Genomic DNA, 288358 nt, shown 5'->3' with positions numbered 1-288358 from the left:
GAAAAAAAAGAGAAATTTCTCAGAGAAATTTTCCATCCTCACACGGGTTTTAGTTGGCATACGAGAACACACAGCAGCTACCTTCTTTACCCTTAGCAGTGCACCATTACACTAGGAAATGAGATACTCTATCCCACACAAAGATTGCTGTGAAGATAATTTCATCCAAACAAGTGTTTTTTTTGGCAAACGCAAGGACGTCGGGAGGAATCAAAGCCGAAGCTGTGAACAGAGAGACAAGCTGTTTATTGCAGATTTAACCTTAGACTCTGGCAAGAGGGAGGACTCAGCAAGTCTAATTTTGGTGTTTATATAGATGACGATCACTGCTTGTTGTGGTTTAATTAGCCTTCCCATAAAAGTAACAGTGGTAACGGTGAAGATTCTGGTAGCTTTTGTGGGATCTTGAACTCTGCTATTGTGCTCTGTGATACACTTCACACTTGTTTCTTATGTTTGCCCTTGATAGCACGTTTATGAACATAGCAGTGAAATTTGTCCGCATGGGTTAGCCTGTAGGAACACAGCTATACTGGGGTTCAAGTAGCAGGCTTGTTACCGATCTGATATAGTTGTGGTTTTTTTTTAATGAAAAAAACATTTATATTAAAGTGCTTCATTTGTATTTGTTCTCAAAGAGCAAACAAAAATCACAGCAACAGGAAGCTGGGTGAAATGGGTTATTTCTTTGTATCTCTGTCTTCTCTTCCCCATTTCTTCACATAGAAGAAATTAAAGTTGTCCTAATGCTGCAGGAAGTTCCTGCTTCCTGCTGCTTGTGGAATCTCCAGATTATGACTTCGGTGTAGCTTCAGTATTTTAACACTAATGTAGCTAAATAAGTCTCTGTATTGCACAGGGACAGAGAGGCAAAGTTGAATTGAAACTAAAAGGATTTTGTCCTCAAATTGCTTTGCTTCCCCCGGTGAAGATTTTTTAGAACACTTGTTAGCACTAAGTAGGAAAACAACAAGGCCTTAAGATCCAACTTTCACAACGCTGTTTGTTTCCTATGGCAGGGGGCTGGAACTGGATGAGCTTTAAGGTCCCTTCCAACCCAAACCAGTCTGTGCCTCTATGTTTCTATGATTCCATCACTTTAATACAGATTAAAACTCCTGGCCAATGAACCTGAATACCTCTTCTAGCTGAAAACATAGTACTGAGCTTATTATGTGCTTTATGTTAACATATCCTGCTTGCAGGACACCAGCTAGTCTTTGATAGTTCTGGTGAATGAGGAAAGTAGAAAAATCAAGCAGGTGCTGTCCTAAACTCTGTTTTTTTTCCCAGTGCCATTTATTTTCCTGTGCCCTCAATGCAGAAGATGGATTATTTTTGTGCAGCAGTTCTGTGCTTCAGTAGTCTTGCACTTCTTTGGCAGCAAAAGCTAACAAATTGAGTCCTTACCTGTACATAAAGGGAAGGATCTGAGCAGAAAATGAGGGCAGAAAACCCAGCTCCTGGAATGGGCAGAAGGATCTGAGCAGAAAATGCTACCTAGGTAAAGAAAATGGCAATAGTAATCTCAGCTTCATACTGAAGGTGGATTTTATAAGTGAACTTCGTGTTTGCTCCCCAAGTAGGTCTAGTTACTGGGTTTTCTTACTTCACTCTAGCCACAAAATGGATTTATCAGCCTATGTCAGAGATAGTTTTCTTTGTACCTTGTATTCTGCCTAGTGGAAAAAAAGTGGAGACTAGGGATTAGAGTGGGGATTGCAGACAACAGCCCTGCAGCTACATCTAGCACAGTAATATTGCGGTGAGCAGGGCTTGATTCTATCAGTTCCAGGATCTGTGTTTTTTCCTACTGTGGCTTTGTATAACCTCTTGGTTTTCGTGCCCCACAAATGGAGTTCTAATGATGACTCCAGTCATTAAAACAGCCTTCAGTTCTCCGGGTCCTGCCAGGCTGGGTCACAATCCCCTAAGTGAAAGTGGATTTTAACTAGAAGATCTCTTTCCTTAGCAGCTGAATATTGTGCCAACAGCCTACAGTAAAAAAAGCACTAAGATTTTCCTGTCTGCACGTCCAGATCCAGGCCTAATGAGGCACTGGTGTCTCACCACAGCCATTCCGGTGGTAGAAATTTTGTGTGCTAAATAAATAATGTAGGGTCTGTTTTGTTTTGTTTTTCGTTTTGTTCTTTTTTGTTTTTATATAATTGAGTGAAATAATAATTCCTTTGAGCTTATTTCAGAGGAAATTCTCACTAGTCACATTGTGATTGTACTGATAGAGTGGAACTCCGATCCGCACGTGGATCTTCTCATCCCACAATAAGTGGAGGGTTCTTTTTTAATTATGGAATACCCCTTTGGCTAGTTTGGGTCAGGTGTCCTGTCTCTGCATCTTCCTGGCTTCCCCTCCTCCCTGGCAGAGCATGAGGCTCACAAAGTCCTTGGTCAGAGTAAACATTACTGAGCAGCAACTAAAAACATCGGTGTTATCAGCACAGTTCCCAGGCTGAAAGTCAAAACCACAGCGCTGCACCAGCTACTGAGAAGGAGAAAAATGACTGCTACTGCTGAACCCGGGACAACCTATCCATATGCATTCAGTCACTAAGCACACTGTCAATATAGTCAGAAGACTAAGCTACGTCAAGAGCAACTGAAAAGTGCTAAAATGTCTTGGGGTTTCTGCTTACCACCCGTTTCACTTATTTCAAGTCCGAAAACAAATGTTTATGCATTTTCGCATTTAAAAATAGTGGTGGTGGGGAACAGAGTGAGCAATCCTGTAGGAACTACGTAGACGTTGAACAAGAACTCATGAGGGAATAAAGACAAACACAGGTCTGGAACGCCTGGTAGTTCTCAGTTTCTTGTTTGCCTGATAATTTGATGCCAACGTGCTGCACTTCCCCAAAGGGCATCACAGAGCCAGGTTCAGCTCTCCAGCAAGCCCTGCTACAACACTGGCAAAGCGTGGATCAAATTAAAGTGAGCACTTGTGGACAATTTTTGTAAGCTCAAGTTGATGCAGTAAAGAGAATGAAGGAACTTGCTGAGGGCAGCATCAGTCTTTGATGAAAATACATGTTTTAGAAACACTAGTCAATTATTAGCTAAGCTGCCAGAACATTAGAGCTCTTTACAAAGCAACCTTTGACTCCTGGACCCATCCCCTTTGACACTGGAGCCCGAAGACACCTCTTGTACCAACCAATCCCCTGAGCTGTGGGGATGGAGCCACATGCAGTTTGCTCACAGACAAAGCCCTCTGCAAGCTTGAGTATCTCCATCAAAACTCTCAGGGCTGGTGGACCATGGAGCTCCTCGTAAATGTAAGAAAATGGATAGAAGATAACAAATCTGCCTTTTTGCCACCTGTGTGCAATAAGCTTATGTAAGTAAATGAAGCTATTCTTTTTTAAACCAGTTCTTAGATATAGTCTTAGCTATAAGAGGAAGCTGCTAAAATGCATACATTGTAAACGCATACATGGTAAAATCAGTGAGAAACTGTAGTTCCTCTCAGACTAAAGTCAGTGCTGTTTCAAAGAACAGGAAATGAAGTGAAATGATTTGCAGTAACTCAGCATCAGCTGTAAAGATCAACTCAAACATAATGTATTTGCCTCAATTTAAAGTCTCTTGTAGGCAGTTAGACTGAGTTAAGGGGATTTGTGTCAGGCCATGTGGCAATAAACTCATAGAAATCCGAGGAGGTGGCATCCACATCCACAGAGGACAAGGTTGAGTAGCACAGAATAGCACCAAATTACAACTTGAAGCAGTTGTTAGAGCTGCTGAGAGTCCTTACATCATTGCAAAGGAGATAAAGCTGCACAAGCAATCAAAACTGGTAGGACTTACCCCTGGAAGATAAGAAGAAAGGAAGGGCAGGGGCACCAGAAGAGTAGGTTTCCAGGGCGTTTCCAGAGCTGTCAAGGAAGGGTAGGGAGGCTGAAGAAGCAGCTTGAAGCTATGAATTGTATTCTGAGGGAGACAACTGATGCAAGGAAAAAGTGTGGGCATTATGCAGTTGTAGAGCATTCATATTCTCAGTGTCAAAGCTCATAAACCCCATTGTAAGGAGTCCAACATGTGGCACCTTCTTGTCACAACATCAGCAAGAATTTCTTTTGTCAGTGAAGCTGAGGATGATGTATTCTGTCTAAAATTATATATACAGAAAGCTTTCATAAGAAAGGATTCTAAGGAGCAATATAAAACCAGGTTTTATAAAGAAAAAGCTGTTGTTTGTTCTGTTTTTTTTTTTTTCTTTCAATGAAAAATAATAATCTTGCTTTACTATTTGAATCCTGAAATGTTCCTGTCTGTAGGTCCAAGTCCAGCCTAATGACTTGGCTGTGCACTGGTGTCTCACCACAGCCATTCCGGTGGTAGAAATTTTGTGTGCTAAATAAATAATGTAGGGTCTGGTTTGGTTTGTTGTTTTTGTTTTTGTTTTTATATAATTGAGTGAAATAATAATTCCTTTGAGCTCATTTCAGAGGAAATTCTTGCTAGTCACATTGTGATTGTACTGATAGAGTGGCTCTTCTCATCCCACAATAAATGGAGGATTCTTCTTTAATTATGTAATTTGTTTAAACTAGACTGCAAAGAATTGCGAGAGGTGAGGGTAAACCAGCCACCCTTACACGTATAGGAACCAGAGCATGGTCCCAGTCCAAACTCACACTCTATTGCTTTTTTTCCACTGGAAAATCATAAGAACCCCCAGATTTGTGCTGTTCCAGCATGCTGACTGTTAACAGCAGCTGCACTGCTCATATGCACAAGCTATGGAGGCCGTAGTACTCATTTTTAAACAAATCCTGCTTGTTTGTCACAACTGGAACTTTTTGATGGTGTAATTAGATAAACTATTAGTGATAAGAATGATTAACCCATAGCTGCCTGCTTATTGTGTAAAAACCCAGCTAGACCCATAGGGTAACAGAATTACTGGTGGACTTGCCATGCAACAAGTTAAGCAACAATGATTTATAGAGCAATATTTTCACTTTTAGTTATTGAACTAATTAAAAAACATATGGGTTTTTATAAAAAAAAAAAAAGAACCCCTCTTAACAGCAGGTTAAGAGCCTTTTTTTTATTGCTTTTCTCTTCTTCTATTCTCCAGAGTTGACTTGAATTTATTTCATTAATTATTAGCTGTGTTGTTACTGATTTGGTCTTCCTGACCTTTTTTAGTAGGAGTGTTTATTAATGCAGAGGTATTACAGTGCGTGCTCAAAACTGAACATTAAATCTGCATGGTACAGACAGATCTGACTTCAGTTCCTTATTTTAGGATGCAGGCATGAAGCCAAGTGCTGTAACGTATACAACTTCCTAACACAGAAATGATCAATTTAAGACCTGTAATCTAATTTAATTCTTCAGATTTTGATTTGACCAATTAATTTGGCATTCAAAGCTTATTATTTCTGCTTTACTAGTCCCTAATGTGTTGCTTGTTATCATTTAAATACTCTAAAAAGTAAACAAGATAATGGTAACACATCTCTGGTCACTCGGCAGGACAGTCGCAGAGCAGAGATTCATCCAGAGCTCTTGAGTTCTCATTCTAGATGTTGCTTAGCATTCAGCCCTGTTTCACTGACTCACTGTCCTCAAAGTATTCAGAAGCAGTCTTCAATGAAATAAAGACCATCAGGAGTGGAGGTAGCTTTAAAATGTCACTTTCTTTTCTAGGCATCGCCATCAATTAAGTGTGATGTTTGTTGGAGGGCCAAACGAAAGGAAGGATTATCATATTGAAGAAGGAGAAGAGGTAACCCATAGCCTGCTTATATTTTTCTGTTTTAATTGATCTATAATGATTAAAGTGCAGCTACTTTTGAAGCTACAGATTAGCAAAGCCAGGCTGAGTGATGTTGTATTTATTAGATCTATTGAAAGACTTAAACAGAATCACTCACCAGAACCATAGACCATCTGTGTGTTTCCTTTGAAACAAGCACATGACATCCGATCTGTTTTGCTGTAATTCATTTACAACAGGAAACTAGAGAAAGTTGTCCTGACACATCAAAATGTCTCATTTCAACATTTTGGAGCAAAACTGTGGAAAGGTAATGATATTTCTGAAGTGCTATTTTGTTGCAGAAGAGATTGATCTGTGTTTCAAAAGTAATTCTGAAATTAAAAACACCAGAGTTCAATATTTTGATTGTCCCGAAATTATGATTTTTTTTCTGGACTTTGTGGAAAAGATCAGCATTCTCAGCTTCCATTCAGGGCTGGAAGGCTAAAGAATAGAACCTCTAAATACTTTTCACATCAATCCCCAAATGCAAGATATAGGAAGAAAGAGCGGAATAACTGGATTTCATGCAATCCCAATAAAATTTGGCCACCTAATCTAAAGTCCCTTTGCAAGCCCCAGCTTCAGCATCTACACAGGTCAAGGCAGAAGTGAGTCAAGTTCAGTAAATCCTTTTAAAAATAAATCCTTCTAAAAAGTGTTTCCTTCTCACTGAATCTTTTCCTCAGCTGCTTGGAAAGCACTGGAGAAGAGCTAATCAGTACACTGCTTTTATGGAATATTATAAAGTATTATATATTCCATTGAAAAAAGAGTGAGTGAATCTTGTTATAAAGGTCAATGACACTAAGATTCAGATGGAAGCTGATGATTCCTACTATTTTTTCTGTAACTCAACCTGTTTTAACACAATTCATTTATTTCTTGCTCTGAAGAATCGGTTAGAGATACACACTAAGAGATGAACACACAAAACTGAGCTGAAGTTTAACTCGTAGAACAGTTTGCACTATAATGTTAAATATATAGATATTTTTTTTTCCCTTGTCCTTACAATCTTGTCTCCCTGCGTCTCTCAGTTCATACTGGATTATCATTCATCCCTGACCCATTGCTGTGGGAATCAATTACACAAAGCAGTGTAACATATGAGCCAATTTTGGTCACTTTTATGGAGGTACAGGATAGTCATACATTACATTTTATGATAGCTTTTTATCAGGCACATTTACACCTTCCGGTGGTCAAATATAGATCCATGTTTTTCATTAGAGAAGAATTGTGAGACGGAGTATCCTAACAAACAGGCATATTCCTGAATTAGATTTGGGATTAAAACCCCTAAACCTCATTCAAAACCATGATCAGCTCATTATTTTGTCAGGCAAAAGGTCATTTATAGTTCTGAGTGGTAATTCGGAAGAAAAACTTTACAGCCATCCTATTAAAAGGCCAAATCACAAAGTGAGAACCCACAAATGCTTTATGCAAATGTAGCGTTCATAGACATAACTGCAGTTTTAATGATCACATGGAGCAATGGTATGAAAAAACTCTTAAGGTTAACAATTACTTCTAGGTGGCTCATAACTTTCAGAGGCAAGGTGAGAATTAATAAGAGGAGGGTTTGTTAATCATAAGAAGAAGATGCCACATAGTAAGTGGGAAAGCAAAATGAAAAGGCAGAGGTCTGGGAAATGAAAGGAAGAAAGTTAGAAGGTATAAAAAGAATAATAATTAACAAATAAGCATATTTAGTGACAAAAGAGATGAAAAGACTGGTGAAGAACCTTTGTTTCTTCCTTGAGTCACATTTTTCACCCAGAAAGAAAAATCCATGCCTCATTTTGACCCATTATGCAGTAGCAGTGTACAAATCAAGGCTTTTCTATCTAACGCACTCGGTGACAAGGGCTACTGGAGCATTTCATATGGTCATTCAGTAACACCAGAGAAAATGACACGGAAAGAACCTGGGGAAATGGAGTACAAGGAGGATAAGTAGCTTGGCACAGGACTTACTTATCCATGGGGATATTCCTGGCACAAGGTGAACTTTTGTGTAAGAGCTCTCAGCATGAACTCTTTTCCAGTACGTCTTCAGTTCCTTCTACTGTTTCATTCCCTCAGCAGCATATTTATTCTTCCTTATGTTGATAAAGGTGATTTTTCAGGGGCATGTATTAAAATTTCAAAACTCTTTTGGCAACAATACTGATTCAGAAAATGGATTAAGCTTTTCTAATGTTGGAAGAGGTTTATTTGGGGGTTTTCATATGCTTCAGAGGTTTTTCCTTCCCCTATTTATTTTCCATTTTGCTATGGAAATGGTAGTGAATTACTATAAATAAAATTATTTTCATTATAGTTCTAACGTTTAATCATGTTTCAGACAACTTTAGCTGCAATAGCAGCTACGTGAAATAATCTATTTGGTTTCTAAATATGGCAAAGAGAACATGGAGAGCAAAGAGAAGTTTGGCAAAGTGGCAGAAAAGTAAAGTTGGCTTTTTGAAATATTATTCCTCTGTATTATATAAAACAAGCAAAAATGTGCCCATTATTCCAGGTCAAAGAGAGACCTGCTTACAGACCATAGCGCAGTTCCTGCCATGAAACGTGAGGCTAGATGTGAGCACCTCCTAAGCCACAGCAAAGCTACTCTGAAAACAGAGCTACGGAAAACTTACTGAAGACAGAATTATGGGTTCACTGGATCTGTCCTTATAGGATCACAGAATCGACCAGGTTGGAAAAGACCTTTAGGCTCATCCAGTCCAACCATTGCCCAGCACTGCCAAGGCCACCACTAACCTATGGCACTGAGGCCTCGTCTCCATGGTGTGCGAACACCTGCAGTGACTCCAGCACTGCCCTGGGCAGCCTGTTCTAATGCCTGAGCATCCTTTGGTGCCAGATAGAGAAGGAAGACATGCTTCAAATATGATCCTTTTCCATACTAAGTCGGAAGAGAAGTAGCTGTTGCTGGGATTCAAGAGTATCTGTGGAAACAAAGCAGAACAGCTTCCAGATAAGCTATTATTCCCAAATGAGAAAGCTCCTTTAAAAAAGTGAAAGCACACACCCAAAAATCACATGCATTTGGAGTTTACTTGGGAAAATGACATTTAATTTCACTGAATGCAGTAGTGAAGACTCTGCTATATCCAAAATGAATCTGTATACACAGTGCAATTACCAGAGATCTGAACCATAACATCCCATTCCCTCAAAGACTAATCCCAGAAGTAAAGACTGCACAATGGAATTCCACTGGGTTCCCAGAATGGCTCTATAAGCAGCTGCAGACCTGTTATGTAGATTGTCAAATGTACATAAGATAATGGAAATAATCCATGTTTAGTAACATTTTCAAAAGCAACAAAGATTGGAGTCCTGTTATTGTTAGAAAACAATCTGCCAATATTTGCAATTAAGGTTGAATGTATTTATACATATATCCTTTATATACAGAATATGAAGTGCAGAATGTTTTGAGGTGGTTGCCTTAATGTGATTTTCCTATTCTTTCAGCTTTTTTACCAGGTTAAAGGAGATATGTGTTTGAAGGTAATTGAAAATGGGAAACAAAAAGACATCGTCATCCGAGAAGGGGAGGTAAGATGGGGTTGCTTTTCTGTTACTGTTGTACATAGGTATGTTAAATGAATAGTTTATAGAAAGGATTTAAACATCAGTTTATCCCTGCTGTGCAAGAGATGGGTCAGGATTATAAAAACCCCATCTTGGATGCAGTAAAACAAAACCCATGTCATTAACACAATTAATGTGTTCAACGTTTCCTGATTTCAATAACACATCAAAATGTTTCTGAGCATTTGGGATACCCATGCAGATAGTCAGCAATACACTGAGAGTTGTTATTCCCCTGCATGGCATGGAATCTGCCAAGTGAATTCTACCTGATCAGTCTTATTTACGCAGTCAGGTACATACTGCCCACCCACCCAAACATGCCATTAAGCAAACTGCCTAGAACTTAGAAATGAAGAGGCTGGGCTATTTTCAACCTTCTTTAGTCCTCACAACCAGCCTCTGCAACCACCACAATACAAAAGTGGTTGGAAAAGAACTGTTTATGGATAACATATAGCCAGCTGCACTCAGCTGTTTCTTTTTGTACTAGTGGACTTGCTAAAGCATAGATTGCAGTGCTCTTAATGAGTGCGACAAGATATTTTACTTGGCAATACTACAGGTTATTAGATGTGCTACAACTGCCACTCATTGTCACAAGCTTGAACTGCACTCAGCCTTTGAAAGGATTATTAGATCTAGCAGGGCCAGCCTTTAAAACGGAAGACATGTTAGACTCAGTCAACTTGAGGTCATTAAAATTATTATGACATTTTCAGTGAAGGAAATCTACATTTTCAAACCTATAAACAGTCAAACTTCGCACCGGAGAAGTGCATCAAGCTGACATCTTGGCAGCTACAGAAGCATTAATAAAAAGGAGCATACAGTATCCTTTAGTGGGAAGACTGACACTAGCCCTGGTAAAGCGCAATCATTAGTTCAGTTTTGCAGCCAGCAATTGTAATGACTTGCCAAACTTGGCTAAGGGAGGGGACAGGGCTTATTCCTTCCTTTCACTTCCCGTATATGTATATTTCCTTTTATTCTTACTACATTTTACTTTTATTTCTGTTATTAAACTTCTCTTATCTCAACCCACGCTGCCACCTTCCTGTACAGTCAGCTGCTGGGAAAAGTGTTACTCTCAAACTTCAGCAACAGACTTCTCCCAGACAGATGTTGCCTGTTTACTTTGTGGCTTTGCCTAAGTAGCCCCTCTTGTTTGTTGATTATTTCTGGAGAGAATAACACTCCTCACCATGCAATCACAGGTGTCCACTGTGTTTTCTTGAGCTGACAAACTTGCCTTTCGTTTCCAGTTCTGCCACACAAATTGAGCAAATTTGTAAATTCCAGATGAGCAACTAGTTAGATTTTCCTTTCAGTTGCGTCTGAGAATGGTGATCAAACCTGGAGGTGAGGACCTGGCTGCCAGAAAGGCAATGCCGATTGCAGAGTCAATGCTCATCCTGAACTGAGAAAGCAAGAAACGGTATCTGGGGGGCTGCTGGTACCAAGGTGGGTGCAGCTGCAAAGGGGTAACACAGGCTCAACAGAGCAGAGGAAAAGCAGGGCAGAAAAAGGAGCAGAGGATTTCGCAGGTTGTGGGGCAGGGGAAGGATAACACAAAGATCAGGCTTCCTGACACTGATGCTTTCCCATCTCTTTGAACAGATGTTCCTCCTACCTGCCAGGATACCTCATTCTCCTCAGAGATACGCAAACACCATGGGTCTTGTAATTGAGAGGGAAAGACTGAAGACAGAAATTGATGGGCTCAGGTGAAGTGTAAACTGTCGGTAATCTGTTAGGATTGTCATATAAATTATTTTCTCATGTCAATACAATACTGTATTTTATTTCCCTGATAATTTATCACATTCACACTGGCAATTTTGTACTAATTGTATCCACACATCTACTTATCTATACACACATAAACAGAGAGCTCATTTAGCATTTCATGTAGTTAAACAACGGACATGTTGAAACGTCTTAAATGTATGTTATATCTACTTACATAGAGCCTGCTTGTAGCGCCTTAAGTTTTAAATTCTCAGACCTCTGTAACACAAATCAAAAGTTATTAGTTTATCAATTCTGGCAAGGAAAACATTAATTCCTTTGTAAGCACTGAAAGCAAAATGATGAAGCTTTCTTGGCAAGCATGTGGAAAGCTGGAAAACAAAAGTAAATTTTCTTAACACTAACTCCCTCTACATTGTACAATAAAAGCCTCTGCCTGGCTTTTATTGCCTTATGAGAACAGTATCTTCAGAGAAATGAGAGGTTTACTTTGTATTCTAGTGGGAGCAGGGCTAAGCCTTCTCCTGTACAAGAATTCATGAGTCTAAGAAGGCAAGTCACAGTAGTAACGTTAACTAAGTTAGAAAAGCTGTGTTGATACTAACTGGATAACAGCTGACAAAAGAGACTTTACAGCTATTACCTATATAGAGTTTATAGCTATAACCTATAGAGATTTAAACCAGCAGTAATAGCTAATGTCTGCCCTTTTGTCTATTGTTCTGGCTGCTGCATGGGTGGTGTCATGTATGCAGAGCTAGAAAGATAGACTTCTTCATTCAAACCGGAGAGGCTACAGAAAGAAAGAAGAAACTAAGAAAGGGACCATTCAAACAAAAAAAAAAACACCAATAAAATACACAACAAAACCCAAAACCCATTTGACTGGATTCCAAGCTAAAGAGAAATCCAGGTAGTTTAAAACCCTGTTAATCTGTGCACTTGTCCCTTTTCTTCCTTTCATTGCAGGTCTGTGGATTGTGAACACTTACGTGATTAAAAGGAATTTCAAGCTGGAAACAATTGCCCAGTGATTCAGATAGCAGTGTTTATCTGTAATAAAGGAACACAAGTAGCTTTAGGTAACTTTAGGTAAAATAACCTAAACACAAAGTCCGTGAATGGTAGGAGTTAGATGACAAATGGATTTTTAGGGATCCCAGGTACATCTAGAGATTTGCACTCCAATTAGCCATGCTCTTGTGGAGAAATTAAACTAAAAGCTATGGTTTGCAGGTGGAAGAAAACTGTATTAACAAAGCACACTCTTCATTGAAAATATATAATCAGGTGCCTGAAAAGAAATCAATCACTGGTTTTAGTGCCCTTGTTTTCGTACTGACATGATGAACAAAGACACCTGAAGTTTTAAAGGAGAACAGTTTTTGGACCTGCACTGTCCCTCTGTGTGCTCCTGGGAGAGACTGTTTGGGATTTATGACCAGAACCTCTAATCTTTTTAAAACACTCCCAGCCATCTGCAGCACTGTACAAGAAGTCATAAGAAACTTTGAAGTATGCTGACTCAAGGTCTAATATTATGTTACTGTTCCATTATTTATCATGCATAGAGGTCGCAGTCATAAATCAGAGCTCCCAGCATGCTGATTACTGTACGAGTGAAGAATAAGTAGCTTGCACCAGTGTTTCAGCCTAAGTAATGATTACATGCTCTGTGCCATAAGAAGAAACCAAAACCCACTAGCTAATCTTAATCCTGTGGTGAACAAATGGAGGAACAATCAAGCCTGATGTTGGTTGTGTGATCCTAGTAAGGTGCAAAGTCCTTCCCAGGTGCAAAGCTTTCTCCCAGCCAAGGCATCTATAACCTCTGTCTTCTATGTAGGTTCTCTGTGTTCAAAGTTTGTGCTTGTAGCGCAGCTTTTTCCATACTGGAGGCACTAATAACGTTGTTCTCGTCCATGTACCCTAGTTTTGCAAAACTTGAGGAGCCAGAGAGCTCTTAGAAAGTTTCTGGACAGCATGTATATAGATACACATGGCAGTCACGAATACACAAACGTGCACAGTATCATTATATAAAGCCTCTTTTCCCTCTTCAAACACCAATCCAGTGACTAACTCAAAGGACACACAGAACCTAATTACATTCAGTCAAAATATGACTGTACTGGAGCATCACTCCCTTGCCAATCCATGCCATCTTTTTAAATCGGTAGATAAATTATGTATTTGCCATTCCATAGATTAGAGCAACCTTGGCTCGTTGGCCTGGCTTGTCAGCACAATGTTTACTTTTTAAGACATAAAATAATGCAAGTGAAGCACTAAGTTCCTCTTCAGATGGGTGAGCTAAACAACACTTCCCAAATTTACACAAGGGACAAACACCTATGGTTTTAATAACAAATCCAGAAGCCACCTCGTTTTCTTGTCAGCCCATGAATGGTCAATAAGCAAGCTGACTCTTGAATACGAGTATTTATGTCATGGGTGCATGGACTAGCTTACTGGAAAAGGCATTTGGGGACAGTTAGTTTTGCAGTAACTACATCCAAAGTGAGTTACAGGTCCCAAGGGATGATGGCAGCGGTCCTTTCCAGGATTAAATCTGGAAAGCTTGCTAAGGCGAGCATCCCACCCACCAGGTCAGCTAACCAGGGAAACAGACTCCTTAAATAACCATTCTTCAGAGCAAAGTACACCAGGCTTGTGAATATCACACTCTTACACAACGTAAAGCAGCTGTTTTCTTGAAAAGCCTGAAAGGGCCCGATCAGTTAGTTAATAATAAGATTGACTAATGGTTTTTTACTTTGTCAGATACTACGTTGGAGATTCAACTAATGTCCTCTTTGAAAAATGGTTTCACTGTGAAGACCTTGGCACCCAACTTGCACCAATAATTCAAGAGTAAGCTTTTTTCCTGTGGGAATTTTAGAAGAATGGTTAAAGTGATCTACAAGGTCTTCCTCAGTCTGTGACTTACACAGTTCATGTTCAATTTACGCTGCATTTTACATAGACTTATTAAAACTTAATTTTTTAATCATCTCTTGTATAGCCCAAGCTCAATGAAATCAGCTTTAAAATAAAATGAAATCAAGTGTTCCTCACTTCTGTCTGGAACACAGTTTTTGAGCAAGGGAAAGCACACTTCTGCTCAGTGCAACTAGAAGGAATGAAACATTAACACTGATTGATGCTAGGTTAACTAGGTAAAAACACTAAATTGCCTTGGGGCTTCTTTCACTCTTGCTTTAATGCCAGGACTTTTAATCATGATTAATCAGGACTGTGGCAAAAGAGAGAGGCTTTCTAGGAAATGTGTGAGTATCAGCAATTGATTTGTTAAACGCTTCCTAAAGGTGAGCAAGGAAACTGTTTATTGTCTTGAATTTTGGAGGACTTTAAGACAAACCCTCTGTCAATAAAAAAGCTAGAGCCCTGTTGAATAACGTGTGATAGTAGCTGAGGATCTGGTACATCCATTCTCAGCACAAAGCTTAATGGCCAGTATTACTGCCTAGTCTTTGTTAATCTATAGAACATGAGCATGACTTTTTACTGGTGTTTAAATGTTTACTATTCCAGGTTTTTCAGTTCAAGACAATATCAAACTGGAAAACCAAATCCAGGTAATGCAAACTCATTTCAGAATTAGAAAACTGTTCATTGAACAGCAGTGATTCTCTCCACAGAAAATGACCACATTTCTGGAGTTCTTGTTCTGTAAATTAAAGTCACTTTGGGAAGTAATTCCTTTCATTACCCCAACCACGAGTAAAATCCATGGACATGGTTGGTTGCCCATGTGATGCCATCATACTGACCTATCAGGTAACTGTGCAGTATAAAATCGAAACCTCTCTATCCTTGAGTGCCATTCAAGTCTTATGCTAAAAAACCTGCATTTCTGACTGTGCAGAATGAGATTTTTGTGAGTTGAATCTACTCATTCTATACCTACTTTTACTCCTTGTAACTATACACTGTGATCTACCCTTGGGAAATAAGGACACCTAGAGAAAGACAGATACTTTTAATTCATGTAGGGTCTGATCCATTGAACATTTTATCTCCATCCTGTCTTGCTCTACTTTTTATTTTGCTTCTGTTTGTGGACAGTGATTGTAACTTCCACACTGGAGCAGATACTCCAGGCATAACTCCTCTCAAGTGTGTGGGAAGGAGACATAGGACACAGAAAGAGTGACTGTTAAAGAAACAAATCTCTTAGTTATCTTTAGGAATCAGATCTCTCCAACACTGTTGCTTTCTATGGCAACCAAAGTCTCTATTGCAAGGACAGTTGCAACTGCACCTTCAGTGGGAAACTAGTTTTGCTGAAATCTTACAATCCTTTTGGCCCATAGGTCTATATGAACATCCAGCATGTGCATGATCCATTGCTATTAACATAAACTATTACAAAATACCACCCACCTATCTTAACTGTGTACGAAAGACTACACTATGTGGCCGCTCCTGCACCTTCAGGAAGAGTTTCTATGGACTATTGGCAAGTGTTTTACTTCAGTGCAGCCTGGTCAGTTCTGCACATGTCATGGCCATGTTCTTCATCAAAACATGCAAAAGCTTAAGCAGAGCAGGTGCTGCCGTTGGGATCTCCAGGACAACCCTTGATTCTCACCTGGAGAGTTCCTGCTCCAGTCAACCAAATGCTCTTGTGAAGGCCACCAGTTGAGTCAATCCCAGTACTCAACCGAGTTTGCCATTTCAAATCAGTCTGTTGTTTCATGCATGGAAATGACTGACTGGAGCACATTCTGCACCAACCAGGAAATTCATGGCTCAGGTGCACTGTATGTGCACACATACATAGCTCCAATACCCAGCTATGCTACTCTTACAACCACCTAACAAACTGCCATGTCGTCCTTCAGTCACACTCATAACTTAAATTCCATAGCTCTTGCCCAGGTTAAATCGCTCTTCCCCTCTCTAAAAAGGTTTTGGAACAGTTGTCCTTAGTTTCCATATTCATTCCCAATATCTTAAGTAAGGGGATTTTCATGAAATACTCTCCTAGAGAAATACTCTCTCTAGTGAAACGTAATTCCCACATCTACCCCATTTCTCAGCTTGATAGTCACCATAAAAACGTCACTGCCTGCTATCTCAGTCACTAATGAAACAAGGTTCTCACTCAAATCCTAAAACTGGGGAAAGGATATTTTGGTGTATGAACATAAACCTTCTTAAAAAGAGGTAACTAAGTCACTGTCACCCAAATGAAGAGGTCACAGAAGAGTCCTGTGGACTGAACAACAACATTACAAGTCCTTGCAATTAGCAAATGCTAAACCACTCAGAAACCCTGCCTGAAAGACTTTGCAGCTGAGGCAGCTTTTGGCATTGGCTTTTACTGACTAGGAAATGTACTTCTGCGTTTCTTACAGACAAAGTCTTGTCGCCACCAAGATCTGAATTTTCTTTAGATGAACCACCAAAATGTGTGTATTTTAATTTGATCTTATTTTAAGTAGAGCATGTCACCCATGTGGCATGGTTGGGTGTTGATGGTAGGGGGGTAGGGGCATAGGTAGGGCAGGTACTGTCTCTCACTGTGTGCTCACACAGTCTAGCAGAGGAAATACAGTTTTAGATGAAGCCTCTAGATGCTGCTGTAATAAAAAAAATACCATCTCACACATACCATCCTTGTTCGATACAGTGATTTCCAATCAGCATCCCTCAGCAGTCCCAGTGGACAGCTTATGTATCAGTAACAAATTAATTACATCAGTACAGGAAAAAAAAAGCATGAATGATTTATATCGTTAATATTTTTTCAGATTAGAGCTAAATAACAGGACAATCAGAAGATACAGTGTATCTTGACACTTGGCTTTTAAACACAGAACTCTGAGAAACTGCTATTGATAAATCCAGTACAGAAGCTCTTTCATTGCAATTTGGGCAAGAGCTGTAAAAATCCCAAAAGGCATGAGAGACTTCTATTAAAAATGAAAAAAAAAAGAGGGTTTTTTTCAACAAAATGAAAGAAAAGAAAAACAAACAAACACAGTTATTGTGCTCAGAGATCAATACATCTTCCACCCCGAATGGATGCTCCTCTTGGATTAACTACTAAGTCAAGACAAGAAATACTCGAAACACTCCTGGCTTCACTCTTGCTGTAAGCAAAGCAAAGCTACACGGCAGGCTTTTAGCCTGGGGAACAGCTCCAGTTTTCCAGTTTTCAGTTCTCGTGGACAATAAGAAGCTCAAAGTCTCGATGACGTTTTATACATGAGGAAAATACCCCACATTTTTGGGGTTACAGAACTTTCAGCCAGCAGCGGCTCTCAGTGAGACTTGTGTTTAAAAAACCCCAAACCAACAAACCGAGATGGGAGTAAGCTGGTGGTATGTTCCTTCTGGAGGTGTGTTCAAGAGATAGAGAAGTCATGCTCTGGATTTATTCCCTCAGCAGCTCTTGCTGTCTTTAAGAACTAGAATTCAACAACAACCAGCATGATCTTTCAACACACAACAAGCCACCAGCAGCTTCTCATGATGTTTCACTTCAGATGTATTTTACCAAGATGTGAGCTGGCCTGTGCGGGGGGGGGGGGCTGGCTTTCAGCCTTTTCTTTCAGGTTCTCCTCTGAAACCTCAGAACCCCATCAGTTTAAGAGTGCCAGCTGAAGCGCTTTCAGGTTCGTCTCTATACAAGCCTGAACAAGGGCCTCACCTTTCTAAGAGAAATGGAACAAAATTGAAGGAAAACATTTTGAAAGGAACCCTTGATTGCAGCTCACTCCTAGAGCAAAGTTATAAATGGAATCAATCAAGCTCCAACTGCTTTTAGAAAACCACCAAACACCCAAGTCCTGAGCTTCTCTTGATTTATTTATGGTTTCTGCCTCAGCCAACAATAGAGCAAAAAAGCAGGGTACTCAGAAGATATGAAGAGAAAGCAATAGCCATTAAAAACATATATTTTTTAGAAGAGTGACTTAAATACCACGAGATGAAATATAATCAGAAGCATGTATTGCATGCAATCCTTACTTAAGGCATCTTCCCTGGCACTGTTTTGTACTGAATTACTCACCTCTTTTGTTACCGCATGTCAAAGCAAAGCCTAAGAAAGCTCACCCTCCCTTTATAAGTGAGGGTGAATATACTTAGGATATAGGTTGGTTTGGTTTACAGAGTTTTTGACATGAAGGGGGGGGTTGGAACTTGATGATCTTAAGGTCCTTTCCAACCCTAACTATTCTATGATTCTATGAAGAGTCAGAGCTATCAAAGCAACTCTTGTTACTTTCAGCTGAATCAGACTGGAAGCAAGGATCCCTCAGGATTTCTATTTCATCCCAGTTTTACATTCAAGAGGACAAAGTTCAGACAGACAAACCCCTGTTCTAATAACAGTGATGGCTCAATATTGTTCACAGAAGTATCCAGAAGTTCAAAAGTGTATCCTGCCATGCTCGCTGAACTAATCCAGGCTTCTTTCATGTGAAATTTGATGGGGAAAAGTGCAAGAAAAGACTTTTCCTGAGTTAATTATCCTCAAGAACAGTAGCGATGTAGGCAGAATGGCAGGAGTTTGTTTCTCCAAATCAACCTAATGATAAATGAAATCTGAATTCCCATAAAAGCTTTATTGCCAGTGAACATACAGATCTACGATACAAAAAAAAACCCAAACCCCAGTCCTGTAGTGGCTTCACTAGCAAAGCTTTCATCATTTTTAGGTGTATCTAGGGTAATTTACAGTCTGGACTTAAAATCTGGTTGGTATTGCTAGAATACAGCACAGTCTGATGCTTGTGATTCAGAGCAGACAAAACCTAAGGGCCTGAATGAGTATGAAAAACTGGGTAATTTCTTCAGTCAGTTGGAGTAGAAATACCATATAGCCTAGGGCATGGTCTGTAAACAAATGTTTTCTGGTTTCAGAAGCACTATTAAACAAGTGATAAGGGTGAGCTCAGCACTATAATAATCAGCTTCTGTGCTGTTAATCCTCTGTAGCTAAATCAGTGCAACCTCTGTAGTCTCGTTTCGTTGGTGTATAAAAACAAGCAGATCAAAAGAGAAGAGTGTTAATAGCTGAAAATAAGAGAAACCTGAAGTTTTATTTGCTATGGAGATGTTTAGAAAACTGTTTGATTCTCTTTGATTCACTTCTCACCTTTTAAGGACTTCAAACATATCTAGATAGATTGCTCTTTCTATATTACTTGTTTTTGCTTTGAATACTTGTATTAAAAGAAACAGCATATAAGCATTTAGCTATTAATGAGCGTTCCTCTAGGGAAAAACAACCAGTGGAGGCCTCCAGGACATGACAGTATTCAAACTGACAGAGAGCAACAATTGTTTTAAACTGTCTAGACCCACCAGACTTGTACAGTTCTCTGAAGCACTGTTCCGATACCTGATCAACAACTTGAATATACTCCTTTTTCTTATCATCCTCATGGTCTCTATTCTGGCAAAGATGCTGACATAAATACACTGTTCATCTTCATCCCGTCCTACCTACAACCTTTAAGTAACTCCCAAGTCATTTTCATAGCTCTCCTGAAGCCCACCTGAACTGCAAAAAGTAGAAGGGAACAGAATCATCTAATGTGCATCTCCAATACAGTGTCTCGCTGGCTTCATCTATTTCCCCTCCCTCCATATTGAACAACTTTCCACACCACACTGGTCCCCAGTGAGTATATAGCCAGTACTGGAGATGAAGATCTTGGACAAACCAACCTATCACCAACATTTAATGCACAAATAAAGTAGAATTACAATGTCTGGAGTACGGCTGCTACAATTTGCCATATGAAGACTCCTGCTAAACTTTTTAATGCCAAACTACAACACATCATCCCAAAACCAGGAGTGCAGGTTGCATGTTCTCTGGAGCCATGGATGTTTCAGGAAGTTCATTAGGCTCCCAGAGCAAATCACACCAGTCAAACAAAAACAAACCCCAAAGTCTCCAGAAAGAAGTCTGCTTCTCCCACAGTATTCTCAGCTGAGCCTCCTCAAAGAAAGGCAGAACATAAACTGTAATCTTCAGGAGCTCTCATTATGCTTCACCATGGGAACCAAGTCACTACTGACCTTTAGCAGACAATGTATATAATAATCCTATCAGGGGAATTGGAATACATGCCCTATAAAGTTGTTTTCCTTTCTGCTCAGACTTTAGTGGGAAAAAAACCCTAATATTTTTAAGAGCTGTGAAGCTCGGAGCAGTTTCAAAACAGGTTTGTCTCCTCTAATAAGGTAGCTTTTTTCTTCCTTATGCTCTTAAATGCTCCCCAGACAGCAACTTCTGAAACAGAAAACTCACTAATGGAGTCAGTCTGGCATTCTCACTAGTGTTTTTAAGGCTGTATAGTAGGAATAGCTCACACACGCTGTACAAATCCTTGTCTCACAAACGCAGTGAGGTCTGAACATCTGTTATACTGAAATACCCTATTCCTCTCCTATGGAAGCAGAAGTTATGCAGAGGCAATTAATGAAGTGCCTACAGTTATACCAAAGGCAGATTCAGAAACAAAAATGAAGACTCCTGATTTTAGGATTGGAATATGGCCAGTATTTATCATTCTTGATTACAGTGACCTAGCTGGATATGAAAAGCCTTGAAACAGATTTATGGCCTATGCCTTGCAATGTTGTTGTTCTAATTTATTCCCTTCCCTCTGGCTGGTGAGATCTCCTCCTCAAGAGGCTGTATTGAAAAATTGCAAAAGCATTTTTCAAAGCCTCCCTCAAACTTTTTTGTTTCAATTAGAAAAAGAAATACTGCTCTTTTGTTTCCAGCATAGATTTAATGACACAGAGAAACGTGCCTAGCAATAATTACCAGGGACAAGTCATAAATTACCAGTCACGCCAATTCTCAGGGCATGCTACAAAACCAAATACAATTACACAGGGAAATGTACGATTACAGCAAGTGAGTGCTGCGTTTTTAGCTAAATGTTTCTGCATCTATACTCACCATCAGTGAAATGAACCAACTATCCCCTAAGTAATCAGTCACCATCAGCGCTTTCACACTAGACTGTTATATGGAATGAGCTAACTACTTGCTTTTTCAAACCTGAAATTACGTCCCTCAGTCCACAGGTTTTATTTGCAGAGGTATTAAAGTCCTACCGGTCTCACTGACATTTCCATTAATGTGCAGAATAAAGCAGACTTTTCATAGGAATCAGGTAGGCACATATGAGAGAAACACCTCAGGGTCTATATTACTGCTGGCACTGGCAATTAAATGTGAACAGCTGCAAAACTCTCACATCAGAGCTACTCATTATGATACAGTATGCTTTAAGAGATAGAAGGGACGATTAAAAAGCAGAAATAAGTAAATGAATACATAATGCTAAATACGTAATGCTAAAATAACTTGTGAACTCTTTTATCCCCAGTCTGGACCATTTTACACTCAGTTAAAAGGATAAAAAAGCAAAGAGGATCTAACTGCTCACTTTGGATAAGGATGTCTTCTGCTTTGGCAGAGGAAGGCACCATTCGGAAGGGACTTTCTCACATCCTTGCATGGAGATGAGGTCACAGCATGCAAGGACAGACCTTTTCTGAGGCAGCACAGTGACTTAGAATGGAAGGGCTTCCATAATTAGTAAGAACAAATAAGGTGATTTAAAGATTCTTCCACCTAGAATGTGCTGCCTGTAAGTGAAAGATGGCATGTCACTGTAAAACACAGCATGTCATAAAGGCAACACGTGATCAGTTTGAGAGTTGACATTATTGCAATATACTGCATTTCACATGCTTTATTGCTCTCTTCCTTTGCATCTTGAAGGTGATGAAGAAATCTTGAAGAAACAAGACTTCTAAAAGAGCTATGGGAAGAGCTTGGGGATAGCAGGTCTCAAGAAATAACACTCTGGGAGAATGACATGGTCTCATTTCTTGACAAGAGAGCTTAGGCACATCACAGGGGTAGGGAAGAGGGAGCTTCCACGTAACGTGCAAGTTTGGGGTAAGCAAATACACCCTCATATACCTTGTGGGCCAGTGGCTGTCCTCTTTATTACCATCAGAAGTATCCCAGCCAGTTCAAACTCTTCCTTAGGTTCCCTCCGGTGAGGCAGTAACTACCTGTATGTTCACTGGCTGTTTCCCTGTGAGGTGTTCACTCCAGTTTTGCACTGCTTTGTGTTCTTAGTCCCAGTACAGTCTCTATTCACCGAAATCAAATTCCCCTAAGACCTGGCATTTCCTTTTGTAAAATATTTACAAATTCATTCAGCAAACACGTCTTCTTGAGCTCAACATGGTATCATCACATTCTAATTGGAAGCTGAAAAGAGCTGTAAACCCCATTAAAGAATGGATTGCTGTGATATGAATATTTAATAGTAATGATCTACAAAAAATGGACTTTGCTGTTGAGCTATTGAATTGGATCTCCTGAACATGTAAGAAAACACTAGATTTGATGTTCCACTCACTGATCTATTACTTGGAGACGCGCAAGACTTTCGGCTAGCTAGCTTAGAACTGCTGTCTTCCTGCATTGTGCTGGCATATTTTTACCTTTACCATCATTAAACATATTGTCTCACAGTATTACTAAAACATAAGAACTCTGGAAACACATGAGCTGTACATAACCTGAGATATTGTTCAAAGCTGGTGTACAGGCTAAGCAGAAATATATGCAACAATATCTAAATAGCACGATGCTGGAATTCTTGACCTGTGGAGATGTATCCCCTGGAGCTGAGCAGGATGATCATGGCATTTTGGTATTTCTCCCTTGCCCTACAGGGTAACTATCTCACCTAGGGCATGCATTTTAGTAGGAAGCCCTACCAAGGGTAATTTTCTGTGGCTTTTCTCAATTCAGGTGTAACCTGTTTTATTCTGATACCAAAAAACCCCAAAACTCTATCGTCTTTATATTACTTCAGGAGGTAAAGATTGCTACTATTAATGAAAAACGTAATCTATTGGGATACTAATTCACTGAGCACCTCCTGATAAAATGTCTTTACTTTTTCTTCTTCTCTGCTGTGTGTGAATAGATGCCATAATATTTTAGGCCTTTAATTTGTATCTGACCCTAGCCAAAGAACTATGTTGCAATAAGGCTGTAGTTGAGCATATCCATAACTTAAGGACTAAGTGTGTAAGATTCCTAATTACCTCCAAAGCAAATGCGATAAACCTGTAAAAATTAAGAAAAAACCAAAACCTGACAGACGTATTGCAAATGTGAACATAAATCATCAGTGCCCTTAAAACTGCTTTGTAGTATTATCAAATTATGAAGTACAGAATGTTCAGACTAGATCCTGTTAATATTTCAGAACCCAGATTAGAATAAACCTAACGTAAAGATTTTCGTTTTCCTTCTGGCCCTTCCTCATTTCTCTGGAGGAGTTTGCTTCTAAGAAAAGTGTGTTAAGTATTGGTGTGAAATAATGGAAAAGTAGGAAGCTTTCTTTAAAACAAAAGAATTTGAAGAAAAGCTTTCAAACAAAAAAGTTATTCTTTTGCTGCAGATTTCTTCAGGTTGCTTTCAGTTTGTCCTGAAGGAGGCATTGCCAAGACAAATCATTTGCAGGAACATGTTGACTTCTGCCATCTAATAGAAGAGAGAAGACATCTGAATAACAAGAACCTGTGTCTACAATACAAGGGTTCATCCCATCCAGATTGTCTGGACATGGATGTAGCCAGCCAGTGCTTATTCTGACCTATTAAACAGCAGTAGCTTATTCAGTACGCTGCTATCCCTTGGAGGCACTGAGCGCCTCACATGTTGTTCAAAAAGTGAATATATATTGCACAGAGAATGGCCTTCCACAGAAAACCAAAACGATACATTTGGAGCCATCAAGAGAGTTTTCCCAGCATCTAGTCGGCCTTATTGCTCAAAATAACACCAAGGGTGTTCCCCTATGGCATCTCAGAGCGAACTACTGGGGATCGCTAAGGCACTTGTGCTGCCTCTGCACTTCACTGTGAGCTGGTAAATAACTACAGCTAATTTCATCTACCTGTTTGCTTCACTGTGGTCAGTGTATTTAAAAACACAGAAAGGAGAAACAACACAAAAGCCAGTACTAACCGTGTAAAAGATATATAGAACCAGCTTACTCTACATGGGGATATACACAAGGGGTCACTTAGCAAAGTGCCCAGATTTTATCTGCACAAAAGCTGCTCTGAAAGAAAATTAAGACGGTGCCAGGAAGAACTATGTAGTCTATTGCATTCTGTCTGAATGCATTTTTAACAAGTGTGGGTGCACAGTCCTTCTGACAACACCTTGGAAGAAGCAACTCCATGAAGATACACACACAATACACGCATCTTACAACCTTAGGTCCTGACCATAGCACTCTTTACTGCTACAACTGACTTTTGATTAGATAGTATCTGTAAATTGAACCCTTCAAGCCGTAAGTAACAGTAAAACGTTTGCAAAGACCAAGGGAAGCAAGCGTCAGTGACCACCCTCCACCTTCCTTACAGATGAAATCCTGAAAGAAACACCTTTCCCTCTAAATTTGACCTCTGTTATGGAGCCGTTTTCCTTCCAAGGCTGGTTAAATGACCATCGTGGTGAAATCCAGCAGAAGAAATCCTCGAGTCTGTTTGGAGATAACTTCGAAACAGAGGTAGGAGGGTCTAATTTCTCTGAAAGAGAGGGGTATTTTTAAAGATAAATAGTAGGTGCCTGCTGTCCAGACTGAGGGAATCCAAGCCTAGGAACAGCACGCAGTCGGTAGAGAAAGTCACGCACCCCTACAGAACCACTTGCTCTTAACCTGCCCTGCCCTTTGGAAGCGCCCGTCTTCATCCACTGCTTTGAGTAGCTTAGGGCAGAGGCTTCCTAGCTCAGATAGTTCCATCCACAGAATTAACCTGAACCTTAATTCCATTCATGTCCCTTGGGATCGAAACAGCTTGCTCATTCCACCCCCAGCCCCTCCATAGCTACCAAATCAGCAATACCGGCATGATGCAAACACTACTGGAGTGTGCTCTGCTTCCCTGTGTGTTCGAAGAGCATAACTTAACCAAGTCGAAGCTGGGGGTGTCATTACACTTTTCTTTTCCTCCCCCTCAATCCACATGAAGTGGAAATAGGGAAAACCGGGCAGCACCAGAGAGCCTGGGCTGCGATGAGCATTGTGCTTCTCAATGTCACTTTGCTTTAGCCAAACACAGCCTAGCCTGGTAGTAAACTAAGCTGTCATCATTCGATATCTGTGCTGTACGCACAGTAGTTTGCAAAACATATTCCTTCCCTGGGTTATTTGGACTCGCACTCTGAGGAATGCAATACATTTGACAGCCTAGGGACAGCGTGGGACTGTCAGGAAGAACACAGAAAGGGCAGATAATGAGAAAAATAAGGTCCGGTCTGCAGCTTTGTTAATGCTTAGAGAAGACTCTTTTCTACTTCGACAGGCTCCTGACAGGGTCTAGAGTTCATGAGGAGGAAGTGCCTGTTCCAAGAACAGAAGCAGGAAGGATAGAGATGCAAAGCTGAGAGTGGGAGGAGGCAGAAGGAATAGATAAGTGAGGATGCAGAGGAGCATAAGGAGTGGCAGGTGTGATCAGTTCCCTTTTTATCAGTAGGAATCAATATGAGAGTACCAAACGTAATGTGAATTTTAATGTCTGTAAAAATAATGTCATCTTCTATGAATATTTTTCTGTAAAAATAGAATGTTTAAAATCCTGTTGGAAGATGAATATGTACACTTCGGTCACTGGGAGGAATCCATTCCTTTTATTCCCTATTTCCTTTCAAGGTTATAGCTTATGGACCGGGAACAACTGAGAAAAGCAAGAAGAATTCTGATATCTGGATATGGCAGCTGGTATGTGGCAACTCACATTTGTTACTGAACAAGTTCACATTTCAGTTCAGACTGAACAGTAGTAAAGACTTCTAGCACCAGCAACAGAAATTAAGACGATTACCTTCTCTTAGGAAAGATCATCAGCAGGCACCACCCTTCAGCTTTAAACTATCATGAAAAATAACTGTGAACTATTGCCACCATGAAAACAGTCCATTTCCTCATCTTCTACATTGCAGACAGAGATACTGGCATCCTCCATCAGGTCTTGGTGGGGGTTTTAATACACCCTGCACTGGGTATACCCTGTAAATATATCAGAATGCCTCCAAGCGATAATAAAGCATCACCTATTACTTCTACGCTATAGCATTTGTGCTCATAGAATCATAGAAGTCGAAGTGAAAGCAGGTAGAACACGCCAATTAAAAAGTCTGAGAACTTGTTTATACTGAAGCACAGTGGGAGGTGAACCAGATGCCTTTCGTTCAGCTGGCTCCTAAGAAAGATTTGCAGCCCAAGGGGAAAACAGAGAAGAGCTCGTTCTCATCCAGAGCCAGCCTAGACTGGGAGGAGGATATTTCTATTAGTTCCTGCTCTGTTGAAGTTCACAGGGACCATCAAATGCTGATTAAAGACATAAAGATATTGAAAGCCATTTGTTTACAGCACAGCAGACAGCATCTGTGCCATCAAGACCTTGTTGCTGGCAAGAGCCTTGACAAGACAATGATGAATCCATTGCAGTGTGGATGGGCTCCTATGAGTGATTTCTGTCAGCTCCCTGCCGATTTGTGAGCTGCTTCTCAAGACATTAGGAATCAGAAAAGTAGAAGAGACAGGAGGATATCAGAAAAGTAGAAGAGATAGGAGCCTGAGATAGGAGGAGGTTGTTATTTCCAGAGCTGTACCAGCTTGCAGGCTGCTAGGTTAGATTGGTAGCATTGTACCCCCAAGAGCCAGGCAGTGGGTTGCTGCTTTATGACGGGGAACAATGAACCATGTTTTTAGTGATGCTAATAGTGTCGGACAGGGAGGAGCAGCTGAATATTTAGCTAGGCCTCACGAAACAGAGCAGATTTAAATTGCTCTTTCAGTGGAAAAGATTTACTTTCCTGCAGCATCTTCTTTCTGCTAGGAAAATTAAGAGCTGACTATGTGTTCTTTCCCTTCAGGAGGGCACATCGACTGTTGCCATGGATGGTAAAACCCTAACTCTCTCTGCTGGTGACAGCCTGCTTGTCCGTGCCCAGACTATGTGAGTAGAGATGAAGTGGTTCAATGCATGATTTCTCATCTCCCAATAAAACATGTATTCGGTCCACACCAGGCTGCACATGAGCTGGTGCAGAAGCACAGTACCTGTGAAGGCTGTGGGTTTGCAATAGCCTCCATTATTCCTCAGGGCAGAGGTGTCTTCAGGAGGAAACAAAGCTGGATGTTCATTCTAGTTCACCTCTTAGGATTAAAACTGGGGAAAATAAAAAAGAGATGCACTGCCAAGAAAAAGCAGCATGCAAAAGGCCATTCATAAAAGGTAGACTGCACAAGTTCACCCCACTGGCAATCACAGCAGGTCCTCGAAGCTTCAGGCCAGGCTTAATCAACCTCAGTGCAGCAAGATTTGGGGTTCAGACTAAGAACCCAGCTCTCTTCCTGGAGCAGGATGCATATGGCTGTTTCATAATCATGACACAGAGGGTATATGAAAAGGAACAAAACCATTAGTTTCCAGGGGAAATGGAAAGGGATAGTACTTGCCAACTCTCACGATGAGTGGCAAGAGCTGATAAAGTGCCCACCATGAGGATGATGTATACTCACTGGTAATGCAATGCAGGAGATTATAGGCAGATGACAAAAATGGCCTTCTTCCCTACAGGAAAAAAATCTCATAGGTAGTAGTCTGCACCTTTTGTACAGCACTGCAAACATTTGCTGAAAGAGCTGAAACTGACCTCCGATTCCAACATGCGGTCACCTCCTCCCTTCACCATTACTTCCATCACTTCTGTGAAATCACTTAAATTAATGCCCAGCCCTCCAGTCCAACAGATGAACATGTCTTTTCCAAGTCATGGCACGCTGCCCATGCAGAGATCTGCCACCATTAAGGCGTTCATCAGGTCTTTGCAGCAGGCACCTTTTGCACGCATCACTTGCACTGTGACTGATCTCTGGCCATTGGAAATAGCTAATATAAGAGAGATGACCACAAGGCAAATACTACTGAATCTGTAGATACTGATTTTGTTAAAATAATAGCTGGCACTGAGGTGATTCTGTTCAGATCCTCCCGTCACCAAGATCAGAATGGATACCTTCCTGCTTGGTTCATCTATAACTAGATATACGTTCTTCCTCACCACATCATGACGTTTGGCTTAGGTTGGTGATGGTGCAGAATAATTCCCTTAACTACCACAAGATAGGCCAGGACGCAAAGAGAGCAAGTATATTCAGAACAGAACTTGTCCATTTTCCCTTACTTTTCAGCAGCATCAATGTTCTAGTTATTGGTTTGAGTGTGTGGTTCCCCCCACACACACTGGATCATCTCTCTATTTTCCTAGGTACTACTGGAAAAGAACAGAAGAATGTGTTGCTCTCTGCATTGCTCAGGATCCAAAGCGCAAGCAGCCTTATTCCTAGCTCCTGCGTCAGCTGACTTGGATGATAACTAGGTTTTAACCTACTTGTCTTACCTTAATGATCTGTTAGGCAGAATACCTGGAAATGTGATTAGTCGAAGCCAATGATTACACTGCATTATTGGAGTCAAGTGCTGTGTCCAGCTAAAACTTCCCCCCACCCCCCCAAGTAGTTAAAGTTTCAGCAAAATCTGCAATCAATAATTTTGTTTAAAAGACCAAACAGAACAATAATTCTGATCTGACAGGAAATGAAAACAGATCCAAGTATCACGATTACTTATATCGTAATGTGTATGATACTATCTAGAATAAGTGAAAGGCTTTTCAAATCCAAGTCTCTGCCATAAGATGTAGGCAAGGGGACAGGACACATACTTTTATGCTTGCTTAAGTAACAGTCTTCACTTCTTTGTCTCAGTCTTGTCATTTCTAATAAATTGGGTATAACATTAGTTACCCAGCCTACAGTGGGGGAGCTTTAGTGGGCTGTAGCTTGCAGATCTGCTGAGAAATTTGGCTGAAAGGCCCTATAAAAACCAAAATACTGCTAGAAGATCTCAGCACTTTGTGAATGAGAGAAAGGTGCATTAGTAAAGGGGGAAGCAGTACCTCCAGCAACATCAAGCATTGCTTGGATCACTGCTACACTGACTTCAGGTAACATCAGTTTACCAACTCCAGCAATGCAATATCAATCACAGTGACATGCCACACACCCCACGCTGGCTGCTGCCTCTGCATTATGAAGAGCACAGCACTGCAATACAGCTAACACAGGAGCACCTGGGTCACGAGCATTCCTGTGCAGCAGAAATCTCAAGTCAAAAGTAGCCCAAGAAGTGTGTTTGGGAACAAGGGAGCAGAAAAAAACATCGTAATCGGTTTCTAATTGCTGCTTCTTTTTGAACAATGATTTCTCTTGCAGAAAGAACAAGGGTCGGATTTTCTTTTCCTGCTTTTATTCCAGGAGCCCTCCAGAGGGGGGCTGGTTTGGTTTAGGGTTTGGGGGTTCTGGTTGGTTGGTTTTGGGTTGTGTGTTTGTTTTAATTTGTCCTTCGCATTAACACCAGCAAACAGGTTGCTCCAATGTCTGCAGGTATTACCAGTGACTTGTCAGAAAAAGCAAAAAGATCCCATTTCTTGATTTATTCTTTTTTTTGTAATGCTAATGAAGTTCAGAAAATACATCTATCACCTGCAAAGCTTCTTAAATTGGGATGTTATGTTCAAGTTTTCATTCTTCTGAGGGGAAAGACTCGGGTGGCTTGGCTTTAATCTATAACTTATAGGTAAGCTCAGTGCCTTTCCTAGTGAAGCATACAGCAGAACTTTGCTACATCCTCCTAACAACAGGGAACCTGATTTGAGAAAGTGAGCCTAGTCCTTAAGGCTACCGGGGGTGTCACACATGAAAGGGATCTACAACCTTCCTTTTGAAAAAGGGACTCGTTTATCTGGTTATCCTCGGGTTTGGCATGTGTGCAGAACTGCTTTCTCCTTGAGCAAACAGCTATCGTTGAGGAATTCAGGGTACCAGGATGTTACATTTTCAGTCCACCCGTTAGAGGGCAGCCACAGAAATGTTTCTGTATTTCACACCAAATCCTAAGTGCATAAACCACAGGAACATGTAGAACAAGGTCAAGAATAATCAACAGCTTGCACCCATCCAGAAGCAGAAAGAATAATGAAGGTACCTCCGGATTAGATACCTCCCAGGAATGATGAGGTCCTTTTATGACAACCTGTGCTTGAACACATGAATTCTACCCACTTCCTATGCTAGGTGCCTCAAATCGGAGCAAGGACCAGACCAGAGCACAAATGGGAGCAGAGAGAACATGCTTTTTATACTTCTTCCAAGGTGCTTAACCACTGTGATTCGGAAGCCTACAACCTCTCTTTATCCAAGCCTTCAAATAGTTCCAGGGGGCTCCTGATCAGTCAGTGAATCTTGCTCATAAAGACCAGTTTCAGACTTAGGTTAGTGGCAAAAGCTTAGTTAGGTATGCTGTGCTGTCTGCAACATCCCCTAATGCAGTCCTGTTAACAACGTGCTTGTTATTGACAACACACCATCACAAAACCATATCCTATGCATATACGAGGCATCTTCTTTACAGCTCCTCCTATACAAAGTGCACCTATACCCTGATTTGGGCACTCATTTTCTATCAGAATTATAGAGATATTGTGTCACTTTGTACTTGATAAACGTACTACATTTTGGCAGATTATGCTAACCTCATTAGTACAGTATTGCACAGACAGTCCATCTGTCGCGCGCTCATTTGCCAAGACTCAAAAGTAAAGCCTTTATACAAATATAATATATTCTAAGCAGCATTGCCATAAAACCTACACATACCAGAAGCCATACGTACACCATATTTCAGAAATCACTTATTACCTTCAAACACATGCAGGATTATCCAGAAGCTGGATACAAACTGGAGCTGACTTGGAAAGCTCAGAAAGACACAAAAAGAAGAGTTTGAGTCTACCTACAGAGGTATTCCAAGCCTAAATCTCACCTAACCTGGAAGTCAGCAGGAGCTTCCCCCTTCACTTCAAATGGGAAAAGGTGATGGGGCCCAATCCTGCTGGTTGAGTAAAGTATCAGGGCAGACTGTGGCTGTTCAGTGCCTTTAATGTGTTTAATCCCAAAGAGAGAAATGGTAAATTTTGTAAAGAGAGTTATAAGTCACTCCTCTTTATCTATTGATACATTTTGTTTCCCATTATTATAGCATTTAAACCGTATAATGAGCGATATAAGCATTATTATGGTACTGCAAATTGAGCAAGTACCTTACATCTTACAGTCATTCTTTCAGTTCATGTAAGTTAGCAATATAGATCAAAACTGTTTAAAGTAATTAGTGCCTCCTATTGCCACTGGGCTGCCAGGTCTGACCTGACAGGGCACTTAGGCTCTTATTTTGAGCTATGCTGACTTGCATGTATTACGGAAATGAATTGGTAGCATCTCACTATGTTTCTCCTTATTAAGTGCCAAAATACGAGACCATAACAAAACTATGTTGATTGTCATCGTTACATTATACATCAGCACTGCTTCAAAACAACTAGTGCTGCTTGAAGGAATCATAAGACTGAAGAAAGGAATAATCCTGCTACAGTAAATAGAGCCTAAGCCTTCACCAGCTGCTTCTGTAATACTGAAACAAGGCCCAGAGAAACCAACTTCATGCAAAACATGTCTGTTTGTGGGTCTGAGAACACTACAAGGAAAAAACAATGACTCTCACAGATCATGCAGTGAACATACCAGAGATCAACAGCAGAGGTCAAGATTGTCCAACAACCAAAGGAAAAAGAACCCCCCACAGAACAGTTAAGAGAAGACAATGATCTAATGCCAACTACATTTCATCTTGCAGTGCATAAATTGACAGCTTGCAAAAGTCAAGAGAGGAACTCCTCTTCCTCCATGTTTACTTTATTTTTAGATCTTGCTTGCTCCTTTGAAGTAACAAAATCTAGACTAGGTGGATCAGTAAACCGGTAGAATAAGGTGTGTTGTAGTCAGTGCTTTCCTCAGCCCCACACAGCCTTGACACCTGTAAACCAGTTGTATCTCGTGGCATGAAGATAATAAATGCTTTAGTTCTGTTGTTCAAAATATCCATTGTACTCCGTTTTCAACCCTCCAGCCACGCTTATTTTGTAGAACAGATGCCCAGAAAGCAACCCTCCCACCATCACTGCATATGAGTAAAAAGAAGAAAAACTGATGGAGTTATTTAACAAATTGCCACAAAACCAGCTCGTGCTCGTAATGCAGAGAGTTCAGGGCTTTGGGCTGTCTTTTGAGTTAATAATCCAGAGTGCACTTGAATGGACACTTCACGCTAACGAAGGTCATCACCTCCTGGACCATTCCTGGCTGAATACACACGTACCTGTAGAGCTACTCCTCAACATCAAAGTAAGCAGAATAATAGCTGGTTAGACCCAAAGAAAAACTGTTGATTTTGAAGTAACACCGAAGAGATCGAAGTTAAAATCTGCCCTGCCACTCAGAGTAAGTGCCTGACCTTCAGGTCCTAGCACCTAGTCTGGTACAGAAAGCTTTTATGCTGTTGCTCTAGGTTAAGTACCTCTCCAAGATCTTTGTCCTGGTAATTCATTGTCTGTTGCATCAGAACCACATGCCAGAAGATTTTAACACTGCTTTGTATTCTTAAGGGTTGATGAAGAGGCGCGTGCACATGGCCACTGAACAGCGAAATGAGAAACTATGCCCCTGGTTTGGGAGATAAAATACACTGAAGCTGGAGAAAAACTATTACACTATGCCATGTAACCTTAGAAGCCACTGAGAAAGATACCTTGGCTATGACAAAGTACCCTAAGCACAAGCACATTTGCAGCTCAGCGAGGAATTTGGGTACCTCTTTACTGCATCAGAGAAAAACTAGAGCAAACACATTTAAAGATGTCTTAATGCTTTTCCCCTTGAAGGGAACTAGCTTGCTTAGAAGGCAATGCTAAGGCTTGTAGGTGATGAAGCCTGTACTTCACTCACAGCAGACTTGAACTCTTCTCTATTGTGCTTCCCATAATCTCAAAACTGTATGCTCTGTGCTTGGAAAATGAATTTGATGATGCAATTGAGAAAAGCAGCTAAACACATGACAATGTAGAACCGAGTCTGGAAGGCTTCACCGTATGATTTCCAAATACCGCCGGGGTTTGATCCTGAAATACAGCCATCGCACCTTACCTAGCTTGCTCTTCCTCTGAGAAGAGGTCATTTATACAACACTCTGCACACTTTGCCCTCGGGAAGCCACTTACCTTGAGCCACAGGGCCCATACTTTATTTTTCCAAGAAGGAAGCAAAGCTCATTCTCTTCCTGCAGATCACAGCCAGAGCCTCAGAAGTGCTGACAGAAAGCACATTATCCCCCAAAGCCATTGTTCCAGTGGCAGTCATTTGCCTGAACACATCTGTGATTTGAGCTGTCTAATAGCACCTTGACCATGTGACAAAAGGAAGGTGAAGGACGCATTTGTGCCCTGGGGAGATAGCATCAGCAGATTGCCAAAGCTTTGTTTATGACAACCTGAGAGAAACGTTAACAGTTACTGATTGCCTCCTGATAGTGATAACTAACAACCCCCATGGTTCAAACCCTGCATGCTTTCTTACTGAGAGGCAACTAAACAATCAATGGGCAAGCCCCCTTATCAGGCAGTATCTTGCTGGGAATGGTAAGCACTGAATGGAACTGAGTAAAAGCTTTGCAGAATGACCAAAACCTGCTAGATTACTTTTAAACCAAGACAAGAAACTTTTAGCCAGCACTGGAATCAGGTTGCCTTATCCCATCAGATTTAATGTTTAAAATTAAAATCAACCGACTCTGGCTTCTGTTTCCAATTCGGACAACAAAGTTCAGCTATCTAAAGCTATTTCTTCCATCTTTTGGATATAAGCTAGAAAATTCACACCCGATTTGTCACTTAAAGCAATTTGCCACTACTTACATCTTTGCCATTTTAGATGCAGCTGCCTTGATTCATGCCGCCATGCTAACAAAACCAGGCTGCTACGCTACAATAAAGCTTATGTTGCTTTGCTGTGTTCTGCATCCCCCAAAACACTCCTATGCACAGCTGCTTAGCGTTTATTTATATTGTGTATATACACACGAACATGTAGCTACACACAAACACACCTATATATATATAACTTGTGGGTATTTTTATGCAGTAATTAGCTGTATCTTGCCCATACTGGTGAAGTTTGTGCCAAGCATACCGTGTGTGCTTGGCGTTTTGTTAACATGACTAGCCTGTTATTGGCAGGAAGAGAGACGGAAACAAAAGGTCATTTGTATTTATGTCAGACACAGGATGTTTCAGAAGCAGCTACATCTGTGCCCTCCGCGGGTTGGATTCACTCCAGGCACACTGCTGGAGGGCAGCAAAAGCAGATCAGATAAGAGGGAAGCGCTATCCTGGGCTTCGCTGGAAGCCCACTGCACTAAATGCTCCACCGAACCCAGCCCTTCCGCAGCATCCCAGGCAGCGCGGCCATGCAGCTCACAGACGCTCCCCGTGGATGGCCAAGGGTGGTTATCTTATTATCAGCTATAATCGAACAGAAAGGTTTCGTGGCATTAATTTCCTCTATGGCAAAATTAACTCTACTTGCAAAGCTTCCTCCCCCTCAGCGGGAAATCAGATGTAGGCTCGGAAGCGCAAATCCACAACGGTATTTAAGTGCCTGAGGAACCGTGCCAGAGTGTCTGGCAGGGGAAGCTACACAGACTTAGTTTTAAAAGGGAACATAGTGAATGGAGAGAAACATACTGAAAGCTCAGGAGAATGAAGTACTCCTCTTATCTACCATGGGGGGAGCTGCTAGGTGGCAGAGCAAACTTCTTTCCTGTCCTGTCCTTGCTCATCTGAGTGCTTTAAGCCACCACCAGTGCCTTCTCCACCTGTATTTGAGACTGGCCTTTGCTGCAATTGGCACCAAGTTAGGCACAGCTGCTATTTCCAGGGCATCCAAATCAGTGCAGTGGGAGCTGTACAGAGATAAATAGTTCGTGTGATCGTATGAACAGTCATCTGCAAGTTCCTTACCCTGCAGCACTAATAAAATCCTCTTTGTGAAAGGAACCAGTATTCATCTCGGTTAAAAACAAGATGCATAGAAACAGCAGAAAATATTATGAAACCCCATGTTATGGCTTATTTTATACAGGCGGTGTGTTTTGTCATTAAACTGCTATTTTCCATATTTATTTTGTAACATTCTGCACTGAACCCATTTTATCAATTTCCTCATTCGCCTGTATTTGTGTAAGTGCGTAGCTAATGGAATTACCCTGGGCTCACAGCACTGCAACAGAGGGCAGCCTGGCTCTCTGTCTACAGAGGCATTATAGCTAAAGCCTGACACAATGGTAAAACTGCATCAGCACATGAAGGTTGCTTACCAAATGGCACACTCTAATATGACACATCTCATCTGCAGTTTGTAACTTCAGTCTAATAGTGTGTCATATTCAAGATGTACGGATAAAGTGTTTTGTGCTCTAGCACCCTTATTACAGCTGAGTTAGTCTTTAGAGGAACAGAAAGAACTGAGAAATGATGAGCTCCATTCTATTGAAAAGGAACAGCTTCCAGATATCAACGTTCACATCCAGATACATGGAGGAGACAACACTGGAGAGCAATGAGAACATCTCAAAAGTCAGTTAACCACCTTCTTTCTCTTTATTTTGGAATTCAACTCAAAATCAAGTGTAATCTAAAGCATTATCTAAAATAAGCCTGTTGATCATCTAAGCAAAGAAGAGTTACCAACTGAAAGACTATTCCTATTTTCCACTTTTCACATTTGATCCTGCCCTTGCCAAGAGTACATCTGCTCTGCAGAACACATTCAATTGCCTCTAATTCTCCCATATTTGTATGCCTGAAAGCTCAGCATAAAGAAGCCTTTAAAAACCGAACAGGTTCATCTGAAAATACTTTAGGGGATTGGAAACTAAAAAGGTATTTCTGTAATTCATCGTATTGCTTTCTCAAATACATTCATTTACCTGATTTGAAGAATCAAGGTTAGGAAACACATGCTAGAACCAGTAGCAGCTCTTGTGCATGTGTTGTAAAGGCTCACAAAACCCCTTTCACTGTAGTGCCTGATGTGTTTAGAGAAATAATAGACATAAGTTATCTGCCATAAGGCCTTCACTGATGAGGTTCATGCTGAGGATTTCCATGGCAACTACTTAAAGGAACATAAACGTTCATTTCAGAAATTGAGAGCCCAGGGACATGGCTGGTTACAGTGATAATACCACGTAAACCACCTGTACAGGAGTTGGATCTTTTGTTCAGGGCCAAGTAAACTAACTTCCCTTTTCTTCCATGGGAACCAACTCCAGAATTATTCACTAAACTTACAAAATAAAACAACCAAACCCAAAAACCAAAAAACACAAAACCAAAAAATAAAAAAAAAACCACCAAGAAACCCCAAAACACTGATGGCTTTTATCAAATATCTTGGAAGAAACAACAAAGCATCTACATACACACATATAGCTGAAACAATGAGTTCCTTCAATTGCCTAGTATACAGTAGTACATCAGGTAGCCTATAGAAAGTTTACACGGAGAAGATTATACCAGAATCAACCCAAAGAGGCACAAAGCCGGGTTTCACAGAACATTCCAGAGTCTACTGAAATTCACATGCACAGAGTGCTTAATGGTCATCAAAACACCTTAAAGAATTAAGGTACTCACCAGTATACTGAAGATAATACAACAAACTGAAGTTCTGGCACAATGCAGCAGCGAAGAGGGGAACCAAATTAATGAGCATTGCTACCGAGCGAAGAAGAAAAAACAATCTAACACTTGTTTTAGCAAAGATAAAACTGGAGCAGCCAGATGCTTCGTACCTGCTTCGCTTCCCTTCCCTCCAGACGTGGTCTATGATTTACAAGGCATGTGTTAGGGGTAGGGCTTAAGTACACTCTGCCAATTCCAACCTGCAGACTATTAAGAGATCACAACCAAGAGCATAAACTCAATCCAAAGTTAATTTATAATGGGATAGGGTTGATAGGAAACAATTCCTAAAACCACTTGGCCCCAGCTGATCTGGTCTTCGTAGTGATCGCTCTATCCAGCTGAAAGTATTCACCTCACAGAGCTGATGGACAATACCTTTACTCATCAGCCGAAGTCATACTTCAAAAGCTCTCCGTCTGCAATATAGTGCAGTTGATATAGATCGTTGAAGCCAGCTAGAAAAATAGAGTTTACTTTTATGCAATCATCCCAAAGAATTTAATTTCAACTCAAGTAAAGTTCCAAGGAATACCTAGGTTTTATGTTCTGTTTAATTCTCACCTCTGTTTTAGACCTCCATTAAAACTGCGTAACATTAGTTTCTTCAGGAAAGCAGAATAGTCTCCTGTTGGGAGTTTTCTCCATTAAGCTGATATTACTGTCACTTCATGGAAGGCCTGAACAGATGTCATTTTTTTTTTTTCTATAAGGGTTATTATTCAGAGCTATGCTCATGGAGGCGGTTTCTTACGGCAAAAGTGACTGGAAATAAACGTTTTTTGTGATACCTCATTTTCCCATCCTGTGACTAGTCAAACAATGACAAAACCATACCGTTCTTTTTAAAGGATATTTAAGGACTCATTCACGAAAGAGATAATTGTGGTAGAGCAATGAAGGAGGATCAATGAGTCAGACTGTCGGCAGCCACATCACCTGGAGGAAGCCACATACCACATGGCAGTGATAGGCAGCAGAACCTTTGCTGCGGGTGCCCTTCAACTGGGACAAAGGAAAGGATGAGCCATGCTAGAGAAGAACAAAGGCAGAGTTAATGCTCATATTCCTCCACCTACTCATCAGCTAGTGTCCTGAAGGCAGGTGCTGGGCACAGAAACAACGCCGTTGCCTGAGCTGAGTGTGGAGGGGATGGTTTATCCTTGCTGCCTCCCAGAGCTGTCACTTCCTTTGAAGCTGGGCACAACATGCCATATGAGAATGGCACAGTGTCCTTATCTTCCCACTGGGTTCATTAAGTGATTTTCTTCACCAGGGATGAAAATACTGAGTTCCCGAACATGCTATCCGTAGGTTTTTCACTACAAAGCATGCAAATAAGACAAAGAGTGGTCCCACGGGACTGCTATTGGTGCCTGCTCAGAGGATTTTTCCCTTTAGGATTCCCTGCCCTCTGGGAGAAGGCTCTCTCTGCTTAAGCTTGTGCTACTGCTAGAGACAAGGAAGGAAAAGCAAAGCTGCACAGAAAGCAAATCCAGCTATATTTGAGTGATCAGGAAAGCAAACACTCTCATTTAAGGCTCCTGTGCTCAGCAAGGCACTGTGAAAATTCAGATTGAGACAATCTGTTTTCTGAGGCTTGTAGGCTAAATAATAGAAAGCTAGCAAAAAGGAGCTGCACAATGAGCAGAGAAAGTCATCTGACAAAAGCCTCATTAGCACTCCCATTGCCTTCACCCACAGCGTATGTTTGCTGCTTCTCAGAGCTGGCGTCTCAGAAGGGCTGCATCCTCTCAGTATCCAGCAGCAAGAAGCAAAGACTGAGTGAGAAACGCAGTGATCTGAGTTAAACAGTTATTGTGTTAAAACTAACCGCTATGTTGTGAAAATTGAGGTGCTGACTGAGAAAAAGGCATCTGGAGCAGAGCACAGATGACTAAGGAGAAGATTCCTGCCACTTTAACTGCTTTTGTACCAAGCGTATTACCTCCTGCTGTGTAAACAGCAAATTAGCAACGTTCTCAGGGTGAGCAGTAATACAGCAATCAAATCATTCCCTCCAGCTATGTAGCACCAACTATGTGCTCTCCTGGCCTATCTGCTCCGCAGTACATAGCACACTTGGCTCTGAGTATACTTAAAAATGCCCCTACACTGCAGGCACTATTAAATTCCAATTATTCTGTCCCTTTGTACTAATTGTGAAGCTTATCAGCACTCGTGTTTCCATTTTACAGAGAACTGTATGCCATGCCTGGCGGCAGTAGCAGGGCAGTCAGTGAGCCAAAATGGGACTTCAAGACCTGTGCCTACACACTGATGCTCTCTCACATCTTCCACAGCTGCTCCAGGGCATTTGAAATCCAGCATTATCCAATTCTCTTCAAAATAATTCTTAGCATTAAAACATAACTTTTACCTAATTGCCATTCTTTACCCATATTCCTACTTCAATCAGATCAGTTTCTGCAATATTACTGTTCTGTCACTACCTCGCACCTTAAGACCCTTCATAATCTGAGTACATGCTTTATCAGCATGTTGAGACATTGTCTGTGGGATCTTAATTCCCATTGCAAAAGGAAGCTGTGCACATTCTGGAACTGTGAGCGTAGCACAGGTTCATTCAGTAAATTGCCTTGGATTAATTAGCCTGTGATCCAGGATGCATCTCTGTTGCTGAACAGGGAAATGCTGGAAGCAAGATCTAGAGCTGTTCCCATTCTCAACCTGCAGCTCTGTTGTGGGGTGTTCCAACCACTGCCCTTCAAACTTAATGTCCTCTGACATTCCCCCACCATGGTTTGCATTCTCCATCGCTCCTGGCACACCCTCATACCACATCCCAGACCATAAAACATGTGGCACAAGCTCCTTAAGTGCACCATGTCCTCTCAGTAAACACACTGTCTTTTAGGCCAACAGAGTCGGTCGGGATTTTCATCTGCATAAACAGGAGCAGGATCTGACCACCACACAAATTATACATGTTCCATTACAGCCATCTGTAATTCAATCTCCAAAATATTAATCAAGTTTACCTGACATGATTTTTCCTCCATCATCAGCTCATGCTGCCTATTGCTTCTTGGTCTGTTTCCCTTAAATGCTAGGTTTTTTTACTCGCCTTAATATTTATGCCTTTAAACAGTTTGAGTTCGATTCAGTGGACAACCTTTTTAATGATAATACCATATTACTGTCTCTTTAATAATGCTATATAGATCATCTGTTTGCTATCTGGCTCTCTGTGGTCTGGCCTTTCTTTGCACTGCAAACATAACATGGTATGTTTAGGTTTAGCAGTACATTTTGGTATTATAACTCCCATCACACTGTATCACAACACTACCACAGTCCAGTCTTGGCTACTGATTCCACAAAAGTAAATATGGGGTTGTTTCACCAGAACGTAAATTTGCAGCTTCCAGATATTACAGGATTTTGAAAAACATCCATTGGGCTTCCTGGAAACATCTTCTTTCTAATTCTTGTTAGATCTCATTAACTATTCTAAGGAATATTTCAATGGAAGTGAAGAAAATTATCCAGGTGTTTTATTGATCTAGTAGATATCTTTGACTTCCCTCTAGTTTGACCAGAAATGGTCCACCTTGCTTGATCTTCAGGTCTTACTGATGCAATGTATGGTATGTGGAGATCTCCATTTCACCTAAGAATCCTCTTATATCTTGTTAGTCTTCTCATTACTCAGCACAGAAGAGTGGACCAAACCAGTGATTTTTCTACAAAAATACATACAGTGCGTAAGTCTACAATTGCTTGAATAGCTTAGCAACAACTACCATTGGGTTGAGCCAATCTCATTTCCCTCTAGAAACAAGACAAATGAAGGAGAAATAGTAGATGTCTTACTTTGACCGCACCAAGGCCCTAGAAACTGGTTCACATAGGAGAGTCAAGAAAGTAACGTCAAGGGGAAAATAGTCCCAGTGGAACTTCAAGCAATACTTAAAACTACTTGAATGAGATACTGAATAAAACTGTTAGCCATTGACTGGCAAAATTGGCATGCATTCAGTGCTGTACAAATCCCAGCCAATTGTCCACATGAATACTGATTTTAGTGCTGATAAAATCTGAAAGGTTAGGATTAGTGAAGCAGTGTCTCTGTATCAGGTGTTTATTCTTTCTGCCATTCTTCAAATGGAGCCTTCAAATTAGAAAGACTTGACCTATTCATCCCCCCATACAGATACCATAACGTGTAAGAAGAAAGCTTCTTTTACCCAACAATACCAAGCAAAAATCAAGAATCTTAAATGAAAATGACCTCAAAGCGGCCAAAGGGCAGCCAGTGTTAATGCTGAAGTACAACAAAATCTCCACTGAAGTTTTCTAGTTCTGCCACTGCAGCTCAAGAGGACATAAATCACTGCTCCATTCCCCAGAGGGCAATTTAGCCTTCTCCTTAAAGGAATTCCAAATCCTGGTAAACTCCAGGCAGGACTCTACACGTTTAGCCACTGCTCCGCACATATTAAGCATGCCTAGATTTTTAAATCTTTATAGGTACACTGACTTCACATACAGCAAGATGGAAATTACCTAAACTTGGCCTCACTATGTGGTCCAGCTTATTCTTAGAGTAAACCCAAAGTAAGACCAGGTAAAGTTAGGGGAATTAGTTCTGATTTCAACAGCAGGAAGTCATAACAGAATACAGGTCCTAACCAAATGACACATTTACAAAGGTTTTGTTGTATCTGGTGTAATGCCTATTATCTTGGATGGAACAGGTTGCCTTCTGCAAGAATTTCAGAGGTTAGCCCTTAACGGTCAATACCGGTACTTTCAGATACTAAAAATCCTAATTCCTAAACTGATTTAAAACCCATATTTTGTAAAAACAAAAAAAAAGTATTTAATATTTCCAATTTTACCCTTCTAATTCAAGGCTTAACCCATCTCATTTCCAAACTTTATAGCATTTTCTCAAGAGCTAGAGACATCTAGGAAGCAGGAAATATGCTGGAATTTATTCCTCCCAGCCTTCCCGTCTCACTGCCAAGTATTATATGACTGAAGCAGAGCTGGCAATCCTGGCTATCAGAATTAAAATGACAAACTGGGTGTCTAGGGTTCAAGACCATAATCCAGCCGAGCTGTTTTTCCTTCCCTTTCCTCATATTTATAAGAGCATCTGTTCCTTCAATCTTCATAGTGAGCAGCGAAGTTGAAGAAATGAGGCAATTTTCTTTGTCTTTACTCACTTGCCTAACTGTCTACCTACCACTCGGTACATGAGCACGTGAAGCCCATTTTTGACAAGCCATGAGCCATGACCTTGTTATTTTTAATGGAAAGAAAATACAGACTTTTCAGATTGCAGCGAGGGGGATGATTACAGAAGGCACTATTTCTAACTGCTGCCAGCTTTGCTGAACTTGGCTTAGTAAAGGAAATATAAATGCATGAAACATTTCATCATTAAGCTCTCCTGCCTTCTCCTTATCAATAATTAGTGTGAGCAGCAGAATGTGTGCACTTCCTCAGTGGAAGTAATTAGAGTGCAGAGGGCCAGCAGTTTTCAAACCAAACCTTAAAATACATCAAAATGACACGGGCCTTCTTCAGGATTTCCAGAGAGAGAATTTTTTTCCTCTCTCATTCAAATAAAACTCATTAGCGTGTAACATTTTTGTTACCAGAGTCTCCACTGATGAAAAAACCACACAATGGGGGGTTAGTGGTGGACTTGGCAGTGCTGGGGTAGAGGCTGGACTTGGTGATGTTAAAGGTCTCCTCCAACTTAGCTGATTCTATGATTCTATGATAGTGACCAGGCATCCTTCAAGGCTGGACCAGAATTCCTATAATCATGATGAACTACCTCTCTCAATAGCCCTTCTTCTTCAAGTCACACGAGTGCTCTTCAGTGTCAGACAGAGGAATAGGAGAGACCACAGAGGTCCGCAGGAGACAAGTCTTGCCTTTCTTGGGACCACTGAAGTACACCCAACAGTCAGTCCTGTGTTCATGCTCGTCACTCATTTCTGAAAGCAACTAGAAACAGTTTCAGTGGGAATAGTTCATGATCCTCGAGGTTGAACAAAGGAACACGCACAGACTGAAGATAATGTGTGAAGAAGGGAATAAAACCAGGCAACAGAGATGAGGGAGGGACAAAAAAATCCCCCAAACCCACTGAAAATAATTGCATCCTCACAACAGTGGCTCTCAGAAGAGTCTTTTCCACTGGTTCCCACAGGGCTGAAAGGTTTAACACTGACGAAAGCCATTATTACTGCTAACCATGGAAGAATATCATACTGCCATAAATATCAATAGATGTTTCCTTTCCAGTGACAGCAGCTAAATGGTTAAGAGAGATGTAAGTTTCCAAGCCCTAGACACTAGTATGGGATGCCCTAGTGGCATCCCAGGAGTTAAGTGACAGTGCTATTTTAGAAACCACATTCAGCATGTACCCAAATTAACAGCATCATAGAGAACACATTTCCTCTACAGTGTTTTATGGAAGTTCTGGAAACTGAGATGAGAACATGATTTTAAAATGCAGCCAAATATATCCGTATTTTAAAATCATCTGAGACTAAGGAGTCTCCTATAAACCATAGAAAGAGTTGTTCAATACCATGTGCCAGAGAAACACGATAATAAATCCAGCATTTCACCTGTTGGTCGGGATTACAGATTTGAGTGAGGAAGGATTTTGGTTTTGATAAAGAGTTTTGTGCTCAAGGAGCAATGGTGAAGCAAGAGAACTTGTGGTTCAGCCCGGAGGAGGCTGGGATGGGTGTGCTTTGCCCCCAGAGTATGTGTGCTACACACTGAAAGAGGATACGAGCTCTGCCAGTATTGTCCCTGGAGAAGAATCACTGATTTCATCCTGGTGCCAGCCTCTGTCATAGTAATAAAACAAAACAGGTATTTAAAAGGGGAAAAAAAAAAGTGAGGTACTTCATTTCCATGGGGATCTCTGGGGAAACTGCCTCAGTGTCATTGAACAAGGACCAGATTAAAAGAGCTCAGGGATGTTGTAATCGGGAACATCTTTCAGACTTAAGCTGCTGTTGAACGGTTGTGGCAGAAAATCAGGTTTCTGGGCAGGGCTCCGGCTTCAGAGTATAATTCATTTACAAATATTATCTGAGACATGGACTATTTGCAAAACTACTTGTCCGCCTCCTCACTGATGTCCAGGCAAGTTATATTTATTTATATATACAATAACTGTGTAGTTATGTGGGTTAACTGGAAACAGAATGATTTATACTTCATACAGAACATTTTATCGGGTAGTTCACCAATACTTTTCTTTCCCTACCATTCCTCTACAAAGAGGCTGGACTTGGTGGATTCTTTTGCTTTTAATTCTGTTCATGAAAATGATGCATAGATCAGATCACTTGTTCAATCACCCAGCACTTTCTTATTGAGATTTCCCAGGTAATATCAAGAGCTACATCAGTTCTTAGCTTTTCTGCACCTCTGTGTCACGCTAAACTGGGCACATTCCACAAGCTCTGGACAGGTCTCCTTAACTCCATTTGTTCTTTGGAAGGGGCTCATTCTATTAATCATGCAGTGAGATAGGCTCACTGTTTGTACTGTTGTCCTACCCACCATCACTTTCTCTGGCTTTCATAGCAAGACATTCATTATTGCTAATGTCCAGTGAATAGCAGGCATGAGAGGACTTCTGCAGTGTCCAAATGTCCTCTTAAAAACTACCATGCTCCTGAGAGATTCCCTGTCTGCTCTATGAGCTCCTCTCCTGAGCTCCTTTTTCTTCCTGAAAGCACTGTATGTCTGCAGCACTCATTAGAGCGTGCCCGTGTAAACGTGTGTGTGTATATTGTCCCTACCACCCTACATCCCAGCCAACCTATCAGCCTCCAATTTTGCCATCTCAGAAGGTGACAGTTAGCCCCTGTTAACTCTAAGTCTGCAACGATGCAGTTACAATTTAGGACAGGTCAGAGGCTTTATCAACTATGAACACCGGGACAGCATCTCTCCCTCTCCTGCCCAGTTCTCTGCCAAGTGTTTGCAGAGACCCAACCTCTGCACTGCTTCAGGAAGATGAAAGAGGGGAGGAAAACCAGTCCTTTAAATGTTAACAGAACCAGGCATCCAATACACGTCAGCTTTACGGTAGCCCATGAAAGATGTCCTTTCTTTCAATGAGTAGTAAAGTTTATAGGAAAAAAGCCTATTTTTTCTGGAGCCACACTGATAAACTCTGCTTATTCTTCAAAGTCTCACACTCAAGGTAGTAATTTCCTGCCCTTTGACTAAATTATAGAATCATAGAATAGTTAGGGTTGGAAAGGACCTTAAGATCATCGAGTTCCAGCCCCCTGCCATGGGCAGGGACACCTCACAGTTCCTTTTGTCCATGTTCTTCTCCCTCTATACCTGACCAGTCACACTCATAAGCTACCAGGTGTGCCAGGCACACCTCTTGCATGGGGCCCGTGTTACACGCCTGCGATCCTAGACCATCATTTTACTGGGGCAACAGTGGAGGCCATGCTGGCATGCCATTGCTTCTAGTGGCACACCAGAGGCAGAGCACACCATAACATAACCCCGTGCAAGATGAGAGAGGGGCAAACTTGCACGTCAGCAGGAATCCCTCCTGGCGGATTAGCAGCAGCCCATGACATCCTTCACAGTGCTGGCAGCACACAAATAGGAGAGAGATGAGGATCCTCGGCACCATTTGGTTTGATCTACTGTTCCACTCCTGTGTGCTGAATTACAAATGTAGACAGAGCCCAAGAGAACTAATTAATGCCTTCCAGAAGAGATCTGGGAAGTGAACTAACATACCCACAAGCATGTAACATCAGGGAATCAAGAACCAGGTCAGGAAGCTGTGTTATATGGCAGCATAGATACACTCTTCGTCTATCCTTCAGTCCTGAGGGAGGTGAGACAGGCAAAGAGTGCAGTCAGGACCCTGAATTTTAGGAAACCCAATTCCCAGCTCTTTAAGGATTTTGTCAATAGGGCCCCTTGGAAAGTGCCCTTAGGGACAAGGGAGCAGGACAGGAAATGACTGGAGGGATGGAGCTCCTTCCTTAAGAAGGACATTTAAAATCTGACAACTGAATGTTACTAGTACTGCAACCTGGAAGCAAAATCCCAGTAAAAACTGTGGCCAAACCCACATGTGGCTGGCACGGTAGGAGATGAAGAACGAGGAAGGAAGCCACATGAACCCCCACTGTTGCTACTGGAAGTCTCGTGAGCAAGGCTGTGAAGAAGAAATTATCACTCCCGTAAGAAATTATTACTCCCATAAGGAATCCACATTGTTTGATTTAATCTGGCAATATACTAGTGCATAACCAGAATGGTCTGGGTCTCTGTGCAATTTCGTTGCTTTTCCATCTGATGTACAGGTTCAAACAGGGACATCGCCTTCCCTACAAGCCTCGCGTCTCCTGGATCTTCAGACACTCACATTGACAACAGCAATGCAAATGTCTCTATCTATCCTACCAATACTGCTAGAAGCAACAAAAAAGTGTTGTGTATTCATATTCCTATTACACAAGAACACTGTATTGGCCCGGATTAACTTCTTACTCATTTTGTTCAAAGGGCTTGGGAACTTTATACTCATGTGCTATTGTTTTTCTCCTTGGTACAAAAGTTTCAGTTGCTGCACATAAAACCCCATCAACAAGAACTGTAAATGGCATTGAAGCATGAACTGAAGTAGTCATATATAATTACCGTATATTTGATGGGCAGAGACACTCATGTCATGCATGTCGTGAGAGGTGGAGGATTTGGAGTTTGTCCCCACCAAAAGGCAGCCATTCTTGAGAAATATTCACACCGAATTATCAGCAAAACCAGTGGGAGTTGAAGGCTCCCACCAGCTCCCAGAAAAGCTCAGCATCCTGCAGTAAGCCATAAGTGAGCAAGAGGATAAAATATCTTCTTTACACTGTATTTCAGTGCTTTTAGATCAGAGTTAAACATAGGCATGCTGGCTAGATAGAGTAAGAAACGTATGTTACCTCTGCCAGTGGCATGAAGCCTGTCAGTTTGGCAGCTTCCAAGGGTATAATTCTGTACATGGACTTTTATCAAGAAAGTTTCCTATTCTAGATCAACAGTGGAAACAGTACACAGAAATACATGCAGTTGCCAGCATCTCTGTACTTCCCTATCTGTGTGACTCATCTCCCAAGATAGAAGATGTGCCTGTGAGATTGTTGGACTTTCTGCTGCGAGTTTTCAGCTAGAACGACAAATACAGCCACTGTCAAACACGGGATGCCCATTTCTGGGACCACGGAGGTCGCTAACTTTTAGCCAATTGTTTTCACTGGAGCTGTGGGTCTTTTGCTTCTTTACTGAGCAAACAGAGCTACTGCAGTTTGTGTAACATAGGAGCGTTCGGGGCCCTCACTAAGGTAGCACAGTTTACAGGGTCCCAATAAAGAAACTGATGTGAAGACATAATCCTGGACACCAACTGTTTCCAAATCTAGGGCCCTAATTCTCCTGTCTATGTTTGCTCATCGCGCTCTGGAGCTGACGATTTATTTGTGTAAGATACTACACACAATACACATAAGTATATGAAGATGACCACTCACACGGAAAAAGAAGGGGAGCAAGTAAATGCAGGGCTTTTCCATCTATTTCATTACATATATGAATTATAAGGAAGAATATGAAGTGTCAGCCTTCCCCATCTGCCCCTCCACCGTTACTGTCTTGTCTTCAGCTCCTCTGACAAATCGGGACTGGGGAAGGTTGGTTTTCAAGCAGGCAAAGCCTTTGGGGGTTTTTGCAGAGGCAGTTACCCTCAAACTAAAATTCCATTGCAAGAAGCCGATAAATACAGAGCTGTTTACTTTCCATTTCTCTTGATTAAAGCATGAGCGCATTTTTTACTCTGCCTTTTTCATGCAGTTAATAAACTCATGCCCTGTGGTACTGGTGACTTTTACAAATCAACTGCTCCACTACACATCCATCTTTACGCTGAGCATTAATGTTTTATCGTTCTCGTTCTGGCTGTAATGATTTTTCACTTTCTTTGCTGATTTTTTTAATCGAAAGTAATTTAAAGCACTCTTCACCACGAGGAGTCCTCACCAGTTTAAAATTCATCATATGTGTGTTCTGGGCCACTTGGTCCAACCAGAAACCTTACAGGCTTTGCTGGCTTTAAATCAAGCTATATTAGGTAATAAATTAAAAGGCCTTGTAGGAATCTCCTTAACCATTTATATATAAAGAAAAAAAATAACATAGAAGTCCCTTAAAATTCTGTGGGTTTTCTGTAAAGCGTTTTTGCAGGCAATTTTACTCTGTGTAACTGCATGAAATAGCCTTTTAAAGTAATTAATCTTACAATGCTTTATCTGCAGTCTTGTAACAACCCACCCAAACAGGTTTCTTAGTACACCCAGATAATTTGTCACCATTTACGAAACAACCCCTGTGGAAGTTACCAAGTTGGTTATGGGTAACTTAAAAGTTGTTCAGAATCAGTATGAATCAAGGCAAACACCTACCTGGCTTTTCACTTACCACCTATTCTACAAGAAGCAGCTCTCCAAGCCCTCACTTAACAGGTGATCTGCTTTGCCAAAGATTTGCCTTATGAAAGGCATTGCCATGAAACTCACTTTCAATTCTCTGCTGTGCCGCAGAGATAAGGCAAATTCCTTTTTACCACACTGGTTTGTCAGCTTTTAGGATCCTTGGGTAGCGATAGCCTTTTACTATAGGCATTGTATAGTATTTGTTATGACTTCCAATAGGAATGATAGTAAAATTATAGGTCTTCCCAGCAGCAATTTGTAACCATCTGCTAAATGCTCACTGAATAATTTCTAAGTCCTTTTTTTTTTCACATGGCTGGAACCCAAAATTCAGCTGGTTTCACCCATCTGTGATTTTTCACCAGCGTGCTCCTTAACACTGTTAATGCTCAAACGTCCAGTCAATGTCTGTTAGCTTTCCTAAACTTAGCATTCAGCTTTGTGTACACTTGAATTCTTGTATCCTGGAAGTTTTTCAGAGCTGGAAGCAAGAGTTTAACTCGTCCCTTGGCAGAGACACTGTAAAAATGCCTTTTTCTGTGCATCTCCCTGCTGTTTAAGAAACAGGCTGGTGAGATCACAGCCAGTAAGTGCGTCTTCCTTCAGACCCTGCTGCCAAAAACCTTCAGGCTACAGAAGAGAGAGTTTCTTCTGGCGGCGTGCAAGCCTTGAATTTTGAGCAAGCTTGGTATTTCAACTATATAATTAGGAGTAGCTGTTGTGTTGCTATGCTGCTTTTCCCATCTGGCGCTAAAATCTGATGCCACAGACTGAAAGTTCATGACACCAGTATACGTTCAACAGCCCCTGTTCACTGCACTGTATTTCCCCCTTCTCATTGGTATTGTATAGATGTCAATTCTTATGTCAGGGCATATTGCCAGGTGAAGCGATAAAGGAACTGGAGCGCAACAATGCGTAGGAGGGGATGTGTAGGGTGCAGGATGAGTTACCATGCCACAAGGTGCAGCATGAGGACACAGATCAGGCGCGTGAAGAAAAGCTGCATTGAGAAACTAAAACCAAAGGAATTGAACAAAGGAAATCCAGCCTGCACTATAGTTCTTACTTGGTTGCACACTGTTTTCCTGAACCACAACCCCTTAAAGTCTTTGATTTGACAGAAATGGAAAGCAATGCTGAATCTAGGGTTCAAGACCTACAGATCTATAGGCTGCCTGAAGCAGCAGCTGAAACTGTACCACTATCCCTCAAACACTAAAAGCAAAGAAAATACAGGCCCCGTCTCATTAGAAATCATCATAAGGAAACATACGGAAGAATCTGCATGAAATTATGAGGACCTTCCAGCGGCCTTACCTAGTTGCCTGCTCTGTGGCATATTGGAATATCTTTCATCCATTCCACAGCTCTGCTCAGGTTTGCTGTCAGGATGGTTCTACATAATGCTAGCAGTCAAAATGTCTAGCAAGGCAGCAGACATCCAAACATGCTAAAACATAGCACAGACGGCAGCGTTCCTTGGAAAGAAGGTTCTTCTGAGCAAGAATAGGATGTCCAGAGGGATCACTTCCTATTTTTAGTACAGACATCTTGTGGCCAGCTAAACATTACCCAGGAATGCTAAAGAGTACCACTCACACTTACACTGTGAGGACAATATTGGGTACTATTAAGCAAGAGTTTGTGAGGCATAAATCCTGGGAGAAGAGAGCAGGATGCAAACTAGCTTGTTCAAAAAGGCATAAATATGTGCAGAAAATTCTTTTCTAGTGAGCCTTTCTGTCTGCATCCAGCCCACTGAGAACAGAGATGACTAAACAAATAATACTGCTTTCATCAGAAAACAGGGATTTAGGAGTATATTTATAGAATTCTGATCATTCCTCTCGCTTCTACCCTTCTAATCCTTTTTATTCCATAGCACTGAAGAAGCTCAGCTCCTTTACAGTGGAATTAACTGGAGTTTGGTTTAAAAGTTTTCCACATATTCAGGACTTCAAGTGAAAAACAAGTAATTTCAAAAGCCAAGAGAGACAGGTTTTATTAACATCAGCTGGCCTTTTTCATGGCACACAAGTAAAGACAGTAAAGCTATTTTCCAGGCAGAATAGTTAATCTAGCGACCTTTAATAGTCTCAGAACACTAGCAGGATCCTTCTTCAGTGATATTAAATATTAGGGGAAATATATATTTTAGGCTTGCCTGTGCATAGAAAAATTGCCTTACTCATATCCATTAGTCCTGATGCAATCCCATTTCGATTATGAGGGCAATCCGCTCCCTACAACTGCCTGACAGGAGGATGGAGCCAGGAGGGAGATGGTCCCTGCTCCCAAGGAACCAGGGATGGGACATGAGGAAACGGCCTCAAGCTGCCCCAGGGCAGGTTTAGATGGAGCTGAGGAACAATTCCTGCCCCAGAGGCTGCTCAGGCATCGGAACAGGCTGCCCAGGGCAGGGCTGCAGGCACCTTCCCTGCAAGTGTTCACACAGCGTGTAGAAAACTGGGAGAAGAAGGGAGAATATTAGGAATATAGCAGGGTATCAATGTTCCAAAATGTCACGGGTGCCATCCCACAGTTTTTGTTACCTATTCTATAAACACACATGTGCATGCTGCTGCAGTGACTGACCAAATCCAACCAGAATGGCGTTTTACACGTAAACTATTGCCAACATTAATGTGACGTGGTTGAGCCGCAAATACAAACGTGTGCGGGTGAAACCATCCTGCTAAACTTGATAAACCTTTGCAGGATGATGCAATCTTTCCTAAGAGCAAACAACCTCTGCAACAGTTCTGAAAAAGGCCACGAAAGACAAACGCTGCTGCACTTTTCAGGCATACGTTATGCAAAGAAACCATTCAGTCTAATCCTTCTGCTGCTGTTATGTCAAATATACTATTATTAGCTCAGATTTATCGAACAAGTTCCTTTTGCTGGATCTCAGAAATTAAATATCCACAGAGAAGAACTGAGCTCCAGCTACCTTAGGGGCACAGCATGGACCCTGCACACATAACACTGTGTAACGAAGATAACAGGAAGCAAACTCCCACCCTCAAAGCATCATAGGCAGAACACTGGAAAAAACCCACTGTAATTTACATTGGTTCCAATGAAGGATCCTCACAAAACCGTGGCACAGTTAATTAGCTGACCAGTGAAAGATGGAAAATGGAATGGGCTAGAACATGAATAAAAATGTAGCTTTAGGAAGAATGGTCAAGGAAGTTGTTGCCTTCTAAAAGCTTCTATCTCACATGAAGGGCGGTTTGGAGGTCAAGAGCCAAGTGATACCTGCGTAGCGCTGTTCGTGTCTGGTCAACAGCCCGACGGTTGCTTGGTCATGTCCTGTGCAGCTTTATGGGTCTTGGCTAAAAGAGAGGGTAAAGTGCGGGGTACTCCCCATGATGAATCACAGAATAGTCAGGACTGGAAAGGACCTTAAGATCATCTAGTTAAGGGTGAAGCCTAATAACCTCCATGCCTGGCTTTTCATAGCTGTTAAGCTACCAAACGAGCAGGCTTTGGGGGGTCCCAAACATCCTAGAAAACTGTAGAAAAGGTTTGTAAAGGTGAAAACATCATTTTCTTGTTTTCGAACCAGGGGTCTTCGTTCACATGCTATGCATTCTATGCCAAAAATCATCATTGTAATAAAAACCATAATTCTTTACACCCCAGATTAAGCGAATGAGAAATATAGTGATAAATGCTTTGAAAATAAAGAATGCTTTTCTTACTCCTTTCCTCTGACAACGTAAGAAAAAGGAGACAGTCCAGAAAACAACATACCTGAAATTAATGCGTCAGAGCTATGTCCAGACTTCCTCTAAAACCACAAGTCCATGCCCCTGTTCATACTTAATTTGAACCACTGGGAGACAAGACCATCCCCAGGCAAATGGTGACTGCTACCCAGGAGAACAAAAAGAATAAAGTGAGCAGCTTATAAAGTTTCCCTGGGAATTTACTATATCTTAATGAAAAAAAAAAAGGAAGAAAAAAGAGAAAGGAAAAAAAAAGGTTTAATTAGTGACAATTTAAAAATTAAACAGATGCTGCAACATTAAACATTTTTGTTCCAGGGAACAGTCTGAGGGGAGCGCAAGGAGTCTTTCTTACCTGGCTTCATAGCTGCAAAGCTCTTTCCTTGTGCTGCTGATGGCACTTGCAGAAAGACGGTACTGAACGGACACATACAAAGACCGATTGATGCTAATGTACTTCAAAAGGAAGCTGGATGCCCAAATAATCTGATAAACTCTGACAAAAGTGACTCCAAGCGTTTTGACAATTATGTTCTATGGATTTAGTATCCTGAATAAAGGAAACCACTTGGTCTTGGGCCCGTTCTCACTGCATGAGGCTGAACAAAAGCAGGAACGAAATGAAGGGGTTTAGCGTACATGTGGTTTTGCTGGGGACCTAAAGCCAATACAGCCAGGTTTTGCATGCTATGGCAATGCTTTAAGTGAGAAAATATTTCACTAATCAACCCTCTCAACAGTTTGAAAGAGTCCATCATGCTCATTATGACTCATCATTTGCACAGAAATGTACCACATCTTGAAAGTTCCCTGTACTTCCTCTGCAGCTCACTTCACAGACTCTTGGCCAGGAAACAGCTCAGTTTACCAACTGACCGTGGGCAGTAGGCTTTGAGCAACAACAACAACAGTGATGACGGTGAAGCCAAGAAAAGCTCCAGAACTGCAGCAATTATTAAAATGACAAGCAGAAAATACACAGCTTTGATAATTCTTGACCCTGTGCTTGGCAGTGGAATCGCTTAGAAGCATCTTTTGTGCTTTTATAGGAATAGCTACAGACCAAGCACCAGATACCTATGCAGTATAACCATTGTCGATTTCTTCCTGATGTTTTTACTTATCCTGCCTGTCACTATGCTGAACAACCTGAAGAGATTTCCAAAGAACTTCTCTGCAGTCTTAATCTATTCATGCTGCCATTTAACAGGACAGGGAGTATTGTATTTCTTGTTGTCATCACATTAGATTGGATATATAAAGTGGTTCAAATGCACCATTAGTTGAACAAAATATCAATACCTAGTGCTACAAAACCAGCATTTACAGTCTGGATTACTGCTGTGCTGCTGAACGTCCACGCTATTGCCATGAAAGCTTTTCATTATGACAAATCTTGTCAAAATTACATAGCAGAAAGATACAAGCAGCAGTTGTATGGCATAAGCCTTCAGTTCTGGAATTCTCTTCTCTTCTCTTCTCTTCTCCCTTGGTCTTTTCCAGCAGGCAAAAATTTGGGCAAGTGGCCTCAGAGCTTTGAACTGGCTTCACTTGATTTTGTATGTATTCAGCTAATGCTTTGTCTGATTTTCTGGGACATGAAGGTTTCAGATGAAATCTGAATTGCCCAGACTTGGGGTCGAGTTAGCACAAACACCACTGTAGTCACTAGAGAGAGACAGCAGCACATCAGAGGGTGACACGTACCATAGAGAAGTAGATCTGTCCCCTTAGACTGCTTATCTCCACCTTCTGATTACAGAAGAAATCTAGCACGGCTCAACTGACACAGAGACCTTAGCTAAATCGCTGAGAGTAGGCAGGGTGAACAGGAGTGTGAATGCTATTGCCTCTGAAGTCCCAGTCTCAGAGGGTCTCAGCTTTCATCTAACAGGAGCAGGAAAGTCTTTTTAGAAGAACTAAGCACTCTAAAAAACGACAAGTCTGGCCAGTGTACCACCGTAGGTACTGGAAGTCTGTCCAATTGTGTCTGCCCCAAATACCCTTCAATCTTTCTTCGACAAATCCAGACACGGATGATTAAATCTGTCTCTCAGGAAACCAACAGGAGTTTTGCAATTACCATCAATGAAGTCAGAATTTCATTTAGGAAACAGAAATATGAGATGAAAACCAAAGTAGAAGAAATAAATTATGAGAAGCACTTTCAGTAATGTCGTTTACATACCTGACATGCAGAAAGAAAGGCTGGTCCGAGCACAGGGCATATATACCAAAAGAGGCAATGAAGTATGAAGCAGAAGAGAGAGTAATCAATTAAGAGCAGAGGTGAACAGATGGAGCACTGTCAGGAAAAAGAGGAGCAGGGCTTTGAAGTCATGGGACCACTCCAGACTGAAACTGAAATGCTAAGATCAGAAACCGGCTCTCCATAATGTAAATTCTGCCTTGGTTACCAGAAGATAAAATAAGATCAGTTTTCCATGACTTGACCATCACAATCTAGAAGCAAGTCAAATTCCTTAATCTGAAATTGCTTCTCTTTGCATCCAGTGCAGAATGAACAATGCTCTAACAACGTAATGAACAGCAGCTGGTGAGAAGTCAGGTCCAAGCCCACTGTTTACAACTACCTAATCTCTAGAAAACAGCTAAATAGACCAGTTGCTCTTAGGAAGCATATCCCATGCTATGAGTTATCTTCTTTGAATCCTGCAGAGAATAACCCAGAAGTACACGGGCACTGCTATCACTAGCCGATCCAGCTATGGTTTCACAGTTAATTCCCGAAACCAGCAGTTCCAATCTGTTAGCATCAATTAACCTTGTATTAAATCAGGATTCTCATGTGCTTCACTTAAAAATTGCAGTGTTTAAATTTTTTATACGGCTGAGCTCTCCTTGCCTTTACGAACAACAGAAACCATGTGTCATCTCCTCTTCCAGTCAATGCTGCAATGTCAAATCATATCAGTTATGGAGCTGGCCAAGGTTCAAAGTTCATTTTGAATTTCTAAGCTCTCGTACAGCAGGCGACAGTGCCACAGCTGAAAGCATTGCCACAACAAACACCAGCAGGAGGAGGAATACAGTTCATGTCATCTGCTTCTTCCAGATCTAAGCAAGAGGACTTAATGGCTGGGGATGGCAAGGACAACTCCAAACTTCCAGGTGCTCTTCAAAGCCATAGCAAAACTCTTTGCCCCCACCCCACCTCTTCCTTCTTAAAGAAGCATTGCCTCCTTCCAAGGGTTTTTGTAGAAGCAGTTCCTTGGCAGGCTGCTGGATGGACAGTAGCAGGTCACCAGGTGTTCTTAGCAGAGAGGCCACTTGTCGATAGGTTCAGGCTTACCATCCAGCTTTAATCTTCACTTAAAGATTGCAGAAGGAAAGGCTGTGCCATATTGCTACAAAAGGCTGAGCTGGTCTTCTTCCAGCTGAGCGAAACCCGCCTTCTGCTGATACCAGGAGATCAGAGCCAGACCCAAATTTAAGGGGAGAAGCTGTTTAAAACCCTGATTGAAGTACATTGGGTTATTTCGTCCCCTGCACAGGTTCAGAGCCACAGCTGAGTTCCTTAAGCCCTTCATTTGTGCGTGGAAGTAGCCCCTTCCTTGTTTGCTAAAGCAATAGTGCCATAATGTTTAACTTCATCTAAAGATATTTTTGGTAGCCAGACACTGAGCAGTGATAACCAAGCACTGTTTTCATTCTCTGCACAGTGGTGTGAAATGAACCCAAGTACAACTGATGGTGTGGAATCCAGACGTGGATTTCAAGAAGCATTTTAAACTGTTCAGAACTCCTGCATGCCATCCCTGTAGTTCTGGCTGTTGGCTGGTACAGAGTAAGATGCAGTGGGACTTGTTCCAGAAAGTTTGGTAACCACTGATGGGGTTTATTGCAATTCCTGTTCACGATGAGAGCTCTCTGCCAAACACCTGCCCAAATGTACTTTCCTCCCTGAATGGTTTATTACTCTTTGTGTGCTAAGAACATTTCTTCTCTGTAGCTGGGCATAACGGTGCAAATTAAAACTCACTCAACCTACCTGGCACAAAGTAGTCTGTAATGCGTTGATTCAATGCTGCTATATATTGAGAAAAGCTGCATGAATAAAAGGCAAAACCAATCCATTGATTATTGTGGCACTTCTCCTCTTTAATCTTTAAATGATGTTAGTGCATATGTTGCTATTGCAGTTCTACAGAACGTCTCCTTTGCCTGGCTTTATGTCTGGTGTTCTTTTTCTTTTCCATCGGTTAATATTCCCAGCTTTCTCCCTCCAGGTGCTACTGTGACATCTCCTTTACAGGGGAACGTGGGTAGAGCCAGGTAAGTCATTTACAGCATCCAGTTCACACGCCTGTTCCTATGTACAGCTCACATGATACTGCACAGTTAGAAAAGGTCCCTTTCCCCAGGACTAGCCAGGATGAAAGCAGCACGACCAGTCCAAAGCTGGAAATGCTGCTGTGATGAGAAAGCGGTCCTTAGAGGTTTCAGTTCAGCATGCAGTCCTTTCAGCTGCCTGGACCGCTCTTCCGCAGCAACCACCAGTGAGATGTCACAGCTACTGCACCTTCTTGCAAACTTGTGTTAATTGGTAATTTGTTGCTTTTTTGAGATAGGAAAAAAATTACTTCTAGGAACATAAAAGAGACCACAGATTCCTTAAGAAATACTCGCCGTTTGCAGCTGCCGTGTTACCTGATTTACACACCTTACTTGGCCAAACCCAAGTATTTTCCTCTTGACATTCAGCTCAGTGGCCTGAACCACAGCTCCTTTCCAGCCCTCGTTACCAGCTTCCCTTCCCACGTGGAAGTAAGCACCGAGCAAAAGGCCAGCAAAGGCATTTGAACCGGGAGTTCACGTTCCTAACTCCAACTGAGTCTCGCATCCTTTTCACCAGCATTAAATACAACTTCCAAGTCAGCTCTCTGCAACAACCACAGACTAGTCACCACTCTAAATGTAAGTATTTGCCAAGAGTTGCCAGTGCAACTGTGAGTAGCATTAACACCACCAATTGGCTTCTAATTAGAAATGCAATTTAATTTTTATACCACCTCTTTTTGTTTCCTTTTTAAAGCATCCATATGTTTGACATTTTGTTTGTGGGAATATTCACAGAAATGAATCGTGGCTCCGTGGCTGAGATACATAAGGAGATTCGTGGTTTTGTTTCAAGTGTAAGGCACTTTCAAAGGTTCACTTGTTGAGTCAAAGAACTAAAACAGTAATGTACATTCATAACACATCACACAGCTTCATTATTAATCACGAATACCAAGCACTTGACTAAACAAACTGGTAGGAAAAAAGGACTTTTCCCAGGAAAAAAAAAGTTAACAAAAATGAAAGACAATATAAAAAGAGCTATCAGCACTTTTATCAGGAACTATTTCTGCTCCTTCAAAAAGGAAACCCAGCAACAAAAATCATTTCAGAAGAAAACAAACTATTTCACTTCAGAAACGTGACCAAAGGAGAGGCCCAGAGGAACTGGGGTTCTAATATTCCGCATTACCAGTCTCCCTCACAGACAGATACACCTCTAGGTTGCACTACATTTTCAACTGCATCATAAGAGAAGCCAGATACATCAAGGCCAGGCTGGACGGCGCTTGGAGCAACCTGCTCTCGTGGAAGGTGTCCTTGCCCATGGAAGGGGGGTTGGAACTGGATGATCCAAACCACTCTGGGATTCTATGATTCTACAGAAGTCTGTGGTTAGAGCACATCAAGAACAACTTGATGGAGCTTGAGAGCCCAGTCTAATAATCTTAAGAAAAGACAACCATGATTCCCATGATGCCCCGTAGCATAATTTTTGAATAAAATGTCTTATTACTATCCAAACGTTGTCATATTCAAGCAATCATATTTTTAAAAGAAAATAATAGCCCCGAGTGAACTACCTGTGAAAGCGTTTTGTCAAAACCTCCCTTTTTTCTACAAAATAAGCAATATTGACTCTAAAACAAAATACAATCACCCTGATGTAAATGCAAATAGCTGCACTGGTTATAGAAATTATTTACCCTTGCATTCAGGGGCCTACAGTATTTCTATTTCTGGTGGCAAGGCTGGATTTCATGCCAATATATTGCCCCCGCAGTACTATAGCTATAGGATGCTATATAGCAAGCTATAGCACAGCTTCCTCTGACGCTGTACACGCAGAGTGAGTGACACACAGAGCAACCATTTAAGTCAATATAATTTAGAAGCCTTTGAAATGTAGAAGCAAGATAAACATAAGCAGGGAGCTTTATTAAATGGAACAGTTCCTAACTTGAAAAGGCCCTTTTTCTCTCACACTCCCACACAGAATTTCATTGGTTTCTGTAGGATTAATTGCATACATCTGGGTTGCAAGAATCTCTGACAGACAAGCTTTGAGCACACCAAACGGCTGCCGGAACTGCAGGTTTGCATTCAAAGCCAGTTATAGCTCTGCTTGCCATCTACAATGCTTATTATTACTTCTTCTGAATGTTTACTGCACTTGGAATGTGTTTGAACAACATTGTTCTTACTCGTTCCAAAATAGATCTTATAATGGATTACCAAAGCTGCGTCCTAAGTCAGCCGCAGCAAACAGCACATTCTATAATGACACTTTTTGCAGCGGCTTAGGAAAAAGAAACTGAAAAACCGAAGGTAACTAGAGAGGAAAGAAAGGCTTTTCATGTCTTCTTTTACCTTACTTACCTACCTCTTTCCTCTATATTTGCTTTAGCTGACCCAAAAGTACATGACAACTATGCAGGAAGGAAATGCTCAGCAGACTGTCAGTTCTCATCCCTTGATTACCACAGGGTGCAAACCCTTGGTGCACAAGTTCCCAGAGTGCAGGGATTATGTGATAAAATTAATGACCTTTCCGAAGCGAGCGGGGATGCTTGAGAACGTGGCTCATGCATTTCCTCAGGTTTCATGCTTTTTGAAAGAAAGTAATGATATTTACTGAGCCTGGAGGGGTGTTACACATTTAAGTCTATTCTGACAGCTGTTTCTTACAGGGGTTTTATCATCTGTACTTCATGCAGAATCAGCTATTTAACATACCACAGTGTGGGTCTCTTAACACAGAGAGGAGCACAGCTCTCGTGGGTCTCATGCACTGGAAAGGCCACTTTTTCCATTCCAGACAGAGGAATGAAATTGCCTGCATTAGAGAACACGTTAGTGAAGAAACAGCCCCTTCCTGACTCACGGGGAAGAGCTTCTGCCTTAGATCTAACCTGAACTCGCCCTATTTCAGTCTGAACCCATCACCCCCTGTCCTATGGCTGCAGTCCCTGATGAAGAGTCCCTCTCCAGTATCCTTGCAGCCCCCTTCAGACCCTGGAAGCTGCTCTGAGGTCTCCACGCAGCTTCTCTTCTCCAGGCTGAACAGCCCAAATGTTCTCAGCCTGTCTGCATACGGGAGGTGCTGCAGCCCCTGAGCATCCTCGTGGCCTCCTTCAGATGAAGCATCTAGCTATGCACAGCTGTCCCCAACCCTGTATTGCTCACAGCAACAGAACACTTCCAGTTTTTCCATAAGCAGTACCTTTAGATTGGGCACCTCTAACTATATCATCATGCTACTTTCAGGATACAGGGGCCTAATTGCACAGGAGCTTGAAAATACAGCACATGCTTTTGAAAACCAACAGATACTTCAGCAATAAGGCAGCTGTAACTTGTCTCTCAAGAATAAGGTAAGCTTTGAGTGGAACAAGACACTTGATACTTTATTCCACTTCTAATTAAAAGTGGCTTTAAAAATAAATGAAAAGCCATTGGGAGAATTTAGGTTGGAAGGCACCTCAGACAAAACCATAGCAAACTGCTTGAGGATTTCAATTTCTGTTTGCAGCTGCAGTGAATACTAAAAGCTTTCTTTTCCCTAGTTCATGTATTTAAAATTCTTGTGCTCTTGCAGTTAAACGACTGGTTTAGAGAAGCTGCCATAAAAAAGGCAGCAAAACACTGGGAGCGCAACTTGCACGCGCAACGCAGCACTTGGCTAAAACAAGCCATTCCTTTCCTTCCCTTTCCTTTCCAAGCTGTCTTTGAATAAGGCTCCTGCAATTTAGCTGTTGATAAAGAGATAATGCCACGTTATTCAATCAGGAGCTGTCTTCCTCACATTGTCAACAGCCACGGCAAACACAAGACATTCATTTTCAGAGGAGGAAATACTTCAACTGTGACGGAACCATTACATGCTTTTACATGAAATAACTGATTTTCACACAATACTAACATGTGGTGTGGGGAGAGGAGAATTCCAGCAGAGAAAAGAAACAGTCTTTGCCTTAGAGTAATTGCAGTAATTCATGCTTCTACCTTCTGCTCCCAGTGATTGAAATAGAAACTTACTTGTACTTACCATGATCAGCTTGGCTTCAAATACTTTACCTCCAAAGTATTTCTTGAATACTGATTTTCAGAGATTTAAACTATTTCTTAAAAATGCTTGGCCATTTTGAAGTAGCCAATAATAAAGGCAATAAGGAGTTCCTTACACTAATACAAACAGTCACGCAGAGTAATCTTTAATCAATATAAATTCTTCAACCCAACGTGTGGATTAGTTCTTCTTTATGCCTATAATACTATCAGGGGTCTTTACAGAATGCTAGAAAAAGCAATTTTTGCAAAAGCCTTTGCCCCAAGGACCTTACAGTCTTGGTCAACCAACTTAATGATATTCTTTGTATACCTAAAGATGGGGATAAGGTATTCAAATGCCAAAATCAAACCATATGAAAGCAAGCACTGCCATCGCCTTGCAGGCCAGTAGTATTTCCATGGACTAAATTCAGGACCATATAAAAATCTCTGGGTTAAAAACTCAGAAAAGAGGAAAATCTGATGGGATTGTTTCATTTTATATTCTTATCTCACTAGCTTTTTGTCTACTTTTATCTTCTGAGGAGCATTAGCAATAAGAGATGATGAGACCTTGCATATCGTGACAACTGTATTTCTAAGGATGTGCTTGAGACAAAGGCTGTGAACTCCTGCCTAATACCATGTGCTGGAAAAACAATCCTATGTAATATAAAACTATCTGAAGTCATACTTTCAGCAATGGAATCTTAGTGCTGGATGGGAATTACTTATATTAAAAGATTCTTTTTTTCTTTGAATTTCAAAACAAGATTTTTACCATTTTTCTAAGTTTTAAACAACCCCTAATTTTATTTCCTACACTTTGGTTTGGGTTTGGAAGACCATTCTTTCATATTTGTGATACAGAAGTCTTCAGAAATGAAGACATAACTGGGGTTGGTTTTGCATAGATAGGAAAATGGCTGAATACCTCTAGGAGAACTTAGCCTGATTCCTACCCCTTCCCTCCAATTTTTCCAAGCAAAGTGTAAGAAGCGAAGTGGAGAAGGAGATGCTTAAGCAGCTTGGCAGTCACTGTAAGTCACACCCTTGAAGTTACACTGTTTGCTCCTACACAACTATGAACACAAAGGACAGTCTCTTGCTGGAGCTGGTTTCCAGAGTACCTATTAATTCCTTTCTGGACTACCTCAGATGCTGGCAAGCGGAGATATTTGTTTCCCTGACGTGGGTTGTACACAGCCTATGCGAATCGTTGCTGCTTTTCCCCTGCACTTTTGTTGTAGTATTGTCTAAAACATTAAACAAACTCCAAATTTAATTAAGAAAATTCAATGGCAGTAACAAATGCAGCATGCAATCCTGAGTGAAGTTATCCAACTCTGTCTACTTACCCTAGTGGGTTTTGTTAACCCACTTTTTTTTCAGTGAGTTAGCATTGAAACCAGTCTGTTTAGACACTGCATTTAATGGACTGTATAATGGATTAATTACTATTTATTATTCTGTTTCATTTATAACCGCAAGTTTTAAACATCAGTAGAACAAGAATATACTGAAAACAACTTAGGTATCATTTTGTCCTGGGGCTTTTACTCACATTTTCTTCATTAGTTTGTGGTCCATGTGACCTACAAGTTAGCTCATGGAAAATCCCCAAAGAAGCTCATGAAAGCCTTTCACTTCCATGCATTGCATGCAATGGTACCTACGCATCAGGATTGTTTCACCTGCCTGGAATATTCTGCAATATACACAACCCGCCACCTTCATTTAGAAACCCATTTCAAAGCAGGTGGGAAGCAGATGCTGTTCTCTCGTCTATGACACCAGCACCATTCCACTGGAATTCACAACATTCTGGTGCAAAGGCACAGTCAAAAATCAATGCAGAAGTCTTGAGCGGTTGCCAAAGCCAGCTTTAGCTGGAAGGCACAGGAGCTCCTCTCTGGGACTGCACAGATGCGTCACCAGCAAATGGGCTACGGGTTGAGCTCCATCTCCTGTGAATGTGCAGTGTGAAACATCCCAATGGGACTTCCCTCTGACAGCTGAGACAGAGGAGCTGCTCTCTGGAATATATACCAGCATTGGCAGGAGCGTGGCTCCTCTCCTAGTCCTGTGACAGTCCAAGGAAGCACAGGAGCCCCAGCCGCTATGAGCTGATGATTCTGACCTAACCAGCACCGCAGGTTAAACACACAAACTACACCACAATTCCAGCCCTACTGGTCCTGAAAAATAAGACGACCTCTGTAAAAAATGAGAAATGCATTTAAATTTCCCACAGGTACTCAAATACGATATTCTATAACCAGTCTTTGGTGTTTGCCACATCGAGTTCTGCAGGAAATACAGGAGGGTCCCTATGAACGTTAGGAAAGGTTTTTGTTTACTGTGAGTGTGACTGAGCACTGGCACAGGTCGACAGGAGAAGCTGTGGAGGCTCCCTCCTTGAAGATACTTAAAAGCCATCTGGACATGGTCGTGGACAACTGAGTGGCCTTAGGTGACCCTGCTTGGGCAGAGGGCTGGCCCAGATGACCTCCAGGGGTCCCTTCCAACCTCAACCCTGCTGTGATCCTGTGATAAATGCTAATATAAAATGCTAATATAAAGTGCTAATACAAATCACAGCTATTTTACTGATTGGGATACCGTGTCAGTTCGGTGTCTGTTTGTTTGCCCTAACTGGTATTTCTGTCTTGCTCAGGTAATCAGATTAGTCATGCAGTCTGGGCAGATGCAACACAATGTCTTCAGTGCAGTAGGGATATTGCCCTCTCTTCCCAAACAAATGGAATCCTGATGAACTGTCCCCTCTAGGGAAAGGAGTAGTTCATCCAAGCTGTCCCTTGGAATTACATCAGCCCTTCCCAACTCTTGGTCATTAATTCCCTTACCACTCTCCTGTGCCATATCTGTGCATCAAGAAGAATCAGTTGCAGCAGGCATTCCTACTAACCCTCATGCTGTTGGGAAGAGAGAAAAATTAAGTGAGTCATTAATAAGCACGCTGAGATCTTGAAAGAAGCCTTCACAAGCACCTGGAACCCCTCTCCTACAAACACAGACGTAATGCCCAAAGCTGTATCTTCGTGCAAGACCTAACCCATCTTTATTCAGCAGCTTATCCAGGAAGGTCACTGCTTTCACAGACCTGAAAGTACCACTGACATTTGAACCTCATCAAAACTGTACCTTTGAAACTTAGTAAGAGCCTATTGAGAATCAGGTTCTAGTCCATCCAGTATAAATTATCCACAAACTGTCATGAGATCATGTTACAATGTGCTCTCGTATCCAGCTGTCCTTTAGTCCTCGGGTATGTTTCTGCCATGCAGTCTATACTGGGACAATGACATTTTTAACAGCATGCTTGGGCATTCTTCAAGATGACTGGCACTGCAAACACCCGGTTTCTTTCTGCTCATCCAAGGAGATGCATCATTTCAGGAAGCATGATTTTCACAACAGTAAATCAACTCACTTCATTTCAAACTGAAATGGATAACCGAGAAGAATTACTTTCAAGGAGCTGGAGGTCCAGTTCCTTCCTGCTCACTGAAAACAGAGTTCCCTTGTTTCCTCTTCCGTGAGCATGACAGTCAACCCACGACACTGCATACCGCATCGCGCAGTGAGCATTTCATCATGACCCAAATGCCAGTGGCTACCTGCCTCTTTCAGAAGTTTAAGGTTTACTGTTAGCAAGCAAGACTTTCCCAGCTATGCTTTTGAGGAGGAGTTTGTCCTAAAGACAAAACAGTAAGAAGGATACAGAGAGATCCTAATATTCCCTCTTGACCACGTTTGCACAGCATCACACCTGCCCATGATGAAAGAGGCCCTGGGAAGGGGTTTCAACCACCTTTGTCAGAAACTTCTAACCTTCTACCAAGTCCTCTGGACTGGCTCCAACAGCTCCGTGTCCTCCTTATGCTGAGGACACCGGAACTGCACACAGTGCTGCAGGTGGGGTCTCAGTCACTTACAGACAATAAACCTGAAGACAGGACATTTTATGATGGAGATGCCACATTTTCTGTTAATCATTACAAAATACTGCTCTGCTTTCTGATTCACAGTAAGCTCCTTCAAGGCAACTTGCTAGAAAAGGAGGAATGCATTAAAATACAGCCTTAATCTAGCAAATAAAAAGAGAGGAAGAGTTACAGCCGTAAGAAAAGCTACAGTCATTGTAAGTATCTCACCACACAGAATACAACCCAGATGAGAAAACCAGCATATTCTTGTTCTGATTTTCAGCTGACGAATAGGAAACAGACTAATAGTGAAATCAGAAAAGATGCATTGATTTACAGCTTCTGACGGTCGGGTTGGATCTGACCCGACAGACAAGCCTGATGGCATGAAATTGAGTCAGAGCTCTCTGCTGATAAATCTACAGAGACCGGAGCTGTTTTGAGCAGCTCAATCCGGATTGATTGTACCTACTGTCTGACAAAGGATCTAGGGCTGGGATCATCTGAAAATGAGATCATACATAGGGACAATTTCTAGCTGCCCTGCTGCCAACTGCAGTAATGCGAAGCTCAAGCAAAAACAGTCACCACTGCATCACCTCTGCTGCTGGAACAACTCGGCTGTTGATGCCTCAGAGACTGAATCACAGCTATTAGTCCAGAACATTTAGAAGAACAAGCATTAAGGTCAGATCACCTTCACTGGTGATGCTGGGTCTTAAACTGTGATGGTTCAGCAGCAAGAATTCAGAGCAGTAAATACACTTCCTAAACCCAACTACTTAGGCTACCTCCGGCTGCACTTGTGCCTGCTAATGAAGAAGGATCTTAAAGCATGCGCTGAAGATCTCTAGGTGAGATAGATGTACCAGTCTAAAATCCCCTACTAGGTTTGCAGGCAGGGAAGATGCTGTAAGGCACAATTCCACTGTCGGGTTACAGGACTGCTGATGGCAAAGAGTGAACAGAACAATGAGCAACACATATTTTTTAACAGGTTTTGCTGCTTCTATTCTCTCACTGACAGCTAAGGCGATTACCTTCAAGAATAACACACACAGGCTCAAAAAACCATCAGTTACATTAATGAGCAGACACAAACAGAGAAGGGATTAACATAGTCTAACCCAGTTACTCAGGGAAGCACAACAGGCAACAGACCTATACGAAAAAGAACACAGTTTGAATTTTCCATAAGGGATGCTCTTCAACATAAGCACAGGCAAACGTTAGTCTGCTGCTCATTTGGTCTTAATTTCCCTGCTCAGAGCCATTATATAAACCCTGCCTGTAAAACTAACCAATTCCCTTAAGGCTGGCTGCTTCGTTTTTCTAAAATCCACAGGATTTTAAGTATTCTTGGGAGCTGCTCTCAGGAGTTAGTTATCAGGAGGAAATGGAAACATGCAGATGCTGGCATAAAGAAGCATTCGCTAACGATCAAAAAGACACCAAACAAACAAAAATAATCCCAAAGAGTTGGAGTTTTGGGGTTCCTGGAACCTCTTGGAGGGGCTGGGGACTAACGAATGTTTGCAGCAGACTTACTGGCCTTCAAGTATTGCAAAACCACCGTTGAAGAAGAAAGGAGTTAAGCCAAGTCTAAGTGCTTTTAAAAACACACCCTTGAAAGAAAAGAACCTGTGAAAAGAAAACAGATCTGTGCTTGCAAATAGAAACTGCATTTAGCAACCCCATCAGAAACTACAATTCTGATGAAAAGGCAGAATGGAAAAGCTCTCAAAATATATTCTATATATAAAATATCTAAAATGATAAAGGCCAATCTCCTGTGAGATACCGAAATCCTGTACTGTCAGTAGAGCACCAATGGGAAGTGGTTCTTTTCCACGCAGGTAACTAATAGCTGGCTGTGCAAGGAGTATTAACACACCTAGGAATTAAAAGATGAACTTTGCACAAAGAAAGGAAGCTCTGCCTCAGTGTTCTCCCTGCGAGGCTGCACCACCAAATTCTCTTTGCTCTTTGTGCTTCAGGTAAGCAAACCAACTCCAGTAGTGCTAGGAGCCACATGCTTAACCCTTATGTTGGTGCCATTCTTTATGCTGCATACCAGAAAGCCACAACTCTGCCTGAACTTTGGGAATACTGGAATGGAAACCATGCCTTAGTGATGCAGCAGAGTGCGAGTCTTTAGAGATGGGTGTGTGCTGGGGGGGTAAGGTTGAAGACTGATAACTTTACAGTCCTCATAAATCACTTGCTTTTGCTCTCCCTTTAGCATACTTCCACTTAAGGGGAAAATAAGCAGCTCCTGCCTGCTTTCAGGCCTCTGACAAAGTACACATTTGTATGTGCGTTTCTAATCAATTTATCCATGAGTGTTCAGATCAGACACAACATCCCTTTTGCAGCAAGACTTCCCTTTCCACGAGGAAACCCGAATCTATTATGAATCAATCGACAGCACTGGTGTGACAATGGGAGCTGAAATAACCATCACAGAACGAGCAGACAGTGAGCACAACACTAACAACATTAACCTTGTGGGTCATTAACGGGTCATAATGGGGTCATTAATGTTTGGCATTCTCTATTTTCTGCCACCTCAACTGATTTTACACTGAGCCACCCCTTTCTTTCTAGCCGAGAATATTATCCACCCCGTATCTCAATCCTAAAGTGTATCAAATGGCCAGAAAGGGGTAATTTCCTTTGCCTAAGAGGTCACCTCACACTGCAGAGCCTTTACTTAGAATAGTCCAAAGAAGGAGAAAAGTCCTTTGGACGGAGAAGGTAATCCCCATGAGAGAATCCCCCTAGAAGAAGCACACGTTAAATCTGTTCCCTAGGTTATATGGCATACAGCTCTCACCCAAGTAAGGTGATGCACAGGTGATGGGCTCACTCACCATTATGTAGGTTTTATCACTTATTATGTGGACGATGTATTCCAAAAAGTCATTTCGTGTGTGGTTTTAGTGGAAGGTTTGCAGTTTGTGCTGCACTACAGACTAGATGTCTGGTAGCGAGACAGCAAATGACAGGTGAAGTTCAAAAGCTTTATCCAAATGCAGCTACGAAGCATGAAAAAACGCAGTTATTGACCTGCATTATTTCTGATTAGAACCAGGACACACAGAAACACCATTTCAGAGCAAGGAGCTCTTAAGTTTGCCAGAGCATATGAGCCTGTTGAGACCAATTACATTCATTCCCAGAACCCTCACTACCTTGTTTGAACTGAGAAATGCCCTAAATGAGATTTCTTCTTTCCTCAGTCCTGCAAAAACTTGAATCTCTGGGTGCAGTTCTACCAGCTTTGCCTTTCATTTCAGGCTTAAAATAATACTGTCTTGTCTGCCTAAGCAGCCTCTGTTTCATAAAGTAATGGCAGCAAAAAATGCACAGGCTCTCAAACCCCTTGGCAACGTCCCCTTCCTTTTAATTCCAGTTCCCAAAAGGATCATCTGATGAACAAATCATACCTTGGGGCTTTTTAAGTCTCGTGGTAGGGTCTGATCTCTGATTTTAAACCTACAAGTACGCGTGGGAGCAGGAGAGCTTCCCCTCATCACAAGAACTCTTGCAGCAAGAGGCAGAACCACAGCTGGTGATGGATGCCTGCGAATGAGCAACGCTCCCCAGCAGCAGCTCTAAATCTTGTTACCCTGATGAATGTGAAGTGACTGGAAAGAGGGCAGAAGTTACTGCCACAGGGACTCTGCAACACAGAGACTGCATTCCAAGTCTGGGCGAGAGCTAAGGAACACCTGCCAGGAGACATTTAGCTGCAAGCTGGGGCTTTGCTTGGAGCAGGAGGTATCACCTTCCAGCAGCACGCAGGACTCCACACTTAGAGTGGCATGAAGATACGAGTGTGTACTTGCGTCTGGAGAAAGAATGAGCGGTTGATTTCTGATCACTGTGCTTTTAGCCTGCCTGCGGATACACGCACTCAGGTTTTGTGCGTTTCATTCCTTGCATTTACGTACACGAGCTTAAGCGAAGCACAGATTAGCAGGGGGACAGTAAGCTCTGATGTGCTTGTTTCCTCTTGACACTGAAAGCACTTCCTCTGCTCAGTGCCATCATGAACTGGCCTTCTAGGTACTTTACAGATGATTTTCATCACGCACGCTAGATGGTGCTCAAGCTAAAAAATGAATGGTAACTTCCATAAACTTCTCACGGAGTTACCAAAACAGGTTCTTCCTCTGCAGCACTTGGAACAAGAAATCAAGGTGGAAGGGGGGAAGCCTATCTACCTGAGTCCCTTCCTGATGCTTCACTAAAGTTCTATTCCACCAGCGCTGTTCAGAATCACTCACTCCTGACTCCGAGTTGCATTTTTGCAGTCACTTGGAGCATTACTGAGGAGCTGAATTGCAGGAATGTAAGTACACAGCTACAAACACCATGGGAATACACTGCCCAGCCTGCAGAAACTCAGGATCTGTGTTCAGGACAAGACTGCCTCGGGGAAGCGTTTGAAAACTGAATTCTTTCTTTCCCAGGGATCATACTGGATTAAATCAGCTTATGGTAAAGTTGTAAATTACTTGATACTTCCAACAGGTAAACTGTACCGAGTATGGCACTGAACTTTACCCTAGCTGCAGGCTGAGTTTTGAGCAAATCGGGCTCTTTTCAAGCTGCACAGAGGGGAAGGACTGAGCAGTTCAGCACCTGACAGTGTTTAATAGGTGTCCAGTCCTGGCTGAAGACTGACAGAACCCCCTGAATGGGCAGGGATTGAACACGAGCGGTCGCAATCAGACACAGATGAGAACACACAACACTGGTGAGGAGCAGCCACTGGCAACAGTGCTGGATGGGTCACAGGCAGACACGAGGCATCACGTTAGCCAGAAGTACCTCGATGCTGCGATGTGCCTGATGACCTTGCACTGATGAGTTGGACATTTTACCACTTCCTCAATACCTTTATGGCTCCTCATGGGAAGTTATTGATTTCTGCAAGGTTACGAAGTCCGTAGGTAAACACAGGGGCTAACTCGGGCTGCGGACAAACGGCCTCTTCCAGATCCAGCTCTGCAGCTGAAGATGCTACTGACCTGAGCTATTTGTCTTCCATGGCCATCAGAGCATCTTCTCTACCGCTGTCCCTCTAAAGCAGCAGCAGCAGAGCCCATCCTGCTGTTCTCTCTGCTGAGAGGGCAGAACCCCCAGCAAAGAGCTGTTCCGAGCTGACATCTTCAGCCAGGATGGCTGTTTGCAAAGCAAACACCGACCCCGCAGCCTCAGCCCAGTGCAGTTACCAGCTCCAGCGTGGGGAAAACGATGGCAGATGATTCCAGAACTGCAAATCAATGCTCGAGGGCAAAGGAGGCAGGAAGCAAATCTAATTGAATTTTACAGGGCTCCACAAATCCCACTAAGTGTTTGCACGAAGCCGGGAAGTGATCCTGATTCCTTCTATCCGACACCTGCTGCTCTGTCACAGTTCAGCATTAAAAAACAAATGACTCCAATCTGCTGGAAATAACAAAAGGCAAGAGAGTGTCAAGTGCTGTTTGCACAGAGAGAACTGTGCAATAAAGTAGTTCATAAAATCACGAGCAAAGTTCACCTTTATCCTCTACAAATAACATTTCAACTTCCCTGTGTGTGTATAATGAAAAAAGCAATGTTTCATCACATGCAGCCATCCTGTACCTTTTAGTGTATTATCCTGTCTTTTTTTTGCCACGAAGGGAAAAGCATTTGCAAAGCTGTGAACAGAAAACACCACGCACTTAAAGGTGGGGAGACCATTAGGAGCTAGTAATGCCTCACTCAGCCCGCAATTCAGAGAAGAAAACATCTTTTTCCTCTTCACATATGAGATATAAATCTAAGGAGCATTTTCTAATCATTCAGGAGGAAATCAGCCCTAACCCAAGGAGCTTACAGCCTCGCCTACAATCCTGCTTCAGGATTCACTGCTCCCTTCAGGAGGATTTGTACAGACGCAGGGGTCTGACCAGAAGGCTGTTTCGAGAAGCCTCGTGCGACTCGATAGAGATTAATCTAGGTGAGTGGGGGATTCCATCAGAGCACCCCCAGCCAGGATAAACTGATTTGCCCAAGAAACCAATCCTCTGTCCATGCTACTCCACAGTCTTACGCACTGTCACCAGATCTGAACATCCCATTAAATGGGAGGGGTCTGGAGAAGCTACTTGATTCTCTCCCAGCACAACAGAGAATTAACTGCAGAATAATGCCCCCCTTTTCACCGAGGGTTTGAAGCACACTGCTGCAAACAGCGCTTTGCTCTCAGGCTGAGTGTCTCTGACTTTGGTTATGTGCACCAGCGGGTTCATGCACCAGCTTTAGAACAGTACCCGCAGGTTGGCCCAGATGGGCAGGAGGCTGAAATCAAATCAGCGAAATTGAAAGAGCGAGTCAATCAGATTTCCTCAAATTAACTGCTACTTAAAAACAATAAGCAACTGCAATTGACTCCCATTAGTGCATCGAGGGAAGACGAAGGAAGCCCAGAGCCCGGCAGTCACCTCATTTGTATTCCTCTCCTGAAATCTCTCAAATTCAATCCACACCAGCAGTAAACAGCAGAAAGCTACTCAGCATTCAAGCAGCACATCTCATTACGGGCTGGCAAGGCGTGTTACAGGTACAGTTGAGCCAAACCCTGGAGCAGAGCTCTCCTAAGGAAGGGTAAAGAAGCTAAACACATTGAGATTGCAAGTCTGCAGCAAGCCCCAGTCTTCAAAAGAGACGGCACAAAAATCACTGGCTCCAAGCACCTGAGAAACTGGGACAGTTTGAAACGTTAACCTGGACTTGAATTCTGATGACTTGGCCAACACACCATCTGGGATTATGGAGCTATAAACCCATGTCTGATTTCTGCTGCCCTCGCCCCAGCTGGTACAAATGCATAGTTTTGAAGGCTATGTCATCTTCCAAGTCAGATCTGAGCACATCAGATGATCTTTATCAATAAAGGAAACACCGATGGGAAGGAAGATGAAAAGGAGAGTAATGGCATAAAAATGGCTTTAAACTGGAAAATTAAGAAGTGATGAAGAAGCAAAACCTTCCAGATGCTTACAGCATCTTGATTATAATCTTCCTTGACATTACTCTGAAAAGGGAGGTAGAACTCATTGAGATTAGGGCTCAGGGAAGCAAAGTAAACATAGCAAAGCAGGATTAGGGTGCCGGAGCATTGGCGAAGCAGCTTTGAAGGGGAATGGATCCAAATATGCCACTGGGATCCAAATAAACCATTAAATGAGAGGGCTGGCAGCGTATTCCAGTTATGCAGAATTGGAAAGGGAGTATCTCCAGAGGGCTCACCTGCTCTGAACCACTTATTACACTACAAAATGCAGCAGTGACACGGAGCCTTCTTTAGCCACAAGACACTGTTGTGCTATGGGTGACAGTGGCACTGGCCAGACGGGCTGTCCCCATACTTAACATTTCAGAACACGAAGTACTGGAGGGGTTCGTAGTGGCCAGTACACAGTGCACAAAGGGACAGTCAGCACTGGATCCAACATTTCCCTCTCCTGGGCATTCAGCAGCAACGGAGCCGAACCCATACACACTGGAAAAGGGAGGAGCACTGAGCTCTCCTTTCTTCTGGTCATGTACAAGAAGCAGCAGAGCAAGCAGAGATCATAGAAAAGGAGAAAATATTTAACTATGCCTTAACTGTGCATGCAGAAATTGCAGGATGGAGTCTGGTCCACTTGAAAAGGCCAGTCAGTACTGCTCTCACTGCTACTAGTGTGGAAAATAAACAGTGGGCAGGATTAACAGCTAGGATAGAGTCAGGCTCCTGAAAGCAGACTGTGCTTCCAGGACACAACCACCTTAGGCATACCATAAGGATTAAATGAACTCAGTGTAACTTTGCCTAGATTCACTGGGTGAAAAGAGATTCAAATTCTACTGAAAATCAAGGCTGAAAGAAAGAAAACAAAACAGTCATCAGGATTATTGTCTCTAAATTTCCACTGCAATCTACTCCTATGACTTACCAAAAAAGCTGAAGTATGAATATTTCCTTTTCCCAGTATGCGAGTACTGGGCAGAGCAAACAGCACAAAGGCAGGAGTCTGACGAACACAGCAAAAGCAAGTGCAGTGTCCTGAGAACTGGAATGGAAAGGACTGCTTGGAAGAATGATCCCTCAGTCATGGCCAACTGTACCCATGTAACAAAAGCAAATCACGTTCAGTGCCCTATTCTGCTATATCCTGCTAGTTTAAGGTTGTTAGCTTCATGGCAACCCTTGTGAAATTCCTTTTTGCTGTTACACAGAATGTTCTTTTATGTGCCCAAGAAGAAGAAACTAGGGAAAGAGCCCCTTTCAGCCCGGGGCTGGTATGAACTGCTTCCTCCACATTAGTGAAATCACTGATTCAGATGACCGAGGAGCAAATCTCCAAAGTAATGACACAGCTAGCAAGCAAGGAAAGAAACAGAACAAAGCACAGACACCCAAACAACCCCCCCCCCCCACAAATTAGGGAGTCATCCTGCTCCTGCAGGCTCCCTGGGGCTTAGCTCTGGGAGGAAGCTCTGCAGCCATGAATTGCTAGCTTGGTAGGAAGAGAATCAGCATCAAATCCTGGCCCTAATCCTTTTCCCCCCATTCTATTGCCCAAAGCAGTACAGACTAAGATTTATTTCCTGCAGGAGATCTATTCGTTACAAGACTCTACTAAGCCACTTAAACCCAAATGTCCTCATCACATAATGCAAGTGCCAATTCTACTGCTTAAGGAACATCCCGGCTACATGAGGCAGACTTTGATTTGACTGTGGATCTTAAAAATTACTGGCCACAGACAGTGCTTTCGCCTGGCATCTAGGTGGAACCATCATTTAAATTAGTAATAACAGTTTTGATTTCCATAAAGATCCATCTGCTTAGCTTATAAAGTACACATACTTAAATGCACACACAAATAATGCATGTTTAAAGAACCTCTGTGCTTGCACCAACGGTAACAAGTGGCTTTTACATTAAGTTGACATGGTAACAGTCACTCATTGGCTTGTTTCTTATTGTGTAAGGCAGCCCATGATGAAGTCAGTGCATCTGACTTCATGGGAAAGTGCAGTGGTGTCAAACCAGTACCACAGAAAATGTGTTCTGCATTTGAAGACATAGACTCATAGAACGGTCAGGGTTGGAAAGGACCTTAAGATCATGGGGTTCCAACCCTCTTCTAATTATACAGTGTTTTATGGCAGGGGGGCTGGAACTAGATGATCTTAAGGTCCTTTCCAACCCTAACTATTCTACGATTCTATGAAAGTTCTGCATATACCAAGTGCCAAAAGGTTTCAGCTCCCAGTGCGATGCCCTCTCCCATCACTTCTGCTTTCCAACAGACAGCACACACTTCTGCATTAAAACAACCAACCACCTTTTCCTTTCTTTTTTCCTCACTGCTAGTGCAATGGAAAGAAAAACACTTTTAAGCACATTTCCTTTCATTGCTGAGGCCTTGTAAGTACGAACAATACCTTTACAGGGAACTAAACAAAAAAACCCTAAAGAGATTCCTTAAGTACATATTTCAAGTAGACAAAGGAAGGGCTTTACAGTCCTAATTTGGAAGTGATGAGTGTCTTGAACCTCCTCCTTTTTAACTGAGACTCCTTATAAACCCAGTCAAAGAGATGCCCATTTCCTCAGTTACCCTAGCAAAGGACTGCTTCCAGAGATTACCCCCTCCTTGGTATCAGTACAACTCTCCCAGAAGGGCTAGAAAATAGAACTCACCTTGCCAAACAAATAAATCCAGCCACCATGGAAGGACTTCATTTTTGCTACTTGGAATCTGCACAGATCACTTTAAGGGAGAGAGAGGGTACAAACAAGATAATCCACTGGGATCTACACACCTGGAAAACAGTTAGGGTATTACCAAGCAGCATGGATCCATATAAATCCTGCCTTCCCCGAGGCAGATGGGGGAATTAGTACACGAAAACAGTTGCCTTGATCAAACCTGTGAAGTAGCCACCATTACTTCTGTTCAGAAGCCCTTTGATTGTCCTCCTGTGCAAAAAAAAACCCCATCCAACGTACTTTGGGAAATTACTTCAGGTGTTAGTAAGGAAGAGGATTCAGATTATGTCCCGTATTCACATGGAGGCCACCAGTTCTAAAACACAGATAGATTCTGACACTAAGATCAACCTGCAAAGTTTAGATGCGTCAATGCAGCGGAGACTAACTTCTAGTATTGTTTTGTGGAATACGAGCCCTTTTGCCCAGATACCAGTTCAATTCCAGGAAGTTTTCTAGTGTTCCAATGCAATAACTAATACCTCCTGTCTCTCTCTCCTTGACTTGCGAGCCTTCTTTCTTTCCTCATCCACATTTAATCTAATGTGTCCTTCTACTGCAGACTGAACAGCTCACCATCTTTTAGTCTCTTGGTCATTCAATAGCCTACTGAAAACAGGATGACAAGTGTCCACGCAGGAATTCAGTCTCCTGCAAAGAGGGCCAAGAGTCACAAAATCCGTACACAAAGCCGCTTTAATGAAAACCAAGTAGCACTATGTTTCAGTCTAAGGTGCTCCACGTCCTCAAACACTCAACCCCGAGCTTCCCAGTTTTACCATTCCGTTGAGAAAGCCACTTTCAGTCTCAACAACAGAATTAAACAAGACAGCTCTTTAATGCTTCTCTTTTTTATTGACTCAATACTGTATTTCAATATCAACTGTTACATCTTTCTGAGCAACAGGAGCATACTCTGCAAATTTGTGTGTCAGTATATAGTACAACCTCAAAACTCTTATCCAAACCCCATGTATTCCAAAATTAGGTTTCCTCCCTCAAACATGCAACATTTGAATAAAAAAGTCCTGACTTACTCCCAAAAAAATTCCACTGTGCAGTTATATAAACTCAGATCTCTTGACACCCACTCTGGCTCATGAAGACACCGGTTTATATAAAGGACCTTCAAAAGAGAATGAAAAAGGAATGTTATTTTGCTGGCATTTCCAGAGGGTTCTAACACTCCCGTCTCCATAGCAGTACACACACATAAAAACACCACGTCCCATAGAGCGTACTATGCAATACAGTATTTCTTAAAGACTCTAACTGGTCTCTGCAAAAGGCTGTGGCACGTTATGCTGTGACTACATCAGAAACTACCACGCAGCCATTCTCTTTCATTTAAGCCTTCAGAATTAGGAAAGTACCTGTGTTGAAATTACAGATCTAACTTTAATAAAAAGTGCACATTCTGTAAGGGCAGATCCCGTTTCACCATTTCTACTGCTTGGTTGTTCTTCATTTCAGCTTCAACACCCAGTTCTCATACCAAACCGCAAGGTTTGGACCGCAGAAATGAAGGCTACGCTTGCCCTTAATCAAAACGCTGGTTTACAGGATGCTGTTTTCATAGTGCCGACACATTTCACGCAGTCAGTCTCAAGTATTTCAAAACTCGTGTTTTCTCCATCACTTCCATCACTCAATCGGGCCTTTAAAAATAATCTGAAAACAATATACAAAATATTTCAAGACAGCAGGATAGCGATACAGTTGAAACCAGCAATATGGACATACAAGCATAACCTTTCCATTTTATATATGAGACCTCTTGACACAAAAAGATCGTGCGTTTTGCATGGGATTTTGGCCTCACGTTTGTAAAAGGAGAGGCAGGTTTTTGGACAGATTTCTATTTAGCTAACAGGAAAATAAATCATATTGCAAATACAGGGCTGATGCTGCCTAGATTCTCTTCCTCACATCCATGGTAAGTACCAAACTTCTTGTCCTTGTTTCTGAGGTTTATGTTTATACTCGGCGTCGCTGCTGATGACTGATGCATGTTAGCTGGTTTTAAAATAACTACCTTGGGAAGCTTGATAAAAACAGTGCTAGGCTCTGACTTGCTGTGGAGATGCTGTTAAGGTTTACACAGCAATGTGTCATCTTTGCTCACAGCCAGCTTCAACAGACAGAATGGAACCGCACGATACCGCGGTGAGGACTGTCACAACGTCTACAACAATGTAGACCTTTGTAAGCCCAGACCCAGCAGGAACGCGTCTTCAGCTGATCTTCCACCATACTTCCAGTTGAAATTCACAAGTAAATCCTGTATCCATCTCTGGAGAGCATCTTGCAGGACAGGTCAGACGGAGAGCGAGCAGGTAAAGACAGAGGTGCAGTACATGGCGTAGAGTTTCTCTGTACGCTGGGTGCATTTTAGGGTGTAGCTGCATGCGAAACAGTTTGAAGACACAGCAGAAGTTGTTCCAGCAGTCTCCTTGTGCCTTATCCACCCCAAGGGTCAGCTATTGCACCCTTTGAAAGGACTCTGCCAGGCACAGACACAGCATTATTTCCAGTGTATCCGAATGAAGCACCTCAGCTTGAAGCTACAAAGAAGGATTCTACCTTACCTTGGCTACTTGATGCAAAAGATAATGGTATCAGGCAGCTGGCTGCACAAGCGGCAGCGTTGTTACCGAGCTCTCTCCTCGGAGAGGAAAAGAAAAAACAACTTCACATCAGACTATTACAGACGCTAATACCTTTGTCAAAAGCAGAAACACACAGAGATTTTACAGCATACTGGCTAGACACCACAGCACACTGACTGAAAGGAAGAATTTGAGTACGAGCTTAATAAGGCAGGGTAAAAAATCCACCACCTTACAACGAATGACACTCTGAAAATGAGTCTGCTGTGTGTGATTTCACTGATGCCTGAGGGAGACAAAGATCTTTCTGTTCGTGTTTTTCGTACTTTCAGCCAAACAGACTGCTGAATAATCATGTTTTCTGTACTTTAATGGGCGAGGAAGCTATTATACAGAAGGGGTTTCCATATGTCATAGCTGATAAAGGCAATTCTTACTAATAAAGTTGTCTCCCTCTCGGTTACTTGATGAAAAGCAAATGTGGTAAGGAAAAAGCAGATCCTGTGGAGAGAAGAGACGCCTAGGGCTGCACACTTCAGTGGCTACTGGGAAGAACCGTGAGCAGATGAATCCAAGGTCTTCTCCAATTGAGTCCAAATCTGTAACATTCACTAGGGTGCTCAGCGTACTAGGGGCACTCCATGTCATAATTGCTCCTTTGTATTCACCCTCTTCTTGCTGCTGAAAGACAGCGGACAAGACCTGGATCCATCACTCCAGAAAAAAACATCAGCGAGTCCCTTCAGGAGGTCAAGGTGCTTTCTCCCTTGAAGAAGCATCTGGGTTACTGTCTCAAAGCTCAAAATCCTACAGAGAGTATGGCTTGGTTTAGGCTGAGACCACAGATGCTCTTCCAAGTGGAAACCATAAATCGCACGGCAAGGGGGAGGTGGAAAAACTGTGGGGGAATTACCCCCAGGTCTGGGACACCACTGACATCTTTGTCTTTCTAACCACAGAGCCAAGTGAACATCCACAACTGGATGAAATCCTCACATCCGTTCTATCTGTTAGGGCTACCTAGTAAAGAGAGAGAGAGGGGAAAAAATAAAGTCTTGAAGCTCATCTCAGCTTACTATGACACGTTCAGTGTTTGACTACCTCTTAAGAAGCCATATGGAAACCAAGCCTACTGAAGAACACAACTTGCCTCAGATCATCAGCACATCCCAACCAGGCTTACACAGCAGTGCTACACGCTGGTTGCCTCTGAATGTCAAAGTAGGGCAGAGATTGTTCACCTGTAAGTACCTGAGTAGAAAAAAGACCTGCCTCTGTTGCCATTCCCACTTTCAGGAGGGCTGACAGTTTCCTACAAGCAGTTTCAAAAGGCACATCATCTCTCCATGCTAAGCATCCACCTGCAGCCTTACAAGTATGAATTTCAAAGCATTGTGCAAGACATCTTCTACGCAGGCATATAGAAAAGGTACAAATTACGTTGTGGAGAGACATTTCTAATAGGCAACACTCTATTTCTTCACGTTTTCCTGGGAATTACGTTCTGCTGGTTTTCACTATTCAGAACAGGCTTCAAGAAATGCAAAAAGATGCAAGAAACAGGTGGATGCTTGCAAGTATACAGACAATAGGACCAGTTCCTACACATGCAACTAGTCCAGCTGGATGTTCACTGCCACATGCAATACTTTCCAGGAGCCGAACCAAAGCATTTTGAAATCTGGCCACTAATTATGGGCACTTCCTGATCCAATCTAAATTTCACAACTGCTGGACAACTCCTTGCCCTCGTTTCAGGGTCTGGATGAACTCAGCAGTTCAGAAAATCAAATCCGAAGCGACTCAAGCCAATACTGAGAAATACGAACACCCAAAGTCTGCAGCTGGTTTTGAAAACACAGACCCCTCAAGGCTAAATGCTGCTTTAAAGACACCGCAATAGTTTCAAAAGCTGCATATTCTTGTATCAAACCACTAGAAGACGTAGACAAATGTGGCGGGTGGACTCTCCATCCATGCTCCTTCAGTGCGGTCAGTGCAAACAGCCCCTCCGTGACCAGCCAGTGCTGATGACTGGGAATGGAGGGCACAGCAGGACAATCCAGGATAGGCCTGCACAGTGAACCAGAAGTAGCCCTTGCAGAGACAAGGGAAAACAAGGGCTGCTGTTGGATCCTGCCCAGAACACAGAACCCCACCACAATCTGTCCGTACAGTCCTGAAGGTGTGGAAGGTCCTGTTGTATCTGCCTTCGCAATTAAGCATGATTCTGACATGATTATGGTGCTGATGCTGTTGTCTCTTCAGTGCATGATGGCTCCTGGCTCTGTGCGTGCCTGCCTACTGTTCATGAGAGTCTTTGTCTTTGCAATAATCGGAGAACAAGGTGCTCTGGAAGCTCTTTTCAGCTGTGACCTGGTGAACCTCTTACGGATTTTTCTGTAAGGAGGGAAGGAGGGAAAGAAGAGAGAAACAACAGAAGACATAAATCTCAGTCTTTAACAGAAGACTGCTCAAGAGCCAGTAACAAACATAACAAATACTCTTACCAGAGCAGGAAGGCTAGCTCATGGCAAAGAGACTCGCAGTCAACAAGAGCGAGCCCTGTCCATCAACTGATGGCTCACAGTTGTCTCCAACTAGTAACTGATAATCGATCAGTGAAAGGTGAGTTGGTGCTAGGCCATATTTGGACAATAACATTAAATTATATGAAAGCGTGGGCCAGAATGCTCAAATGGTGAACCCTCACATGCAGTATCAATACAGGAATGAAGGACCACAGAAGAAAGAGCCCCATCAGCACTCAAGCGGCTGTCACCTCTGTAAAGAGATGGACTGGGAACAATTGTTATTCACACTCTTATCAATTCTGCAGTTTATGCATGACTTGAATCTCTGGGCTTTTTGTGCTACTGCCTTTCAGGCACAGTGAATTCACTTTCATTTTAGACTTTCAGAGGGTAAATGGAACGTTAACTGCAAGCAGCCACGTTGTTTGTATCGTACCCTTATGCATCCAAGGATAATTAATCCTGAATTTAAAAGCTTTGTTATGTTCTAACTGCTCTGTTTCTCTACTACTATAAATCAGTAATCACAACCCAGGGCAGGGTATCAGAAAACACCGAAATGACACACAGAGACTATGTCAAGAACCATCTTCCTTGGCAGTCTCCTGAACATTAGATGTCACTGGAAAACGGCCTATTTTCTGAATTCACTCAAGTCACGAATCCCAGCTTTCATTTTGGTAGTTTGAGAAATTACAGAGATTTTGAGCTTATCGGAAGTGAATTAAGGCAAACTAGGTCCTCTGACATTAAATGAGACTAGGCTTTCCAATTCGGACTTTCCAAGATGAAAACATGAACTGACATACAAACTACAGGGTGACGATGTGCCTACCTGCATCTCCCTCTCATCTTAGTGGGCTGCTAACTCTGAAACTGAAGAATGGTGGCACGTGGCGTTGAAAACATAGGATGAGCTCAAAATAAATTCTCTTGACTATTAAAGTAACATGCAGATTAAATTTCAAACGCCTATTTTGTTACTGGTTGAATATTGCCCAGGAATGTAAGCTTCCAGTTAAACAACAGGGCCACAGAAGAGAACATAAGCAAAGACAAAACAAGAAGTCAAACCCCAGGAGGATAAACTGCCTCAGAGGTAAAAGGGAGCCTAAAATTACATGTATTTTGGTTAACAGACTCAAAAGATGTAGAGAAATACTAATTCCAGCGGGCTGAAAGAAGGATGTCATTGGCATCTCATGGCCTGGGGTACCAAACGATGATGCTGCATCATTCAGTAAAAAGCACAAATGAAAGGAATCCCCAGAAAGTTAAGTTCAAGCTTTCCATACAACCCCACAGAGACCCACATTTACTGTTTGGGTACTTACTTTACAAGGTTAAACTAGGAATAAGAAGATATTAAACTGATTGACAAGATATTGCATACCCTCTAGAATGGCAAGATCACAGAAATGGAACCTAAGGCTGGTAAAACGTGTATTTCTAAAGCAATGACACAGCTAGGCTTTATACATTCACAGGAACAGACAGCAGCCATTACCCACACTGATTTCTAATAACAATCACTCCAGCAAAAGCTTACAGAACTGGATCCCTTTCGATGTTTTCCATTGCAAAACTTGGTATTTGTTTCCAGAACAGATGTGGTCATCGCTCACTTGAGAAGCCCGGGGTCTACAGAACCATCAGATAGCTGTTTGCCCTCCTGAATTTTTACTATCGCAGTTTCATAAACTGCCAAGAGGTTACTACTAATGAAAGCAGCTTGCAGCTGCCCCCAGGTGTAAGGACAGTGAAGCCTTTGTGATGAAAAGCCATGTTTATGTTGTACAGACAGTAAAGCCAAAAGATGTAGTTATTCTCCAGAAACACTGCTTCAAAACCAGCATGAAGAAAGGCAGAACAAAAAAGGGGGAGTCACCATTATTCCATAAAGCAAACCTCAAAACGTTAGCTCCTCACTTAGTATAAGTGAAAGCAGCTCTGTATGGACTGTATGAAGAACTGATCTGCTCTGCACTCTAAAAAGACAATCCAGCACTCCTATTTAAACAGGATTGTGAAAATGCTCCAGAAATTCACTTCCTGGGATAGAGCCTCTCAGAACTACCGGAAGAATGGAAATTTCCACTGACTTCATTAAATGCAATATTTAAACAACCATTTCACTAAGAGCCAAAACTGTTCTTTTGACTGCAAAAACCATACAGAAGGTGGAGGGAACCGACCCTTTACCCTGCAAAACTTAGCAACTAAATACAGTCAAGCTGTATTTAGCTGGGAGGAACCAATCAGGTCTTACAATGCTTCCCCCACGCCACAGTGAATTAAGGGCAGAGTCACCTTTAATGTTGAATTTCCTGTCCCTTTTTCGGTTAATACCAGCCATATGTCTTAATTGCAGCACGCCTTTATTTGGTGGCAAGTAAAGGGCTTTAATTATCTGTCGCGTTAGCAACATCCTTTGCAGTTAATCGGAAAGAGCAACTGCCATTTCTCCCTGCTGCTTCTTTGACTTTTGTACTAGGGCTGGAAGTCTGATGCTTACAGACTTCCCCTGAAATGTGAATTAAGAAGTATTTTAAAGCCTTTTCGTTGTATTCCTAGCTCTCCTGAGAGCCAAGGTATGAGGATGAATCAAACTTCTAGGAGGCAATCGGTACATAAAGCCCACGGTGCTCATTTTTATGTCAAATGTGATGCACTGCTGCTAAGGTAGGAATAAGACAAATTCTTTATGCCTGCATGATACTCCAAACAGTAACTGTGGATACAGGTATGCAAGGCCACAAGCACCTATTCAGGGAAGTATGCAAATGTACAGAAGCACTACACACTATTAAGACCTATCTTTTCTTCGCAAGTTTCCTAGGCACACAGGAACCTACTGGGTAGAACTGACAGGTAGGTTGTGCAGGGCACAACCCTTTCCTAGGATCCAAGAGGCTTCCATGTGGTGAAGTTAGGCACAATCCTATCTAATCAGTTAAGTCCAGAGCTCTCAGGAACAGGACAGCTGGTAACAGCTCCTCACTTGTAAAGCGGGCTCAAAGTTCCCACACCAAACATTGAAACAACAGTGATTTTTAAGCTTGAATAAAATAAAGACAGGCGACCTTCAGTCGATGTGAGTCAAGAATGCGTTTTTCAAGCCCTTTCTAATGGGAGGTAAAGGAATTACTTGCTTTAGCTCTCCTGATACCAGGCATATCTGTCTGTTACTGCTTCTATATATAAACTGTTGTGCATCAGTCTTGCCTCCTCTGCATTAGGCTCAGAGTTGTGATGCCTACCGCGACTTTGGTCTATTCAGCTACACCGACAGTACTTCAGAAGTAATACAAAACAACTTCAAGTTATGGCAGAAGGTTTTACTGTGGGAAAAATTAAGCACATGCAAAGGCCCACTGGCATTTTAGCAGACACCAAACCTTGTTCTGAAAGAAACAATCCAGTGAGTTGAGTTACAGGAGGAGCACTACCTTAGGAGGCTGATGGGATCCGATCCATTTCAGTGGGCTTTTAAGCAAAGCGAAAGGCCAAAATGTGCAACGCTGCCTGCTGAGACAGAACTGCAGGCGCACATCCCTAAGAACCTGACAGGTTACAGACAGACTGGTTGACTCGCAGCACCTCCTACATTTCTACCTGTGTGCAAAGGAGAAGCGCATCCACATCCCACTGAAGTTTCCATCTAACCCCAAAATGACAGGCACTGGGAGAAACAGATCTGAAAGGCAGAAGAGGGTTGACAGTGATATACCTTCTAAAAATAAGCACCTTGGTGAAATATTCACTTCTAATACGAATCAGAAGTGGTTTAATAAGCACTGGGTACCAGAAAGCCGCTGCCATGGGCTGCCTGGCTGTATTATAAAACTCATACAGATGTCAGGCAGAGCAGTACAAGCTCAAAGAGGTGCTGCTGAAGACATGCCAACAGATCTTAAATGTTTTAAGAGCTTCTCTTATTCTTTGTTCCTAGCAAGGGAATATTTTCCTTTGCTGGTGTTTATCTTCCGATTCGGCATTGATATTTAGGGAGCAAAACTGTTCTCTATGAACAACAGTTTACAGACACACCAGTTACAAATGACTCTGTCAGACCTTCCTGAACAGCTTAATATAGCATTTTCAAGCACTGCACCACCTTGAGGGCACCTCTGATGTTTTTGTGTTTCAGAGCAACAGGTTACAGCTACCATGTACATATATAAAGCAATAAATAATGCCTTTGGAGTGTTTTCTTTCCTGAGAGGACAAACCCACACCAAGTGTTCAAAGCACAGACTTCAGTGACTGTGCCACGCCTGACCTCTTGCATGGCACAGGTCTCTTTCTGCCTAGTGCTGACTTTAAATGTGCTCGGAGCAGAAACCATCTCTTTGTGTGCATTTTTAGGAGCCCAGAACAACAGGAACCTGACCCATTATTGAGATTTTTCACCCGGTTTTGCTGCAAACAACTGGCATGGCTTTTAGGAAAAAACATCACTTCATTCCACAGGTTTTTCCATGCTCTCATTCCCCCCAGAATGGCACATTTCATCAATATTTTAAGGTGGCTTTGGATGCAAGGAGAGAAGGAGTTAAAGAAGCGCAGCGTCTCATTCTCAGCACTACTACTCATCTTTCAGTTGAATGCTGAAAAACTTTTAACCCCTGAGAAACATTATAAATAGATGCTGTCGTACAGCAGTCATCACATGATGGCTAAATGTAAATCTTAGCAATCAGCAGCGAAATTATCCTCCTAGCTCCTCTGTGAGCTTGGTATTTACCACCAAGAGACAAAAGCTACACACTGCGGATGGCAGGGACAAACGTGGTGCAACACGAGCTTGGCGTTGGACTCAGTGATCCTTATGGATCCCTTCCAACTGGAGATACTCTGTGATTCTACGGCTTGCCCTCACAGCAGTGCCTACGGCAGAGGCAGCCAGAGAGGCGTGCTCCTCAGGCAGTTTTCCCCTTGAAGAAGGGAGAAAAACCTGTCTTTGGGTTGATGGTGTTTCAGCACAGCATCCAGCTTCATAACGTGAATTAGAACCAGTAAGTCCTAACAAAGAGAGCTCACTGGAATGGGTAAGAAGTAAATTATTAATGCTCCTTAAAACAAAACAACGGCTCAGGCTTCACCGGGCTTGTAACCTGAGCTATGGGAGAGCTGCCCTGCGCCTTATCTGAAATTCATTAGCCTCTCCTTAGCTACCAGCCACTTCAAGGGCTGCAAGGCATGAGGACTGCTCTGTTAAAGAGCTGCTTCAGGCACCCTGGGAAAGCAAGGAGCTTCTACAGCTCACAGGCACAGACACCTGAAGGTATCAGGGCGACCCCCCTGTTGTTTCCAACTACCTCAGCAGATCGTGGGTGAACTCCTGCCCTGCAGGACTTTATACTGAACCCACGGGGATCTTCATTACCATCCAGTTCCTCTGCAGAAGGATGGCCACTCTGTATGTTGATTAAACATCATCCACTATTAGATGAAAATACTGCCCACGATAATGAATTACAGAAGCATTTCACTGTGTATAGGGACATCGTCATGGACAAGGCTACAAGGACCCAAGGAAGGCATGCAATAAGAGGACCAGAGGTCTTCTTTTAAACCAATGCAGGCCTTCCTCCTGTTGATAACGCCTCAGAAACAGCTAAATGGCTGCAAAAGGAAGCAGCTCGAGGAGCCTCTCAGGGTCATAAATTAGCCCAAGCAAGAACACCCAGTTAACTGGGAAACTAAACACATTCCAATGTCCTTAACTAATGGATTGCCAGAAAAGGATTAAGTAAGTGGGGGTATTTCTCCCCAAATGACCCCAGAGACCATTCCTCCAACTCACGGTACCTGCACTGCAGCCTCACCTACCCGCATTGCCATGTGCAATGAGTAATGAGAACTGGGTGGGCATTTCACAGCATTATGATGCATATGTATATAATAAAGGTGTACCAGCTGTGAACTGTCTCAGAGCAATCCCCCATGCACCCAGTACTGCAATCGAGTCATGTCGCTATCTAACCTGCCACTCTGGTTGGAGAGTTCATCTCCCAGATTTTGGTGACATCCACATGGCAGCACGTGTTTTGTCCCGAGACAGGCAAGAAACTGGAAAGCTGGCTAAGACTGGAACACAGAGCTGCTTTCAACCGCTCCCCAAACAGCTTGAGCATTAATTCACGATTCCAGCGTTATTCCAGACTTCATAAGGATGCTCACAATATACCTCCTCTGTTCCTGGCCTTGGGCTCCAAGCATTAAGTGCTGTTTCCCCAGCAACATTAAATTCTGTGTTGGAAATGGTCAGAAATGTTGTGTTCACTAAATACACTTATTTAAATCCGAGATAACAGAAAACTTTCTATTACTTGCTCCGCGGGGGAAGATTTTTGTTGCTGTTGCCAACTTGGACACACCAATCTCAATTATTTCAGTGGTTTATGTATTAGGAACACTGCTTCAACGCAGCGTTTGGTGCAGCTTTTTGATTGGTATTTTCATTTCTTTCTTTACCTTGTTTGATAGAATTTTATCTTGAGTGTAGAATTACTCCAGGATAGAATTTCATCTGAGGATTCTGGCCAGGACATTGTGCTTACAGTTATTACAGTTTAGAGTGTTACCTGAGGCTCCAAAGAAATAAAAAGGCAATATTTTTCCTCTTTATCAATTATGCATATACTTTTCCTGGAACAATCTATGCACCAATAGAGCATCTCTGGAGGAGCTTCTTGGCATTCTGGCTACTTGCTATTAAGGAAGGGCTGAAAATCAGATTTAATCAGTCTTACCAGAAGGAGTTGGAGAGCAAACGTGCCCTCACAAAACTGTCCCCTGGGCTCAGCTCCACACCATCATCTCTTGCATAATCAGCACTTACACTACACACAGAAGCTCTGATGCAGATCAGGGATCAGAAGTCTGCCCTCTCCACTCCTACGGCCATCGCTTCTCATGTCGGTACCTCATAGGCGTGCTTAATCCCTAGGAGCAGGCATACATCAACACTCTTCAAGTTTGCAGACAAAAACGTGGAGCTACTCAGAGGTTAAATTACTTGTCTCACACCAAGAAACAGAGGATTTTAAAGTGCACATCTCTGCTTTTTCCACTAGAACAACACCTGTACTGTGTTTTGTCAGGTACGTGTTTTAGCCTGTATCCATAGCACAAGTAAGGAAAGCAGCCAGCCACCCTCCTTAGATGTTTCACAAGAACAGATAGTTACCTCTGTGACCGGCTTTCACAGTCACTGCTCCCTGTGGTATTTCACATTTAAAATGCCTATGTGTTACTCCGCAAGCTTCACAACAGAATCCAGCTAACATTTGTTTTTCCACAGCCTTACTTAAATTGATGCCAGAGGGTCATCTCTAAAAGATTTTAGTGAGCTAAAATACCCCAACCAAACAACAAACCCCAACCCCCCATCAAACAATCAGAGGAAAGGAATAAAAATGAATTACTAAATACATTCACTGAAATACAGACTAGTTGAGAATTAAGTCCTCTCTCTGTAATGCAAAATGAAGAATCCAGTACAGGACAACTTATCAGTTAGTGGGCAGATCTGGGTGAACTTTAAGACTGAGGATCACTGACATTACATTTTTGACCATAGTCACCACAGTACGGTTTTACCATCTTTGCTATTTAATTTCAGCAACAGTGTGCTCACCACAGGATTCCCCCAGTGTCTCCATCTACACGTACATTATTGCTGCGTATTTCTCTGCTTTCGGATGAAGTAATTCTTAACCCTGTGTCCAGCTTCTACTAGCTACTATTGCTCACATGGCACAGAGATTGTAGAAAGGGGAAAAGATCTCTCAAGACTGAGACTGTGCGGTGTTTGAGGATTACAGTCGCCAACAGCCAAGATTTAATGTGATAAACCTCTATGGTTTAGGCATAGCAATGGTGGAACTAGCGTTACCCTCGCTCTCCTATAGGTTACAATCTTGTAATTAATCTTGCCTTTATCTTTTCTATGATACTTAAATACGCAGGAAACCGTGTTGGTTTGACAAGTTAGCATTCTTGTTGTTATTCTGTATGTTTCCCAAGGCTACAAAAGAGACACTGGCTTCCCATACCAAGATGTTACCTTACAGAAAAATTTCTTCTTGTTCAAAACCAAATTGGTTTTAACTCCCACAATAGAAGATGATCACGTATTACAAGATGACACATTCCCACTGGGGATGTGGATTTAGGAAAAAGCTGAGCAGCAGGCTCACAAAAAGCTAAGCCCTAAAACCTTTAGTTAAAACATCCTGTAAAGAGGATTGGGTTCAGCTCCATCAAATCCTCTACACAAACACAAAAGACAGCGTCTGACGGAAGACCTTTTGAAATGGACAATCAGACTTCAGGAAATTAAAAACCTGTGAAGAACTGTAAGGGAACAGGTTAAAAGAGCTGCACGACATCCCAGTTTAACATCTGACGCGTACGGTGCATCACTGTGTGATGTACTCTGGCTGACAGGCTGCACTCAGTGGGAGTCAGGCACGCACCTAAGAGCCTTGTGAATTGGGTCTGGAATGAGGCTTATGGAAAACTTGAGTACTTATACAGGAGCTTCTCTGCCAACACCTGCGTTTAAGGCAGTCCTTAACGCACTTATTATTATGCCCAAGCTTCTGCAGCTACTGCCTGAGGGTGAAATGACTCTGGCCAAAGGCAGCAGAGCAGTTGGCAAGGGCTTGAGTAACACCTCTAAATGTGCCACTGCTCTTTAGCTGAGCCACGTGAATTAGCCACAGTCAGGCTCCTACCTAAGCTGCAACTGCGAAAGGCACTTTGGTATCTAAGCCACCATCAAGAGGCAGCACATCTGACTTTCTGCTCTCAACAGGGTAGGCTCAGAGAAGATCAGTTCCCAAGGTGCTGCGGTGTGCCTTTTCAGGCAGCAGTAACCAGGTCGTCTGCAACCATCTGCTCTTCGCCTCCGTCCCCCCGTGGCCAACACCGAAGCTGTGCACCGATTAGTTCTCAGCTGCTAACCAGTGGAAACACCCTCTGGAACTCATGACAGTCAACAGCCTCTGGACTCCTGAGGGGGAGATGTCATCACCAGTAAAGGTGAGAGAAGATCCCCTGCGAGGCTTCTGACCTGCCTCGTGTGCAACAGCCCTGAAAAGAACATGGTACTCTTCATCTCATTCCTCAGGCAACGAACAGGGGGCACATTCACAACTGCCTCCAGCTCTTCAGCAAGGTATTCGGGCACCGTGTTAGTTTTCATCTGAGGAATCAAGCATCCAAATGCTTGGGGATCTGAACTTGGAAGACCTGCCTGAGCTCTCATGGGAAGTCTGTGAGGGACCATGGAACTAAACCGTGTTTTCCCAAGTCCTACGTAAGCACTCCAACCACTGCAACATCTCTCCACGTAGCTTTAAATAGGGCGAGTACCTTACTGCAATGTCATTGAAACTTCATCTTAAACTGTGAGATTAGTACGTAGCTCCAAGCCAGAATGGCTGTGTTTCATTTGTCCTGAAGACTGAGAAAGCAAAACTGATAATACCATATGCCCTTCAAACCTACCAGCTCTAACTAATGGCACAACTTTGTCCTTCCTTGCGTACATGTGTTCCATGGATACATCTACTATTCCTTCTGCAAGTTAAAAAAAAAAAACAAATCACATTCTTCAAATGAGTTGATTTTAGCTTCATGGAATGATCCTGCTTTTAAAACCAAACCGCTGCATTATCACAGTAGTGTTACTTTGACTTAATGGGCATTGTAAAAGGAGTCAGAGGAAAAACTCACGTAGATAAACAGTGAAAGAAAATATCTGCAGGCCCATGAAAGGTGCTCAATGAGAAGCAAATGGCAAGGGATTATGATCTAGTTTCACCCCTGCTGGTTGCAATTCTGTACCACAGTACCTCAGCTATTGCTCAGAGCAGTACCATTTGTGAGGTGCGAACAGCGTGCAGCATTCATACAGGGCATGTAGAGTCCACACTAAATAAAGTCAAAATAACAGCTCACAGAAACTCATGAACACTGTAACCACTGTGAACAGCGGTGAGCTAAACAGGACAGCTCCTGAAGTACAGCAAGGACAGTTCCCAAAATACCCCCTACGCAGCACTCTCCCAGGGACTGCTCATGGTTGTCAGCTCACCTGTACTCAGCTGCAGCCAATCAATAAGGTATGTGAAACCCTATCAGCGAGGATTAGATGTAATTCTAAGGGATACATTCTGTAATCCCTGCTTTTCACAATGCAGGACAACTGTATAATACAGCAGAAGTAAAGCAACCAGAAAATGAGATGCTTAGAGACTGACTTTTTGGGGTTAGAGGGTCATATGTAGTGTATCTCAGGCTTGCAGCTGACGCTGCAGGGATGCAGCCAGGCATCTCCGTGCAGCTGGTTGCAGGGTCAGGGGCTAAAGGCCATGCAGGTAAGACATGAAAATGCACTGTGCCCTGGATCCAAGTATGGTAACGTTCAAAACCAGGATCCCAAAGAAAATTGCCTCATCTTTATGAAAAGCAGAGGTCATCCCTGCACACATACATTAAAAATACTTCTTTTGGTGCACAAAGAAAAAGAAAGCTGAAAAAGAAAGAATAAAAATCGCTGTGAACAGCTCTGGGATATGAACTGCAGGTGTGAAGAGGAAGAAAAAGCAGAGAAATCAGCACTGAACTCTTATGCAGACCTGCACCTGAGCACTGCAGACTTACTCTTCCTTTTTCTCCCAGCAACACGCTACAAGTGATAACTCAAACACTGTGCCTGACCTTGTCTAAGCACCGATTAAAACACATGTGGGAGGCAGAAGGGTCAAGGGCTGGTTGTTCACAACTCCTCACAGGAGTCTGCTTCACCCAAGTTTTCAATGTGCTTTTAAAGGTGCGGGTGAGGGTTTACCCTGACACGGCTCCGATACAGAGTGCCAGCGCTGTGTGCACCCTCTCAAACCATTTTATCAGCAAAAAGGAAGCAATGTCTGCTGGTAACAGCTAAAGATCACGTTCCAATTTCACCAGTTGCAGTTAACTCGTTCCCAATGGAGTTGCACTTACCCTGAGAAGGTTTCTAACTGCTTCAGCACTGAAAGGAAACAAGCATCGAGTCATTCATCTGCAGTTCTACGTACAAATATGCTTTTTGGCCCATGAAGGGGAAGCATATGGAATCTGCTGCTATAACCCACTCAGCCAAACACGTCGACACATTTCTTGAACTGCAAATGCTGAAAGAAATTCTCATTTTCTAGTGTTTTGGCTGTCCCTACACAGGTCAGATCACCAGCATGCACGTGCATTCTGATACGGACAGAGAATGCGGATAGGAACTGCATGCACACTGCATACTGAGAACTGGTAAGAATGGTTTTAATCAACAGATACACTTCCCTTGACATCCAACAGCCAGAGTCCTGAACTGATCCACGGATTATGTCTTAGATAACAAACCAGACATTAAGCTGATACATTACATTTTCATTAAACTTCTGGGGACCATAATATGAACTGTCCATTTTTCCCCATTATTCTCTACCTCGCAGAATGGTGCTTCGGTATAAGAATTTAATTTTACACAACATAGTAGTTTTCCAGGTTAATTTCTAACAGGGCCTACAACAGAATCCACATCACAGCTTGTCAACAGAAGGGGAATAAAACCCAGAAAGCTTCTTTACAGCAAAGGTGATTCAGCACAATTTCCTGGATCAAATTATTTTACAGTTATGAGACTTCTGGTTGATCCTCAAGCATGCACTTAATGCCAGGAAATAACATCTAGGTTTATTAAAAACAAGTACGGAGACTTCCTTGATGACCAGTGATAAATGTAAGGCTCTTTATAGCATGACTTTTCCAGATCTGCACTGCAGAATAAAACCATGAGCAAGTTATTTCACAGCAGGCAATGAGAACTCCTTTTCCCTTCAAAAAGGGTAAGACTAAAGGAAACACAAGAATGTTCACTCCAGCAAAGCTCAACATAAACCTATGACGTGATGAAAGAGCAGAACTGAGGGCATCTATAGTTACTGGCAAAACTCACTGTGAGCACTGAGCAGGCTCCCAGGTAGTCAGGAAGGGGATCTTGAGATGGACAGAGATACAGATTAATTGAGAAAGTCATACGGGTGATTCACTCATGGCACTAACATGCAGGCAGGTGCAGACTCACGCTGTCCCTTCCCCAGCCTGGCCATGGGCTGGGCTCTGCAGAAGCCTCAGCATACAATAGGAATTATGCTGGCATTTCTCCCCAGATGTGCAGGCACCGATACCCAGCAGGGGAGGGAACCGCGCTCAAACAGCTGCAGCTTCAAACCCAAGCTGAAACGTATGAGGATGCACATCACAATGGAGATAAAACACACTCCTGTTCTACCCTGAAGGTAGGCTGAGCTTAGATGTGAACGCCAGCCTTTCTGTTTCAATGGTACATACATGCTCACACTACCCTATAAGAATACCTGCAGGCACTGTTGAGCTATGGCCTGAGTGAAGGACAGGGCCCTAAAAATCCCACGGGAACTCCAAGGGTTACCTCGGAGAGCTTACATGACACACGCTTTCCACAATGATTTTCACTGCTCTGAATATTTAGCTCCCTCCACGTCCATTGCTACAAGGATCTCAAATCTGTGAGCAATCAGGTAGCTCATAATCAACGCTGCGGAAATGCGACCGCTGTTTTAAGTTTGGATGGGGGAAAGGTAATGCTGATTTCTTTAAAAGTACCTTCCCAAATAGAGCTATAGGCATAACTAGATATATTCACCTTACCTAGGGACGGATAATTTAGAATGCTCATATGCATCTTTGGCTTGGTTAGCATCGAAATAGGCACTTCATGTAGCTCAGCAGCAAGAATATTACATTTTTTTCCTCAGATAATATCAACCGATTCTTGCAGTGTAATTTTTAGCTAAATGTCTGAGAAAATGTACCCTCTGCGCTCCCTGCTTGATGTTTTTATGGAAATACGCATCTTAAACATTAATTCACTGCAAAACCAAAAACGTCTTAGGCTGGAGAAGGGAAAATTGTTGTGGACTGCTGGAAACAAAACCTTACGCTGAAAACCAGCTACCCCTTCTGCAGGCTGTAATTATACCTCCAAATCTTTCCCCTTTTGCTGTAATTAGCATGTGTCTGTCTTCCATGCATTTTTAGTGAGCACATACACATGATAAAACAGCCTGGATCCTGACGCAGCACGGAACAAGTGCCCTGAAGAACAAGTTGTTCCCTTGACTCAAATGGGGTGATCATTGTTCAGAACACATTTAAACACCCAACACTGCAAGCTGGCAATTGATCTTTTGATTCCTCTTCCTCTCCCTCATCTCGAGGCAGGACGGGATAAACTGTGTGCTGCCTCCTCACAAACGTCTCCTCCCTCAGTATCTCTTCCCATCACACTTACATTGCACTCAACTCTGTCACGGCCATGCTCAGCTACACAAACTCCTATCACAGGTCAGGCTGGCTGCCAGGGACTAGTGCCTGTTCCCTCTTCCTCCTCTTCCCCAGAAGAAGGGGCATCAGTGCCTTCCAGCAGCAGACGCAGGGAGTGCTTTCCACTTCGAGCTACGAAGGCTGCAGGCAAGTGAGAGCTGAGAGGAGAATGGGCTACACCGTCTCTTCTAATTAATCTTGGAGTAAGAGTGCAGGGAGTTAATCTCTCCCCATGAGATTTTAAATCATTAACATCAACTTCTAATGATGTGGAGGAGACCAGCAGCCAGACCAGCTGAGAACAGTGAATGCTATCGCTCCGGGCTTGATACCAGAAGCCTAAAAGCTCATCATCCTCCTATCTGAATGCTCTCTGAACTGTCACATCCAAAGCAAAATGGAGTGCCATATTGAACTGAGCTTGAAATAGCCACCAAATTGTCACCTACTAGTATTTTAACTCATCTAGCTGAGCCTACCACAAACAGGACTAAACAGGCAGCACGTTTTCCTTGGTTAGCTCTACTTCTACGTCTGTTCTTTCTCTTCCTTCATTTTATTATTTACATTTTTGCTCAACTACCAGCTTTTTCAGGCTTCTGAAATCACAGAAGTGAGGAGCAGTCTGATGTCACTTGCCATAATCAACCCCTTACTTAAGCAGGCTTTTAAAGGGTTTTAAATAACAGGACCAGCAACCACAGCTTACAGAAGCAGATTAGAGCTTCTTGTCTTAGTCTGAATTAAAGTGGGGAATGGCCAGATCTTAGCAGGGGAAGAACAGAACAGAGGAGCCTACAGAAAACTAGTGACTCTTCCTTGATATCCAGCTCTAATCAGCAAAGCAAAAACTCGTTAGATTTTACCAATTAATCTAGGTAAATGAGAGACTGAAAAAGATGAGCATCTTAGTTGCTTTTAAAGGAAATCATAGGGAAAGATGCTACCTGCTGTTCATTTCTCTGTTGCGTGCGAATACTTCAGAGCATAACCTACATTGTGGACGAATTTACATTTTGCTGAATGATCAGAGGTGCCTTATTCTTCATTGTATGTGAACTGCAATTTAATAACAATTAAAAAGTTCTGATCTTTGCCACAGAGAAGTAGCCCTGGCTAAGTCCCATTAGTGAAATACTGACCATATCAGTACGCAAGCGATGCAAAGTTGGGTGTATCCTTTGCCATAACATTGCTCTTCACTGTAACAAAACCTCAAACAATAATGTCAAAAGGTGTTATTCAAATAGTGGATCAATAACATGTATGAAGTGAAGCCTCGTTCCCTGCTTAGATTTTATTCTCTTACCTGGTCTCTTCTGTAGCTATAAAGAAACCATCATCTGAAGCATCAAGCCAATTTTGCCTCTGTCTCTTGATCACTGGAATGGTGCTTGTCTTAATGGCACTTGCACTGGCTTGCAAGGCCTTACCATTAGTCATATGAACATGGGGAGCAGCATGCTGAAATCATAGTAAAAGGGAAAGATATTTGCCTGAGAATAAGCATAATTCTGTTAACTAATTCTCCTGTAAAGGGCACCCTACACACAGCACCCTTCTCAAAAACCAGCTAGTCTTCCTCAACCAGTACCTAAGGGTCAGCTAACACCCTGTGCACATCGACGTGCTTTAGCCACAGGTCTCAGAGCCCTTTAAAGACTAAACTAACTACTGCTAATGCCATTTTGCACAGAGAGAAATCGAGGCCTGAATCAATGCCATGAACTAAACAGCTCCTCAACAGAAACCCATTGATTTTAGGAAACAATTCATACTTTCTGAGCAAGAAAAAACCAGCATCCCAAACAGTGAGAAATGAGACTTGTTTTGTTCATGAAGTATGGCGTTAATCTAATTTAAAAAAATCCATACTTCTCATTTCATAGGTCCTTATTCTGCCTGATTTTCTTTTCATATACAAGTCACTGAATAAGACAAAGGGTTTGGTCCTGCTGCTCACCTAAACAGCAGCAGGGTAACAAAGGTTTCTATCCATCACCTTACTGGTGCCATGGCTCTTAGGTTTACCCACCCATCATTATCCATTAGCACCTACTGCTATCTGTCTGCATTCGTTTTAAAACAGATAACATTAAACACCAAGCGATGCATTCATTTTCCACTAAACCTTTACCTGGAATAACTGCAGTAAGTACTCAGGCCTAATGAGGAAAGCTGCCTTCTGATACATGAAAAGGAGAGAGCAAAAGTAACGTTTTCTGTATCATATATAGATAACATTTTGGAAGAACAGCCCATGACAAATATATTAATCTGGAAATTCAAACCCTGTTTCCCACATAACCGATTAGCAGCAGGACTGATATCACTGACTGGAACAGATACTATACAAAGACATTATACAGAGATGGAAGTTGGCCCACTTTCTCTCACAAGGGTTCAACATCACGTTTTCTTAGGGAGAGGTGCTATTTTCCTGCTGAAAACACTGGTATTCCATGTCAGTGACAGCATTTTGCCATATTCCTGAAATGCACGCAGTGCTGCACATTGCTGGGGGTACCCTCTAATGAGGGGACCAATTCCACAGTCAGCGAGTAAGGAAGGGGCTGGAGATCCACAAAGCCCAGCAGAACAGAACACAAACCTCACCTCTTAGATGATGCCGTAAAACCAGGACAGCCCAAACTAATAATCAAGGGCCTCATTTCTTTTGTATAATTCTTACACTCCTATTCAAGCCATCACACTCACATTACGCCACAACTTTCAACCCATCCCAATCCAGTTTTCTTCAGCCAGGAGGACAAATTTTATGCTGCCTTTGATGAAAAATTCCAGTGTTCATTACTTTAGTGCAAGTGACTGAACCATCTCCTCTGTGATTCCTTAGACAAAAACAAGACACAATTTAAGTCATATATAACTCTTTCTTTGAGCTAATCTATTTTCCTTTGCCTTAGAGACAAACAAGGTTTATAGGTGAAGTTAGCTGCTGTTGCACATAGGGCTGTAAATCTACCTTTGCGGTCCCTCTATAAATACTTTTCCCATTTCTTCATTCAGTGTCTAGACTGCAGTTTGGTTTTCACATATTGGTTTGTATTGGGCTTTGGCGGAGAGGAAAAGCTAAAGACCGTGCTACTAGAAGAAACCCAGTTGTCAGAATAAATTTAGGATCAAATACAGAGCCTGGATGAAACTAGACATTCATACAGGTTATTTCCCTGGGGATCTCTTGGTGTACAAAGTGGATAATGCTCAAGGAGTAAAACTTCATGCATGTTGAACACTGCCATACATCAGATTTCACACATTATTTTTATCTGGCAACTGCCAGTGCCATACGTTACAGGGGAACATTTAAGGGCTCAAATGGCAATCTTTTGCTGCTTCCCCAGTCAGAAATGGGTTTACGTTATCAAATACAATGGTGTACCTCTTGCCAGGCTGCTTCCTAATACACCACTGAATGCTTCCTTCACTCAGGATACCATGCACAGGCCAAAAACGTTCAGGAAATGAACAAGGTACAAAAAAAACGTATTTTCTATGGCATAAATGCTGAAGAACAGTAAAGCCTGGTGGGAAAAGTATGTGCTTTTGCGGAAGACCTTTTCCCCTGACAGAGACAGATGTCAATACTAGTTCTGACCTTCTATTTTGTCTGCTTTTACTAGACCATAACTCTTATTCCAGGCAAGAGACAGCATTAGAGCAAATGGTGCAAGGGTCACGGTATAATCTACGTTGTGTTGCATCATACTGGTTAGGATTTCTTCTTTTCTTTGCCTTCTCCCCTGGTCCTTTCAAGCTGTTTGAAGAAATTAATGGCATTTTACTTCAGGGCAAGAGCAAAGAAGACCAGTGCTCTCCAGTCTGTGCTAGGGACCACATCAGCTTTCATTTCCAGGTAATTAAAACTATTGATGCTTCTTGGGTAGCAAATCGGTTCATTAGCTCCTCTAAAAAATGTATTTATCGTTGTGTACAAAAAGGGGCATTCAGTGCCACTGTCCTCAACGCCAAGGGCAAAATGAGCTTTCACACAAAGTACTTGCTCGATGTACTTTGTTCAGTGAGGAGGAGGATGATGATTTTAGATTTCCCCCTGTCTAGCACACAGTTATGCCAAGAAGGTCAGGAAAGCCTCAGGAACACTACACCTGTGCTACCACAGAAGGCCTGTTCTTAAAAAAGCCCTGCACGCAGAAGGCTCCAACGGATTCATCCCAACACTGCAATGAGCAGCTCCGTTTTGACTGCTGCCTATGGACATCACCAGTAAGCCGTGCTGGGATTTTGCAGCAAAACCACTGGTATTAAGAGCCTGCATCACCAGTGGCAAATCACAGAGCAGGACCTGCACCCAAGCAGCAGGAGCTCTACCCAGCGTTTACCAACTGCACGTTGGACAAATCCCAGGTGCCTCTTTTCTCCCAGATTTTTCCTCCTCTCAACCCAGGTATGTTCATTGAGATCTCTTGTGCCTCTAAACTGTCCCAGGCCCAGAAGACATCATAAGGAAAGCTGTCTGTAAGCTTCTCAAGTTGTACCGGCGTAGAAGTGGCTGAACATTCATTCATTCACTGAGAGCCACTGATGATCCTGAAAAGAAATCCAGCTTTGAAATACAGACATAACACCAATAGGTGTTAAGAGTCTAGCAACTAACGGTGAAAGAAAACTCTCATCAGGCTAAGGGAGCTCTGGTTCAGGCAGTGTTACATCCAACAAAGAACACAAGTATGTAAGTCAGCACAGAGTTCTCCCTAGGAAGAGTTTCACCTGCTGAACAGGAGGTCTCCACACTGCAGACACATCCTCAGCAAGCTCTGAGACTTCCAAAGCCTTCAGTGAGGAGGAGCTCATGGGAAAACCGTTTGCTACAGTGCCTCTGCAGCTTCACCTGACCCCTGCTAAAACCCTTCTCTGGGGGCAGCCATTCTCAGGGACTTCTCTCACGGGCTGGAACACAGCTCAGCTTCTGAGGGCTGCTTGTGAGTGCTGCTCATCGAAACTCACCTGGCAGGGGCATGGGTTTTCCATACGCATTCATTTCCCAGTGGGCAACCTAGATGCCTCCAATGTTCCATGGATGCAGCAGTCCCTCTCGTGAAGAAGCTACACAAGAATGTGTTTCTCTGTCAAACCTTCTGGAAGCAGCAGCATAGAGTTACTAATTCCATCAGTCGCTTCACTCTAAATCAGGTCTTTAAATACTAAGCATAAGGCTTTGCAGGATCAGGGAAACAGAAATGAGCTGTACAGCATCACCAGACACACGATGTGTGCTGCAGTGGCAGCTACCATCCCACAAAGTGTGGATACTATTCCCAAGACACTTACAAAGATACTCCACAAACACCCTGCATTAAAGTGGCAACTTACTGCATCTTCATTATGGAGGGTCAACCTCCTGTCCTCACTAGCTCCCTGGAAAATGTCAAGCACTAGGATGTGATGAAGCACGTTGGAAAGTCGAGGAGAGGAATCTTGTACAAGTTCAGGAACAGGACTCAGATCGCAAGTCACAGTTGAGGTTCCTGTCTCTATCAGCTTGCACTGGCATAGAAGTGCTCAGCACCGAGAGCCACTAAGGATTCTGAAATGCAAATCCAGCTCTGAAATACAGACATAACACCAGCAGGTGCTCAGAGTGTTAACACTAATGGTGAATGCTTATGCTGCGCCTGAAAGAATGTTTAACTGGACTATCACAAATCCCTAAGTGGCCCCAAACTTATGATCCCTTTCATTTTTCCCTGCCCTTTCAAAAAGGAAAAACATCCCCACTGCCTTCAAGGAGCAAATCTAAAGCTTTTGCTGCATCTTTAAACAACAAAATCAAACCAAAAGCAGCTCATTACATGGAGAGCAAGAAAAATCACTAGAAGAAATGGGGCCTGCTCAGATGATTGAACCATATTGACTGGTTGTGAATGCATTTTGCACTGACCTGATTATACTGAATTATGTCAAATCAGGCACTGACTCTGTTTTGCCGCACCTGAAGCGTCCTTATTTGCAAAGGCATTAGTATTATACCTCTACTAAGCATTAAGGTTTGGGCCAGGTTTAGTAAATTCATAGAGATTTGAGGAATGCAGAAGCTGCAGGGCATGGTCTCCGCACAGCACGGAGCTGCAAGTGCTGCAGATGCCAGAATGGAGGCACACCTTCACTGGGGGTATAGGATTTCTTTTAAGAGACCTGAAGGCTGTTTAAAAGCAAAATACTTCCAAGCAACAGATCATACAGAAGAAATGAACTGGCCAAGCACAAGCATCGCTTTGGAACCTCCTGATTTGCTATCATTTATGTTTCACAAAACGCCCAGAAGAGATGTAACGCTGAAGATCCAAGTCAAGGACTTGTCTATGCAAGGGGAAAAGAACAATCCAACACACATAAACCAGACAACTGACTTTCCAAAGCATCTGGGCTAAAATACAACCATGTCTCCGGCCTCTGTATTTTACGGAAGTTACATAAAAGCTACCTAACCTCTGAATAAACCTTCCCTGTAAAAGCAGCATCTGAAAGTAAATACTTACTTGTATACTTCAGCAAATTAGTAATGAAAGACTAACCAGGGGAGCTGAGCACAGCATCACAGGAGATCACTTTTTATAGTTAGAACCCTCCCTCTCCTGCCCCCAAGCAGAACCTTAAACATAGTTCTAGATTTTAGGTTTCTGAACAAGAAACCGAAGCAAAACCCAGGGAGGTGTCACTGGATTTAAATACAGGAGAATTCTGGTAACGGCCTCAGAAGAACTGCACTTCTTTCTCCTTGGGGAAGTACAGTCTGCTCCTCATTGGCTTTAGTTTTAACAGAAACCGGACTCTTCAGAGACAAGGTCAGATTTAATGCCTTACTTAGGTTACTCCCACACCTATAAAAGCTCTTTAAAGGAGTTCAAATACTTTGCCTTGGTGAGACAAATGCCTTTTTTCTGACACCAAAGTATCCGGGGCAGTGTACAGATTTGCTGCTACACCTCTCATGTTCTGACTGACTGAAGATTCTGCTTTGACTTTTTATCTGTTATATTAACCATCATCAGTCAGAAGAAGGGGGCTTTGTTTCAGAGTTATTCCTTACTGCAGTAGTCACTCGCAAATGGATCTCAGCAGCACTGCTTTATTTTGCCTGTACTGAGTAGATAGTCTCAGACTGTTTCTAATGTAAGGAATAGTGTATTTTCTGGCTTTACTAACACACTCCACCTCCTCATTGGAGAGTAAGGGATTTTCCATTACACATTCAGTTATGCTTTAATTGCACAGAAGAGTGGGCACAGTGTTATAACCTTTTCATACTAAGCAGAATACTTACTTTTGCTTGCACTTAAATAAAGTGCAATGGACAATTACTGCACACTGACTGCAGAAAATTAGTCTGAGCTGTCAGCAGAGAGATCTGGAGAGGTTCACAGCACAGGAACCTCAAGAATTCATGTTATTTAAACACCTTTCTCTTAACCCTTTAAAGTTTGGCACATTTTGATGTGAAGAGAACTTTTGCCACCTGTAGTCATTACCTTTTTATTGTCTATTTGCACTGGATCATTAATGACTATTGATGTTAAACCCGATGAACTGCATCTACCCTTTGTTCTCTGTTGAGTCAAGTATCTGTGAGGGAATGTGCATGTCCAGCAAATGCTGCACATACAGAAGAGGTCATAAACTTGAAGGAACCCCCTGAAAACTGTAGGAATGAGAACCAACAAGCTCACACCATAGTTTGTTGGGTTTCAGCCTGAAAGTTCAAAACCTGCCTCAGAAAAAGGTCTTCTTCCCAAAGTGGAGAGCCCTCTTTCCAAGTATCTACATGAACCATTCCCAGTCAGAGAAAGGTCTGCTTTATGTGAATTGTTGTTCAGTCTTTATCTAGCTTTTATGAGGAGTCTGAAGCAGAGATTGGTAAAACCCTATAAAAACCCAAGACAGACACTAAGTTCATGACATTTTTACACACGGAATTTTTCCATCTCTTTCCTGAAGATGGATCTGTCTGGTTAAACGCTTCTCTCCTTCCAGAACCTGAACTATCAAACTCCAGGTACAGTCAAAGCCTGGCCTCCCAGGAAATCACTCAGCTGTTGTTCTCATCACTGAATGTGCTCTGACATGCAATACACACAGAATGCAAGAGGTTTTATCAACATTAATCTGACATCATCAAACAGCACTCACAAACCTGGGTTTTTCACCTATTCAAACTGACAGCACTGCTACTTGAGCTATTCAACCTCCCATTTTTCTCCAGTGAGGTGGCAGACTCATCTTGTCGATACAGTGATACTGGACTTTGTAAAAAATCATGCCACTGGCTTAGGATACTACCATATCCATTCTGTTTCCAAAGGAAAACCCCTATCTATAGACAGGTTATAGGAGAACCTATAATCTCCTTTATACTTACCATTATTGTTCTTGTTGTATGGCTGGATGATTCTGGAAAACAAAAGAACCACAGTGGATTAGAGTGTTGTCTTTATCCATAAACCCCCTATTTTCTGATGCTCTACCTGAAGGCTACGATGCTGCACGTCAGCTACGACAATGAATGGATCAGAAATGCAGAAAGTGAAACGATTTCTCATTAAACAAGTGTGAGAATCATCATCGGTCCTGAAAGCACACAGCACACCCTGGTATGCTGTGAACTGCACTCATCTGTTTTGGGCAATTATCCTCTTCTGCAGGACAATACAAAAAATGGCAATAATTCGCAATTCATGTTTGAAGAAGTGGATTTTTTTCAGTCTGCTTTTAACAAATGGCATCATTTAACATGGGGGATTAGCTCTGCGTGGACAAGGAATACAAACAGCACCAGCATACTTCCAGTCTGATTCCCACTTGAAAAAGCTCTGTAAAACATGGCAATCCTTTCTCTGAGGATTTGGAGATGGACTCTTAGTTTGAAACTGACAAAATCTATGGAGAAATGTAACAACCGCAAATCGGAATTATTCTCTCCTATATGATAAATCAGGAGTCAACTGAACACACCATTATATTGATATAAAATCACTGAGGAATCACCACTAGGCCAATAGCGAACATTGATTTTACCCTGCTGTTTAAATTAAACTACATTTGCTCCCCCCTACCCCCCCAAAGACCAGAAATCTCAACCTCTTTGGCTTTAAAATGCAATAATTGCCATATTAAAGCCGTGCTCTTTCTGGAAGCAGTACAACTTCAGGAACTAAACATCCTCCCAGCCAGTTAAGAAAATGCAAGGAAATTCACTGCTGATCTACAAGATGCAAGACAGTGCCATGAAGAATCTCACAGATTTCCTCAAAAATCTGGGTAAGACATCAGCTACAGTGCACAGACTTCTTAAGGAAGAGACATTTAGCAACGCTACATGCAGTTCTGGTTAAAATGTCCCCAGTTCAGCACGAATTGGATGTGCAGAGTCTCAATTCTGCAAGTGAGATAAATGTATAGTAACTACAATGGGTTACTCTTGCCCTGGTCCCAGATGATGGCTCTTATGGGGGTCCGAACTGGCATCACTTATACAAAGGATTCTCCAGCAGTTTTGCTATTGTTGGAAATAGTATTAAAGAGATTCCAAGGACATGACAAAGAGGAGCTGCACATCCTTTCCTGAAACAACTGTAATTACACTCTCAAACTGTTGTTTCTCTTTCATTCTGAAGAGTCACCTTAACCAGTCTGCAGGTATAGTTTAATCACTGACAGAAACAAAGACAAGGCATTTTAAACATCTCAAACTACTTCAAAACTTCAATCCAATATTCTGTAATCCCTGTATCTAATTTCCACTTGTACAAGTTTTCATCCTTTATAAATCCAATTAAAAATGAAAACAAAATAAATACAAATATCAGTAACTTTTCATTAATAAAGGCTCTATGATGTAAAAACCTATGTAAAGCCACCAATTATTTTAGTTGTCAGCTCCTCTCCCAGCCCCCTTATCCTCTCTGCACAGAAATCATCATAGATCAAACTAGGTTTAGGCCACCAGGCATGGTTTAAACTGGTAGTATAACAATTAAATACTGCATACCTGAATATACTTGGCACTGTTATAAAGCAAGAAAAGAACTCTCTAATCTGCTTGATTTTTATCTTCACAGTGAAGTTGGTTTTGCTGTTACAAGTCTGTTTAGTTTTTGACATTCCAGTGAAGAACATTTCAGTACCTTAATGGTCCCGAGAAAACCCAGAGACTGCATCCATGCAGGTACAACCACCCGTGTAACTCTTGAGACAAGGACTCATTCTGTTTATAAGCTGAGCTACTCAGAATAAAACCCCCAGCTAACCTATCTCCAAAAGCACAAGCACATTTCCTATGAGGAATCCTCAACTTCAGCAGAATGATCAGGTTAAGCAAAAAGGATGGGGCTGCTTCTCTCTCGAAATACGGAGAAGACACATTACACAGCATTTCCAGTCACCCCCAGAAAGATCAATGTGAACAACCAGAAATCCACACTTCTTATATTCAGATACTACAGCAATAAAATCCTGGCTCTTACTCAGAGGTGCTGTGCTTTTGGCACAGCTTTCTATGCCAAATCTATAAAAACTGTGCTTAGCCATGATCGTCACCCTCACAGCTGAGTGAGAGCATCTCCCTAAAGGCACTGGAGGAACAGCTGAATGCCTCCCGAGGCTGTTAAACAGCACATTTTGAAGAATACTTTACAGACACTCTTCATGCAATGCCCACAGTTGTTAACTCCAGGGTAGTACCATATTGATAAGCTGTTCGTAAAACCCTGCGAAGAAATAAAGATCTGCTATATATACAATAGCTTCATGCGATACAGACGTCCTCCGATTTCTTTTTCTTAGCTGTCATTGCTACTGTAGATACTGAAATATCATCTACGTTGCCAAGCATCTTTTAGGAAGACCTGAGTATGTCCATAAACAAAAGCCTAGGGGAAGACCTGTTTAATAAGTAGACTTAGTCAAAAGATTCTAGGATCTAGCACAGCCTACTAACAAAGGGGCTGCTGTGACACAATATGAAATCTTACAGACTCTCACACCCAAATATTCAGACTTTAGAACACAGACACTGATTTCTTCCAGAAAATAATTACCTCCCGATTTGGCAGGGCTCTGACCAGCGCTTATGCATGAACACAGCCCAGCCAAGCCTCTGGAAAACTCTGCTTTCAGTTAAGGTGACTAAGGAAGAAAGCTCTTGCTTCCAATCAAAAAGGCAGTCATTGTGCATTCAAGAAGCCGCGCTTTACAAAAGGTCTGCCCACCAGTGCAACCTCCAACGCAGCTCAAGGGCGGCAGAGATTACCTAGAACCTGTCTTGGTGTTCAACACAAAAGGAAGCAAAACTTTGGGTTTTCAGCTCTATCTGACAAGTTTTGTAATACCTCAGGGAACGTAAAAAAACACACCTGAACTTCACTGACACTGGCTCCAGCTGGGCGCTTCGTTTATAAATGAGTTCTTAAAGCAACTGACTATGTGCAAGGCAACATCTGTTATTTGCACTTCCCCAGCATCCAGAACACAGGATGTTTCTCCCCTTAGGGCCAATGAAGTGCTAGTGAAGGGGATTGCTCCACTTCAAACAGGAGCGGTCAGGCAACATCGCTAACAAGGCATTTTGGTGATGTGATGTGGGTAAATTACCATAAATGCAACTTCAGTACTGACAGGACGCACAGAAGTTTATGACTGTGGAGAAATCGATGCACCTACGGCAGAAACTGCCTAAGATGCTCATACGCTCCTTCTGCAACTTAACCTCCTCTTGAAGGCATCATGACATCTCAGCCTGAAATACAGCATTAAAGGTCTGAGCAGAGAAAGAGAGAAGGAGGATCAGGGCTGCTGATTAAAGTCCCTTCAGCAGTGAACAACTGGGTCTTGTATTTCTGCCCACAAGTCATGAAAATGGTATCAACAGGCACAGAGTGATTTCTGTTCCTCATCAGTGACACATATCCTGTGGATATTCTGGTTCTGGTACATGTGAAAGTAACGCAATGTCTGCCAGCTGACAAGAGATTCTACTCATGTAAAATACCTCTACCTGATGTTTCCAAATAGCATAAGGAAAATTATCATTACTCACCCTGCCAAAACAATAGCCTGACGCGAAACTCAGCTACTCGGATGTACCGCTGCTCACAGTTAAGTGGCTTTGTGGGTGAAAGTAATTGCTCGGAATAATTTTAGACACTGCAATTTAAAGATCAGATCCAAAATACCTACAAAGCACTTTATAGTCACACCCAAATCTTCCCATCAGCTCCAATGGGATCCACGAAACACTTTGCAACGTCGTGATTTTCTGTAGGTGGAATCTTCCCATTCAGAGGAGACTGTCTCCACTGATGAGAACCACTTCAATATTTCATGTTGACTTTATTTTCAGCAGCAATGGAAAGACTGAGCAGAGGCCCAAGCAATCCTGTCTTCTGTGTATACTACGTAACCGCAGCTCAGAGTAGTTAAAAGCATTAGTGCGCATTTAGTTACACAAAACCTCCCTGAAGTACTGTGAAGGAAAAAGGCTTTCTGGCATTTTTCACTGCATTCTATGGCATGACAGATTTGCTGTTTGAAAATACAGTGGAAAAACGCTTTTCTAAAACCAGCCAGAAAAAGTCTTCCTCCTACAATAAAAGACACAAACAACTACAAGATCTTCCATCTATCCAGTTACAATAGGCAATGCTTAAGCAGTGCAACTGTACTTCTTTCTACGCCTTACACAAGGGTTCATGCATACAACTACATCTCTCTCAGCCACAAGTGACTGACACTCAGACGAGTTAATAGCAATGGCAAGGTATCAGGGCACAAACCCCAGCATTTCTGGAGAGATAAAAGGAGGACTTGGGAGAAGCAGCAGCAGTCTAAAACGACAGCCTCCCTCAACACTATCAGCTGCAGCAGACTCTTGCTGGACATGCATCCATAGTAAAATGAAAGGGAAGCTTGTGCTGCATTAGCCAAAAATCAAGACCCAAGCCAACATAAGACTTCTTTAAGAAATGCTAACAGGGGTTTTGTTTATTACTCTTATAAGCATTAAATCGAATATTAACTTGTAATCTTCCCCCGCTCCCCTATACAGGCATAAAGAAGTGCCATTTCCACATCGCGCTGCGTTACTTAAGAGCCAATAATTGCTATTTTGTTAACAACAAATTTCTGCCTTTTAATTAACAATATATTGTTATATATTCTCAATTTATTGCTGTAATATTCTCAACTCACCTAGGCAGGAAGACTGATTTTAAATACGCCAATCTAAATACCTATTTGCACAAGCCTAAGTGACATTTACTTGAATGCTGTCAATTATTGTGTATCTTAAACATATTTATACTGCTTCTTTACAACAAATTTCTAATACTGTTGGAAAAAAAACCCAAACCTGAACATGCAGGCATTTCTACGGCAATAACATTATTAAAACAGCAAGAGGTAAGACTTAATATAAGCCCACTGCGCTCCCTTTTGTTTGTTCATTTCACTGAAGCATGCATTGAAAGACAGAATGCATCATCATCTATCTCCATAGCAGGCTTTCTGGGTCCTGTTAATTGATACTATGCAATACACCCTGAAACAATCAATAGCATCTGGAACCAAAAAAAGCTTTCCAGTCTAAGACAGACACCTCTGGAGGCTGGCAAAACCTCTCCTTGCACAACCAGGGCACCGTGGTCAGTGCGATTACACAGAAACCACCACTCCCCAAGCTGAGCTGCTCACTGAGTTTTTGCTGTGTGCTGAGGAGAAGCTGATAAATCACAGCAAAAAAAAAACAAAACCCAAAACACACACACAAAAAAAAGCCACAACAAAAAGAGAGAAAAGAGTTTATATTTACCAATAACCAGAGGAGGAGTTAATGGTAAATATTAAAGCTAACTGGTTTTAAGTCAAAAGGAACAGAAGGCCTGTGCTGTTGAGTATCATTACTACTGGTTTGTTGCTTTTTCTATGCCTTTTATTTACACTTTGAAGGCTTTTAATTAAAGGCAGCAGCCAGGATAAGAACCAAAGCAGCCACTTTTAAATATTAAAATAGATATTTTATGCTAATGAAACACAGATTTCGGTTATTTAGGATAGATGCCTTCCAGGAAGTTATGTTTTCACAGAAAAAGATATAACCTTTACCTCAAGCGTATTGCTACAGCCTTCTCTGCAGAAGAAAGGGAACATCCCCTTTATTTCCAAAGTGAAACACGAACGCATTCATCACTCAAAGCCCACACGGAGAGTTCAGTCTAATGGCCAGCACCGGTGGAGCGGGGAAGCAGCCTTTGTTCACATTCCCATGCAACAACTATCAGACCACCCATGCAGGACTTCACACCCCGAGACTGCAGGAGAAATTCAGCATTTATGGCTATGCCTATTAATGTCATCACTTTCTTCAAGTACAAGTCACATGGATGTCATCCTTGCCCACCAAACAGCTTGTGTGGCCATCCACGCATGTGATCTGCCTACCACGTCACTGAGCAGAGGTCCTGTCTTCTTAATACCCACCTTCTGTCAAAGTACCTGGTGATTTCTATCTAGCTGTTATTAAATGTACAGGAGGCAATTTCGCTTCACAAAGAGTGCTGGCAAGGACAGAATCATTATGGGAAGAGGATAGATAACGGATCACGTTTTCCTTCCTGCATTTGGAACACAATTTCTATCACCTAAAAGGCAAGTCCCCCTCATTCCTACCTCATTTCCACATTCTGTGAAGCATGAAACCTCTTTTGTGCTGATTTGGCCCTGAGCAGTCTATTTCGGAGCCTAACTTCTTTGAAATGTCTAATCTCAACAACCTCATTCAGTTACAGAACAAATAAGGTAATGGCTTTCACAAGTTACACCTTACACAAAGACAGTTCAGGAATGCATGCATTTCCTGTCAGTGCGAACAAATTATGCCCTGCTGGATTCTCCTCTTATTGGCACACGAGGTAAAACTGTTCACAGTTAAAATTTTATCTTCAGTTTGGGCAACAATTAAAACTAATGGAAGAATCAGTAATACACGGTCACTGTTCAGAACAAAACCCAAAAGCTATTTGGGAAAAGTCAGCCTTCCTCACAAGCTTCCACGTTTTTGCACAGCTTCATACCTGCTCTCCCTCTGCACCACAGGGTAATGAAACAGCTGGATACAAGAGACATCACCTCTGGTGCTGCAGAGAGTACAGGAAAACCCTCTCCTCTACCTCTGCGGCACCCTTTTGCTTCCTCCTCCGCAAGCGGCAGAAATGCAGTTGATGCCTAAGGAGCTCCTACCTCCCACCAATCCTTATCGCCAGGACTGCTTTTAGGAGACTCTGTGACAATGGTCTTTGGATGCTAGCAGCTATTTTCCCCTGTATTGCCAATCTCCCTGTTGAGAATCCAGACTTAAGTTTAGGACTCACACGCTAGCAAAGAGATCGGCTGTAAACTAGGAGCTCCAGTACATCTCGAGTAATTCCACATAGAGCAATTCCAAAAGCCTTGCGTTTCTCTTGGTCTGTACCACCCTACTTAATGGCATCTCAGGCCACAGTTCAGAGCCTTAACTTTGATACTGCCCCACATACCATCAAGGCCATTATGATGGCTGTAGTTTCTTTTCCCCAAAATACTTAGTGACGAGTGATTGGAGGGTGCAAGCAGTCGTTTCGCACTTGGAGTCTGAAGGCTTGGTGTTGACCTGATTACATTTGGTTTCACTGCAGGATGAATCTCTATTTGAGACAAAAGACAGAGAGAGAAATCAGACATACTTGATTTGAAAAACCAGATGAAACCAGTCTACCCAACATACTAAACTTACATTTAGATTTCCAGTGAAAGCAAAACAAACACGCTCCTCTGCACGAGTGTGTTTACAGCACCTTAAATAACACTTCTTCATACCCACCGTTCCTCCAAGCAAGAAAGATCTGTTTCACTTGAGATCGCCCAAGTTAACACTGTGGTGCAGATGTGTAAGGATTCCAGGGGCTGAGGGGATAATACAGATCAATCTCAAACAGGTTTCTGTTTACATTTTCCTACCTTTGAGCTTTGTATGGGAGCTACACACCTACAGACTGCTTTAGCAAGCAAATCAAAGCGTTTTACTAGAGCAGAGGCAGTAAAGTGCACCTGGCCAGCACACGCCAGGGTGGCAGCTGCTTTGTTTGCCAAAAGCTGATAGAGCTGTATGGAAATTTGTGCCAGATGCCAGATAAAAGGGCAAGGTAGAGTCTGCTTGTGCTGCACCAGGGATCTGCTGAACCCACCAACTTATTCCTATCACGCATTTGGGTTCAAAATGCCACCACTGCGGGTGACTTTGGACAGACCCAAGGTTTGGAGGGAAGTCAGAGAGCCCGCAGGCAGGTCCCATCCCTCTGAGGCACTTGCAGTGCCGTTCCCTGGCAGAGCAGGAGACCCCTGAGCTGAGAACATGAGGGCAGAGGGGCTGTGGGGTGGATCAGGAGGTTGAGCTGCCCAAGGGGGGTAAGATCGGAAGGCAGAACTGAAGCACTTTCTCACATGCAACCCCTGAAGAGTACTGCCTTCTGCTTTTCTGTTTATAAAACAGAATACAGGAGCTGGGAATATGCAGTATCTGAAGCGATGCCAGGGATCCAAGAAGGAAGCCCTCCAGCCTCTGCCATTCACAGCTATCATGCAAGAGAAAGAGAAACCATTGCACGAAGTCAGAGTCCATCACAAGAGCACATTTTTTCTCTTTCAGAAATGCCAAGGAGGTCTGACAGCCAGGGCTCCCACGGCAAGCCTTCACAGGCAGCCTGCAGGTACCAGCCCACCCACCCCAGGCAGCAACCATTTGGGGCTGCCATGGGAAGTGCTAACCTTTAAAGGGAAGATGCAGCCAAGCAGTTGGATCAGTAGCAAACCGGTGGAAAGGATTATCTGCTGGGGGCTACAAGGATGCTGGAGAGGAGCTCTTCATCAGGGACTGCAGCGACAGGACAAGGGGTGATGGGTTCAGACTGAAACAGGGCAAGTTCAGGTTAGATCTGAGGCAGAAGCTCTTCCCTGTGAGGGTGCTGAGGCGCTGGCACAGGCTGGACACAGAAGTGGTGAATGCTCCGTCCCTGGTACTGCTCACCCTTGGCTGACATGGTCTAGTGTGAGGTGTCCCTGCCCTGGTGGTTGGAACTGGATGATCTTAAGGCTGTTTCCAACCCAAACCAGTCTGTGATTCCATGACTCACACCTACTCAGGATGACCACAATGGCTTGGCTGCCCTGGGACCAGCATGCCAGGAAGGTATAACATCAACAACCTCAAGAGGCTTTGCTTAATGTTTAACCACTGATCTGGTCAGAGCTCACAATCACACTCATGAAGCACAAACACCCTCATCCGAGATGCTTCAAGAGGGTCAGGTAAGAACGAACGGAGCAGGGTAATACATGGGCAGGTATTAAAAGAGCACAGAGCTAGGGTACAGGTAATTGCTTCAGATTTGGGTGTCAGTGTGAGGGCGAGTCTGAGGTCACCCATCCTCTCACCACTTACTTCGATGAGAGCTGCTTACTGCCATTCACTGCATTACTCATCTGCTTTCCACGTAATAGGGTTTAGGAACACCAAGCACTCACCCATTTTCCATCCTATAGAGAACAAGTTTCTACTTAGTTTTCTTACTAAAATGGGAACAGAGGCAGTGCTTAATGTTGTGAATACCGATGGCTAAAGCAAAACCTTACACTGGAAAAGAAAGGTTTTGCACTGTTAGCTAAAGATGATTGGAATTTGGATTCTAAACCGCTCATCTGACAATCTTTTCCCATTTTGTGAAGGAAATGGTTAACTTTCAGGGCTAACGCCACTAAAACACAATCTTATCTGCCAAAGAGCTCCAGCAGCAATCACAGTCATCCCAGCAGCTACATGAACACACGAGACCTCATAAACCCTTCTGCCCACAGCCAACAGGAGATGTGATTTTATGGTGTCACGGTGAGCAAGCACTTGAAAAAGCATTTCCTTACTTGGACTTCTCTTCAGCAGGAGGTCATCAGTCCTCCATCAGCTCACCCCAAGGCCTGTCCTTTCTCCTCTGCTCCCGAGGAAGGCAGCCACCCCAAGCTCTCTGTTAAAGGTTCCAGAAATGGACTGAAACAGCCAATGGACTGACTGAGTCCTTCCTGCGGGGTCTTTACACCTTGTGCTCACTTGCCCTCCACATACAGACTGCACGCTTTAGATTAGCGCTTTCTAATAGGCTTCCTCACACCCCTGAGGGGTTATGAGGCATTTCAGGGTTTTGCCTGACTTATATTATCCTACCATATTACTGTATTATGCAGTTATAGCAGTTAGGGTTCTTTTAGTTCCTGCTGCTGCTCTGATCCTTGTTCTACTGCTTAGGACTTCACTGAAAATCTCCTGGCTGCTAACCCGGAGAGCTCCAAAGAACCCAAATTACCCCATTACCTGCACAATAAATAACCCACTGGCCAGATCCAGACTGCATGGGCATTTCTGAAATAACGATAAAACAGGAAGAAGCAGCAACACTTGCACGACACATTAGGAACCCTTCTGGTGAGACCAGGCTGCAGCCTCAAACAAGCACATGCAGCAACAACTCTAAATCTTCTCTCCTTTCCACTAATGAATCAAAACCCCAATGCAAACAACAGGAAGTTGAAGCCTCCTACCCTGATCACTTAAATAAGCATCCTGGATTCCAGAGGCACCTCTGAAGCTGCACCTGCCTCTCTCATCCCATCTCCTTCAGTATGCATCCCAGCTGGAAACATTACCCTGGTTTCCCCATACTGGGGAGGTAATACAGGACACTCAATTAGCCAGGGCTTGCACTCCTGGGGGGTTTGCTTAGCAAAGCACAGTGATGACTGCAGAGATTACAGGGGATTAGCCCCAGCTCTCCAGAGGACAGAGCTTACTCAATGCTCAGCCTACCTCAGCTGTGGATCTGGCAGCCAGGAAGCAGAACAGGGATAAAGGGAAGCGATGACCCACGCGTGCAGGGCACTGAAATCCTCTCTGCCTTACCAGCAGGGCTGAAAGCAGCATTGCCTTGAGACACACAGTCTGCTCATAAATGTCTGTGGGAATGGCATGGAAGGCATTTGGAAAAGGAAAACAAATGCCTCCTGCATAAGCTGTGACAGGATGCTTCATACCAGATGTTGTGAGGAAGACCATGCCAGCATTAATTATCCACTCGAACAGACAAAAATCCCAAACAAACAAGAAAAAAAACCCAACCCAAGCTAAATGGCAAACAAGCCAACTTCATACAACTAATTCAGATGCAGGTATTTACCTCCACTGAGCACACCCCATATCCCTGGAACATGTGCTATTTGCCTTCGCTTCCCATACAGCCAAGTGCTAAACAGACTCTGCAGGTAGCTAGTATATTTTTGCACTGTTAATCTACAAAACCTTCACCCACGTACACAGAGAATCACAGAACCACAGAGTGCTTTGGGCTGGAAAGGACCTTAAGGCTCCTCCAGTTCCAACCCCTGCCACGGGCAGGGACACCTTCCACTAGAGCAGCTTGCTCCAAGACCCTGTGTCCAACCTGGCCTTGAGCACTGCCAGGGATGGGGCAGCCACAGCTTCTCTGGGCACCCTGTGCCAGCACCTCAGCACCCTCACAGGGAAGAGCTTCTGCCTTAGATGTAACCTGAGCTTCCCCTGTTTCAGTGTGAACCCACCACCCTTGTCCTGTCGCTGCATCCATTTTTCGTTATCCAGTTTTCTGAAGTTTGGATTTTGTTAAAACCCGTGTTTTAGAAGAGCAGTTATAACCACATCAGGAGCTCATTTCTATTTCAGCAAGTCAAGAGACTGTTGCTGTTCCCTCTGGTCTACAACGAAAAACCTCTTGTGGATTGAAATCGCAAGCAAAACATCTAGACTGAGCTCTGCCCTCAGCTTCACTGCTGTACACTGGGATTAATGCACTTCACTGCTTCTCTGATCAATTGACTGATCTTTGTTTGAGGATCAGCAGAAAGCCTATGGGGTATCTCGGCTCCTACAGGCCTGTGTAAATGTTTATATATAGTCAGTGGTGGTTCCTTGCAGAAAGGACAATTTTCACGTTTGTTTTAATAAGGAATCACAAATTCCTAGGATGTCTCCTCTCCCCATTACTTTACATGAGCCTCTGGTCCTCCTGGCTGTGATCTCAGCACTGATCTCACCACATCTACTACAATCACAGCATCAGATTAAAAGGTCAGTGCCTGAGTGTGGCTGAGGTCTCCTCCTTTCAAGCACACAGGAATACTGCAAGTGGATTCCAGGGGCAGAGCAGAGCAGCACTGAGCATACTGAGAATCTCCCCAGTTGGAACCCTTTTTTCCATTCCTTTAGACTACCAGACTATTGCTCACATTCTAAATTACACCAGGTTTTACTCTGCTGTTTTAAGCCAGTAGCAGAAGGGCTTCTGCCTCCATCCCCCGAGCTCTGCAACTGAGAGAGGACTAGAGCTTTTATTCCTTTATTAACTTTATAGTTTGCTTGTTACTAAAAGCATGCCTCTCTCGTTCTATGTGTATGGGATTTTTACGTCTCAGTGTACGCTGAGTGCTCTCTGAAGGCAGATACATACCTAAATACCCAATGATACACGACAGCGGTTTCCTGGTGCTTTTTATCTTCAGAGGGTTTCCAGCAAGCTCACAATGTCGATCTGCATCTGAGAAGTTTAAAGAATAAAACCCAGTTTCAATATTTCAACACTACAAATAGAATCAGGACACAGCACAAATCTCTTCCTTCCTTCTAGCACATGTCCTTTTTTTCTCCATCAACGCTCACAACGATGGACAAGCGCAGGCCAGGTCCTCACGCATGGAACTGATGTTGGTATTTTTTGGTTTAAAGTTAATGTAAGTTGTAAGACAAATGTGATGGCAATTTTTGCTTACAAAGTCTTTCTGGAGACAGTCAGCCAGGCAAATGGAACATGAAAACATCAGTATTAAAATAAAAGCAGCAAATTAAACATAATTTACACTGAATTCTTCCCTGCTCTCTACAAGCTTGTCTGGCTATAAATAGGGTAATAGAGAGGTAAGAATTTCAAGTTAAGCCTACTGATTCTGGTCATGCCTTATTCGCATGGTGTGGCAATCCATGCAATTCTGAGTAAGTAAAAGAGAACACAGGGGCTATTATGGCAAGACGAAGGTTAACAAACACCACCTCAACACAGGAACAACCAAAAAAGACCCATCCTTCGCTATAAACTTTTGAACAAAGTGGTCAGTTGTAACCAAGCATCACAGAGCTCAAGGGGCTCAAAGGCAGCAGACAAAAAGCAGCTCAGTAACTACCTTAAATGTGATGCTACAAGTAGGAGCTCACACCTTTGAAGGCACTGCAAATACACAAGCAGAGAATCTGTCTAAATGCCCCAAACATAGAAGTGTTACTATGAAGAAGTTCACGCTTAGACAGCGGAGTCAAACAACTTAAGGCAAAACTTCACAATTCACTCGGTTTCAGTAAATAGTTGAGACTCCTGGAACTACAGTGCCTCTTTTTAAACTACTCAGAACAACGGTGTTATGTGTCTTCCAAAAGCATCTAAGTAATCCCCATATAGGGCTTCCAGTATCCCTAGAGCAGAGGTATTCTGTTTGTACAAAACTGCATCCCTAAGTTTGAGTCTCTAGCTCTAGAATTCCCTCACATGCATTGCTTCCCACACATGCATACCTGTATGTACACCTTTGCATAGGCTTCACACACACGCATGCAGAACCACATTTTCTAGCAAGCATTACAGGGACTAGATATTCTGAACAGATGATGGTAACTGTAACTCAACACTGCCTCTGCCTTCTCTTTGACCAAAATGTTCCTGTTTGCTTCATCCCAGCACACGACATAGGAGTACACAGTGACACGAAGAGGGTAAGACACAATACAGATCAATGTGCAATCTCTTTATACATTCTATCTAGCTCTGTGTAAAAGGGTCTGCGCTGTAAAACAAGCCACTGACTCATGGTGAGGTACTAATGTGCTGACTGAGAACACAGACTGCAAAGGGAGCACAAGTCCCAGGCTGGAGGCAAAGCATGCTCACCAAAGGCACTCGGTGGGTGTCCCAAAGTGCACCTACCTATTAAAACAGCTAAATACATTTATCAGCAGCAAACTTTAATCCATAGTATGGTACTGTCATAAACGATGTAGTCCAGTTTATGCTCGTTATGCACTACATAAAGAGAGGCATCAAAGCTGGATCATGTATCACTCCCAAGTGTAAAACCACAGCATAAAATTTAGACAGAAAAGCTGTCAAAACCAAAATGAAAACCAAGTCCTAAAATCAAATACGGGCTCCCACAGGAACAGTGAAAACCTCAGGAAGGTCAGGGAAATACTGGAAGCTATGAGGAAAAAAAAAAAACCAAACCTAAAATGAAATAAAGGAGTATAATATTTGATAATGTATTTTTTCAAACATACCAAAAGCAGAAAGTACGCTACTGCTGTAGCAACAGGAGATGCTCAAGGTGTGAGGACAACATGCAAGGCACAGGCACGGCCAAAAAGGTGGACACGTTCTTTGCATCGGTGTTGACTGCAGAACATAAAGCAGCTCAGTTCCAACACGCTTTGATGAGGGAAGCGTGAGGACTGTGTCACATCCAGGTGTCCACAGGAAGTACCACAAAACAAAGTGGTTAGTGAATGAAACCAGATTCCCCAGACGAGGTGCAATGCATCCAAACAGAAACCGCTGAGCATGTACTCTACCGGTGGTTAACGAATGCTTAAGCTGGGCTTGGCTCAAGAGAACAAAACCCTGGCAAGTGTGATAACATTCTTCAGTAAGTAGGTCTGCAGCCTGGCGAAAGGGCTGAGCTATTAATAGAGGCATAAAGTTAAATGTGGAAACACCAAGGGAGCCAACCAAGACCTTGTAAAGGGAAAACGTGTTTAATGCTCTCACATTATCCAGTGGTGTGGCCTTGCAACAAGAGGGACAACTGCAGGAAACCACGCCCAGAGCCTGTGCTGAGTTCTGGGATCCCTACTACACGAGATGCTTTTGGAGCAAGTCCAGCTGCTGGAGACACCAAGCTGGTGTCTGGAGTGCAGGACACACAGAGAACCTGAGAGAACTGGGTCTGGTCAGCTTTGAGAAGGCCAAGGGGAGACCTGATGGCCATCTGTAACAGCAGAGCAGCAGAGCATAGACAAGACCCAGCCAGACCCTTCTCACGTATGCAGTGACAGGACAACGTACTATTTCTGTCTGTGGCAACAGACACAGGCTGGGAGATGGAAAACTGTTGTTGGAAGTAAGGAAAAGACTGTTTACTGTGAGGTTGACCCAACGCTAGAAGAGGGAAGCTGTGGAGTCTCCATCCTTGGGGGACACACAGATCCCATCTGAACAAAAGGCCCATGAGCACATGAACACGCAGGGGGTAGGATTAGAGACCTCCAGAGGTCCCTTCCTACCTACATGTCCTGTAAAGCAGCGACTGCAAATGCCACAGGTCTTCCAGGACCGTCTGGAGGGATCACGACACGTACACACGCAGCTGATCTGGCAGCCAACATGGCACTGCAACTGGCTCTTCACAAACCGTGTCACCAGACTGTGAAGCTGTCCCAGGGTTAAAGAGAAGGGTTTTTTTTTTTCAGGGATTAAAATTAATGGTCTGTGTAATCCCCAAAGGATCAGCGCTGCTCAACATATAAAAGATCAGGAAAAGAGGTGATCAGAGAGCTAAAGTTTCCTGGTAAGAAATTCCTGAGCATAAATAAGCTAAAACCGATGGCAAAGTATATCAGCAGCACCATGCAATAAACATAGGGGTAAAAGACTAATGAACAGATGGAATGATGAGGTCCAGAGCACCCCCATGCAGAAGAAAACCCATGGAGGCAGCGTTAACAGCGTTCTAAAAATATCTAGACAATACTAAAGAGGGGTCACTTGAGAGTAAAATCAGAGTATTATAAATTATGATAGGAAAATAGGAAACAGGTGAGACTAAAATTAGGGAAGACCTGTCTCTTGAAGCATGTGTAACCGGGGCCACTACAGCCCTAGAGAGGATACAGCACAACTAGAAAAACTCCGGGGAACAACATTACAAACCACAGGGGGAAACAGATTCTTCACACAGTTTTAAACAGACCAAGTTCTTAACCTAGAAAGGGGATGACTGTCGTGGGTATTAGAGGTCAATGAAGTTGTGAAGGCTGTAGAGAAGATGACGGTGAAGGAGGCTTCTTCTTTTAGATCTGAAAGGGGATTTTAAAAACTAGATTTATAAGTCTCCAAGGCTTGGAGAGAGGTGAGGAGTTGTTTCTCTTTGACATGCCATCATCTCCCTATCGAAATTCAGATTATCTAATAAACATACTGTGCTCTGTGGCTTCCCTGAATTGTATTCTTACAACTTTGGGACAGAAAGAGTGTGTTCTTCTCATTATTTTACTGGCTAATAAAACGTGGCACAAATTGTAATCAAAGGTAACAGCAGAGAAAGGATTTTCATCCCAGTGGCAGCCAAAGCATCTTCCACAGCTATCAAAATCAAGGATGGAAAACAGTGCTTGTGAACGTTACTCACCTCAGACGAATGGGCAGTTTGATGTCAGTAAAACACGGGCCGTGTGCTTACAAGACAGATCAGTAACATTTTGCATATTCTACTTAATTTTCCCTTGTCTTTGCTTTATCAATCCAGCCTGTAAGAAACAAGTGCTGTGTACCAAACTTGTTATTAAATCTGCAGATTGAAAGGTAAGTCAAGTTTTGGTTGTGATCACCATACCCATTTCCAGATAACTGCATTATACAGATCATACATTAGCATCCACTGAAAACATTTTGACAATCACGTCTACACAGACGGAGTGCAGTTACCCAAATTTAAATTACTATAATTAACACATAAGAGTTATCACGCTAAAACTGTACCTGAGCAAGGGGAAAAGATCCCTCAGAAACCCTCCTGTGCTGAACTAAGAAGGTTCACATATATCAACATGCTCATAAAGCTGGAAACAGATCCAGTCTTGCCAGCGACTGCCTGGAGAAGAATGCCCACTTTGGCTTCCTCTAATTCAGAGACCTTCCACAGTCAGGGCAGTTTTGCTTAACTTTCAAACTGAAAAGAAGGTATTTTGCCTAATTCAGAGGATGAGAATTTCCTCCTACTGAAACAGTTCACCAATTCTAACTGCTTCTAACAATCCACTAGACAAGTTTATTGCCAACATCTACAGCAAGTCTATTATCTTCAGGCAGAACCAGGTCTGAGGTTTCCATGATGGCTTTTTCCCCACTTTCTCAGAGCTGGGAATGAGTTTCACTTACAATCTGGCACTACAAGACAACATAAAACCTGGTAGGCTGCTGGGGAAAGTGCGCTACCACCCCTTGTCTTTAGATTTTATGGTTTCTGAGTGTCGGTCTGGTGCCTACTGCAATATAACTGAGAAAGGCAGCTACGTTTTGAAGCACTGGTTTGGCACACACAGAGTCAGGCGAGTCTGACAAAGCAGCCATTAGATTCAAGTTTCAGCACACCAACATGGAAAACAAACCCCAAATCCCTTCCTGGATGTCATAACCATCTCACGCCAGGTCCCATCACAGGCAACCTGACACTCTGGCCAAGTTGTTACCTAAGCATGGTTGTCACTTCTGGACCACCTGCAGACATTCATGCAATACTGTAATTACTCAGTGGTACTCAACATCTGAAATCATCACTGTTAATGAAGCAGCTCAGCTAAAAATGAAAGGATCTAAAACCGACAAGCTTTAAGAATGACTCACATCAATCTCTCCTTAAGAAAGGATCCAAGGCGTTCTCAGGAAGAGGGAGCCTATTCAGTTGTAACATTAAAATCTACAGTATGCACTCACCACAGGTCAGAAGGTATAAGTACAGGAACAGAACTAGAAAACCTTTATCCTTAAATTTACTTACTAACCAGTCCTTACCAGAGTAAGGACATGCCAATAACAATGCAGGTAAGAGCACTGTACAATTGCACAAAGAGACAATGCCAGCAACAGGGTGTGTGTGTGTACGTATATGTACACACAAACACAAGTTAAATCAGCTATCATTTGGTTTCTGCTATTTAGATAACTGCTTTCTTTTCCTTCTAGTTTTTCTCTTCCTTAAACTCAAGCTCCATCTTTCAAACTGAGTTACTGCAGTGAGGGAGAAAAAACGGATATGGATAAAAACCCACGAGGCTCAAGGGAACTCCATGATGTGGCAGAAATCAGTGCCAAATACACATATTAAGCAGTGCAATTCTTTCCTCTCAGAGGATAACTCTTATTTTGTATTAAGGATTTAAAACATAATCCTTGTCCAGCCTTAGAAACGCTTTTTCCATACGGTACAACCCACTTGGGCATACCATTTCCTTAAACCTGAAAGCTGCTCCTGACTTGCATAGCTTGGAAAGAAAACGGCCAACAGGCCAACAAGCAGAAACAGTCACCATGCTCTGGACGACTGCAGAAGCAGGTCAAGAGTTTTGCATGTGAAGGACGGCCGGTGTTGAAGTACGTAAGGGGAAAATTAATTACTCAAAACCAGACATTAAGCCCCTGTGGAGCAAATTTCTTAAAATCAACACTGACATCACCTGCATCCCAGTTAAGTATGCTGGGAAAATATTTAGCCTTAATCCAGTAAACACGGTTATAAACCCAACATCTAATATCCTAAAAAGGTCTCTTCGATTCCAATACAATTCGCAGTATGATGAGCCAGCACGGCTCACCTTGGAATACCAAGAACTGCATCTCTATGGAAGTCTGGCAAACAAAACCAACAGCACAAGCAGCAAACCAACGCGCTCAGCACAGACACAAAACCTGCTGAAATAGTCAGTGGCTTTGCAGCAGCGCTTACACACATATGCACATAAAGAGAACAACCCATAACCAGTGAACTTACCAGTTCTTTCTATTTTGGCTATCAAAAGAACAAACACAATATAGAATTCTATTTAAAACTAAAAGTTAAAACTGCAACAGGCAAAAAGAAACAAAGCTGCAACCATGATGTAACAATAACCATGGCTATCACCATCATCTGATCACCACAGCAACGAAGGGCTGGGTTACAGGCCACATTTCAGTTCTCTTGCATCTTCAGCTCCTCAATCTTTCACCAACCCCACTGAGTAAAACACGCACAGGTTTATGCTTTCTGCTCAGCAAAAGGATCAACACACAATACGAAAGCAAACTTCTTTCACGCTGCCTAGTAGGAAGCATGGGTTTTATGTCACAGCACTGATTTCCCCTCACTGCCCTGGATTTGTTATGAGATTGTTTGGTAAGCAAATGAGGTAATAGTTATCCACTTTCTAACTCATCTGATTTTTTTTGTCCCAGCCTGAAATCTGTTGGAGGCAGCCAGGCTTGATTCAACGTATTGGTGACAAACGAAAAAAAGAAAAATGAAAAGCAAAAAGTGTACAGACAGAAATGTTTATTGAAAAAGAAAATAAAATTAAAAGACAAAAATAAAATGGGTGGGAAGCACAGCACACAGAACTAAGAGTTAAAAAAACATCTTACATTCTGCCTTAATGGCAGCACAGTTAATAGGGACAAAGGGGCGTCTCGCTGCCTGCCGCAGCCGCAGGGTGTTTTTGCAGACCTGACGGGCCAGTTTTGTCCAACACGTTGTGTGAAGGAAGAAAGCTTGACGTGTTTTCACTGCAGACTTTGGGCTCCCAGTGTTACGAACTGGAGTCCCCTGCGTGGCCTGCCGGGACAGGTGAGTCCTAACATGGGAGTCCTGCAAGAACACCGAACAGAAAACGGTCACGCACACATGAGAACTGCAGCTTCAAACGATTACACAATTTGGATCAATTCACAGGGCTGAACATACACACACAGTGTGTATAAGCATGTATAATTGTCCTGGGTTCAGCATGGTAAGCACTGTACAAAAAAATTGAGCTTATGTATGAAGCTGTAAAAAAACCCCTCTTTTTTACAAGGATGCTGGAGAGGGACTCCTCATCAGGGACTGCAGAGACAGGACAAGGGGTGATGGGTTCACACTGAAACAGGGCAAGTTCAGGTTAGATCTAAGGCAGAAGTTCTTCCCTGTGAGGGTGCTGAGGCGCTGGCACAGGGTGCCCAGAGAAGCTGTGGCTGCCCCATCCCTGGCAGTGCTCAAGGCCAGGTTGGACACAGGGGCTTGGAGCAAGCTGCTCTAGTGTGGGACATCCCTGCCCGTGGCAAGGGTTGGAACTGGAGGATCTTAAGGTCCTTTCCAACCTAAACCACTCTGTGATTCTATTGTGGGTGGATACACAATGCCATTCTAGATGGCATTTTACAGGGTGCACACCATCTGGCTGACAAGATGACATCTGTCCACCAAAAAAATGCATGAAATGGATGTTTGCTGATCTAACAGTCAAATAAAGACAAGGAAAATTGAAGACAGGAGAAGGATTAAGGAATTGAGCTTTGTAATACCGAAGTTGAACACATACATAAAAAATTCATACCATTAAATATTCAAATCACAGCAGTCGTGTGAAAACCCCACGTTATTGTTTTAGGAACATTTATGTCCGCAATCCTACCTCTGTAGGCTGGCTGGAAGACAGTTTATCATCCTCTGTCTGTGTGGGCATTTTCAGGCCGCCATATTTCTTCCAATAAATCCAGCAAGATGCACACAACCTACACTGCATATTTGGAGGACCCCAAGAATACCACTGGTGAGACTGTGGAGCTAGGGAGAAGAAAACAGCACAGGTAAAGTGGTGCCCGCTGCAGACAACATACTAAATCCAAACGATGCAACAGATGGGTTTATATGGCCACAATATATGGCATTAGGAAAGCATTTTAACATAGGTATTTAATACATTTGACACGGAGGAAGTAAGAACTTGAATTTTGAGTTATGTTTTACAAAAGCAGCCCAGAAGTCAACTGCAAATGGACATTTCGAAAGTGCTTCCCTATTTAATTCTGAACCAAGGACTTTATGTTGCCAGGAAGACATCATCTTCCAGCAGGCTACCAAGAAAAGTCCTATAAATCCTCTATTTCTGATCTTACGCAGGTTTATTATGCTGCTTGTTACTTACTAGGGTTAGTTAAGATCTGCTTTGTTGCTCAAGTCATGTAAAGTGAGTACTTATAAATCAAGATCCCCATATGAAAAGGAAAAGCACATCTGCTGAAGTGCTATGGAAGATGTACCTTTATCTCGTGTGAAGACTCTGCAGAGACAATAATTTAACCTTTTTCCTTTTCTTCTGGTAATCTTTCACAAGAAAACTCTTCTTTACAAAAACGTGATTTGAAAAACAACCATTTTAATTTAGCTGGTATTTGAGGACAGGCAGCCACAGTACCATACAGCAAGGGTACGTGAAAGCTTTTCCATTCCTTCTGGAGTTTTTAATACCTCCTCTCATACAACCTATGCAGAAGGCTGCTGTTTCAAGGAGTCCAACAGGGACCATCAGAAACACACCAAACAGTAGGAAGAACTCAACACACCCCTACCTCCCAACCACAATGGGGGGACACACAACACCAACACCCCCCCCCAAACCAACTCAAAACCCCTGAGCCTTGAAGAAGAATCAGAATTAACACTGAATCCAATATTCTGAAGGGAAAGGAATAACCTATCAGGGCCATCACATTCTACTGCTTCATCTTTCCGTGCTTTCTGAATTGCTAAAAAAGGAACAGATCATAAAGTGCATTTGAATGTTAACATTTCATCACAATCCTGAAAGCGACTCTAACTTATTTCTGCTACAGAAGTCAATGAAAGTCACCCTCTGTAGCATGCAAAGTCAGAACCAGTGCAGACTAATATTAGCCAAACCCCCTGAATTACTAAAATAAAAGAAGAAAGAAAGAAAACTTTACTTACTATAGCAGCTTTCACAAGCCCGACCTATTAGCGAGGCCTGTGCCTGGTAAGAGGCTCCCATTGCTCCATTGACTGCAGCAGGTTTCCCATTGTTGCTGGATATTTGATTAGGATTTGGTTTGTTGCTTTAAATACAAAAGAATAAAACGGATTTCACCACCCTTTTAGTCAATATGAAAACAACCAACCTAGTCCTGGAATTCTGATGCCTGGTGACAACATCTGTAGAACCCGGCTCTAAACCACAAGGCTGGTCTTTATATTCCTCTTGCATTTTCAGCACCGTCAGAGCCTTGCTATGTGAAGAGCTGCTTTGATACTCAAACTCATAGATCTTTCTGAAATGCTCTCCCGTGGTCAGAGCTACTTGGCAAGCTAGTGAAAACTCCAATGTCAGGTCAAGCATCAACAAAACCTGACACAGCCCAGGGGTCCAGGCAAGAGACGAGGCTTTACAAGGTGAGGCTGGATGGTTATTGGGTTAAGTGGAACAACTAAGAGAAGCAGCACTGCCTGCAATACTACAAGGCTGTCCAATCCCAGAAGACAGCATGAGATTATTGCTGCCTCCTATTTCAAGCAGAAGCACATACTTCCACCAGCTGTAGTAAATGTGAATGCCTATAATCCTGGCAAAGCTCACCTGCGTAACATCAGGCTGTTCTGTCTGGGTTCTGTCCTAAATTACTTTGAGAGGCAGAAGAACTGGATTTGCCTTTTTTTCCCCCCTCTTCTTTTGGTTATATTGTATTATTTTACCTACTAATACTTCAGTGAAGAAGGGCTTTACAGGCCAGTTAATTCAGAGAGAATCAGTGTATTCCTCACTAGGTTAAGTACAGCACTCCCAAACTCCAGCTTTGTGGGTGTTAGCCACCCCTCTGACAAAACAATGCAGGGCTGGATACACTGATCCCCCCCAAATCATTCATTACTTTAGGCAGCATAAAATGTATTCCAGATTAGCTACAATGACTACCCGAAGAAACCTTTGGTGTATCAGCTCTCTGCTCCAAACGCCTGTAAGTCTGCCTCCTACCTTCTCCTTTTTCACTGCATTCAGTGAGAGACACAATTTCCAGATACCCTTTTATCAAGTACTGGGGGCTCTGGGTACAAGAGAAGGGATCAAGACATGATTACATCTCCCAGTCCCTCCGGAGAGCATCCCGGCAGAAGCCCTGAACTGCCCACATGGGCCAAGGAAATTAAACTGAAAAAGCATTCTGTAAGGAGTGAGCATCTTTCAGTGCTCCCAAAGCAGCCGCTTCCCCGAGGGAATGAGGGAACACTCATTACCAGAGGTTTCAGCCGTTTTTGAACGGCATCATCTATTAGAGACCTGAGCTTCCAAACGCACATTTCTCCAGAGATGAGACTAAAAGAATGAATTTAATAGTCTGCTGTTTGTGTTATTAAGTCTGTTTATGAGAGAAATGTCTGTATGCAATATGGAAATGAAGTTCTATTGCATGCAATTTATACAAGTCACTGAAAAACAAGAGTGTCTCTCATTTGGTATTCTAGCATCATCCCACAATACAAACACTCCTAACAATGGGAAATTCACATATATATAAACTGAATGTACCCACAGGAAGCCTGACAGAACATCACCTGTAACCCTGTCTCTTCTCATAATCTTGAGGAAATTATGAATATGAAAGAGACATCATATCGTGTTTCTGTGAAGTACACGTTAACAAAAGCAGGTATAGCATCGAGTTTAAGTCTAAAAACCCCCTCAGAGGAAAACAGATTTCATTGACAAGACTTGGTCGAAGATAAAATACTTGGGGCTGTGTGCTAGCTACCTTTAATTCACAGCCAGAACATCTCTTGTTCCTAGCTGAAGAACAGATTGTATCAGCTAGATAAAACTCAGAGGGGAAAGTATCTCACTTTACTTGATGTAACTACATTAACAACTGCTTCTATGCTGAAATACTGCATTTACACAAACAGGAGGCATTGTGCTACAGGGATTGGAAAGCAACTGTTCTGGAAAACCTGCTTTCTGAATGGTAAGGCCCTTCTTGCATGTGACAGCCCTCATAGCACTTGATCGCCCTTGTGAAACTTCTCACCATTCCAGAGCAGGCAGTTTGCAGGTCCATGACAAAGGGCTCAGTGAAGTACAAAGGTTCCACTTGTGGAAAGAGCTTGTGATTTTCTGATTATCTCTCTATATATTGCTTGCATGCAACAAATACTAAGAAAGTAACCATTAAAAAGACAACAAGAAAACACCATGCACGTAACTGCACGTTACTGTTTCCATTCTACCTGCACAACCTTCAACAAGAAGACTTTATTGTTATACTCACTAGGTGGGGATGTACACTTGTTTCAACTTGCTCTCTGCTTCAGCCGCTTTCAGGCGTTTCTAGTTGAAAAACCAACACATTAAAATAGTTCATTACATTCAAACACGAGATTTCAGAACAGCGCACACAACCCATCCCGAAACCACTTCTGATTTGCGATTCCACAAGAGCCTCCAGAGCAAGCGCAGGACTCAGCAGGATGAAACCCCTGCAAAACGAGTTCCCTGGTTTTATTGTTAGCCTGAAATTGCAATACACTGTCCTCCCCACGGAAACTCCCAGGCCTCACATACAACAACCAGACCGTCAACCAAGCAATTACAGTGGACGCCGATTACACCTACCTAAACATTGTGGCCAACCTTAATTGCACAATAAGTAGGAAATAAATGCATGAAACTGCACACTCCGAGCTCCTCACCGGCCGTGCAACTCAATGCATCTTGTGTGCTACGTCTGACCTGAGGCTAGTATTTTACAAGCAGCAGAAGGAAGAGGAACAGTCAAGACCACTGACTGCTAGAAATAACTAAACATCTGCTTCCTTTCAGTGCCATTAAAACTGTAGCTCAGAACAGCAGCAGCAGGACAGCTACGCTATCATCAAGATCGTCTGTGAGTTTCCTAAATTACTACTTTCTTCATACTTGCAACAAATTCAATGCAGATTGCACTAAAGTAATACTGCTAACTTCCATAATGCTGAGTTCTAGTTATCACCATTATATTACACAAGCAACTAAGACAAGTATTTCAGCAATGGGCACAATACATCTGGAGCTCAGATGTCCACTGGTTACCTGTATATAAAAGATGAAGGAAAACCCACTGTTTCCCTGTTCTTCCCAAACTCAAGACATTAATTCTGCTCAGTTGCTTAAAAAAAAAAAGAGAAAAAAAAGGAGGGGAGAAAAGGAGTTCAAACAAGTTTTATTACAGCTTTATTACAGAGGTGGGGGAAAAAAAGGAGGGACATTGATATCCAGTAGTAATTCTTACCAGTACCTGCCTGCCTCCCAAGATCCCCCCTTTCTTTCTTTATCAGGTGTCTAAAAGTGAGTCCTCCATTTCTCCTACAACAGTCAGTTCTCGCCTCTGCTACTCTCTTTATTGTCTGAGACCCAACCTCTGCAAGGTTCACAATCCAGGAAGGGATTTCCCACCTTGAGAAAAGCCATCAGCAAAGGACTCTGCTCCCGGAGCCTCTTGCCTGAGCCGCGAGGGGCAGGTTCCAGCTTTCCTGGTTGCACAGCCCCAGTTAAGCCTCCCCATGGAAGCAGCACCTCTTTCCCACTGCCAAAAGCTGCCTCTGTCTCATCCATCACTGTAACTCCCACATTTATAAACACTTCAGCTTTGAGGAGCAATCCATGGCAAACAAACTCCTAAGCAGTCTGTGTATGCCACCTTGAACGCAGGACAAGAGCCCTTTTGCATCCAGGTTTCTGCTGTTCACAGGTGCCTCGCTGTGCCCAGTGCTGCAGAAGCAACTTCCACATTCAGTGCAGTTGCAGTCCTTCCCCAGCACCAGGCTCAGCATCATTGCACTACCTTCAACAGGCCCATGGCAACATCCCAAACCTGATACGCTCTGCCTCGGTCAGCTTCTACAGGAGAAGGAGCAGCAGCATCACGCACCGAGCCTCATAAACTGAGTTTTCAATGGGAGAACATTTCACAGCCCCAGCAGAAGGGGTCTCAGCGGTGAATGAACTCTTCCCACTTAAGAGGAAAGCTTCAGACCACGGGCTTTCCACAACACTCTCCTTTTTCTCTGTTTTCCAAGAGAAAAAGCACCCGAGACTGCAGGTCAGGAGGTAACGTGCTCCACTGCATGAATTTATTCACCCCTTCTACAAGAGGATGAATAAATCTCCCTGCACACCTATCAAGACCATCAGAGCAATGTGAAGAACTCCATCAAGAGAAAGAAATGGGGAGAGAGGCCTTGAAGCACTGTCAAAACGTAAAGGCATTTGTAAGAAGCTGTGTCAGTGAGAAATGATGACTATACACATTAATTACATTTCAGCACGCTTCTAGGACTGGCATGGGGCTTGTAAGGAATGCAGTTTTGGCAAGTGCTTTCCTCCTTTATTTACGCAGAAGCAAATGATATACTGCCTTCTACGAAACAATCACACAACGCCCTTTCAGTAAACGCTCTATTTTTTTGCATTAAAACTGTGGTTAAACATTGCTCTCTAAAAGCAAAAGAGAACTTTACAGCTCGAATCCACACTGACACATCAACTGGAGGAGAAGAAAGGATGCAGAAACAAAACCATAAACAAAGAGCTGCGATTTCGGGGATTAAACCTCTGCCTGTTGAGAATGAGAGAATGGAAACAGGTAAAGTGTATGGAGGTTCTTCCCTTCTCCTGTTGAAAAGCCTTTTAGCATTGAATATTATACAGAGAACACCAGATTCAGTGGAATTCACCACCTGGCCTTGCTCATAATATATCATGGAGTGGTCACCCTAAGTGCTACATCACCAGCAGTGACACCCAAGGCCTGAATTAGTTTTGCTAGCCAGCCAGGTTCAGTTCTGAGAACATTAACACATCTTATTTCCCTTTGCCTTGCCCTCTCCACACCAATTTAGCACAGTTCAGCTGGGTTTAGCCCAATTCAGACCAGTCCAGCACACCTTAGCCCTGTGGAGCCCACTTTAGCCCAGCACAGCCTGGTTTAGCCCAGTTCAGCCTACTTGAGCCCAATTCAGATCTGTTCAGACCAGTTTAGCACACTTAATCCCAATTTAGACCAGCACAGCCCAGTTTAGCCCAGCACAGCCCACTTTAGCCCAGTTCAGCCTAATTCAGATCTGTCCAGACCAGTTTAGCACAGTTAATCCCAATTTACACCAGTCCAGCCCAGTTTAGCCCAGCACAGCCCACTTTAGCCCAATTCAGATCTGTCCAGACCAGTTTAGCACACTTAAGCCCAATTTAACCCAGTCCAGCCCAGTTTAGCCCACCACAGCCCACTTAGCCCAATTCAGCCTACTTTAGCCTAATTCAAATCTGTCCAGACCAGTTTAGCACACTTAATCCCAATTTAGACCAGCCCAGCCCATTTTAGCCCAGCATAGCCTGGTTTAGCCCAGTTCAGCCTACTTTAGCCCAATTCAGATCTGTCCAGACCAGTTTAGCACAGTTAATCCCAATTTAACACAGCCCAGCCAAGCCAAATTTAGCCCAGTTCAGCCTACTTTAGCCCAATTCAGATCTGTCCAGACCAGTTTAGCACACTTAAGCCCAATTTAGACCAGCCCAGCCCAGTTTAGCCCAGCACAGCCCACTTTAGCCCAGTTCAGCCTAATTCAGATCTGTCCAGACCAGTTTAGCACACTTAATCCCAATTTAGACCAGCACAGCCCAGTTTAGCCCAGCACAGCCCACTTTAGCCCAGTTCAGCCTAATTCAGATCTGTCCAGACCAGTTTAGCAGTTAATCCCAATTTACACCAGTCCAGCCCAGTTTAGCCCTGCACAGCCTAGTTTAGCCCAATTCAGATCTGTCCAGACCAGTTTAGCACACTTAAGCCCAATTTAACCCAGTCCAGCCCAGTTTAGCCCAGCATAGCCTGGTTTAGCCCAGTTCAGCCTACTTTAGCCCAATTCAGATCTGTCCAGACCAGTTTAGCACACTTAAACCCAATTTAACCCAGTCCAGCCCAGTTTAGCCCAGCACAGACTACTTTAGCCCAATTCAGATCTGTCAAGACCAGTCTAGCCCAGTTAAGCCTAGTTTGGCCCAGTTCAGCCCAGTTTAGCCCAGTCCAGCCCAGCCCACAACAGTTCAGCCCAGCTTAGCCCAGTTTGAAAGTACATGTCTAAAGCGTTCAGTCCTGTGGTGTACTGCCGCGTTCCAAGTTCAGCTGTTTGAAGTTTACTGAGTTACAAGTAAAACACAGGCATTTGGAAGAGCACTCAAGACGTAGATAACCATAAAGGTATGTGTTTTTCTTGTATGTGAGGCTAAAAACCCATCACACACCTTGATCCCTGCAACAACAGACTACTAAGAAAGCCCTAGAGAGCTTCAGGAAGGGAGTCTTAGTCTTTCACCAGCCCCTCCAGAGCAACTCCAGGAAACAAGATCAGCCTCTGAGCAACCTAAGAGTGTCAACACCAGTCAATTTGCACCTCAATTTATCCTTACTCCATGCTTTCAGTATCAATAGAATCTTCTCACCTCATCCTTCACTATCATCCCCTGCCAAATCCTTAAGAGCCAACACTCAGCACTGGCTAGCTGGTGACACCTTTCTAGGATCAAGATTAACATCACAAAAGAAGTGAAAGGACTGGAAATAAACCCAGAAAAAACCATCCCTTTCTGAACAGCACATTCTCTTTTATTGGTATTATGCACAGCACTAAAGGTCCCAGGGATAGTCACCATGTAGTAAAAGCCTTTCTCCCTTACTTTCTGTGACCTCCAAATAAACCAGAACAACCTGAAGCAATCATCCTTCTGGCACACTGGAACAAGAGCTGGAGCACTTCCAAAGATCCAGCTAACAGTACAGCTGCAATCATTAGAGCCCAGGAATTATTTTCAACATCACCACTGTTATGCAGCAAGTAAAGCAGCTACAAACTTAAATGCTAGCAAATCTGAGTTCCAAAGAATATTCTCCTGCCATCTGGGAAAACACAGTTTAGACCAGCCACGTACAGCACCGTTTAGCACAGTTCAGCCCAGTTCAGACTGGCTTACCCCAGTTCAGCCCAGTTAAGTCCGGCTTAGCCCAGTTCAGACCAATATAGCCCAACCCAGCACAGTTTGGACCACTTTAGCCCAGTTCAGCCTGGTTTGGCCCACTTCGGCCCCGTTCAGCCCAGCCAAGCCTCTTTTAGCCCAGTTAAGCCTAGTTTGGGCCAATTCAGAGCACTCCAGCCCAGTTAGCCCAGTCCAGCCCAGCCCAGCCTCTTTTAGCCCAGTTAAGCCTAGTTTGGGCCAATTCAGAGCACTCCAGCCCAGTTTAGACCAGTCCAGCCCAACTAAGCCCAGCCAACAACAGTTAGCCCAGTTTAGCTCAGCCCAGCCCAGCTCACTTCAGCACAGATTAGCCCAGCTCTGTCCAGCCCAGTTTAGCCCACTTAAGGCCAGCCCATTTAGCCTACTCCAGACAAGCTTATCCCAGTTCAGCCCATTTCAGACTTGTCCAGCCAGGCTCAGACAGGTCCAGCCCAGTTCAGCCCAATCTTATTGCTGCAAAGCAGCACACAGTACAAATAGCTTTAAAACCCCTTCCCAGCTTTGTGATGTATCAGAGGATTTGACAATGTGCCCTGGGAAGAGCACAAAAACATCTGTCTAGAGCCTAAAGTATTACTGTAGGCCTCCCACAAGAACACAGATTTTTATGCTTTAACATGTTCCCGTTAGGATTGTGGCAGACTGGTTCATGCTGAAATAGTCATTAAATTACCTGCTGCACGTATCTGTCAGTGGTTTTCCACATATAATAATACTCAATGATGCTTGTCAGCGACTTCCAAGGGAGCTGAAAAACATTGGTTACAAATTAAAGTGGTTCCAAGAAACTGCAAGTGCACATCTTACTAACACGTTAAAATCAAGCAGAGGTGATACACAACCACCAAAATGTCAATCTATTCAATAACTGCATTAAAACCCATAGGCAAGTGAATACGTACAGCTACTAGTAATATACAACCTTTCCTTATAGTTAACAGGGACGAAGAATGACAACAACATCACACATCCAAACCCAACTGTAATCTGTTCTGTTTAAGCCATAAGGTTAAGCACAATGATCACAGCAGAACCCAGACTTCCATCAGGAAACACAGAAGGTAGTGTGTCTATTATCAAGTGTATCAGATGGAGAACAACATCAGGACTAACACAGCTCATCCTGACAAGACCGTGTTCGAGTCTCAGGATAATGTGGCAAAATACAATGGTTACTGCACTCAGTTCACAGGTTTTTCAAATCCAGCCAATGCCACTAGTTTGGCATAAACCTCCATCCAAATACTCTCAACCACTAAACACAAACAAAAGGATGCTAGGGACAAACGTTACCTTGAGCAACAAGAGTGGCTCTGACAAGAGGTGTTTCACCGAGATATTTTCCATCACCTGGCAACACGCAACACGGTACGTCCTAGAGGCATGCATTAACACCAATATTCTCTGCTTTCTAGAACTAAGCGTGATATTTTTAGGGAGTCCCAGAAAACAGAGGTGTGGAAACATCTTGCCAACCTTACTCACTCCCCTCTGGGGCTTTCTGCATGTCTGAAGCCAAAAGAACAGGTTCCTGAACCAACGGAGGAACACCTGTCAAGCTGCCTCTCCCTCTGTGCAGGAGCTCACAGCCAGTTTTCCCCACTGCTTGCTTGTGAACACTTAGAGGAACCGAGCCTGGCTCCCACCTCTGCCTTTCAGGAGCTGGGATTCAGGTCCAGACTCAGCTATGGACTCTTCCTTGGGCAGTGTACCAACGGTGTGTGCATCTGCACTTAATTAAGAAGTTGTAGTTTAACAAGTGCATAAGTTGATGTTTCAATAAACAGCAACATGGTTTGCTTTACTGAAATCCTTTAATTATGCCTTAAGAGAAGTCTATCCAAGCAAAGGCTAGCGACAGAAACGTTGTTTGGTACGAGGTGACGGATGAGCTGCTTCTCAGTCTCTAGGTCCATAATCTTTGTGGCATCCAGATGAAACCACAACTACTTGCCATTGCTAACAAGTACATTTCAGCATCTCCATATTTGTTTTCCTTCCTGAGCACCTATTAACACATTTATGCTGCAGATTACCTTTGTCATTTCTCTAGAAACTACTTAAATCTGCTTTAACTATGCTTGTGACACCACTGTGCTCATTCAGCAGGCATCCACAATTAAATGAAGAGAAAATTAAGGTGCTTGTACTGCATAACCGATAATCCTTTTACACTCAGACTCCCGACTTGGAAAACCTGTCTGACACACTCAATTTGGTTATCCCGTATATTCTATTTACCTGCACACATCAATGACAGCACAAGAATTTTGTGAAGAGCCAGAGAAGCTGTGAGCAGCCATAGAACAATGCACTCTCATTACCAGAGTCTATCAAACACCGACTGCAGGAGGAAATTAGCAAAGAGGTGTCAGCGGTAAAAGAAACAGGGAGAGGGGAATTTTCAGTTCCTGCAGTTTCTCCAGGGTAAACACAGGCCACTGAAATCAGAGCAGCAGGAAAACCCTGGATTTATGCAGTATCTCTAAATGAACATGTTAACTTTAAGGCATGTTTCCACCATTGTCTCAAGCTGGAAAGCAGCTGCTCCTGTCTTCTACAAACGGTTCAAGTCTGATTCCCAAGGTCCTTCCTGCTGTATCCGAGATCTAACAGGTAGATGTTTGTGAAAACTTGATCGCGGAATCCTAAGAACTAACAAGCACAAAAGCTGTCTCTTACGTTAGGAAAACAGTTATAATTGGAGAACGTAAAATATTCAGGCTTCTTCCACTGTACTCCCCTGCACTGTGAGGTAATTACAGTACATCAAGTCAATTTAATTAACTTAAGAAGTTTAGGTTGATTAGGATTCACATAGGGTCTTAAAGACAGCAGAACCTCAACAGATGAGCTGCTGTAACAGCTGATGAGTCAACAGTTGATGAAAATGACTGTTCAAAGGCAAGACTGGTGACTGGATAACAAATGAGCTTCTCCTGTCTATTAAAACAAAGGTAAACTCCTTCATGCCATTTAATTTATAATAATTGTTTGCTTACTAATACTTCATGTTTATAGCTTAATGTTTGGGCTGCACATCGATTGCCAAACAGTGCCAATCCTTCCTTACTAACTGCTGGGAAAGCAAATAAACCTGCCCTTTAGGATATCGTACAAAGACTGCAACTGCTGCCGTGCCTTGCAAACCCAGCCTGATTCAGCAAAGGCAACTCCTGTGGCACAGAATGACTTGAGCAGGCACTACATAACCCCTGTGCTTCAGAAAGCTGCTACCAACCACTTCCTGCTACACAACATGACAATCTTGCCCGTGATGCGGCACCACTGCACGACTGCTTAGGTTCCAGTTTGACCTCAGGCACCACAGGGTCTAATTTTATCATCAGATCCTACGTGGAGACCCGGACAAGTTCACACACACACGCTACCAGTGCATTAGTGTCTTTGTCCATGCTCTTGTAACACATGTTAACAGTACTCACTTTTCAATGACGAGCCACTGAAGAGAGGGAAGATTACAGATAAATGTAGTCTGGTGGAAAATCACTGCTTAAGTCCTACATATTTATACCTACCTCACGCTGCAGAAACTTTTCATATACCTGTAACCTAAGTCTCGAAGGACTATTTCAGAGGATCACTTAAACCCAAATATTTGTTTTCAAATGCCTATAGTTTTAGAATGCTACACAGCAAGTGAGAACACAGTAATTTTACTCTAGAGAAATGAAGATATCCCAAGATTACACAAGTATTAATAACTGAAAGATTTCAAATTACACGGCAATAAATCAAGACTGTGCGCACCAAGTTATCAATACCACGGAAATTGATATGTAGAATAGATGCTCTCCTAACGATGTTTTAAAAATGATATGCCACTTTTCCCACGGCAAAAGAAGTGACCAAGGACAGACTACCTACCCGTGTTAACTAAATGAGACTGTACTCAATTAGAGCCTCCCATCCATTGCTGCTGCACTCTGACTCATCATTAACGTGCCCTGAGTAGGCTGCGCAACCCTACCTCTAGATGTGTGCACGGCTCCCTTTGGGAGGAGGGCATGGAAAGAGAGCTGCGTTTTGGGAAGGAAGATTCAGTGAACGAGAGAAGGTACCTACCCGAGATAAAATCTGAACATTTTACATGGCTTCTGGTAGGCTCATTCATACCTAGCATCTGAACATGGCAAACACATAAGCAATTCCTGCAACACATTACTCCACTGTATTAATGTCTGCATATCCCCAGAATTCCATGCTGTGTAACACAGCAATTATACACAGAATAATACAAGGTGAATACCAGAGACAAGGCTTGGGTATACTTGGTCACAAATAGCGTTAGGACTCGACTTGTACACAGACAATAAAACCTCAATTACACGCTTTTGAAAAGCCAAATACTATGTATTAGGAAACATCTACTGTTTTGACTCGATGATCTTACAGGTCTTTCCCAACCTAGCTGATTCTGTGATTTAGTTAGAAGACATAGCTACTGGACTACTGCACAATTACAGCTGAGGACCATTCCTCTGTACGAGCAATAATAAGGAACTGCATTTTACATCAAGATTTCAGGTCTATAACTCCATCAAATATTCTTTTCTGATCATATTCTCTTGAACTTAGCAGAGCTGTTTCATCCGTGATGCAATTTTCAACCTGATGTGATGAATGCAATGAACATTTTCTCCCTTGGGAACCTCAAAATTAAGCATGCAGATATAATACACCTGTTAAAATGTCAGCTCTTCAGAAAAACAATAGCCTTCCCTTCCCACCATCGCTCCATTATCTGGTTCATTTCAGAACTGTGGAAGTGAAAGGAAGACAGCTTAGCTCAGTGCCAAGCCTCATCCCACTGTCCCGCACTCATGGAAGGCCTTCTACATTTACCATACTGCATCATTTTCCCCTCACAAAGCCTATTAATAACCTCTGCAAAGAAAAAATAGATCCGAGCTCTCAGAGTCAAGCAGAATGAGATTGTGGTGGAAATGTTTCAACTGCCTTCACTCTTACATAAGGGATTCCTTTAGCTCAAATCCTAACCTTCTTACAAAGCCCAACTTGAACTCAGTACAACAGAGGAAGTCTTTTCCCTTGACAGAAAGCAGCTCTACAAGAAACATGCAAAAAGCTTTGCAAACTACCACTAACAACTCCAGCAAAGTGTTAGAATCAATTTAGTTTAATTACTCTGCGTTAGAGCTCAGTGAATGAAAGCTCTGCTGCCCTCCAGTACCAAAGCCAGTGTAGTTAAAGCCTAATGGAAAACATTTCCTTTATTTTTCAAAAGAACCAAAACATCTCGTAAGTCAAATAACTCCCTGTAGTGCACTTTCAAAAGCTATCCGCATATAAACTTCTCTCTGCTAATCACAGGAGGAAAACCCAGCTTCCCAAAACCACTGAGGGGAGTCAGCCACGGAGCTGCTGCTGACTTGCAGTGGAAATTGTGCTGAAGTTCTGAAAAGTTGCTGGAACTTGTTCAGATGCTTATGAAACCCTCGGAGAAGTCCTCATGAAGCACGTCAGCACACGACATCCTACCTGGTATTAAACCATTAAACGGGTTATCCTTCCAAAGAATGGCACTGAGCAAGAAAGCACACTGATTTTCACTCGGATGAAAACAGATGTTAATTACATGTATCAGCTGCACAGACTTCTCCCTCCTGTAGCTGATCTTCCAGACCTACAGAGAGCAGCTATGCTCACCCATGCGAAAACACAGCAACAGAAAAGAGTACTACTTAAGTACTTACAAAGTCTTGTCGAATGTCATTGAAGTCCTTGCCATACTTTTCCAATGCCTCTTCAAATAAACTAGCTTCTGATGCTGACCACTCTTCCATCTCATCTCGACACAAGACAGGTCCTCCAAGTGGCACTAGGACACTGATGGCGCTGCTCAAATCATAGTTGTGTTTATGCAGTGTATCCATTGCATGAAACTAGCATGGAGGCAAGAACAAAACCCACGTTTAAACAGACAGTAGTCCATTTCAGTTAATGCAAAGTCAATGCATTATTTCCTATAAGCCATGCAAAAAGTCTCAATTACTGCTGAATTCAGATTCTGTCTTCCTATCACAGGCTGTCTGCTGTGGAACATAAGGAAGGTACCTTGTTTATTCGGTAATCTGGGAAAGGAAGTGTCTTAACAAAATGTTTACTAAAAATATCCTCACTTTATTAGTTCCTGCAAGCACTTCTACAGAATCTTTAGTTGGTAGCAATTGGTTCCAAGTAACTCGATAGAGACCGTGGCATATATTGACTGAGGAGCTATTTTCAATTAACCCAAGTTCTAAACAGCAGCTGAACCACTCCTGGGCATCTATGCGCTCGATATTCTCAGTGCTGGCAAAGGAAGCCATTTATTGTTTTCATTATTATCATACTGAAAAAAGAGCAAGATTTTTGTCCCTTACTAAACTCGGTTGTCAGAGATGGGCGAATGAGGTGTCTCTGGTTAATGCACTTTCTGCTACAAAAGAGGAAAATCAAAACCAAGTTATAGCATCCTTCCCTTTACAGGTAACCCTGAACGCTTGCATCGCAAACCTACGCTGGGGAATATGAATACTAAGCAACTACATCACAAATCTGGCCCCAGGGAAAATGAGCAACACAGAAGCAGCCTTTCTGACTCAGCGTCCCAGAAGACCCCATCACTTAAACTGTTGTGCTGAAGGAGGTATTAGAGGTATGAAGTGCAATGATGCGTGTGAATGTGTCCCATGACAGTGATGAGCTGTAACTCGTAGCACGCCAACTCTCACGCAGCCCTAAACTCATCTTATGAGAGGGGGCACCCCAAACCTTTCAAGGAAGGAACACTCTTGTGTTATGTGTCAGTATAGCACTTGCAGAGCATTTCCAGAGGAGCTTCTGCATACAAATGTACTGCAAGTAATGAATTCTCCTTGTCTTTTGCCATCTAAGAGTGGCTTAAGTCTTTCTCCAGCTTTCAATACACCTCTTTGAAAGCTTATCAGGCACGAGATTCTTGAACTGTTTTGTCTGCAAGAAGCAATGTCACTATTATCCTGCAATATGTCATCTTCCTTATAGCTCAATTCAAATTCAACAGCCTTGAGAAAAAGCAGTTCTTAAAATGAAGTATTCTAATATGGAAATAACTAACACATCTAAAATCCGTTAACTTCAGGTTAAAAAAATGTACAATGGAATCACTGATTTATTGCTTATCATTCAGGCAAGGAGTAACCCAGGCCTCAAGACCGAACCCTTACAGTGTATGTGTTACCAAGGTTTAAACCATTGTTTAAATCCCAGCCTTTGTGGAAAAACTCGTCATTTTTCCAAGCAGCTCCTAAATCCAGATCTATTCACTGATAGCAGCTTTCTTAGAAACGACAACAGAAGGGAATAAATCAGGATCTGGCTCTTGCCTTATGTTCAGTTTTTCCCATCTATAATGAACACCTGATTCCACAAAGCCTGTTTTGGTGTTACTGAAGGGAAGATCGAGCTCTGTGGATAAGCACTGTTCTCCCTGAGCTAGCCGCTCTGTGACAGAAGACCACTGCCAAGCTCGCGTGGTAACAACCTTTGCCTTCTGCAGAGCTGTCAGCCCTCACCTGCAATCCAATTCCCACAGTAAACTGTGCCAACACGAGCACAAGCAAGAGCAGCCTGAAGACATTACTAGAGACCAAGACAAAAAGTCCTGGAGTATCCCCGTTAATCTTCTTCACCTAAGGATGAGAAGACTGCAATACACAAGGTACTGGGTACCCGATACCTAAGGTGCAGGAGGCTGGGAAGACCTGGGGGTGCCTTTCCCAAATAGGACGAGTGGAGGAACCACCCTTCCTTAAGAACTCTTGCCCAGAGCATACTGGCCAGCACAGACAAGGGGTCCCGCCACAGGAAAGGTATTAGCCACAGAGAGAGGTAATTTCCAGTCCAAAAGGAAAAGGAAAAAACTCTCCACCAAAAGCTAGGGAAGGACTGCATGGAGCTGGGAGCAAGGGGGACAGCAGGGCATGCTTCAAAGGAGCTGTAACACAGCTCCCAAACCAGCTGCAGTTTTAGTAGTCAGTTAAATCAGGCTAACTGCCTCCAACAAAGCACGCAGCGTGTGGAGTCTGTGATTCAATGATATTTCAAGCATGTTTATCTTAGGAGCTACATATACTGAAGTCTAACAAAAATCAGTATAAAGATGCCATTTGAAATGCAAAGGAAAAGCTTGTTCATACTCTTCCTTTTGAAGAGACACCCAAAACCAGATTTACACCCTTAAAGTACCATGGTCGCTTCCAAACAAGCCCACCACAAGGAACAAGCGATTCCATCAACCTGCTTTGCTTTAACAGCTCTCACTGTCAGTGTATGCACTATGTGGTGTTTAGGAACGTGAAACAGGAAGTCTTCCCAGTTTCTTTCTCTTCTCGGAGATCAACTTCCATTACAGTGTGAAACACTGCCTCTGAGAAGGGCAGAAACGCAAGTGTCGGTTGGTTGCCTCACTGCAAAAGAACATTTACTCTCACCCGAGAAGGTAAGCACGGGTTGTTGCATGTCTTTGAGTAGGTTCTTCTCAAAGCACTGTTAGTTTCCTGCCTTGTCTCATTAATTTGCCCATGTTTTCAAACTAACGATACATGGAAGCAGCCTCTTACTTGCTGTGCATCTGCAAGACCTCCTTAACGTGTACACCCACCCTGAATTCACTCATGTTTATAGCCTTCACATTCACTGCGGTTTAGGTTTTCACATCAGCCTGTTTACAGCCATCTCTAATTGAAACAACTATTTAGGAATCCTGGAAAGGTGTGGTGTACAGAAATCCCATTAAGAACACTTCCAGTGCAAGGGTTATCTGCCTTGCATTAAGAATACAAGCAGGATCACTTTCTTAGTGTTACGCACCCACATCCCTTCCAAAGCACAAATGAGATACAGACTTTGCCAGAACTTGTGGTGTAACTGACTGCTGCTCAAAATATGCTCCCAATTAGCACGGGAACGTCTGACAGAGTAACTACTATGACGACAAATATGTCTTGTCTTAACTTGGAAGTACATTGCCAAAGAGCACAAGAGAAGGGTTTTTAAAAGCTGAGCAGGTAGGAAAATGGGGACAGACAAAATAAGTACACTTGGGGTGGCTTCTCTGGCGCCTCATTGTAAGATGTGCCTTTCATTAAGTGTAATGGAACTTAATGGATCATGTGCAGTGGAGAAACAGAGGACACTCAAACGCTAAATGCATCCCCTTCTTAGCAGCACTGCACATGTACTTTTAAACAAGAAGAAATTGCTATGAGGACGAACCTGCTCTATTAATCACTGCACACAGCAAGAAGGATGCACAATGTGTGGGATTTATTATAAACACTTAATCAAATGAAAACTTAATAAAATGGAAAATGTTAAAGAGCTGTTTTGATGGACAAATTAGACATTTAATGTGAACAGAACTGCACTGGTCAGATCAGCAAGTGTGAAACAGAAAGCGGTCTGAGTATTACTGAAGCCATCACCTTTTGCCACTGCCTTTCCTGCACTACCATAGTCCAGCTTAATCAGTTTCCTGTTTAATAGCCTTTGAGTACACTGAAAAATGTAAGAAATTAAACATTTTTCTCATGATATTACTGAATATATATTATCTGGAGTACAAGAATTGCCCCACGGAATCAAACCAGCCATCCACCTAGCCATAGCCAAGCAGTGCCAAGGGATGTTACTTAAGAGAAAAGAAGTAGCTAAGTCTGACCACGGTCTGAAGTCAATTCCCATTTCATTCCCCAGCGTCTCCAAACGTTGGGAATTAGGAAGGCTAGATGGCACACCTCTCCCTGTTCTCCTTAGCACCCACTTATGGACCTATGGTCCACAATTTTTCTAATCCCTTTCTTTTAACCTCATGATATTATCTGTTCCCACAGAATTCCTTTTGTTCTCACGTAGTTTTCCTGGCACCCTTTTATTACTGTGGCACATCTTGTCACCTCAGCTAATATGAATATACAGAGACAAACCTTTGGTCTGTAACAGATGTATTTTTAACTTTCTCTAAAAGATGTAGGTGCTCACATTACAGTGAATGCTTTAGCAAACTAAGGAAACATCCTAAAGGTATCTTAAGTAAACTATTCCTCAAAAAGTTGCTTACAAAGTCAGATTGCTTCTCCTTTATAAATGTACTGACACATGCATCTAGCACAAAATATCAAATCAATTTTCAATCAGCTTTATTACCACCTACTCTATATCACGTTATGGATCATTAGATTGAACGAATCCCTACACAATGTGTACTATGCACTCTGCTGAGCCTACTATCACATAAGAAGATACTTATTTGAAGAGATTCAGGTTAGATCTAAGGCAGAAGCTCTTCCCTGGGAGGGTGCTGAGGCGCTGGCACAGGGTGCCCAGAGAAGCTGTGGCTGCCCCATCCCTGGCAGTGCTCAAGGCCAGGTTGGACACAGGGGCTTGGAGCAAGCTGCTCCAGTGGAAGATGTCCCTGCCCATGGCAGGGGTTGGAGCTGGATGAGCTTTAAGGTCCTTTCCAACCCAAACCAGGCTGGGATTCTATAGAGTGATTTACAGTATGGCTACTAATAAACTTACAGGAAACACACACGCATCTTGCACGCAGGTATTGGGAAGGTGTCCAGAGGATGAGGACTCTGCAGTCACGCATACTGCTGAATTCCCCAATATAAAAGAAGCTGTAGGGTTTTAGGAAGCCACCTACCAGTGTGATGTCTCGGGAAGCAGCGGCTGCGCTCATGTGTAAACTAGGTTGCCTGACAGAACTACTGCAGTCCAATGCTCGAGCGAACGTGCCAACCGCACTGCAACAGAGAGACAACAGACAGTAAATCCACAGAAAGGTGTAACCTCTTTTTTCACTGTCAAACATATAAAGGTGTCCTTTTAAAAACAAAAGTGACGTCTTGCTACTCTTAAGATTTCAGATCTTTGCTAACACAGGACGATGTGATAAAGACAGATCACTAAACGCTGCACCAAACCCTCCAACCTTCTCCCCCAGAAGTAACAACCTCCCTACAAGAACAACAGCACAGAGACAGAAGATACTCTGAGAATCCCAACATTCCAACTTGTAATGTACCGTTTTTTTAGTAATTAAAAAGGCAAAGTTCCCATTCAGTTTGGGGTTTGCAAAAGTGACTACTACGTTCAAAATTACAAAGTCTGTTTAATAAAATAAAGGACACTGTTTAATAAAAAACAGCAGTTAACAGAAGGGGTTTCACCATGTTCCCATGAGGAAACTAGTGACATTTTGATCACTTCAGCAATGCACGTCTACTGCTTCCATTAGCGAGGCAAAGAAAGCATATTAAGCTAGTCTAAGGTACCCCCAAATCCTGCTTTTTCCACAGGTTTTAAGTAATAGTGCAATAAACAGACCTCTCAGCCTACTTAATAAAAGCATCCCAGCATTACTGAAATGCACGTGTTTCTCTCCAAAACTCTGCCTTTTTTTCTTTTCAACTCCACTTTTGTGGATGACTTGCACGTGGCAGTTATGTACTTACCGGAGCAACGAAAAGGAAGAGAGAGAGGGAATTACTGTGACCAACACTGTTAATACAGGGCTAGCCTCTGGACTAAGGACTGGAGCCTCCATCAGCAATTACACTGCCCACAGATTGTAAGTGCAGAAATACACCAGTGAGGAATGTCATTGACAGAGATCAACACAATGCCAAGCGTCACGTTACTGTGTACTGTAAACCTGATATTCAACAACAAAATAACGTGCATCAAGAGTTGAACTCATTAAGATGTATTACTGATCATGGCGAGACTGGCAATAACATCTGCTACGGCAACTTCATCCTGACTCTCAAAACATTTAATAGCAAATGCATGTTTCAGTACTCGCTGCCAAAACCTTACAAAACACAGTCAAGATTCAACAGCAGTGATTCACACACTCCAGATATTAACTGCCTCAGTTTCTAAAGGCTGTGGAATAAATAAGTTATATTCAAACACTGTTCCACAACCTTTGCTCCCTCTTTGCAAAGATGGCAAACATGTGCCAAGAACACACGCACACACACATTCTATTTTCTTCCTTTAAGCTTGGCACTACATAAAACAGTATTTGTTCACAAATCAGTCCCAAGAATAAGGTTCCATTGTGAACGCACTTCCTGATAGTCAGTCAGCCCCTTTAACCACGTTGGCATTGAGAAGGGTTGTAGCTAAACGGCCTTTCCTGTGACCCTTCTGTCGCTAATGTTCAACCCAGGGAAGCAGCACACGGCGTGACTGTATTTCCCTTCTCCTGCTACCTGCTAGCTCCTTATCTTCCTTTTGCATAATTAGTATTTCTAAACCAAAAGCAGGGTACGATCTGGAAATTCCAGCGAGCGTGTTCTCACAAGTCCCTCTCTGGCACGACAAACTTGAGGCTGATTTCTGGCCCTGAGAGCACGTGGATTACGCTGCCCGGTATGTAAAGGCAAAACGAAGACACACTGTAAAGCTAGGTTTATTCTGAATACGTGACAAAGAGGTAAGAACTGATGCACTGCCTGACACTGCTTCCTGTGCTGTGCTGAGTAGGAGAGGATCATAACCGTCAGAGCCATGCTGCGTTGGAGTGCGGGGTACATGAGGGCAAACCAAATGAGGTATCACCATAAAACGCAGGCAGCGTGCCATGCCGGGATGGGGGACGTGCCTGTGGCTCTATCTTGAAATCAGCATCACTTCCAGTTCACCTCCTTTTGGCTGTTAAACAGTAATTAGTGTCAGAACAGCGGTGCCAGGCAGCAGGACGAGCGACAGCGGGCATAACCCAAAACAAAGGAAGCTTCACATGAACACGAGGAAGAGCTCCTTTACTGTGAGGCTGGCAGAGCGTTGGAACAGGGTGACCAGACTGGTTCTGGAGCCTCCTTCCCTGGAGATACTCAAGAACCATCTGGGACACGTTCCTATGTACCCTGCTCTAGGTAACCCTGCTTGAGCAGGGAGGCTGGACCACATGAGGCAGGGTGGTTCCTTCAACCCGTACCGTACTGTGAGTCAGGGATACACAGTGCTCTGTGTAACCTAGCCATGCAATCCGAATCCAAACTCAATAGTGATTTTAGAAATCACTAAAATCCTTAATTTTTGGTGGCTTTTTTTCCATTTGAAATACAAATATGAGGAAAATACTGATACAAAGGTCAAACATTTCCTCTGTCATTTTTCCTTGCATGATTTTTCTTATAATGCCACCAAAGAATTAGTTAAAAAAGATGTTAAAGGGGAAAAAACCCACTAACCAATGCCTGCTTTGAGAAGAAACACTCTCATCTACTCCTTCCCTCTTTTAAACAGGACTTTGAGTTCAACAGGAACCAACAGTCCCCATGCCTGCCACAATGAGCCAAAGCCAGAAGGCACACAGTGAATTACAGAGGTGGCAGAGAGATGACACAATAAACAAGTGCTGTTATCAGCAGAGAGCTCACTCTTTGCACAGGCAGGATCAACAAGCAGGTAGCGGAGCTTTAAGGGTTAGACCAAATGATGCAGCGTGATCTTAATTAAGTTTTCCTCAGTTTAATTATCTTAAAGACCAGAACCAAGATCGGTCTCTCCAGGACTGGTAACAGATTGCAGCTGACAACCATACAAACATAAAGCAAATTGAGAGACTGCAGTGCCAGGCTCAGAGACCACCGAATAAACCCACAAATTCAGCAAAACTCCACAATACCCACGTCCAAAAACACCTGACAGTCTCGTGGCTGGGCATCCTGCACTGGGGCAAAACTTCAGGGTAGGTGCTGAACACACAAAACACTGCTCTCAATGCTCTCAACTTCTTACAGTTCAAGCCTGGACGTTAAAGGACGTGGTTGTTCCAGTTTCTGCCTTGGATCGGTATTAGTCAATCAAGTTGTGAACCAGTAAACAAGAGATTGTCATAAGCATCTCTAAATATTTAACTGCTGATCAGGAACTACTTTTGGAAAGGGCTGTTCTTTACCGAAGAAACTCCAGAACCACTGCAATTATACACCAGGAGAAAAACAGCCACTGGCTTTCACCAGCAGCCTGGCATCAAATCAGATCCAGCAAGCTCTGGATCCAGCCAAGTAGCTCTATTTTCCTCTTGTATTCCCAAAAATCCACCCAAGTTCCTTTTTAATCTGGATGCTCATCTGAAAACTGTTCACTTTTATATGTTGCTTCTCTGCTTCAGTGATAGAGGATGAGCAAGGGGGGCACTCTGGATGAATCTGTTTCGAGTGAACCACCTCTGTGCGTCCATGAATCTTCCTCACACATCTGCAAGCTAATGAAGGAGACCTGTGCCCCTCCTCGGAGTTATTGCTGCTGAGGAAAAGAATTAAGCGGATCTTTGGGGGTTTCCTACACATTAGGAAAGCTTTCTGTTTTCCGTATCATTTTGGCAACGTTCCCTTTCACTGCAAGCTGGAAACGGTCCTAAAAAGTCATGTCTTACACTGCTGTAAGTAACAGCATTTTACAGCCAGTTAATATCTGATTGCTCCTTAACAGTCTCGTGATGCTTAAAAATACTCCTTCAGTGGAGACCCGTATCCCCAGCACAATACTGACACTGAAAAAATCCTCCTGAGATTTTTACTACTGGAGAATGCAAAATCTGACATAAAGAACGCATTTAAAGTAAGATGCTGCTCCAGAAGACAGCTTTTCCTTGCATTTCTAAGCAGCTGTCTGTACAGTGCTACACTTCATTGTCATCACTTCAGGTCTTGATGGCACAAAAGGAGATGACATGATACACGAGAAGTCAGCTGCCACTGCTCTTTCTCTGAAAGATTCTCAAAGCTTGGGGTAGGGGCTGACGTTCCATATAACATCCCCTATGCACCACAGCTGGAACTTACGTTAAGTCTTTGTTATTCATCAGAAAGAGAGCCTGATACATACAGGCAGCTGCATTCACGGGGTAGGATTTAAGCAATCATCTGCACATCATCCTGCAATTTCACGCTCACGGAGATGTACAGCTCCCAGAAAGCAGGTCCATGAAAACGCTACTGAAGAATATTTTCCTTTACAATGCAATAAATCAAAATTCGTTAAAAACAAACAAAAAAAAATGCTGACAGAAATTCAGCTCCAAGTCTGAATTAGTTGTTTTCAAAAGAACTCGGTCAAGAAGAAGCAGAGTAACACAAAACGCAGGAAGGAAGAAACATCCATTAGCCAAGCATGATGGAGAGGCAGAAACGTAGTATTTTTGATACTCCTAGTAAGCATTATGTGAACGTATTTTTCCTTTTATTGCCAAACTATCTGCCTGCCATTAGGTGCTGTAATTCACGCTGCCAGCAAAGGTCTGGTTTTGCTAGTGCACCACTGGCATCAAGTTTTTCACCTTCTTTACCACGTAATTTTACGTTACAATTCCACCATTAAGTTTTATTACCTCTTTAATGAACTCCGATTTCTCTTAACTTCTCACCACCTAAAGAGAATCCAGAAAGAACTAATGCTGAAGCTTTCAAACCAGTCACTTCCAGGTATTTGTTTTCACTGATGAGCTCTGGGATTCTTGTCTACCGCCACCGACTACACCGAATGATCTTGCAATAACAGAACATTACTATCTGAGCACACTTTTACATGTTTATACATAACCTCAGTTGATGAGTGCATTCTTTTCCTTAATACGATGACACATTGCCAGCTGAAGCTGCACTGGGTTCCCTCCCTCACTGCAGGATAAATTGTTGTAACAAATACACCTCCAGATATACCGAAATACCACGAGCGCTTGCAACTAAATCAACAGTGAACAACAGAAGATTAATACAATCGCTGTCCCAGAGAAAATGGCAAAGTGGGAACAACTCAGGAAGGATCAAGCTCTAATGATGCACATGAAGAGAGTGCACGATTAACATTTAGTTTTCCATTCTTCTGTGACTTTACACCAAAAAAATAAGCAGGCATTGCAATGAAGATAAATGGGTTATGCTAACCAGAGGTACGCCGTGCCATTTGACTTGCAAAGAAATCAAAGAACTGCATTTTAAGGCAAAGATGCAGTGCTTTAAGGCTACTTAATTAGTCTTCAAAACTCTGTTTCAGTTGGAAAATGGCTGGGACCACAAATACCCGGAAAACAGCTTGATTTAGAGATATATCCTTCCAGAAGATTATGTTGGTAATGTAGCTAGATGAAGCAGAATAAAAGAACTAAGCTGTTAACTGTTCCACTGCATCATAAAGCACATAAACAGAACTAGAATGCACCAAAAACATATTATGTAATGAATTCCAGACCGAATTAGCAGATAGATAGAAAACAGGAAAAAACAGGCTAGGTCTGCGGCTCCCAGCATCTGTCCAGACCGGAGCTCACACCTCCCACCACATTTGACTCCGACAAACGAAAGACAGGACTATCAGACACACAACAGAGAAATTTCTATTTCCCAATACTATGCGATCTGGAACAGAGTTAGAAAGAGAACCTGAGATCTCACAAGGAAATGGAGTACTCCTTGTATATTAGGAATGACAAGAGACTGCTGACTGGAGAAAACAGGCTTCACCTGGATCAGTGTTTTAGTTCAAGGTAGGAATGGGTTTTCAAAGGGGCTGCACCCAGCATCTTTACCTACTGCACTTCAACCAACATCAAAGATGTCTTGTGGCACGCAGACTGGATTTCTGTGAAGTTAAACGTACCCATAGTATTTAGTCCACAGGAGCAGGCTGGAACTAGCCCAGAAATAAAACTGCTCAAAATGCGCATAGTGTGGATGCCAGGTCCTCAGCACCAAACGCTGCAATCCCTCAGATCCACTCTACTACACTGTACTGTTTGCCAATGTGGACAGACCTAAACTGCTCTTGCAGCTTCTCAGAGTCCCGTTCCTTAAAGCTGGTAGACACAAAAACTGACGACTCCACATTTGATGATTACATTTGAATGGAGTAGAAAACGGTGTCAGAATTCTCACTGCCAGAGCATAAATGACACTGCACTACCAAAAACCAACTCAAAACCAGTTTGATGCCTCAAGCTCCTCCGAACAGATGCAGATGCTTTTTGCTAGTTCAAGCAAGAGCCCTTGCCCAAATTATGCTTAAGTAGCAATAAGGTACTTTCAAGATTTGTAGGCAAGCAAGACTACTTAGGGAGCTCAAAGTTATGGATCCTTCCATTCAAGTACTCATATGCATTCTCCCAATCTCCAGTTTCTGGACAGGATCAGCAAATTCTACCTTTATATCCAGCATACTAGGGGCTTGGTGACAGACCCACACTGAACAAGCACACAAGGCTTTTTATTCCTGAGGCAGTAAACCTTGCAAGACCTGGGAAAGCCACATGCCTGAGTGCAAATTTGTGATGCCACCCAAATGCTGGGCAACCTGAACGCTGCCAGGGATGGGGCACCCACAGCTCCTCTGGGCACCCTGGGCCAGCGCCTCAGCACCCTCACAGGGAAGAGCTTCTGCCTTAGATCTAGCCTGAACTCGCCCTGTTTCAGTCTGAACCCATCACCTGATGTCCTGTCGCTGCAGTCCCTGATGAAGAGTCCCTCTCCAGCATCCCTGTAGCCCCCTTCAGACCCTGGAAGCTGCCCTGAGGTCTCCACACAGCTTCTCTTCTCCAGGCTGGATAGCCCCAGTGTTCTCAGCCTGCCTCCACACGAGAGGTGCTGCAGCCCCTGAGCATCCTCGCGGCCTCCTCTGGACTGGCTCCAACAACTCCATGTCCTTCTTGTGCTGGAGAACCAGAACTGCACACAGTGCTGCAAGTGGGGTCTCACCAGAGCAGAGCATGTGAAAAACATGCAGCACGTTAAAAAGGACCACATGAAAATGCTTCCAGAAAGTCAAACACAGCTACGTACACACAGCTCCCCAGAACGACGGCCAGGAAAGCAGTTAGGAAAAGGCTCTTATTACCAGAATTTCAGGTTTGCAAAACTAAAGGCAACCAGAGAAACGTCATTCCCTGGAAACCCAGCAGGCACAGCCAGTGCCCGGTGAACTGCAGTTAGGCCACAGCACTTCTGAGTCTGTAAGCAGTTTACCAGACCATAATACCAACTCTGCTGTTACCCAAGAAGCTTTTAATGGTCCAGTATAATGAAAGCTTGTACCTGCAAGCACACAACTGAATTTAAAGCTGCCACAATCATTAAAGGAGAATGGCTCCTCCAAAAATTGGTCAAAATTGGTCTCAGAAGCACTTAATGCAACAGCAAGCTGATCTTGCAGCCTGGGAATAGAAATGTATAGGAGCCTGGGAACAGCTTCTGTCAGTTCAAAAGCAGCTTCCAAAGGCAAAGGGAACTTGGTGGATGTACATCGATGAAGTGGTACCCTAGTAACATCTGATTACGGACGGTCATCAGCGACTGCCTGCCAAAACATCTTGGACAGCCGTGATTTACCAGCTATGACCAAGAGCCATTCCTGTCGTAACAGAAACCTTTACAGAGAGGAATACATCCTTGGTCAGGGCATGGCACAGGATGTCTTAAGGAAGGTGAAGAAGAGAGGAGAATGTTTTTCCTCTAGAATCTCACTTCTTCCCTTTCACTTCCCTGTAGCAGCCTGGGAACACTGTCAGCTTCACAGGACACTGTTTCAGCCTCTGGAGGGGCTGCAAAACGGGGAGCGAAGGGATGCGAAGGCAATGCATGAACTCTTACAAAATGCACGTAACCTTCACGTGGGTGGTTTTTTTAGGGCACCCCACAATGGCTTGCCCACACACGTCCGGGTATTCTATTACTGGTGATAGAAGCAGTTCTGTTTTCTGGGTTCTGCTCTACAAGAGCACTTCTCAGGCATTGTGATCCTCTGAAAAGATGCATTTTAACACCTACACCCGTCTGGCTTGCTTGGAAATTTAACAGGGGCAGGCAATTCTCACTGCTGTTTAGAAAGGATACGGCACTGCAAAGTCAAGGAGAGAGAAAAAACCCAGGTGGGTCAGTATCTGAACTGTAAGAAAATAAATCAGCAACCCGCTTCCCCAAACATGAGCTGTAAACCACGAAGCAACATCTCCATTTCCTTTCCTGAAATGCTTTGTTCAAAAGGGAGAAAGAATAAAGAACAAAAGCTGGAAACAATGTGAAAGGATTATCTGCCTGAGAAGATCTGAGACTACGCTGTGCAGCCAGGTTATAGAAAACACACGAGATAGAGGGATTGAGGATAAGTTCCCTGCGTTAGCTGGCAGTAACAGTTCTGTGCCATCACTGCAACAGTACCTTCGTACTATATTACAGTTACAGGTCAGGCAAAACATGCTGTATGCTATGAGTGTAGCGCTGTCCTTCAGTTAAGAAGCCTAAAGACCTTTGAGAGTCTTCTTTTTACATATAGAGAAATAATTCAGGTACTGATGAATTCCAAAGGCTTTGATGCTCCTCTCGTTTAATTTATAAATTAAATTTCAGTTGCAAAATGGAACTGACCACGTTTTTTTCCACTAACAAAATACATCCCAGCTTTTATTTCAACATCCACCCAAAATAGCTGCACTGCACATTACTCAGCTTCAATGCAAACCGGGCAAGTTCTGCATCCATTTCATCTGTTAACGTTTTCTTGAGTTCTACTCTTCACTTTCATTTTACACTGCAAAATCCCAAGTGTTATAATCCAAGACAGAAACCATTCAGCACTGAAATCCCGTTTCGTTTAGTCTGAGGGGAAAACAGAGGGATGTCTCCATTTCAAACAGCAAACGCTACTATAACCTGAAATACAGGGAACGTAGCGTTATTCCAAAACTCTTTTCCTCTCTGCTGTTTTGGTAGCTTCCATAAATATGCAGAAGGTTATGGTCTGGTTTTCTTTTTTAGCTAACAGTGGGAAAGAGAAGGGCTCACAAAATGGCAAACAAGTTGAGTAATGCGATATAGGGGAAAAAAGAGTCAGTAGGAAAAGGAAAAGGAATTTGGTTTTATGAGAGGATTTTAATCTTACCGTGCTACAACTAAAAACTGGTCAATCTGACGGTCAGTAAGGGGGCTATCTGGATCCCATACTTTTACTTCCAGCTTTGCCTGTTCTCTGTCATCTAATTCTCCTGTCAAAAGGTAGATGGGACAAAACACTTATTACAATGTTTTCCTCGGTGTATTTCTAGTACTACGTTTAAAAGAGACATTGTACATTTTTAAACATACACACAGTACTTAACAATCAGCAGTTATCCATTTAAATTTCATAAGGCAGCATCAGTAAAATAAATATCTTCCCTTAACATCAGCATTTCAGTTTAAGGAGGCACAGTACCAAAGAACTTTAATAACATGTGATTATAAACGTGAAACCATAACCTGAGTAACCAGCGGTTTCTTTAAATGGCTTCTCAACTATACAAAAGTTACCGTTTCACTTAAGCCACATTAAAATTAATGTTACACTTAGCCAGCTTCAGCAATTAAATTATATCCAATTTGTATTCTATGCCCCAAACCAAAAAGCATTATGAAAAAATGCTGTCTACCACAGTGAATTACTGTTTCACCTCTTGCTCTCAGCCACTACGTTATTTGTATTGTTAACACAAGTCATACTATTAAAATTGCGGTGTACATTAACTAGTTATATCTTCTTATAAGACAACCTGTAAGGCCACAGCACAGGAAGGTTACTATACACTGCATCATCATTTCCCAACTCCAGTTGTGAAGCGTGAGACTGCTGCAACGATCCACATTCCTAGGGAAGCCTAAATCTTGCCTTGACCACTTGACTACTGCACCAGTAACTTACACTGTAAAATGAGAAACACCACAGAGAATGATGAAGTACATTCTACTATATTCCACCACATATTCTACTAGTACAGGAAAATTCACCCGTGGGATGTGGCCAACACATCTGTGGCCACAACAGACGACAAGAGCGAAGTTAAGATCATTGTCTTTCCTCGGTGTTTTATCATCCCAGTGTGTTCTTCCTTCACCGAGCATGTGAAAGCTTAGCTGGCTGCCAGTACTTGTCTTTGACTCATATGAGCGACTACAAGCATAAAAACCTGTTCTCAAATACAGCCATTCCATTTCCTTTGAAAACCTAGGCGTGTGTAGTCTCCCTCTGAGCACACAGATAGCTTTTGTCTGTGCTACTGCTGATGACTTCACGAAAACAGTCACTCTGAACACACAGCATCATCGAGACATGAAATAACCTGTATACTTAAGAGCCTGGAAGCAGACTGCAAGCCAGGCACGCCTCTTCTGAAACCAGCTCATATAGATGGCGAGTTTCTCTAGCACGTTCACTCTGGAAGGAAATGAAAACGCGGTATGTATATTTATCCCTATCAACCACACAAGTTAGAAGTGCACCGTGCTGCCTGGCTAATGCTTCAGGAACAAACTTCACAGTCACATTCTAAGAAAAAGGCAGTAAATTGCTTTCTTCTGATACATAGGCGATCAAGAATTGCCTGCCTAATGGGACTTCTGCTTAAGCGAATTCAAACCCGGTACTGGAGACAAACTGTTAACTTCTGGCAAGCTTGGGTAGGATTTTAGCTCTATAAACTTATTCGGTGGACTACAGACCTGTCAATACATTCATTTTTTCCATCTGTGACAGACGCATTGTGGGGGATGTTCCACATTTTATAAATAATCTCCGAGCGCTTCATTTCAATCTGTTAATATATAAGTTTTTCAACGTCTTTAACGCTAGTTAACCGTTTCAGGACATCACACCCTGGAGATCCTATCGAAACTCGGGCAGGGTGTACTTCCCACAAAGAGGAAACCTCACACTAGCACAGCACAAGCAGTCTAACCGAACGTGTCGCTCTCCTCAAGCAGGTTTGCAAAGAGGTGACCCAAACTGCAGTGCTCCGCATCTTCCTTCAGCTGGAAGCGATTCACCAACTGCTACTGCAAGATGTTGTAACTGGTGATGAAGGTAAACGTGAAATACGGCCAAACGGTGTTTTGTACTGGCAGTAGACATCAACAGCACGTGAGCAATGGAGTATCGCTACCAAAAGAATCCAAACACATATAATGCAGTATTTGCAATATTAAATATTACTGCAACAATGGTAGATAGAAGATTTCAGAAAATACGTGGTTGCTGCCAAACTGCCCTAAAAAATGGCTTCATTCCCCATTTTCTATTTAAATGGCAGGATATTCTCACTGAACCAGGACAAAAGTAGCCTAACAGAGACCGGATCATGGAGGCAGTCAAGTGGGGCTACAGAAACCCCCTAAAAAGGTATGTCAGGAGTAAAGATTTTGTTTAACTTCCTTTTACCGTGTTGACAGAATGGGTACAGGAGGGTCACACCAGCAGGTCTTCTTTTCAGAAGTCTTCTTTCAAACAAGAAACTATAAACCTCCTCTTTGCTCCTTGGGCTGTGCGCCCTTAGTCTACCATGCCTAACTTACTCTACAAGTTGCCACAGTATTAATTCCTTATATTGCAAACTCAAGGACACAAACAGAATGGGGGAGTGTCCTGGTTTAAACCCAGCTAGACGGCTTGTTCACTCACTTCCCCCCCTTCTTGCCCTCCCCCTACTCCCGGAGGGACGGAGAGGAGAATCACAAAGAATGCAACTCCCCCGGGTTGAGATAAGAACAGTTTAGTAACTAAGGTATAACACAAATCACTACTGCTACCACCAATGACAACAATGATAAAGGAAATAACAAGGGAAGAGAATACAACACCTCACCACCAGTCGACTGATAACTCGCCCCCCCCCAGCCCGACCAAGCACCGACCGATACCTCCTCCAACCCTGCAGTCTCCCAGCCCTGCCGGCTAACTCCCAGTTACCTCCTGGGCATGACGTGCTGTGGTATGGAATACCTCTTTGGTCAGTTTGGGTCAGGTGTCCTGTCTCTGCTTCCTCCCGCCTTCCCCTCCTCCCTGACAGAGCATGAGGCTCACAAAGTCCTTGGTCAAACCAAAACATCTCTATCAGCTTTGTTCCTGAGCCGAAAGTCAAAACACTGCACTGCACCAGCTACCAAGGAGGAGGAAAATGACTGCTACTGCTGAACCCAGGACATTATCCACCCCTTACTTCATACCATTCACGTCATGCTCAGACCCCACATTTTCAATATACCCTCACTCTTAGTGCATGGACCAGACTCTATAAAGCTGCTGAATCCATCTGGTCCATGATGCCAGGCTCCATCTCTTGTAACAGTCTTCCAGAGCAGGAGAGACTGTGTGCAGTGTTCACACTTGTGAATAACCTGGGCAATAGTGTCAATTGCTAAGTCCACCCCTCAATCATGAGTCCATCTCTATGTTGCATCTCTGCCCCGATGGCCTGAAGTGCCATGGGCCCACCAGGCTCAACATAATTCACTGTCCCCTTCAGCAGTTTCTGCAGCTTGTTGCTGGGGACTCCATACAGCTGCCTTCCATCTCCGATGCTTCCAAAGCACTGGAGGGGCCCAGTGGACTAGATACTTGCCCATTCTGTCCCACACACCCTGCCACTCATGACTGTCCAGCCTTGGAGAAAACCTCTTGGGTCCCCCTATATCGTCGTCTAACCCCAGACAAGACCCAAACCTGACTCTGCTTAACCTTTGAGATCAGACAAAATGGTGGTGGGTAGAACACACTCTGTGTGTGTGTCAACATGCTGATCCCCATCACAATCAGCAGGCAGGTCCCAAGGATACCCAAAGGCCATTCAAAACCTTCATAACTCTCAGAGGATGCTGCTGTACTTGTCACTGGGGCTGGTGTAGCTGCTGTGCTTGCCGGCTCTCCCACCGCCAGCTTCTCTTTCCCTGAGTCCAGCTCTTCCTCCTCTGCCTTGCTGGGAAATGCTGCGTGGTCTCCTGCATCCTCCTGGGGCTCGGCGGGCGGCTGCCGGGGGATGCTCTCGGCCGTCGCGGGGCTGCGCTCGGCTCCTCCGCGGGGCTCGGCTCCTCCGCCGCCTTCTTCCGCTGCTCTGCAGCCGCTTCCTTCCGCTCCCCGACCTCCTCCACCGGCAGCCGTCCCCTGGCGGCCTCCGGCCCCGCTCCCGCCGCCGCTTGGTCCCCGGGGCCGCTCTCCCGGGTCGCTCCCGCAGCCGCCGGCTCCAGGGGCCGCTCCCCCTCGGCTCCCCGCAGCCTCACGAAGATGGAGAGTAGGGTGAGGGCCAGGACGGTGAAGAGCAGCCGGACGGCCAGGTACAAGTCCACGGCCACGTCCGTCCCGCCCTGCTGCTGGAGCCCACCCGTGTTACAAGCCATTGCCATAAAGCACAGTGAGACAAGAACCTTAGCCCAGGCCCCACACTTGATAAACACTAACACAGCAAATACCGGCTCTAAGTTACAACATTCTGAAGCTGTGAGATCAAGAGAAACAACTCTGAGAGCCAATAAACCACCATTGTGACGAGTGACCATTAATCCGGTCAGATCTGTCGTTACCTCAACCCCTCGAGCCCCACGTGGGGCGCCAAAAGGAACTGTCGTGGTTTAAACCCAGCCAGACGGCTTGTTCGCTCACTTCCCCCCCTTTCTTGCCCTCCCCCTACTCCCGGAGGGACAGAGAGGAGAATCACAAAGAATGCAACTCCCACAGGTTGAGATAAGAACAGTTTAGCAACTAAGGTATAACACAAATCACTGCTGCTACCACCAATGATAACAATGATAAAGGAAATAACAAGGGAAGAGAATACAGCACCTCACCACCAGCCGACTGATAACTTGCCCCCCCAGCCTGACCAAGCTCTGACCGATGCCTCCTCCAACCCTGCAGTCCCCCAGCCCTTCCGGCTAACTCCCAGTTACATCCTGGGCATGACGTGCTGTGGTATGGAATACCTCTTTGGTCAGTTTGGGTCAGGTGTCCTGTCTCTGCTTCCTCCCGGCTTCCCTCCACCCTGGCAGAGCATGAGGCTCACAAAGCCCTTGGCCAAACCAAAACATCCTTGTCATGAGCTCTGTTTCCGAGCTGAAACTCAAAACACTGCACTGCACCAGCTACCAAGGAGGAGAAAAATGACTGCTACTGCTGAACCCAGGACAGGGAGTTTAACTTCTAACGCTTTCAGTGCTGCATCAGAGAATTTGTTTTACAAGCATTACCTTTCCCCACCACCACACCAGGTCCAGCTCCCGAGAAGTGCTAAGCTACCTTCTTGAATGGCTGGTATGACACACTAGTGTATCCAATTGATTTTGAGCACTGCTTATGGTATTATTACAGCCAATCTGACCCTGAAGATTCACTTTACTGGGAAACACAAGTAAAAGGCCAGAAATGCACCCGATTTTCTCCTCATCAATCATTTGATGCCACACTTCACGTGGTTCTCCTCTAATAAAAAAAAAACACCCCAAAAAAACCCAAACCAAGCAAACAAAGCACACAAAAGATAGAAACCCCCCAAAAAAATTCAGTTCTGCATTTCGGTTGGTCTTTTTAAACAGAGGAAAGTATGATACATCCCCCCCATCCTGCCCCCCCAACAAGAACAGTTCTACAGAAATAAACCAAATGCTACTTTTAACCAAATGCAATTAAGACGATCTGCAAGAAATTAAAGACGCACTTAGTCAGACTTCACTTCCTGTAGATAAATACCCCCAAGGTAATTAATTCAGCACGATTCTATGTTCTTCTTGCAACGCAGATTGATTCTTCTTCTTAATATAGTGCATAAAACTATAAGGTGGCCTTCAGTGCAAAGGCAAGGATAAGTGTTCAACTAAAAGAGAAGAACCTGCAACACGAAGCAGGAACATTGCTTGGAGTGCAGCTATTTTAATTTCACAGGTAGGGAACGATGCTGCAATGTTGGATCCTTCTAAGAAACTGAAATATTAAATCTACAAGGTGGATTCTTTAAAAAAAACTGTTTTCAAGGAAACAACTCCACTTTTAATGACAGACAGGTGATGCGGTACCCAACTGAAAAACAGCTATTGCTCAGGGCCAAAGTCTTACCCATAAATTCTGCACAATTCGCCCCATTTTTCCCAATGCCTTTTGAGTCTCCTTTCCCAGAAGTACCTCAGCAGTCACTTCAACCCAAATATACAAGCTGAACATCTGCAGTGCTTATCTTTCTGAGTGAATCCCATCTTTCCTCATATGCAAAACAGAGGTACTGGCTGCTAAACCCTTCATCGCATGGGACAGAAACTCTGTAGCTGTGATTTTTTGGTCACACTAAGAAAGCAGGCATATCCACGGACAGCAGTTGGACACGAGACCAATAGGTTGTACAGCAGAGCTCCTCCTACTATGGAAGCTCATTCAGGGCTCGGTACAACCTCTTGAAATCAGGCACAGGAGCATGAAGGCATTTGTAGATGTTTATATACCTGTAATGCTTAGCAGGTATCTAAGAAGTAAATTCAGCGTCTTCATCCCTGAGTTTCAGTTTCATACCTGTGAAACGGGAATATCTCTTGGCTGCACTGCAAGGATGTCTAACAGAGGTACTTGTCAGCTCTTACCCTCCCTTAGGGCAGGTGCAACAAAACTGTTGCTGACATATGGGATCAGATTTAGCAGATACAGCATTTAGATGACTTCTGCCAGAACTCTTTGCCAGTATGCTAACTGCAGGTGCTCCTAGATGTGTTTTAGAGCATCGTTTCATGTGTTGAGATTGAAAAAACAGCCAACTCATCACTGAAATGGAGGCTTCAATTCATGAACCACCTTCCCATGCTGCTATTAAGACTGTCTGTCTGCAAGCTTCTCCTCTAACTCAGAGGAGGAAAACAGCATCACACTGGATTTTCTCCTACCGTCCAGGTATAAACAAAGTTCCGGGTATTAAGCCTGTCTACAGTAAAATCGGAGCTTTCTCCTTCAATGAAGAGTTCATTAGCTCCCCTCCAAGGCAGCCAGCATAATCCTACTGCAGAAAATGAATTATGCACTCATGCACAGAAGTTAATTACCACCCAGCTTCTCGCAAACAACCTAACAGGGAGGAACATACAGCTGAACAGAGAAAGCAGGTTATAAAACATCAAAGGAACTGCCATAGGGAGACTACACTTAACGGGAGGTATAGGAGGAAAGCCATCTTTCGGGTGGATGAACAAACCATCTACTGACACTTAATGAGTTCAGCTCTGTGTAAGTGGAATTCACGGTAAACAGCGCGCTGACTGCTGGCCTCAGCTAACAGAAACTGCACTCCTCCTCGCTATAAAAGCTCTGCAGACACAGAATTCTCAGTACTCACTTATCATTTGCGATTCCCCCCAGCACTGATAATCACAAATCAGCCAGGAAGCGGCTCTAAAGCTTACACTTAACTCTGCCAAAAATAAAACTGAGTTATGTGCGAATAACGTGTCTGATCAAAGCAACACGAGAAAGCCGAGATTATTTTAGAAGGGTAGGCAAGAGGAAAGTTATCCGTTTACCTTTCAGCCGCAGAGCATCCCCCCCTTTAGCCTGCCTGACAGATACACATGCAAGATTTCATTAGCCATTCACATAATGAGTTGCCTGTTTACACGCATCTTATGGTACAGCTCAATTTGGGAACGTAATGCTTGTCTGAAGACCAGAAATCAAAACCAAGCTGTATAAAGACTACTTGTACAGGGACTATAAATTAAAGATACCAGGCGATACAAGCCCATTATTTGTCTGCAGTAATTCAAACTGCTACTGAGCACAGTCCCATCACCTCCTACCCTCTAGAGCTCAGGTCTGTGAAAAAAATGCAGTCATCCTTCACTTGACAAACCCTTTGGGAATTAAGATCACCTCCAACTCCAAGGAGCTTGGTGCTCAGCCTTACAGTACCTATAAATCAATCACCGACGACGGAAAGACAAGACTTCACAAAGCACTCAAAAGAGCTTTAATTCATCAAGTTCTAAACTCCTAGGAATAAACAGAAAGAATTACAGCTGGGCTCAGAATAAACTAAACTGCACCCATGCAGTAATGACCAGCTCCTCCCTAAATGCTGCATCAAGAAGACCTGGCTTATGTGAATGCCCAGTGCTGGAAGAAAGAAACAAATTAGGCCGCCTCTTCCCCAAAACCCTGTAGAACAGTATGCAAAAAGGGACCTCCACAGGTCAGATAACAAGGAAACATAATGTCCTACAATCACAGTATTCCTCACTTTATAGCCCTTTCATTAAATCACATTTAGGTAGAATCTCCATTGTCACAAAAATTAACTAATAAAAAGTCAGCCCTTTCATTTTAGCTTTTTATGGCAAATCTAAAGGCAACGACCTAAATTACCATACTGCATAAAACTACAAGGTCACCTTCACTTCAAAGGCAATTGTAGGTATTCAACTAATGAAAAGATACCTGAAATTCCCCTTTATTCTGGAATTAGCTTCTTGTTCTCCTTTGACATCTGTGAATAAACCTGAACAGCGTGACCTGCACCAAGGTTCCCCACCCCGCACTCCCATTTGAGATGATGTTCTGGGTGGGAGACACTGTGCAGTGGTCTAGCACCTATTCCAATCTGAACACAGAACGACTATAACAGCTTTTCTGAACGCCTGAAATACCACCACAGGCAGTAATACACTTCTTAGGGAAGCAGGATTCTGTGTATAAATAGTGACAGTACCATACTCCATGTGAATATTAACTGTATTTAAAATACTTAGACCACAATGCATAGACGCAGGAGTCTATAAAAAACCCAACCACCCACTAGATCAAAATGAAATCTCGGGGTCCTGCAATGTTTGTATTTAAATAAGTAAAATGAATTACTATGATTTATGTTATAAATATGTAAATTCCCCCGGACCACAGTTTTCTGGAGATAAATGGGACTACTCAATTGCATAAATTTAACCAAAACATACCTTTGAAAGGAATTTTCTCCCTGGGATGAAATGTATTTTGACTTGTTCAAGTGTAAAAACTGCATTTCATCTGCAGCTGATACTGGGTTTTCATCTTCCCCAGAAGAAACTTAAATGAAAAAGTGGAGCTTACAGCAGAACAGCAAAGGAAACAAAAACCTCAACTTGCAGTAAAGTCCATTTAGGCCAACTCACTGAGGCAGAAAATAACAGCAAAGTCAATTAAACACTAAGCTATTGCTGCCTGAGACGCGACTTGAGTGCTCACCTGCGTTACGCTGTTTGAGATAATGAGCATATATGCAACATCTAACAAGTAACTGTACCCTGACTACCCCACAGAACTCATTTAGTATCTGAACAGCTTCAGCCAGGGCTCTATAGGTATAAGTATTTCCAACAGCAATCACGCGCAAGATCGCACACCAACAACGCAGCACAGACCATACATGCTGCTCACTGAAAAAGGGAAGACAGCTACTTTAGCTGCTGCCCTCAAGGTCAAGTCCAGAGGAGGCCACGAGGATGCTCAGGGGCTGCAGCACCTCCCCTATGGAGACAGGCTGAGAACACTGGGGCTGCTCAGCCTGGAGGAGAGAAGCTGCGTGGAGACCTCAGAGCAGCTTCCAGAGTCTGAAGGGGGCTGCAAGGATGCTGGAGAGGGACTCTTCATCAAGGACTGCAGCGACAGGACAAGGGGTGATGGGTTCAGACTGAAACAGGGGGAGTTCAGGTTAGATCTAAGGCAGAAGCTCTTCCCTGTGAGGGTGCTGAGGCGCTGGCACAGGGTGCCCGGAGGAGCTGTGGCTGCCCCATCCCTGGCAGTGCTCAAGGCCAAGTTGGACACAGGGGCTTGGAGCAAGCTGCTCTAGTGGAAGGTGTCCCTGCCCACGGCAGGGGTTGGATCTGGGTGAACTTTAAGGTCCTTTCCAACCCAAACCATTCAATGATTCTATGTTGCTGAGAAACATAAGGTTGATAACAAACATAGGAAAAGATGCCTATGCCTCCTCAAGAAGCTGAAGACAGCAGGAAATCATGGCTCTAAAACTCCAACTGACTTCTCTTCAAGCATAAAAACTTGAGAAAGGAAGGCCTGCTTTTACAATTCAGGGCAGGGACAGGGAGGGAGGGGGAGGAAAAAAAGACCACTAAACGATCCCCAAGCAGCACGACATGCACAACCTCAGCTGCTGAACTTCTAAGATCCGTTTGCTGTAAAGCACAGTTTCAAACCCTTCTGATTTATCATTTGACTGCTAGCATAGAGGTTGTGAATGATCTGAGAACTGAGGCTCAGAAATTTACATTACCACGTTATGTGAGCATAGTGCTCGTATCAGAAGTATATAAGGAGGAACCGACTTAATCCATGTAACTGCTAGCTTGATCACAATGACAGATGCACTTAATACCTCAACCAACTGTACCAAAAGGCAAAAACCATTTTAAAATAACACTGTTGAAAAGACTTCAGAAAAAAGTCTGGTTTCTAATGCAAAGTTTACAAACACCTCATTGAGCTGCTGCAGGACATGTGGCTACGGCTTACCCCTTCTTCTGCAGGATTAGGCAGAAGTAAAGGGAATCTTCACTGACAAAGAGGCACAAAGAGGCACTCACATGGGCTTGAATTTACAGTAAAACTCACCAAAGGCTATAAACATGCATCTAGCTGCCCAGAACAGAAATCACTAACCCAACTCGCTAGGAAAGAGATGGACAAGACTGACATAAAGGATATTATAATCCTATTAAAATCTGACATGCACACCACCATAGAGAGTATTTTATTATTCGTGGTGATCATGCATTTGACAGTTAACTATGCAAAATTAACTCCACTGAGCTTACTACAAGACAAAACCCTGCCAGCTGGACACGTAACCACCATATTTCAGTTTGCTAACCCTCAAGAAACAGTTCTTTCTTTTAGAAGATGCTCTAGAAAACATCACATGTTAACTTGAAGTCAAAAGTGCAACCACCAGAAACTCCCGTTTGAGAACAAAACGTATCTGAGTGCACATCAACAGGAGTTTTGCTCCGATGTGTTTATTACCTGTGTGAAGATTCATCTCAACTAACTTAAACATCCTCCGATCTAGTGCAGAAATCCACCTTCAGCTGAGATGAATCAATTCTAGACACCATTCTTCTACTCTGACCTGGTCCTCTCCAGCCCCACATGACTTTCCCAGCACTCGGAATCCTTACAGCAGGCACCACGGGCAGAGCCAGAGGAGCAGACCACTGGACACAAGCAATTCATTAGCAGTAAAACATTCCTACCAGGTACTTCCCACTGTTCAGATAAGCCTGTGCACACTGAGAGTGCGAGCAGCTGCCCCCGTGATGCTGCCCAGGATAACACAGGTCGGGAATCTTTTTGTGCCCAAAGACACTCTTGAACCAGCTGAGCAACTTGAAGGCAGGCAGGGAACGTTCAGAGGCTAACTGCCTCTCCAACCCACTTTCAAGGTGGTGGGTTTGTGCCAAATCCCATAAATTACCCCGTGTTTTTACAAGAGAAACAGCACTGTTGAAGGTCAGTAGCTGCTCCGTTACACTGAATCACACTGTGCATATGTTACACTTTTCCTTACGTCGCCGTATTCTAATCTAACTATATTGAAGAATTTTGGTAGGTATTAATGTTGTTAGCTTAACGCTGGTGTTTGCACTTCCTAATCTCTGGGTGTCCTTTTATTTTCAGACTGAGATTTGCTAAAAGCTCAGTGTATTGTCCCAAGCCTTCATGGAGAAAGTCACTTGAAACTGAGCATGCTAACGGCAGTGACTGAACATATACAAAGAAGTGATCCCAGCACCACCACTGGAGGGAAGGTGACCAAGTAGCAGCTCGAGGTTTCCCTTGCAGCTTCTCTTAATAGAAGTCTCTAGCCCAGCCTGCTCTTCAAAGCAGGCTCGCAGGGGCTTGGAACTGGACAAGCTTCCAACCCACACCAGTCTATGACTGCGGGACCCAAGCCTGGATCAGTATGTAGATGTGACCTAATGAATGCTCAGTAAAGGTGGATGATCACTTCCCTTGATCTACAAGCTACATGCCAGGGGACACAGCCCAGGATGCTGCTGGCCTCCTTTGCTGCCAGGGCACATGGCTGGCTTACATCCATCCTCCACCCACCTGCCAGCACCCCAGGGCCTTTCCCACAGAGATGCTCCCCTCATCCCCCGGTACATTTCACACATCTATGGAACACGTGACTAGAAGTACCTTCATATGCTGTAATTTTCCCTTCAGCTAGAACAAAATTAATGTCATCTCAAAACACAGAGGAAGAAAACTGCCCTTGTGACTGAGGCACGCTACCAGCTAGAGGTTTACTGGGATATTTCAAGTCTTGTCTCTCCTCTTTCCCCCTCCTATCGGCTACAACATTGTCCAGATTTCAGAGGGCATTCCAATGACTAGAGTCTTCTCTGATAGCCAAGACTCAAAAGACCTCTATACTACCTAAGGGTCTAAGACCTTGGCAGTATGATCTGTTTAAAAAAGGAGCGAGGAAGGGAAATTCACGTTAACTGTCAGCAGAGAAATCAGATCAGTTCTCTGCACTTGCGATGGCTGGACAAAACTGGAGAGGTTCACATGCTTCCTGAGAGACCCAGATCATCTACCTCAAAATGAAGCATCTGTAGGAGACATTACAGAACGATTATGCCACAGAAAAAGTACCAAGTTATTTGAGTTTGGACAAGCATCCTCTCAAGATCTCTACAGGAACTCAAGGATGCAACAGCTGCTAATCGTGACACGTGAACTCAAATCCACTTGTGTCACCTAGGGTGTGAAGAGGGGCATACGGGCTGAACAGAAAACGTGGACAACCAAGCACTGTCAAGGTTTATAGCTATACTAAGCCAAATCAGTAGAAATTGAGACAAAGATACGCTGGAGATAGGTCAGTAGGCGTTTCATAAAGAAAAATCACAGCTCACATACTTAAGGACAGCAAAGCAAAACTTTATAGTGATTTTTTTGCCTTTTGCTTGGGATTTTTCGTGAACTTACCAGTTACTTATTTTACAGGCTGCTGACCAAACACACAGGTGGATGCACCAGAGAGCAGCTTCTGGCCACCACATACGGAGAACCAGGTACCTGGCTCCTGCACTGTAGAGCAGGGATACTTGAAACAAGATACTCTTTTGTCCAAATGCAGGGTTTGGCTCTCTAGGATCAACCTTTTCATTCTTGCTTTGTAGAGAGGAGGAGAACGCCACCCTGCTCTGGAATCACATCTGGAAATACACAACTGCAGTATTCACTGAATAAACTCCTGGAGAACGTGTTGTGACAAGCAGAGGAAGGCCCTTCTTTGGTATCACACGAGCGAGAACTTGAGTCAATGCTGTAGAAGAGTCTCCCATTCTCCAGTGTAGTAAGAGCACCTAAGAAGACTCTCAAAACCTCTGAACTAGTCTAGCAAGCCTTGTCTAGCAAAACTGGAGCTCTTGGCACTGAGAGACTGAACCAGAATCAGACTGCACCGTCCACTGTCTCAGAGGCTGGTGTGAGGAGCAGAGATAAGACTCCACCACCCACTGTCTCAAGGACTGGTGTGAGGAACTGCTGTCCAGCACTTCGAGGACTGCTGACAGACACGCAAGACCAGCGAAGCTGGATGCACGTGATCCACTAGGAATGTGCAGCAGGTGACATTAACAGAGGTACCTCTCCCTAAGGCATTATAAAAGGGGGAAAAAGGCAATCGCTGTTGGGTCCACCCACCACCGAAGACGATGACTATGGACCCTCAGCATGCTGCTGGATCCCAGTGGAGAGCATTTCTCTCTGCACTCTGAATTCCTGCTTCATTTCTGTCCTTTTTCCAATCTGTCCTAGAGCTTTTTATAATAATAATCTTTTTAATAATAATTACGTTTTGTTATATCCTGACTCTGGTACTTGACCTTGTCTGCATCCTTCATTTCACTCTGGGGATCACAAACACAGCATTTTCAACACTGGGTTTTATCTAGTCAGACCTTGGCAGGAGAGAAGCAAGGGTTTCAAGCATCCATGATGTCATTTTAATCTGACAACTCTGATCATAGTTTTACCCCTAAAGATACTCGTAACAGAAGCCATAAGAGACTGCTGAAAGAAATCTGGTTTGCTCTATCTCCAAAGTTATAGCCTTCACTATATGTGTAATCGAAGCAATTCAGCTGCACACATAAGCAAGGCTTAGGCATTTTCAACCAGATTTAAACTTTGCTTGTGTTTGTTTACTCTAACCACGTAAAGGATTTGATTCAATGTATCTCAAAGTGGAAAACTGGTTTGATCTGGAATGCTTTCCTCTGTAATATTTTAGGCTTTTGAAAAGGAAAACATTCTTCTGGTTTCAGAAATGATAGAGAAATACAAAGTTATCCAATTCACCCATGGGGCGGGGGGGACGTATGCTGCATTACCCAGAGCTGGGCCTGAACACCAGGCTTTAGAGCATGTTTTATTCAAGGACAGAAAAAAATGGTAACATCAGTGCAAGCAGAAAAAGCAGTAACCTGTTCCCACAAAGACTACCTTTCTCCAATAAACACTAGGGAAAAAAGGCAGTTCATTCCGTCAGGGCATAAATTACCACAGTCTCCAGAAAATGCCAGCTGCTTGAAGTGTTAATCTACTATAATACATCACTGTGTTTACAGCAAAATCATTTAATGGGTTTTGAACACATATGGAAGGCCTTTCGTTCTGTTCCAGCCCCTTTCTGAGTGGTCATCTGAGAGAAACCTGATCTGAACTGACACGTCTGCAGTCACTGGAATTGCATTTATACGCCAGGAACTTCTAAAGAGAAATAAACTGGTGAGGTGTGAATCTGATTTTTGCTAAATCTTCTCAAAAATGGCTTTGGGGAATTTCTGTCAACATACAATTTGCCTACCAACCACTCCTGAAAGGTATTCAAGGTACCCTTCCTTTACACTGAAGGACAAATGTTATGTGGGAATCAAGTTAGGAATGCTTTCTATTTCAGTATATTATACTCTTACCAGATGAAGTGGTACCCAGCTGACTCGAAATCATCTAAATCCTCTCTTTTAATTTAAGGTGCTTGCTCTGGGGTTTTTAGTTTTTCAAAGTTAAACACTACGGCATCATAATTTGGACGTACAGATCGTTCATCAGCCATTTTTAACAATATAGGCTTGAAGAGCTTATTTCAAGACTGAGAAATCCTCACAGAATCCCATCATTTCCAAACGTATCTGTTTGATTCTATTCATTTTAAACACGGTTTAGGTTTGTTTTCATGAATGTAAAGGCTTGATGGTGAAAGGATTAACTTCCAGGCTGTCAGCTTACATAAAGACACAGTAACAGCTGAATCATCCTTTTCTTATCCTTGGAGGTCAGCAGGCTATGAAAACATTTAGATAACAATCAGGCAGAACTAGAATAATTCAGCTATTTTTATCCTACAAGCTCTTTTTTCTTTTTTCCCACCAGGCAATAGAAATAAATGCAGATTAATCCAACTGAACTGCCAAAGAAGTGCTCCATATACCATAACAGATCCATAACAGATCTTTGCTTTGTGGGCAGCCTGGTCCTTCCTTCTGAACCTTAATAACTGAGCGACTGCTACTCCTACTCAAGTTAGCAAGACGACTGCATCACTCACTGCACTTTGGGGACTACTGAGGTGGGAGAAAAACACCCAGCAAAATCCTGTCTTCGTGATGTAAGTGAAAGATCTTCTACTCATTTAACTGAAGCAAGGATTTAGCTCAAAGTTACGCTCCAGAAGAACTTTTAATAAATATGGAATTTAATTTTAGAAGGAGAAAAAAAGCAGTAAAATTTCCACGGGAAAACTATTTACTTCTTGCTTCCTACGTAGTAGTCACTATTCCATAATTAGGCTCTGCGCTGAGTTACAATTTAGGGGGGAAAGACTTCCTGCCTAGCAGACAAGCCTAGCTCATCCTGAAAACCCAGCACATCAGTACTTCCTGCCTACCTGATACACACACTGAGACAAGTCTTTTTGTCTTAATCTCTTGGGAGCTTTCCTCTTGGGCATATGAATGTCTATAGAAATAGCTGCTTCCCTATGAGAGGCACACTTGTTCTAAAACAAGGCTGCATCCCTTACATACAAGACTGGAAAAGACTTCCTCGGGCTTATTTCTGGTTATTAAAAGTTAAGAGTAACCATGCAGGTGAGCTACTAAACATTCCATTAGAAAATGGAATTTCTAATGTTTCCACTAGAAAACAATCTGCCACTTGCTAGAAGTCAAATTGTTCTTGTTTTATTCAGTTTAATAAGCACGCTTTGTAGAAATAATGCTTGTTTTATGTGAAACAAAACAAGTGCAGGAACAAAAAAGCAGCCCGTGACAAATGGAAAACACACCACTTAACGTTACAAATGTACCCATTTGGTGCATTCAGAACTCCTGAGAATTACTGCAAGTGATATTCCTGTCACATCATCTCTTCCTACTGAGGAGTAATACAGAGATTCTTGACAATTGTATCCATCCATGTGCAGATAATCCTGAGGAAACTTTGGTTTGTGAGCACTCACTGCAGAAGGCACATTTCACCGAGAAACACCCAGCTTATTTTAAAATGCACTAAGTAAATGTCACCTCAAACGGAAGACACCGCTGCAATCACTGCCATTAAATAACATTCAACACTAAGTACATATTGCACTTGAAGTTCTCTTTAAAAGAATCAAGCTCCCATGCAGCAAAAGACTGAGGCGCAGGGCGTTGTGCTCAATTATATATAGATAAAATACAACCTAAATACCAGTGATTTTAAAGACATGCCAAGACTGGAGAGATTCGTCTCTGTCCTGCCACAGAACAGGCGAGATGGTTTGATGGAAGCCACTAGTTTAACATAAGACACAAACACGCTCCCTATGCAGAGCCTGTCTCAAAAGGGACAGAGGGAGTACGTTTTTCCCTTGATCTGTTACCATGTGCTGATTCTACAAAATGGGTTGGTCCCCAGCATCTTACCATCAGGCCTATATTGAAGAGCTAAAGTGCACTGTACAGTTAAATGAACAAACACTGCCTTAACTGTGTTATGCACAATCTGGAAACATAACATCCTTTCAGCAGCTATTCAAGAGGCATTTCTTCATGACATTTAGTCGTATTTGTCTACTTTCTAGCACCTACTATTTTACCTTCTCTATGTCTGTACTGGTTAGGTTAGTTCAGAAAGTGAGCAGAAGTAATAATGCAAGGTAAGAATGGTTTTGACTGATCAAAGATCATAGATTTACCTTCTGCAAGCATGTCTGGCACATCTGCTTGATAGCGAGGCCCCACTCGGATTTCTCCCTTGTCTGCTAAAAGCGTTTTCAGTGATGGATCATACACCAGTGAATAAAAAAAGGTATCCTAAAAAAGAAGAGACATTTGCAACACCATAACGGTTTTAAATCAACCATCCACGCACACTTGAAGAGAGCACAGGTTTGGTACAGTCCTCCTTACTCGAAATAAGGAGGATGTTTCACGAGTACTTTTAAATGGCTCGCTGAAGCTGCTTCAGAACAGATCAGTAATGAGAAGATTCATACACAAAAAAGTATAAAGGGGGTTGAAAAGAATTAATGCTAACTGCTTTCTGAATTGAACGCGTTTCCTCCCCAAAATCTCTACCGTATTGACTCTGCGTTACAACTCAATCTGAAAAGAGCATGAAACACTGCCAGTGGCTGAAAAGGACTTACACCAAAATACCTGCTACAGTCACCCGAAGGGTAAGTAAGTCCTGTCTGCAGAAGATTATTACTGATTATCAGCGGGTTTGGTGGAGAAACACAAAACATGCTCATTTCAGGTAGAGCCCACTGCATTAAAACACTCTGAAGACAGATGGGTGTGTTTTGAGGGTATTTTGCAATGCGACTATCAGTTCCTTTCACAAGAAACCGAAGGTGAGAAGATAGTGCCATGCAGTAATTCAGAGACACCTGAATTAAACTCCTTGGCTAAGCTGCCCTCAGGAGCCTCTCCTGCTCTCTCTGCCCATTCACTACAGAATATTCTTCTTTTTAGAATCCATCTGGGGGAGCGGGAGGAGGGATGGAAAAAGAAAGAGATAAAGAAACAAAGATAAAACAAGAGGGGAAAAAGGCACCATGTGAATTCCCCCTTCGGTGTCTACAGGAAAACGTCTGGATCGTTTGCTTTTGTAGGATATGTTAGGAATTACTTGGAATTAATGATTTTTGAAATACAACCATATTAAGACCAAACCCATCATGTGAGAGTGGCAAAAAAAAACTTGGCTCAATGACGTTTTCCAAATCAGTGTTTTCTCCCATGTCATCTTTCTAACTTAGCGTTCAAGAAAAGATTTTCAAACTCTTATTTGCCCATTTATTACTAACACAGTCACAAAAAACCCCACCACATAAACCCATCCCAGTATTTACCCGAACAGAAGTCACGCCTTACCTCCTTCTCCAGGTATGACAGCACAGATTCAGTCTCATTCAGAAGTGCAACACTGCATTTTCCCCTACACAAATGCAAGGAAGGACTGTTAACTTTTCACAAAGTTCCATTTTTTATGAGGTCAGGAAGTTATTTCCAAGAAAATACTTAAAACTATTATGTTAATTCTTTCATAGACTATAAAATGAACATTGCGATACTTCTGAGGTACCAAAATGAACATCAGAGCCACCAAATGAATGAACCCATGCCCTCAAACACACAGGAATTCTGTCAAACTGGGAAACAGCTTCAGAAAGAGAGAAGCAATAAAGGGACAAGAGGGTACTGTGGCAAACAATAAATACATACACAGTTACTAATGCTTGGCTGAATGAAGCATCACCTCCGAGTGACTCACCCCCAGTAAGTTCAGTGCCTAATGTGACAACAACCCAAAGTAGGAGCTATGCAAGGTTTTGCCAATGGCCTGGTAAAACACTGTTCTTTTCTGAACTGAACCATGGGATTCTACCAATTTCTCCTATGGCCACATTAAAATGCTAACTACCACATTTCTATGCAGGCTGCCAGTCAAAACCTTCCTGTTCTTCAGCAAGGGTATGGATCTCCCCTGGTATTACGCCACTAGATAATAACATAATGGGGCTTGGACCACACTGCCCCCGCCCCTTCTTCATCCCTTTCTCCCCCAATGCTCCTTTGGCCTCAAACTCCTCGGCCTCCAACTTCTCTGCAAAAATAACCGCAGAATTATTGTTAATAAATGGGATTCTAAAGAAAACCACACTGATGCAGCCCTTGTGCTGAGCTGCATCAGCAGGACCATGAGCAGCAGGCAGGAGGAGGTGATCCTGCCCCTCTACTCTGCTCTGGTGAGACCCCATTTGCAGCACTGCGTGCAGTGCTGGTGTCCTCAGCATAAGAAGGACATGGAGAAAGTCCAGAGGAGGCCGTGAGGATGCTCGGGGCTGCAGCACCTCCTGCGTGAAGACGAAGGCTGAGAACACTGGGGCTGTTCAGCCTGGAGAAGAGAAGCTGCGTGGAGACCTCGGAGCAGCTTCCAGTGTCTGAAGGGGGCTGCAAGGATGCTGGAGAGGGGCTCTTCATCAGGGACTGCAGCGACGGGACAAGGGGTGATGGGTTCAGACTGAAACAGGGGAAGCTCTCACAAAAAATAACCAAACTAAGGTAAAAAGTAGAAGGAATTACCCAACTTTTTTGAGATGAGATATGAAACCTTCCTCTTATCTGGTTCTCTGAATTATTCTGTATTTTTGCACCAAGCAGCATTCTCAACTGCTACCAACACGGTGAACTGCTAGCAAACAGCACCCGAAGGTCTCACTGATGTTAAGATTATTTATACACCTGGGTTTGACCTTTTTCTCAAGTGAAGTATTCAGAAAACCTCTTTTTACTTCCTGCAAAATTAGGCAGAATTTCCTTCGGACGAATGTTGAGGGAAAGCCTCGGACACCTCAGCAATAGACAAATAACTGCAGACAAAAGGAGGTTGGCTTCTGTGTCTTCACTTAAAACTCAATTCTGACGGGACTAAAGCGTCCCTTCAGAATCCTTTCTGCTCTTAGATGTACTTTGTATTTAACCTGGGCACAAATAAGAAGTTGTTATTCCACTGTGCTGACAACAATGCCAACAAAACTTGCTATTAAATCAGGCTGCGATAAAAACTGATTTCAAGGTCTTGCAATAAAAGGAGACAACAACTTGCCTATATATATGCTCAAGGTGTTTCCTGCCTCTATCATATCAAGCACTCAGTATTCACTTGCTTCCCCCATTCTAGGAACCAGAGCTACAAGTTCTATCTTTGCTCTTATCTTTAAAGCATTAACCATGTGAAATATAGCCTGGGTAAGCAACATAAAGCAAAGCACCAAATTCTCCAGAAGATACATTTCATGTGTATCTGGGGGAAAACAAACACAACCCAAACCAAGACAAAAAAACCCCAAATCAAACAAGCAAACAAACAGTGCAACCCCCCCCCCAGACATCTCGCTTGCAATGTCCGGGTCATCACCCTCCAATATGTATGGAAAGTGGAGTTTCGCTTTTTACCAAGATATCAAAACCTGATGCAAATGCTTACCTTTGAAAACTAGCAAGATGAACCAAAATCAACAGCAAGTGCTTTGAGCAGTTAAAGTCCTTGTTTGTTTTGGCATAGCCCCTACTTTTAAGCCACTGGAAAGCTCTACAATTCCTGCTCTGCTATCCTTGCAGGCTACTCATCCGTGTTCTCACCAGATGAGTAAGGCGGCCCACAAGATACAAATCTGATTTTAACAGGGTCTCGTGGGACAGGAGGTATGCAAACAAAAGGAACAAACCACTTAGTGCCTGCTCACCACGAGAAACCACAGGAGTGGAAAAAGCAACCCCATGGGTAAGGTACCATGCCAGGGAAGTTTCCTATGGGAACATAGCTGCGCCGTGGGTGAGACTGATGCGGTACAAGAACTCTCAGAACTCGTTGCTCTCGGTTCCCACCTCGCCAGTGAAACTTGGTATGAATTGGTCATTCAGATACAGGTTGAAGAAAGAAAATAATACATTCAGGCACGGCCCCACGCAGGCTTTGAAATCCTACTGTGGCCAGTTACTGACGGCCCTCCTTGGTGGGCAGTTCTGTACGCATACCAATTGTCACTCACTGATCTTCATCAAGAAAGCTGGCCTCTGAGTAGAGATTTGGAAAGCGTAAGGGTGAGTCACTAGCTAGAGTCTGAGAACAAAGCAACAGGAGAGAGCATTAGGAAACACCATGCTTGCGAGAAAAACCTGGTTTGATTTTAACATGTGCTCTTAGTTCAGTGACAACCAGAGGTTAAACTATACCGAAGGTGTGTTAGGAAGAAGGGTTGAAAGGCTTTGTGCAGGAGAACTCAGGACTAACCTTTCACATATTCCACACAAATGGAAAAAAGAGGGGAACAAGGTGCAGAGTCTGAGCAGAGGAGGAAAGAGCTACCTTAAATACCAAAGGTTTTTCCTGAACTGTCTTAAATGGGAATGTGTTCTGAAGATTTGCAATCAAACCACCACTCTGAGCCAAGTCTTGATCCCTTGCAAGCAGTCTAAATTGAAGCAACGATCGCCAAACTGCAGACTAAGGACTGTGGAGTCCAAAAAAGCTTCTGCCAATCAGATGACATTGATTCCCCAGCTATGAGAAGCAATACTAAGAGTATTTGTGTATCTTACTTTTAAGCACAGTTTAAGGGACACAGAGTCAACAGAATGATTTGGGCTGGAAGGGACCTTAAGATCACCCAGTTCCAACCCCTGCCACGGGCAGGGACACCTCACACTAGACCGTGTCACCCAAGGCCTTGAACGCTGCCAGGGATGGAGCATTCACCACTTCTCTGGGCACTCTGTGCCAGCGCCTCAGCACCCTCACAGGGATGAGCTTCTGCCTTAAATCTAACCTGAACTTGCCTTGCTCAAGTGAATGATGCTGACAGACATGCACCAAAGCCTTTACAGCAATTTCAAGTTTTCCCTGTTGCAATGGTATTTACAACTGGAGAGCAAACTATTGCACAACACTAAAACAAAGAAAAGGAAAGCATCAACATAAATCTCCAATAGACCCCTAACTGGAGCTTAACATTTGAGATATTCAGAAATGTCAGAAGAAAGAAGTGCATTGTACTGATTTGTACTTAACTGGCTTGAGTTTGGCTCTGCTCATTTAAGGAGATGTCTCAAACATGAGGGGGGGAAAAAACAACCAACATTTGATAGGTGAATACTACTGCGATCTGTGCCTCCAACAAAATGATGCCAGTCTCCTGAACAGCGTAAAATGGTGGTTTTGTGACCAAAAGAGAGACCAATAAACTTGATATTACTGATGAACACAGCCTTGATCAAACAGAATTAGAAACAGAATGCACAGTAAATTGATTTATGTACATCTAAATGAACCAGTAATTGCCTGGCATCTACACATACGCACAGATCGCACAGGCAGCCCAGGCTTTTTATGCTGCGTGTGGCTTTCAGACGTAAAAATCTGAGTTTTAGTCTTAATTAAAGCTGGAGTGCTGATTTTGAGAACTCCAAACGAGTGAGAATTCAATGCAGCCTCTTGGAGCTGTCAAGCACAACTGACATGGATGCTCAAGTAAACTGCACATTCTTGAGGTTCCAGCTTTCATGCAGTTCTCCCCATTGATTCCAAGCCATAATCTGAACAGGACAAAACACTCCCAACGTGAGGCAAATTTACAAAAGGCAGAATTAACAGAGACTTTGCCATTCAGCAACAATTTACACCGTTTCTATGGTTAAACTGCCACGCTGTGAGCAGGAGAGCCAAAACATTCAACAGCCCTGCCAGAAGATCCTCTACCTTGATAGCTGGAGAAACGTTAAGAGGTAAATGTAGGGATCTGTGAACGCACACACATCTCAAACAAGCTTCAACACATTACCACTGAAAACCGCATTTACACCCGTACTGTTCCAGTCTCCATTACTCACTGAATCTTGTATTGTGGCTGAGAAGGGTCTGCAAGAAAACACTGAGTAGAAAGAGCAAAGCACCGAGTGCCACAGACAGAGGTGAGCGTTTTCTTGGTCTGGGAACAGTAAAACTACATGTTTTGATACTCAAAATAAGCACAACCACATATGTACTTTCTATAAACTGCTACAGGAAACTCAACTCATCGGTACTGTTACTTTAGGGAATAATTGGTTCCAAAAAAGTAAAAGGTTGCTAACTTGTGACACAGCAGCAGCAGCAATGCACATACTGAACTAAACCACAGCAGTCTGCTTAGCAACGATTTCTCACGGCATCTTATCATCATTTAGGTTGCAGAAGACCTTTAAGACCATCGAGTCGCGCGGCTCAGAAGCAATGCACATCGCTCCATGTTCTGCACCATCTGAAAGACTCCTGCTTTGTAATGATGTCACTAGAGGGAACTCTGTACTGATTTTCAGGTACCTGAATGACAAGTTTCCACTGATAAATACACTTTTTCTTACGCTGTTACTAGTGTCGGCTATTGACCATATCTGAGAAAAGGATTCTGGCCTGAAGTGAATTTTCACCTTTATTCACATCAGAATTAGCTGAATGCTATTGGGAGAGTCCCTGTGCTCTGAATCAATGCAGCTCATTAAAGAAGAATACCTTCCTTAACAATCCAAATCTGCAGGTAAGCACACGCCTATGCAAAGCAGATTCACTCCTTATCTAGTCTGATTTATACCAGGCTGTTAAGGCTCAACGTGAGCTTTTATAAGAGTAGCTAAAAGTTGTGTCTCACAGAGAGGCCAGGCTGGATGGGCCTTGGATGACACGGTCTAGTGGAAGGCGTCCCGTGGCATGGGGTTGTGACTTACATAATCATAAGGTCCTTTCCAACCCAAACCATTCTGTGACACGTACACAGGCACACATGAGGTATATAATGCACACACCCCCCCCTGTATCCCAGAAACTTCTGGTTTGCCAAGAATGCCAAAACTAGAAATCCTGAGGCCATACCACCACATGCTACGGTGCCATGCTTTAAAAGTCACCCTTCTTCTGTCAAATGGCCTGCCCTGTCTGTTTTGAGCTTCACACCTTTTGGTGTCTTTTAAATGAAGAAATCCCACATTGACCAAAAAAGAAGTATTTTTCTGCACTTTAGTTGCTTGAAGTAGCAGTATTAGTGATGGCTGATGAGATCAGGGAGAAGGAAGCACAGCATAAAGTATACCAACCCAACCCTACACAACTGCATCAACCCAACCCCACAAAACTGCACCAACCCAACCCCACACCACTGCATCAAGCACCTAAATCACCAACATGACAGCAAACAAACAGAACTGTGTCTGAAATACTCCTTCCTTTTCACAAATAGCCCCCACTCTTGGAAACTTGTCTCCATTCTCAAGCTGTCTTGACTTCAGGCAAACCATCGGTGTACAAGCCTCTTCTTACTTTGCATGAGTTCTTTTTGTAGTACAGGGCAGTCCAAAAGATGCACACCCGATTGTACTGACATCTGAGAACGCTTGGCTTACATCTGCTTCCCAAACACTTAAAATAACACCACTACCACAAAAAACCCACAACCCCAAGATTGAAACACAGTTATTAGCAAACAACAACTAAGCAAAGATAATGAAATGGCAAGATAAGCCCTGAAGGATAAATTCTTCTACTCTGCCTATGAAGTACTACATTTAAAAGCAATCACACGTGATCTCAGAAGTTAATGCGAGCTTTTCCAGCAATCTAAAACCCATTTATCACCTATTGGCTCTTGAGACCTCACGAATGAAAAGGAGATTTAAAGCCCAAGTCAGATAACCCAGTGCATCTCTCCAGACTGGAACTGCTTACAGGAGCCACCCACAGGAGCTCTGGGTGCAGACAGAGAGTGACAGTAACACCACAGAGTGTTCAGTGAGCCTGGCTGGCAGCACAACTGTTTCAAGAACATCTGGGGACTACAGTGCCTGGCAAACTGCATCTGTAACATGCAGGGATTAGGAAGGAAAGATAATTCACTGGAGGAGTGCTACCAACCTTACACATTTGAGCAGGTAAGGAGGGAACAGTTTCACTTGTAACCTCACAAGCAGGCACTAAGGTAACAAAGCCTTGTCTTTGAGACCTAAACTTGCAGTGTTCCACATGGCACTACTCCAGAACGGTGCCGCTCTGAACTAGGCAGTTACACCTTCTTACGTGTATTTCAATGCAGGAGAGCACTGTGTCCACAAGGCACCACTGCCCTGTTTAACTACAACTGCACTGCCTACACCTAATGAGAAGGGGAAATAAGATGAAGTCTAAAAAATCCATATAGTTATAACAAAGAAACCCTTATATCTCAAGAGACTTTCATATAATACATGGCAATATAAAAGGTATGAGAATAAGGAATTAAACTGTATTTCTGTCATTCAAAAGCTAACAAATTACATCAGAATCATTCAAAACTCAACATTACAGACCAAAGAGCTTCAGAATTAGGCTTGGACATCAAAGAAACCTGTCCTGCTAAAAGAACTGCAAGGCACCTCAACTATAAAGTAGTGGCACCAGGTGTAGAAATGAGACACGGCTGTATTTGCAGTTGGGAGTGAGAATAAAAGTATTCTTGGTCGGAGGGGTTTTCAGGGAGGGCTGGAACTTTCTCTGCCTTTCAGCTGAAGAAGAAAGTGAGAAGGCTAAAGTTTGGAAGAAAGATGAAACAAAAGCAGTGAAAGTACACTAGTAAAAACCAAATAAAAACAGACCGCAGCAGGTAAGTTTCGTTCCCTTGAATTACAAGCAGAAAGGCAACCAAACTCAGCTTCTTTCCTCGGCTGAAGTTGTAGAGGTCCAAGCCCTGTAGCTGCCAAAAGCAATCACAGACAGTTCAGCCTCCTTCGTTCTCTTAAGAGCACTTTGAGCTTTCTTCTTGTCCGTTCAAAGGGGCTGAGGTTTTGTACTCTTACTCCTGAGAGAGCCAACCCCCACTGCCCAGTTTATACCACTGTACCATTTAGTTTCTCCTGTAAACCCAGCTGTTCCCATGCAGGGGCTAAAACTGCATGTGGTAAGAGCAAAGACTCACAGAATGGAACTACTCAGACTTCTACTGCTTGAGTATCTTCCAGCTTTTTATATCGAGATGACTGACTTAGCAGATGAGTGACAGCAGTGAATGTCATCTACCCTGGGTTTATCATAGCTTGCAGTGTGTGCCAGGGTCCTTCAAACAGATTGGCAACATATGGACTAGGTAAGCAGACTATAAGGTGGGAAAAACTAGGCTGAAAAAGATGTAGAGAGGGGTACAAAGACCAGCTGACAGCTGGTTACAGGCGGCATCTCCCAGGTGCCCGACACCTTAAGATCTTCATTAACACCTTCAGCAAGTCTGCAGATGATACTAAATGGGATTTGTTCACTCTTCAGGGATGACAACTGAAGGGAGAAATCCTACTGCTGTCTTCAATTACCTAATGAAAAGATATATAACACAGGTCCAGGCTCCTCTTCAGAGGAGCACAGTGATGGGACAAGAGGCAGAAGTAACACGTTAGGGTAACACATGACAGCACAGCCCTACAGCATTCAGGTGTTCCGAAAAGGAGATGCAAGTCATCACTCTGCATCCGCACGCTGTGCGGTGCTGCGCGTACTATGGATTCACACGGTTTTCTGGTGTCTCTGTGATGTACTGGAGAACCACTATTGTGTTTGCTCTCAGAGCTGTGAGGTGAGGAGACATTTACAATACTTTTCCTATGTAATCTTCTCTCCGAGAAGAGAATACCTTCTTTCGATATCTAAATGTCAAAGGAAGTAAAAGGAACTCTGCAGGAGGATTATTATCTCCAGCTATAGCTCGAGAAGCAGAGATTTGACAGTTAAATGACTTTCTCAAAGTCAGAGAAAAACTAGCTGAATCAAGCACAGGAAACCAATGCAACAACTCCCAGTTTTCTGTTGGCGCTGAGAAAGAAAAGGCACGCATTTGCCAACAAGAGAGGAAATACATATGCACATACAAAGTGGTTTTCCTATTGGAGCATACACGCTTTTTTTTTCTAGCTGCTAGTTATTTATGGTCTGGAATGGCTGAGAGGAGCTGGATGTAATGAGAAAATGAAAACTCCTTTGAAATGCAATGTGAGAGCCCCTTTTACACTTTGCTACACTCCTCCCTGTCGCTATGCTCTTGCTTTTCCATCATCACCTCCCACCCCACCACAGTAAGAATTTCCTTGACTGTTAAATAGAGGATGACATAAGTGCTTACATCATTTACAGAGAGAAAATTAATAAACCCTTTCTGAGCTTTAGCAAGCCCCCCTTCCTACATCAGCATTAGAGCAACTTCAAACAATACCTGAAATGCTTTTGCAATGTTCAGCCAAACTCAATCACGACCTCCTTCACATGCCCTGGAGTTGGGATAATTAAATGTTTAAATGCATGCAGCCCGAAACTGCAGCACTGACCACTGCGCCTCTGCCTCCCTTCCAAAGCCATCTGTGGCTTCCCTGCGCAGACAAAGATCCTCTGGCCAGACAAAGTAATTAAACAACTCTTCCAAAGCAGAGCAGGCTGACCTTTTATACCGCATTACCAACTGATGCTGAGATTCTTGTTGCCTCCAAGGCTCAGACATGAAGCAACAGAAGGAAAAACAAAGGTACTTCCAAAGCAACCCGTGGGTCAACCTGGCACAACTCCACTGTGATCAATCACATCCTTTTGCAACACAGAGGCTGAAATGAGCTACAGAACACACGGAGTCAATGAGATTGACTTCAACTTACCTGATGTGTGTTGCCGGAAGGGACTCGTATTGGCGAGAAAGGAAGAGCTCTCTGTGCTTCAGCTGATGTTTCTGTTTATCAGTCAAATCAACCTCAACTGTAGTTTCAGACTCTTCTTCAACTTCTTCTGCAGAGAAGCAGAGCGTAGGTCGAAATTAACTCTGTGCATAACACCCCTGCAGCCATCTCACTTGACATCCCCCACCCCTTAGCAACCTCCCCGACTACTGCAAAGCAAAGATGAGTTTAGCAAGGCTACAGTTTATGTAACTTGGCAGAATATTAAGTAGTTTGGATTCCATACCTTCTACTTAAAACTCTTAAAAATACCCTGCTCCTCTCCTACTGTACTACGCATCGATGTCTTTCACACAGCAGGAAGAACAATCCTAACAGTATTAGTCACTCTTCTTCCACCTTGTTTCTTCCTCTGGGGGTGCCTCTTGCTCGCCGAACAGTCCTGGCTTAGACTTGCTCTTGCTGGTACTGGTATTACTAAAACTCTTACAGGAGTCCTGGGGAAAAGCATGCTTCCTATGAACAGGAATGGCCACACACAACTGCAGTCCAACGCTGCCAAGTCACAATCTAAGACAACTACTGCCTTCCATACGCTAGGCACTGACAACAAATAGTGTATTTCCGTGTTTAAAAAAGACCTACAATTATTTCTGTTTAAAGCAAGACAGCACTATTCCATCTAGAAGATAGCATCTACAGCAGCAAATCGTAAATGGTATCATTTTTGAAGGGTATTTTCAATGGAAAAACTTCTTTTACGGTTCTTATCTGGAATTCCCGAGTATTACCTCACTTATAACAAAATCAAGGAATATTATTCCCTTTAGAGATTTAAAACAACAGTAAACTGGGAACGTAAAGGAAGAAATAAAAGCAGTCTGCCCCACTCACCCTCCTTGTTTTGGCATGTTCTGTGGGGAGACACAATAAGAAACGCCAAAATGAAAACAAGACTCCCCCAGCTCTCATCTGACACCCCACCGGCCTTGCACGTACAGGTTCAAGTCAGGCCACAGCTCAGTGCAGAGTTATCCTGCCATCTAGAATACTCACAACAAATAAACCTTAAAAAAAGATAAATCTCTGCAAAGTTTTGTAATAAGGGAACTAAAGAAAAAGATAGAAATTGATGTAAAAAGCTTCATGTTCACGGTGGTTTCATGGCAGCTGGTACGGGGCTGGGTCTGCATTTGTGCTGCAAACAGCGCTGGTAATTCAGGGATGTTTTAGCTACTGCTGAGAAGCTTACACGGAGTCAAGGCCTCTTCTGCTCCTCACACCTGCACGAGGAGTTGGGAGGGGACCCAGGACAGTGACCCCAAGGGATGTCCCACACTCTATGGGGTCATGCTCAGCATACAAAGCTGGGGGAAGCAGGAAGGCGGGCCGTTCGGAGTGATGACGTTTGCCTTTCCAGGGAAGTTACTCGTGCTGGATCCCTGCTTCCCTGGGGATGGCAGAATACCTGCCTGTGATGACGGGAAGTGAGGAACGAATTCCTTGTGCTGCTTCGCTTTTGTGTGTGTTACAATACCAAGCCAAGCCAGTGATTGCTCTATTGTTTGGGGATTTCTTAAATCGATGCACGCCTTATATTATTCTACAGGTCCAAAGTTCTCAGCTTGCTATTTACTTCATCTCTCCTTCCTGAAAGCTATCAAAGCAAGGTATTCTCCTGTTATAACCATCTGAGAAAGCTGACAAAAAGCTGTCTGCTAGAAAGCCATTCAGGCATCCAAACACAGGTGTCTGGGAGCATTTCAGACTGACATACCCAAAACATATGACTGCACATATGGCACAGAACACAGGAGAATATACGTCAGTTTAAAGAGGCTGCAGGGAGACAGAGATGGTATCACAGAGTTTCAAATGGCTTTAGACACCTGTGCTCAAGTACCTTTAAAGCTCCCTCAGAGAAAGGATTTAAAGCCCCCCCCCCCCCCCCCCCCAGTTTTTAATCATATTTATTGTACTCATCTCACATAAGCCAACAATCCAACAGCCCAAAAGCCTGAAGCTGAAATTAAACATCTCCAACACACATCTCCCAAGACACTCCAAACCTAAGCATGAAACAGTGAAACTTTTCTGTCATATGCTTAGGAATAACACAGCACAGATTTCACTCCTGACCTGACAAGCTCAGGAGTAAGCAGAACCAACCATGGCCAGACACAGGACACTTCCACTCTTCACACAGTATCACCAGGTTAAGTACACAGCTTTCTTCTTCAGCACTACAATATAAACCCAATGCTAACAGCAGGATCAGCATTTAGCAAAACCACTATAATTTGCCTCAGCAGTAACACAAACCTGTAGCAGGGAAGGAAAAGGTGCACACAGTAAAGAAATGAGAACGCTGCATCTGCTTGACAGCAAGTAGATACAAAACCGATCTGCTCACAGCAATACGAAGAATTCCACACCTGAACAAACCTTTGGAGAGCTGCTTTTGAACCAGGTTTTTGCAGAGATCAGGCCTTAACACCTATCAGAAGAAAAGTGGCAATGAACTTCCAGTACTTTTGGAGATCTCTTCACCTTCTTGACTCAGATTTGCATCACGTGCGATGCAGCCCGAAGCTAAGCACGCTGTCAGCACTCAGGATGAAAAACAAAGCAACAGCTCGGAGCCAGCAGGTATCTTGATGCAGCAAAATGGTGATGCCAGACCCAGGCCTCACTGCTCCAAGGCTGGAGCAAAAACAGAGTTCAGCTTAAAACTGTTCCGCTGCAGAAGCCTTAGGTATGACTGTGTATTTATTTACATTATATACACTTACAAGGTATATTTCATTATGTAAAGAAAAACATCCTGGAGCGCAAACGCAGGCATCTCCCAGTGCACTTGTAAAGCTTCATTTCTTACACACGGGTTTTTTATCAGCAATGGCAAATACTTACTCTGACCCTGAAAAGCAGAGGGATCCTGGTGATACCCTCAGTGGCAGTGCTGCAGACTTACCCTTTCCCCCTGGTGCAAGTAAGAGTTGACTGACTCGACCGAGCCATGGACACTGGGAAGAAATGGGAATCCTCACTCATTTTACATATGCATCAATCCCCCCCCCCCCCCCATTTAATTTGTGGATTCATTGTGAGAAAATGCATTAGGGAGCATGAGGAGACAACTGTCCGCGTCACCTCAACTTTGGACACGGTGGCTTTGTTTCTAGTTAAGTAAGGTGATGACTGAAGCTTGCCACTAGGAAGTACTGCTTGTTTTTACAACCGAAATCAAAATAAACTGAGGGCAAGCCTCTAGAAACAGAATGCTTCCATTTAAGAGAAAATGGCTTAAAAATAACCTCGAAAAAACACAACCACCAAATCCTGAAAGATACTGAAAGGTTTTAGTGTGACTCAAGCCAGTCTATACTTAACCATCAGCTAGCAAACACGTTAAATTCCTCTAATATATTACTCTTCCTTAACTAAGTCAAAATTACCCACCATCTGCTCCCCTTGTCTACTGCAACAGAAAGCAAGGGAAATTAGTTTAAATACTGAAGCCTATCTTCAGGGAGGAGCAGTAAACCTTCAGTTTTAAGAGGAAGAATAAAGCTCTCCCTCTCTTGCCACCATGCTGCTAATATTGTTTTCACCTAGGGGTTGGCTGGCTCTCAGAGCCGTGGAAAAAGGTCTCTGGTACCAACTCCCCCCCCACAGCTGCCTCACCTGTGAGGTCAGCCCAGGTTATTCAACATTTGATTCAGCCAGGTCTTGAAAACCTCCAAGGAAAGAGGCCACGTAACCTCTCCAGCAACCCAAGCATGGTGAAAAGTCTTTTCCTTGTATCTCAATCGCTCCTGTTTCAATTCAGTCACTGCAGAGTCCAGCTCCATCTTCTCCGCAGCTTCCCCATAGGCACTGGGAGCTCGCTCCTTCTCAAATCCCACACCACAGCCTCTCCATCTCCACCCGTGATGGTGGCTTCTGCCGAACGTGCTCCAATTTATCAGCAACTTTCCTGTACTGGGGACCTAAAACTGGATGCGGTACCTGGATGTGATGTAAGAAGTGCTGAATAATCGGGCAGGATCATCACGTGCCTGGATCTACTGGCTGTGTGCCTGGTAATCCAGTTCAGGATGCTGCTGGCTAACTTCACTGCCAAGGAGCTGCTGTTTGCCAGCACCCCAAGGGCCTTTCCCCCGCTGTCCTCAGCCTGCATCCCTGGCAGGGGCTCTTCCTTCCCAGGTGCAGGACTTGGCACTTTTCCCCACTGAAATATCTTCAGGCTCTCAACAGACCATTCCTCTTGCTTTCTAGGAACCCTCAAGCATCCTCCCACTGTGGTGACATCTACAAACACGGTGAGAGCACTCCACGTTGCCCGCTCCCATCACTAATAAAGACATGGGGCTCCACACATGGTATGGACCCTTAACCACAACACCCGCACTCAGACCCTGCAACTAGGTTTTTATTCGCCTAGTTGTCCCTTAATCCACATCAGTTCTGCCTACCAAAAAAGCTAGTGCTGGCACAAAAGCAAGAAGCGGAAATAAGAGGGTTAAACCGGGAAGGTGTTATGGGAAACCCCGAGATTACTCTTTTAACAGCAGCACAAACCAGCGCTGAAGGAGATCAGCAGAGGAATCAACAACTGAGGTGCATTAACTTCCTACCTCTTCAACTTAATTGCTTCCCATTTTGAAAGCGTATCTCAGCTTAAATGCATCCGGTTTATGCAAGCTGAGGCGGAGAGATCTAAATCACTTACACTCTTCCTGAAGTTACAGCAGTTTAACCAAGGCTGCTAAAATATCTTTAAAATTACCTTAGATCGGGGTAGGTTTCAGTTCAAATAATGCCACTAAGCCTTACTTCAGAAGAGTTTCTAAGCTTTTCCCTTCCCTGGATCCCTTCTGCTCCTATGCTCTGCCCAAAAGCTAGACACATCACAGACATCACCAAAGCCGCAGACAAAAAGCTGCGAAGGCTGAACAGCAGCAAGTTTACTGCACGCACCAAAGGAAACAAGTCTCCTTAAAGCTTATCTGGTCGTGGCAAAAAGGAAATCAAGTGTGCATTTGGCAGTTCGATGCTACAACACTAAGAGTTATAAACAGAGATTTTGGGGGAGGGGGAGTAAACCCGTTTATTGCCAAAGTGAGCACAAAAGATGAACATTAAGTCTGGCCATCTGAACAACTACATTCAGACTGTGAATGAAGAGCTCTTAGGTGAGCAGCTGGGCAATGTGCTCATCTGCGTGAGGCTTCTTGCCACATGCTGTGTTGTACTAGCTTAGTTGTGATATTTAAGCCCCTAATGCTGTAGTAAAGCAGTTTAATCAATGTCGTGAGCTAGACTATGCATGACTAGGCTGTCAAACTGACTGAGAAAGTGTTTACCAAAGCTGATTTAATTAGCTTTACTTACACCACGGCTGTTAGTACAGTGTTCAGATGGCTGTTTGAAGATATAACATCAATCCGGTATTTGCTGTTACTGTCAGATAGGAGTAGAAATCTAAAGCACAACGTGCATGCATTATGAGTCAGCTAGACAGCATGTTACCATCTGAAGTGTGAATCTGAGCAATTCTGCAGGTAGGAAAATAAAGACAGGGAACAGGTGTACTTAAAATTCCTATTGGATAGCAGAGACGTCCGTGTGGCCGCCAAAGGGTTATCCAGTTTTCCTACCCAATTACCCAGGTTATCCTCCCACGCTACCTCATCATTATCGTTCCAAAGGAGGTCACAAAACAAAGGAAGAATTACCCTGTACAACCATTAGGAACTAATACACGCACCTACCCTCCAGTAAGCAAAATTCTCTCTAAGATCATGCAAAAGGGGGTGTTCCAAGTCCTTCCAAGCAGCACATCACAGTAACAACAACTCCCAGGACAACAGTCAGTTGTAATTCTCTCACACTTACGGCAGTCCTATAACAAAAGTATTTAGGGAACGCTATCAGGTTTCATTACCAGAAAACCCCACCTTCCCAAATGTGATGGATGGGTGTTTTGGATAACTGGGTTTGGAGGTTTTTGAGAGCAAGGAGCCCGTGGGTGGAAGGCAGAGGAGAATTACCTTCCTAAGTAGGATGAATCGTGTTGTGCTACATTAATACATCCTAATCAACTGTGACATGAATAAATGCACAAGTAAGCACAACAGGTTTTTAACCCTATTATGCTGCACCTCAAACTAGTTGATGATAACTCCTCACAGAAGCACGGAAACAGTGACATGCAGGCAGTGGTGAAAGAGCTGGTGATTCTGTATCAGAAACCCAAACTAGGTTTTTCCCCTCTCATCCCCCTTACCTGGTTTCTGTCTCACCTGCTCAAAGGCAAACCCTTCCAAATGAGAGAGTACCCTGGTACAGGGCTCAAAATGCACTGGTCGTGTGTACACCTGCATGAAGAGCAGCAACCTGCTGCAGGACGTGCGAAGCTACAGCCCTACTTGAAGCAGCTCATTAGCAAGCAGCAGACTCTAAGCTGTGCCACAAACACAGCTATTTGCAATATGATGAGTATCTGCAATGTCCAATTACTGGTATCCAGCTCATCAGCTGAATCAGAAGCCAATTAGTACCTTTGCTGAAGTGCAAACACATCCAAAGCTGGGGGAAAGCAAGCGTAAGGTTTTAGTTCTGCCCTCAAACCCAGGCTGGCAGCCCACCCACTGAGCAACAGAGCACGTGGGGAAGCTGACACTGCCCAAGAATCAGCTTTTACATCTATCATCTGACTCGAGGAGTACAAAGGCTATCTGCAAAGGTGCCATGTAACCTGCATGAGTAATGACTAGACAGGATTTTGAGAACACGGAGGTCTACATCTGTTTTTGTGAGTCTGATGCCATTAACGACTTTTCCCATCACTTGGATTCTCACCATTGCCATCATTTCCATACAGCCCTCATGCTCATAATAAACAAGGTGGTCTTTTCTTTAGAACAGGCCGCAGGTATGCCCGGTCTAGTTAGGTAACAGGTTGTGTAGTCACCCCTCCTTAGCAAAATGCAGTGTATATATAAATGTATCATGCAGATAAGTAGGAAAACCAAAAATCTCTTTATCTCTCTGTAAGTCCATAGTTAAGGTCTATGCCGGCGCTTTCTTTCACAGAGTGACAACGATAACCACAGAGCTTCAGAGATCTCAGCTGCTTTTCTAACATACCATTCACATCCTCAAGAGCAGGTAAACAGCTTTTCAAGATCTGCTGGCAGAGACGAAGAGGCGCAGATTGCACAAGCGCTCTCCCACCCCTACTGAGAATGGCATATGATTCTGCTTATAAAACACCAATTATTTATCCCCTACAGCATCTCCTTCCAGAAGGGCTGAATGCTGTTGGATTCTTTTTTGCAGGAAGGAAAGAAGGGAGGGGGGGGAAGAGAGCCAAGGATTTGTATATCCTGTTCTCGAGTAAACTTAACTACGATACATTAAAGCTCTACGTGCAGGATTTTAAAATGAGAAGAATGTTATCCAAGATAACGTCTGCTCAATGCCAGCGTGGTAAGAAAGCTGTTCTGTTTATAGACCTGAGGAGACGAGCAGGAAGAGGAGTTCATTCACTTCGATGGTCTGTGTAAGACTTAAAAATCACTTGTTTTCCATCTTAAAGTATGCTAGAGATTGATCTTGCAGGGTTTGTACATTATCTCCTTGATGTACCTACAGAGACCTTAAGATTCTAAGTAACAGGAACTAGACATACGACTGAGATATGAGCATATGTGTATCACTCCTAATTATTAAAACCCTTTCATTTATTCTGATGCTGGTGGGGTAACCAAACCAACCAACCAAACCAGTGTAAGAATGAACATCACATTGTATTAACTAGTCAAATCTTTAAGATGTATGCCATTTTTGTCAGCCTCTCTGTAGACGACACATTCAAATACTGTCTTCATTATGGGATCAACACAAACAGCTCACTTCATACGTGTTAAATGTTCAGTATTCTGATCCTGGCTTTGCTTCCCTCCTACTAAGAAAAAAAACTGAACAGAAATAAAAAAGGATATAAGAAAAAGGGGAAAAGCATTATGAAAATACATGAAGCTGGTCACCCTTTGCAGGCAAATATAAATATAAAAGCTGTCCAAATATCAAAGCCCTTTCTCTTGCATGATGCTTGGCAACTGAGTCCTTGGCCCCTTGAGGCCCTGCTGTGAATAATAGCATGAGGATTCTGCTCCTGACAGCAGCATCAGTCAAAGGATCTGGCCTCCGTCACACAGCAAAGGGCCACAGTACCCTGTAGGATGAGGTTACGGGTCACTCACCCTGCCAACACTAACGATTTCTGTGCTGGTTTAAGCCTAAATACGGCTGCACTTTTAATACAGGGAACTGAAACATGACTCTCTTCAGCGCTGTGTAGCACTGCCACAATCCCCCACAGAAACAAGAGCAGACAAAGTCAAAGCCTATCGCTTGCCATATGCAAAATGGGAAGTCTGCTAAGTTAGTTGGGCTGGTTTTGACAGATGCTTGACCTGTTGCACAAGCAGAAACACACACGTACTTCCATAACCTCCGGATGCATTCGTAACAGTGCTCTGTGCGCAGCCCAGCACTACACAACCCTCACCAACAAGACACCTTACGTACCACGATGAAGTACTTGGCTCCTCGAAGCCTTTTAGGAATTTAGTAATGTAGAACAGGCTTTTACCAGCAAACAAAACACCCTCAAACGTGGTTTGCTTATGGGAACGATATATCCTACCTTAGTACAAAACACCTCTCTGCAGGGGCTCTTGCAGAAGCACTTGCTTTGCACATCAGAATCAGAATCAAAGCAGGATCGTACTACAAGCCTTCCTTGCTCAGGTAAGGTTACAAACAGCAGCTGAGGTGAAAAACCAACATACTGATCAAACAACTCTCAGTGCCACGCAGCCCAGCCATTCCAGGAGGCACTCACTCCGACAGTCCGTGTGGTTCAGGACACACGCTCTGAGCCCATATCCTGTACTGATCCAATCAGGCCATCGATGAAGCCTTTGAAGGTGTAAAATGCATCTCTAATTCAAGCTTTACAGATGGAGATAACCTAGCAATGGTTTTGCAGCCTAAAATTTATGCTTCAGCTGCACACTGTGGGTCCACCGGGGAGAGACACTTCAGGTTACAAGCCAAGGAAAACAAAAGTAGGAACATCCGAGATTATGTAATCCAGGAGCGTGAAACATCCTATTTATCTTCATGAGACAAAACCACCTATCAAGAGAATCAATTTAAATGATACCAGTATTTTAGAAGTCATCGAGGAAACAGTGTAGGATCATTGGCCTGCACAACTGAGAAACACGGAGGAGGCAAGAAAGTTACCAGCTGAGAGATGTTTTCCACAAACCAGAAGAAAGCCAGGACAAGAAGTACAGCAATACTGATGCACATATTTAAACTTGACCATGGGGAAATGAATCCTAAGGAACGCACGCAAACAGAGAACACACGGTGCTTCGGCAGCTTTCTGTGCTGCTGTCTCCTTCCAAAAACTCAAGTGTGAAGAACTTGCATCGTGAGTAGACCTCAAGGAAGTGCCACAATCTGTAGCCTACCGAGTCCCTCCATGCTCCACATACTAGATAAACCAGATAGTTAGGGTTGGAAAGGACTTTAAGATCATCTAATTCCTATCTCCCTACAATGGGCAGGGACGGCACCCACTAAACCATGTCACCAAAGACTCCATCCAACCTGGCCTTGAACACTGCCAGGGATGGAGCATTCACCACTTCCTTCAGTCAGTAATTAAGTAATAGAAGATGCATTTTAGAGGTCTATTAAACAGTAAATGCAGCTATGGCTGCCCCAAATGACAGATTTACTCTGAAGGGGTCAGAAGATAACTGGTTACTAGCTAGCCTGCTAATTCATGCAAACACCACATGGCAGAAAGGATAATATTTTGACGTGTGCGAACCCCCCACATAGCCAAACACACATCACATGTATTCAGGTGGAAAACCCCCTGTATTTATGCAAGTTTTCCATCAGAGCTAAGAACTCCTAAAAGTCTGAGCTTACTTGGAAATCCATTCACTCCATTAAGAGAAAATCATTAGCATTCCCAACCTAACAAGACATTCTGCACCACGGAAGAGTCTGAACAGCCACAGTAGTTAATGATTCCACAAGGTACTCAAGAGCTGACAGCAAAGTTGTTAATGAGACAACACACACCACAGTTAACCACCAGTTCTAAAATGGCAGTCACAAAACCAGGAGCTTCACTGTCAGAAGCAAAAAGCTCCTCATTACTGCTGCTACAGTGCTTTCACACTTCGGGGCGGTCACAAGCATACAGCTCCTGCACAAAATCAGATGAACAGAACACATAAATCACGAGACTACCCAAGGCGCCCTTGAAAAGAGTAATTGGGAGCCTTGAGACACCATCCTCCTTGCTGACAAGGATGCCATTCCAGACAAGGATGCCATTCCAGACAAGACTGGCTCTATTCCACCAAGGCCTCAATTCCTCCCCCCTCTCCAACCAAATGCTAAGTGAAGGATTTCTGTTGGGTACATGAAGGGAAACCTCACGTTCCCTTGTCTCAGGAGATCACAAAGGTCACGTCTTCCTCACGCAACAAACACCCTCTTCCTCACACCTAGCTTCCAGCGAAAGCGACAGTCACACTGATGCAGGAGTACCTGCACACAGAAGCTACTCTGCCCCCAGTTAAAGAATCAGTTATCTGCATCATCCTTAAATGACCCCCCTGGGGTGTGTCCCACCCACATCACAGCCTTCAGCATCCCCACATACCTGAATTTGCTAGTGCTTACTTTGCATGTCTCTATTAGTTGACTGTAAACAAGCACAACATGCAAAACTCCCGTCTGGAGCAAATGAGCTGCTGGAACTCATTCCCCTAAACCTTCCTGGTTTACTGATCTTCTTCTTGTCTTGCTGTTGTTCAGCACCCCCTCTTCAAAGCAAACCCAAGATGCCTTGCTCCCTGAGACAGACTTCTGAAAGACTTTTATTTTCCTCAAAGAAAGGAGGGCAAATACAGGAGGTCAAAAAAGAATTTTCTCCTAATTCTTGGGTACTCATCATGAAGGGGGGGTGTGGGCAGACACAGATGTCAGAGCCAGAGAGGCTAAGCTGCAACCAAATACTAGTTTATACTTACAGAAGCCTGGAGATTAAGGCCGTAGGATCTCACTGAACTGGTTACACAAGTCTGCTCACCCACTCCTCAGGCATATCTAGCAGCCAAGCCTTCTTCCTTATAAATGCTGCAAGAGATTCTCCTGTCTCGGATTCTCAGCTCTGCCTTCCACCCCTTAGCTCTTTTCCCTCCTAACATCCAGAAAAACGGCATCCTTTATCCCAGGGTAACATCAACAGACCTGTTTTCTTAACAGCGAGCAGGAAAGAGGCCTCACCAAGTGCAATCAGAAACCAGACACTGCTTAGGTGTAACCTAACACTGAGCTCTGCGGCACAGTCACTTACAAGCTCCTGTGAGCCACACAAACCAACTGAACTCATGAGCCCTAAAGACCTGATTCCCCCCCACTTATGACCATAAATAAGACCAAAAGGTGCTGTTTCTCTCTTATTTGTATTGAGGCAAATGCAACACAGTGATCTTCTTTCATTTGAAGCACCACCTGCTAAACAGGTTAAACTCCTTAAACTTCACTTCCCTTAAAAGAGTAGCTAAGAACTCACTATGCCTCTGAGCAGCATCTCCTACAGGATGGATGGCAAACTCTTCCAGCACTACCAGTAAAGCGAATAAACTGGAAGTTTTATGTAGGATACAACAATCTAAGCAAGCATCCGCCCTGTTAAAACAGCACAAAAAGTATTCATTATTTCAACGTTTAAAGTGATGAAGGTGGAGAAAATAGGTCATATGCAATGGAAGAATTAACATTTGTCTCACATTCATTTTGATCAAAGGTGCTTCTAACTAAATATAGGCTGTGGAGACAACAGGCGTTCAAGCGAACTAATGAGACCCAAAAAAAAACCCAATTAAAGGTTTCAAATAAAATCTCCATTTTTTACGCTAAGAAATTACATGATTTGAATCAAGCAACAGGAAAAGTCTCTCCAAGTGATTTTTCAGAAAAGGGACTCTGATTAAAGAAACATTACATCTTCTCTGAATAACAGCCTTTTAGTTTGATGTACAAGAAGCACTAGGATGAAAAAGAAGCACTGTGATGGAAAAAAACAAAGTTCTTGGTTGTATCATCATCTGAGTGGACAAAAATAACCCAGTAGTACTAGCTCATAAATGTTCTGAATTATACTGAGTGAAATACATGACGAAGAAAAGAACGCAGAACATCACAAAGCGTTTTCTTGTGTGACCTCGCTTGCAGCACTGTGTGCAGTGCTGGTGTCAGCCTAAGAAGGACACGGAGCTGCTGGAGCAAGGGCAGAGGAGGCCACGAGGATGCTCAGGGGCTGCAGCACCTCCTGTGTGAAGACAAAGGCTGAGAACACTGGGGCTGTTCAGCCTGGAGAAGAGAAGCTGTGTGGAGACCTCAGAGCAGCTTCCAGGGTCTGAAGGGGGCTGCAAGGATGCTGGAGAGGGGCTCTTCATCAGGGACTGCAGCGACAGGACAAGGGGTGATGGGTTCAGACTGAAACAGGGCGAGTTCAGGTCGGATCTAAGGCAGAAGCTCTTCCCTGTGAGGGTGCTGAGGCGCTGGCACAGGATGCCCAGAGAAGCTGTGGCTGCCCCCTCCCTGGCAGTGCTCAAGGCCAGGATGGACAGAGCCTTGGGTGCCATGGTTTAGTGTGAGGGGTCCCTGCCCACAGCAGGGGGCTGGAACTGGATGATCTTCAGGTCCTTTCCAACCCAAACCATCCTGAGTCTATGATTTTACTCGAGTTCTTTAATGGAACCCCTAGGGCCTTCACAGACACCAATTTTTTCCTTACAGATCGAATGTCCAAATTCTCTATTGCTGGTTTAATTCTATGTACACTGGAGAAAAATACTGAAAGAATGAAGTTAAGTTCTATTCCTTTGCCCGCTGAAGAGCACAGGAAAATCTCTGGTGGGTTTGCTGGAATTATTAACAATGCCACTATACGACAGCAACCAGGTGTTAAAAAACCTGACGACACAGGAAAGGAATTCACATTTCACTTCTGCGTACTCCGGGGAATACTAATGAGTAATCTGCCTTGCTATTAAATACAATAAACAATATTCCTCAGGTTAAGATCATTTTCTTGCCATCTTCTGAGCTAGCTGCTGGCCTGCTGCTCTACTGAACTAAAATGCTTCCCAAAACTTAGATGAACAGCTCCACTCGCTCGGATGCATCTGGAGGTTTTGGCAGTTACTGTGATCCTGATGCAGACTGACAGCGTGCAAAACAATTGGGGGGCTGTCTTTTGTCTGTCACAAATACAAAGCATCTTTACTTAAAGTAATCAAGAGCTCAGCAGCAGCACAATTACTGTGCAAGATCAAACCATTTCCAGGACTGCTGGAACTTGCTATTAATACCCAAAATAAACTATCAGGGTTTATTTGTAAGGCGCTTTGAGATCTTTTAACCAGAGCTACAAGAACGCACCACCCTACTGCATCACAGGATCACTGAATGGCTTGGGTTGGAAAGGACCTTAAGATCATCCACTTCCATCCCCCTGCCATGGGCAGGGACACCTTGCACTATGTATTTGCCACCAACCTCGGTGGGAACTTCTAATGCAAGCACTACTTTAAAGAGAAACAAACTAAAGTACAAAGAGACGACTTCGTTTCTTTCTGATCGTAAGACATCAATGTCAGCCCAAGGTCAGAACCGATTCCAGCTCCACGGGAATCACTGGGTCACTATGCAAGGCTCTTTCTTTTCTTCCCAGAAATCTATCGTGTTCAGAAAGGCTGCAGCAGAAAACACCATTTTGCAAAGCAATGCGACATGAAACACGACTGCTCAAGAGCCAAAAGCTAAGAAACACCCTACAATTAGTTCAACTGCAAGAAGTAAAGCCAGTCAGTGACCTCTACAGAGACTGAAAAAGGGAGACTCTGACTGCAGCTCCTGTAATCTACAGAGAAATCTGTTTTACCTCTGCTCTTTCGGTCACTGAAACCGACATGCCTCAGAGTTATTTTGGAATTGACTCCTGCCTCATTCACAAGAGCATCAGTTTTGTTGAGGAGCAAAAATACATCATGCGTGGGCTTTACCACCAGCACAACTCCAGGCGTTGAGTCAGGAGCTCGGCACACCTAAAGTCAAGGCAAACCCTCTTAATATATCACAAGACAAAGACCTCTGATAACAGGAATCCCTTTCTATGTCTTCCCCAGGTGGCTGACCAGGCAAAAGCCGTTGGAGGAGTTGCAATAAGAGAACGACTTCAGACACAGTATTACACGATAGCGCGTGACCGGACAAGGAATTTCAAATGAGAAGTACTGTAAAAACCAGCATCATGCACTCAGGCCACCCCAGTCAGCCTCAAGAACGTAACAAGTAATAGTGCATAAAGCTATTACAAAAGAAGGAAGTACAGAAGTTGAACCCATCGCTGTACGGCAAGCCCAGCGCTGGTCCAGAGCTAGTTCAGTCCCCAGCTAGCAAAACCTTGCCCTAAAATATTGATATCAATTCCACTTTATCTAAAGGATCACCTGAATTGTAAAGATCCACCTGGGGTTGGCAATTTCTCATTCAATCACACCATTCGGTTACAAAGTACCTCTATACCTTGTGTTTGCTTCACCTGTTTTAACGAGCTGTGTGGTTTTGTCTCACCTCTCCAAGTTCATCCGCTTACGTACTGCAGTCACAATGGCAATAGTTATTGTACTGCCTTCTATTCACCTCTTCTTTGCCCCATAAAGTAAGCCTCACCGCTGCAAGAAGAAAGGGATTTCCCCTCACAGAAACCCTATGGTAACAGCTACAACCTAAGGCCTGAACTACAACGTCTGCTCCATAAGAAACTTGTATCTTTTAGCATTTCTTTTCTAACACCAGGTGTCCCGAAGCATCCACACATTCAGCTATAGAAAACATCCCCAAAACATTCCGTTCATAAATATACAAATATTTTGTTTGCATACATCATATTTTTAAACAGAACACTGTGCTATTCCAGAATCAACACACTGAAATTGATCTGACATTTAACTGCATCTGCTGTATGAGCTGTAGGAAGATCTAGGCAAGCAATGTTTCACTATGTGCTTGCTGTCCCCTGTAACACGCATCTTGGGAGGTAACTTAGCTGATTCCAGAGTCTGCTCAGAAAGAAAACATCCTGTACAGACAAAAAGTCCACAGGGAAACCTATTCCATGAGGACACACGGCCAGAAGACTTACTACCTGTGAGACAGAGGGATCCTAGAGATGCTCGTTCAACCACCTAGATGTTACATGTCCATTTTCTCACTGGAAACCAGCAAGAGAAACCCCACAGAGAAAACGCGATGATCCCATGGTACTTCTACTGACACCCACAAACCCCTAGAGGGGAAGTGCGACAGCCCCTTGGCATCAAGGTGCTGAGAAAATGGCAATCTAAAACTCATAAAGGAAACAGAAGACTCCTCTTACCCACTTCTCCAACTCAAGTGATGCCCACAGAATGAAAACACCCTTCTAAACAATAAGCCAACCAAAAAACCCTATGCGATTCGTGTTTTAAAAATCAAACTGGGGGAAAAAAAGATAAACGTAGTAAAACTGGTATCCCTTTTCATCCTTCTCTGCCCCCCCAGCCAGAAAAGAAAAAGAAGCAAACACGAAGCGCTAGAATGCTTAGTGAAGCTCACTGAAAGTTCTATGTTTCTATGCATTTCATACGGAAGAACTCAAAAAGCTATACTGATTGTAGGGGCAGACTAGTGTAAAACAGGTCACCAGTACTCAGAAAGCAAGCCAGCCTTATCAGGAAAGCACTCAAATAACTCATTCCCTTAGCACATAAGCGAGAGGTATCATTTTTCTTTAAGAAACAAGCTAGTACTCCACACTATGCACTCGAATCACCTCTACTTCTCTAGGACCAAGGAAAGAATAAAACAAAAGCCCAAAGCTGGCTGGTTCTTTTCACTAAGAGTACTTGTATCTTTTCAGTGACAGAAACCTGACATTCAACGAATTGTAAGGTATTTTTTAGGCACCTATTTACACCACTGTGTATCTGTACACAGAAGATGGCATTAGACAATGTCTTTAAAGATAATCCATTCCAATAAATCAGAGAACAGAGCTTCACAGTCACTTATTCACATATTAATGTTGAAAACGTCAGGGCCATTTACAACCAAAATGTTATTTAACAACAAACTACGAGAAATTTACTACACGTTGACGCAGTTAACGTTATATTTACAAACATGAGTGCAATAGTTTGCAAATAACTATTTTCTCAAACATCTCCAGATTTTAGGTCTGATTTTGTCTCCAGAATTGTGTTTTTAATTACAAAGTTATGGAAAAAATAGGGTATTTCAGCTGTAGGCCTAACGATAGCTACCAAGAGAAGTTAACTTCATGACGAAAATGAGACTTTCTTCCCCTATTACCACTTGTTGCTCTTCTGAAAGAAAGCAAACCCGATGATACTTACTACTACTTTACTCATTAATACCTACGTTCAGTATAAATGCACAGAACTACTTTCCAATCTCCAGTGATTTTCAGTCTGTGATGAAACATTCCATTACTTACAGTAAGCACGGCACATTTATGTCTAACTCAAAAAAGGCAAATCAAACCCTCACAAATGCTTTCAAGCTTAAATCAACTTACAGCCAGATTTAGTCTTGACATAAAATATAGCCGTACCTTCCAGATAAAAAGCATTTCTCTTTTCAAAGGGAGACTTTCAATCACTTTAATACACCTTATAACTTAGGTCCTGGAAGCACCTACTAGGAGCAGAGCTAGTACCAGATAACGCCAAGCATCTAAGCGGGTATTAATGAATGCCCAATACAAATGAGTTTTCCACATGCCAAAGAAATGCAATTTTAAGTAGCCACAGAAACCGAACAGGCAGCGACAGAAAAAGTGCCCTGCACAATCTACTTACTAGCATGCTTATCTGCAAGCATTATAAGGCTGTTGGAGATATCTCTTCGCCTGTAAAAGCACACCACTTTTGCTTCCACGTTTCCATTGGCAGTCTACAAAAGAAAGACAAGTTAAGTCCAAATGTATTTCTGATCAGATGAGGAATAGAAATTAAATGCCCTCTGCTTGCCATCTCCCCTCATGTGAGCAGTTCTCACGCGATCAGTCAGGCTGAAATCAACAGGATTACTCAAATAAGCAGAACTTCCTGACACCAACATCAACTCAGATCAGACAATCACAGAACGGTTTGAGTTGGAAGGAACCTTAGAGCTCATCCAGTTTCAACCCCCTGCCATGGGCGGGGACACCTCCTACTAGACCAGGCTGCTGGAAGCCCCATCCAACCTGGGATCAATCATAACTACTTTGTCCTAAGAATGGATACATTATTCAGCTGGTTAAAGATGTAATAATGCCAGCATCATGTTAACATGAGAAGCCTTGACAAATATCAGAAGCTCATGAACATTTCCTTGCAACCCAGGCTTAGACAGAAACGTGTATTTCAAAGTATCATACTTAATACAACATGGATTGTTTGAAAAGTCATTGCAGATCGAAGATGAAGAAGCTGCTTAGTTCACAGTTGTTTTCCTGACTCATTATAGGGACCGTGCTCTTCAGCCTGATAATGTAAAGATTTTATTAATATTTGAAGAACCGTTCCCTCTTTCTTGTGATGAGAAGTACAAAATCAGTTCATCACCTTGAATTACTTATTTAAAACTAAAGATGAGTTTTACTATTAAACTATTATACTGTGTTACTCAAGTCTGGCACTGAGTAATATCATGTCTTAATTTTCTTACACAAAACCAACAACAACAACAAAAAAAAAAGCATCTGATCTCTAGTAAAATAACCAAAGCATTTCATGGCCTGTTTGCTCCATGCCTTTAACATGTAATTCACTATAGACTATATCCTCAAACCTCTCTCTTAAAAACTAAGAACAAAAAAATCACTGTATGACTCTGCTCTACCATCCACAAGCAAGATTCAGTTTTTGCACAATGCAATGCAGCTTGAAGATAATAAACATCCCATTCAGAACATGACTGGAATCACTTCAATTACTGCACAGGAATATTCTTCTCCAAGCAAAGTCCAAACTGATTTGCCATGCACAAATTCAATGGCTGCCGTGCTGGCCAGCACTGGCAGGTAAGGTGGCTGATGTCTGCTATGGAGCAGTGTTATGTTCTATTAAGAAGAAGAAAAAAACACCACCATTTTCCAAGTCACCAATTCTGTAATTTGCTTTCTAAGCACAGGGATCATTATTTCCATCGTGACAGGCATTCTGATCATTGACTTCTGCCCTAACATGATGGGAAGTTTTAATACTCGTTGAGGGACGACTGAAAATACGCTATGCTCAAAAATCCCACACCGGTCTTAGCAGTGAAACAAAGAATCACACCTTCCCCACAATGACATGGCGAAAATCCTCCGTTCTTTACAAAATACACTCGGCTAAAGTCAGAGAATGCAGTCTCTATTCACAAGCCCGTCCTTCATTCACAGCTGCCAATAAGCAGAGCAATCAACAGCCACACAAGTCACATATTCTGGTATCTGATCACTGCAAAGTCTCACTGATACCCACTAGCTCTTTCCAGATACATCCAAAAGCAGATACATCCCGCGCTTGCAATCGTTCCAGACGGATTTGCAGACAGAGCATTAAACTCATTCATTTCCTCAAGCATTTGCAGGACTTGTTTGGAAATTTCTACAGCAGAGTACTCCTGTCCACCAGGAATGATCAACCGGCTGCTGCCTTGCATAACACAGCAGAAGGACTGGGTATCACACAGCAAGAGCTCAGTGACTGAAACACGAAATACACCAAAAAAAGCCAAACAAAGGAAAACCAAAACCGATCACCACCCCACCCCACCCCCCCCGAAATAAAAACCTCACGGGATGGAAACCACTGTCAGTGTTTGCAAGTGCACTGCCTGCCAAAGGTTCAGCAAGAATACTAGTTATTTGTGTACCTTGTTCAGTTCTTCAATTCTCCTGATGAGATATGGGTTGCTGGAAGAGTTCTCAAAATACACGTAATCTGCAATGAGAAAAGGAAACATACTGAAATACCACGCAAGCACATGCAAAGTCACATCACTGTTACTGCAGAGAACATTCTTCTAAACACAGAAGGCGTTAAAAAGCGGGGATTTCTTAGTGAATGTTAAGACAATGAAGTTTTTCTGCCCTGAGAACTGACATCATTTGTTCCTAAAGCCCAGTTATAACTGTGCTACACGTGCTTTAACAATCGCGCTGAAATCAAGTTAAATGCCTCGTGGTGGAGCCTACACTTGCAGTCAGCAATCCACACGCTTCATACCTGATATAAACCCAGTGCTTTCTCGCTACTGATTAGGGAAGATTTGAGAACTGAGCACTTACAGTGAGTTTCTGTATTACAGAGATTTCTGTAAAATACGCTGCCTAGCAGTTCTTATCAGAAGCTGTGGCAGTGGAGTTGTCCTAATGAGTAATACACGTTTAATAACACTTGCTTTTGCTGTCATCGCTGCTCAGTAACATGCAAACGATACTAAGCAGTAACAGCCACGGGTCTGTGAGGTTCTTCCGATCAGACAATCACTAACATACAAACATTTTTATAGAGTATACGGACGTTTACTTACAGCCTGAAAGCTGCTCCCAGGTAACAAACAAAGAGCTCACAGGGAGCACACTTCCATCAACAGCTTCCCAAAGCTTGCTTTCCTCAAACGCTCATCACCCTTTTACATGTGACACCTGCACCACGCACCTTGGAATCTCCGTTTACAAAAGTTGGGGCGGGGGGGACGGGGCACAATGATGTGCAAGGCTCTTGCACAATGTTTTGACGCTACATTGCGGTGAAACAGCAGCTGGTGTGGCTCAGTTAGCTCTAAAACACAGCGTGCCATCTCTGGATGTTGTTCGCAATGGCTTATCCAGATTACAAGAGAACCTATGACCTAAGAAGCAAACCCTACCCAGATTTCAACAGCACCGCACAGCGAAGGGTCACCTCCCCGAGTAAAGGCTGCCATTTAAATGCCCTAATGAAGGAGCCCGCTGACGGGCGGTTTGGGGATGTGTATCGGCGCCCCTCGAAACAGAAGCAGAAAGAGATTCAAACCCCCATCGCCCCTCATTTCCCTTCACCTTCCCTCTCGCCTCAGGCTGCCGTGGGGAGCGCAGGAGGAAACCAGCCGCGCTTGAGCACCAAGCGCTGCTGAGAACCTCACCGGAGCGCTGCACCTGAGCCGCCAAGCGGGAGCACGGCCATGCCCGCTCCGTAAAGCCGGGGGGGGACACCGGCAGGTTACCGGCCGCTGTTCCGACAGGCTGCGGATGGGAAGGGAGGCGAAGCGGCCCCGTTTACTGCCGCCCGAGAGCCAAGCACCCGCCCGGGGTCACTCTCGCACCGATCCCCGGCTCCACTGCCAGGCTTATCATTAACCCAAACCCCGCCGCCGAGCGCGGGGAGCGGCGCGGAGCCACCCGACAGCCCGCGGCTGCCCACGCCGCTCCGCACCGCACGGGCCCCGCAGGCCGCAGGGCCGGGCCGAGGAGGCGCCCGTCGGGCAGGGCAGCCCGGCCCAGCCCGGCCCAGCCCAGCCGGCCGCAGGGCGCCGGCCCGGCGGAGCCAGGGGCCGCTCGCCGGGGAAGGAGGCGATGCGCGCACGGAGGCCGCCCTCGGCCCGCGCCGCGGCGGAGGGGCAGGAAGCCGGCGGCACCGCTCCCCCCTTTCCCTGCGGAGGGCGGCGCTGCCCTTCTCCTCCTCGGCGGCGGGGGCCGGCCTCCAGCCCGCGCACACGGCTGCCGGGGGAGGAACCTGCGGCCTCCGCCCCGCCGAGAGCGGCCACCGCTGCCCGCGCGGCTCCGGCCGCCCCGGGGGGGGCCACGGCGATGAGCCGCGGCGGGAGCAGGGGGGCCGGTACGCCTCGGTTCGCCGCGGCTCGGCTCGGCTCGGCTCCCTCGGCCAGGGCCAGGCCGCGTCCCCGCTGCCGGGCGCCGTTTCCCCCCCACGCCGAGCGGGCGCCGCTGCGTCCCCACATACCTCCCACTCGGTACATGTTGGCCGCCATGTCTGCGCTCTGCGCCGCCGCCCTCCTCCTCCTCCTCCTCCTCTTTCTCCTCCACCCGCCTGTGCCGGGCCGGGCAAGGAGGGAGCGGCTCCCGCTGCCCCCCGCCCCGCGCCACCCTTCCCCGCCCGGGCGCAGGACGCAGCGCCGCGCCTCCCGGGGCCGCCGCCTCGGCCGTTTGCGGAGCCGCCGGGCGGGGAACGGGTTAAACCACCGCCCCCCGCGCACCGGCCCCGGGGCGGGTCGCAGGCCGAGGCCGGCGGCTCGGCCGCAGGTGGGGCGGCCCGAGGGGGGGCGTGCGCGGCTCCCCCGCCCCGGCCCGGCCCTGTCCGCCGCTTTGTCCGCACGCTCGGGCCGATGCTCGCCGTTCCCCCGGCGCCGCTTTGTCCGGTCTCTGCCCCTCGGGGGCTGAGGAACAGCGCGGAGAAAGTTTCCGACGCCGGCGGGGAGCGGCACCTGTTGGCCGAGAGTCCTTTGTCCGGCCTCGGCCGCCCTGCTACCGCGGAGCAGAGCGAGAAGCGGCAGCGGGCCTCGGAGCGCTGAAGGACTCGCTTAGAACCCCCCCCGGTGAGAGGGATGTGCTGCGGAAACAGCGGTACTGAGGTGAAGCGGCGCCGTTCCCCCGTGTCCGCACAAAGTTCACGCCTGCACCGACGAATCGGACACCGTACAAGCGACGATTTCATCGTTCGCGTCTCGTGTATTACCGGCGAACAACATTTCGCTCCATCCCGAGCTGCAGGGAAACACGTTTGGCATAAGGAGGACGGGCTTCCCTGGTGTTTCAGATGCTCTCTTTCCCCTTTTAAGTGAATCTGGCATCATTAGATTCTACTAAAGAGGCTACTTCCAGGGCAACTGAAAGTAGAATCTACTTGATAAAGATACTACTTTCAGGTCACTCTTCATTTCCTGTGCGACTGCCTTGTGTCTTAACAGGCAACTGAGTACGCGAAGTGGGCGTATGATACAGCGATTCAGTCGTCTTTAATAGACGGCAACGCATTCCTGCATTGAAAGGAAAAAAGGGATCTCTTCCTCTCTTTTGTCTCCCAACGACAACATCTGTGCGAGCTGAAAAACTCCATGGGAAGCTGCAGCTCCCTGCGGCTGGTTACTTCTAAAGACACAGTAACAAGTACCTTAGCAGAGACCTAAAACCAGGTATCTAGAAGTTAGCGTTGGTTTGACTCTTGCGGCTGGTTTCCTGCTTGCTTAACGGAACGGGTTAAACTTTAAAGGCAAAAGTCAGTTCAAATAGTTGGCTTCTCACAGTCGTTAGCAATTAAACAAAATGCCTCCCGGCTGTTTCCCTGCACTGCCACATTACAGGAGTTTCCCACCCTTTGAAACTTGCAATGCCCACCCGTTTTCTCACCGATGAAACTTACACTGACCCGAAACTGGACAGAAACAGACCCTCGCTGCCCTCAGCTAAAGGCAGGGGCTAGGGAAAAGGAAGGCAGCTCCTGAAGGTACAGAACTGGCCTCCCAGAACAGTGCCAGAGCAGCCGGAAAGCCCATGGTCCCAGCCAGCCCGTTCACACCGACCACTGAAAACAGCAAGAAAAAAAACCCTTTATTTACGATTGCCTGACCAAGGCATGCATCACAGACCAGATCAATAAAGAATAATCTTTATATACCTTAGTACTGAATCACTGGGCCACATTACTCACACTAAGCAGTTGATAAGCCCACAGGCAGCACAACCTGGTACTGTTTGGGGTTATGCTGCTGTATTTGCACAGCTTAAAGTCCCTGCTGGAAGCTGAGGGAGGCCGTGGGCACAGCTAGCTGGCTCAGGTACTGAGCTGCAGTGCATTTTACTTTGGTGCAGTGTATAACAAAAGCCTGGGCGCAGTTTATTTTCTGTGCTGTCTCAGCGCACAGCATGGGGAAAAGTGTTATGTAAATACCTTCGTTTTCCTAGATTAAATACAACAGAAAACCCTTGTTTCAACCACAACGTTGTTGAGGAAAACATCAGGCTGGAGCTTTGTCTTAACCTGGTAACTGAACTGTATCCAGCCACAGGCTGAGATTACTCGTGTTGTTCTAAAGGAACCACATTCCTGGCGCAACTTAAAATTGCAAACTAGATTATTCCTGTTAGAGACACAGATTACTGGAGGGCTTTGGTTGTTGTGCCATCCCAAGCAGCCCATCTTTCCTCCTCATATTCCTCCAAAAGAGGGCCAAAGACAAAAGAATAGAGCGTAAAGAATAACTTAAACGCAGAGCAGGTCCCTGGTCCGAACTCACCAACTGCAATGATGAAAAAAGTGTTTCTCATTGGGGATAATACAGAGTTTAACTTTTGTGCAGCTCTTGTGCAACACCCTGCTTTATGTCCAGAGAACTGAACTTCAGAGGTTCCAGCCCACCATCGTCTCCAGCCAACAAAAGCCTGAATCTAACCAATACCCACTCCAGCCCACTCCCCAAATAAAAAAGCCAAACAAATACAGATTTGCTCACAAAAGGCACCAGTATTGAAGACAAATTACTCCCCAAATTACTTGCTTAAGGATTAAACCAACACTTCAGAGTTCTGAGGTAAAATACCTTGGTAGAGGTGTGTTTAAGAATGGAACCCGTGGGGGTCTTGCAGGTAGAAACAACAACATCGACAAAAGCATTGGGAAAAGAGACAAAAGAACTGGAAGAGAGTTGCTTGAACCTTAACCAAAGGTGCTCAGAGCTTTCACGGAGACTCACCCTTATGCTGATGCAACAGAAAGGAAAAGGCATTTAGCCTTTGCCATCCAGGGGCCGGACTTGTAAGACCTGCCTAATTCAAAGCAGCTGAGCCTAGAGGATCTTGTTGGCAGCACAGGAAACATTCAGCAGGTCAAGCTTATGTCTTCAAGCCAAGGGTACGTGGCTCTCTTGCTAGTAAAACTTTGTCACAGTGAATAAACAGGCTGCATGCACATAACCCATAACGATAACACCACAAAGGACTTTACAAATGGTTATTCCTTGTCAGCCTAAACTCCTGCTTACACTGAGGGTAACCCACCACCGCAGAGGACTTTGGCAGTACACAGGCTGGTCCCGGAATAGGTAGTCTTACGAAGGCACTTTCATCTAGTGTGAACAAACATGCCTGCAAACACAGCTGCACACGGATCAGACTGCCTTCCAGGCAGCTAAAAGTACACGCACTTGTGGTTTTTACCCGTGCAAAGACACAGCATAGCTTGCAGAAATTCATACATTGCTGTCACCTAATTAGTCACCAGAGAAAAACCTTTTCCCGTGTGAATACTCATGGTGACGTTTGTAAGAACCTCAGAAAACTGCCGTTTTCTAACAGGCATTATATGAGATTGTATGAATTTAATTCACGGGAGAGATGACATTCAGTGTTTATTACTGTATGCAACAGGTAATTTTAGCTGCCTCTACTGGAACAGAAGCCGGGTGTGATGCGTAAGAGATGCTTCCATATCGACTTCTTTATGGAACAGGAAAAAACCTCAGCACTCTCACAAGAGAAAACCATCCCTTGGCATCAGAGATAACATCGGCTTTTTTATTTACTCTGTCAGTCAGATCTCTCAGCTGACTCTTATGTCACTATTTTCATTAAAAATGATTTAAACAATAGCTTAAAGTCAGTTGCAAAATGATCTGCAGTAGTCTGCAGATTTAGATGTTCAAGCCAAATCTTCAAATTCTAAGACTGCCACTAAATCAACGTGCAGAGAAAAACGGTGCTTATGGCTGGCAACAACTTACGTGAGTGGGTAGTGAAAAAGAAGTATCACCTAATGGGCTTTCAGTAAGTATCCTACTATTATACAGGTAGGTGCTGTATCCTACCATCCAGCACTGCTTTGACACCACACAGAATTTCATCTCCCACAAATCAGACAATTGAATTAAGGACTTTTGGTGCAGAATAAGTCAGATTTGGTCCTGTTTTATATCTGTCTTCTTATTCTGACTGAGTTCGCTTGAATGAAATCCCTTCTCTTGCAATGGAAATAATACTACAGGTTTGATGGAGAGAGGGAAGGAGGGTAAAGTAAGGTTTGTTATTAATCTACTACTATAGACCAGCTATGCCAGAAATGCATTTCTTCCACTCCACAGGCAGAACTGCCACAGTTTTTGCCAATAACCTCAGTAACAGAGCAAAGATCTTCTTTTCTAATCAGATTGGCCAATTTCCTTTTATTTAATCTAGAGCTTTTGTTATAGCTACCAATTTACTTTGCAACACAGACAAAGCCTACAGCTCTAGCATCCTGTTTTGTACCCCCTTACGTTTGGCCAGTGTTAGAGAAGACTTCGGTTCACATCTTGTTTCTGTTCAAGTCATTGTGAGTTTTGTGGTGGCTCCAGTAGGGTTAAGGTGAGGCCATGAGATACCTTTATCTGCTTGGGAATCAGAGCCGTTGGAAACATCTTAGAGTGTTGCACACACCTGCAGCACTCCTAAATGAAGCCATTTTGGGCTTGAACACAGTTCTACTAGAGAAGCATTAAACACACCGCAGTAGATTTGCTCTTTTCTCTCTCCCTTTCTCTCAACTGATCTATTTTTCCTGCTAAACACCTGTTAAAAAGCTGTCAGAGGTGCTTAATGACACATACTTAAGCAGAGCACAGTACATTCATCTGAGCAGAATTAACTGAAGGCAAGGACTCAGCATCTGTTCAGGTCACTTTGGGGACTGAATGGTTATGGGAAAGCAATGTACTGATCAGATGTACCCTCAGTGCCTCACCATGTCTCTGAACACTGCTTTGTGTCTCCATTGCAGACATGTCGGACCTGAATTTCTCAGGTTCTGGGTTTACCTTTAGTTCTGATGTCTTTATGCAGGCAGCAAGTCTCCAGGTCAGTGCAGCGAGAAGACTCATTCTGCTGGTAGGAGCGACTCCACTTCTGAAATGGCTGGGTGCATTTCAGGGCCACTTTTGTCAGCGGTATAATACACACACCTCCCTCTTAAATCAGGGAAATCCTGACTGCTTACACACAGCCTATTTAACTCTGTGTTCGAGTGACCTTTATTTCTGAGGTGGGATCAGAGAGGAAGTCAGTTTGCTTGCCTGATTAACAGGCCTCTGACTAGACGCCGTGCTTCCAAAATCAGTCTGGGTCCAAGCGAGGAAGAACAGAAGCACAATAGCAATAGTGTTATTTTGGAAGTGTCGGGAGCTGCTTTGAAGGGAGTCTTTTACCCAGCAACAATTGCATACCTGGCCAGTGAAGTGCATGAAGCATTAGGATGAGTGGAAAGAACAAGTAATGCAGCTTTGTTTGGCTGTTGCTGTTTGTATTCTGTTTAGGTGTTATGCCTGCAAGAAGAAAGTGTTTGAAAACACTCTTTTCCATAGCATACAATTGACAGGGGACATACATACAAGGGAACAGGAGATGTTACATGATTTCCTAACCAGGACTACAGCAAAGAGCCTAACTTTGCATGTCATACGAACTGCTGTGTCCTGCAAGTTCTTTAATAATGGCTCTTTGAGCCAAAATAGACACAATGACCGGCAAATTTGTGCCCAGATTTGTACCAAATAGGCACAGACAGAAATCTGAACAAGCAAGTCTCTCTCATAGGGAAGGCAGGTGCCAGTTCTGCTCTCTGAGGTCTGTCATGCCCAAGCTCAGTCCGTCAAGTTGTACTCTTCTCCCATGCAGGTTGAACACTTCTGGCTCTACAGTCTCAGGCTCATTGATCAGATGGGCCTCTCACTGTTCTTTAAGCTCTGCAACCAGATCCTTATGCAGTTTGGGTCGTGGTTACAGCTAGGGATGGAAACACGTACAATCTGGACACCTGAGATTAACCGTCTGCAAGGATCTGAGCTTTAATAGTCTACAGTACGGTCTGGAACAGCAGCGAGTATTTTATGTGCTTACAAACAAGTTGTTCCTGTCATTTACATTTCAATGTAAGCAAAAAAGCAGGGTGCATCAGCCCTCTTCTAATGAAGCTCCACTGGGAGGCAAGTGTACAACATACTGCAGAGACTAACAAACACACAGAGCCAAAGTGGAACGCTTCCATTCCCCTGCCTTCCTCAAAGCCATCCAACAAACTCCTCTGAACTAGGGAATCAGCAATGAGGAGAGCTGCTAGGGGGAAACACACAGTCGTGCTCTGCAGGAAGGACAGGAGCAGAGAAGTGTCTCTTTGGTTATGCTCTTTGAGAACACCAAGATTCCCTGGCCCAGTGGCTCTGCCATGCAACTCTGGAGGGTATTTCAGGGCTCACCCTCCAAGTTCTGCTGTCAGAGCTGGAAAATCCAAGGCAAACAAAAGAGACACAAGATAGAAAGGAGCCTTGGGCTTACATGCATGCAGTGTACTTGTTTTCCTACTCTTTGAAACCCAAGAATGAGCTCTACTGGAATAACCCCCTCTCGTACTGTTGCAGCTACTTTCCCTTTAGGGATCTGTAAAAGTTGTTAACCTAATGCATGTCAACAGCAATGAAACAGCGAACCAACCAAGCCACAACCAACAAACCACAACCAACAGAAACCCCAAATCAGGGGCTTAGTGAGTTAGCCAGCAGTGCTTCACTGCTTCAGCCGGTTCCTGCATTTCACCAGAACAACCAATCCAAGTACAAACATCTGTGCATGCGAAATGCCCAGAAGACATCAGAGGGGAAACAAACACAGCTCCTGCTGCTAAATCACATAAACTCTGGGGTGGAAGAGGCCTGCTCATGTTTGCTTCTCATTTCTGCTTCCAGGAGGTCGGATCTGCTTCCCAAATGAGAGTCACGTTACCTCCCAGGACTGGCTGGGTCTGTGACTAAGCAGCGCTCAGCATCCAAACCTATCCCCGTAGTGCTCATTCCTGGTTGGTGCTGAGCGATATCCGCGTTCACGAACATCGGCTGGAAGGTAATGGTGTGCAATAGAGGTAGAAAGCCTTCCAGCTTTGCAGTGCTGCAGAGCCCCTGTAAGTTCTTGTAATAATTATTTATAACATCAGTTCTCTATTGACTTCCCCATGAAAACCGTTAAGAAACAGTACACTGTGCCGGGGAGGGGGAAATTGCCACAAACCCCTCCTCGCACAGTGATTGTCCAGCCTTTCACAATATGACATTTTTAATACATATCTTAAGAAGATTCCATGTTTTGACTGGGCTCCTCCTGACATTTTGTGACGAGGAAGGTTATTTACGGTTGTTTGATGAATGTTTTCCTCGGCACATGAGTCACTGTGTGTTTGGCTATCAACCTTCTCTGCTTAGGAAAGAAAATAACAAATCATTGAAGACAGCAGAGTGAGCTGTTGTGGTGGGAGAAGCAGGAGGAGAAGGTGTTTGGGCAGGGCACAGCACTGCCTTACATAGGACAACATCTGAACTCCATGGAGCTTCCACTACTTGGGATGCCGGAGAGGAGCTGTAGCGACAGGACAAGGGGTGATGGGTTCGGACTGAAACAGGGGGAGTTCAGGTTAGATCTAAGGCAGAAGCTCTTCCCTGTGAGGGTGCTGAGGCGCTGGCACAGGGTGCCCAGAGAAGCTGTGGCTGCCCCATCCCTGGCAGTGTTCAAGGCCAGGTTGGACACAGGGGCTTGGAGCAAGCTGCTCTAGTGGAAGGTGTCCCTGCCCATGGTAGGGGTTGGAGCTGGGTGAGCTTTAAGGTCCCTTCCAACCCAAACCAGTCTGGGACTCTATGAATCTACTTAATCTGACATCTTACCTCAGCCTTTTAGCAAGCTTAACAGAGCCTATAAAGCATAGGATATGTTAAGTTTATGTTAATTCTAGCTCTAAAACTTGAAGAGGGACAGTGCTTAATCGCACTCATGACTTAAAGGTGAGCTGTCATTTTTTAAAGGCCTTTTACAGATTTTCTCATACATCAAAACGTAAAAGGGAAGTGATCAACTTGTAGTTTAACGCCACCCAAGAGGACAAAAGTGACTACAGCTCTTCATGGTCTCTCTGGAATTGCCTATTACATCACAGTGCTCACTCGCTGTTGGAGTCTGCTGCTCTGACCAGCACAAGGTAATGCTGCTGCTTCAGGCACACCGGCCTTGCAACCCCCTCCAAGTGCAAACCTTTGAAGCATAGAGAATCCATCATGTCACCGCTCAGAACTCTACATTTCCTCCGTCGCTCTTTCCATTACCAGCTTCTGTTCCAAGGTTTATGACTCGGCACTAAAAGTTCAGCCCAGGCTGAAATTTGCCTTGTGTATTTTAAGGAACCCAAGAACTACTTTGTCTTTCACTGTGCAATTACTTCTCTGGCTGTAGGAGACAGAGAGGACTGCTTTTATGTCACCAACACAGGCAAAGAGTCCAATGCCCCCAAGCAGCTCTACCAAGCAGTTTCTCTATAAGAAACATCTTTGCTGTTACTCAGAATATCTGCCCTTTGAGCCAATTGAGCACAATTCCTGCAGTGCAAATTCCTTTAATGGATATACTGCAATTCTAGGCAGACCATCACTGTTAGCAATGAAAACGTATTGCTTTATTTGCCTACAGAGGTAAAGAAACACTGAGCCATAATTAACACTCACTCACACCGCTGTAAGTGCAGGTTAACTCTCCTGATACACTGAAGAGTTAGGTAGAAGACGCAGAAAGCCAGTGATAGAAATAGGTGCATTAGAGATCCTGGAGGAGGCAAGAAATCAAACGAACCAAGCAGTGCAAACAGGAGATGCCTGCTCCCAGCTTGAAGTCTGTTTGGCAGCACAAATGTTTACACAGATGAAATCCCTAAGAAAAGAGAGAAGAGGGGAAAAGGCGTTGATGATAACACCGCTGCTCAGCAGATGAAGGAAGCAGCGTGATGTTAAGGTCATGCTTTGCAGTCTGCAGCACCGGCCTAAACCACAGCACACAAATAAACATTAAAAAGTCCAAACCCCCAGACGAAATGAAGCTGCTCCAGCTGAACACTGCAGTAGGAGCACTGCGAGACAAGCTTCTCTGTTACGATCACTGAGAGCCAGGGCGTTATCATTCACCGAGGCACATCACAACGGAGCGTGCCTCATTAAACGATGCTAAGCTTTTCTAAGAGACACGTACAGACGTCAAGGCTCCCCACGTCTCCTGCCTCGTCTGGCCAATAGTTAAAAAAGAACAAACCACAAAACCTCCCATGGATCAAAGGAAAACATGACTTAGAATCCGAAACGAGGCATCTGTTTTATTCTGGCTCTTGCAATTGAAAGGCACGGCTGCAAACTTGGCTGGGCAGCTCAACCTGCGAAAAACCCAGTCCTACTGCAGGCTTACCGAAGGTAGGAATGAAACTAAACCTGCAAAGCTCTGCAGACAGCGTTAGTAAGTTGTTCCCTAGCCATCATTTCCAGGAAAGGATCTGGTTTGACATCAATATGGTGATGTTCTGGTTTTCTGCTCTATCCAGGCTAGAATCAGTCCGAACGTTACAGGGAAGTTGTGCCAAAGCCACTCCGGCCTCAGCAGCTGGGTCCCACAGCTCATCGCAACGGGAAGCAGGCAGACGAGGGCATGTCTCAATTGCTAATGTCAGTTGATTAGCTTTACATCCCGCAGGTACAGCAGCGGCAGAGGCAGAGGCAGTGGCCATTACAGCAATGCAGGTGGCCACTTGCTGTTTGATTGCAGCGTGACACAACTGGGTCTGAGCACCGCAAAGTCCACCAGCAGCACTCCCCAGCACAGCACACAAAGGGATGCATCGTTTCCAACTGACTTGCATGATGGATTTGGCACACATTACAGAGCCATGCCACTGGCAAACCACTCCTCCCTCCCCTTACTCGCTTTTCCCTCCTGTAATTAGCAGGAAAAGAACAATTAGTGAGCATACTGCAGCTTTCTGAGTGACTCAGGAGCTGTGACTTTAGTGACACTTGACTTAAAATGTGGGGGCAGGTCTGCTTGCAGGTAGGAGCTTCGGTTGCCAGCACAGAGACAAAAGGGTGTTGAAAGAGGCAAAAATAGGTGCTAAGAAGAAAAATCATTAAACCAGTGCTTGCACGAAACGCAGCATAGAAGCTGTATGCAAGGGTGTATTTTTACAGCAATAAAGGTACACTCTCATGGAGTTGTTTTATCTCAAGAACCAGATTCGGAGTCACTTTGCTCACTCTCTTCTCTCCAAGAGGTGATCAGTCCGGGGGGCTTTGCTGCGTTTGTACCCGATCCAGGCCAGCAGCGGTTACGTCTCGCAGTCACAGCTGAACATTAAGGCCATAACGAATATTACACCTCCATAAAATGAAAGCAGAGGAAGGCAGACTCATTCTGGCGATGAGGCACCTCTGTCTGTGTAATGGAGATAATGGGGTGATCACTCTAGCTGCCAGTTCCAGGACACAGCCCAGCCCCTTGTGGGATTTCAGAAGGAATCACTTGATGTAAAGGGTGAGGCGTTAGCACTCCTGGAAGCAGATACCGACTTGCACCAGTGGTACAGCAATGAGCTTGGGGAACATCTATTGAGTTCGCTTAGGTGCTGACAGCAGCACCTGTGGGGGCCTGTCTACAGCTGATTACATGGAACCCGGTTGAACAGAACCCCTTTGCTATACTGGAGTCCCCTCCAGTGTATCACAGAAAGTCCCGAGGCATCTTCAGCTTATCTAAGCCCAGATAAGCTCTGCGAGAGGCAGCTGCCCTGCCCTGTACACTCAGGCTGCAGTGGCTTCCCTGGGACTGCCATGGAGCTACGCTCCAGCAGTTCCCAAAGCTCCAGTAATGCAAAGGTTTGCACACCTCATTGCACGGCAGCACGAGGGCTGCATCCTTCCCCTCTCCAGCGCTGCGAGAAGCTCGGGAGAAGGGGATTTTGACCGAGAGGCCTCACCTCGTCTTCACCAGGAATGGCAGGAATTCCGTGGGAACGGAGCACAAGGCACCGCAGGTTCATCGAGTTGACCCGGATGGGTGTTTGACTGCAGAGTTAGTGGTTTAAGGCACCTGAGCACCATGGTTAGGTTTGAAACTGCCACGCAAGCGTTTCTCTAAGTTGGCAAGCTCCGTCGTTGTTATAAACCCGTACAGTCAACAGGAAGAGCTGCTGAGATTGCGGGAAGAACGTGCAGGGTTAGACTAAAAAGGTGAATAAATGCTTTTAGAAACAAAAACCTGCGTGGAAGGGATCAGAGCGCCTGCATTTTGCACGCTCAAGTATTAGACAAGACCTGATTCCGCACCGCTGATGGCAGCTTAGCACAAGCAGTAGTTAACAACACAGCATTTGAGAAAGGGGGGATTTAAAAAGTAACTCGTTCCTCTGTATAGGATTCCCTCTGTCAGGAAACAAGTGAAAGGGGTTCCAAAATCCCTTATTTAACTACACTGCCTCTGAAGCGTGAAGCTTAGAGCGGTGTAATACCAAGACAGAGCTTCTCACTCTCTTCTGCTTCCCCTGAGAGCTTAGATACCTGAAATGGACGAGTTTACTTTTCCTCACCAAGGAATAGAAGAAATTAACCAATACACCAGAACCTGCTCTTCTGAATATACTTTCCCCAGATCCAGTAAACCCCTGTGCGCAGGACACGAGCTCCCTGTGCTTAAGTCTCATCGAATGAAACCCCCAGGCTTATCAGCTGCTCTGCACGAGCAGGCAGGGCTGCGTGTGCTGCCTCCAACAGCTCCTCAACGCAGAAGCGCCCAGGAAGGGGATTTCGGAGTCCCAGCGGTCCGAGCTCCCTTCCCAAAGAGCACAGGTGACTCCCCAGGGCATCTGCCCCAAGCCCCGACCAGCGCAGCTGCCGGGCGCGCAGTCCTGTTCTGCAGCAAGTCCCAACAGACGCCTGGGGCCCTCCCGTCAGCGCTCACTGCCGGACCTACGAACCCATCAAGTCTCCAGTGCCGAATCTTCGTTGTTCCCAGCCACGTTTTGCTAACTGTGGGCAAGTTTCATGAAGCTAATGATAAATGTCAGGCACAGACTGCGCTCTGTGCACACGTGTACGCGTGTGAATACCCAGCTCCCTGCTAAATGTCATTTAGCCCGTTTTAGAAACATTCATATTCAGAATTATTCAGATCTTTCCAAGTGCCTCAGTGACAAGGGAACGTGTACTCTTGTGTCAGGTGCCACTGACTGCATCTCTCATTAGACTCTTTGGTAATTATATGTGGTAATAGGCTCATCTCCTGGCAGGTTTTCTACATAACCCACAGAGCACGGTGAGGTAGAGGGGCTTGGGTGAAGAGAAGTTTGCTTCAAGGAAAAACATCTATTTGAAATCAATTTTCCCCAGCCGAGACCTAAATTAAAGCGAAATACAAACCACAGTCCATCTGTGCATGCAGAACCTTTTGAAGCGTTTGTTTTAATCATATGTATTGCCTCTTCAAGTAATTAAGACAGATATGGCCAAATGCAGCGTGTTTAACACAAAAAAGCATCCCATTTTTCCTGCCACAATTTCACGTTACACACCATCTACTCCCGATGAGGGAGATGGTTTTGTTCTACGTGTGCAAGTCTGTCATCAGGGCAACCTGCACCACAGCTCGAGTTCCCAATGTACTCCGGTCGTCAAAAGAACTGAGGTTTGCGACGGAAGACAGCCCACCAAAAGCCCATTTTGCTTGCACTTGACTCAACAGCACTCAGTAGCTACAGAATCTCACCCCTGCCATCAAAACGCACCACTTTGTTCGCATACAAAATGCAAGTAAGGAATCCCTTTAGTAAAAGCAAGCACAGAGCTGGACTCACAAACACAGAGCAAGGGCCTCAGCGCAGGGCCAGAAAGACTTGGAAAGTGTACAAAATACTTTAAGCTCCTTAAATGCCCCTCGGATGGAACAGCACAGAGCAAGCCATGGAAATCAGTGTTGACACAAAGAAAGCAATTTGTATGTAATGACTGTTAATTGCACAGTTCCTCCTGGGCAACAAATGATAACAACTGGAACACCCGGAAAAGAGTAATTGCTTTGACTCAGCATCCCAGCATGTCTCTCCAGAGCAAAAAACCCCAAACCGACGCCCCAGCCACCTGAATGAACTCAGCTACTTGAAGGGTTTATTATATTTGAGATTATACAATGACAGACTGGTTTGGGTTGGAAAGGACCTTAGAGCTCCAGCCAGCTCCAACCCCTGCCACGGGCAGGGACACCTTCCACTAGAGCAGCTTGCTCCAAGCCCCTGTGTCCAACCTGGCCTTGAGCACTGCCAGGGATGGGGCAGCCACAGCTTCTCTGGGCACCCTGTGCCAGCGCCTCAGCACCCTCACAGGGAAGAGCTTCTGCCTTAGATCTAACCTGAACTCGCCCTGTTTCAGTTTGAACCCATCACCCCTTGTGCTGTCGCTGCAGTCCCTGGTGATTATTACCCAGCTCAGTCCTTCTAACGATTCACTTTATGCCTCATCCCTTGCCATTTAACACAAAGGCAAAAACTCTTCACTGATTTCTATCTTAACCTATTTAAATGGATTTACTGGCTCACTTGTGTTCTACTAATTAGGTACCATCTTTCTAATCAGGACAGCTGGAACTTTCAAACACACTTCTTCCACAATAGCCTTTGAAAAGGTCTTTTTCTTAATGCACCACTAAGTGTTTTGCTTACAGTCACACAAAGCCTGAAGTGTTTTGTCCCTTTCAGGCTCTCCATCCTGTTTTCTTTCAACTTACTTAAGGCTTTTGGGTCACAAAATTCAACCCCAACAAGAGGCTGCGCTCACTGAAGCTTCCTGGAACATAGGGCAGATAGCCCCCGACAACCATTGAACCGACACTGGGAAATTCTGAGTAAGTCCCTTGAAACAACACGGGTTAGCACAGCAGTGGGGTGACCCACCTTAAAATGCCCCAAATCCAAACCTTCACTGGAAAACTGCAAATCCTCTCTGAAACCCAAAGTTTTGCTCCTGGGGCAAGGAGCTGTATTTACAGCTATTGCCACCAGCTCTCCTCCATTGAAAGTCAGGGATTGTAACTAAACTAAATCCACTTGAACGTGGCAGACTACAGGGGCAAAGAAAACAGGCTGGCTTTGCTTACACTGAATGTCTGACAGGGTGATTCCGAAGGAGGAAATCGTTTTATTCTGTATGTAAAAGAAAGCGGCATCAACCAACCTACAATGCTTCATCAAGTGATGCCTTTGTCAGCCCAGCACTTTACCCGTTGTGCCATACAGCTTCACAACACACGAAGCTTTGGTTTACCTTGAAACGATTCCTAGCACAGACACCCCGGCCTGTGTTTCTATACGGTTAGTAAGGCATGTCCTCAGGCTATGTCATTTGCACTCTCTTCCTCTGCAGCCTCCCTGGGCGGTATGAAGAGGGTTAAACGACATGGAGCAGGAAGCACGACAGACTGCAAGGCCAGGGTAACTCTCATCACTGCCAGTTCTGGTCAGGTTTTGCTCTATTTTCTTTTAACAGGTATCGTAGTGATTCTTTCTTCCTGGGAGAGGGAAACGCAGGAGCACACACCTCAAACAAGAGGTTTAACATCGTGTTTGCTGCTGATTAAACCAAAAGGCAGCCAAGCAACATGAACGGAATGCAGCTGCTGGAAGGAAAATCCTTTGCAGCTATATGGGGAACAGACACCGGTGCGGGTAAACAGAGCTCAAACCCTTCGCCACGTTGGGTAAAGGGAGTTTTGGGGTGGTTTCTTGTCGCCTCGGTGAACGAGCAGAGAAGAACGTGTAACCGTGACCTCTAGTGGCTACACCTCGACTACCAGCCACAGCAAAGCCTGCGGAGTCCTCTGCTGACGGGCTCGGATCCTTCTCCAAGTGTTGTTAAATGGGGTTAAACCCAGCAGCGCTCACTCGCACTCTGCTTTAAACCAACCATTTTTTACCGAGCAACTCGGTGGCTGTCCCTTGATTCTGCTACATCTAAATCTCAGCCGAGAGAGTAACATGGCAGCAACAAGCACAAACCCGCCCCAAACCCAACCCAGAAAGACGAGGAGATAGATGTACCTGGCGCAAGAACGGGGCGGGTAAAGCACCGGTTTAACCGGGATGTCCCTTCACAGCCACAGCGCTTGAGCGGCAGCTCTTTGGCGCTGGTTTTGAAGGGATGTACTCACCGGCGCTGCCTCCCGACGGGCGGAGGCACATTCTCAATTGGAAACACCTCACCGACAGGCTGGGCTGTAGCTTGGCTGCTTTCACCCCGCGATGCTCCTGATGTCAGTAACCCCCGAAAACACCTCGACTAGAAAGGATTTTCAACCCCCTGTACATACTGCAACCGACCGGAATGGAAGCTATAGACAGCAGGCAGGGTCCTACCGGCTTCTGATGGTGTAACGGTGGTACGGAGACGGATGCAGCACACAAGGTGTCTCAGACCCTGAGGCGGGTGGCGGCAGGGAAGAAAGCTCTTCCCGAGGCACCTCACTCCTCCTGATGTCCACACGCTACGTGAGGAGGAAAAAGCGTTTCCTCGCTCACATGTACGGGGGGTGTGGGACGGGCTCCACAGAGCCCCCCGCTCTTGCAGGCACGGCCCCGTGCACTGGGGGTCAGCGACAGCGGCATCAACGCTTCACTTCCAGCTCTGCTTTCTGGGGGGTGCGGAACGAACGCCCCCAGAGCTCGGCGCCTGATGAACGCCCTCACCCTTGACGCCGCTCGGGCGGCCGAGCACTGACCCCTCTGCCCGGGGGGGGGGGGTCCCCGAGGGGTGGCGGAGCCCAGCGCTCCGCTCCATGTGCGCGGGCGCCGGTAGGAGGCGTGTCCGTCCCCTCCTACCCCCCCCCCCCCCCCCCCCCCCCGCCGCACCGCCTCCCGCTCGCCTCCGAGCCGGCACCGGAGCGGAGCGGCGGGTGCGGAGCTCCGCGGCCCGGCCATGCCCCTGCGGGGCCCGGCGGAGCCTGCCGCCCGCCGGCGCTGAGCCCGCGGCCGCACCGTGTCGTGCCGTGCCGGGGCGGCTCCTCCGCCTCCTCCCATCCTCTGCCGCTCCCTCCCTCCCTCCTTCCGCGCCCGCCCCGTCGCCGAGCGGAGCCGCCAGCGGTGCGAGCGGAGCCGGGGCTGCCCGAGCCGAGCCGCACCGCCCTGCCCTGCCCTGCCCGCCCTTCCCCTCCTCCGTTCCGCCCAAGCCATGAACTTTGGCCGCGGCCCCGCGGTGGTGTTGAACGTCGGGGGCACCCGGTACTCCTTCTCCCGGGAGGTGCTGAAGGATTTCCCGCTGCGGAGGGTGAGCCGCTTGCACGGCTGCCTCTCGGAGCAGGACGTGCTGGAGGTGTGCGACGACTACGACCGGGAGCGGAACGAGTACTTCTTCGACCGGCACTCGGAGGCCTTCGGCTTCATCATGCTCTACGTGCGGCACGGCCACCTGCGCTTCGTGCCGCACATGTGCGAGCTCTCCTTCTACAACGAGATGATCTACTGGGGGCTCGAGGGCTCCCACCTCGACTACTGCTGCCAGCGCCGCCTCGACGACCGCATGTCCGAGACGTGCTACTACGCGGCGGAGGAGCCGCCGGGGGAGCCGAGCCGCGGCTCCGAGGGCAAGGGCCGGCGGGCGCCGGGCGCTGAGGGCAGGAAGTGGCTGGAAAGGATGCGGAGGACTTTCGAGGAGCCCACGTCTTCCGTGGCCGCCCAGGTCCTGGCCACCGTCTCCATCCTCTTCGTCATCGTGTCCATGGTGGTGCTGTGCGCCAGCACCCTGCCCGAGTGGCGGGCGCCGGAGAACCGCAGCGTGGAGGAGCAGAGCAGGTACACAGCAGAGTCAGTGAGGGAGCCCTCAGGGTAGGAGGATCCTTTATTTTCCCGCTGTCCGGTCCCCGTGTGTCCCGTCCAGTGTGTCCTGCCCCTCGTCCTCACGGTCCGTAGCTGTAACCCGCCGCCCTGAACGGCGGACATCGCCTTAAACCCGCTGCCCTGAACGGGGGAACCGGGGCGGTTGTTCGGGGGGTCTCTCGGGGCAGCGGGTTCTGCCGGCGGCTCCGCGCGGCTCAGGCAGGCAGCGCATCAGGTGCCAGCGGAATACGGCTCTCTCCTCTGTGAGCCTGTCCCCGACTGTGCGGGGTCGTGGAGCTCTGATTTCCCCCCCCCCCCCTCCCCGGTTTGGGGAGCCGCGGGACTCCTTGCCCGTACAGAGGAGTTAAAACACTCGGAAAATCGTGAGGTCTTGCGACTGTGGAGGGAAAGACAAGGGAAAGAAAGCCCTGAAAGAACGCAGCTCCCTTCTGTTTTCCTTTGGGGAAAGCACGATGCTGTGTGCACGCTGCCTGTGTTCATTCCGGTGGAGAAGATCCAGTGCCTTGCTAGGGTTCTGCCCGTGTAAACTCGTGTATGTGGGGACAGCCTTAATCCTGTTCCTCCTTCCATCTGAGATTCTCTGTGCGGGGAACACAGGAGATGATCAGGCTGCGCATTAAGCTCCTGCAAATGCATCATACAAGCGCCCCAGCATATGAATGTAACATGTATTTACATTTCCTTTAGATAAAACATAGGTAAGCACACTAAACGTTGCAGAACAGCATCAGAAACCAGGGCGTGGGGTGTAAGGCTCAATCCTCAGCCTTTCCAGCAAGGACAAACCCTTTTCTATCTTCTTTGTGACCTCAGTTTAGGGTTACATCAACGCAACTCTGCTGACTTTCAGTAGCATTGTGCTTTCTCTCTCTCTGTTCTGCTCTCTAGAGAACAGAATCACAAGCAATCCGGTAGGATTTCTCCCATAAATAAGACAGAGAAAGGGAGAGGGACAGGGGGTTGTTTGTTCGTTAACTCCTCACTCCTTCTAAAACAGACAGGATATTCAACAGAAAGTTTTCAGCTTCTGCTCTGCTGGAGGGGCCCTACCGTGAAATTGCAGCCTTGTCATTATGAAATCATCATCTTTTACCATAGAGTTAATTGGAACGTGATATATTACAGCCTAGCAGCCAAATTAATTCCTTGGAAAGTACGTTCAGAGTTTCCATTAGCTTAATGGAAAAGTGCACCTGTATTTCTCATTCTAGTTGAGCCAAAGTATTAATTGTAGGAACAAAAAGCAAGATGCCGATTTGAAGCTGTTGATTCCTGCTTAGAGTCAGGTACGGCAGAAGTTGCTCCTACAGGTTCTCCCCAGTTCCAAAGCCTTCCTTGAGCTTTGCAAGGTTATTGCAAAGGGTGGATGCTCTGGGTGATCTTTTCACGAGGCAGAAAATTGCGTAGATACCCCCAACAGACAGGGGAAAATAAATGCAGCAGTACCGTAGCATTAGCATCGGGCATTCCTTTGTTCACGCCTTCATGGGGTGGGAGTTAACAGCGGTTCTTTTCCTGAGAGAGTTCAATTTGCAGAGGAACACGGCATGTGACGTGCAATCTTTCTTTCATAGTGCCTTTGGCTTCAAGAACCTCTGTGTATTATACACACACACCCTTCTACTCTTCTCAGTGATTGCCTATTGAAGGACCAGGTCCTAGATGCTAAGGTAGGGCTTGGGTGAGCACTTCTCAGCGCAGTGAAGGCTGCTTTTAAACCCCAAAGGGCCACTGTCAGTGGCAGGGGGAGTTTCTTCAGTACCAACAACAGACAGGAGAGGGATTACCCGAACGGCTGTGGCTGAGCAGTTCCTAACATCTTCTTGCAGGGGTCTATCACATACACACGCTGATACAGAGCTGACCGTATGGAGCTCATCACAGTTCGATAGCGAACACATGGAAAACAGATAACAGATGTGTTCTCTCTGCCCGCAGCTGCCGAGGTGCCTTGTTCTATTATGGGAGCCACTCTTCTCTTGGTTGCATATGCTGCACCACGACTAAAAAGCCTCTTATATCTGGAAGAAAAAAAGGTGTGAGCTACAGTTGCTTTTATGTGAGTGCTCCAGTTCAGTTCAACTACTTACACACGCCATAGGATTTGACCTGACATCCCCAGTTGTCATCTGACTGAATTTCACCTTTAGTTGTTGATGATAACTTCTTTTCTTCTGTCTGGAGTTACTTCATTTAGAATGAGTTGGCTCTTGAAAGCCTCAGTAGCCAAGTGGCTGGTTTGGAAGCACACAGGAATGCCCTGGACTTCCTACTCTGGCAATACTGTGCAGAGGCGCTTAAACGAGTTTCTGATACCTTTAAAAGTTTAAAGCCAAATTATGCCCTTTGTTCATTAACCATTTAACCCATAGGAGCCATAGGAGGCTCCTCACAGAAGTGAAGAAATTCTGTCTAACGTGATAACGATGATTTTTGTCAAGAGGAATTGTGACATGAACACTGCGTGCGTGGCACTGCAGTGACTTGGGTAAAGACTTTACCTTCTTCTAAAAGCATCTTTTGTGCTTACCATCAGTTCAAAGGGTGAACATGGCTATTTCCTGTCCTTTGGAGTAACACCCTGTGGAAGGCAACAGAGAAACCCACGAGTAAGCCCTTTGAAGGAGAGAGGGATGGGGAATCCAGCCTCTGAATTTCAGAGGCCTTACAGACACTGGCAGTGTAATCCCTTGGTTTGCAGGTCCGTTCCCCAGGTCCTTCTCGAGATGACTTACGGAATTTCTTGTGGTTTCAGATTCTTGCTCTCTTCCCTGCCTTGGCATGTTTCACTTAGAGCTAGAGATCTGCATCAGATCTGCACAGTTTAGGAGCAGACAGCAGGGATGCCTGTCTCCCCTTCTGTTGCTTCTGGCAATTTCAAGTCATCTTTGCTCTCCTCCGAACAGTGCCAGGAGATGCACGCTGCGGGTCTCTGCGCAGGAACCTGTCCGCACACCAATTTAGGGTCATAATCCTTTGGGGAGAGCTTCTCAAGCCAGTAACGCAAAGTCATTTGGAGCTGCTTTACTGCCAGCACAGTTCTATCACCTGCCTCAAAACTATTTTTGTAACACTAAATACAAGTAGCTTGTTAGCACAGGGGGAGGACTGGTGCCCCTTGTATAGAACGCTTTGGGTTGGAAAGGACCTTATGATCATCCGGTTCCTACCCCTGCCACGGGCAGGGACCCCTTCCACTGGAGCAGCTTGCTCCAAGCCCCTCTGTCCAACCTGGCCTTGAGCACTGCCAGGGATGGGGCAGCCACAGCTTCTCTGGGCACCCTGCGCCAGCGCCTCTGCACCCTCACAGGGAAGAGCTTCTGCCTTAGATCTAACCTGAACTTGTCCTGTTTTAGTCTGAACCCATCACCCCTTGTCCTATGGCTGCAGTCCCTGATGAGGAGCCCCTCTCCAGCACCCTTGTAGCCCCCTTCAGACACTGAAAGCTGCTCTCAGGTCTCCGTGCAGCTTCTCTTCTCCAGGCATTCCACTTACTAATCGTGCTAAATTTTATATTGAGAGAATCACTCTGTTATTGAGCCTATGAGACTGCTGTGTTCTTAAGCAAAAGCAAATCAATGCAGTAACTTCTCCATACAGCATCCCTCACCTAGTGCCGGTAGCTTGGGTTTGTTTTTTTTTTTCCCATCTCTGCAAAACATCAGCTTAAAAAGTTGCATTTGGACGTTAAGACACACAAAAATCATCGTTCCTTCATGGTGTTTCAGAACACCTGAATGCTCACATCCAACACTGTTCAAAAAAAGCCCAAATAACTCCTTTCCTGGGTAGCGTCTAAGCTGAACACCGCATTATTGCTAGGTTAAAACAGGAGGGTGAAGGTAAAGGAGGGAACTACAGACCTAGGTTAAAAACAGACGTGGACTCTTCCAATGAATTTATGAAAAATAGAGGTAACATGAAGAGGAGAAGCATAGCAGTGCCTGGCCACAGGAGAGCCTTAACAGACCCACTACTGCTAGGTGCCACTCTTGTTCGAAGTACATGGAATGGGCACTGAGGACACCAGGGCTCGAGATGTTCACGCCCAGGTATCCCACGAGAGCTGTGAAAGGCATTTGCCCCTTCCCTGGGGAGTGCTGGGTTGTTACAGCCTCCCACATCAGGCACTGGAGTTTAATGCATCAAGACATGTTACTGCTACCAAAGCAGGGACAGCATGGGAAAGAAAAGGCAGTGAGGTTTTTCATGCAGGGAAACTGGCTGCTCTGTGTGGCCTTCCTGTGCTGTTCGTAATGAGACAGAAGCCCTGCTCATTTCCAAAGGATTAAAATCATCCCCCAAACATTTGCTGGAATGACCAGTCCTCTTCCTGAGCAGGAATTTGACCACTCTTGGATGATTTTCAGCTTTAATGTGCTTGACATGGAAATAGGCTTTAGCAACAATTTAACAAATCAGGGCCGACAGACTTTAATCTTTAATCCTGTCACAGACTGTCTTTAATCATATCTGTTTTCCTCATGTGTCCCGTTGATGTGTATGTTTTATTTACAAGCTTTATAGATAATAGTGCCACTAAGAAATGTTTTGGCTAGGTTTCAGCCGCCTCAGAGGGGAATATTGAGCCTATTCAAATTGGCACGCTGGGGCAGAGAACGATGCTAAGAGGAAATGTTCTAAGACATTCACAATATGATTTTTTTTTTAAAGTAATAAATATTTGCTGAATATTTCAATAATGTTTTCAGGAAATCGTCTTTTCTGAAGTGGTTTAACTCGTTGTGCATCAACCACCAGCTTATTCTGAAAGGGAGTTATCAGATGGCACAGAAAATGGAGCACTGATGGGATTGCAGTAGAAGCGAGGCTTGCAAAGGCCTCCTTTTCTGCCTGTGGACAAAGGACTCATTAGAGCAATCTTGAAAGGCTGTTAAGTACCAAGAGGCTGAAAATTTTAGGATGAAATAGCCCTCTTTTATGTGCTGAGGTCTGGGGCGATGAACAGCAAGTCTGAGCAGGAACGACCTGTAGCTGAATAAAAATGAGGACTTAGGATTTTCTCTCATTATTTACAGATTTTGGGAGGAATCTTTAGGGAAACACTTCCTGAGGTTATTTCTAATTCCCCCTCTCCTTTTGAATAGCAGCTATTTTAAAACTGAACTGATTGGGGGGGGGACGACACCAACCAAAAACTGCGATGGACGTTTATAAAATAGGTACTCCATTTTACCATGGAAAGCTCATGATTTAATTACACAGCTACAGATTGTAACGCAGCATTATTCCAGGAATAGGCAATAAAAGGCAGTTTGTCCTGTGACTATGCAGCAAATACTTTGAGACTTGTTTACAGCAGATGCAGTAACTTTAGCCTTCTGAGCTCATGCAGTTTATTTGGCTTTAACTTTATACTCGGTTAAGTTCCCTTGAGGACTAACTGTTATATTTGCTTTCCGTCTTAGATGTTATTTACCCATTGAAAAGGTTAGCCACAAAGATAAGTCACTACAAGGAGAGGAGAGGGAAACCTGAGCTGAAAGCGAGCATGTGGCTTGTAGCCCTCTAGATTTCCCAGCAGGCCAGCGCTCACCAAAGGGCTTATTCGACGCCGTTCAACAGGACTGCTGAAACCCATCTACAACAGGCAAAAAGGAGTGACAGAGAGAGGGACTATGGAAAAGATGTTCCGCTGGTGGCTAAGAAGTAAGGAGGGGAAAGAAAAGAATTAAGGGACACCCTGCTTCTGTCTTCTCCCTAGCCAGGATGCGTACAAGTGCCGAGAAAGAGGGATAAATGTGAAAGGGAGAACTGCAAGCGCAATATGTAACGGAGTGGCGGTAGCGCATCTCCCACTGCCTTGATCTCCCTTTGTCATTTCTGCATCAGTGATGTTCCTTAGCTCTCTTCCAATCCGATCCACAAGAGAAGGCTTCTTCAGCCCCTCCTTCTGAAGTACAACTGATCTAAAGTATTTCTTGTGGTAGGAAGTGCCAGAGTGAAACAATGGATTGATCACATTTTCACTTGCACAGTGATTTCCCAGTTAATAGCAGGCCCCTGAATCAATGTTGGTTCATAAAGAAGACTCCTGCCTCTTTCCTTGGCTTATCTTCTTCACCAGCAGTTTGGGCGAAGCAGAAGCCAGTCGCTGTTGACTTGTCATCCCAACAGGTCTGCAGCCAAACTGACATGAAACTGGGGAGCTGAACCCTACATACAATCACAGCTTTGTTTGCCACTGCAACGGTCAGGGCCAAACTTCCTTAAAGCTCGACTCAAGACATAACCTGCCTCATTTGTGCCAGAATGAAGGAATCACGTTTCCAACGTGATCAAGGCATCAGGAGGCAACAGCAAGTGAAAAAGCTTTAAATAGTTACGGATTGCTTTTTCATGTAAATGCTCCATGTCACAAGACACAGGCAGCACGACTGAGAAATCTCATGCCATGTAGTGAAATACACTGGTGGAATTGTTGACTCTTTCTGACTGCAGTATTCCATCCAGATCCATTTTTTCTTTTAACCATGACATGAGAGCTCAACTAGCCGATATATTAGGACATTAAGACTTTCTAGGTGTGCCCATTGCCATGATCTTCCCGTCTGAGTGATTTTACTAAGGGAAGCCTTAGGTATTTCCTCATCATGTGGAACAAGGCTATAAGAGAACCTACCCTGATTTCTTTCATCCAAGAGGACCGATAATCCACATTCATACAGTAGTCATTCTATATATTCTGTACATGGCTCCTGTTTAGAAGACATTCAGATCTGAGCATTTTTTACAGTAAATGAAATGTGCATCTGAGGTAGTGCTCACTCACCTTCATTACTAAAAGAAACAGGAGTATTTCCCAAAGCTTAACCTTTAAGAGAACACATCATTCTTCAGAGCAAGCTGGTTCTGAAATCCATCGAAAGGCGCTAACAGGAACAAGTGTTTTATAAGCCCTTTATGAAGAAAGGCCACTTGCTCCAGAACTTTGTTATTCATGAAACGAGGAAAACAGGGTCTGGTTTCAGAGAATAACTATTTTGTTAAGTAATTAATTGATGTTCATTTAAATCTGCTGTGGCTGGAATGACAGTGTCCCTTAGGACTTTACATCAACTGACCGTTACTGTTTCCTCCATTGTTTTAGCATAAAACTCAATAAAGAAACAGAAATGAAGGATAAATAAAGAAAACTTTAGTGTCTGAAGCTTTGATGCAAGTTAGTTTATAGAATCTATCCGCATAATTACAGCAGTTACAGGAGGTTGTTTTTCTAGCAGGCCACTGTATTAATAATGATAGATTTCAGACCTGGTGAAAGATGATACAGATGTGCTGGGGAAGCAAGCTTTTAGGTATGAAATGACAGTTGGATTATTACTTGCAAATCACTCAGTTGCTCCAGGCATTAGCTGGTTAGGGCGCCTGCAGTAGCAAAAAAAGGCTGTGATTATATGCAGCATTTTCAGCTCCCCCTTTCACATCAGGTTGGTTGCAGACCTGTTGGGATGAGAAGTCAACGGTGGGTGGCTTCTGCTTCACTCCAACTGTTGGGGGAAAAAAGATTAGCAAAGGAAAGAGGGAAGAGCTGCTTCCATCCCCTCCTGTATTAAACAAGCGTGCTCAGTCTGAATGTTTAAGAGTAGGGTTCTTTCCAGGTGGGAGGTTTGAGACTACAGCCCCAGCAGCTATAAAATAATCTCAGAGGAACATGGTTTTCTGTTCTTACCTTCCACTGGTTTCAAGTTGAGATACCCTCAAGGCTCATTCCCTGTGCTGGGGCCTGAAAATACTGAAGAACACGCTGAAATCACCTTCCAGGATTTCTCCAGGCCATTATCTGTATTTGGCAAGAAGAAGATCTTGCTCTGGTTACTTTGACCTTTTTGCTGCAACACAATTTAGGTGGAGTTAAAACAAATTCAATAATGCAGAGCATAGTGATAAATGGGAGGACATGAGCTTATTACTCTGCGAACCCAATGATGAAAAATGAAATACCGTCTGTATTTACTGGTAATACCTATAAAGTTCTGAGTATGGTTCTAGGTAAGCCCCTGTTTGAGATGCAGATCAAACAGACTGGTTTAGGTTGGTTCCTGAAGAACCAGTTTGCATGACTTAGCCAGTGCAGAAGCTGATTTCTGTCTACTCGATCTTCATTGCCATTTCAGTTTAGCAGTCTGGTCCTATACATTGCTATTCATAACCAGCCACCTCACTGAGCCACAGACCTTGGCATTCTAAACTGAGTCAGGCCTCACAGATTTAAAACAAAAAGGGAACAAAATCCCCCAAGTCCCATTTCCTGCAGGCTTCCAGTGTTTGTAGGTGTATTTGCCCAGTATGAGGACCAGTAGCAACCTATGATACAAAGCAAATGATCGGTGAGTTCTCAGCAATGATAGGTTTAAACTCCTTACTAGGCCCTCAGGTTAATTGCTGCAACCTGGTGCTCCATGTGTTGGATGAGAACAGCATGGCTTTTCTGTTCCTCATTTGTGCAGGTCTCAGTGTCAATCCGGTGATGTCTGTGCCCAAACCGAACAGTCGCTACCGTTTCTGCCCAGAACATAAATACTGCCCTTTGTTTCCTTTGACAGGATAATCGAAGCTATCTGCATAGGCTGGTTCACTGCAGAATGCATCGTGAGGTTCATCGTCTCAAAAAACAAGTGTGAGTTTGTCAGAAGACCTCTCAACATCATCGATTTACTGGCGATTACTCCGTACTACATCTCTGTCCTAATGACAGTTTTCACAGGGGAAAACTCGCAGCTCCAGAGGGCTGGCGTCACCTTGAGGGTCTTAAGAATGATGAGGATTTTTTGGGTGATTAAACTGGCTCGTCATTTCATTGGCCTTCAAACACTTGGTCTGACTCTGAAGCGTTGTTACAGAGAGATGGTGATGCTCCTTGTCTTTATCTGTGTTGCTATGGCAATTTTCAGTGCACTCTCCCAGCTTCTTGAAAACGGGCTGGACTTGGGAACAAAGAACAAGGATTATGCCAGCATTCCTGCTGCTTGTTGGTGGGTGATCATCTCGATGACCACGGTGGGTTATGGGGACATGTGTCCCATCACTGTCCCAGGAAGGATTCTTGGAGGAATTTGTGTGGTCAGTGGCATCGTGTTATTAGCCTTGCCAATCACTTTCATTTATCACAGCTTTGTGCAGTGTTACCATGAGCTCAAGTTCCGATCTGCTAGGTACAGTAGAAGTCTCTCTGCTGAATTCTTAAACTGACCCAACTCGCATTGTGTTGTAGTTACTTGCTAAGCTTTGTCTTAGAAGAGAATGGTGGAAGGTCCCTTCGCGTGTCCTCCTTGACTGGATGGTCCAGTGGAACAGCATTCTCGCCAGCCTGGAGAAAGCCCGTCACCATTCAGACAGGAAGGATGGCCATCCGCCTTGGGCATGTCGCAGGGACAGGGAGCGATGCTTCAAATTTGAGAGAACAAAATTAACACAAGAGGATTCAGAAATCCTCAACCAGACCAGCTTGGTTTTCAGTTTGCCTTTCCACGTAAAAGCAGAACAAGAAATGGGCTTAACACTGAGCTCCGGCGTTCCCATAATTACATCCATTCTAAGCAACGTGTAGCAGAAGTTTTTCAACGATTTCAATATCTAAATGCTCTGCAAAGGCATTGGTAACTTCTTTCCTGAAGTATCTCCACTCCTAACTCAGATAACCAAGCTCGATACTGAAGGAGAATCACTGCTACTTTTGAGCTTCATCACAGACTAGAGCTAGTTCTGTAACTCAGGAGAGATGAATAATACGTGACTGCTGTAGGGCAATGAATCTTGAGGCCTGATTCTGATCTTTGGTGAAGCACACAAATCTTCTGTAAAACCAGTGAAGTCAGTGGCATTTGCCTGAGTTTGATAATTCAAAGTGCAAAAAGTGCACCTCCGAATCACAGAAAGGTTTGGGTTGGAAGTGACCTTAAAGATCATCTAGTTCCAATCGCACTAGACCAGGTTGCTCAATTAGCCACAATTAATTTCTTCTCTGGAACCGAATCGTTAGTGGAAGCAAGCGTTGTACTTTACAAAGATCAGCATAAAAAAATCAGGCATTGATAAATACATTTTCTGGTAGCTTAGTGGGGGTGCTATCCATATCTTAGGTACATTGAGTTCAGCTCCATCCGCCTGAAGTCACATACTCATAAACATAGATTCCCCCCTATTTAATTAAACATGCACATCTTAGTGAAGGTTCTCTAAGACCAACTGTAGGATTACCATCACTTGCAACAGTCTGGAGAAAGCACTGCTAAACAAAGAGTAGCTGCTCCCTTTCAGATGAGACTTTTCAGCATCTTTAAATCCTGCAGTCCTTACTGAAGGATACACTTCACTCTAATGGTAGGTTAAAAATAACCGTAAAAAGCCCAGAGCATACCAAAGAAAGTAAAATACAGAAGTGTGAGTTGCACTTGGCAAAATGGTGTATTCTCCAATGTAACTAGGAAATGAGTCAAATTGGGTTCTGAAATACTGCTCACTACATTTCGTGTGTACTACTGACCTAATAGCATCAGTCAGTACAACTCTGAAAGGCTGCTACATAGAAATGTGGACGTCAATACTAAAACGCATTAAGGTACAGCTTTACACATTTAGGTACTGATAAACATCAAAAGGGAGCTTTCTTATTAACATAGAATTTGAGAGTCATCAGCATAGTTGAGTTTGGTGTGCTTGCCTGAAAATACTGCGTTTACCATTACTGTGATGTAGAACCATCTTTTGTATACATATTTGTCAAAAGCTTTAGGAGCAAAATGAGTACCACCTAGAAGACCCATCTCTGAATCGCTCAGTCAGAGAAAAGTACCCTGTTGGTCAATAGCCAGTACACTGAAGGCTCTACCTTGAGACCTGAACAATCCATTCTCATTTTAGGTGATCGTAAGTCTTAAGTAGTCGTAAAGAATGACATTGCAAACACAGTATGTCTGAAGACCTGAAAAGAATTTTAGTCGCCTTCTTACCGGCAACCTTGACTTTTCCTTCGGCAGCATCTCAAGGCTATATTATTAAGTCACATTACAGCCATCCCTGGGTTTCTTGTCATGTTCTGGTGTTCAGGTTAGCTCTGTAGTTCTGTCTACTACTGTATCGATGCCTTTTGTATCAGAATCACGTCATTCGGCAACCGGTTCCAGCATTCCACAGCGGGGTGAATATGAGATCAGCAAAAATGTCTTAGGTGAGATTCACAGCTGATGTCAGTTAGGCAAGGTGTGACTTCAGAGACACGGAGATGTTTTACACCAGTGGACGTGCTTGCTCTGTATTCCTGCATGTGTACTTATATATATATCCTGCATATATTATATATTATAGTCAGTGGAAATGCTGGGGTGGGTTTTTTTTCTCCTTACAAAAAATGTCGTCCTTGACAAAATTGAGCTTTCAGACTTTAATCTCAGCACAGCTGGTGAAGAAAATGACATGTTCATCTTCTAATGAAAAGTTTGACAGTATCAAAACCATTTTCAAGGAGAAAAGTGCTATTTTTGGGGGGGTTTCTGCTCCAATTTTTTTTTTTTCCCCATTAAAAACCCAACCACATAAGAACTCAACCCTACAGATCCGTAATGCTTGGGAAAAAAATACTGGGTTTCATGAAAACTTACTTTGTCTTTTGTCCGTATATTGTATTTAACCAAACCAGTACTCTGAGATACAACCCTCCTCCCACAGAACGCCCAAACCATCGTCACGATGACAATAGTTTGAAATCCATACAGAATGTGAATATAAAGCATGTTGCAGTCCTGATTTCAAGACAAAATAAAACGCATTTCAGCACTGCCTATAAATCTAATCTTTCGATGCCTGTACAAAGGAAAAAATAGAAATTACTGCGCATAGTAACTTCAGAATACCAAGTTGCACCGTGAATCATTTTGTATAAGCAATTAAGGACAGGATGTTTTCAAAGATCCAGGCTGTATGTGGGATCCAAACAAAATGTCTGATCCTTTATAAAGTGTTTTCCAGCTAAACAATCTTTTCCTAGCGTAAAAAGATTACCTAATGAAAATAACTGCGCAAAGGAAGACGCCTGTGGACGTTAAGTCTTACTTCTTTAACCGCTTCTGTTCACTTCTTATATGGCAAAATGTGAACAGAATGAGCTCATGTATTCTTTATTTTGAGGGAAAATATTTTGCTCTATGGAAGCCCATTAAGAAGAGGTACTGGGGTGGGGGTTTTCTTTATTCGTTTTTTATTGTTGTCTGGTTATCAGTGTGTAGACTTTCGTTTCCTTAGAAACCAAGTTGAAGGAATGTGATCTCAATGGTAGCCTTAAACCAGAACTTGATAGGGTAAATAGGGTTCCTGACTTCTAGTAATATAGATCATCTTATTTCCAATAGAGCAGCAGTTTTTTAGTGAAACTAAGAAGAAACGAGTGACATGTAGTCAAAACAAAGCGCACTTTTAAACAGATGGAACTGTTCTGCTAGAACTTGAGCCCGTGTTTTACGCAGACACAGGGCGTAGCGCTCAAATTCAAAATACAGCGTTTCAAAGCCACCCAAAGACAAGCTGGCTCATTCCTAATAACTGCCAGTTTGAACCCTATACAGTAGCATACTCCATGGCCAGTACCTCTTTCAGCATCTGAAACATTCAGATTTGGACCAATACAGATGAAATACAAACGTAATGAAACTGGGGATACATGAAGACAGCTTCTGTGACCCAGCCTTTCCGTTCATCTAAAACTAAACCCAGTGCTAACAGTTTTGTGTGCTGCCATTGTATGTGTTGATGACCACAAAGGTTAATCCTACATTATATGCTAGGTTCAGTCCTTAGGACTGACCTGTTGAGAGCTATATATTTGGCTGCAATCCCTCAGGGTACTGTGTGCCATTTAAAAGCATTGGATCGCTAATGAAATCACTGGAATGGAAAAGCTGTCTGGGTGCATTTTCCTTCTACAGTGCTGCATGAAGCAGCATCCCACAAATCACAAAGAATGGAAGAATATAATTCCCCTTGATGCAAGACCTGGAAACAATATTGTCTTGATGAATACTCATCAAAAGGAAAAAAGATCAATTTGAGTAATTTTAAACAGTTTTATCAGCATGGGGAACAGCCACTGGGATGTGATACTTATTCCTACTGTACAACGGCTTACCCTGTTGTACATAGCAGCAAGTTTGATGAAGATGAAAGCCCTGTTAATGTAAGATTCATATAGTGCTACCCATGTATTTAAAGGAAAAGGGACTGGCTTTCCATGTCCTGTATGCAGTTTGTCCCCATGAAGGAATCGTTCTTTAGCTTTTGTAGCATCCAGCCCTCATGTTTTCAAAATAAACCTGAAGTCCTTATGGGTCCCAAGCACTTGTCTCTTCCCCTCTGGGTAACAAGTACAGAAATGTTCCCAGCTCTGAACGCCTGCCAGAAGCGGTCATATGCACAGACCAGCCAGCTAAATTCAGCAGCCAAACCAGGCAGTTTCCTGGGAACCTGCACGATGAACGCGCTCTGCTGTGATCTGAATTTTCTCCCACCTAAGAGCTTCAGGGTAAAACCACTGATTAAAGTTTGATCACTTGAAGCACCTTGAACATGTTAGAATTAGCCTTTCAAATGAGCTTCTAAGGAAGGAGATGTTTGCTGGAGAATGAAAGGGGCCGTGCATAGCAAACAGGATTAGAGCACCTTACACCAAAAAAAAAAAAAAAAAAAAAAAAAAAAAAAGAAAGTCATAAGAAAGTCATTCTGATTCTAAATAAAAGGAAACAGACTCTCATTTTCTGGCCTTTTTTTGTAAAAGCAAACATGTAGGTCAGGGTACCTGATGCTAGTTAAACCTGCTACATAAAGCAGATCCCCATTTAAATAAGTAGGCTTAGCAAGAAAGGTCTTCCAGCTTTGCTAAGCTCCAGCAGTTCACACTAGCTGAAGAGCTGCCCCAGCCCATATGGAAGGAACAACAAAACGCTGGTGTATAGTCAAAAGCTATTATGATGTATGGCCTGTGAAATGCAACACAGCGTAGGGGGTATCTTTTGCAGGTGACAGGAGAGGTTAAGCATCAAGAAGGCTCACAGCGAGCAGCCAAGACTGACAATCTGCTTGACAAGGAATTGTCAGAGCCACAGAATTTAAATCTTTGGTCAAATTAAGAAAATCTGAATGTTTGCAACTCTGCATTTTAGACTCCTGTATTCTTTACAAATGCAAAGGTTTATAATTTTATAGAACATTAATTTTATATATTGTTTGCTTATTTGTAAAGAAAAATGTATACTATAATTTGGAAAGATAATAAGTGTGGGGTTTTTTTTTTTATGTGAATACAGAATTAGATGCATAAAATCACGTAATAAAATTTGCTGGTCCTGTTGCTGTATGTCATGGATTAGTAGTGCTCAAAACATAGATGTTCATAAAATGTGTCCTTTGTAACAATGACTTCTGTGGCTATTCCTATTGGTATCGTACCGCAGCAGAAACTCTTCTTCTTGAACAGTTTTTGGCTCCTGAGAAGTCTGCCATTCAGAACTTAGGAGTTCTACTCCATAGAAAATGTGAGTATTTGATCCAGAAGTTAGTTTGAGCCAAAAAACGAAGTTAAACCTATACAGGGTTATTATTCAGCAGCTGAACATCTATTATAATGATGGACAACAGAACAGCCAAAACACAATGAAAAAGCAGCCGTGTAACACGTCCATTATTCTTCAGGGATCATTTACAAGAAAAAGAATGGAAAAATGGATTGAATTTGGCTTTGAGTTCACGGAAATGCATTTCTATTTAAAACAGAACACATTGACATGGGCTTCACTATGGAATTTCAAAGCCACAGAAGGCTCACCAGTGCAGTGCCTGCATTCCTGGGTGCAGATCTGAGGCACTCGGGCGGGTCTTTAAATGCAGCCATTTCAAAAGGACTTCCAAAAATAAGCAAACTAACGTTCCTGAAAGAAATGAAGTTTGAATATTTTAAGAGCTCCATGAGTTACAAACTATTCTGGCACCAGCCCACTGCGTTATTAGGAAAATGATCAGGCTTTGTGTTTCGAAACCGGGAGCGGTTTTACTTCTCATATCTTATGTATGAGTTTTGAAGGGTTTACTTCAATTCAGTCTGTGCAGAAATGAAGCAGTGTCCACAGAGCTGTACCAGTGTAGTTTAGAAGGGTTTGGCAGCAGAAGGGGTTTTTTTAGCGTTTGAACATTATCACTTTACAGCTGTGCTCAGCACTTGCACTTCCCAGCCGCCTGAGATGCAACTGTGAATAGACTGAAGCCCCCAAAATAAGACTGATTCTTTATACATGTGTTTGCTGTAAGAGTTTTAAAAAGGAACCAGTGAAGAGGTTCATGGAAATCTCACCAACCTACCAGTTCAGAATGAGAATTCCTTCCCTGGGACTCCAGAAATGCTCCTCGTCAGGTTTTAGATTTCTTTTCACTGCTCTTTTACCAGTACTGAAGTAGCTAACTAGGAAATGCAGCGAGGACCAGGCTGCTGCTGTACTAAGTACTCTGCAGCTATGGGTCAAAATGACAATGCTGCACCCAAACCCTATGTAATCCAAGCCTGAAACACAAATCAGCAGCTATCTGCAGACAGCAGTGCAAGCAAACAGCATGGTATTTCCCTGTAACATGAGTGTCGCTTATCTGTTGAGTCTGATACACGTTAAGTAATAAGCGTTCAAATACATTTTATTTTAACCCTTGGTTTAGAGAGGCTCCCAGAGATTGCAGTGCTTAGAAAACAGTCTGCTCCATTGCTAAAGGCCCTGTCAGCCCCACTGGCTGTGCCAAGACAGCACAACCTTTAACCAGGACGTTTTGTTGTTAGGTTTTCGCATTCAGACTTAATGTCACTTGATGGGATGCTGTGAATGAGTAAAATTGGAGCCGTTTATTGTAATAGCATCTTGAATCCTTGATGCTATGTAAGGGTACTGTTATATGATGCCATATAAAAGAGACAAACAATCCCAACAGTGTATTCATTAAGTATAGCCATGCAGAAACTCACAAGCTAGCAAAGCATCGCTTATATATCACTTCAGTAAAAAACTAAATAAATACAAATCTAAAAGTCTGGATTCCTGCCAGAGATTCTTGCTTAAAGCCCTCACATTTATATGGACTCCTTGAGTATCCCTGCCTTTGCATGCAGAATCTTTAGGCTGTACCTGTTGGGTCCTTTGATACAAACTAAGCCTGTAGGTCACAGCAACGTTTTGGTCTCTGTTGACTGGAGAGGTTTAAAAACCAGGTATGTCTGAAGAGAAGAGTTTTCCTCAGGGGAGTCAGGAAACCAGCAGAGAATAAAAGCTGAAGATGAATTTTGCTTTGTTTTAGAAAATCTATTTGTCATCTGGGTCATGGAAAACACAGACTTGGATGTAAATGCCAGGTTACCCTCAACACCAGACCAGGGACCATGAAGCTCATCTGCTCCCCTCTTTATAGCAGACTCCATCTTCAGCATCTCTGTCTTGTTTTCTTAGACCTTTCACCTGATCCTCACTCAAGGAGCATTAACCATTAGCATCCAGGGACTGAGGCTGCTGTTACCTTTGCATTCTATGCATACAGACCGGCCCATCCACATTTGAAATGCAGTTCAACTCCAGATTAGATAGCTGAGAATAAATATCCATACATTTCTCTGTCTCAGTGTAGGATAAGAAGCTCTCTCCTCCCCCACAATAAATGCCATATATAATGGGAAGAAACAGTCATGCAAAGCAAAGCTTTTACAAGGCAATACAAAATAGCCTAAATCATCCACATCCCACCCTTCATCTACAGCCTCATTCTGGCACCTCACATCCCTCAGCCCATTCAAATCCACTCGCAATGCTACAGTGAAGATCACTGACCTGCCTTTGGCCACCTACTCCTGCCAGTCGTGAGTGGCCCTGACAGCTGAATTGCCAGTGGGATGCTGGAGTTACAGATTTGTATTGCTTGACTTTTTGGCTGATTATTCCAAATTTCAGTTCCTACCAAGAAACAGTAAAGCAAACTGGCCAAGTCTGGACAAGGCATTTCCACTGGCTGGTCCACTTCCACCAGTATACGACAGTCACGCTAGAAGCAGCTAACAGCCTCAGCAACTGGCAGGCTTTCACACATCCCAGCTTAAGATCCACAAGAGGAATTACGACTTTTATGTTCCCTGCTCTGGGGATTTATCCCCACTTAGAGTCCATAATTATCGTGCAAACTGTAAGAACATTGCAAAGAGCAGGGGGAAGATTAATAAATGAAAAAAGGAAACTGAGTAGGGGGACAGGGAGAGATGAAAATCACTAAATCCAACAGTGCAAAAGGCTCTCAAGGAGTAATGAAGTCCTTTCTAAACTAAGAACATGCAATGCAGATCACTCTCAGACACTTACAAACAATAGGAACCTGGCTGGGCTTTTCAGACCTCTCCCCCATCACTGCTACTGTCCTGCTGAACACACATCTCTGCTTTCTTCCTTTGCCAGACTTCTTCCATCCAACTCCGCTCCTCTTTGGTCTTTACCCTTTTCCCTGGCTCCCCATGCGGCTGCTGCATTGGCACCAAGTATTTCTGAATTGGCAGTGCCAGGCCACTGTCTGCCATCCCGTCCTGCCCATTCCTTCCTCGAGCGTCCTGCCCCTCAAAGAACTGTGGGAAAAGCAGTTCCCCATCTCCACTCATCCCTGGTAGGTGTTACCCAACCAGTACCTGCCTACTTTGCTGAAACGGAAAGCCTTCATCCATTTCTTTGTGTTACACACTGCGACGATAACTCATATTGCCAACATCTGTGATTAACTACTTCCCCTAAATGTGTTCTGAATGTGTCTGCTTGCAGACAGTCCCTCAGATCATAGAGTCACAGAGTGGCTTGGGTTGGAAAGGACCTTAAGATCATCCAGTTCCAACCTTTGGATTCTACAGGCTACAACTCCAAATGCACACAAAGGCAAACAGAGGACTTTGACTTAAAATCTTCCCCAAAGTCACATCCTTTCCTTTCCGAGGTGACCACTGGAAACTTCCATGAAAGTGTGCCATCCTGGCATGGAGGGGCCCTACCCTGGCCTTTCACACACCAGCTGGGACACTAAACACAACCATTTTGTTGCACACACAGCCTAAAATTGTGCCCAGCACCATGTCGGCCAACTCCTTGTGCTCTAAGGCTGCCAGCAACACAGGCAGCAAATGCTGCTGTGTCCAGCTCTATAACTTGCCCTCCCAAATAACATCTTTCTCCGTCTATTTTAAACCAGGATACAGTACAAACAACACTCACCGCTTTGCTTTTAAAAAAAGCATGAACAAAAGCTCAGCTAAAACACCATAAATTGGCTTGGAGACTTGAGCAAGAAGATAAGCAGTATAAGCACTTCATTAGGCATTTTTACTGCTCAGAGGAGAGATACAGATCTGAATCAAAAGATGTTCAGCTTGAGCATTACAGTTCAGAGGGAAAATTGGATAAGCCATTGTAGAAACTTGCAGTTATTTACCAGTAGTCACAAATTATCCATAAGCTCTCTAGTACATCTTTTCATTTCCTCCTCATCAAATGTGCAAATCATACTTTATTGCTTTTTCCTTTGAAACCAGCTGTAAGAAAGCTCTTAAGCTTTAAGGCTGCAATCACCCAAAAAGGAACACATAGAGGTATCTTTAATGTTCAAATTGGTTTATGTGTGAATCGAAGATTACATGGAGAATATATGGGACCTTAAATAAAATCTTTTTAATAGCATTTGGAGAACATTTCCCTCCTCTCCACCCATAAAACTGTCCTGTAAGGCAAGTGTGGAGATGGGACTCCTAATTAATTTCTCCCTGCAGCACTACAAACATGACGCTATGATATAATAACCCAGTGAAAGCAAAGAAAGAACCCAGAGTAATTTGGTTCCCCATTATTTTAGTGTAATCTCTAGACTATAAGGCAAGTGTTTAGCCAGTGCTAAGAAGCTCAAGTTTGGAGGTTCAGATTATATTTGGTATATTATAACCGGATACTGTCTATCTGGTGGCAACTGCACCTGGGACAAGCAATTTCATGGGGTCAAAGTGGTGCCTCCAGCAATTCTGAAGATGCATAGAAGCCAGCAACATGGTTTAGTGTGAGGTGTCCCTGCCCATGGCAGGGGGATTGGAACTACATGATCTTAAGGTCCTTTCCAACCCTAACTATTTTGTGATTCTAAGTTTCTGCCTTTGAACAGTACTGTTCAAACAAATACTGTAGTCTAAAGGAGAGGGGGAATCCTTCAGGAAACCATAGTCACATCAGCTCCACACTGCAAAGTCTAAAAAGAGAACTGGATCAGGGAGGGGGAACAATCAAGAGTACATCAAGCAAAAAGCAAGTAAAATCATGGTGGCAAATCTTCGTTCCCACACCTCCTCACCACCCCCTTTCAGTTCCCTCAGCCTGCTGAAGAGGATATAGCACTCTTAAATGAACATGCCTGCACCACCAATGGTACTGCGAGCTCTGGTATTCCCTGGGAAAACAGAGCACAGATTTCGTTAGCAACTGGCATCCCAGAACCTCCACAAGACAACGGAGCCACAGACGATTCAGCGAGATTTGCTGCAAGAAGGCTTTAGGAGGGGAGATGTTCTCAACAGAACTTTCTACACCCACGTGAAGCATGGTCAGCAAGAGAATCCCACTGCTTCCATTCCTCACCTGCACTCACACAGGTCATCTGTTTCCTGGGAGAAAACTATAAACAGAGGTGCAAAGAGCAGTATGAAGAACACTCATCTAACTACAGGCTCTGTGAGGCTGTGTATGCTCTGGCAAAGACAAGTTCCTGCACAACGCAGAGGCAGATGTTGCAGGCAGCATTTACTCGGAGGGCTCCCTATTTCTGCAACTATCCAGCCCTTTCATGTGTGCAAGGACTTGGTTCAGGAACACTTCCTTTCAGCTTTCCCTGCTGTTACTCTATACACTCCAGCACATGTCAGTCCTCTTTTCGGAGGAGCTGCTACTGAGCTTCCCTCTTCCCCCCGCTCCGGACTTCACCTGTGTTCTCCCACACTGCTACCTGATCTTCTGAACCTCCTCCTGTGCTGGGAAATGCTGGGACAAGGAAGCAGATAGCTCTTTCATCTGCTTGTGCTCCCAGTTTGACGGTGCTCCTATTCTGCTGGGAGTAAGAAAGCACGGACAGGTATACAACAGCTGACAGAGTATTTTAAAAGGGAAAAAAAAAAAAACCAAGCCAAATCATCATTTATAATGTGGCAAGACAAAGGGGAAATGCATCACAAAAACCTGCAAGACGCTACCAAATGAAGAGATTTACACCATAATAGTTATATGCTTATAGAACGTCAGCGAGACTATAGGATGCTGCTGGAAAGATAATTGGGATACTGTCAGTTGTAAAGGCATCACAGGGAAATGACTCTTGCTGCTGGCAGAATATAAGCCTGAAAAATAAATGTAGTCAAAACTGTGCATTATTTTCAATGCAAGGAGACACTGCTCTCGTGGCAGCAATGTATTTTGATTATGTTACCTCTGATGTGCTAAATGATTCATAAAGGAAGAGTGTTTTCTATGAGGAAGATTTCTCGAGGAAGCTGGCAGTTGACCCTTGTATCACTAAATTTAAGTATGTCCTTTTTATATTTTTTTTTTTTTTTGCCTTTTTAAAGTCAGTCAAACAGAAATCCCCTTGAGTAAAGCCTTTCCGCCTGGCCACAATGTGGGCAAAGCTGGACCTTCTGCCGCACGGAGTATGGTTACTAGTTCAACCAGCTCTGGATGGCTTTATCACAGGCCTGGAAGGCAGTAGCTGTGAATGGGATTCTAGGCAGGCGTCAGGATCTAGAAAGTCCATCCTCACATCTCACCTTCCACAATTTACCAGGCTGTGCCTACTGTGGGCATCATGCTACAGTACAATACAACGCCCTTATTGCCAAAACCGCTATTAAGTCACTATTGTTACCAAGTATTTCACATACAGAAGCCTTACGTGAAGACAATGAAGTGAAATAAGGAATTCTTTCTAAATCCATCGAGAAGATATAAATGGCTGCCTCTCAGAAAAAAAAAAGCAAGGATTTTGTTATGAGAAAGATACGTAGTAAAAACTTTGGTTCTATTTCTCTCACTATTCTAAGTGTATGAACAGCCTAAATAGTAAAGATTACTTTTACTGATTTTCAGTATTAAGTTTATCAAAGAGAAATAAATCTCTTAGTTGACAATACCAGTCTAAGAGTGATCCGTGTTGTGTCCAGTACATCTGGGTCATAAAGCACCAGTGAATTCAGGCACAGGTTTTAGAAGTAACCCCCACCTGACTCTGTGCATAGACTTACCTTTCATTTGACAACACGATTCAAATGGAACGTGTTTACCATGTCACAGTCTCTTGCATTAACAGAGCTTAGGCTTGGTGATCATCTCCTAGTTTGGGGGCTTGTATACATTCTGTGTACACACACAGAGGGACACACAGAGCAAATATTAAGCAAAACCCAATCTCGTACTCTTAAAAATGAGTACTGCATAAACAAAACACGAGCACACACGGCAATTTCATGGTTTAAATCCACCCCCACGGTTGTTCTGAGCAATTCAAGAACAGAGCTGCATGGGCAGATTGACAGAGCTTGAGTTACAGGCATCTGTGCTGAAATAACGATCAGCAGATGAAGGGTTTGCTCATTAAGCAACAGAATAAGGTCCTTGTATTTTTGTTTGGTCCTCAAAAGGAAAATAAATACCCCAAAATCACCAACGGCAACAAAAAAAAGCGGAGTAAGCCCAAGGTACTCTGCTCCTTTCATTCACTTCCAGAAACCTACTCATCTGGAAGCACAGTCTTAGTGCTATTCCAGGAACAAGCCATGGTAAACAAACTCGCATGTATGAAAACAGCTACCTTACAAATCTGGGAAGAACAGAACAAACTAGAGGGTAGCCTGTTAGGATAGCATGTGGCTGCTGCCAGTACCTCACTGCAGATGAAGCTAGGGAATCCCTAACAGACCAGATGCACAACCACCAGTCCCTATGCCTCAGTGTCTGAACAGCCAGAGTTCAGCTTCAGGTCCAAAGCAGGAAGTCTTCTCCTTTTGGGCCACTTTGGTCAGATTAAGCGCATGTAGTTTTATGGTCCACAAATACGCCCAGTCTTTCTTTCCACCCTCCTACAGCGAGTGGCCTCATTTTGCCTCAGTTGTTTCCTATGGCCGGAAGTTTTACAGCCTCATTACCCATGATGTCAGAAAACTGGATAAACAAAGCAGTCTTAGCAAAAGCCTAGAGACTAAAGCAAAAGATGGACCAAAAGCCTATGGCAAAACCATGTCTCTTCCCTTAAAGGAAAGAAAGGCCTTTATGCTATTCTGATTTTACTTCCCTCTTCACGGAACGGCCCCATGCTCCTGTGTTACAAGAACAACAGCAGAAGCTTCACTTGTAACTGTAGTTTGATTCATGTCATCCTCCCATGCATCTCTCTTGCAAGGTAAACAATTCCCCATCTTCAATTTTGTGAGCTAAAACGAGAGAGAGAGATAGCACCTAGGTTTTGTTTCAGCAGCTTGCAGCAGCAAAGTTTCACAGCTTACTTTAAAGCAGCTTGACTTAAATGAACCAAAAAAGAGAATAAATGTGCATGTTTTTCACAGCTGCCATGGAGCTCCAGAGCACAAACCTTTCCTTTCAGTCAATATTGAATGACTTTTCAGGAATGTGATTTAAGAGTATCAATAGAGCCAGAACTAGTTGTACGACGGTGTTATCTCCATGCATGACCTGCCACAAGCTATGCTCCTCTGGGGTTATAGCACGTACTAATACTGGAAAACAAAGGTAGAAGAGCAAGACACTAAGCCTGGTTTGTAAGTGAGCTTGCCAGGCATACCTGTTTCTTCCTGAAATTGCTGAAATAGCTGGGCAGGAGGAGCTGTGGTGCATCTGCAGACAGATATACTCAGGGAACACGCCAAAGTGGTTATAATACATACCAGACCCCATGGATTTCAACAGGACAGGACTGTTACCATTCAAACCTAGCCATGATTCACACCATCCCACTCTAAAAGAATATGCATGCCCCATCTTCAAGGCCTTCGGCTCTATTACAGGCATATTTGTACTCAAACATAACTTCTAGTTTACTCAGAAATAAACAGAATCCCAATCAGCAAGTTTTTTTCTACCATAAATTATGCAGCACATGTTCCAGTTCATTAATGCTGCCTAATCTTGAAAGCTGAAGGGATTTCACCATTCTCCCTGTAACATTTACCAGATATTTCCATAAATTCCCTACTTACTGAGCAAATAACACATCCTCTCCAGTTAATGTTCCTACAGAGGCAGCGCATCAGCTCGGGGTGTCACGTACGGAGCACCCAGCTGGCTCTCTGGACCAGAGGACAGCAGGAACAGCTTGTGGAACTGAAGTCCCACCGAGAACAAAGCCTGCCTCCAGAGCAACAGGCCTGGATAAGAACCGGTGCAGCAAGGACCTGCGCTTCTGGTTCATAGCCCTGCTCTCACAAGAGAACGCAGAGCTCACAGGGGTTTCCTCATGTAGGACACATCTGTTCAGAAGGGGATGAATCCAAGGAGATTCAAGGCTCCATTTTGTTGCCATCAAATTCAAATTCTAATAAGTAGAAGGCGTTACACGGGTGGGTAAAGAAACCATATCATACATATTTTTAAATGGGTATTTCACTTTCTAAGCCACCTCCTATGAATAGCTCTTCCCCCAGTTTATAAGCAAAGTGTATTTTAATAGTTTTCACTCAGTGCATGACCACAGATATTTTTACAGCAAGCATATCTGCACAACTCTATGCAGGTCTCCCAATAGGCAACACTCTAACGGGTGCAGGTCGCTAACGATTAAACATTAACAACAAACCATCCTTTCTTAATCAGGTCTCGGTATGTTTAATCTTAACCACCAATCGGGTGAACCCAAACCATGACCTTGCACTGCCAGACTGGCAAGGGCAGGATGCTCTGAGCTACCAACAACATCTCAGTTGGCAACTGCCTATGACCCAGAATCCAAAGCACCACTCGGCACCCGCAGGCCCTCGAGCTGAGGGCACGGCACAACTCTGCCAAGGGGTACCTCAGCCCTGCGGCTGCTGCTCTGCTTCGGGAGATGTAGTTCTGGTGTCCCCAGCATAAAGACATGGAGCAAGCCCAGAGGAGGCCACGAGGATGCTCAGGGGCTGCAGCACCTCCCCTATGGAGACAGGCTGAGAACACTGGGGCTGCTCAGCCTGGAGAAGAGAAGCTGCGTGGAGACCTCAGAGCAGCTTCCAGTGTCCGAAGAGGGCTGCAAGGATGCTGGAGAGACTCTTCATTAGGGACTGCAGTGACAGGACAAGGGGTGATGGGTTCAGACTGAAACAGGGCGAGTTCAGGTTGGATCTAAGGCAGAAGCTCTTCCCTGTGAGGGTGCTGAGGCGCTGGCACAGGGTGCCCAGAGAAGCTGTGGCTGCCCCATCCCTGGCAGTGCTCAAGGCCAGGTTGGACACAGGGGCTTGGAGCAAGCTGCTCTAGTGGAAGGTGTCCCTGCCACGGCAGGGGTTGGATCTGGGTGAGCTCTAAGGTCCCTTCCAGCCCAAACCAGGCTGGGATTCCGTGATGAGGCTTCCAGCAGCAGCAGCAGCAGCAGCAGCACCGCACCGCCTTCCCCTGGCATACCACGCTGGTTTCCCGCCTCACTTTATGAACCAAACGGTCAATTTCAGATGCCTCCAGACCTCATCGGGGCACTGCCATCCTCGTGATACGGACACCGAGATCACGCTCCGCAAACCGAACCCGCCGCTGCCCCCACAGGCACCCACTCGGACACCGGCGGCCGCCGACTGCTTTAGCAGCGATTCGTGTCCTTCTCCGCACTGCTGTTCCACCCCGCTCCACCGGCGGCTTCCCGTGCTCACCGCTCGCAGGCGTTCGCGGCGAGGAGCCGCGAGCCGGCGGGGCCCTTTCACGTCCAGGGGTCCTTGGTGGCGAGGCGTCGCAGCCGGTGTGCCGCCGGGGCCGCTCGCCGGTGCTGCCCGCTATGTACTACAGGTTCCACGGCTTCACGCAGCGGCTGGTCGGGGCGGCGGCGGCCGAGGCCTACAACCCGCAGGTAACCGGGCCGCGCCGCCCGCCCGCGCCGCCGTGACCTTCCCCGTCCTCTTCCCCGCCGCCCGGAGCCGGCCCGGCCGGTGGAGGGGCAGCGGTGGTGGCGGCGGCGGGCGGTTCCGTGCTGCCGTTTGTACGGCTGGGGAGGGATCTTCCCTCCGTGTCTCATCACCGGTCGAGTGACCTTGGGCAAGGCGAGGCGCCTCTTGGGATGTGTTGGGTGTTACAGCAGGCTCCTGCCATGCAGGAGCCCCCCAGGCTGGAGCAGTGGCTGCTGGCATCTTAACCTGGCTCTCAAATCGCCGTCCCTTGTCCCTGCATGCACAAAAACTAACTCCTGAAAGCATTCACAGCCTTAGTAGGGAGGACACGCGTCTAGGGAGGTTTGTTGAAAGCAAAATGAAAACCAGCCTTTCCTCCTTATGACGCTGACCTGGGTACCATGCACATAAAGGTTAAAAGTGGCATTATATAAGGTTATATTTTAAGAGCTTCAAGTGCGTGGTTAATTCTGCAAGAGTGAGGGGAGCTGAGGGAAGAGAGGGTTAAAAGTGGCATTACATACGGTTGTACTTTAAGTGCTTCAAGCGCATGGTTAATTCTGCAAGAGTGAGGGGAGCCTAGGGAAGGGAGGGTAGATCCTGATTACATCAAGCATTAAGGCATTAAATACATAAAGCATTTCCTATCGGTGAAAAGAAACCACAGAACATGCTTGCTTTGTACGTGCATCAATGGTGAATCCTAAGTAATCCTAGGAAGTCTGTAATGTGGTTATGTCATGGGCCTAATGCAGCGTAGTTGCTAAGCAGCATTCAGGTTTTTGACTAAACTTTGAAAAAATTAAGTTCTTACAGTTTAGTAATAAAAAAAAAACAAAAACCAAATTCCTCAAAACAGAACAACACAAACCCTGGAGGTTTAGGTTTGGAAGGGTGATTTTTAAGAAGTCAGGCTTGCCAAAGAACTGCCTCCAGACAACAGTCATAGAGAATCACAGACTGGTTTGGGTTGGAGAGAACCTTAAGATCATCCCTTTCCAACCCCCTGCCACGGGCAGAGACATCTCACACTAGAGCAGCTTGCTCCAAGCCCCTGTGTCCAACCTGGCCTTGAGCACTGCCAGGGATGGGGCAGCCACAGCTTCTCTGGGCACCCTGTGCCAGCGCCTCAGCACCCTCAGCTCAGTTTGGACTAATGAGCTCCAGAGGACCCTTCTGTCCTGAATTACCACAAGATCTGAAGTAAAGAGTGGGGCAGCAGTGACTTTCTGATGTGGCAGTTTCTTTCCCAAGAAGGATTTTCATTTTACTCTTTTCCCATCACTCTTTGGAAGGCTTCCTCCTAGTAATAGAGGTGCAGGGCACAGGGAAGACAGTAGGATAAAGTACATCTGTTCATTAAGTGCACATCCAACAGGCTCCTGTGCTAGAAAACATTTGCCACTGTTGCATTATTATCTCTTCTGCACAAAGTCATAGCCAAAGAATAAACATCGACACTTCATTTGTGTAGAGGAAAGCAAAGGCTAGGGTTACCATCACACAGGTGGGCAAAAGGGCTTCAAGCCCAAGCAGTAAAGTGCCTCCTTTCTGGAAGAGTATAGCTTAGAACACTAAGAATACATAGTGTTTATACATAGGCTTTAGGTCACCGTGACTATCTGTCTGCAAATAATGCATCCCTTGTAGGATCCCAAGAGAAAAACCCCAACATAAAAATACAGAAAGCTCTGATAAACCACCTGGAGTAAAGCTGTCCTAAAACATCTGGCTTCTGGAGCCCAGGTCGTGGAGTGTTACCTAACTTTCTGTTCAGCAGGCTCCATTACATTACAACAATCATCCCCTTTTAAGTATATCTTTAGCTTTGGGGGGATTAAAAAGGCAGAAGCAAGATAAGAGGAGAATAGGGAATTCTCTGTTATCCCACATCCTGTTCTATTAATGAATATTAGCTATGAATATCATTATACTAGATACAGAAAGACATGATAAATCACGAGTTCTTGACATCTTCTAGATGAAAATGCTGTAGCGTCATATATCATAACTGGGTTGGTAAAAGGTCCATGCAAAACCAGCTTCGCAGATAAGTATCGCTGCAGATAGAAACAAAGTCTGGATAGATCTCACTTGTGTTCTGCAAGCAAGAAGGAGAATGGCCAAGGCTCAGAAATACTTCTCTTCCAGAACACTGTGATTCCTTTGTAGGTCATCATCAGGCGTTGTCTTTCATTTCAGTGCCACCACTGAAATGTGAAAGCCTGGTTTTTGAGAGAGTATAATAGAGAGGATGAGATTGTCTCCAAGCAGGAGAATTTCACACAAGTCTCGCTTCATAGATGTGGGGTTTTCAGACTCTGTCTTTTGTGTCTGGCTCATCATTCACACAGCTTAGTCCTCAACTATTGTAGCAAGCAAACAAGCTATGCAACAGAACAGAGAATAGCTGCATTTTCAAAAGTCACCTTCAGTCCCTTTTTACAGTGTTCTGAGGCCAGCCTTTTGGTAGAATTTGCCTTTTTGTGACGCATTCAGGTGCATCGCTCCGATTAAACTGATAAATAGGGACTAAAATAGAAAGAAATCACTTGAGTGAATAGATGCTAAGTCCAAAATGAAGTAAATTCTTTTTCCTTCCCATTTCTTTGCTGTATTTGATAAAACCATAGCTCAGCATGTAAAACAGCTCGCTGTTTACACTTTTATTTGTCTTGATGTTTCTGCAAAGATGAAGACACCCTGCAATTCAAATCCTGCTTGCTCGAACAGGCAGTATAACAATTCAGTCAATTCTGTGCTGTTCCATTCTGATGTTTCCCAATGGAGTGTTGTTCTAATGCAGGTTTAAGCTTAGTGGGGGCTTGCAAAGTATCGGTCAGAATGTATTTCTGAAATGCTTTTGCTGACAGGAACGTAACAGCTTATCCTAACAAAAAGAAATCTCATAGTCTGAAACCTGTGCTGTTCTTTCCGTCTCAGTGCTGGCATTCTTAGAAGACTTAATTTTTCATTTAGAAAAGTTATGTACAGTAGTATGAACAACATAGCCTGCTCGAATAAACAGGAGGTTAAAAACTACTACTCACATTTAGGAGGATAATGACTGCCATCACTGCTACAAATTCAGTAAACGCTATTACTTCAAATAGTTGGCTGGTGTTTAAGGTACAAAGAGTGGGATCAGTTTCAGATGCTGTCAGGTGAGGATGACTGTGTGAGCTTCTCCCTAGTTCAAGGCTGACTGTGATCCTAGTAGAAATTTAGTCGTACTACCATATCTAGACTTGATGCAACTTCTTCTGCTTGTGGCTGTTTAAAAACCCCACAGAACACCGATCTGGTGACTTTAGCTGTTATGAATTGCTTGGAGTTAGTTGAGAAATTATAATGATTAACCTATGCTGTAGATGGTCCTTAAAACATACACAAAATTGCTTTTACTTACTTGTGTCATCCTAATACAAAGCCTCAAGTGATCCTACCTAAAAAATTCCTTGTGTTAGTGGCAACAGATATATTTAACCTCTTACAGGGAGGTATTTTCTGCTATGAAGGACATACTATTTAGATGTGTCTGGGTTCAGCGAGCCTATAAAAGCTGCTTCAGTGCATGCTCAGAAATAAGAATTCTCAGCTTAACTTTCTTACCTGTTTCCCCTTTGCCATTTTGGTCCTTACCTCAGTTTTTTCTACTTTCTCATTCTCTGATCTGTTTGAGCAATTCCCCTAACATGCAATAGCTGAAGTGTGGTGGTATTGCCATGGAACTGCTCCAAATCCTGAACTGGTTTGGGCTGTCACAGAAACGCAAATCTAACTTGGGAATTCACACTAGCAAGGCAACGAGTTCCTTTTACCCTTGTGCATGTTGCCAACCTTCAGGCCTCTGACAGGGAAACAAACAGTCTTTACAGAGGGGTAGGCAGGTAATTCTGTTTGTTGGCTTGGATTTCACCAAGGGCTTCAGCAGTGCTGATGAAATCAGCTGATGTTGACTCTTCTGCACGAGCACACATCTGCTGTACCTTGTCCAAGGACTGGAATAAATTCATAGAATCATAGAACGGTTTGGGTTGGAAAGGAGCTTAAGGTCATCCAGTTCCAGCCCCCTGCCATGGGCAGGGACACCTCACACTAAGCCATGCCAGCCAGTGCTCCATCCAGCCTGGCCTCAAACAATGGAGCATTCACAAATTCCTTGGGCACCCTGTGCCAGCGCCTCAGCACCCTCACAGGGAAGAGCTTCTGCCTTAGATCTAACCTGAACTTGCCCTGTTTCAGTGTGAACCCATCACCCCTTGTCCTATGGCTGCAGTCCCTGATGAAGAGTCCCTCCCCAGCACCCTCGTAGGCAACAGTTCTTACACTGAGGATTTCTCTTCTGCCATGTGAAGCTGCTCATGGGGAGTACATTGAGAAATCAGAAAGGATCCTAAGCCCTGACCCAAAGATGTAGCTCAGAAACCAGTGTGCCAACCTTAGCTCATTGTCACAGGTCCTCATACCAGATAAATACTCTTTCTAATGTATCCTTGTAATGACTGGCAGTGCCTGCCTAATGTGACAATTGGTGCATTTGCAAGTGTTATATTCCTTGATATTTTAATCTTTATTTATGCAGGGACTCAAACCAATAGTTTCCACTGAATCCCCAGCTCTGACAACATCTAAACTTGCTTCAGATATACCAGCAACTGATTCTTTCTTGGGTAAAAACAAGGTGCCAGACCTACAGAAACTTTTTCAGGTAATGAAAAAATTCGAGTAACTTACAGAAAACAAGAGTGAGACGTATCTTTCCCTATTTTAATGTAGCTAACTACCTCTGTCATTCTACTAGAGCAGCATTTTGTCAAGTCTAGTTAAGAAAGTGTCAAGTATGGTATAACCTGTGTACTTGTACTGTACTACAAGGTAGTATATGCCTTACAGAGGAGATAAGTACAGAAAGTGGAAAGTCCAGTTATATTGTCTGCCTTTTCCCTGGCTTTGGAAGATTCTTACTATGTTATTTGACAACTGGAAGCGCTTTCTGCCTGGGAATCCAAGCGTGTGCCTTAAAGCAGATCTGAAGGAGCAGAGCAGATCATTACTGTTGTGTGTATACTTTGAAGCTGCTTATAAGGCAGTAGAAAAGCACAGTGAAGTCCTCAAAGCCAGTCTGTTAGTTAAGCAGTTTCTAAGTGTACTAGGACTTCTCGTAAAACCAGTTAATTCTTAAGAGAGTTCAAGCATGTGCTTTGTATAACCTTCCCTCTTCTCTCTTACCCGCTGCTTGCATTTGGAATGTGTCGTGCTAACTTGGTGAATCACTTTTTATACGTATCTTTTTCACATTCATTTCTTAGTGACACTTTTTCCACCCAGATCCTCTTGAGACATACTGCAAGATAAGTTCTCTCTGCCTGCACTTAACAGCTTTGGCTAATAGATTAACTTGCCTTTGCGTTTGTCTTGCTAAATGAACACTGCAGAGTCCACTTGATTGCAGATAGCCTATTTGTCAGGAGGTTTCCCATGTGGAATTCTTTTAATTCACCCCAATTAAGCTTGTTCCTTATGGTCTTGATATGGGTGTTCACTTCCTTTTTTGTTCTCTGTTTCACCCCTCCCCACAGAAACCAGACGGGCTGCCAGTACACCTGAAACGAGGAGTTCCGGACAGGCTGCTTTATCGGACCACTATGGCTCTAACAATAGGCGGCACGATCTACTGTCTAGTAGCACTGTACATGGCCTCACAACCAAGAAACCAAAAATAAATGAACCACAACTCATGGGACTCATGCCACTTCCCTGAAGGACCTCCTGCATGTATCTGCACTTGCTTTCATTTGGTGATCATGCGGGCTTCGTTGTTCAGGTCACATTTCCCGGAGAAAAGGGTATTAAAATCGGTTGCCTTATGCGTTCTAGAAATCAGTGTAAACCAACATAAAGACATATTTTAACATGGTTTCAGCTTTGTACTTGTTGTCTTGCAGGAGCGTGTGGATAGTTGGAGAAAGTGAAGCTTTTTCTTCCTTCCAGCTTAAACAATTAGAGGGAGGACAGGAGAAATGCTTTGTGGGCTGTGCTCCACATTCCTTAGTGGGGGGCTGCTGCTGGTTTTCAGGAGAATAACAGCAAATCATTTCATTATTAACAACATGTTGGGAACCCGTTTCTGCCATACACAGCTCATTTTATGTAAGCAGGTGGCAGTGGAACTTCTCCAAACGCTGGCATATCATGAATAATGTTAGCATCACTGTATGCGGCAGAGAGCACCAGTGTTGTGGCATCAGTTATGCCAGGTGCTGGACTTTCGTTTGTCAAACTATCTTACTCTGCAATAAAGGTAACTACAGGAGTAATAAAACAGGCAACTCTTGAAAAGTTCCAGACTACTGGAATAGGTAGTGGCTGGATAGTGCAATAAACATACTGGTACACTTTTGGGTTAAGTTCAGCTCATAGCTCTCAAACCAGACAACTGGTTCAGTTGCCTTGCTGCATCTTTTTGATATGGTAATCCCCTTAAAACCCTCTCTCAGAACTCACTGGGTGTTTAACTGTAATTTTTGATCACAGGTCACTGTCATAACTCAGCTGCCTCTTATTTTCAGAGCGCGCACATAGCTACTTACGTACACAAATGCAAGCACATTTCCTTTGCTGTGTGAGTGGAAGAGAGAGGCCAGCAAACCTCTTTATTCATTCTCTTTCCTATGTAATACAGCCTTGAACAGCAAGTTTCACACAAGTCTTAAGAAAAAAAAATCCTCTAATTTGATAGATCCTCCTCTGACTACAGATGTCAAGTGTTCACTCGTGGTCACCCAGCCTATGGATAAGCATGGCTTCACTGGCCTCCGTAAAGGCTCATCTCTTTCAGAACTGTGCAGAGACCACTTTCCATATAAATAAGTAAAACCATTAATAAAGGAACCTGAAAGTCTCTTTTCCTTCAATCTTTTACTAAAAACATTCTGGCTTTTTTTTCCAGTCCAGTTATATCTAAACCTTATTACTGTTATTTCCATAGGGGAAAAAAAAGGAGGGCTGGGGCTGGAGCACCTCCTGTATGGGGACAGGCTGAGAACATTGGGGCTGTTCAGCCTGGAGAAGAGAAGCTGCCTGGAGATTTCAGAGCAGCTTCCAGTGTCTGAGGGGGGGGGGCTACAAGGATGCTGGGGAGGGGCTCTTCATCAAGGATGCTGGGGAGGAGCTCTTCATCAGGGACTGCAGCGACAGGACAAGGGGTGATGGGTTCAGACTGAAACGGGGAGTTCAGGTTAGATCTAAGGCAGAAGCTCTTCCCTGTGAGGGTGCTGAGGCGCTGGCACAGGGTGCCCAGAGGAGCTGTGGCTGCCCCATCCCTGGCAGTGCTCAAGGCCAGGTTGGACACAGGGGCTTGGAGCAAGCTGCTCCAGTGGAAGGTGCCCCTGCGCATGGCAGGGGGTTGGAACTGGATGATCTTAATGCCCTTTCAACCCAAAGCATTCTGTGATTCAAAAATGAATGCTTGTACTGTGATCTCAGCTTTCAGTCAGTGTTGGGGTTTCAGGATGGGAGAGATTAAGTCATTGAAGAAGGAATTTGTAAGGAAGCGAGACTGAAGGAACAGTAGAAAACAATGAAGTTCTACAAGAACTGATGGCTGCATTGCTTCTGGTGATAAAATTTGTGACCCTCAGTCACCCATGCTCCCATGGCACCGAGACCCTGGTGCTGCTGTAGGTTGGTTAGTCCCATTAAGGAAAAAAAGGGAGGCAAGCACCATGGAGGTTACTGTCCGCTTTCCTTGTCTATCATCTATTAAGCACTGCCTACAAGAGTTGCAGTAAAGGATGCTTTACACACAAACTTCACAGGGTGAGCTTTGCTCAGAAAATGTCCATTTGCAGTGAGTTTTAGAAATGCCAGTGCTTTTAGAGTTCACACATTGGAAAACAACTCTCTGCTTGTTGGTGAGGGAGGTGTGGAGAAAGCAGCTCAACTGTTATCCCGGAGCCCATTAACCGGCGGAAATACTCTGCCAAGTGCTTGTGGAATGACCAAGCACTGCACTTATCACTCAGGTCCAGCTGTCATAAAGGGAACTCAGCTGGGAGATGGGGTTCATGTATTGCTATAGAGGTCACGGCTGGAACTATTCGTATCAGAATTGCTTTCCTGTTGCCCTGGGTGAGGCTATTTCCAGCTCTGTGTCAGCAGCTAAAAACGAGTACTACAGGAAAGAGTTTTGCAAATAACCAGACACTGGATCATCCTTTTGGGGTTTTTTTGGTGATTTTTCAGTGTTTGGATTTGGAAAAACTCTTTTCACTTTGCCCTTCTCCAAGAAACTGGCCAGGGGAAGCAGGATGAGAGTGCTGCTTCAGCTTGTCCGATGATTCCCATCCCTGCTTTAGCTGGAGCAAAGCCATTGCTTGCCTGCAGCCATTGGGCAGGGTTCCAGTCCCAAGAGAAAGAGGAGGCTGCATTTCTATATTCCCCCAGCAACACACTGTGAAGAACAGGAGATCTTGCAAGCTCAAACCAGCAGGTCAGGTTGCAGCAGCAAAATGTTGCCTTTTCACGCAATTAGATGTGAGATCATCATCAAGAAACGATGACATTATAAATCCTGGTTAATAAAACCTCTGTCAAATATCTACTTAAAAATATTTCTGATGCCAGATTTGTGTGAGGATTCAAGAGGGTTTAAGTGGTTTTGAGCTTATCCAAGAACACCCTTACCTTTAAACAGGAGTGGTCGGTCCCTGGCCAAATGTTAAATCAGGTTTTAAGTCAGGAGACCCAGGAGTGAATTGCAGCATCAAGAAGGCTGCTTCAGTATTTGGAGTTGTCATCCCCCGAGCTAAGACTCTGACTTGGATGCTACAGGTTCATTCTGTGCCTTGTGTTTTGGTCGTTTGTTTCTCTCTACCTCTAAAGACACTCTCAGTTTTGTCCTAGCAATGATGCAACCTCCCGGCACTGAGAAGTGAACAAACAAGATGCGTTTTGAAGTGGTAGCTTGTACTCCAGTCTTCTGGCTTGGATGCGCAGTACAGACTACATTATAACAAGCTCTCATACCCCAAGGCACTGGCTCTGGCAGGGAAAGCAGCTGAGGTTTACAGTACTTGGGAATAAAATTATCTCTTGGATAATCACCCACCCCCCATGACATCGCCTTATTGCCGAGAGACGGCGGTTTTCCTTCTTAAATGATCTTTCTCACAACGTGAATTCAATAGTTAACGTCTTTGCAATGGTTTTTAAATAAGATCTCCTTCCCTACTTCTTATGTGGGAGGAGTAGAATGAACGCACTTGAGGTGATGCTGGGAGTCCCCACCTATCTCTCAGCTGCTTGAAAAAGCAAAGCGTGTTAAGGAGAAGAATCCTCCGCAGTATTTCGGTATGACCATTTCATCTCAACAGGCTTTTGCCTTGAGATTTTACGTTGTCAATAGGCTGATTATATTGATACTAAGATTTTAATTACTTGATCTTGCCTTAAAATAAAGCTTGTCGAACTAAAAGGCATTGTGAGGAATAAAACTGAGTCAAACTCTTACAGACATCAACAAGCTGAAGAGTGTTTAAGAGGTGTTTTCTCTCTCTCTCTCTCTCTCACACACACACATATATATAATTTATTCCCTCTTTATCCTCCTTCCTCCAAATTCAAGCCTCCCAAGAGGCTTCAGAAGAGTCACAGATCAGTTTTTTCCACCCCCATCACAAGCCATTACCCCTGCAGATCTTACGGTGCAAAAGCATCCAAATGCTTTCACACAGAGAGGAAGACGTGTGCGTATGGGCAAGTTACATGTACAATCATGCTGAGCTGTTCTAAAACAAAGTTACAAGCCATTTACTTTTCATGCCATGCTATACCCATCTTTCCCCAGCTCTTAACCTTAGGCAGGAAGCCAAAGTCTGATCTCTGCTTCAAAATGGGAAGGAGGAAGAACTTGCCTGTGCTCTAAGCCTGAATTTAATCTGCAGGCACACCCCCCCCCACACCTTTGAAGTATTTTGCATATGCAGTACTAATTGCACCTTATGCTATTAAAGATGATGAGTTTGAATCAATTCTAGTTAGCTGAAGCGCAAGTGATGCACAACTTGCTAAGAAGCGTATTTGCTGTGAGAGGGAGCACAAGCATGCTTGTGGATCAGGAAACAGGGTCTGCACTCAAGTATGGTATCTCACTGGTATCACATCTTACCTCCTGGTGCTTCCTATATGATACCAGACTGCTTTGGGCCTGGCACTAGACAGAAGGAACCATTTTATTTGTACGTGATCTTAAGATAGAAGAAAGTTAAACTCAAGGGTGTGTTTCCCACCCAGGCTATTGCAAGCAGCCCGTGCCTGGCCTACAGGAAGGCATTCATCATCCTCTGGCTCCAAAGAGAGATGATGCTCCACGCTCAAACGTATCGCCAAATGACTTTGCCCAGTGCATCCAGTGCTGCAGAACTAGGGAGGTGGGAAGGAGGGGGAAGTACTTTGCTTCTCTTCACATCAGCTGCATACCACTGTCACTTCTCTCCTTCGCTCACTCCCACAGTTGTATTCTTTAAGACCACGAACCATTTTCTACCTCACTTCTCCTTTCTTCCCCACGGCACTTTTAAACATTCAGTGCCACGAAAGGAAGGGAATTGCCCTAAATTTGAGCACTCGGAATTAGGAATTTAGGCATTAATTATAATGAGCATCTGTTGCAAAGCATTCCCCTGAGGCATGGGGCAGAGAGCTCACAGCACCCGTAGCAGAGCTCAGAACGACCTGCCCCCAGAAACCAGGTGCTCTTCCCCACCGCACAAAGCCATTCATAGCATTTCACATAGTTACATGTAAGGAAAGTCATTGGTGTAATCCTCAGTCTCTTACCTACCTGCAAGAGACTGGGCTCTGTCTAATTCACGGTACTGCCTAAGTGCAAACTGTGTCTTAAACCAAAACGATAACAGCGCTGCTTTGAAAAGAGGCAAGAAGAACATGTGTGGGGGAGCGGAGAGGTCATAACTATCAATTCCACCAGCCTGACCTGGTCTTGCAGCCTGGGGATCAAAGCTAATGAAATGCAGCTTTTCTGCCATAAAGAAGTGCTGCTTGTTAAAGCTTGTTCTTGCATAAGCGTAAGGAAAATGTACCAGTCTTCTGAAATGGAACTGATGAAGCAACTCTGCTCCCATGCAGAAGGAAAACCGTGCTTCAGCACACTCACTGTTAGCTGCAGGATGGGCACGAGTCAGGACTCCAGGCTCACAAAACACCAGCATCGATGCCCTACGTTGTGATAAAGCTGGAGCCCACACGGGGCAAACCAAACCGCTCGTAGCACTGTGCCACCAATGCACTCTGCTTTCGGGAAAGCTTCGAAAGCAAACCAAGGATGGTTTCTGTCAACCCCAGAGACTTCCTGGCTTCCCAGTTCACCCAGATGCCTTTCTAAAGCTCTGCAACAGCTTCCCATGGCCACTGAAGAGCAGCTTGCTGGACAAAACGGCATCCATAGATGCTCCCAGCCCGGCAGACAGCGCCTCTCAAGTAGAGAGGCTGTGTATTCCATCCATCTGTACTGGGGTGTGTAGAAAATAAAGTCATAACACAATACCTGAGCGTGACCATATTAAAATGAATAACCTAGAGGCACGTGCCCTTCAAGGAATTCCTCATCTGCGTGTGGCACAGCTTTTACTTTCCCTGACCCAGTGGGCTGCAGCAAAGACCGATGTAGTACGGATTTCCTGGATTACAAGCTCAAATCCCGTGTTCTCTATTGAAGTTGTATGGGATAAAGCAAGCTGAATAGAAATAGAAAGATCCGTCCACAGCAGTATTAACTGGAGTCATCTCTTGTCCTGGTTTGTTCTTCTTCGACACATCAGGAGCAGATGTGTCTGTGCTTTTGCTGATGCTTCTCCCGGGAGTGGGAAGCAACCGGCAACCACGCACCTATTCACAGTATGGTTGTTCTTGCTTCTAGGGCAAGGGAGACTGGGGGGGGGGGGCATAGAGTAATGAACTTGTTTCCATGACACCCATTCCTTTCTTTGTGGATGCGACCACACAGCTGGACTCCACATTTCTCTCCAGGCGGTAGCACCTCACATGTCTGAGTAGCCTCAGGAAAGGGAGATAACTGAGCTGGAAAGCTGCAGAACTCGGTGCATGAATGAGCAATCGTGTGCTTTATTTCTTGGGAGCAGCAGGCAGATCTGCACACAGGAAGCCTGCAGGTTTCAGTCTGGCTTTCAGCTGCACCTCAGGAAATACATGTTTCCAGCAGCATCAATAAGCAAGCAAACTGAATGCTAGTACCTGTAAGAAACCTTTGTGCCAGGTTTGCACCATTGGCTTGAAGAGATTAAACTATGCAGGACCCAGCAAAGCCTGTCTTCACGTGGCAAAGGAGAAGTTTGAAAGAAGAGTATGTGGAAATCCGCTCACTTAGAGTTTAACAATCGCAGTGCTCTCTTCCTTTGGATGTTAACATACGTTGGGCAAAAAGGCACCACTAGCCCTTTTTCTCCTTCCTTACTTCAGTTTTACACTGTGAGGAGGTGCAGTGACTGCTCTCCTAGAGCTGTGAACACTGGAGAGGCGATGGTCTCCAACTCCACAGCTTGTGAAAGGTTTCAAACAAGCGTTTTACTCTTCATGCCTTTTTTTGTGCGTGTGAAAAATTGCAAGGATCCTCTCTGCAATCATTTTTAGAGTCAGCTTTGCTAGTACACAGGGTGCGGGGCCAGAACTGGAAGAGCCCTGCCAAGTTGCCATGTATCGGATGGTTATTCTCCCCTGGGGCTGAATCAGAGCGAGTTTTGTTTCTGGCAAGGCATAAACTCATTTTTAGGTTGCATTTCCACACTCTTCAGCACTTTACCAGCAGAACTTCTGTCGGTTCAAGGTTTGCACAGCGACTTCGCCAAGTTTAAATCCTACTGGCAAAATCCAGGCCAGAGTGGAAAGGGTACATGTGGAAGAGCAAAGTCCTTTATGTTGTAATGACCGGCTACACAAACATGCAAGGATAGCGTGAAGAGCATTACGGGGAAAAAACCAAACCAAACCACACCAGAAAGCCTGGCAGAGTTTCTGTCCATCTGCACAGATTATGGCAGGAAATCCCTATGGATCTTTCCCTGCTCGAGATTCCTCTCATACTTCATCAGAAAGATCCAATAGCCCAGAGCAATTTCTTTCTTATTAAGCAGTTTGTAATAGCCCACATCCTGGACTCGTGTCTGCAGAGCTTGAGCAACATCAACAGAAATGCTACCTGTGAATTCGTGACAGTGTATGAGGCCCAGTTTGATGCCTTTTTGGGACTGCAAAGCCAACAGGACACAGAGTATGGGACAAACTATAAAGCAATTGTACCAAAACGGTCCTTTCGCCATCTGAGGCAAGCCACAGAAACCTGTGCTGCCATACCTGCATGGTGAAACACAGCTCTGATTGTCCCGCCTGCAGAGACAATATAACCTAGAGGCTGCAAGATGGGCAACAGGGCTGTCTGTGATGAGAGCAGGGCATTTAATAAGAGCACTGTGTGCCTGTGGCACCCTCAGTCTTACCATTTACTAGATTTTCACCGAGTACCAAATAATTCATCTACTCAGGATGCTGGTTTGACTCTCCCAACAAGGAGAAACGTGCTTTGGCTGACCCTGGTGCTACCACCGTGTTCCATTTTCCACACTTGATTTCCCCTGTTGTAGTAAAAACAGGGCGCAAGAGTGGTATGAAAACCCCATCACTGCTTACACGTGCAGAAAGAGCAAGAGCTGGTGTCGTGCGATTAACACCAAAACGGCCTGGCAGTTATTTTACCATGTATTCCTATAGAGAAAGCTCCTTGAACCTTTACATTGTGTTTGGTATATAACACCATTTACAACTCTGGATTTTCAGGCTTTGGTTTACTGATAGCACCCATTAGAGTACGCCCATGTGGATTTGGGCTGGAGTTTCACCTAGTTCAGAGTCTGATAGAGAAGTAACTGCATGTTTGCTGTAGTTTTTGCAACTGCAAACAATTCACGATCAGACATGCTAGAATATATCTGAAGTGTGTTCACGCCCTTAGGTTTATCCTGAAACCACCTTTATCTCATCCAAAGTTATCAGTTGTGGGAGGCAGCAGCAGTGATGGCACTAACCTTCCCAGCCAGTTTTGTGGTGAGCGCTTGGGTTCTGTGAGTGAGAAGGGACCGATGGATCCGCCAGCCTGAATGGCCACAGAGCATCATCTGGTCACTGTAGTATTTATGATAGGCTAGAAGTCAGGAGTTGTGAGCTGTACGGTAAAAAGGAGGTCTGTGGTATTTCTGAAGCTTTAAATGACAATAGAAACCCCAGCAAAACACTAGATTTTCTCGAATAAAGCCATTGCACACAAACACATACACTGTGCCTTACTGGTTGCTCCTCCTTATGCAGACGAAACTACTCACTGAACCCAGCCCAAGCTCCAGCATCATTTAGCTTCCACAGAAAGTGACTCCCTTCACAGAAGAAAATTCATCTGGTTCTCGTGTGAATGGCTCAGGGGTGCTCTAGCAAGCGCATTTACCCTTCACAGAGCTGAATTACTGAAGCACGAGCGCTAGGATAGAACATGCAAAGCAGAAGAAAATAGGGATCTAGGACAGAGGCTCATCTTAGGGCTAATTTAGCATAACAACAGCTGGAAGAAAAAGTATGGAGGGGAAAAGAAAACTCTGTGAGGCTTTAGAGTGAACTATAATAGGTTTTAGTAAAACCAGACCGGTATATGTAAGCTGAAACCCAGCTTCTGCTTCATAAAGGCAAAACTGGAAGTTGCATCAACAACAGGAATCATATAAATCAGGACACCGCATTGTCCTGCCGTGCCTCCCTACAACATCCAAACTATCCTGCAGAGTCACCATCCAAATAGTTTAACTTCTTGCTGTTCTATTAGGGCTAATACAACCAATTACATTCACAACGGAGACACTGGTCCAGGAGTGGATGGCAGAAGGCAGACTTTCCATTACAGACCATTAAGAGCTGTGTATGAGCAGAAGGCCAGGAGGGTATGCAGACATCTCAGTGAAGAGGGGTATTTGTTTCCTCATGTTTCAAGGTGAACATCTGCTGAGACCAGAGCTCCAGAGGCCTGGATGAACATTTGAAATGATGAAGAGGTCCGTGGATGAACATTTGAAAGTGGTTTGATTTCTGCTATATGAGGCAGAGCACTCAAGAGTTTGATAACACAGCCTGAAGCACTGTTTTCTGTCTGGTGCTAAAGACTCTATTAATAAGGTGATTATATTGCTTCTTCTAGATAGAATGATTTGAAAATGATTTCTGATTCATCGACCTCTAGGTTTTACCCTGGCTATTGAATTCTGATGTTCACATGTTTCGTGTAAAGATGTTTTGCTTTTCCTTGTCCATGACCTGTCCTTCTCCATTCCAGAAATACGGAAAACTTAATACGATCACATCTTCAGAATATTTTCATTTGAATTTGATAAATACATTATAATAATGCAACATAACATTATGCCAAGGCTGGCCACTGCTTTGAAAGGACCACCTTTCTGAGCACACAAAGGGAATGAACAAAAATGAAAGCCTGTTTTATATGGGGCTGTATGAAAGGGAAACATGAAAGGCTGGAATCTCATCCTTAGCTTTCTTCCATCCAAACATTGCCATTGTTATAATAGGAGCTTTGCTGAAAACCTGCAATATGTAATTTTCCTAACCAGCTCTTAGTCGTTCGTCCCAGTGAAGGACTATGGCCCCCGTTAGCCTACTGACCACCTGCAGTTCAGCTTCCCAAAGCCAACAGCAAGCACCTGACAGGATTAAAGCATGGTGGCCATTGGGATGACTTTGCCCAAGACCGACCTCAGGAACTTACCTTGCTTGTAAGACATGAGGGGAGGGAGGAAACAACCTCAGTACCTGTTCTGAGTAGGCAGAACACAAGATCGGGGGCCATCTGTGGAAGGCAGAGGCTTGTGAACAAGGGTTTGATCTTCAGACTCTAGGAATGGATGCGTTTCAGCACATGGCTGTATGGATGGTGCCTGTCTGCCCTATGACCTCACTGTGCCCAGCATTTTGTTTTCCCAGGGCTCTTCTTGTGTCAAAACCAAATCCATGTGATGTATTTGAATAAATCTCTGTTAACCAACCACTTAGCAGGGGGTATTTTCAGCCACACCTGCAAGGCAGTGTGGAAGGAGGCAGCCAAGACTAAAGACAAACTGCTCTCTGCGCACCTCCTCTCCGGTGGGAGTCACGCTCTGCCTCTCAAACTTGCTCCTACAAAGAGCCTAGGTCTCCTTTAATGTTTTAATCAGCTAATAGACAACATGCAAATAACCTGGAGCTACGCACAGCCTGACGGAGAGAATTACAGCTGGCAAATTAGCCCCAACAAATAACAAGCAGCACCTGAATTCTGCTGCTTTTCCCAGCACTGGGAGCACCAATCTCAGCTTTCCGCTCTGTCACGGCAGTGATTTTCAGAAGCTTCCAGGAGTTTCAATTCCTATCATTTGAAGGAGATCAACAAACAGGTTTCAGATCATTATCAGTGGGAGACTGACAGAGGGACTATGAATATCACATATTGCATAACTAGCTCACTGTGTTGCAATAAGCCTTATTCCTTGGTAGAGCATGGCAGAGCTGCAAATGAGCCCTTTGGCCAAAGCAAAGAGGAGAGGTGGCAGTGCATTGAGACACTAATACCCTAGTGTAACTTGTGTGGATCCTGTGGGCCATCACAACGCGGCCAAGCTGGTTTGTGAGCATCACTGTCCTCCTTGAGGTGCCCAGGCTGCCTTATGTCAGAGGTACATCTCTACCCTCATCTGTCAGAGCTCTCTTAATTCAGCTGTACCTTCTACCGGGCACAGTAGTACCACAAGGTCTACATTATTTATTAGTTAAATGAGGCATTGTAGTCAACCTGCAGTTCGTTACTGCAGTGCAATGTGCAGTATAACATGTGCAATATCTGACAACAGTATCAATTAAATATCCAGAAGGAAAAAATAAACCACCAAACCTGAAAATTAGTATTTGCCCCAGGTCAAGATGGGAATCCTGAACACTAAGCAGGATAAAAGGGGAGCAAGAAACACAGGCTTTGCCCTAAAATACTTGCTGCTGAGCCCCATCTTTGTAGACAAAGGTACAATTCACAGAAGCATGTAGCAATTCAGCGACAGACAACAGAGTGTTGAAGAGCCCCACTAACCTCACGCTGCTACATTTGGGGTACCAGCAGCAGCAGCCAGTACTGAAAATACCCATGCTGCAGCACAACACCGTGTAAGTTATGAGTTGATGAGGACAAATTACATGAACCAGCACTGTAAACAGCATCCAACTTTGTGGGTCATCAAACAATACTTTGTGTTCAATAAAAGAATAAAGAGGTTCAGCAAGTTTCCATCATGCCGCAGGCATATCCTCTCCACCCAGCACCATTCCCTAGCAACACGCAGCATTATTATTAGCAGCTTAAGTCCTGAGGTTACTAGTGAGCTATGAACTCAACACTCTGAAGACACAAACCTCTAATGCTTTTATTGCTCTCATTCACCAGCTGCTGTTTTAGTCATAATACGTTGCCTCATTAAAAAGCATTATGTTAATTCTGTATACGATTAGAAACCACAAAGCCTGTTGCTGGCTGGGTGTTTAGTCTGTGTTTCCCATAGGGTCTCAGAGCACTCTGGGGTTCATGTTAGAGCCTTTTCTAAGGCAAGGGTAAAGAGGACTTGCTGTACACACCAGGGTTTGCCCTAAGGTAGGCGCAAAACCTGTGATAAACCAAAGTCTAAGCGGTTCAAGTGGGCTGTGTGCTGGAACTGGCTCTGCTCAGCTTTACCCTCCAGGCTCTGAGCTCCCAGCACAAGGAAGCGTTTTCCTCCCATCTCCCCCAGCATTCCCAGAGATGCCCATTGTCAGGCTGGTGATTGCCCCACGGGACCCACACACACGCTGGGAAGCTTTAGAAGCTCATGAATTGTATTAGAAAAGGTAAAAGCATTGCTGTAGAATCAAGTCCTCTCTTCGGCCCCTGGAAACACAGCTGAGGATCGCACCCACTGCTCACTGATCTTCACCATTGCTGTGCTCTATGTTTTGCTGGCTCAGCTTCAGGCCAGGTCCCCCCTCCGAGATGAAGCTTCTGCTTCATCCTTTGGATGAAAATGTCCAAAATGTCTCCTTTCAAGCTGTCGAGCTCCATAGCTCCGCTTTTCATCAGTGCCACCAACCACGGTGCCCATCAGATGTTCTTTCCCCCAGCACAGGGCTGCTAGCGCCCATCTCAACAGGGAGCACTCAGTCACTTCCCAAACAAAAAGTAATGAAACAAGTCAGGACAGGGGAGGTTTCCTATCTTGAAGCTCTGAACAGTACCACGAGGCAAATCAGTGTCTCCAAGTCCCGGGCTTGAGAGACCGACCCCATTTGGGAACCACTTTGCCTTGGGAGATCAGTGGGTGCATGGCGAGCCTCAGCCCCACCATCCCAGCCCTGTTCCAGTGACAGGGTGGGACAGTAGCAGGCAGACTGGTTTATGGCCAGGCTGGTAAATTCACACAAACTCCCACTTGTTGGCACAGATCAGGCGGCTGAAATACCACATCACAGCGCTGCCAGATCCCTCCCTGCCGATGCAACCTCTCCGAATGGTACCGCTGGTACCACAGGCTGTGGTTCACTGCCAATCCCCCAGCACAGATTACACGAGTCATGCAAATGGAGCTCCTAGGGCCAGGACAAGGAGCTGGTCTGGATGCAATTCAGGCTAACCCTGTGCTTGCAAGGGGTCCGAAAAAGAAGGCTCTGGCTCAACCCTCAACCCCAGCCTCATCCTCATGTCCCTTCCTTTCTGTCACTGAGCCTTAAGCAGAAACGTGGGGATGTTCCGAAATGAGCTCGCCATTCATCCTCCTGTTCAGCAGCAGCTCCCCAGTCAGCAGCCATTCTCTCACTGTAGTCTACACTCTAAGACTCATTATTCTAAAGATATCTACCAATGGAAGAGCCCTCTTTCCATCTGCAATCAGGTACGAGCACGCTCCAAGTCCTTCCTCATCTGACTACATTACTGCTCCTTAATTTTCTTCTTCCTTAGTGGTGTTATTCCAGCTTCGCAGCACTGGGTCGGTGCTGACTGCTGACACGACCAGCTTCAGCTGAACAACTCAACCCCTGTAAGCCTAGTCCTTCCTATCAGTCAAACGAGCACATTTATGTTCTCGTCTGTTTGCAAAGCCGAGGCCTGTTCATGAGAGTATTGTGGACCAATATGTAACATCATCTGCAGGAAGAAACGTACAAACATTTCCAGTCTAATTTTGGGTTTTAATTATATTTGCATCCTCCTATTTCCAGCTGGAGCATGACTAATTTCTATCTGAGGCTGCATCTAAGAAACATGGGTGCTAGATGGTAAAGACAGAAACTAAAAGACAAAGGGAGAAATTACACCTTCTAAGAGGAGAGTATTGACACAACAACAGAACTCCCCCAAAGTCAAGATACGTGTCAATGCAAAGTATGATCTATGGTTTAAAATCTGAGAGGGGGCAAAGACATCCAGCGCAGTAAAGCCTCTTCACTGAGCTGAAGATGAGCTCCAACTGTGAAATCTAAAGAGTTGAAGAAACAGTACTCCAAAACATAACCAACACATGCATAGCCGAGATGGACAGAATGCAGCCCTGCAATCGACCTGCCCTCCTCTTAGTCCACTTCTCCTTCCCCTTTGACACACCTTGCATGGCCCCTTCACGAGCAGCTTGCAGCTCCCCTCCTGGCCCCTCTATTCTCGTGTCCCTGCACCTATTGTAGGCAGAGCCTCAGGGGCATAGCCCAGCAGCTACCTTGGTTTCAGACACATCTTTCCCTCTCGACAGCCCCCCAGGACCCTTGCTGTGTGAACAAGGGTGTACAGCATCCAAGTGCAGTGCTGAGCTGCACCTCGAGCTGCACAGCGATCCTCCCAGTTAACACCAGATTGTGGCTTCAGTGCTCGCCAAGCGTTTTTCTCACCACCCCACCCAGTTTAGGATCCAAATTCTGTATCCAGATCCAGTGCTCAGCAAAGCCCCATCGTCTCCCGTTGTCTCAGAAAGCCACTCCACGGAGCAGAGGAGCTCCTTGCCCACTTACCCCCCCCCAGCCGGGGCAGCCAGCCACCTGCAAAAGGAAATCAAAGCCAGCCCCTTTTAGGCTGTGCTAATTCAATCTCCCCCTCCCAGGTGATGATGAGAGCAAGCAGGAGAATGCTCCTTGTCCACGTACCCTTCTCAAAGGCACCAAAACCCCTTTATAAAGGTATCATTTTTCTTTCTGAAAGCTAAATAACACTGAGAACAGACACTGCAACACCCTGGGGTTTCTTCAGGCTGATGATTTCAAATACTGTTTCCTTAACCTTCAAGCTGAACAGTTGTTTCTGCTTCCAGCGAAACACCATCATTTGAAATGACTTATGATGCTTCTTCAAGTTTTCATACTAAAACTTTCCAGCTCTTTCACTTTGACCCATGTCACCTATAATGGCTTTTATCTTCACACTAACCACTTCAGGAGCAATCTGTGGATATCCTAATCCTTCCTTTTCTAACACCATAATCTCCTGACCTTTAATCAAAAGGAAGAAAAGAGGAAAAGACTTGCAAAGCTGTTCTGTGCCTCTGCTCCGTGTGAGCAGTTGCTAAATCACTTTGCAAAGTTCTTAAGCAGCCAGGCTTTTCTGCTCTATTTGATGTCTGCTTTCAGTTGCGCTCCCTCTGTTAACCCTCCTTGTTGCTTCACTGTGCACGATTTGTCTCTTCTAGTCCTAGATGAATTTCATTGTTCTTTATTACTCCTTGGCAGAGCTCACAGCACCTTCCCTCCGTGCTACACGTACAACTGGCACATGCTGCTTTATTGAACCGGACCAATGTGATGTGATGCAGATGGTACCTCGTCCCAGCACTGTGAAGATCTTGTTTTGTGAATGAGAGCAGGTCAGAGGGAGCCCGGTCTGTACCAGGTGGGATGCTTACATGAAACGGCCTTACCCAGCATTGAACTGAGCCCTGCTCAGAGAACGAAGCTAGACTACACCATCTCCAGAGGTCCCTTCCGACATGCCGTTTTCTATGACTCTGATTCCAGTCTTCCCCTTGCTCAGTTCAGTCCGGCTTCATTTTTCCTTGGATCCTTCTTCTGCCTTGCCACCAAGCCTTTATTTCTCCAGAGGCAGTATCAAGGCCTTCTCAGTAAGAGAATGTGCCCACATATTGATGAAGAGCTACACTCACAACACAGCCCTTCTGGATCAAATCTTCCCTGCCTATAAACTCAGCCTGTTCTCTCATGGTGCAGAGGAATGCTTTAGATACCTGCATAGGCCCCTCGGTGACTTGCTTCCAGTTCCTTGATGTGCTTTCCCTTTGCACAGCAGGATCAGAGTCCGAGGTCTGCCTTCTCCCACCTAAGTGCTCGCACTGCCAAATCGAGCATCATATTCTCACCCTCTGGTTCACTTCTCAGCCCCTTTTAGGTGAACACTCAACTACTTCTCTGTGGTATAGAATAGACAGGAGAGGAAAACCCTGTGTTGCCCCCTCTCCTTTGGTTTTAAAGATGACCCATAGTTACTGGCTTTGAATGGTGCACACAAACACACACTGCAGTCTGTTTAAAGGAAACAAAGAATAACTCCCTCCCTCCCTCCCTTGTCCTCCTCCTGGTTGTCCAGATGAAGATAAAGCTTGTTTGCACACCCCCAGCAGAATATAGAGTGATCATTTCTCTTATGTGGTTCCAAGCCAGTGAAACAACACTGGTAACTGCTTTTAAAGTTCATTAATGGCACAAAGAATAACACTTGGATTATTTGTCGCTTACAAACTAGTTATAAATAATACCTGACTTAGGTGTCTGGTCGAACAGGGAAAGCTATGACTAATGCAGAGGCCACCATTTGTACATCTGTGAGAAAATGCTGCATGGGAATAGCAGCTGCTTGTACCTCAATGCTTCCTCAGGGCCACGTCTAAGGAGAGGCAGAAGGTCACAGACTTACACGTCCGAACAGCAGTAATGGGGGGGGGGCAATGAAGGAGACCCTGCAAGCCTGTAGCTTCTGCTGCATCACGCAATGCAAAGCTTTCACCTGGCCAGGAGGAGCTCCTAAGGCAGGAGTCATCCCCCTCAGCCTCTGCAGGTCCTGCTTAACACTTACTCCACGTGCTGCAGAAGGCTGTCTCACCCAACAGGGAGGTACAAGGGTGCAGGACAACATCTCTGTTGCAGCATTAGGACGCTGTACCTGAGGACTGAGGTCATGGTGCAAACCACGGATGCTGCCTGAAGGCTTCGTAGAAATAGCTGGAATAAGTATTAAAGATTTCCTTTTTCTCTGAAGATTAATTTCTTCAGTACAAACAACCAGAAGGAGTATGTGAGAACATAAGTGGGAAGCTAATGAGTGAGCAGGGTGGTATTACCATGCCCTCAAGTGAATGTTATCTCTGCACTATGCAAGAAGCTAAAAATGACACCTGCCAACTATGGAACTTTTGCTGTTGTAAAGAATGAGAGATTAAATAGCTTCATGAAATGTCAGAATAGATGAGTAATTATTCAGTGAGGTACCTAGACCAGATTAATTACAGCTTGGAAAGAGGAGTCTTGATAGGGATGTTTCTGCAAGTTGGAAGCACTGAATTAAAAGCCTTCGTGTTCTAGGTAACCAACGCCACAACCACAATCGAAACAAGAAAACCAATCACTGCTACAACAACAAATCAATGAAGAACAAGGGAGCAACCACACACACCCCCCTCCCACCCCCCCCCAAAAAAAACCCCACACTTCAGGAACCATGGAGGAGATCAAGGGACTATTTAGCAGTGTCCACTCTTTCTCTTCTAAGCTAGAAAATCCAGCTCGTATATTTTGTGTGTGTGTATACATACATATATATATATATCACTTGGAGGCAATTACACTAACCCTAGTTGCAGTGACGATGACAGTAACAGAAGCCTTACATCGCCATGTATTTCATTACAGAACATGCCGTACACTTTAAGAGCACAGGACTACAGACTCCTGCCCTACCGACATTAAACCTCTGGAGTTTTCCCAAGCTTTCTGGCCTTACACAAGCAGTAGCAGAACACACCATGATGATGCTTTCTTTGCAAGTGAGCTCAAAAGCTTTCAGCTTCCACCGAAAAGAAACACTAAGCTCAAGCAGCACCCCAATTTACCGTCATCTTAACTAACTCACACACTCTGAGCAGCTCCCAGCAATCAGCTCCATTCCAGCAGCGCTACGTCACACAGCTTGAACATCTCAAAGCTAGCGCAATTGTCATACCTTTACTCATAAGGGTACGAATTTCCCTTTGGTTTATCCCAAAATCCCTCCCTATGCTCAGTCTCCAGATAAAACGTTGCCTTTCAGTTCCACGTCTGATTTCAGGTGACTAACAAAGAGCGTCTCTTCTGCTGTGATGCTTTCAGAATAGCTTGCATCTGATCCTACAGACACATCATGCCCTACTTCGGCAGGATTGTATTCGGTCTTAAACTCTCCTTTACAAGTGAGGACGGACAGGTCCTGGGATCCCATACTACCGTCATGCTCACATGAGGGCTTTCTTTTACGCTTTCAGTACCCGGTCACCATCATCACCCCATGGACACCACCAAACTCAGCTCAAAAGCTCTTCACTTACCTCCGAGAACAGCCAGGCTCCTCCAGCACCGCTGCTCCTGGGCTGAGGAAGGTTTCAGCAGGGAAGATTTCTTGCAGGAGCAAGGAGAAGAGCAACAGCAGCAGAAACAGCCCCCAAAGAACTAGTGAGGGCAACACCCAGCTGAGGCTCCCTCCTATCTGCTAATGGGGCATTTATCGCCTCGTTATCTGGCTCCTTCGGGTGTAATTCCCTCATCCCAGCACTACTCCACCTGTCCTTCCACTTTTCTTCCTCTCTGCTAGAAAAGCCTCAAAGCCTTTCCCTAAGAATGAGGAAATAAACTCCGAAAGCCCAGTGAAATCCTCCTCTTTCAAGGGAGCATAACGGATAAGCGGTCATCAGAACACGCAGCTTACCACTGCTGCGGTCCCGCTGATGGCTGTGCCTGCACCTACACCTCAGGTGTGATTTTCTACCCTTCCCCTTTCAAACCTTCACTCCTTGGAAGAATAAAGATTTCAAGCTGCTCTGCACTTGCAGATTTGTAGCATATATGGGCTTTGCTCCTATACGGTCCTTAACTCCGTCATGGTAATAATTAAAGCTGAACATTCAGAAACAGCAATTAGACAGAAGCCTGAGTATTAGGGCACAGAAATGGCTGGCTGCGAAGGCGCAAGCTGTTTTAGAGACTGGTTTTCTTCTCCGGCACAATAGGTGTGGAAATCACGGTTCAGCCTGGGGTATGAGAGTTGCCAGTGCTGTGGAGAGATAACCTGGGATGCGACACACTTGTGTTTGCAAGGACAAGTTAAGTAAGCCTGGTTTTCCCTTTGAGGATGGAGGCAATCAGTTGTGCTCACTCAATGCTATCCCCTTATAAAACCATTAAGCTGCTTTGTTATGAAAATAGAGAGGAGCACACGTTAAAGGGCATGCTGTCACGTCTGATTAATAGAACAATGGGAATCCAGAGATCTTCACCTTCTCAAGTGAGAAAACAAATAAAAGCAAAAGAAAGACCACAAAGTTACTTTTCATTTAGCCTTAAAACCAAATGAGCGGCCAGGTGTGCAGCTGACCCACAGTTTTAGGGCTATTTCCAACATGTTTTTCTTCCTTCCCTCTCAAAGAAGGTTCTCTTTCTGGTTAGAGATCTGTAGAGAGCATCAGCTCTCACAGGTTCTGGTTCTTGCTAGTGCTCGTTGGCTGAAGACAGTGAACTGGCTCTACTTGGTATTTCTAGGAAGTTTCAGCCCGGGTGAGGCTGTTCAGTGATACAAGTTTTATATTAAGGCATCTTCCTGATCAGTTTTATTCCGCGTATCAAGTACAGTTCGGACATCCAGCGGCCTGAGAAGCGTCTGGTTCCTTCAGTCCTGTTTTTGTGTGAAGAAAACTGCTTCATAACACAGGCCCCATCCAGAAGCTCTTGCAAGCGCAAGCACAGCCTGGGTGCGATCACATACTCCGAAGCCACGCTTGAATTACTACAGCTACGCTGAGGCTGCGCTGCTCCTGCTGCCAGGGTCTCTAGAGACATCTCTTACTGCGATCAGCAGTGCTTTAGGGCACTTTAAGATTGCTTTGTTGAAAAGGCAAAACTTCAAATCCCCCTTTGAAAGACTGTGGCAAAACCCGTCTCCTTTGTCATGTTTCTCAGCACTCCACGAGGGAGGAAAGAATCCTCCTTTAAAAACTCTTTTTGGGGTGTTTTGTTTCCCTGATCGTTTTCTGTTGTCCCCTTGAAGGAGCCTCGTCCGTGTGCTCTTTGCGATGCTGTTCTGGTCCTTTTTGGTAATTTTATTTCTTACAGCTGAAATTGATTTGCAGAGGCAGAGCTCTTCAGAGGTATTCCCACAAGATCTATGGTTAGATTAAACCAGCGCTTCAAATGATAATGAATCTGTTTCTGGAAAACAAATGTTTGCCTCTTCCAAATAGTGCCCTGCGTTCCCCTGAGCTTTACAATTCAGGGAGCATTAATGTTACATAGCACAAATAATGGCGCTGCTCTCAGAAGACAGGATGCAGCTGCTTATGCTTAATTAAAACTTATCAGATCTGGTGTGCTGCTTTGATCTCTCGCTTTCTTGTTTCTCCGCCTTTTGAGCAAAGCATCTATCAAAGTCGGAACGTGTGCTGCGTGTTTGTCACAGCGAAAGTCAGGCATAGGACCCGTCTGAAGCTGAAGAAAAGGGCAGTTCCTGCAAGGTGACGACGTTGACACATTTAACTGTGTTTGCATTAAGTTCTTAGATCCGTGTTAACAGCATACATTCAGCTGGTTGCAAGCAGGTGACAGTGACATAGTTTGCACACACCAACAAGACGCACGGACCAAAACCCATAGAACAGGTCTGTATGCCCCATTTTAGGGAACATCATTTATGCAAGAAGCCTACACCACAAAATGCACGCTATGCATCACCCTACAGAACACCAATACAGGCACTGGGGCAGGACAAGAATTAGTCAGAGGCAGCGTAAGATGCTGCTGGAACAGACGAGCGTCAATAGTGCTGCATGAGCTGCAGCAACAAGGCTTTTATTGCTGCCACATCTGCCCAGGGAGCAGCAGAGCTCCTGCCAGGAGGAGGACATTGCTGACCATCACTTCAGGAAGAAGCTGCGCCGTAGCACCTCGCATCAGACCAGCAGCACAGACACCTGCAGCTCTCCCCTTCCTTTTGCGTTTGCAAGAGGCTGTGCACTGGAGTGCGGGGCAGAGCATCTGAGCGAGCAAAGACTAGCGGGAGGCACAGGCAGACACTTCGAGCCCTGAAGTGCCTCGCTATCCAGTGGTGCACTGTAGTGCACATCTGGAAATAGCTTGGGAATCACTGCAGTCTCCATTCCGCGCACTGGATAAGCCCTCGCTTTACCCCCTGCAAGTGCTGGGGCTGGTCTATAGGCTAGGAGGTGAAGAAACCCCAGTCTCTGCGTAACACACAGGACTCACTACACTAGCATTTGCCCGAGGGTGACTCTCATCAACCACCAGGATGAGTTTTCTACACCTCAGTCAGGTGCTCGGAGCACCTCTATAAAAGCAAACCCGACATCATACTACTTCAGCTTTCAACTCAGTCATTAGACTGCTGTGTTGCTGTTTCAGGCAATTACAGTCCAAAAATAGCTGTGTTTTGAACATGACGTTGTGCAGAATGAAGAGAGCTCAGTGGGTTGCCTGGACCAAGCCACCTGTGAGGAAGAAAAAGGAAGAATTCCTTGTAATTCTAGCAGGATCTGTCTAACAACACTCTGTAAAATCTCAAATGTCCATTTACCACCATCTTCAGCTGCTGTTGTTGCCATGAAATACCTAATGAACACCCAGCTCAGTAACTTCTTTATCTTTAAGAGCTTCTATATGAGCAATTAATGCACAGAAGAAACCATCATCGCTTTCTGTTGGTTTGGACCATTACTGATTTCCCAGGTCACTGCAAGCCTAACGCAGCCACAGTAAAACTGTCTGAAGAAGGGGGGAGATCACCTCCGGGGGAATAACTGGAGACACGACACGTGAGAGTTATGAGGATCTTGGTTTGCTGGTAGAGGCATTTAGGCACAGAACACTCTGTGATTCACTGTGAAGGGCAAGCAAGGCTGAGTGTGTCTCACACACAAGGCTTGATGTGTCTCTCCTACGACCTCGTGATGCAGCAGCGTGTGGGGCAGCCACAGCTTCTCTGGGCACCCTGTGCCAGCGCCTCAGCACCCTCATAATGAAGAACATCAGGCATAAGCAGATGCACAGCCCTGCTAGTGAATAAAATCACAGCACTTCAGAAAAGTGGGCTATGAGAGAGCTCACTGGGGGAAACACAAGGGAAAAAACATGGAGTCTGCAGGAATTGGCTCCAGCGTTCCAGGGTTTCATCCTCACTGCTCTTTTTGGGGAACAAAACCCAGCTTGCAACTGCTCCTGCGGATTTGTATAGATAATCTTTACAACACAACCTCACGGTGCCCCGTGTGTTTCTGTACCGCATGGAGCTGTGGCTGGTCCCTACCGTGGGCATCCAGAAGTAGCTGCAAGCAGGCTTTGTACCTTCCTGAAGACGCTTATGTAAGAGTTTATCTTCCAAGATCTATATGGCTTTTTGCCACTTAATTTAAATACCCAACAGATTACTTTTCTCTCCAGAAGATCAAAAAATATTCAGGGTCACAACCTCACAAGAGGATTGAAAAGTAATAGGGAAAGCTTAACCATACATACTCTGATATTAGAGACATGGACTGCTTGAAGCTCTTAGGGTAAAAGTCACTTGTCATCCACAGTCATGCCGTTGAAGGTAGGTAGCACCCAGGTACTGGATGAGTGCCTCCTGTATTTCTTTATCAGTGGATAACAAGACTTTGGCACTAAGGGCCTCAGCTCACTGCTATGGATTTTTAAAGGCTGGAAGCAGAATACAACCTGTACAGACAGAACTTGTGCTGCCTTTGTTGCCATCCATATGCAACACAACACATGCCCTAGGGAGCAGCATGGCCAAGCTGCCCATGCCCTGGAAAGCCAGGCTGGCAAAGAGGCGTTTGCTCATGCAAGGCGGTGGCTATTGCTGGAGTAACAAGTGGCACAGACATAAGTGAGTCCCAGGATTCAGCTGCCCCTGACCTGTTCTCAGCCATCTCCTCCCTGGGATGGTAAAATCCAGCATTACCTGTAGCACTGGCAAAGCTGGAGCCAACAGCTGTGAGATCAGGAGAGAAACGAGTCATACCCCGTGCTGCATCTAAGCGGTGACAAGCTTGTAAAGGTTGGAAGGTCATTGCATGTCTTAGCAATAAATAATACAGAAGATAGAGTTCTTAGAGAGGGTGTAATTTGCCACCAGGCTCATTGCTGATTTCTACCCAAATTAAAGGTGAGTCTTCACGGATAGATGCAGAGAAACCCCAAATCCTGAGCTCCTGCTTTGAGCTGGCATTGTCTTAGTTGATGTTTCCAGCTTGGAAAAGGCACAGCTGCATTACAACTGGGTGCTCATGACTGGCGGGATGCAACAGGAGCAGAGGAAATCATCTGCTCATCACTCCATTTGGATTTAGCTTATCCTGCTATGGAATCTGACTTTCCTTTTCTGGACCACTTGCTATACACCATTAGATTTGATTTCAGCTTCAGTTTGGATAATCCTCAGAAAGGTCTGAGAAATATAAATTTACCAAACCTTTCTGTAAGTTGTCCCTTGCCCTCGAATCCTGCTCAGAAATCAACTGTTTTTGACTTAAAATGCACATTCTCTTCTACTGTGTAGCATGTGCCATAGTACAAGAGCTGCTTGCTTTATAGCGAACCATTTTGAGTTCCAAACTGCAAACACTGTGTTAAAGAGCACATCCTCAGCTTGCCACACTTCAGCTCTTCGTTTTGGATTCTCTTCTTCCCTGACACACAACTCCTCAGGAGATTCCTAACACAGTGTTTGGAAACGAAGGTTTCTGGGTTTAAAATCAGTTCTGTGTTTTGGCACAGGCTTGCCCAGGGGGAAGGTGGCTGCGCAGAGAAGGCAACCGATGAGTTATGAAAGATACTAAGGTGCATGTAAAAAGATGGACCACTTTGTAGGTCAAGCCTAGAGTTAGGGTGCTCATCTGCTAAGTGAGGCAATGGCACTTTAGTAAATCAAATAAAGACAATGTTCCTCTGGCACAGAAGACTGAACGTCCGCTTGCAAGTTGGGTGCATCGCAATAGAATAAGCTGGGCTTTGGACTGTGGGAAGTTGACAGGGTTCGAGCACCATTTCATGTTTGCCTTGTAGTCTGAGCTGCTATGTCATTTATCCGAGTTACAGACCATAAAGAAAGGAAAGCCCTTGGACAAGCTGATTTCATTGAAACACAGCATGGAGAATGCATAAAAACCTATTCAAGGGGCTGTGTCGTTCAAGCTCCTCTGCTGAGCGAAGCAAACCATTGAGAGGGCTTGGTTATGGGTATTTCATGTGCTACATGAAAGCTGTTCAGCTTTCTGCCAGAACTGTTTCATTTGGATGCTTGCACAGCCTCGGTACTTGTTTAAATGTGTTTCATGGTACAAACCTCCTCCAAGACAAGGTCGTTACCATTCAGATGCCTGCAGAGACCCCTTCCCATGCTGAGTTTCACTTTATTCACTGTGAACTGGGGGAAAATGTATTAATGCAAGCGACCACAACTGGGTTGGGTTGGTTGGTTGGTTGGCTGGCTTCTTCTATTTAAAAGAACAGAAAAAGAGAAGCTCCTTTATGAAAAACCTCGGTCTTTCACACCCGACCTCAGCTGCATGTAAACGGTTCAATATAAAAGCAGAGCACTCAGGAATTCCCATGGCATTGTGAATTACTTGTGTAGGTGTGTACCTGCATTTTCTTCTTATCCATCCCTATTTCATGAGGAAGGCAGGACCCCCCAGAAGCAAAGCAGACAAGCACTCTGAAAGATTCCAGACGAGCTCACAGAGAGCGTGTGGACTGAGCACACGATGTGACAGGCTGCAAGCTGTGGTCAAAGAAACAGATCTCTGCCGCTGTATTCGACTGCATGCAGAGAAAGAAAACCTTGGATGTTCCTTTCAAAGAGCTATGGTTTAATCAAAGAAACCTCAGCTTTAGTCAGGTTTCCTTTCTAAGAAGGACGAAAGCAATGTTTGCTTCATCCTTCCTGTTTAATGATGGAGAAGGGCGACACTATTCAGCTCTTTCCTAACTCCGTTCCTCTTTTAGCCCTATTTGGTCAGCTGTTTTACAGATCGAGAATCAGTCATTGCACAAAAGAGCAAAAAAGACAAATGGTAGGTAGAAAAATACTCAATACCATCGATAAAATGTCCAATATTACACCTCATGTGTTTCAATTTATGGGATTCACTTACAAGCATCCTTAAAGCTCTACGATTTGAACCTTATTTCATAAGGGAGGAAGGAGATGTTCTGCTTGTCTCATGACCCTTGCACATGGAATTCGTGGAGGATGCTGACACCACAAGATTTGCAATAAAGGTACAAGAGCAAGCATCAGGTTCTGAAGGGTTGTTATTTGGGTGGCCAGCACTGCAATCAGGGTTAAGCTTTCCTGACCAGGGATTCAACCTCTTAGAAGCAGCCAGCCCACAGGACCAGGCAAGAGATGGTCTGACCTACCCTTCCTACTCCCCTGCCTCCACAAATACAGGTAGTGTGGGTGCTGCATCTGCAGCACCAACTGTTTAGTTCTGGTGGTCCGTTCCTATTGCACTGCACTACTCGCTAATACAGACACAGCCATCTCGAGAAGAATTGGCGTTGTACCCTAGAAAGCACGATTTCAGCAGCACATCTACAGTGTGCAATGGGGAACAGGGCAGAAGCACAGCCCAGAGCTGTTTGTCACCAAGGACAAAGTGGGGATCATGTGGATAAGGGAAGGGGTAGAACACTGTGCTTGTTCAGCCCTAATGCATTCAGCACAACCTCCGTTTCAGGGCATCCTGCTGCACTGTGCCATGAGACTGGACCAAGCTGAGGCTAGGAGAACATCTCTGCATACCGGTGCTTCTTTGTATGCTTCACTGTCCGTTCTTACTGTGGATCATGGAAGGCACAATAGTTTCCTAGGACTCAGCTCTGAGGCAGCCCGAGAAACAAGCTTTCTGTCTGCGGTGCCTCCTGGAGTTAACAAGTCAACACGGAAGGGTTTATTCCAGCTAAAGGAATGCTAGGGGGGATAGAATCCAAAGGGAAAGGCAGCAGTTTCCAGTGGAGGAGGGAGGGGGGAAATCAACCGGTGTAAACCACAAAGAAATGAATTCAGATTCCTGCCTGCAATAGACATTGAGAGGCATTGCTTTTCCTTGCTATAAGATGCTAAAACACTTGCACAGAGATAAACGATTAGTTCTGTGTGAAACAGTGCTCTAATAGCTTGAGAAGAGTATGTGAGAAAATCTAACAAGGTTTCTTATTCTGTGCTTATCACCGTGGTGCTTGAGCACATTCCATAGCTGAATGGCAGTGGTTCTGAAACTTATTCCTATGGAATTGATGAAGTGCATAAAGAATGCACCTGTATGCGTGCAGGGGAATTAGGAATCCTGCACATAAGGGGGAAAACCCCAGCAGATCTGGTGGTTTACCCTGAGCATTAACATTTAATCTCAGTATCTTCCTTTCTTCCTTCCTTCCTGGAGGAACAATCGCAGCACGAATCCAGTTCAAAACCCAAGGAAATCAGTGCTATTTGCTCAAACGCATTCCCTTTCGGCCAGATTGGGGGGCTGCAACCCCTCTTTTTGTGTGTGGAATTAAAACAGACTGACAGCTAGGACAAGCCTGCCTTAACGTGCTGCCAGCTCAGCACAAACTAGGACTGCAACCCCTCTTTATTTTGCTTTTGAAATTTGATTTATTTCTGCATTGCCAGAGCAATAGTGTGCATAGCTGACCGTATAGGTACCTGCATCGTACACTGCCGTTTGAGTGGCTGCAGGCAGACTTAGACGCCTCAATCATTAAAATACTCATTCAAGTGGCTATTGCTGCTTCCCAAGCATGTTTTATTAAGGCATATGAAACAAGCACACAGCAGAAGACCCCAAATCCCCCAGCAACAAACCGCCAAAGCACACACCAAAGGGAGAAAGCTATTGCAAACCTACTCCAAGTCAAAGGACTTGTACTTTAAATCCCTTTGCTACTTTTGGACATTGAGAAGCGCATTAAAGAGTTTCTCTCCCTTTTCCTGTGTTTATCCCAACAGATACTTTGAAAGGACAGGAAGCAGAATTGCCAGGAGAATTGCGTGTTTGGGGTTCTTGTTTCAAACGCGTTTTCAAGCACTTGGAATACAATAGGCTAAGATAAGCAGGCAATTCACATGCTTACTTTGTGCCTTACTCAAAAGGAGGTTTCCTTTGCTTCCTGAGCATCACTAGTTTCAGGTAAGGCAAACTGTTTGGCACAACAGTGCTGATTTTTGTTGTTTTAAACCTAAACCAAAGTCACAGGTGCCAGCCCATGTTTTAAGCCCTACATGCCTCTTGAACAAAGATTAACCAGGAAATTCCAGTCAAAGCTACACTTAGGTTTTCTCGAAGTGCATGACTGAGTTTTAGTGAAGTTTATTTCACTTTTGGCTTTCGTTTGTGTATTCTCTTTGGAAGCAATGCTCCTTGAGAAGCTTCATGTCTTTGCACCATGCTTTTCTATCAGCTACGTGGACAGAAATCCAAAGTAAACCCACTAGAGCAGCTCTTGGATTTCACTGTTGTAATTTACAGACAACTTTTCACTTACTCTACACCTCTTGGTAATGATTCATAGATCTGAACAGTATTAGAAACACACTGACACCTCATCTTTACCTTCTCTCCTCCAACTTCTCTTAGATTTGTCATAGAACATAACGATGGATGTTCCAAGCGAGGGACGTTTTGTGCGTTAGCAGATTTCATTCCTTGGATTTGAGTACAACAATGGAGAAAGCAGGCTGGCCTGTCTTCCTTGTGAAGGCTATTGCATTGACACATTAAAGTCATCTTCCCCCTTACTGATGCTAAAGAGCAAAGTTCTCCCTTCATTAGCCAACCAATGCAGACAAAGCAGACTTTATTGCTCCCGTCTCTAATGGTTGTGCTGACATTTCCACAGCCTAACTGTGTTATTTCTTGAAACCTTCTCAATTGTGATTTTACAACTGACAAGCGCTCTGTTCCTTATGCTGGTGGCACCCAACGCAAAGCTCCTTTCATTTCTGCTGTGGGCTCTTTTGTTAAAGAATAAAGCGAATAACTCATAGTTGGAATTCAGTTGCCCCAAGCTCATTCTAAACTCAAAACAGTGAGTCACCCAGGTTTCCGCTTTAGAGTCAGAGCCAGTAGTGAGCTGCACGCAGCAACTGGATGCTCATTCTCATACCAGAGCCGTCGGTGCTTTACATATGAATCCAGATTCTCCAAAAAAGAGGTTTCCCACGTTTTCTCACCCACAGATAAACAATTCCCTGATGATTTGCGCGTGGACAAGAGACCGCCACCGTCCTGCTGCAGGCATATGGGCGTTTTCAGAAGGTGGAAGGCACAGGAGCAAAATTGCTTCCAGAGAAGTTGAAGATCCATAACCTCGGAGAGAAAGAACTGAAGCTGAATGGAACCCCAGGCGAGGGGGTTAAGGTAAAAGAGTGTGTTTTGACAGCGTGCTTGCCGGGTGTGCAAGGAAGCTGAGAGCCCAGCAACCTGGCTTAGGGACCCGCTGCCAGGGGCGCAGTGGGGCAGCTGGGATTTGATCTCTGCAAAAGGGGATCGAACACAGATCTTTAATTTCTGCCTCCTGCACCTTGATAAACTTCTGTGTCTGTGTTGCCTGCTTTACAAATCGTCATTCGTCTTTTTATATTTTTATGAAATTTTACTATAATTTTTTTTTTAATTATAAAATTTGCTGCCATGGCAGGTTCCAAAACAACGTCAGTATTTCTCTGGGAACCACACAGAACTCGTCTTGATTTTACGAAGGCTTCAAGAACGCCCATAACACGACTGTGTGATGGGCAGTGTCCTCACTGCTTTTGCCAGCAAGGGTGAGGGGGCTTTTAATATGGGTTGAAACCTCTGGCGTAGCTGAGGATAAAAGCTCAAATGTTGAAGCTTACCCAGTCCTAATGGGAACAACACAGGGGTACCTACTCCTTACCTATGCAAGTTCAGCCTTTTGCCACTCTGCCTTAGACCGGATTGCACAAGTGTTTCCACTTTTTCCTCCAGGATGGGAATGGTGTGCGCAGAGGAAAGAATGGGCAGAGAGGAAAAGATCTGATGCTGAATTTTCGTCTGCTTTCATTACAGGAGAGGGTGAGCTGATGAAATAAGTGCAGCTCTAAAAAGCACTGTGTGAACCTTGAAAGAGCTTGTTAGATAAATGTCCTGCTCGGCACTTGGAGCAGAGAAAACACTGGGGAAAAGAATGTATTTGACTAATCATACATATTTGTGATGGAACCTGGACATTTCAGTCTTAAATGTTCAAACATAAGTCCTGGCAAAACCCCAGGAAGACAGAAATAAAGGGGCTTACATCCAGCTACCATCAGTCCTTTTACTGTCACAAACATCCCTGCTCTCCAGCTATCCTTTCCATTCTGCCTTTTTTCCCTTCAGTGAGTTGTGGCATTTTCTTGTGTGTACCAGGTGATGTGCAACACCTACATACATACCTTACATACACATACGTACCTTGTGCTTTCTGACTTCTTAGCTCTTCTAAGGATTCATCAAGGGGTCATTAGGCAGCTCCCAGGCTTCGGTGATTAAGCCAGCAAGGGGGAAATGTAAATGCTGTCGTCCAGTTTATGGCCTCTATTATAAATCCTCGTGGTATACAGAGAACTCTGTTGCGCACTGAGCTTTAAGCATGCACGTTACGCTTAAGAGAAACTGCCTAGAAACCAATTATACTCTCTTTCTAGACCCAATTTATTCCTGCACAAACAGCAGTTCGGATTCTTTTAATCTCCAGTCTTTTCTCTTTTCCACTGCAAGTTCACCTGTGGTTAGAAGTGTCAGAAAAAAACCCCAACCAACTAATGCAAGGGAGACCTGCAATACCAGCCTCAAAAACCGGTAGCATGGCAAACGCACCCATTCCAAATGCAGAGGATATGGAAATGTTTGAATGGGATATTAAAAACCCCTATGGGTAGATGCAGCACAGTAAGGATGAATGAAGTTGTCCCCGTTTCACTCAAAGATTAAAAATTGCCAGCCTTCCCCCAGCCAGCGTCTGAGACAGCAGCTCAGGGGCTGACAGAGGCTTCAAAGACACCCTTGTATTTACCAACTATCAACAGAACTATATTCCATCACTTTCACTTAATTCCTCTCGGGGGCCTGTTTTAAACCCTCAGTCTTTTGCGATAATGGGGTTACTGGAACATCTCTTACTCCTTCTGCTATGAGAAATGGGAATAACAATCGCCTTCTTCCTGCTTCTCACGACACGATGTACTTCCAGGGCACCTTCTCCTAGCTGCCTCCTTTTCAGGCTGGGGTGTGCTCTTGTATTTCCATTTCTGGTTTTGGCTCCCTGATTTAGTCTCTTCTCAGCCGGAAGCTGTCCCATGTTTCAACGCCTCTAACCAATCCTTAAGGCACAGGGACTATGTTCTCCAGTGCTGCACACCTGGGCACGAGATTGCCTTCCAGTTCCATTCTTTTCCTAATGGTTTCTAACGCTTAGCTTACATTTTGCACCACTGGTGCTGTTTTTGGAGAGCAAACACTAAGAGCACAGTGACTCCAAAGCCTTCCCTGACGCGTAAGAGCTAACACAGAGTCTGTTACTGCCTCTGCTTATTTTAGCTCAGGTCCGCTGCTTTGCAGTTATCAGTAATGAAGCTTATCTGCTGTTTAATCGCTCAGCCGGTTTCACAGCAGGAGGAGAGCCTCCTGCAGCTCCTCGGGAAGCCTTGTTTTGACTGTTCAGACTATTCCTGCCGCAATGACAAGCAGTGGTACCCTGTGATCACCCACTTCTGCAGCCCACACGCTGGCCATGCCCAGCAGCGCCAGCCCCGAGCCGTCTCACCGGCGTCTCCCTCCTCATCCTGCTCTCCCACTGTGAGGCCTCGCTGCTCACCCCCAGTCCTGCTCCCCACCTTTTCAAAGGCGTGCCCTTCCCCAAATCCTGACCGCATTCGGAAGGGGACTGAAAACCGCTGCCACCGAAATGCCTTCTCGTCCGCTAGAGGGGAGTGCCTCCGTGGTTAGCATTAGATGCATGGCAAATCGAGGAGAAGAATGTTCTAATTCGAGAGGCAGCGCTCGCTTTGAACCGTCATAGTAATAATTAAATGAACTAACGAGAAACCGCTTTTTCTTGTCAGGGCATTGACACATGAGGCAATAAATAACCTGTTGCAGTGATTTGTGTTCGGCTTACCTTAACGCAGACTTCTCTGTTCAGTGAGAGCTTGATTATGGTTTAATAGATTGACCAGAAATTGCTCTAGAACAATGAAAGCAAATGAAGTTTAGGTTTGTATTTCCAGCAAACTCTGTGTTGTATTCAACTCCCTCGAAATAGAAGCCCCATTAACCTCTCCTGAAACAATGCTAAATTGCTTTCAAATAATTGTCACTCTAAAGATGAGTCACGCAGAGAAGTCACCTGAATAATGTTATATTCATCTCTGCACTGACACATGTAAACCCGGCCTTTTCTTTCCCCTGCTATTTATATGCTGCTATCAAAGAAAACCTGGTAAAGGCAGAAAGTACCGAGCTACCGAAATCCTGAAGCATACCAGTGATTTAACAGATTTGAAGAGGGCATGCTCACAGCTGGACGCTCACTGTGGAAGGAATTGCATGCTCTATTTCCCACAAAGGTCAGGAACTTAGGCGTGAGAGGACGAGGTCGTATCCAGACACAGCGTGACCACATCGCATTCCCATTTTTTCCTGACAAAACACCGAGAGAGACCCTGCCAGTTTTAGCACCTTTTAGAAATGCCTCAACAAAAGCAGCACTGCAATGTCCTACCCTTAAAATCCTCCAGCAGCTTAAAAGGTGTACGGTTCTGGTGGCCTCTGCATAAAGAAGGACATGGAGAGGTTGGAGCAAGCCCAGAGGAGGCCATGAGGATGCTCAGGGGCTGCAGCACCTCCCGTATGGAGACAGGCTGAGAACACTGGGGCTGTTCAGCCTGGACAAGAGAAGCTGCGTGGAGACAGCTTCAGGCCGAGGGGAATGGCTTTAACCTGCCAGAGGGGAGACTGAGATGAGCTCTTAGGCAGAAGCTCTTCCCTGTGAGGGTGCTGAGGCGCTGGCACAGGGTGCCCAGAGAAGCTGTGGCTGCCCCATCCCTGGCAGTGTTCAAGGCCAGGTTGGACACAGGGGCTTGGAGCAAGCTGCTCCAGTGGAAGGGGTCCCTGCCTGTGGCAGGGGTTGGAACTGGGTGAGCTTTAAGGTCCCTTCCAAGCCAAACCAGGCTGAGATTCTGTGATTTCAGATCTGAAACCCTTGTGCAGTGTTTCTCTACTCAAGCTGAGTGAGGTCTGAGCTCCTACCTCACTGAAACTCTCCTTTACCACTGTTTTGATTTTTCATGAGCAAATGATAGCTTAATAGAATTGGAAACAAGCAGGTTTACCAAGGAGGGAATCTCACTATCTTGAACCAACCTGTGTTTAGACAATGCTGCAGCTATCTAACCCAAATGCCTTAACATTGTCACTTAACTGTCTCCTGAGGGAGAAGGTTCTCATTTCATTATATAACAAAATTACTGGTTTAGTACAGAGGGAAAAAAAATCAGAACCAGGTGACAAGATGCCACGACAGTGACTTCCCTGTGCTGCGCCAGAGCTCTGCAGTCTGTGTCTCACAGAGAATCAGCCCAAATTCGGAGGGCTGCAGTCCTCTGGATTTCATTTGAGCCCCTTATGCCCTTCAGCAAATCTTCCTCCTGTTTGCTCCTACCAGTTAAAACACTTCAATATACTGCCAGCAAAGGACGGCAACGATTAGCTTAAGGCTAACGGATTCCCTAAGTAGCCAGGCTATCATCTTATTTAACCTGTAATGGAAGTGAAATGCTCCCTCAGCAAACAGCAGAGCAGAAATGAGCACAGTGACTAGGCGGCTGTTCTTTCCTTGGGCATCAAAACCCTGTTGAAGGAGACACGTTTGTTTGTAAGAATGCAATGGAGATGGTGAAGGACTTCAGAAGTAGAGTGCAATAACAATGTCTCATACTGAATAGGTCAGAAAGGGGTCCTTGCTGTCTGAAGACGCACAAAGCTGTGCTTACTTTTTTGCTGCTTTCATAGGGCGTTAGGTGCATACACAGACAACCCAGCGAGGAGTGGGATGGGTGATGTGTTAGACTGCTCATTGCTGCCTTGCACCTTAATCCTGGTCTTTCTCAGGTGACCTCCTACAGAGTAACTGCAAGGTAATATCTCCACAAGTGACCACTGATTTGGAGTCCTCCAATTACTTCCCAGAATTGGAACTGGGTGAGCTTTAAGGTCCCTTCCAACACAAACCAGTCTGGGATTCTAGAAAACCTATCTGGCAGAGACATCTCAGAACTGGGTTCACTGGTTTCCGGGGGAGACCTGGAAGCCTGCATGCTTTAACGTGCAGGTTTAACCTGCATCCACTTAACCGGGAGTCCTGCGTGCTTTGGAAGAGCATGACAAGAAGCAATTCTAGCATCTCTTTCTTGTTTTAATAACATCACGCTTGACAACGTTTCTATGTCCTGCTTTCTACACCTGTAGTATCTATAGTAACACCATTAGCAATGCCTTCCACGTAGATATATGGATATGTGGACAGATGACATCAAAGTTATTAAATACAAAGAATTAACGTTGACTGCTGGCAGATCTTTTGTAAGTTCGAGCACTGGTAGACCTGTTCCTTGAACTGAAAAGTAAACGCACCATACTCAGTTTCTCTCAGGTGACTAGACATAAGCAGAACGGACACCTGCTAACACTGCAGTAATTCAGGCTACAACATGATTTCCATTACAGCTCCCCTCCCCGGGTGATTTTCAGGCATTCATAACTTCCGGAAGTATTAATAGGTCCTGAAATTTATTACGCACCTAGGGCTCGCTCTGGCGATGTACTTCCTCTGTGGCCCTAAGCCGGCACTAGAGCTCGTGTTCGCACGCTCTTCGGGCACTAAATCAAAGCAGCAGAAAACGAGGCTGAAAGGCACCTGAAGGGATCATGGAGCATCCCCTGGAATTTCCACCCCGTGGATGCATAACCATACAATTACCTGATTTATTCCTAGCAGCCTCCGATGGCAGAAGAGGTGATGACATCCCCATTCTCCAGCCTCTCTGCTCACTGCTGGGGTGACTTTGTTGGCACTGCTCAGCCTGGAGGAGAGAAGCTGCATGGAGACCTCAGAGCAGCTTCCAGTGTCTACAAGGATGCTGAAGAGGGACTCTTCATCAGGCGCTGCAGCGATAGGGTGAAGTGAAACAGGGGAGATTCAGGTTGAATTCCTGTGGGAAAGTTATGGGGAAGATGGAGCCAGACTCTTTACTGAGGTGGATGGCAGGAGGCAGTGGTTATAAACTAAAGAGAGGTTGTGGTCAGAAATTGGAACAGGGGAGGTTCTGGCTGGGCATCAGGACATTTTCGCTATGAGGATCACTATGGACTGGAAGAAGCTGCAGACTCTTCCTCCTTAATGTTTTCAAGACCTGGCTTTTCAAAACCCTGAGCAACCTGGTCTGAATTCAGCACTGGCCCTGCTTTGAGGGACAGTTTGGGCCAGAGGCCTCCCAGAGGTCCTCCCAGCTGACTTATTCTGTGACTCTAATTGCCTCTCTCTTTACAGAGGAGTCCTACAGTTAATCTGCTTATATTTTTCCTGATCTAGATTAAACAACAGCGGTGGATTCATCCTTCCTTCAGAAACCATGTTTTCCACAAGCCTGGCTATTGTTACCTCTCCCATCCGGCCTGTCTCTGGGTTTCTCCCATCAATCCTGAATGGCACCGAAAGTTTGATGTGATGAGAACACATTTCTAGCACAGGGCAGCACAGACAGCGTGGTGTTTTGAGACATGTATATTCTGTAAGCAAGCAGTTTGGAGCTGCTCAAAGAGCTCTGTGTACTTCCTCAGCCGTGCAAGACTTCCCATGTAAAGACTAGAGCTACCCTGAAATTCAGCTTCTCGTGTATCTGCATCTCCTTCTCCAAAGTGAGATCATTTTTCTCACTCGGAGCATTTGTGCTCCTTCCCAGAGTAGTTTCAAACACACCTTTTTCACCAGAAACCTTCAGGTTGGCACCAACTGTTAATGTCGTACCCAAAGATGAATGAAGTAGAAATCCTGACCCTTGAACAGGATCGGTATGGTCAAAGAATGTCAGGCTGAGGACAGGAGTTCTGCAAGTTACCTCCTTCCTTCCAAATGACCCAATGCATCGTCTAGGCAAACGTCCGTATCAACATGCCATTAAAAAATCGCTTTTAATAAATGGATGCATAGCGAGAGTCTTGCTTTTGGTACCAATCCTTTTGAATACTTACACACAGTTACAAGTAATCAAACCACAGGCACTTTGATATCATGCTTGGATCTTAATTTCATTTATCATCTTTTTCCTGGCAAGATGCATATTTAATCTGTATTTGCTGCAAGTAAAACGCCTCTGAAGTACCGGGCATTTATTTCTGCAGCTGATTCTGAATTCGAATGCACTGGTTATAAATAATTTCTGAGGTCTGTGTAATATTTATGCTGGAGATCTGAAACTTCACGTCACGCTTGGAAAAATGAAACGCAGAGGCAAGATGGTGCTTTTCCACCGAACCAGTGCAGGCTGAAGCACCTGACACAGTGCTACCAGGGTACCTACAAGCACCTGGGAGTAGTGGCTGTTGCACTGCCCTCGCTGAGGGACCTGAAAGTCTCCTCTTGGTTACTTACTTGGTCTGCATGATGGCTCGTCGTATGTTCTCAGCCCATTCCCTTCGTCCCAGCCCTTCGCAAGACTGCTTGGCCCTTACAGAAAGAAATCTCAGATCCATCCAAGTGTTGCCCTCCTCTTGGCAGAACGTAGCCAATCAGCTGGTTTTGAGATGTTGCTTTTTTGCTTGATGGTGTATTTGGAGGGGATGGTTAGGCATTTATTTATTACCTTGCCTTGTTCAGTAACAACTATGTTCTCAGTTACTCCTATGAGAGTTAAATTCAACTGTCCATCTTTCATGTGAGAATTACCTTACCTGACTTTAGGAATCTCCGAATGGGACAGTTATGGCTCAGCTATGTTCCCCGTACAGTCAATAGGAAGGAACAGATACAAAATGGATAACAAATCTGTAGATGACAAAGCCAGAAAGGATCAAGGCGATGCTGACAGACAAAATCATGACCCAAAACAACCACAAAAAGCTGTGAAGAATGACAGATTTGCACCTAAATGGGCCTAATCTGTTGCAAAACAACTAGCTAGTCACTGGTGTCCTGTACCTCACACTGGAACACAAAGTGGACATGAGTCCACGTTAAGGTCAATGTGATCAGGCTTTCAAGCCTTGGAGTATTAACCTAAGAGATTCTTCCCATCGCTGTGTCCTGCCTCAGGAACAGCAGTGTCCTTGCTGTCAAAGGTGGATTGTGTGCAGGGGGAAACCATCGCAAGGATGATGGGAAAACAGGACCTAAGAAAGAAGTGGGATCATTTCTTCTAAAGACAAGACTGAGGAGGACGATGGCAACAGTCTTCACAAGGAACGGAGCAGCCTGTTCTCCACATCTCTAGCAGGGAGGGCAAGAAATTATTGACCTGGGGTGAAACAAGAGCTAACTGCACTTCCAAAAGAAGCTAAGAACACTCAATGGCTTTGACAGGATCAGGATCTCCACTGTAAGGAGTCTTTAAGAGACAGTCAGGAATGCTGTGGGGGAGCAACAGACTCTTAGGACTCTCCAAGCTTTTTGCCAGCTCTATGTCCCTTCAGCTTTGTGCATAAGCAGCTGATGCAGAAGGGAACGATTGCCTGTGCGGCGTACCACAAACAGCAGGTGATCCAAGCACCGCATGGCTTGCAGCTTCACAGGCTTTGGGTTTATCCAGACAGCTAGAACGTCACCCAGCAGCACAAACAACAGCAGCAGACTGTGTTAAGCTGAGCAAGAGCGTCAGGTGCTTTTATTGCAGGACACTAAAACCCGGCTTAAATGCCTAAGTTAGGCTCCAGTGAACGGAACGTTTGAAACGAGCTATCCTCCTAACTGAGATACACAAAGCTCCTCACATTATTAAGAGCTGTAGTCCAGTCATTTTAGAGAAGACTGTGGCCAGAAGCTCTAAATGTATTAACTGACACAGTATGGCAGTGGCAGCGACTATTTTGATTCAGCAGCCTAAAACTGTGTCAGAGGAGTACTCAGAAGCAAATAATATTGCTTAGGTCATGAAGTTAGAACAGCAGCAGCAAAGGAAACACAATATATCCTCTCAGGTAATACAGGGAGCATTTCTGTTTTCCCCTTCCCATTCCTTTCTTCACAGGCTCCATCGTTAATCTCACATTGCCCAAGCCTGATTGCTTTGGGAGACTACTGCTAACGCAGGAGAACCTTAACTGAACAAGTAGGAGGCAGGAAAACAACATCATAAAAGACAAGCCAAAAAGGGATGTGTTGGAAAAGGTGCAGAATCAGAGCTGAATATTTAGTGCCACAATAAATACAACAGACAGTTTCATTAAGGCGAACCAGAAACTGAAAGCTAAAGTGGTTTAAAGCTTTGGCTAATGCAAGGGAAAACAGCAGTGGAAAGCAAGGGCTTTGAAGTGCTGACACTTCAAACATGCAAGTGCTGACACAGAAAGAGGGACAGCACCCAGCTTTGACACGTGGAAATTCTGCTACCTGACAAGGAGAGCGAATGAATGATCTGGAGTCTGCATCTTTTTGATCCAGACATTTTCTGACGGCAAGAGTACCAGGACAGAAGTCCTGCAGCGGTTATTGAAGCCATGGGGGCCGTCCGCGTTTAACACACTCCTCCCTTGAGAATAAACAAGCTCCTTTATTGGGAAAAGGCATTTAAAAAGATGGCAATGTTACAGGCTCTTTGGGGAATGAAAGTGTTGAAATGTACTGCAACGTAAGGGACTTACAGGAAAGGCGGTTCTCATTCTGGTTAGCAGGGAAGAGACATTGAAGAAGGAGAGTACCAAGGGTGGATAGGGCAAGCCAGGGCTTAGGTAAATGGCAAGAAACCAGATGCACTTCGAAGCCGAACTGTATTGATTAGTGCCTCGACCTGAAACCTAAACTGCCAGCTGGGTACCTGGCAGCCCTGTGTAAGACAGGAGAAACCAGAACCCTCCAAAAGACAGGGACACAGAAGAGCCACCAAGCAGCAAACCCCCTGAGGCTAGCCAAGAGCCAGCACAATGAAACACAGGACTGCATTCAGGCTTCTCCCCTCTCCAGAGGTTTCATATCCAACCAAGAATTCCTTTCCCTAGGTGGGAGGAAGAGTTTCCAGCAGCAATTCTAACGAGGGAAAAGCCTAGGAGAGCTCTTTAGGAAAAGTGATCATCATTCCTGTTCAAACTCGGCTGAGGCAGAAACACCATTCATTTTTGTACAGCCTTCAACAAAGCAGAGCCAAATGGGACTAAGCCTGCCCCCAAAGGACTGCTTTAACCTCTGCCCGTGGAAACAGATTCCACCTTGCTCATCTGTAAGTCTTGAATTTGATGTTCTTGCCTCCATGGTGACGGTTTCAGGATTAAATGTTATGTCAAGAATGAAAATCATCAAGAGCAAAACTTAACCCTGGTGTTGGGGTATTTCTGTAGTAGGAAAAGCCGAGAGACTGAGGGACATGAACTCAGCTCTCCCACGTGCACACACAAGTGCTCTTAGTAGCCACTGGGCTCCCATGAAGGATTAACACTGTAGTTCACAATTGCTCCAGCTCAAACCTTGAGCAGAAACTGTGCAGCTGCTCCCTGGAGCATCCCCATCTCTATTCATACAACGCTAAACAGAGCAGCTGGAAACCCTATTTCTTGCTCTAAGGTCAAGTGCACAACTTGGGTGGTATCCACTGAATGTGCAAAACTGCGCCCAAGCTGCTGATGAGGAGAGCTCCTGACACATGCCCCATGCCCTTTCTGCGTCTTCTTTGAGAAGCAGCAGAGCAGCACAGGCCAAAACTGGGACAGGGAAAACGCTCATTGTTAAGCAGGATGAATGATCCTGGACCTGAAAAATCCCTTCAGGAAGGCAGGGATGCCACTCCTCAGTTTACAGAGCCTGCCTTCCAGGCAGAGGGGTACTTGCGCAGCCTAGAGCATCGCTGGAGTTGCAGGCAGAACAGTGAATTTAGGCGGCGTCAGGACCAGGCTGCTGCTGGGAGAGAGCAGGCAAACCGCTTGGATCACAGCTCTGAGTGTGCTAATCCCACCCTGACAGGGGCTGCTCGGCTCCCCACTGGTTAAACCAGGCTGCTGTTTCTTGCCCGCTTCCTCAAGCTGTTGCGAGGCGAACAGCAGGACCAGGCAATCAGACACTGCAGTGAGCTGCTATCGGCGCCCCTGGGGACCTCCTGCCTCCCTCCTTCCTGCTCCATCAAGAGCTGGCTGAGCTTTGTGACAGCATCCTCACGGCTATTTTTGCATGAGGAAGCGAAGCCCTAACACCGCATTGTAAAGGATGTTTTCTTGCACGCCCAGTGGACCAGGGCAGCGCACCCAATGTCCTTGTTATGGGAATACAAATCTGTTTCCTCCTCCTGCAGTTTTCCCACTTCCTACTAATATGTTTCTTCAAGTGAAGAACAGGAGAGCCCTCCTGTGGCTAATTTAACACCTATTATGTCACCCACATGCTATGGATGGCAGTAAAAATTGTCTTATATGTAAGTTTCCTTTTGTTCTCACCTCTGGTCTCCCCCCCCCTTTAAATACGGTTGATTTATTGAAGCTCCAGTTTGTTTTCCAGGCACTCACATCTCTTTTTTTCCCCCCCTTCTTCTTAAAATGAAAAATCAATTCCTCATACCATATCTGTGCTTCATTTCCCAGCTGACAATAGGAATGTAAATTCTCAAGTAACCCTCTCTGAAATGCTTCTCTCGAGGGCCGTAGGGCAGAAGAGAGGCATATGGAGGATTTATTATGCACAATGACCTCATTCTTTCCAAGTTTCCTCGCTCTCCAAAGACATATTTGCAATTCACACACAGAGGTCACGACTAGCAAGCTACACATCTGCTGTATGCACATACACACACACACACGCACGCACTGAGCTTCTTACGTCCCAAGAAGACAACAGGTAACAAAACAGTGGGAGTACGCACATTGTTTTTGCATTAGGGGTCTCTCTGGAGCTCAACGAAGCCAACAAGCATACTAAGTAACCCCTAGTTTCTGTGTGAGCTTCTCAAAGGCACTGCAAACTAAAGCCAGTCAGACCATCCGGGGTCCATAGCCATCATAGAATGGTTTGGGTTGGAAGGGACCTTAAAGCTCACCCAGTTCCAACCCCTGCCACGGGCAGGGACACCTTCCACTAGAGCAGCTTGCTCCAAGCCCCTGTGTCCAACCTGGCCTTGAGCACTGCCAGGGATGGGGCAGCCACAGCTCCTCTGGGCATTCTCTTTTTCACAATGACCTGAATTCAGTAACAGAAGTGGAGACTGTTCTCAGCCCCAGTGAGCTGGTAATATGCAAACAGAGAGGTTAAAAAGTGGTTTGAGCCTATTTAGGCTGGGATAGGTCCCTGCCCTGGGTAACACATAGGACCTCTCTAGAAGAGCTGGCACCAGTCTGACAACCTGCAGCTCTGGCTTAATGATGGAACGCACAGACAAAACTGGTGCCTTCTGAAGATGTGACACCACTGCCTCTAGTGCACTGATGCTGCCTCCTAGTGATCTGCCTGTTAAATCAATGCTGGGCCTATTAAAACAGTTTTCTTTCTGAAAAGAAAAGATACTTACTTCTTAGTTTCTCCAGGCAAAGGCACATTTGTTAGCTGGACGCCAATGGCATTTGCAGCCACGCTCTCCTGCCGTTAGTTTTATTCTGTCTCTCCATCAGTTCAGTTAGGCAGACACAACAGCCAGGTTTAAAACCTGCAAGACACAAGTCAAACCTGTTTGAGAGGGAGACCAGCAGCTCCTCTGAGTGCCTGGGGTCCCAAGGGTTAGGCCTCCTTCGTACGCCTGCTTTTAAGAGAAGAGAATAGAGAAGCGCTTTCACCTGACACAACCAACCTGCCCAATAGGCAGAAAGCTGCCATCTGACTGCAGTGCTGCATCATGACATCCTTTTAAAGTGGTTTTTCCTGTGACAAGCTTTTTCCACAGGGAAGAGCAAGACATTTATAAACATTGCGTTCTTATTCTGGTCTCTGGTTAGATGACACGCGCAGGTTCTCATTGTGTTCTGGCACGGTCGCATTTGTATGTACACACACATGCACATTTAGGAACTTGGGAATTATTTGCCTTAGAGCAATAGCAACAATGATTTATAAGGCCACTCCTAAGGGTAAAATTGTATTCAAGATGAGACCAAAGCTTCTGTCTCTATTTCATCCGCTGAACAAATGCTTGACAGTCTGGAGCCCTGAAGCCTGGAGCTGTATAAAACAGGCTGAAGGTGTTCTTTGAGATAAAACACAATTCATCAAAGGGACATAGGATTAGAAGGGATTTCCCATTGGTTTACAAGGATCCCTGATAGAAATGAAAAATTACTTGGCTTCCTCCGGTTACGAGAGCAAGATCTAAAAACGTAGAACCTTTTTCTGTTTGATGCACTGCATGGCACAGAGCATAGTCACGAAAGGTTTGGCACTGAGGTATTTGGGAATACCAATAGCTCTTGCTGGCGCCTTGAAACAAAATCCATACCCATTCACCTTAATTCATCCATTTCATCTTTAAAATCAATGTAACTTGGATTTTTTGCTGTCATTTGAGTAATTCACATCTTCAAAGGTAAGAACTCATTTGCCATTCACAGCCAAAAACTATAATAGAGCTACACTCTCTGCTCCCTAATCAGAGCTCCCGTCTGCACATTGATGAACGCAGGAAGAAGCCGAATTAGTCCTAATTGCTTCTAATTTAACCTGGCCGCTCAAAGAGGATGAGATCACGTGTTACGGGATCGTAGATACTTGAATCACTGGTGTACACACACGGGAGGGTTTTTGGTGTACCCTGAAGAAAGCCCATCTTCCCCCATGGAAGTTCGGCCGCGCAGAAACGGACCCCACTGCACTTTCATTTCCAGGTACAGACTTCAGACAAAACGTGTCCTCTGTTTGATGGGCGCTTGAGGTTTTAGGTTGACTTACACCTGCGCACTTGAAATACTTCTTTAACATCTAGGGGTTGTTTTTAACGCCCAAAGTGATTTAAATCACTTCAGCATCACACGGCTTTACCTGGGGAGGAGGCCTTTCGCTTAAGGGCTCTAAGGAAAGGTGGTGCTGGGAGCTCTGCTCCTGGCTGGAGCTTTCATGCTGCAAGGCAGGGAACCTGTCTTTGGCTCCCACTTCAGCCGCTGCTGCAGTTTTGGAGGAGAACTTGGA

At 44.2% G+C, this 288358-nt stretch overlaps 4 protein-coding genes and 1 long non-coding RNA gene across 13 annotated transcripts; 3 read left to right on the top strand and 2 right to left on the bottom strand.

Moving 5' to 3' along the window:
- Positions 1-3166: 3166 nt before the first annotated feature.
- Positions 3167-28835, top strand: HAAO (3-hydroxyanthranilate 3,4-dioxygenase). 3 transcript variants are annotated; one of them, XM_057398543.1, is made up of 10 exons: positions 3167-3355; positions 5677-5755; positions 9296-9367; positions 11024-11130; positions 13940-14029; positions 14711-14754; positions 24629-24774; positions 25918-25986; positions 27144-27226; positions 28542-28835. In XM_057398543.1, the coding sequence occupies exons 1-10, from the start codon at positions 3276-3278 to the stop codon at positions 28618-28620; spliced, it is 849 nt and encodes a 282-aa protein (XP_057254526.1). In that variant the 5' UTR covers positions 3167-3275; the 3' UTR covers positions 28621-28835. The 3 variants fall into 3 exon arrangements, with proteins under 3 accessions (XP_057254526.1, XP_057254524.1, XP_057254527.1); XM_057398541.1 differs by having other exon boundaries at positions 3169-3355; positions 9284-9367; XM_057398544.1 differs by lacking the exon at positions 13940-14029 and having other exon boundaries at positions 3169-3355; positions 9284-9367.
- Positions 28836-62205: 33370 nt separating this feature from the next.
- On the bottom strand, positions 62206-74896 carry LOC130593418 (uncharacterized). The gene is made up of 3 exons (XR_008970802.1): positions 74826-74896; positions 74504-74553; positions 62206-62624 (listed from the first exon to the last, which is right to left on the bottom strand). It is a non-coding gene; the product is annotated as an uncharacterized LOC130593418 (long non-coding RNA).
- Positions 74897-77437: 2541 nt separating this feature from the next.
- On the bottom strand, positions 77438-198915 carry MTA3 (metastasis associated 1 family member 3). 5 transcript variants are annotated; one of them, XM_057398537.1, is made up of 20 exons: positions 198691-198914; positions 196622-196689; positions 194575-194668; positions 177515-177641; positions 168194-168257; positions 167011-167128; positions 149880-149982; positions 140638-140737; positions 135662-135850; positions 130597-130671; positions 125152-125210; positions 122825-122949; positions 121509-121660; positions 120481-120703; positions 113497-113583; positions 108472-108618; positions 101304-101335; positions 94215-94369; positions 90509-90536; positions 77438-79352 (listed from the first exon to the last, which is right to left on the bottom strand). In XM_057398537.1, the coding sequence occupies exons 1-20, from the start codon at positions 198716-198718 to the stop codon at positions 79341-79343; spliced, it is 1986 nt and encodes a 661-aa protein (XP_057254520.1). In that variant the 5' UTR covers positions 198719-198914; the 3' UTR covers positions 77438-79340. The 5 variants fall into 5 exon arrangements, with proteins under 5 accessions (XP_057254520.1, XP_057254519.1, XP_057254521.1 ...); XM_057398536.1 differs by lacking the exon at positions 90509-90536 and having other exon boundaries at positions 198691-198915; XM_057398538.1 differs by lacking the exons at positions 90509-90536; positions 198691-198914 and adding an exon at positions 197876-197925.
- A 15803-nt stretch (positions 198916-214718) lies between these two features.
- On the top strand, positions 214719-225981 carry KCNG3 (potassium voltage-gated channel modifier subfamily G member 3). Of its 2 annotated transcripts, none has more exons than XM_057398534.1 (2): positions 214719-215418; positions 223998-225981. In XM_057398534.1, the coding sequence occupies exons 1-2, from the start codon at positions 214766-214768 to the stop codon at positions 224641-224643; spliced, it is 1299 nt and encodes a 432-aa protein (XP_057254517.1). In that variant the 5' UTR covers positions 214719-214765; the 3' UTR covers positions 224644-225981. The 2 variants fall into 2 exon arrangements, with proteins under 2 accessions (XP_057254517.1, XP_057254518.1); XM_057398535.1 differs by having other exon boundaries at positions 214720-215385.
- Positions 225982-240444: 14463 nt separating this feature from the next.
- Positions 240445-246940, top strand: LOC130593413 (cytochrome c oxidase subunit 7A-related protein, mitochondrial). Of its 2 annotated transcripts, XM_057398532.1 has the most exons (3): positions 240445-240561; positions 245184-245309; positions 246181-246940. In XM_057398532.1, the coding sequence occupies exons 1-3, from the start codon at positions 240490-240492 to the stop codon at positions 246322-246324; spliced, it is 342 nt and encodes a 113-aa protein (XP_057254515.1). In that variant the 5' UTR covers positions 240445-240489; the 3' UTR covers positions 246325-246940. The 2 variants fall into 2 exon arrangements, with proteins under 2 accessions (XP_057254515.1, XP_057254516.1); XM_057398533.1 differs by lacking the exon at positions 245184-245309 and having other exon boundaries at positions 240447-240561.
- The last annotated feature ends 41418 nt before the right edge of the window (positions 246941-288358 follow it).

This window comes from Pezoporus wallicus, unplaced genomic scaffold (assembly GCF_028554395.1).
Source record: "Pezoporus wallicus isolate ANWC-B61680 ecotype Strahan unplaced genomic scaffold, APGP_CSIRO_Pwel_v1 contig_11493, whole genome shotgun sequence".
Classification (NCBI taxonomy): domain Eukaryota; kingdom Metazoa; phylum Chordata; class Aves; order Psittaciformes; family Psittacidae; genus Pezoporus; species Pezoporus wallicus.
The sequence above is the reverse complement of the archived record's forward strand: the minus strand, read 5'-3'. Positions and strand labels throughout refer to the sequence as shown.

Coding starts and splice junctions, on each gene's coding strand:
- KCNG3 (XM_057398534.1), top strand. CDS start 214,766: ATGAACTTTGGCCGCGGCCCCGCGGTGGTGTTGAACGTCGGGGGCACC. Junction 215,419..223,997: donor TCAGTGAGGGAGCCCTCAGG/GTAGGAGGATCC, acceptor TTCCTTTGACAG/GATAATCGAAGCTATCTGCA.
- HAAO (XM_057398541.1), top strand. CDS start 3,276: ATGGAGCTCCTCGTAAATGTAAGAAAATGGATAGAAGATAACAAATCT. Junction 14,755..24,628: donor AACTGGAAAACCAAATCCAG/GTAATGCAAACT, acceptor CCTTCCTTACAG/ATGAAATCCTGAAAGAAACA. Junction 27,227..28,541: donor CTTGTCCGTGCCCAGACTAT/GTGAGTAGAGAT, acceptor CTATTTTCCTAG/GTACTACTGGAAAAGAACAG.
- MTA3 (XM_057398536.1), bottom strand. CDS start 198,718: ATGGCGGCCAACATGTACCGAGTGGGAG. Junction 167,129..168,193: donor TGTCATACCTGGAGAAGGAG/GTAAGGCGTGAC, acceptor CTTCTTTTTTAG/GATACCTTTTTTTATTCACT. Junction 101,336..108,471: donor CCATCATAATGGCCTTGATG/GTATGTGGGGCA, acceptor TTTGTTTTCCAG/AATCATCCAGCCATACAACA.
- LOC130593413 (XM_057398532.1), top strand. CDS start 240,490: ATGTACTACAGGTTCCACGGCTTCACGCAGCGGCTGGTCGGGGCGGCG. Junction 240,562..245,183: donor CCGAGGCCTACAACCCGCAG/GTAACCGGGCCG, acceptor TTATTTATGCAG/GGACTCAAACCAATAGTTTC. Junction 245,310..246,180: donor ACCTACAGAAACTTTTTCAG/GTAATGAAAAAA, acceptor CCCTCCCCACAG/AAACCAGACGGGCTGCCAGT.